General features: G+C 44.0%; 6 protein-coding genes and 1 pseudogene across 14 annotated transcripts; 3 read left to right on the top strand and 4 right to left on the bottom strand.

Annotated features, from left to right (window-relative positions):
* Positions 1 to 7,731: 7,731 nt before the first annotated feature.
* CHRNA6 (cholinergic receptor nicotinic alpha 6 subunit) lies at positions 7,732 to 23,645 on the bottom strand. Its single transcript, XM_069572833.1, has 6 exons — positions 23,567 to 23,645; positions 21,233 to 21,372; positions 15,503 to 15,547; positions 14,242 to 14,351; positions 13,163 to 14,141; positions 7,732 to 10,640 (listed from the first exon to the last, which is right to left on the bottom strand). Exons 1-6 carry the CDS (start codon positions 23,643 to 23,645, stop codon positions 10,509 to 10,511), a joined length of 1,485 nt encoding a protein of 494 aa, XP_069428934.1. The 3' UTR covers positions 7,732 to 10,508.
* A 29,893-nt stretch (positions 23,646 to 53,538) lies between these two features.
* Positions 53,539 to 62,781, bottom strand: THAP1 (THAP domain containing 1). 2 transcript variants are annotated; one of them, XM_069572727.1, is made up of 3 exons: positions 61,793 to 62,781; positions 57,441 to 57,636; positions 53,539 to 56,489 (listed from the first exon to the last, which is right to left on the bottom strand). In XM_069572727.1, the coding sequence occupies exons 1-3, from the start codon at positions 61,861 to 61,863 to the stop codon at positions 56,115 to 56,117; spliced, it is 642 nt and encodes a 213-aa protein (XP_069428828.1). In that variant the 5' UTR covers positions 61,864 to 62,781; the 3' UTR covers positions 53,539 to 56,114. The 2 variants fall into 2 exon arrangements, with proteins under 2 accessions (XP_069428828.1, XP_069428827.1); XM_069572726.1 differs by lacking the exon at positions 61,793 to 62,781 and adding an exon at positions 61,137 to 61,394.
* Positions 62,782 to 66,583: 3,802 nt separating this feature from the next.
* RNF170 (ring finger protein 170) lies at positions 66,584 to 101,369 on the bottom strand. 2 transcript variants are annotated; one of them, XM_069572725.1, is made up of 8 exons: positions 100,865 to 101,037; positions 100,283 to 100,385; positions 94,458 to 94,601; positions 84,252 to 84,327; positions 82,494 to 82,602; positions 77,381 to 77,454; positions 73,265 to 73,375; positions 66,584 to 69,670 (listed from the first exon to the last, which is right to left on the bottom strand). In XM_069572725.1, the coding sequence occupies exons 3-8, from the start codon at positions 94,592 to 94,594 to the stop codon at positions 69,401 to 69,403; spliced, it is 777 nt and encodes a 258-aa protein (XP_069428826.1). In that variant the 5' UTR covers positions 94,595 to 94,601; positions 100,283 to 100,385; positions 100,865 to 101,037; the 3' UTR covers positions 66,584 to 69,400. The 2 variants fall into 2 exon arrangements, with proteins under 2 accessions (XP_069428826.1, XP_069428825.1); XM_069572724.1 differs by lacking the exon at positions 100,283 to 100,385 and having other exon boundaries at positions 100,865 to 101,369.
* On the top strand, positions 100,907 to 185,803 carry HOOK3 (hook microtubule tethering protein 3). 4 transcript variants are annotated; one of them, XM_069572721.1, is made up of 23 exons: positions 100,907 to 101,295; positions 109,678 to 109,763; positions 124,301 to 124,373; positions 127,614 to 127,664; positions 129,189 to 129,321; positions 132,750 to 132,817; positions 140,047 to 140,109; positions 141,680 to 141,763; positions 147,361 to 147,524; positions 150,640 to 150,780; positions 152,205 to 152,406; positions 155,215 to 155,325; positions 156,225 to 156,312; positions 161,152 to 161,221; positions 163,148 to 163,288; positions 168,330 to 168,417; positions 172,573 to 172,607; positions 174,816 to 174,898; positions 175,928 to 176,028; positions 177,203 to 177,307; positions 178,026 to 178,097; positions 181,252 to 181,388; positions 183,903 to 185,803. In XM_069572721.1, exons 1-23 carry the CDS (start codon positions 101,239 to 101,241, stop codon positions 184,054 to 184,056), a joined length of 2,307 nt encoding a protein of 768 aa, XP_069428822.1. In that variant the 5' UTR covers positions 100,907 to 101,238; the 3' UTR covers positions 184,057 to 185,803. The 4 variants fall into 4 exon arrangements, with proteins under 4 accessions (XP_069428822.1, XP_070145607.1, XP_069428823.1 ...); XM_069572722.1 differs by lacking the exons at positions 100,907 to 101,295; positions 109,678 to 109,763 and adding exons at positions 111,775 to 112,631; positions 127,204 to 127,270; XM_070289506.1 differs by lacking the exon at positions 183,903 to 185,803 and having other exon boundaries at positions 101,022 to 101,295; positions 181,252 to 183,418.
* Positions 109,057 to 109,533, bottom strand: LOC138430793 (large ribosomal subunit protein eL24-like; annotated as a pseudogene).
* Positions 185,804 to 214,968: 29,165 nt separating the features above from the next.
* Positions 214,969 to 238,965, top strand: FNTA (farnesyltransferase, CAAX box, subunit alpha). The gene is made up of 9 exons (XM_069572728.1): positions 214,969 to 215,239; positions 217,802 to 217,887; positions 225,007 to 225,121; positions 228,467 to 228,571; positions 232,948 to 233,074; positions 235,103 to 235,251; positions 236,789 to 236,851; positions 237,905 to 238,076; positions 238,337 to 238,965. The coding sequence occupies exons 1-9, from the start codon at positions 215,046 to 215,048 to the stop codon at positions 238,457 to 238,459; spliced, it is 1,134 nt and encodes a 377-aa protein (XP_069428829.1). The 5' UTR covers positions 214,969 to 215,045; the 3' UTR covers positions 238,460 to 238,965.
* Positions 238,966 to 243,266: 4,301 nt separating this feature from the next.
* Positions 243,267 to 258,281, top strand: POMK (protein O-mannose kinase). 4 transcript variants are annotated; one of them, XM_069572729.1, is made up of 4 exons: positions 243,267 to 243,421; positions 247,260 to 247,360; positions 247,938 to 248,435; positions 255,721 to 258,281. In XM_069572729.1, the coding sequence occupies exons 3-4, from the start codon at positions 248,118 to 248,120 to the stop codon at positions 256,489 to 256,491; spliced, it is 1,089 nt and encodes a 362-aa protein (XP_069428830.1). In that variant the 5' UTR covers positions 243,267 to 243,421; positions 247,260 to 247,360; positions 247,938 to 248,117; the 3' UTR covers positions 256,492 to 258,281. The 4 variants fall into 4 exon arrangements, with proteins under 4 accessions (XP_069428830.1, XP_069428831.1, XP_069428833.1 ...); XM_069572730.1 differs by having other exon boundaries at positions 243,359 to 243,421; positions 247,218 to 247,360; XM_069572732.1 differs by having other exon boundaries at positions 243,401 to 244,722.
* Positions 258,282 to 264,315: the final 6,034 nt, after the last annotated feature.

The following is a 264,315-nucleotide window of genomic DNA, read 5'->3' on the forward strand; positions in this document are numbered from 1 at the left end:
TGCAGGGTCTTCGTTGCTCATGTGAGGTCTTTCACTGAGGCGCACGGACCCTCTATTTGTGGTCACTGGAGTAGTTGCTTGCGGCATGCGGAACCTTTGTTCCCTGACCAGGGATCAAACCCGCCTCCCCTGCATTGCAAAGTGGATTCTTAACCACTCGACCAGCAGGGAAGTCCCTTGCTGTGGTTTTGATTTGCGTTTCCCTGATGCTGAGCACCTTTCATCCACCCTCTGGCCATCAGATTGCCGTCTTCAGAAACATCTCTCTTCAGATCCTTGACCCGTTTTTAAACTGGGTTGTTTGGGTTTTTGCCACTGAGATGGTCCTTACATATTTTGGATAGAAACCTCTTCCTGAAGGTGTATTTTGCAAACATTTTCTCCCCTTCTACAGGTCGCCTTTCATACTGATGGTTCCCTCTGCTGTGCAGTCCCACTTATTCATTGTGTTTTTACTGCCTTTGCTTTGGTGTCAAATAAAAAAAAAAAAACCCATCACCAAGACCCTTCCCATTCCGTTTGTCTGGTCCTGCCCTCTGAGAGCACTCATCCCCCCCATCTCACCCTGTCTCTGAGACTCATGGGAGAGGCTCACAGATTTTTCTCTCACAGATGCCAAATCCTGGATTTTAGCTTGAAATAGCTGTTCTCCTTTCCCAGTTCTAAAATCCAAATCCTTCTCTGGATTATTTTGTGCAGGGCATGTTTCCTATAAACTCTTTGTAGCTGGCACTTAAAAAATCCAATTTAATTATTTAACCTTTTCACGCAAATTCTTACCACTGCTATGTTGAACCTGATTTTTGCCATTTTGTTTGTGTTTTCTGTATGATGTTTTCTTATTCTTTTTTTGGCTCCTTTTCAGCCTTGACTGAATTTCTGTTCCTTCTTCTTCTCAAATGATTGAAAGGTATGCACCCTTTCCTAGTAATCTGTTAATAAACATATTTGAACATTTTTTTTACCAGTGTTGAAAATTTTAATACCTGTCCACTATACTCTAAACAAAACCAGGTACTAAATCACTTTCACCTCCCCCCTTTCCTTATCACCTTTTATGTTTCCTCTAAATCAGCCAGAATATAGAAAATTCATTATTCATTTTCTATAGTATGTGTCTCTTTCTTCTGAATAATGTCTTGACAACACATTTTATCCACAACCCCATTGGTGCTGGTTTAGTCACTAAGTCATGTCCAACCAACTCTTGTAACCTCATTGACTGCAGCCTGCCAGGCTCCTCTGTCCATGGGATTCTCTAGGCAAGAATACTGGAGTGGGTTGCCATTTCCTTCTCCAGGAGATCTTCCCCACCCAGGGATCGAACCCAGGTCTCCTGCATTGCAGACAGATTCTTTACCAACTGCGCTACAAGGGAAGCCCAACCCCATTATAAACAATTAATTGTATTATTCATTTATTGGTTCACCATTTTTTTAAATCTTAAATTTTCTCACTTTTCTAATCCGGTTTTCCAGATGCATTTAATTTCAGAGGACTCCATCTCCAAGCCATTTTTATAGGAAGTTTTGAGTGTGTTAGCCTTTCTGAATCTCTCCTTGTCTTGGCACTCGGTGAATAATGTCTTTCTTCAACTCATATAAATATTCCTGTCTTCCTTCCTTTATTATTTCCTATCTTCCATTCTCCTTCCCCTTTCTTTCTGAAATTTCTAATAGGAAGATCTTGGTATTCCTAGATGTCTTATTAACTCTTTTCTCATACTTTTAATTTAAACTCTTCACATTGTCAGCTTGATGCTGCAGCTGACTCGTTTGCTTGACTGTCATGATGTCTTCTTCTATTTAGCTCACCTACCCAGGTAGGGGATTGGTTTGTTGGTAGATAACTCATGTATTTGTTTTCTAAGAACTCTATAATTCTTTTGGATGTCACACCCTCTGGACTGTCTTAAGGATACCAGTTATAGTTACTTTAAAGTCTCCTATTGTTTACATTAACAGTTTTTCTTCAGGGGTTAAGTTTGCTGATTTTTGATGCTTTTTTGTGGTCATTTGACTCAAATATTCGGACTTTTTAAGTTGCTTATTCACCTGATAGTAAAAGCAGTTTCTCATTACAGGAAGTCTGGCCCCAGTCACTTTTCTTTACCATCTTATGTTCTAAGGTGTGAGAACAGCTCGTCCTCTTCACCTGGGACTCCCCTGCCTTCATGGCGGCTGGAAGTGATGGCAGGCACTGCCCTCGTTCTCTGATCCGGTGCACACTCTAGTTTTCCATGTGTCAAAATGACCACACGCGTAAGGACAGGCTACGGAAGCCACTGGGAGAGTGGACGACCACAGCAGCAGCTCCTCCGGCCTCCACTCATCATAGCTCCACTCTTAGGAGCACTGTGGGGGTTTGCTGGAAAAAAATGTAATTTCTTTGGTGGCCACAATTCTCCTGCACGGAACCACAACTTCCATTGCTCTGTTAGGTTTGACCTTAAATCCGGTCTCGTCTGTCCTGTGCCTTTCGGCCATCCCCGCCAATCCAGTCTACGAAAGCACCTCAGCCGTCTTTTCAGTGCTCCTATGCATTCGTTGTTCATTTTACACGTCTTCCGAGATATCAGTGGGAAACGGAGGACAGAAAAGAAGAAGAAAAGGAAAGAAGCACATCGGCCAGCCTTTTATCCTAGAACTCTTGTCTAAATCCAAATCCCTATAGATGGGTCCAATTGTCCATGGCAACTGGACACTGAAAAGTCACCCAAAGTGGTATCACACCATGAGAAGAGTGGGGTCTATTTGAAGGACTGAATGACCTCGACTCTGCTGCCTGGTGGGTGGTGGACGAGAACGTAGACTAGAAAGATGGCTCCGTTGGGAATAGAATCGCGAATTTCCCAGCAAGAAGTAAGGCGTGTCTTGACGTTAATGACCCGTCAGTGTTCAGACCTGGCAGGGGGACCGCGTGCATGCGCTTGGGGCTCTGCAGACTGGCTCTGTCAGCCTTCTGGATCTTTGCTGAAGTCTCCAAACTGCTGTTCCTGCCTCGAGGCACTCACCATCCTGTCCACGCCAACTAGCCCTTCTCCTTCACGTCCAGTCTCTCCTTCCCTGTGCCCTTGATCCCGCCTCCGGAAAATGGGTCCTTTCATTGCCCTCCTGTATTGTACAGTTTCCTTTCCTGCCAAGTGCCCAGATCTGCTCTGTTCTGAGCAGAGAACCATAGTGAACAGAAATGACAGAAGTTTTTCAAATAGCCTGGACTGTGTTTTTAGATTTATTCCACTTGAATCACTTTCAAAAGCAATTTTAAACTTCAAAACAAATCACAATTATGTATTTTGGGTGTTTAAATAATATTCAACGTGATCATGCATTTGTTTTCAATAGGTATAAAATTTTATTCCACAAAATTGTATTTTTATGTGCTTCTTGCACACATCAGGGAACATTGGGGCTCCTGGTATGACCCACACATTTATCACTTTTCTGCACATTTTGCTGGATTTTTAAAGGGAGGCAACATGACAAAGTAGAAACTAGGTCACTAGAAACCTTGGGTTCTTGACCAGCCTTAGGTGAGACACTTGCCCTCTCTGGAGTTTAGTTTCAAGAGTTATGACTCATGACCTTTGAAGACCTCTTCTGCTCCCAAATTCTATACTTTAGAGATTAAATACTGGACCTTTAACAATTTTTAAACCACACAAATTCTCGTTGCAATTTTGTTCCTTTGGGAAAATGTAATCGGCTCTATCACTGCTTTAGGACAGGATTTGCAGGAATACATTGTGATGAATATCAAGAATTCCCAGCCTTAGTCCCTAATGGGATGGTGGACTCAAAGGGCAAGTCACTGTTCTTCATTTTATTGAGAACACTATTTACTGAATTCATTATTTAACTTGATTTAGTTCATTTAGTGTGCTGGGTAAATAGCAGTACTCATCTTGGGAAGATGCATTTAGATTTGAATTCAGTTTTAAATTATGAAAAATGTCACACAGAACACTTTCCACAGCAAGCCTCTTTCTGGCCATACACAAACACGGCAAAGGTCAAGCATTGCTATGTGTGCGTGAAGCTTAAGGCTCATCACAGCTAAACTGGGAGGCGACGATGGCCTCAAATGTGGGGAAGGATAAACATTTATATGGCACGATAATCCTAAGGAAGTCGCTGCAGAAGGTGACTGTAAAGCAGAGAAATTTTACTTCCAAATGTGTAGCAAGACAAAATGAACAAAACCTCCCAGCTAATTCCAGCAAGTGGACGTTTGAAGACCTGTAGAGCTTTCTCTCTCACACGTTCATGTGTGTGAGCATGCAGGGCACACGTGTGGGCACACACAGGTGAGTGCACAGACAGCCCTCAGTTACTCTCATCCTTCAGCTCTCTGCTCACACCCCCTCCTCGTGACGTCATCACAGAACACACAGCCCTCCCTCCCCCAGCTCCTGACTCTGAGAGTCTATGGAGTTTTCAGCCTCTGATATACAGCTTAGAACATAATTGTTCTCTATTGCTTTATTCTGTGAGTTTTATTTCCTCAGCTAAACCATAGCATAGCCTCTGTTCCATCCCCAGTGGCTTCTAATAGAGTTGAGTATGTGATCATGGCTTAATTAATATTTGTTGATTGATTAACTCAAACCACAAAGTTTGGGTTGGTTATTTGTCTAAAATGAGGACAAACTTGTATTCTTGCTCAGCCCCTCCCAATATTTCCAGCTGTGTGTGCACATGTAATTTTCAGCATGCATCTTAAATCGTTTCTTACATTAAAAAAGTTCTAAAATGCTATGATCATACTTAAAAGAATCGTTAATTTCATATTGAAGTTTACCTATCTCAAGAATAGCCTAAATTAAGAACTAGCTTGTCTAAAGTAGGATTCAACCCGTAGAGCTATGCCTTTCAAATCTTTTAATTTCTTTCTTGTCACTCACTTCTTGAAAGGAGTAGATCAGTTTCCCCCAAGAACGTCTCATTTTTAGGATTTGTCTGGTTACTTGCTCCTGGTATCAGTTAGCTTTTCCCTTTGTGTCCTGTATTTCCTGTAAATTGGAAGTTACTACTATAATCTAGCTCAATGTTGTTGGCAGAATACATCACAGATGATGGTGTATAGTTCCTATTTACCATATAAGGGGAGATGGCACCCCACTCCAGTACTCTTGCCTGGAGAATCCCATGGACGGAGGAGCCTGGTAGGCTGCAGTCTATGGGGTCACTAAGAGTCGGGCACAACTGAGCGACTTCACTTTCACTTTTCACTTTCATGCATTGGAGAAGGAAATGGCAACCCACTCCAGTGTTCTTGCCTGGAGAATCCCAGGGACGGGGGTAACCCTAGTGGGCTGCCGTCTACGGAGTCACACAGAGTCGGACATGACTGAAGCGATTTAGCAGCTATCCAGCTGTCTTATCATTCATGTTAAAACTAATGCCTGAATTAACGTGATCTGCCCGCTTTAATCTACTGGTAATTTTAGAAGGATAGCCTGTGGCCATAACACCCAGCAAAGTTACAAAGACCCTTACCTGTGACTTTGGTCCCTTTAAAAATGGTCTCTAACCAGCTACATTAGAACACTATAATTTTCAAAGAGTAATATATTTAGGCTGAGGTAGGTGGGTTTTTCTAGTGTAATCATTTTTTCTTGGAAGCACCTACTATTATGTATCAAAATGAACTTGTTTAACTAATAGCCATGGTGATTACCACTTATATTTAACCTGACATACCTTCCTTCTTTTCAATAAGACTTTCTATTTAATATGTCAATAAAATAGTAGTGAAAATAAAAGTAACATTATTTCTTTGTTTCTTAATGTTAGGTAAACCAAAAGCATCCACTGGTGTGCGTCGTCACACCTCTGGGCAGAGTAACCTGGAATTAGATGTGCCCCTGAAGGCTCGGGCCAGAAGAATTAGGAGTCCCACAGGGAAGTCAGTGGGAAGGGGACGCATTGTGAAAACTGACTTGGGCCACCTCTAAACAGCCCTGTGAGCAAAGGTGTGGTGGTTATGGAGTATGGGAAGTGGGTGGTGTGTGCGGAGTATGGTGGGGGTGGTGAGCGGCGCAGGTCACGTGTGGTGGGGGTGGTGAGTGGTGTGTGTGATGCACATGGTGTGCAGTGGGTGTGGTGGGGGTGGGGGTGTGATGTGGTGACTAGGGTATGTGTGGTGAATGTGGAGTGTGTGTGGGGTGTGTGTGTGTGTAAGGGGTGCAGTAGCAGTTCTAGCAGCACCAAAGGGTTCAGATCATAGTTTCCAAGTCAAAAGCAGGCTGGGCAAGGGGAGATGCCCCTTCCTCATCTCCCTGCCCCCCTGCTGCACCCAACAGGCACCCTGCAGGCCTCCGGACGTCGGACCAGGGGACAGCCTACGCAGACACTCTCTAGGCCGCTGGGTGGTACATCGAGGTCCCCGAGTTCACCTCTTGCTCCCCCCCGGGCCCTTCCCTGCCCTGGACTCTGTCCTTCCTGCCTGACCGCCCCCGACAGCAGGGATCAAGCCCTGGTGTGTTTGGCCAACCGCTGCCCACTCACAGCCCTGAAGGCAGCTTTTGTTTGGCTGACACAGAAACTTAATGTTTGCTTACTTTAGTGCCTACATTTTAAAGTTAGGAGATTTTATATAAAAAGCTGGATTTTTGGTTTATCTTGAAAAACCAGAAGATCAAGCTTCCCAGACCACATTTAGCGTGATGAGAAGGACGTGGGGCCCAGCCGGGGAAAATCAGCCTCTGGTGGCGGCGAGCAGACCCTGCAGGGTGGGCCCCTCGTGGTCGGTCTTCAGCATCTGCTGATGCCCAGGCTTCTCTCCTCTGCCCGCTGTCTCCATTCCTCAGCCGAGGGAAGCGTGAACATACGGGGCGGTTAGGGGAAAAACCCTCAGGGTGCTTCACTTGGACCAGGGACTTGAAAACCCAACAATGTCTGCTATTCCGCTCAGCACTGACTGATCTCATCCTGAAGACGAACATGCTGCCCGCAGGTGATCTGTGTCCCTTGCCCCTGCTACAGAAAGCTTGGACCCCAACAGTCCTGACCTCCCTAAACTAAGAGTATTTGCTGCTTCCTCTTGCTACCTGCTTTGCATTCAAAGCTTTCTTCTTTCTGATTACTGACAGGGCTTCCCTGGCAGCTTAGGGCGTAAAGAGTCTGCCTGCAGTGCCTGAGAGCCATGTTCGATCCCTGGCTTGGGAAAGATCCCCTGGAGAAAGAAATGGCAACCCACTCCAGTACTCTTGCCTGGAGAATCCCATGGATGGAGGAGCCTGTTTGGCTGCAGTCCACGGGGTTGCAAAGAGTCGGGTACAACTGAGTGACTAACACTCGCTGATAGTGGGAAGAGCTTTTCCCTGGCCTTTGGGAGGACTTGGGGATGGGGAAGGGAGGAGACAGGACAAGTCAGTTGATTTCCTGTCTTTTTCGATTCTGTCTCATGAAAGAGACTGAACTATCCAGGGGCAGGGAGACGTTTTAAGCGTCGGGAGGTGTGAGCTCGAGAGCTGAATTTGTTAGCTACGTGATCACAGGCAAGCCACTTTGCCTTTTGAGCTAAAGAGAGTCACACTAAATAATCCATGAGCTCCGTGCCACTAAGGCATTGATTCTTTCTGTCAGATACACAAAGACACCTCCATGCTGTGGTCCTTCTTTTGTTCAAGTGCTTATGTCATATTTTTAAATGTATGTTGCTAGTTTGTTTGCTTGTTACAAGATCCCCCCCAGTGCCCCCCCCCAAGGATCACAGAACACCCCCATCTTCCTGTTATGCAGTTCTTAAAGTCTTATTTTTATATATGACAAGGAGTTAATATATAGTATATATTTTAAAAAGTCCTACAACTCAACAACCACAAAAGGGCAACTAATCCGATCTTAAAAGGGACAAAGGACTTAAATACACATTTCTCCAGACAAGTTAGACAAATGGCCAGTGAGTATATAAAACGATGCTTACCATCACAAATCATCAGGGAAAAGCAAATCAAAAGCACAAGATACTACCTTATACCCATTAGGTGGCTGTTATTAAAGAAAAGCTATTATTAAAAAAATAATAATAACACATGTTGATAAAGGTGTAGAGAAAACAGAGCCCCTGTGCACTGGTGGGGAGCATGTAAAATGGTGCAGCTGGTATGGAAAAGAGCATGGTGGCGCCTCAAAAATAATTCAAAATGTATTGCTTCATGGGTGCAGTTTTGCAAGAGTTTGTAAGAGTTTAGTTTTGCAAGATGAAGTGTTTTGGGGATGGATGGATGGTGCACATCAGTGGGAATGTTAGTTAATTAATTAATGTTAATTAATGTTAGTTAATTCCACTGAACTGTACACTTGAGAATGGTTTAGAAGGTGCCCTTTGTTATGTGTATTCACCACAATTAAAACTTTTAAACAATGACAGGAAATAGTGATTTGGCTTAATCGTTTAAAAAAAGGTATCAAGAAACAAGTAACTCTCTCTGTGAAGACAGGTGAAACAGAGGCGCTCTGCTCACATGACATGATGAGTTAAAAGACTTTCAAACAGAGTAACCTGTGCCTTGGGCTCCAGAGCAGGCCTTAAGCCCCAGGATGAGATGGACACAGAAGAACTGGCACTAGGTAATGAGTCAGGCTGGGACCCGGGACCCTTTGCTGTAGGGCTGGCACCTGGACAAACGTCTCCTCCAGCAACAAAACACAAGGGACTAAAACCAGCTGTGTGCGTGAGCAGTTGGAGCCAATTCTGGACAGGATACACAGACCAGAAACTCAACTGACACTTCTGAAGAGTCGGAAGCAAAAGCAGGGTACTCTGCCCCCACACTCAGCACCGCCAAAGAGGTGGGCAGACCACTGAAGTCACCCCTCCAGGAGCAGCCCTGGACCCCCGCGGCTGCCCTGCTTGCCTCCAGGAGCGAGCAAGGGCGCCTGATGCTGGTTTGCGCTCCCTCCTCCGACACAGAAACCTCAATAAAGTCTCGCCCGAATTTCTCGTCCGGCCTCCCATCAATTTCCATTGATTAAGAGAAGGTCAAGAATCCTGGTGGATATCAGGAATAGAAGCTGTAGTGTATCAACACAACAGAGGTTATGCAGTCACAAAAATTGTACTTCGAGACTGCACACCATCACGGAGAAAGGCTGCTGACATGATGTGGAGAAAATAGCAAAATATAAAACCAAAAGGTAAATCTGAGGTGTCCAATTACATGTGCCTTTAGACAGGGACTCCAATGGAAAAGGCAAAACGAAATTAGTTCCTAAGTCAGGGTAGTTTTTTTTTTCTACTTTAAAATGCGTCTTTAAAATTGTTATGATAAGTGTATACAAAACATAAAATAATAAGTGAGAGTAGAATAAAACAGAATATCCAAGGTTCTCCCTCTCACAGAAAGGAAATACTCCGAAAGATACAAGATCACCATTCCTTCGAGAAGAAACACGTTTGTTTTCAGTCTCAGCTACGCAGAGCAAGTGGAAACGGCTAAGGAGGAGAGAGACCGTTTGGACCCACAGCAAAGGTGGCTCCAGGTCCGCCAGCCAGAGCTCACCATGCTTTGCACTGCTCTGGTCACATTCCCCGCGTGACCCCTGACCCTGGAGACCTCCGTGTTTACGACTTTTCCTAAAAAGCTCTAAGTGTGTGGACAGAGCCTATTTCTGAGTCCACGGCATGCCTCCCATAGTGCTGGTCACCGCTGAAGTCTCTTGCCAGATGAATCGAATTACATACAGGGGAACGGTGGGGGCGGGGGAGGGAAGAACCGGGAGTTGGGATTAGCAAATGGAGTGTATATAGGATGGGTAAACAAGGTCCTACTGTGCATCGCAGGGAGCTATATTCACATCCGACAGTAAACCATAATGGAAAAGAATCTGCAAAAGAACAGATGTATGTGTGTCTGTGTGTGTCTGTGTGTGTCTGTGTGTGTGTGTGTAACCGAGTCACTCTGCTGTGTAGCAGAAACTCACACGACATTAAAAATCAACTATACTTCAATAAGATTTCTTTCAAAGGGTAGACCGACTCCCTGCTGTTCCTTTTTACCAATTACTGTGTCAAATGATGCCGCAGCGTGGGCTCCACGTCCCAGAGACAAGCACGAGAAAGCAAGCACACACAAGGTCACGGGTGCTGCTGGCGTCAGCAAGTCCAAGGTCCAAAGCTGCATGTCTGGCAGGTGTCGTTATACTGAGAAGTATATAAACCGGAGAAGCAGAAGAACACCTCTTAGCGTGGCTCAACATTGATTCCATGTCTCACTGGACTGCTGGACTGTGGGTCAATCATGTCCCTGCAAGCCAAATGTGTACAGACAGAAGCCTGCGGGGGCTGCCAGCTCTGGGCTCCGGTATCAGGTCCCAGACCCTGGGGTCTTAAAGCACCCCTCTGCACCCCCAAGGGAGGGCCATCCAGGCTTGCCATTGGCAGTAAGGCCCTCTTTTTCTATCTAGATGGGGACCTGGTGGGAAGTTTTCTTTCCATTTCCTGGTGATGGGGGAATAAACACAGTGTCTGTACATTTCTGAAGATGAAAGGAAAATCCATCCTTATGAATGCCCTGTGTTCCCCAGGAGCGGCTGGAGAAACAGCCCTGCAGTTCCAAACACACAGACGATTATAAACACCCACAGGAACACCCTGTCCACCACCATGGCAGCATACTTCCAGTCGTCCTCTACCTGAAAGGCAAAACGTCAAGCATCTGTAAAAACTGAAAACCATGGGAGATAAGCTCTATTTCAAATAAAAGCTGCCTCCTTTGCACAGAAGATTCACTCACAATTTTTAAAGCAAGTATCCCTACGATTCTGGTTAACCCGTGTCTCCTCTGTAGTATACACAGAGAACAACCTTTTGCCTGCAGATGGAGAGTGCGTGCGCGCCATCAGTCCTGGGGCAGAAGGCTGCAGTCAGCAGGCTCCTGCAGGGCACACAGGGCTTCTCCTGACTGCAAGTGTGTGTGTGTGTGTATATGTGTGTGTGTGTGTGTGTAGGTCGCTCAGTCAAGTCTGACTCTTTGCGACCCCGTGGACTGTAGCCGCCAGCCTCCTCTGTCTGTGGGATTTTCCAGGCAAGAACACCGGAGTGGGTTGCCATTCCCTTCTCCAGCCTGGCTGCAAGTAGCAGCAATGAAAGAGCTGCTCAGATTGCTCCATTCTTGCATCAACTGAGAAAAAAGCACAGCCTAAAAGTTGAGAATTAATTTATTTTTAATTGGAGGAAAATTGCTTTACAATATTGTGTTGGTTTCTGGCGTCCAGCAACTCGAATCACTCATAATTATATAAACGTAAGGCTCTCCCTCTTGAGCCTCCCTCCCCTCCCCTCGAGACTTATGTTTTATTCGGTGGATTTTCTGAGGACTTCAAGCCTGGGAGGCAGCCTCTGAGATCGCTCTGAGGGACTGCCCTGAAGAGGTAAGGGAGGAGTCAGGATAATAAGGAGATTGGCCTTTTGGCTGAGATCGCAGACGGTAAAGCGTCTGTCTATGATGTGGGAGACTCGGGTTCGTTCCCTGGGTTGGGAAGATTCCTTGGAGAAGGAAAAGGCAATCCACTCCAGTACTATTGCCTGGAAAATCCCATGGACCGAGGAGCCTGGTAGGCTACAGTCCATGGGGTCGCAAAGAGTCGGACACGACTGAGCGACTTCACGTTCACGTTCACGTTTGCAACAAAGACCAGGTAGTCAGAATATCAGACAATGTTGCAGAACATTCTGTTGCATTTGACTGCCATGGTCATCCTTTGCTGTTTCAGCTGCCTGGTTTTTGTTGCAAAACCTCCTATATATCCTGGCTCCTCCCTACCCAATCTCTTGGGATAAACCATAATGGAAAAGAATACTTAAAAAGAATGTATATATATATATATATATATATATATATGTTTAACTGAGTCACTTTGCTGTACAGCAGAAACTGGCACAACATTGTAAATCAGCTATCCTTCAATTGTTTTTTAAGTTTTTAAAAAGATTACTGTTAATTACGGAAAATCAGGCATCTCAAGTTAATGAATTTACTGCTTTTCTATAGGTGGGAAGAGGCAAGAGTCTGGGCCTACGGAAATCATTCCTTGGATGTGCACCTTAACTGTCTAGGGCCAGTATCCCACTTTCTCCATCCTGAGGCCCCTCAGGGTGCACAGCTGGGGTTGACGGCAGTGACTGAAGGCTTGACGGCTGCAGCATCCATTGTTAACTGATAGAGTGGGACATTTTTCACCCACTCTTGTCATGAGCACCGTGGAACCTCCTGACCCTGCGGCAAGTCCAGGAACTGGGTTTGAGGCAGCAGAGGGTGGGGGATAAGCCCTGCAGGATGATGGTCCCCCATCAAGAGCCAGCAGCCCTCTAGACCTTGGCATCACTCTAGTGTGGAGAGTTCCTTACGCTTCTCCTGCCCTTCCTGTTCCCAACCTCTAAGAGCCCTACCGGGTGGTGCTGAAGTCCGAGCAACTGTCCCCTAGGTTTGACGAAGGTGTCCTCACAGAAGGGAGTCCCAGGCTCACCTGCTGCTGATACAAACCCCCCTCCACCTGTGTGACATGCACTCACTGTCCTCCTCCCTGGCACCAATGGGCAGACTTCAGGTCTGCCATGTCCTTTCGTTAGGAGATATGGATGCTGGCAGCTGCCATCAGGTCAGACCCAGACCCCTGGCATGAGAGGCGCCTAGCTAGTCATCATGATGGGATGGAAAGTTGGCATACATTTCTTGAGCTCTCTCTCTCTGGAGGATGGGGAGGCCTGTCCTGCTATAGTTAGGCCCTGGGCAGCAGGAGCCAACTGAGTTGATGCTAAAAATATCCCTGAAGCTCATTCAACCAGCACCTGCATCCCTGTGTGATTGGAGCTGCAGCATTCCGTCCTGTCCCTAGGCTGGCTCTTCCTTCTCCCAGCCTTCCTTAAGCAGGGGCTCTCAGTCTAACTAAACCAAGACTGCCCTGAGTGTTTATTTTAAGCAGATTGCACTTGAGTTGACATTTCTGGAGGTGAAGATTTGCTCTGAGGCTTCCCCTTACTCCATCCCTTCACCAGGGCAGTTCACCCATAACTGCAGCCTCACAGAGCTGGATCTCAGGGCACCCACTCTCTGACTGTCTTGCAAACAGAACTCACACTGGAGCTCTGACTAGGGTTCTGCGCAGGGCCCCTGGGACTGCCGCGGGCGGACAGGCTAGAGGGCTCATGCATTTACCTCCTTCGTTTCATTTTGGTTCTTCATGTTTTCTGCTATGAAGTGAACACTATCGATGGCGTCTTCGACTTCAGGCGAGAGCTCCGAATTTTCAGCCGTCCACTGTAAAGGCTGATGACTTGATCTTCTCTTGCTGGTGGCAGGTCCACCGGATCTGTGACAGTGGCAGCATTCTTTAAGAAGTCTGGGCTCTTTGTGGTGCTCAAACTTGACTTTGGCAGGCCTACTGGAGACTCCTTTGGGGTTTCTATCAGCTCCTGCCTCCTTCGTCTTGTCCAGAGGCCTCTTCATCATCAGGATCTGGGGTAACAGCCGGAGGAAGACCGCCTTCACCCACGTGGGCATGTTGTGAGTGGTCGGGGTGCGATAGTGGATGTTCAGCACAAACACCGTCACCACGATGGACAGGGTGACGAAGATCATGGTGAACAGCAGGTATTCGCCCACCAGGGGGATCACGAGAGACGTGGACGGGATGGTTTCTGTGATCACCAGCAAAAACACAGTCAGAGAAAGCAGCACTGAAATGCAAAGCGTCACCTTTTCACCACAGTCAGAAGGGAGATAGAAGACCAGCACAGTGAGGAATGAAATAAAGAGGCAGGGGATGATCAGATTAATGGTGTAAAACATCGGGAGCCTCCTGATATAGAAGGAGTAGGTAATGTCTGTGTATATCTCTTCACAACAGTTGTACTTGATGTCATGCTTGTAGCCAGAAGCGTCGACAATTTCCCACTCACTGTTCTCCCAAAACTCATTCATGTCCACTTTAGAGCCAATGATTAGAAGGTCAATTTCAGCTTTGTCGTAAGTCCAGGAACCAAATTTCAGGGAACAATTTTGATGGTCAAAAGGGAAAAAAGTGATGTCCATAGGACAGGAACTCTTAAAAATCGCTGGTGGAGTCCAGGTTATCATGCCATCGTATTTAAGAAGAGCTTTTGTCTTGCCTTCGACTTGGAAGTTGCCGACCGCACTGCAAAGTAAATCAGACACCGTTAGTGACTCCCCTGTGCTTCGGGTCCGCCTGCGCCAAAGGCAGCTTTGGAAAAAGACTGGCTGTCAGGTGCGCATACTTGTTGTAGAGAACAATGTCGGGCTTCCAGATCATCTCGGCGGGAACACGGAGAGTCTCAATGCCGTCATATTCCATGGGGTCCCAACGCAGTTTATAATCATTCCAGATCTGAAGGAAATAGGAGTCAGTTTTAAAAATTGTTCACTTTCTTCTAATGTTAATTCTATATTGGCTCAACAGTTTTTTGAAAAGGTTTTTATTTGGAGAGTACATGGTTTAATCAGTCATTCCATCTAACTCTTCCTTTTGCTCTTAATCTTTCACGCAGATTTTGCAATAAACCTATCATCATACTATCTTTTACTATTAGAAGTGGATTGTTACTAGAGCTTGAACATAGTCCTTGGAATGTGGAAATGCACAGTGCAGGAGACCCTGGTTTGATCCCTGAGTTGGGAAGATCCACTGGGAGAAGGGATAGGCTACCCACTCCAGTATTCTTGGGCTTCCCTGGTGGCTCAGCTGGTAAAGAATCCACCTGCAATGTGGGAGACCTGGGTTCGATCCCTGAGTTGGGAAGATCCCCTGGAGAAGGGAAAGGCTACCCACTCCAGTATTCTGGCCTGGAGAATTCCATGGATTGTATAGTCCATGGGGTCGCAAAGAGTCGGACATGACTGAGCAACTTTCACTTTACTTTGGTTTCTACCAAAAGCTGGTGGATTAAACTCAAGAGGAACAAGGTGGTTGAGCTGATTGGGGCAAAAACAGGTTATCCATTGGATATTAGATATGTATCTATTGATTATTGATTAGCTGGTCAAGTTTATAGACTCAGTGTCCAAGTTCCATAGACTATGTTCAATCTCTAGTAGCAATCCGTCTCTAATAATAAAAAGATACTAGGATGATAGGTTTACTACAAAATCTGCACAAAAGATTAAGAGCAAAAGGAAGAATAAGATGGCATGACTGATTAAACCAAATAGTGGAAATCTAAGCCACAGCAGAATCAAAGAGTGGGTAAGCATCTGGCTCTGGAGCTCAAGATACAAACGAAAATCGGAGACCCGAGAGCAGAAACCTTCAAAGGACAGAGTCGGTGAGAACTTTATCCCTAGGTTCTGCCCCTGAAGCTTACAGCCAGGCAGCTGTTGCCAGATTGGGCTTTGGGCTCTGGAGATAGATAATATTTTATACTCTGTCATAAACTGGAGATGGAAAGCGGGCGTGCTAGTGGATTTTATCCCCTGGACATTATTGAACTGGCATGTCAGTGACATAGTTCCCAGAGAAGAGTAAATGACATAGACACATACGTGACGTAGCCACAAGTTGGTTTCCATGATCTGGTTTACTTCATCCTGGGAAGAGGAAACAATGCTTTGTTTAGCCTCAAATGTACCTGCTAAGAGAAGTGAATCTTAGAGCGAAAATCACAACTAAAAGGAGCTGAGCTGAGTTCGTGCTAATGGAGGAAAACAAAGAAGACTGAACAGGCAACTTATAAAAACCAACCAAAAATACAATATTTCCACACTGGTCCCCACCCTGTTGACTTCGAAAGGAAATGTGGCTTTACTACTGTCTTTCAAATCTGATTGAAGCTTCACTTTTTCTGTGAAGGCTTTCTGACCTCTGCAGCCCACGAAGCCTTCTGATCTCCTGAAAGAAAAGAAGGGAGAGAACGGAGAGTGGGAGGAGGGAGGGGACATCCAGCAGATGATGGGGGGCATCACTGTTTTTGTGGTCTTCTTCCCCAGCTCTGCCCCAGCACCCTCTAGGCTCTCAGTCCTGAGTCCAGCCGCTCCTCAAGGTGTCAGCTCAGCTCAGCACAGAGCCTTCCAGCTGGATCCTGCCACTCCCCACTACACATCTCTCACTCTCACCCAAGCCACTGCCGATTGCTTCACTCATTCATTAACAAATATTTATTGAGTACCTACTATGTGCTCTATAAATACTGGGGTTACAGAAATCACCAGGATTGGAAAATACCCCTATGTATGTGTGTCTAATGGAGAAGGGAATGGCAACCCACTCCAGTATTCTTGCCTGGGAATCCCATGGCCAGAGGGACCTGGTGGTCTACAGTCCATGCAAAGAGTTGGACGTGACTAACACATACACGTGTGTATCTAAGCTATTAGCTGAGGAGACAGAAAATCAAAAATAGATATATGATACAATGTAAGATGCTTCCCTGGTGGCTCAGATGGTGAAGAATCCGCCTGCAATGCAGGAGACCCATGTTCGATCCCTGAGTTGGAAAGATCCCCTGCAGAAGGGAATGGCAACCCATCAGTGTTCTTGTCTGGAGGAGCCTGGGGAGCTACAGTCCATGGGGTCACAGACAGTCAGACACGACTGAGCAACACACACACACATAATATAGGGCAGTGATAAGTCTAATGGGAAAAAATAAAGAGGGATTGAGTGGCGTGTGTGTGTGTGTGTGTGTGTGTGCACACGTGCATACACATTCCTTTTAGACTGGGTGGAGCAGGAAGGCTTCTCTGAGGAGATGGTTCAAGTAAGTACCTAAATGACCTGCAGAGGGTCACAGAGCTCTCTGGAAGAAATGCATTCCAGGCTGACATCCCAAATGTAATGTGCTCCTAAGTAGCTACCACCTCCCAGTGGAGTAGATACTGAAGACACATCCAGAACCTTCAGCAGCCTCACAGTGCAACGCTAGGAGGCTGTTGATGGTCACTAGCGCAGCAGTGGGTTCCCAGCACCTACCAACGTTTCTGCCCAGACACATGAGCACCTTCCAGAGAGAATAGCTCACAGCTCAGGGAGCAGCAGCCGTGTTGCACCCCAGCCCACTGGGGTTCGCTGAGCTGCTCTGCGGTTCTCCACGGCCCCCAGAAAACGCTCCCTGGAGACCTCATCAGCTTCCTCCTCCAAAGAGGTTTGTGTCAAGTCACGGTAAGGCCCAGGGTTTTCAAAAGTTTCCTTAATGGCTTTCTATTGGTCAGAGCAGGCAAAGAAATGGACTACGCTTGTCCATGACTTTACAGTTATCCACGTCTAAGGACAGTGCCTTCTGTTCATAGGAGGGTCACCTTGTGACCTGCAGATTCCAGCAGGGGCCTTGTCAATAAATCCATCGGCTATCAGTTGGGAGCAGACTAGCTCTGCAGCCCAGAAAGCTCTCAGAGATAACAGTTATAAACATCTTCCAAAGACTCTTCCTCTCTGTCCACGAATATACTGTTCAGAGAACCAGAGCACACTGTGAGCTAGAACGCTGTGTTCAGAGGATTAAAATCAGCTGGCAATAGCATCCAGTATCCCTTCTCCCCATCTGTACTTCCACAGCCTGGCAGAGCTCCAGGTGGTGTGGACCTGTTTCATGGAGGGTAGACATCCCCAGAGATGTCAGCCAAATTTATGGATGAGGACCTGGTCGGGAAATCTCATTCTCCATCCAGTGTCAGCCCACACCAACGGCCATGGGAACTGCTATCAGACAGTGCAGGCGAAGGAGGCCCGAGACCCCACAGTGCCACCCTCCATTCTTGGAACCATCACCCTGTGTCTCTCTCTTGGGAAAATAAATGAGTTGACACCTTGATTGAATTAAAGGATTGGAATTACAATTTCAAGTGGACTCGATTCTGAAGCAGCAGCAACAGGTTCAGAGGCTGAGATCAGAAAGGCCAGGTGGGCTACGTTTTGAAAGCCTTCCGGTTTGTCATTTCAGGTATGCCAGGCCACCAAAAACACAGGCCAGGGGCTCTGTCCTGGCTCCATGAGAGGGGGCCATAGAAACACTCCTACTCTGAAGATCCTTCAGTCAGTAAACTTTCTGGCCAAGGTCATTCCTTGCAGCAGCAAACACCCTCTGTGTAGAGTTCTCTGGTGCTCCAAGGCCAAGCGTGAGGCTCAAACAGCAGCAGATGGCCTAGAATCTTCTAGAAGGGAGTTGGTAATTGCACGCCTGGGCTTTATTGCATCACAGTCACCCCCAGGTCTCACCACGACTCAGGGGCGACCATGCCTATGGCCCACAGGAACTTCCGGTGCTCTGCATGAGAACAGGTGGCCTCCAAAATGCTAATTAGGACTGTGATAGTAATATTGGACAAAGTAACTCAGAGGAAAAAAATTTCTAAAGACAAAGGGGCATTAAGTAATGACAGAAGACGTAATCCCATAGGAAGACATAATGATCCTAACTGCATGCACTGAAAACAGAATTATATGAAACAGAAACTGACGGAGCTGCAAGAAGAAACAGATAAATCCCCAGTTACAGTTAGAGATTCCCAGCAACCAACAGAAATCAGCAAAAATAGGGAAAATCTGAACAACAGGATCTAATCGATGTATACAGACACACCACTCAAAAACAGCAGAACACACCCTTTTCCAAGCATGAATGGACTGTTAACCAAGATAGATCATATCCTTATCATGAGCCATCAAACAGACCTCAAAAATTTTACAAAGTTGGAATCATAGTGTGCTTCTTACCACAATGAAATCAAACTAGAAATCAATAACAAAAAGACAACAGGAAAGTCTCTAAATCCATAGGAATTAAATTTCTAAATAAGCCATGAGTCAAAGAGAAGGTCTCAAAGGGAAGCTTTTAAAATACATAAAACTGAGTGGGAACAAGACCATAAGACATCAGAATATGAGGGACACAGATAAAAACCGTTCTGAGAATAAAATTGGTAGCTAAATGCTTACATTAGAAATGAGAAAGTGGGAAGTTGGGGCCAGCAGAAGTAATTTATTCAATATGGAATGAATGAACAACAGGTTCTACCGTATAGCACAATATCCTATGATAAACCATAGTGGAAAAGAATTCTTTTTTTAAATGTATATATATTATATATATCTAACTGAATCACTTTGCTGTACAACAGAAATTAATACAACATTGTAACATTAAAGAAATGAGCAGAGGCTTCCCTGGTGGCTCAGTGGTGAAGAATCCACTTGCCAGTGCGGGAGACATGGGTTTGATCCCTGATCAGGGAAGATCCCACAAGCTGTGGAGCAACTAAGCCCATACGCCGCAGCTACCTAGTCTGTGCTCCAGAGCCTGTGAGCCACAGCTGCTGAAGCTGAGTCACTCCAGAGCCCGTGCTCCGCAACAGAGAAACCACCCCCTGAGAAGCCCTCGCACCATAACTAGAGTAGCCCCTGCTAGCTGCAGCTAGAGAAAAGCTCGAGCAGCAATGAAGCCTAAGTGAATAAGTTTATTTAGCACAGCCCGAAATAAATAAGTGCATAAAGTTATTTTTTAAAAAGGGACCAATGGACTCAATGCTAATTTAAAAAAATAAAAATGAGTGGTCCCATCTAGGTGGGAGAAAACATCTGGCTGATCTTCTTAAAATCAGTGTTTACCAGCGTATACACGCTTCTAGCCTGGGCCAGAAGCCAGAAGCCAGAAGCCCTGGGAAGCTGGAGAAACATGGTGGGTGGGCCCGAGACTTCAGATCCTTATCTGAGGCCTTCCCCCTAGGCACGCCTGGAGCCACCACCGTTTCTCCCAAGCAAAGCTGAGCAGAAGGAGGGCTCCTCTGTCTGCGGCTGCCTCCCCACCCCCATCCATGTGCCGTCTGTCTGTACACCACCGTCTCACAGATGCTTCGCATGCCCCTCAGGAGCCTGCCTATTCCTAGAATTTGGTCCACGTCCATAGCCTCAGGCCAGCCTGCCCCTGCCACACCTTGGAGTCCAGAACCCGCCTGGTACTGGGGCACCAGGCCCCACACCTCCTCTGCCAGCACCTAGGTGCCAAGATTGTTCAAAACAAAGAACTCTCATCCTCCCTGTCCTTGAACAGGGTACCAATTAATTTAAATGAAGACCTCCAAACAGCCATCTGCTTCTCAGGACTTGATGGAACCCTGTATAAAAGAAAGTGAACTTTTTCTTTATTCCGTAACACAGGAGACTTAGAGCAATTCATCTGTAGAGTAAAACAGGCATGAGTGTTGGGGTTAAACAGGCTTGACTGAGCTGCAGTGCTGCCATCTGTAATCATGTGTCACTGGGAACGTGGCTGACCTGAGCTGCTCTCTCCCCAGCTATAAGATGCAAAGGACAGCCACAAAGTGTAGACACTGGAACATAATAAGTGCACGATGAAGTCAACTCCTTTTGTATTCCCCCTTCAACTGCCCCCCTTCGCCTCTTGGCTTCATAAACTGGTTCTGAGAACATTCCCAAAGATACACTACCTTAACAGATACAAATATATTACTTTGCCAACAAAGGTCCATCTAGTCAAAGCTATGGTTTTTCCAGTAGTCATGTAGGGATGTGAGAGTTGGACCATAAAGAAAGCTGAGTGCCGAAGAACTGAGATGCTTTTGAACTGTGGTGTTGGGGAAGACTCTTGAGAGTCCCTTAGACTGCAAGAAGATCCAACCAGTCCATCCTAAAAGAAATCAGTCCTGAATATTCATTGGAAGGACTGATGCTAAAGCTGAAACTCCAATACTCTGGCCACCTGTTGCAAAGAACTGACTCATTTGAAAAGACCCTGATGCTGGGAAAGATTAAAAGCGGGAGGAGAAGGGGATGACAGAGGATGGGATAGTTGGATGGCATCACTCAATGAACATGAGTTTGAGTAGACTCTGGGAGTTGGTGATGGACAGGGAGGCCTGGCCTGCTGCTGTCCATGGGGTTACAAGAGTCGGACATGACTGAGTAACTGAACTGAACTAAACAGAAATAATGACAGCATCCTCGGGGGAGTGGATCCCTTGCAATGGGCCAGCTTTGAAGGGCCGTTACTTCGTAGATTCTTGTTGGTTCCTTTTTTTTTTAAGTTTTTGTTTTTGTTTTTTTTTTTTTGCTGAGCCACATGGCTTGTGGGATCTTAGTTTCCCGACCTGAGATAAAACCTGGGCCCTTGGAGTCCAACATGGAGTACTGCCCACTGGATTGCCAGAGAATTCCTTTAAATCCCTTTATTTACCCCTGTGCAGTGAGTGGCAATTGCTCGGACCCCTCAGAGTTGGAGCCCCTTGAGGCCACATGGTACATGGTGACCCCCTCGCACTTACCACATTGGCCAGCTGTGTGATGGCCACTTCGAAATACACGGTGATCGGGTCGGAAACGTTCTCCACGGGCCTGATGAACTGGTTATAATGAGCGAACAGCTTGTGAAAGAGCCTCTCCTCCGATGCGCAGCCTGCAGAGCCTTTGGGCCAAACAGAGGGAGGAGTTAGAGAAGCAGAGAGCATGCCCACGGGGAGGTTCCAGGGCCTTCCCTCCCCAGGAGGCAGGAAGGGCATCAACGTCCCCCGGGACAATGTCACCTGGTCACCTGGCCCTCTTGGCAAGGCTCCTTGCCTTTGTCATGGAGATGTCAAGATTAGGGCCTGCGGCTCAGGACTGGTGAGAGGGTGAACAAAGCGATGCTGGGAAGAGCGCTTCCAAGTGGGTGGTTGGCTCCATCACTGAACAGAACTCACCAGCTCGCTGATCTAGTAACTACAGTCCTGAACTTCCCTGGTGGTCCAGTGTAACGGTAAGACTTCCTGCCAATGCAGGGGACGTGGGTTCCATCCCTGGTCTGGGAAGATCCGGCATGCCTCGAGGTAACTAGGCCTGTGCACCACGACTCCTGAAGCCTGTGAGCCCTAGAGTCTGTGCTCCACACCAGGAGAAGCCACTGAGAAGCCCCACAGTTAGAGCAAGCCCACCCACAGCAGTGAGGACCCAGCACAGCCGAAAATTAATTCATGAATTAAATTTTTTTTTAAAATTCCTGCTCTTTCTTGACAAAGGACTGATCTGACTGGCCTTTGTTTCTACAACCAGAAGGGTGTGTAGCTGGGGCAACTTCATCGAACAAACTCAAATAGCTATCAAGTTTATTAAGGTCTTAAGCCCACCTCCTTTTAAAAATCAACTTTCAACTTCAATTACCTTGGAGATGTGTGAGAGCGCAAAGTTTCTAAGGGAAATTTTGCTGGAAATGTTTTTTAAAGAACCCCCAAAGTTCTTAAGCAATAGCTCTTTCAGTCATTCAGTTTCAGACAATAACGTAATCATATTTCTTTGTATTTTCCCAAGGATGCATTAAATGTAGGTTACTTGCCTTCATTTGACACAATTCATCTCATTAATACCCTTTTCCTATTTTTCCTCATAGAAGTCAAACTTGATACCTGAGATATTAGGCTAAAATTTCCCAAAGGGATTTATGCCCTGAAAGAAAAAAAAATTTAAGGGGTTGCACAACTTACTAGGCAAAAGCAAATGGAATGGTAGCTGTTACACGGCTAAATAAAAACTGTTCTTTGCCAAATGCATTTGGAACCATGGAAACATTGAGATTTCAGCAGGAGAGAACAATTTTTTTTCTTGAATTTTTTATTTTGTGTTGGGGTATAACCAATTAACAGTGCTGTGATAGTTTCAGGTGAGCAGCGAAGGGACTCAGCCATTCATATACACGTACCCATTCTCCCCCAAACAACTCTCCCGTCAGGCTGCCACATAACACTGAGCAGAGCTCCATGTGCTAGACAGCAGATCCTTGTTGGTTACCGATTTTAAATACAGCTGTGTGTACATGTCCATCTCAAACTCCCTAACTCCCCCTTCCTCTAGGCAACCATAAGTTTGTTCCGTCTGTTGAGACAGGAAAGAACAGTTTTAGACATAAACCATCATTGCCTGCCATCTTTATTAATAATGATAAAGATATTTCTCCATAAAACAGGTAATACAAAAATCCTCCTGTTCCCTATTTTCCTCCTTTAAGATTTTACTTTTCTTCTGAGACATTTCAGATGAACCCTCCATGAGTCTTGACAAGCAAATCCCCGCAAAGCCAACCACACGTGGAGGTGTGGCTTTGCAGACATGGACAGAGGAGCAGCAGTCTAAGTCCTAACTTTGAAAATGAATGACCTTCCTCTTGAGACATACCCCGGGACAGGAATATGACATATTTCCCCAAACAAAGGCAATTACCTACAAAACGAAAGGTTCCATAGATTGAGGAATAGTATCAGCTAATAAACCACAGTTCTGAAAAAACATATAAATACAGAAAAAGAAATTGAATACATCCATGGCAAAGATAGACAGGAAATTGTACCACTATTACTGTTGTGTATTTTCATTGGGAAAATAAAATAAAATATGGTTTGCAAAGTTTTCTTGTCCTCCCCTCCCCATTCCCTCCAATCTCATTTTGCATGTTAAGTCAATCAATTAAAAATGAATAGGTTAATTAACAGCTGTTTGAGGAGTAACTCCTGTACAAACACTCTCCATATTTATCCATAGAGTATCCCATCTCTGCTCAGTGGCACACAAATAGAAGCGTATATACACGCAGCTAAAAAGGGAATACGAGAAAAAGCAGAGATAAAACCTACCTTTAAAGCACAGTGCAAATACACACCACCAGACACACAGCGCAAAGCGAAGGACTCCCTGACCCCCGGAGGGCAGCATGATGAAAACACTCTGATTTCTTGTCCCAGTCAAAGGATTATGGAAAACAAAGAACTCTCAGCCAGCAGCTCACACTGGACTTTAAATCACCAGTCCACTGCAGTCCAAGTGTCTTCCATGAAATGAAAACCTTCACAAATATAACACAGTCGTTCCCAATATCAGAGGCTGAAGCCAGCCAAAAGGGCAAACCCAAAGGACTCAGTCTGATAGCAGATGAGTCATCTCATCTCCTGACACTCTCGGCTGCTTCTCGTGCAGGAGCGAAGAGGAGGAGAAGCGGGAGGGGCGGCTGGGCGGACAGCCCCGAGCAGGGATGGAAAACTGTCGTGGTTAGTGCATCTTTGCCAAGCATCGTTTCCCAGTCACGGTCCTGAGGGCAGTGAACACACCTTTCCTGAGCTGCAGCTGTAGGTAAAGTGCCTGCCAGGTCCCAGTGCGTGTATTCTGATTCACTGAGTTCCCTAGCCCATCGGGGCTTAACCTTGTTACCAGAAAACGTTCTAAAATAGGAGTCCCTGTTAGGTGTGGCTCTGGGAGAACAGAATTAATTTGGTTTTGTCTGACTTCTAGCGCTGGGTCTTCTGAGCTCAGAGATCGTCATACAGGGACTAGAGATCAGCCTCCCGAGAACGAGACGAATGAATACTGAACACAGGATGCCAACTGGACTGTTCTACGTTTATTTAGACATCCTTGTCACCAGCTCATTTCCTTATCATTCGCGTCTTTCCTCTGTAAGCTGTGTCAATAAGTCTCTGATGAATTATGCTTTCTGGCCAGATTTTGGTGTTGGTTAAGGGTGAGTTAGCAGCAAGATGAGAAGACAGCCTAAAGAATGGGGAAATTTATTGGCAAATCAAAAAAGAGGTTCCTATCCAAAATATGTAAGGAACTCATAAATCTCAAGGGCAAATGAATAAATCCCAGTTGAGAAATGGTCAAAGGACCTGAATAGACATTTTTCCAAAGAAGACACAGATGGCCAATGGGTATATGAAAACGGGCTCAAGCTCACTAATTGTCAGGAAATGTGAATCTAACCACAAACAGGTATCACCTCCTACCTACCAAGATGATGTTGTAAGAAGACAAGAGATAATAAGTGTTAGTGGAGAAAAGGGGATCCCTGTACAGTGTTTGGAAGGTAAATTGGTGCAGTCACTCTGGAAAACAGTAGAAAGTTTCCTCAAAAATTAAAACTAGGACTACCATACGCTCTAGCAGTCTTACCTCTGGGAATACATCCAAAGGAAATGAAAGCAGTTTCTCAGAGCAATATCTGAACTCCCATGATCGTTGCAGCATTATTATTCACAAGATATGGAGACAACCTGCTGTCCCGCGATGGAGGAATGAATGAAGTTGTGATGCACATACATGTGCGCGTATAACAGAATATTATTCAGCCATGCAAAAGAAGGAAATCCGTTTGCGACAACACGGATGAACCTGGAGACATTAAGCACAGTGAAATAATCCAGAGACAGACAAACACTGCATGATTTCATGTGCACGTGGAATCTGAAAACTTCCAGACTCACAGAAGCAGAGCTCGGAATGGCATGTTGGTAGGAAGTGGGACAGGGGTGATGACATGCTGTTGGTCGAAGGGCAGACCTTTCAGTCATAGATGGGCAAGTGCTGGTGATCTAATTTATAGCACGGTGACTACAGTTACCATATCTTTGAAATTTGCGAAGAAAATAGATCTCAAGTGTTCTTACCACCCCCTCAACACAAATGGATCATGATGATGTGAATGATGCGTTAGGCTAACCGTGGTGCTCATTTCACAATGTAACGTATATCAAATCGTCACTTTGAACACCTGAAGTATACACACTTTCTATTGGTCAATTACACCTCGCTAAAGCTGAGGGGAAAGAAAAGGAGTAAGACAGAAGATGATGCCCCAGGGTCCTCCCATCCAAGCATTCCATGACGTTATCACGGCCACTACACTCGGCAACTGTGCAGACTTGAGACTAACGGTTTCCCTCTCAATTACACTGGCCTTGTATCTCCAGGAAGAACGGTCGTTTATTTAGCACCAGACTTAGACCAGGTGCTGGGCTGGGTGCCTCAGATATGTCTCCTTAAGATGTTAGTCAGTCTCCTTGAAGCACAGGGCCTTTTGTCCTTTGCCGAAATGTCATGAGGAGTTTGCAGAAAGAGTATCTGGACAACACTTGACCGTGATGGATGAAAAGCCATCACACACCCCGAAACGGGGCTACGCCTCTCTAGCTTTTGGGTAGAATCCAAACCAGGCTGGCTATTTTCAAAGTGCCAACAACATTCTCTACTGTTTCTACTTCTCAGGCTCTGATGGATTTGTCCTCCATGCTTTCTAACAGACACACACCGCAGCCTCGCGGGAAAGCTGGTATCTCGTGTCTTCTGTTTTGTCCAACCACCCTTCTATGTAGCCATCCCCTGTCAGCTTAAAGGGCCCCTCTAGAGGAAGGATTCTGATGGGATTCATCCAGAATCGGCCTTTCTTCCTTCCAGGAGCATGCAGGTATCTGTCCCCGGTGCTAAGGTGCAGAGTGGGGATGGGGGGACTTTGTGGCTGGGAGGGGGTCACAGAGGGACCTCACCAGAGGTGAAGGAGGCAGAGGAAAGAACATGGACTTTAGAGTCAGACGGGTTTGGATTCTGGCCCCAGCACTTAGCATCCCCTGAGAACTGCCATTATCAGAAAGATGTGATTAAATTTGGCAACAGAAATCCTTTAATCTCTCTCTATCCAATTTTTCGCGGAATTTTTACTCACTCTCTTACCAGTACAAATAAGTAACACGATTAAGTGAATCTAAAGCCTGAACATATTTTTTAAATATTTTTAAAAATATTTCTTAAAATGTTTAAAATATTTTAAAATAAATCGAATCGCCAGTCTATGTCCGACGCAGGATACAGCATGCTTGGGGCTGGTGCATGGTGATGACCCAGAGAGAAGTTATGGGGAGGGAGGTGGGAGGGGGGTTCATGTTTGGGAACGCATGTACACCCATGGTGGATTCATGTCAATGTATGGCAAAACCAATACAGTATTGTAAAGTAAAATAAAGTAAAAATTAAAATTAAAAAAATATTTTAAAATACATTTTAAATATTTTCAGGAAGAGTATATCTTAAAAGCTTGTAAAGTAAATGCATTCTCCCATTCAAAGAAAATATTTAAACTATCCCCTTATTATCAGAAAAATGCTCGAATTTTGTCATTGAATTATAGACTTCAAACCATTTTTGAAAATTACAGAGAAAGAGGTTAAGACCAAGCATTCAGGGGAAAACAAGCACAGTTTCAAAGAAATTTTTTTTAATTCAAGTAATAAAAGTTTAAAGACAGTGTGTCTTTTTCTGATGTTGCTGTACTGTTTCAGCTTCACATTCTGTGATTAGTTTTTGCTTCGCCTTATTGAACCAGCTGAAAGTTTCACGTTACTGATCATGGTTCATGGAGGTGGAAAGGCTCCCTGGAGGTGAGAGGTTAATTAACATGGGAAGAGCTGGGGTGTTTCTCCTTCCCCCACTTAACCTGCACCCTGTCACCTCCTCCTTCCGCTCGGCCAGTTCCAAAGGGAAAAAGGAAGAAGAGGTGGATCTTAACTTTCTTCAAGACCATATCTGATAAAGACTATGGATTCTGTGCCCCCCACCCATATGCGTCAAACACCACGTGTCATATAATTCCCGGGGGTTCCAGAGCTTTGGAGGGCAGCCCTGGGTAGGGGCAACTGCAACTGGTTCCATCGTCTTCCCAGGATCTGTCCCCAGTCACTCCACATCCTCCGTTTTTCTTTTTTTGGGTTGTTGTTGATTATTTAGTGACATGTTATTTAGCAGGCCAGGCTCTTCTGTCCATGGGATTTTCCAGGCAAGAATACTGGAGTGGGTTGCCATTTCCTTCTCCAGGGGATCTTCCTGACCCAGAGATTGAACCCGGGTCTCCTGCACTGCAGGCAGATCTAAATGTTTTTTAATATTCATTAATTTTTGAATAAAATATTTATTAATATTCTCCTTATAGCATGTGTGCCACCGTATTGAGCACCGTTGTTAATATCATTGAGGGTCTTGGTTGGAGCAAAATAGTTTTAAGGGCTCAAAAACAAATGGCAGTTTATCTGAACAATATACATGACTCCACAAGCCGTGCAACATCTACACATCCTCTTTTTTCAGAATAACATATTCTAAAGAGCTACTGCGTCAGGAAATTAGGACTTCCCTGGTGGTCCAGCTGTTAAGGCATCAAGCTTCCATGCCTGGGGGCAGGGGTTTAATCTGTGGTCGTTGGGATTTTCATCATGGTGCAGAAAAAAAGAGGTTAGCACCTTAAAAAGCTAATGTGTCAGGAAATTGACAGGCTTCAGAGACTAATTGTTGGCTTCCTCTTTGGATTTTATCCGTAGAAGTAAACTTCAATTTGGAGGTTTTCTTCAGGGGGGAAAAAAGTGATACTGGTTAATATGAAACTTTTTTATTAATATACTTTAAGCTTTTCCCTCCCTAGCTGCTAAATTAAAGCTGTTGCCTCATTCTGCTCTACAAATAAAGGAGACTATTTGATACGGTTCTGTAAAATTGGTTTTGTTCTTATTTGAAGTTTCAGGGATTTGGGGCATAGAAATTGCATGAATGAACATTTCATTGACCTTTTTCCCACTGTCAGTTCTCTTTAAACTCAAATGAGAAGACTCTTCAGTTTTCCCTAAAGAAATGTAAAGGAAATAACCTTTTAAACATGTATTATTTATACATCCACTGCAGCAAAACATCTTCAATAATTTAATGATCCCATATGCTTGGCGTTACTTTTTTTTTTAACTGTCATTAAACACTCACATGTTTAATATCCCTAGTCAGTAGCATTTCAAATCCACCCCACTTGACATTTCCCACACAAGAAAAATAAAATAGCAAAAGGGTAATATTCAAATTATGTGGTCATTTTAGACCACAGATAAACTTTTAATAAATAGCCCATAAAAGAGGCTCAAATGAACTGTACATCACCCATATTTTGTCCATGTAAATTTTAAGAAATAGAGAAAGCCTTAGAACTTGGGCTGGGGTCAAGCAGTAAAAGCAGGAAGCTTGTTGCAATGTTCAGACATTGAGTAATAATGATGGCTCTCTCTCAGCACTTCTTATCCAGTCATGAGGCTATAAGCCCTGTATCATCTCTGTTTTGTTTTAATCCACATGGCATTCCGCAGAAGTGAGACCCAGTTTTGTTAAGTGAGGATGTTGGCACTCAGACAGTCCATCATAGCAGCCACATGGCTGAGTTAGGATTGGTCTGTCTAAATCTAGAGGTAATGCTTTCACCTTAAAACTACACTCAAATGCTTTTAGATTCATGAATACTTTATAAACCTGATGTATTTTTAGAGGGCTGTTACTGAAATGGGCCATGGTTAGCACTAACTTCGTTATTATTCCCAGCGCATCCCTCATGTGAGCTGGGAAGGTCAAGACTAATTTGTGCAGGGAGTTGAAATGATGGACACACGACCAGACACGAGTGAAAGCCCACGGGATTGCCCTGCTTAGGGCTCAGGTGAGCTCCCTACTCCAGGAGCATGGGTACAGCCACGTCCATGTTTGGGGGTGCTGTTGCTGGCTGTGCTGTGAACATCACTAAGTACCACGCTCTTCCAGCCAGAGTGATTCCTGCCCAGGACATTGGGAATTTTCTAACTTCCCCAGACTTTTCACTCCACTAAATGGGGAGCAATGATCTCTGGGTCTAACACAGGAGAAAGAAATGTGCTTAAATCATAAATGCCTTCAGAGGAAGAATCAGTTCAAGGTGACCATTGTCTAAGGGCCAGCAGTTATGGTCATAGAATAGATTCCACTACAGAAGACCCAGCTCTATGATTAGAAATAGAAATAACAATACCAATCGGTATTAGTCTCCCAGGGGCTGCTATAACAAATTACCACGAACTAGGTGGCTTAATGTAACCGGAAGTTTTTCTTCCATAATTCCCGAGGCCAGCAGTCCAAAGTCAAGACATGGGCAGGAGCACACTTCCTCTGAAGGCTTGAGGGGAGGATCCATCCTCTCCTCTTCCAGTTTCTGGGGGCTCCAGGTGCTCCTCGGCTTGTGGCACCAGCACGCCACCCTCTGCCTCTATCATTACATGGCCTTTTCCTGTCTGACTGTGCTGTCCCCTTTTGGTCTCTTGTAAAGAAAGTGGTCATACAATTCAGATCCTACTGGGTAATCCAGGCTAAACTCATCTCCAGATCCTTCAGTTTAATCACATCTTGTAAAAACTTTCTCAAAAAAGGTCACATTTCAGATGAATGGAGGAAGAAGATGTGGTCCATGTATACAGTGGAATACTACTCAGTCATAAAAAGGACGAAGCAATGCCATCTGCAGCAACATGGACGTAACTAGAGAGTATCATAATAAATGAGGTAATTCAGACAAAGACAAGTACCATGTAATATTACTTATATGTGGAATCTAAAATACAGTACAAACGAACCTATCTATGAAATGGAAACAGAAAACAGACGTAGAAAAGTCTTGTGGTTACCAAGGGTTACCAAGGGGAAGTGGGTTGGGAGAGGAAAGGAGTTGGAGGTTGGGATTAGCAGATGCAAGCTTCTATGCAGAGTATGGATAAACAACAAGGTCCTACTGTATAGCACATGGAACTATATTCAATATCCTGTGATGAACTGTAATGGAAAAGAATATATAATATAAATAAATTCAGTTATATATATATCTGAGTATATATACTCACTTTGCTGTACAGCAGAAATTAACACATACATTGCAAATCAACTATACTTTAATAAAAATTAATAAATTTTCAAGAAGTTTTCAGATTAATGATTTATAGCTAACAACAACAACAACAAAAACCCCCACCAAAGATAGACAGTCGCATTCACAGGTACAGGGGTCAGGACATGGACACATTGTTTTAGGGGCCACCGTGTACCCCACTACAGCATCTCACAGCGTTGTGATGAGGATCTAATCAGAAATTGCATGTAATAGCAGCTACTGATGTTCTATAGGGGCAACGCACATTCACTTTCTTCTTTTGTAGAGCGACATTTCCGTGTGTTCAACAGACCTGGGGGAGCAGTGGGAAGACCCAGGAAGCAAGAGTGCTTTTTCCCACAGGGATACAGGTTTCTTATTCTTTCAAAGAAGAAAATCTGAAAAGTCACTTAGATGACGGTTCCTGACGTACATGCATGTTAACTGCATGCTAAGTCGTTCATCGGGTCCAACTCTTTGCAGCCCTACAGACTGCAGCCTGCCAAGCTCCTCTGTCATGGTTCTCAAATGTCCGAGTGCCTCAGAATCCAGGTGGGAAGATAGTCTTCAAAGGTCGGACTCTGGCCTCATCCTCAGATATTCTGATCCACAGGCCTGGGGTCGGGCCCAGAAGCTGCATCTTTAAAAAGCTCCCAAGCTGATCCCGATGCAGGTGGTCAACCCCACTCCCCTGAGGAAGTCCTCCAAAGAGCTGCCGGAAGGTTCCCACACAGCCGATCCGCAGAGCACATCTCTGATATTATAGAGTCAGACATTTCTGGGACAGACACATCCCAGCAAATTTGTATGTCACAAAGCAAAAACCTATTCTGAAGTTGCCATACAGGCTGTGTGTTGGAGGTAAAAAAAAGGCTCATTTGACTTCAGCATTGACCAAGTCCTACTACCTTCTGGGCACAGTGACAGACACTGAAATATACCTATAGAAAATGCATATTTATTTTTTCAAGTACCCATGGCACATTTACAAAAACTGACCTCTTATTATGGCTCAGCTGGTAAAGAATCCTCCTGCAATGTGGGAGACCTGGGTTCGATCCCTGGGTTGGGAAGATCCCCTGGAGAAAGGAACAGTTACCCACTCCAGTATTCTGGCCTGGAGAATTCCATGGACTGTATAGTCCAAGGGGTTGCAAAGAGTCGGACACGACTGAGTGACTTTAAATGTAAAATGTAAATGTAAAATGACCTCTTATTAGGAACCAAAAGCATCTCAACAAGTAACAAAGAATATACATCATACAGAAGATTCTCTGTCCACGAAAAAGCGAAATAGAACATCATCGACTCCAAGATAATTCCCTCAATGTCCCTTGCTGGCAGGTGTTAAACATTATCTCAGCCTTTTATGTTTTAGGTTGGGGCAGGTGAAACCAATAAGGAACAGAGCCCTTAGGACTCAAGTGTCACCAGCTGGAGCATAACTGAGATCGTCTTAACCCCAGGTCCCGATGGCACAGTGACACCTGCCTCCAGCCATGCAGAGGGCAGCGTGCCCCTCAAGCCTGTCACCCCGGCTGCTGTCGATGCTCCCTTGGGAGCTCAGCCGTCCTGGGCGTTTCTGCTGCTTTGCTGAGCTTGACTGTCTTCCCCAAAGCCAGAGCAGATCTGAGTCTGAGATCGTGGGAGACAGCTGGAGGGATGGGGCAGGGAGGAGGAGGCCGGGCCAGGGGTGCCCAAAGAGCCTTCCCCTCTGCCCTGGCCCCAGCAGCAGCCTCCATCTGCAAAGCCTGGCACCTTCTATTCCGGAGCCCCACAGCAGAACTCCTGCCTCTTCGTCACCCCAAAAAGGCAGAGGCCCCAGTACCCATCTGTGGCTGGGAAAGCTGGGGCAGAGGGAGGCTGCCAGGAGACACGTGTCCAGAGGCAGCTGTGTGAAGAGACTGGAAGGGATGAGCGGGAGGAGGGGGTATCCACGGCAGACGCTGAAGTCCTCTCGGGGTGGATGGCAGGCCCCTGCCAGCTCACTCACTATGCCAGCTCACAGATGAATTCTTCAGTTCAGTCACGTCTGACTCTCTGCAACCCCATGGACCGCAGCACACCAGGCTTTCCTGTCCATCACCAACTCCTGGGGTTTACCCAAACTCATGTTCTTGGAGTCGGTGATGCCATCCAACCATCTCATCCTCTGTCCTCCCCTTCTCCTGCCTTCAATCTTTCCCTGCATCAGGGTCTTTTCAAATGAGTCAGCTCTTTGCATCAGGTGGCCAGAGTACGGGAGTTTCAGTTTCAGCTTCAGCATCAGTCTTTCCAATGAAAATTCAGGGCTCTGAATATTTAGGATTGCAATGAATATTCAGAACTCTTAAAGGAGATCAAACCTGTGGGAAAGGAAGTGGACTGTGGCCCAAAAGAGGCCATCAATGCAGCATGCTAGAGGCTACCAGGTGGAGTTGAGAGATCTGCTGACATCCACCACTGGCCCCCTTCGCAGGGAGTCCCTGGTGGAGTGACTTTTCCTGTCCAGGTTGCTGTTTCTTCCTTAAGACGAGGTGACACAGTCAATGGACACAAGGCCCTGTCCCGCTCTCAGCTGCATCCAGCAGAGACAAGAGCAGATGCTTGGTGGTAACCTTGGTAGAGCCTAATGAAGTGGCCTACTGTTAGAAGGCATCAGAGCACTACCATATCAGTTCCATTTCTTCCCTTCCCTGGTGGCTCAGACAGTAAAGAATCTGCCAGCAATGAGGTTTGATCCCTGGGTTGGGAAGATCCCCTGGAGAAGGGAATGGCTACCCACTGCAGTATTCTTGCCTGGAGAATCCCAAGGACAGAGGAACCTGGTGGGCTACAGTTTATGGGGTTGCCCTAACGCTTTACACTTTTCCCTAAACGTTACCTGGAAAGGGAATGATACCGGAGACTCATGAAGAATTAGCTATATGAGTCGGTCATGCAACAGAGCTGCCACGGATCACATCTAGAATGAGACCTTCCGAAAGTGTAAGCAAATTAAATGAGCGATATTAACGGTGTATTAGGATTGGGCTTAAGTATTCCCAAACCCCCCACCCCACCATGGCCTTGCAGGGTTAGCAAAGAGAAGAAGCCATCCAAGCAGGTTCTAAACATCATAAGAGCATACTTTCTATCAGTTGGTAACATCCAGATGCCCAGAAAAGCTAAAAGTAAACACACACACACACACATAGTGAAACGAATCAACCACCATGGTGTATCCCTTATCTGGCTCTGCCTTTTTTTTACATCTTAGAGCAGCCACCTTAAATCCTGAATTTTATCATTTAATTCAAATACTCTCTTGAGATGTAGATTAAATCATGGTAAAGTTAATAACATTTCTTGAGAAAATACATAGAATAAGTCTGTTGAGGCAATAATAAAGTTGCATGCAGATTGCGTGACTACTTACCACTTTGTACAGTTTAAAATTTCAGTGTCAAAGGCTGGAGACCTTAACAGAGGTGCTAGAATTTTCTCTGGAAAATTAGCCAAATATCTCTCAAAATGTTTTCAAGTTTGACTAATTTTGATTACATAACACTTAGATGGATAATGTCAACAGGGAAAAATCAGCTCCCTCAAAACTCCCATAAGGAAGAAGTTAGTGTTGATATTTGAAGAAAGAAATATTTTTTTCCATCAGAGGACTACAATATACATGGTATGATTTTAAGTTTCCAAGTATTATGGTTGAATTATATATATCTTTCTCCCTTTGTTTCTGCCAGTTTTTTTCATTTATTTTCATGCTCTTGTTACTAGATTAATATATGTTTTTATGTTAGAGCTCCATGATGGATTGGCCAGTTTCTCTTTCTTAAATTTCCTTATCTCTGGTAAAATTTTGTTTTAAAATCTATTTTGTCTAATGATAACATACCCACTCCAGTTGTATTTTGGTTGTTGTTTGCAGAGCATATCTTTTCTCTCTTTTGCTTTCAACCCATTTGTATCTTTGCATCTAAAATGCATCTCTTATGGACAGCACATGTTGGATCGTGCTCTTTTTCATCCAGGCTGACACTCTGCCTTTTGATTGGATTATTTAATCCATTTAGACCTCATGTTATCATTGGCATTACATCTGTCATTTGCTTTTTTGTTTCTATCATGTCCTTCATTGTCGTATTTTATATTAAGTGAATTTTTCTAATGTCACACTTAATTCCCTTTAATGATTTTTAAGCTATATTTTATTTTCTTAGTGGTTGATTTAGAGCTTATAACATACAATTTAACTTGTCCTAACCTATTCAGATTTTTACTAACATGATTCTAGTGATATAGGAACTTTACTTCCACGTAGGCCCTGACTTGTTGGCTCCACCCTTCTGAAGTAGACTTCCTGTTCCATTAAGCTAGGTGAGGAGCAGACACTCAGAAATCTTTCTGTTTTTACCTCACGTGCACCTCTTCTTTCAGAAGTGTCCAGTGCCTCCAATTCCTGGCCTTTGTGGGGCCCTGCCAATGCCACCGACCAAGGGCTTTCTCCACTGCTGGCTTGGGTTTCATGAATTCAGTTATCACCCATCTGTCTCTCTTCTCATGTCTAAAATGTTGTCCTTTTCTCCCATCATCTTTGCCCTTATGAGCTTATATAATTTTAACCCCTTTTAGTATTTTAATGGAGTTTCAGTTGGATAAGAGGCATATTTTAACCCACCACTAATGATGCTGAAGCTGAAACTCCAGTACTTTGGCTACCTCATGCGAAGAGTTGACTCACTGGAAAAGACTCTGATGCTGGGAGGGATTGGGGGCAGGAGGAGAAGGGGACGACAGAGGATGAGATGGCTGAATGGCATCACTGACTCGATGGACGTGAGTCTGAGTGAACTCCAGGAGTTGGTGATGGACAGGGAGGCCTGGCATGCTGCAATTCATGGGGTCGCAAAGAGTTGGACACAACTGAGCGACTGAATGGGTGAATTTAACTCAGATGACCATTACATCTACTACTGCGGGCAGGAATCCCTCAGAAGAAATGGAGTAGCCATCATGGTCAACAAAAGAGTCTGAAATGCAGTACTTGGATGCAATCTCAAAAATGACAGAATGATCTCTGTTCGTCTCCAAGGCAAACCATTCAATATCACAGTTATCCAAGTCTATGCCCCAACCAGTAATGCTGAAGAAACTGAAGTTGAATGGTTTTATGAAGACCTACAAGATCTTTTACAACTAACACCCAAAAAAGATGTCCTTTTCATTATAGGGGACTGGAATGCAAAAGTAGGAAGTCAAGAAACACCTGGAGTAACAGGCAAATTTGGCCTTGGAATGCAGAATGAAGCAGGGTAAAGAGTTTTGCCAAGAATGCACTGGTCATAGCAAACACCCTCTTCCAACAACACAAGAGAAGACTCTACACATGAACATCAACAGATGGTCAACACTGAAATCAGATTGATTATATTCTTTGCAGCCAAAGATGGAGAAGCTCTATACAGTCAGCAAAAACAAGACCAGGAGCTGACTGTGGCTCAGATCATGAACTCCTTATTACCAAATTCAGACTTAAATTGAAGAAAGTAGGGAAAACTGCTAGACCATTCAGGTATGACCTAAATAAAATCCCTTATGATTACACAGTGGAAGTGAGAAATAGATTTAAGGGTCTAGATCTGATAGATAGAGTGCCTGATGAACTATGGAATGAGGTTTGTGACATTGTACAGGAGACAGGGACCAAGACCATCCCCATGGAAAAGAAATGCAAAAAAGCAAAATGGCTGTCTAGGAAGGCCTTACAAATAGCTGTGAAAAGAAGAGAGGTGAAAAGCAAAGGAGAAAAGGTAAGATATAAGCATCTGAATGCAGAGTTCCAAAGAATAGCAAGAAGAGATAAGAAAGCCTTCTTCAGCGATCAATGCAAAGAAATAGAGGAAAACAACAGAATGAGAAAGAATAGAGATCTCTTCAAGAAAATTAGAGATACCAAGGGAACATTTCATGCAAAGATGGGGTCAATAAAGGACAGAAATGGTCTGGACCTAACAGAAGCAGAAGATAGTAAGAAGAGGTGGCAAGAATACACGGAAGAACTGTACAAAAAAGATCTTCATGACCCAGATAATCATGATGATGTGATCACTCATCTAGAGCCAGACATCTTGGAATGTGAAGTCAAGTGGGCCTTAGGAAGCATTACTACGAACAAAGCTAGTGGAGGTGATGGAATTCCAGTTGAGCTGTTTCAAATCCTGAAAGATGATGCTGTGAAAGTGCTGCACTCAATATGCCAGCAAGTTTGGAAAACTCAGCAGTGGCCACAGGACTGGAAAAGATCAGTTTTCATTCCAATCCCAAAGAAAGGCAATGCCAAAGAATGTTCAAACTACTGCACAATTGCACTCATCTTACATGCTAGTAAAGTAATGCTCAAAATTCTCCAAGCCAGGCTTCAGCAATATGTGAACCATGAACTCCCTGATGTTCAAGCTGGTTTTAGAAAAGGCAGAGGAATCAGAGATCAAATTGCCAACATCCGCTGGATCATGGAAAAAGCAAGAGAGTTCCAGAAAAACATCTATTTCTGCTTCATTGACTATGCCAAAGCCTTTGACTGTGTGGATCACAATAAACTGTGGAAAATTCTGAAAGAGATGGGAATACCAGACCACCTCTCCTGCCTCTTGAGAAATCTGTATGCAGGTCAGGAAGCAACAGTTAGAACTGGACATGGAACAACAGACTGGTTCCAAATAGGAAAAGGAGGACGTCAAGGCTGTATATTGTCACCCAGCTTATTTAACTTCTATGCAGAGTACATCATGAGAAACGCTGGACTGGATGAAACACAAGCTGGAATCAAGATTGCCAGGAGAAATATCAATAACCTCAGATATGCAGATGACACCACCCTTATGGCAGAAAGTGAAGAGGAACTAAAAAGCTTCTTGATGAAAGTGAAAGAGGAGAGCGAAAAAGTTGGCTTACAGCTCAACATTCAGAATACGAAGATCATGGCATCCGGTCCCATCACTTCATGGGAAATAGATGGGGAAACAGTAGAAACAGTGTCAGACTTTATTTTTGGGGGGCTCCAAAATCACTGCAGATGGTGACTGCAGCCATGAGATTAAAAGACGCTTACTCCTTGGAAGAAAAGTTATGACCAACCTAGATAGCATATTCAAAAGCAGAGACATTACTTTGCCAACTAAGGTCCGTCTAGTCAAGGCTATGGTTTTTCCTGTGGTCATGTATGGATGTGAGAGTTGGACTGTGAAGAAGGCTGAGTGCCGAAGAATTGATGCTTTTGAACTGTGGTGTTGGAGAAGACTCATGAGAGTCACTTGGACTGCAAGGAGATCCAACCAGTCCATTCTGAAGAAGATCAGCCCTGGGATTTCTTTGGAAGGAATGATGCTAAAGCTGAAACTCCAGTACTTTGGCCACCTCTTGCGAAGAGTTGACTCATTGGAAAAGACTCTGATGCTGGGAGGGATTGGGGGCAGGTGGAGAAGGGGATGTCAGAGGATGAGATGGCTGGATGGCATCACGGACTTGATGGACGTGAGTCTGAGTGAACTCCGGGAGATGGTGATGGACACGGAGGCCTGGCGTGCTGTGACTCATGGGGTCGCAAAGAGTTGGACACGACTGAGCGACTTAACTTACTGAACTGAGCACTGAAATGAACTGAGAGGCCTTCTCTGGTGGCTCAGACGGTAAAGCGTCTGCCTACAATGTGGGAGACCCGGGTTCAATCCCTGGGTTGAGAAGATCTCCTTGAGAAGGAAATGGTAACCCACTCCAGTATTCTTGCCTGGAAAATGCCATGGACTGAGAAGCCTGGTAGGCTACAGGCCATGGGATCGCAAAGAGTTGGACACGACTGAGCGACTTCATTTTCTTTCACTTTCAGAGGCCTGTCTCCCGTGACTCTTGAGGAGAGATCCCCACCCCCCAGCAGGCTTCCCCCTTCACCTTGGCCATCAGAACCAAGTCACCCACCCAACCCTAAACCCATCACTCAAGAAGGTGGAACTGACTAGTGACTCAGAACCCAATCCAAGATGGGTGTTTGAGATCACAGCATCCACCCTCAAGAACCTTAATTAGGGCTTGGAAACACCAACTTCAAACACTTACCCAAACTAGAAGACACCCTTTTAAACGCTGTGGTCATGTTTCACAGCTCTGCCTTTAGCAGTGAGCATGGGTGTTTGTTTGACCAAGGGAAAGATCTAATGTGTAAATGCAATGTATGGAGATTACATTCATGCATAAACCAGAGAGATGGTAAAGGCAAGAGAATTGTAAAGGTGCTCCACCCAGACAAGACCTGGAATCACAGGAAGAAAGCTTTAGAGCTTGTGGTTACATGGCCTGAATCCTGCTGAGTGGGCCAGTGACCCTTTCCTTCTGTGTAAAGAGGCATTTTAACTGTCAAGGAGCTACAAGACAGGCTTAGGATAGCTCTCAAGCTAAATACTGAATCAAATTACTTCAAAGACTCCAGTCTTACAGTCATATTGATCTAACAATGGCCAAAATGGACTAGACCAAAAAGTTGGGTTATTTGGTTTACTGTGGAATTCATATATATATATATATATATATATATATATATGTATATGTGTGCGTGTGTGTCTATGTGAGATGTATATGGAATAGTCATTTGAAAACCCCCGATTTTACTCTATGGGCTTCCCTGGTGACTCAGCTATAAAGAATCCACCCGCAACGCGGGAGACACAGGAGACACAGGAGACCCAGATTCACTCCCTGGGTTTTCAGGAAGATCCCCTGGAGGAGGGCATGGCAACCACGCCAGCATCCTTGCCTGGAGAATCCCATGGACAGAGGAGTGTGGCGGGCTACAGTCCATAGTGTTGCAAAGAGCTGGGCATGACTGAAGCAACTTAGCACACGTAGTTTTATTCTATAAGACATTAAGTAGACCCTCTAACAAACTTAAGTGACATTTATGTCTGAAATTAAAATTTGTCATACATTAAGCTTTGGACTTAATATAAAATCTTAAGAGAAGGCCAATTTGTTAAACAGAGAACATGGTCGAACTGCCTTTAAAAATAAGCAAGCAAAAAAACATGGAGGGGCATAGTTATTGAATTGCCTGCTATAAAAACCTTGTACTCTGAGAAAGAATATAAGGAAATGAAGAGGCTCCTTTTTTAAAAGAAGTGCTCAATAGGTTACACTTAAATTACACACAAAAAAGTAGTGCAAACACTTAAGTACTTTTTCCCACAAATGTCACTTACCTTGATGCTAAAATGTACTTTTCTGCAACATTCAAGTTTTTATGTACAACAAAATAAGGCATTCCTAAATATGCTGCCTGTCACCAGCAAACTCATGAGTTTAAGGCCTCATCCTGGGGGAACTGACTCACAGTTTCATAGAAGAAAAGAATACAGGAAATCTTTTAAGCTTTTAAGGTTGATGGGTGATCTGAGAAAAGAAGAAACCTATATTACACTCTTTGGGTTTTTTTTTTTTTTAATATGAGTTTCTTTTAAGGCAACAAAACTGGAAGACAGTTGAAAATCCTGATCCAATATTCTTCAGCTGTTCATATCTTGGCTAATAGAGACAGAAAGACAGAGGACAGCCTGTACAGAATCCACCTGCTGCATTCCACAGGGTTCTTGAGGGAAATGTATGGTGGTGGGGAGAAAATGCTTATTATTTTTAAAAGCAAGCAGATATCTACCTTTCTACTGGTTTTTAATTTTTATTTATAGTTAATGTACAATGTTATGTTAGTTTCAGGTATACAGCTAAGTGATCTCATTATACATACACATATAATCCATTCTTTTTAAAGAATGGACCATAAAGAAGGCTGAGCACCAAGGAATTGATGCTTTCAAATTGTGGTGCTGAAGAAAACTCTTGAGAGTCCCTTGGTCTACAAGGACCAGTCAGTCCTAAAGGAAAAACCAGTCAATCCTAAAGGAAATCAGCCCTGAATATTCACTGGAAGGACTGACGCCGAAGCTGAAGCTACAATACTTTGGACACCTGATGTCAAGAGTTGACTTATCGGAAAAGACCCTGATGCTAGGAAAGATTGAAGGCAAAAGGAAAAGGGAGTGACAGAGGATGAGATGGTTGGATGGCATGACTCGATGGGCAGGAATCTGAGCAAACTCCAGGATACAGTGGAGAACAGAGGAGCCTGGTGTGCTGCAGTCTGTGGGGTCGCAAAAGGTCAGACATGACCTAGTGACTGAACAACACCAACGAACCATAGGTTTGTTTGCTCTGTTGTGAGAGTCTACTTCTGTTTTGTGAATAATTTCAGTTGTATCATTTTTTTTTAGATTCCACATATGTGATAGCACGTTATATTTGTCTCTCTCTGACTTACTTCACTTAGTATGATCGTCTCTAGTCCATCCATGTTGCGGCAAGTGGCATTATTTCATTCTTTTCTATGGCTGAGTAAAAACATTTACTGTTTTCAAGCCTGTTGCTCTAGGCAAGGGCTGCCACACAAACACCTTTAGAGCCAAAAGGCAAAGGGCCAGACTGACCTGTTCTGGCCCCGCCAGGCTGCACAGCATCCTCCTTGGCCCTGTCCCTTGGGTCACATGGAATGAAGTTGTCAGCATTTCTGATTGTTCAAAAGAAACACCACGTGCCAGTTCTATATGATCACTCTTGATTTTTAGTTTGGACACGTTAAACATGTAAACTAGTTTCTGGCCCCACAAAGCATACCTGCTGGGCAGAATCAGATGTAGCCCTGGGCTTCTTCACTTCTGCTCTTGGGGGAGGCAGAGTGTCTGCCAAGGGGAGCTTTGCTGAGCCACTCAAGAGATCACCGCTGGATTGCGGCGCTGAGCCAGGCTGCACTGCCTGCCTGTCCTTCGTGACCAAGTAAGACAAAAGCTTGAATTCCGTGCAGTTTGGGAGCCAAGAAACAGAGAGAAGATAAGCTCTTGGAAGTGAGCATGAAAGCAGATTTCAGCACGTGGGGAGAGGAAGGTGCTGAGAAACTGGTGGTGATAAGACAGCTGCAGATTTACTCTGTGTGTAGTGAGTATGCATGTTGTGTGTGGTGTGTATATGCAGTGTACGTGCAGTGTGTGTTTGTGTGTGCGGTATGAGTGTGTGTGTATACAGTGTGTCAGTGTGTATGTGTACTGTGTGTATTTATGTGCAGTGTGTGTGGTGTGTGTGTGTGTGGTGTGTGTGCAGTGTGTGTTGTATGTGTGGTATGAGTGTGTATATAGTGTGTGAATATGTGTATGTATTATGTGTGCAGTGTGTGTGTAGTATGTATGTGTGGTGTGTGGTTGTGTGTGTGTTGCATGTGTGGTGTGTTGTGTTTGCAGTGTGTGTAGGTGTATATATGTAGCATGTGGTGTGTGTATGGGTGGTGTGTATGTGTATGTGTGGTGTTATTGTGTGTATATGGTGTGTGAATATGTGTATGTATTATATGTGCGGTGTGTGTATAGTGTGTGCTTGCATGTGTGATGTGTTTGTAGTGTGTGTATGTGTATATATGTTGCATGTGGTGTGTATGTGTGGTGTGTGTGTATTATATGCACAGTGTGTGTGGTATGTGCGGTGTGTGGTTGCATGTGTGTTGCGGGTGTGGTGTGGTGTCTTTGCAGTGTGTGTATGTGTATATATGTAGCATGTGGTGTGCATGTGTGTGTGTGTGTATGTGTGGTGTGGTGTGTCTGCAGTGTGTGTGTGTATATATAGAATGTGGTATGTGTATGGGTGGTGTGTGTGTGTGTGGTGTGGTGTGTTTGCAGTGTGTGTGTATATGTAGCATGTGGTTTGTGTATGGGTGGTGTGTATGTATGTGTGTGTATGTGTGGTGTGGTGTGTTTGCAGTGTGTGTGTATATGTAGCATGTGGTGTGTGTATGGGTGTGGTGTGTGTATGTGTGGTGTGGTGTGTTTGCAGTGTGTGTGTGTGTATGTAGCATGTGGTGTGTGTATGGGTGTGGTGTGTGTATGTGTGGTGTGGTGTGTTTGCAGTGTGTGTGTGTGTATGTAGCATGTGGTGTGTATATGGGTGGTGTGTATGTATGTGTGTGTGTGTGTATGTGTGGTGTGGTGTGTTTGCAGTGTGTGTGTGTGTATGTAGCATGTGGTGTGTGTATGGGTGGGCTGTGTGTCTGTGTGGTGTCACTGTGTGTGTGTACACGCGGCACGCGCTTGCTGCCACACCCTTGTTAGCATGGACCGAGCGAGCCTGTTTCACCCACGCATTGCAGTAATGACACCAGGAGAGTGAAAGCCAGAGCGGCCTCCTTGAGAAGTTAAATAAGTTTTGAAATAAAGTGTTATTATTAGGAAGTGCCTGCAATGCAGGGGACCTGGGTTCGATCCCAGGGTTGGGAAGATCCCCTGGAGGAGGGCATGGCAACTCACTGCCGTATTCTTGCCTGGAGAATCCCATGGACAGAGGAGCCTGGTGGGCCACAGTCCATAGGGTCGCACAGAGTCGGACACGACTGCGACTGAGCACGCACATACCAGAATGCAAGTGTGTACTAAAAAGGAAAATAAAGGTTTCAGTTAATTCATTTTACTCTGGAGAGCGACATGTTGATCATGGGACCTTTAAAGGAGGCATCTTACGTGTCTTTCAGAGGCTGCAGATACCAGGCTTCCCCTGCCACCTACTGGTTGTTGGTTGCAATTTAAAGAAAAATCTAAGACTAAAGAGAAGCACCACAAACACTAGTGTGCCAGCTTTTGAAGCAAAATACCATCAGTAAACCTTGAAATCTCCTGTCTCCCCCTCCCAGACTGTGTCTCCCTTCTCTTCGGAAGTATTCATTAGCTTGATTTATATGTATGCCATCCTAACGCACTTTACAGTGTACACACACACACACACGTGATGTTGGTGTTTTGCATGTTTTTACAGTGCACAAAAATATCCAGGGTCACACAGAGTTGGACACAAGCGAAGCATCTCAGCATGCATGCACGTCTCCTGTAGGCAGCCTATGACAGTGAAGTGTTAGTCGCTCAGTTATGTCTGACTCTTTGTGACTCCATGGACTATATTGTCCACCATGCCCTCTTCCAGGGGATCTTCTTTCTGACCCAGGGATCGAACCTGGGTCTTATGCACTGCAGGCAGACTACCATTTGAGCCACCAGGGACAGCTTGTACCTGGAGCTTATTTTTCTTATCCACTCTGACAACCTTTGCCTCTTGACTGGGTTGTTTAATCCATTCATTCACATTAAATTCTATTATTGATGTGGCTGGATTTTTTTGTCCAGCGTTTTGCTTTCTGTTTTCTCTATGTCTCAGGCCTGATTTCACTTGTCTCTTTCTGGGGTGCTTGCTGCGCATATGTTGGTCTAATAGTTCTCATCTCACAGGTCTCCTAGGCTCTGTTCACTTTTCCTCAGTCTTTTTTCTTTGTCTTCTTCAGACTTGGTCATTTCAATTGTCCTAGCTTCATGCTTGCTGAATCTTTCTTTAGCCTACTTAAATCTGCCTTTAACTCCTCTAGTTAATTTTTCATTTCTCTTATTGTACTTTTCAGCTACAGAGTTTATGTTTGGTTTCTTTGAAGATTTTCTGCTGCTGCTGCTGCTGACACTTCAGTCATGTCCGACTCTGTGCGACCCCATAGACGGCAGCCCACCAGGCTCCCCCATCCCTGGGATTCTCCAGGCAAGAACACTGGAGTGGGTTGCCATTTCCTTCTCCAGTGCATGAAAGGGAAGAGTGAAAGTGAAGTCGCTCAGTCATATCTGACTCTTAGTGACCCCATGGACTGCAGCCCACCAGGCTCCTCCGCCCATGGGATTCCCCAGGCAAGAGCACTGGAGTGGGGTGCCATTGCCTTCTCCGTGAAGGTTTTCTACCTCCTGACGTTTATATTTCGCTCAGACATAGTCGTCTTACTTTCTCCATACCTTCGTTTCTAGTTCTTGAGCACCTTTAACACAGTTGTAAAGTCTTTGGTAGGTTAGCTTTCTTGTCCTTCTCAGGAAGAGTTATATAGGTTTATTTTTTCCTTTGCTTGGAATGCCTTTTTTTTCTTTTTCTTTTTGGCTTTCCAGGTAGTGCTAGTGGTAAAGAGTCCACCTGCCTGTGCAGGAGACACAAGAGAAGCAGTTTGATCTTTGGGTTGAGAAGATCCCCTGGAGAAGGGCATGGCAACCCACTCCAGTATTCTTGCCTGGAGAATCCCATGGACAGTGGAGCCTGGTGGGCTACAGCCCATGGGCTGCAAAGAGTTGGATACAACTGAGTGACTCAACATCCGTGTTGCTGCAAATGGCATTACTTCATTACACTGACTTTTTTAATGATTTTTTTGTTGTTGTTGAAAACTGGACATTTGAATCTAATGATGTGGTAACTATGAGAATCAGATTCTGCTGACAAAATCTTGGCTCTCCGTGCACCAATGCTGAACAGAAATGCGGAGATAGAGTTATGGAGAAGAAAGAGTGACCTTATTTCTTTGCTAGGGATCACAGTAGGCTAGAGCCCCAAGAACTGGGAGAACTCTCTGAAGAATAGGAGTTTATATAGTCAGTTCAGTTCAGTTCATTTCAGTCACTCAGTCTTGTCTGACTCTTTGTGATCCCATGGACTGCAGCACGCCAGGCTTCCCTGTCCATCACCAACTCCTGGAGTTTACTCAAACTCATGTCCATCGAGTTGGTGATGCCATCTAACCATCTCATCCACTGTTGTCCCCTTCTCCTCCTGCCTTCAATCTTTCCCAGCATCAGGGGCATTTCCAAGGAGTCAGTTCTTCACATCAGGTGGCCAAATCAGGTGGAGTTTCAGCTTCAGCATCAGTCCTTCCAATGAATATTCAGGACTGATTTCCTTTAGGATGGACTGGTTGGATCTCCTTGCAGTCCAAGGGACCCTCAAGAGTCTTCTCCAACACAATTCAAAAGCATCAATTCTTCCGCTCTCAGCTTTCTTTATAGTCCAACTCTCACATCCACACATGACTACTGGAAAAACCATAGCTTTGACTAGACAGACCTTTGTTGGCAAAGTAATGTCTCTGCTTTTGAATATGATGTCTAGGTTGGTCATAGCTTTTCTTCCAAGGAGGAAGCGTCTTTTAATTGCATGGCTGCACTCACCATCTGCAGTGATTTCGGAGCCCCCCCCCCCAAAATGAAGTCTGTCACTGTTTTCACTGTTTCCCCATCTATTTCCCATGAAGTGATGAGACCAGATGCCATGATCTTAGTTTTCTGAATGTAGAGCTTTAAGCCAACTTTTTCACTCTCCTTTTTCATTTTCATCAAGAGGCCCTTTAGTTCTTCTTCACTTTCTGCCAAAAGGGTAATGTCATCTGCATATCTGAGGTTATTGGTATTTCTCCTGGCAATCTTGATTCCAGCTTGTGCTTCATCCTGCCTGGGATTTCCCATGATGTACTCTGTGTGTAAGTTAAATAAGCAGGGTGACAATATACAGCCTTGACGTACTCCTTTCCAGATTTGGAACCAGCCTATTGTTCCATGTCCAGTTCTAACCGTTGTTTTTTGGCCTGCATACAGATTTCTCAGGAGGCAGGTCAGGTGGTCTGGTATTCCCATCTTTTTAAGAATTTTCCAGTTTGTTGTGATCCACACAGTCAAAGGCTTTGGCATAGTCAATAAAGCAGAAGTAGATGTTTTTCTGGAACGCTCTTGCTTTTCTGATGATCCAACGGATGTTGGCAATTTGATCTCTGGTTCCTTTGCCTTTTCTAAATTCAGCTTGAACATCTGGAAGTTCATGCTTCATGTATTGTTGAAGCCTGGCTTGGAGAATTTTGAGCATTACTTTACTAGTGTGTGAGATGAGTGCAACTGTGTGGTAGTTTGAGCATTCTTTGACATTGCCTTTCTTTGGGGTGGGAATGAAAACTGAACTTTTCTGGTCCTGTGGCCACTGCAGAGTTTTCCAGATTTGCTGGCATATTGAGTACAGCACTTTCACAGCATCATCTTTGAAATAGGTCAACTGGAATTCTATCACTTCCACTAGCTTTGTTCGTAGTGATGCTTCCTAAGGCCCACTTGACTTCTCATTCCAGGATGTATGGCTGTAGATGAGTGATCACACCATTGTGGTTATCTGGGTCATGAAGATCTTTTTTGTATATTTCTTCTGTGTATTCTTGCCACCTCTTAATATCTTCTGCTTCTGTTAGGTCCATACCATTTCTGTCCTTTATTGTGCCCATCTTTGCATGAAGTGTTCCCTTGGTATCTCTAATTTCCTTGAAGAGATCTCTAGTCTTTTGTTTTCTATTATTTTCCTCTATTTCTATTCTATTGTTTTCCTCTATTTCTTTGCATTGATCACGGAGGAAGGTCTTCTTATCTCTCCTTGCTATTCTTTGGAACTCTGCATTCAAATAGGCATATCTTTTCTTTTCTCCTTCACTTTTCGCTTCTCCTCTTTTCTCAACTATTTTTAAGGCCTCCTCAGACAACCAGTTTGCCTTTTTTGTATTTCTTTTTCTTGGGGATGGTCTTGACCACTGCCTCCTGTACAATGTCACAAACCTCGGTCAATTGTTCTTCAGGCACTCTATATCAGATCTAATCCCTTGAATCTATTTATCACTTCCACTGTATAATCATAAAGGATTTGATTTAGGTCATACCTGAATGGTCTAGTGGCTTTCCCAACTTTCTTCAGTTTAAGTCTGAATTTTGCAGTAAGGATTTCATGATCTGAGACACAGTTAGCTCCCAGTCTTGTATTTTGCTGACTGTATAGAGCTTTTTCATCTTTGGCTGCAAAGAATATAATCAATCCAGTTTTGGTATTGACCATCTGGTGATGTCTATGTGTAGCATCTTCTCTTGTGTTGTTGGAAGAGGGTGTTTGCTATGACCAGTGCATTCTCTCGGCAAAACTCTCTTAGCCTTTGCCCTGCTTTATTCAGGTCTTCTAATTTTGATGGGTTTCTCTAGAATCCACCTGCAATGCAGGAGACCCCGGTTCTACTCCTGGGATGAGAAGATCCGCTGGAGGAGGGAAAAAGTACTCTGGCCTGGAGAATTCCATGGACCATACAGTCCACGGGGTCGCAAAGAGTTGGACACGACTGAGCGACTTTCACTTCTCTGATCCCTTTAATCCTGCCTCAGGTGGTTTCCTGGCTGTCCGCTCCTTCCATCAGCAACTGTTCAAACCTGCTCTTTGGAGCTCAGAGAAGGTCGTGGAGGCTGAAGTCTTGCCTACAAGAAATCGGGGACAAAAAGAGCTCCATGTCTGGAAGCCCCACAGGGCCCTGCACGGCATCAATTGTACTCTCTCCTCAGGGTTTACGGTTTTTGTGTTTTATTGTTGTAGGCGGTCTTCTAAGGATCTGCCAAGGATTAGCATGACGTGTAAACCTAAGGTCTTTTCAGGTCTTTTCTGAACCTGAACCTTTCCCTGGGTATGCATAGTGACTTTCTGATTTCATTGCATGTGAGGTTGCTTTTGAGTGCCTTAGTCTTTAATGCCTGGCTCCAAGGGGAGAAAAAACGAAGTGGAGGGAAGGTACCAGTCTTTTAAATCCTCTGATGGCACGTCTGCCAGAGCAGCGAGGTGTGTGCACCGACAGCTGCCCACTTCTGTTCCTGCACCTTCGTGATCAGAAGCAGCAATCAGCGGTCAGAACAGACTTCCGACATTTGGAGGAAAGGATCCTTCTTGCCCACCTCTCACAAGCTGTTTGCAAAGTCTCCTGCAGCTCCTCCTCCACCTGCATGGGCTGGAGGAGTGACACGGGTAGTCTCCACTGAACTTGAAGAGCCTAAGCTACTCCATCTTGTAAAACAACTCCATTTTGCAAAGGTACCGGGCAAACAGACTTAGACTTTGGATATTGCCTAAACTTGCCCCACTGTGCGCGAGCCAAACAGCCCTTAGGTTAAATCTCCTGACTTTAAGTTCAAGAATTTGTGATTTACCTTGGAAGTAATGATTTACCTTTGTGATTTACCTTGGAAGTAATGAGTTACCTTTGTGATTTACCTTGAAAGTAATGATCTACCATGGAAGTAAAAAAAAAAAAAATCAGAAATCCACACACAACCCTATAGAAGAGGGTAACCAATCAGTAGTTCTTCAGCCTGAACACCCCCTTTTTACCCTTTTACCTAGATATTCCCTATATACGGAGTGTAGCCCAAAACTTGGGGCTCCTCTCCTTAGCCGCTGCGTCGGTAACGGTGGGAGCCCCAGCTCACGCTTGGTAATAAAAACTCTCTTGCTTTTGCGTTGGGTATCGGCTCCCTGGTGGTCACTGGGAGATTTCGCGACTTGGGCATAACAAACTAAAGTTGAAATTGACCAAAATGAACCACTGTTTACCATCCAAGCCTTCCTCTGGAAGTTACAGGCCTTTATAAGATTCGAGTTCCGATCGCTTATATCAGAGAGTCTGCTAGTACTATAGTTGCTTTGGTTGGGAGACTGATTCTTGGTTCTGCCTACTCTACCATCTTCCCAGAAAGCTTTCTTCATTTTTGAAAGATAGTTTTGTTACATCATGTAGTTACATAATTACATTCTTGGTTAAAAGTTTTTAAAATTAATTTTTAGTGGAATATAATTGCTTTACAATGTTGTGTTAGCTTCTACTGTACAGCAAGGTGATAGGTTTCTTTCTTTCACCTCTGTCTCCTGGCCTTTATTTTTCCTAATGAGAATTTAGCTGTGTTCCTTTGTATATAAATAGTCATTTTTCTCTTGCTGCTTTCTAATTTTTCTATCTTTGGTTTTGATCATTTTTACTATGACGTGTCTGGGGGGTCGATCTCTGTGTTATTCTAATGGTATTTGTTGAGCTTCTTGTGTGTGTGAAAGAAATCATCACTCAGTTGTGTCCGACTCTTTGCAACCCCGTGGACTGTAGGCCACCAGGCTCCTCTTTCCATGAAATTCTCCAATAAGAATACTGGAGTGGGTTGCCATTTCCTTCTCCAGGGGGTATTTCCGATCCAAGGATTGAACACAGGTCTCCTGCATTGCAGGCAGACTCTTTACTATATGTGTCACCACGTAGATTAGTGTTTTTCCTCAAAGTTGGGAAATTTTCAGCCAATATTTCTTTAAATCCTCTTTCTGTTCCTGTCTCTCTAGTGACGTCTCTGGTTTCATTCCTTAGAAGGTGTAGCCTTGGGCAGTCAGGTGGTGTGACAGATTTTAACCGATCTTTCTTTAACAATTTCCCGATCTGTTCAATGATCTGCCTTTCTTGGTGGCATACTCAGAAATCAGCTCCAATTGTTGGTGGACTGCTTTGTTTTTGATGATAGCCTGGGGCATGAATTGCTCTGCGATTGGATCCAGTTAAATTTGGGTCCCTTTGCAGAGCTGCAGAGGCAATGTGAGAGGCTAGTCTTTGAGTTAGGATGCCAGGAGGGCTCTTCCTACCTGGCACTTTGCCTGGCTCTCGCTGGTACAACTTGGCTCACTGCCCTTTTGGTGCTACCAGCCTCCTAGCTGCTAACCACCAGGTCCTCCATTCTTGAGAGCACCCTGAGGCTTGGATTCCCCCCGACACTCCTCCAAATAAAATAGTTTCGTTTGGTGGGCAGAACTTCTGTGCTCACAGCCTGCCATATCAGTGGGGAAAAAAACACCTGAATCGCTGTTCTGGAGCTGGCAAGTGGCCCCATGGCCTGCTTCTCTAGGACTGATATGCCTGCGTTAGCAGTAGAGCTCAGTTTGATTTGCCTCTCCTCGCATGGAAACTTCGCCCTTTGGAACAGCATCAGGGTCCTGGGATTCTTGGTCTGCTACACCTGGGGACCTGGGGTGGAGCCTCCATCCTGTAAATGGGAGCTGGGTGGAGGAGGGGAGTCCTGATCTCTTGGCTGTACTTACCTGGAGTTTATTTAACCTTTGCTACATTAGAGGGTCCTAAGAAATACTGGCAGCCTCCCCTCCTGGGAGACACATACTGTAGTGTAGGCCACAGTTGGGAACAGGTTGGAGAGGAGACATATATGCCACAGTCTTGACTTTCTTATGAGATTCAGTGTTCCTGAAGGTTCATGTGCTGTACGCCCTTAGGACAACAGGCAGACATTAAATGGTTGTTTTTCTCTACTTATGGTAGTTACGGTGGGGAGGTTAGAGCTCCTTTCAGTCATTCCAAAAATCATTTCCTACTTTTCTTTGCAGCCAAAGATGGAGAAGCTCTATACAGTCAACGAAAACAAGACCTGAGGCTGACTGTGGCTCAGATCATGAACTCCTTATTACCAAATTCAGACTTAAATTGAAGAAAGTAGGGAAAACCGCTAGACCATTCAGGTATGACCTAAATAAAATCCCTTATGATTATACAGTGGAAGTGAGAAATAGATTTAAGGGTCTAGATCTGATAGATAGAGTGCCTGATGAACTATGGAATGAGGTTTGTGACATTGTACAGGAGACAGGGACCAAGACCATCCCTATGGAAAAGAAATGCAAAAAAGCAAAATGGCTGTCTGGGGAGGCCTTACAAATAGCTGTGAAAAGAAGAGAGGCGAAAAGCAAAGGAGAAAAGGAAAGATATAAGCATCTGAATGCAGAGTTCCAAAGAATAGCAAGAAGAGATAAGAAAGCCTTCTTTAGCGATCAATGCAAAGAAATAGAGGAAAACAACAGAATGGGAAAGACTAGAGATCTCTTCAAGAAAATTAGAGATACCAAGGGAACATTTCATGCAAAGATGGGCTCGATAAAGGACAGAAATGGCCTGGACCTAACAGAAGCAGAAGATAGTAAGAAGAGGTGGCAAGAATACACGGAAGAACTGTACAAAAAAGATCTTCACGACCCAGATAATCATCATGATGTGATCATTAGTCTAGAGCCAGACATCTTGGAATGTGAAGTCAAGTGGGCCTTAGGAAGCATCCCTATGAACAAAGCTAGTGGAGGTGATGGAATTCCAGTTGAGCTGTTTCAAATCCTGAAAGATGATGCTGTGAAAAGTGCTGCACTCAATATGCCAGCAAGTTTGGAAAACTCAGCAGTGGCCACAGGACTGGAAAAGATCAGTTTTCATTCCAATTCCAAAGAATGCTCAAACTACTGCACAATTACACTCATCTTACATGCTAGTAAAGTCATGCTCAAAATTCTCCAAGCCAGACTTCAGCAATACGTGAACGTGAACTCCTTGATGTTCAAGCTGGATTTAGAAAAGGCAGAGGAACCAGAGATCAAATTGCCAACATCCGCTGGATCATGGAAAAAGCAGGAGCGTTCCAGAAAAACATCTATTTCTGCTTCTTGACTATGCTAAAGCCTTTGACTGTGTGGATCACAATAAACTGTGGAAAATTCTGAAAGAGATGGGAATACCAGAGCACCTAACCTCCCTCTTGAGAAATCTGTATGCAGGTCAGAAAGCAACAGTTAGAACTGGACATGGAACAACAGACTGGTTCCAAATAGGAAAAGGAGTACGTTAAGGCTGCATATTGTCACCCTGCTTATTTAACTTCTATGCAGAGTACATTATGAGAAACGCTGGACTGGAAGAAACACAAGCTGGAATCAAGATTGCCAGGAGAAATATCAATAACCTCAGATATGCAGATGACACCACCCTTATGGCAGAAAGTGAAGAGGAACTAAAAAGCCTCTTGATGAAAGTGAAAGAGGAGAGTGAAAAAGTTGGCTTAAAGCTCAACAGTCAGAAAACGAAGATCATGGCATCCGGTCCCATCACTTCATGGGAAATAGATGGGGAAACAGTGGAAACAGTGTCAGATTTCATTTCTTGGGCTCCAAAATCACTGCAGATGGTGACTGCAGCCATGAGATTAAAAGACACTTACTCCTTGGAAGAAAAGTTATGACCAACCTAGATAATATATTCAAAAGCAGAGACATTACTTTGCCGACTAAGGTCTGTCTAGTAAAGGCTATGGTTTTTCCTGTGGTCATGTATGGATGTGAGAGTTGGACTGTGAAGAAGGCTGAGTGCCGAAGAATTGATGCTTTTGAACTGTGGTGTTGGAGAAGACTCTTGAGAGTCCCTTGGACTGCAAGGAGATCCAACCAGTCCATTCTGAAGGAGATCAGCCCTGAGATTTCTTTGGAAGGACTGATGCTGAAGCTGAAACTCCAGTACTCTGGCCACCTCTTGCGAAGAGTTGACTCATTGGAAAAGACTCTGATGCTGGGAGGGATTGGGGGCAGGAGGAGAAGGGGACGACCCAGGATGGCATCACGGACTCGATGGACATGAGTCTGAGTGAACTCCGGGAGATGGTGATGGACAGGGTGGCCTGGTGTGCTGCAATTCATGGGGTCGCCAAGAGTCGGACACAACTGAGTGACTGAATTGAACTGAACTGAACTTATCGTTAAATACTGTAGCTTCTCTCACCAAAAATAGTTTAAAAAAATCCAAGTTTATTCCTATCCCTTATGACATTAAAAAAATGAAATTATGATCATCTTAAAACTCAAACTGCTATGAATCTGGTGATGAATAATAATTTTGAAGATTCTGAGAGTTTAAACAAATATTTTTCAGGAGAAAACTGAGTAAAACAAAGCCACATCCAAGATAAAAATAATATATTAAGACATGGAATTGAAAGAGAATATTATTACTTCAAGCAAATTATTGTTATTTTAAGGACAAACTTACAATTCTTTTTTTGCTTGTGTGTAAATCACTGCTTTGATATTTTTCTTCCACATCAAGGACTGTATTGATATTTTAATACACAATCATAGAAAAAATAATGTCCAGAAACACTGGTTACCATATCAAGAGCAATACTTCTTCATTCAGTGGTATCAGATTCACATGGTCCCCAGTACCGGAAGAAGAATAACCCAACAGGCAAAACTGCTCTTTCTCCTTTAAAGGCTATTCATTGCTGGCCTTTTAAGAGTGTGGAACACAACTGCAAGTTTTCCTTCTATAGATCAAGGGGACTTTTATATATTAATGGTCACGACTGACTTTATAAAAGCCACAGGTTTGGGGTATGTGTGTGTACCTAATTTTTTAAATAACTAAAGATGATCAGAAAATAGGACTTTGATCTTTAAAAAAACAACAACAACAAAACCCGTGTCAAGTGGAACTTTCATCTGCCTTCACCATTATGGCTATACCTTCTAAGAAAGGGATTACACAAATTATAGTTAAAAGAGACAATCTCATGTATTTAGGTTTCCAAGTAAAAAGGTTTGCTAGTTAAGTTTAGACACCACTGTTTCTTAACTGCAATGACAGAATTATTTTTAGCACATGTAGCAGGCACACAATAAACATTTAAATTATTTTACAAAATTTTAAAACTTCTTTAATTTGGAATTTGATAGTTCAAACTATGCAGCAGTTCAAAGTGAAGTTTATAGTTGCATTATAAACAAGTATTCTTAAAAGTGGCAACAAATGCTACTCTATTCCAGAAACTCATTTCAGAGAATCTAAACAGCACTGCTTACACATCAACGGTATACAGAGAACAGATGTCCAGTTGTCAGGGATATTTCACAAGGGGATTCTGCAGGCTTTGGAGGTGATGCAAGTGTTCAGTCATTTCTAGCTCCCTTCTAAGTCTAAAATTCTACAGTTTTCCTAGTAGTTCTAATCAGGAAAAAGTTATTTCTTCTATTATTGCCAGATTATATCATTCACAGATGGAAACTTCAGGATGTTACTATCTGTGCTTAAAATAAACGTCATCTTTCATACTATGATGAAACTCACAGCGGTCTTCTCCCCACTTGTTCCAGACGGAGACCTTGCCTGCTGTTTCTGACCGTGTGTCACTGTGATTAAATAGGACCTATTTTAGCCTGAATGTTCTCCTTCTCTTGGCAATGTCATAAACACTACAACAGACAAAATGAATTTTTAAAACATTTCAACAAACGTTACATTTCAAATTCAGAAATAAGCACCTGTACTTCAAATTCTGTGTTAAACATAGTAAGTGATCTAAATGCAAACAGTTGGTACACATGCTGTTGCTCAGTTCTCTCCAATTAGGGATGTCTGTCCCATGAAAAAAAGTAGCTTCAGGTTAATTCATAATACTAAGATGCTAACTGATTATGATGGTCACTTATACAATTAATGTTGGATTCCTGGTTCTGATGACATAGGGACACACACACACACAGACACACACACACATACACAGAGATTTCTTTTACGTCCATGACAGTTTAGTTTTCACATATATATTTTGTAAAATATTTACCCACATATCCTCCAGGAATTGCTAGAGAGATGAAATGTAAAAACAAACTACTTAAGAGATTTTGTAGCTTCCAAAAACAGTGATGAGACACATGAATAACTAGAAAAAGTCCTCTGATTCCTTAGAGTTAGTTCCAAGTTTTATCAGATGATAAAATTTCAAGTAGTCATAATTTTCTACTTTTGAAATACTGGTTCATAAAAAAAAAAAAAATCAAATCTCCTTGAATCAAAGCACTGGCAAGATGGCAGTGAACTACACTGAGAATCAGGTCTACAAAAGACACTCCTGGACCGATGACTGCCAATCTTTAATACTGCCTTCAAAGGTCTGTACAGCACTTTGAAATACAAAATAATTATAGTTGGAGCAGTTATTCTAAATCTAAGTAGGTAATTCCTATGGCAGTGCTTGTTTACTCAGAAATGTTTTCATTTCAAACCTATGTAAAATTTCTCACAAAGTTAGAAAGTACAACTCAGTCTGAACAGAAACCGCAGCATTTGAGTCTCAATTTTGAGTAAAATAAGCATTACCTATTAGGATGCCTCTGAATACAAATCACTCATTTAGGTAAACAGGATGTGACTTCTTGCTTGTGGTAAAAGTGAAGAAATTGTCTTTTGTGTGATGTCTTGACAATCAATTCGTCAAGAGCAAGATTCCCACCTGATGCAATGAGTCACACTCTACCCACACGACCCAGCTGGCAGAGACCTGGGTGGGTGCACACACCTCCAGTGGGGACTGGACGCCCGACCTCAGAGCAGTGAGAGAAAAGGTGAGCCCGGGGTCAGCCCCAGTGGCCGCTGCTCAGCTCACTGGTAACGATGTACAGTGTGCTTACTGGAGAGTGTGTCTTCCCCTGGAGACACACTTCTAACTCTATAATGCTGGATGGGGGTGAGAAAGGAAGGGCCCCACTCTTCAAAAAAATTCCTTCTTTAACATAATTTAACCATTATGATTAGGTACGGAATGACACAACTTGCCAAGTTAACTCTGATAAGGGATTAAGGTAAATTAATCTGTTGACTTTACAAATAAGAATGTGTAAATATATATATTCTGAGACATCATGTCCTATGCTTCTGATTTAAAACGTGATGAAGTTCTTTCAATAAACTGCACTAAATTTTTTTAACTTGAAACTTAAATCATCCTTACTGCACTGTTCTCATTCTCCTTACTTTTTATTTTCATATCGTGTCTATAAATACTTGAATTGAAAAACAAAAATCCCCAATCTTGAAACCAACTGACACTGAAGCTCTGAGGTTAGTTTATCACTTTTAAAATATTTTGCTAAAATGTAAAAACCCTGAAATTACAAACAAAAAATTTACAGTTTTACAGTATATATCTAATTTATTCTTTTAAAAAAATATTCTGAATTGCTTTTGTACAAGTTATCAAGTGTAATCTCTTTTCAAATGAAACTCCTCTCTAGGGTAGAAGAGGGTAGGTGGTATTGCCCCATGAAAAACCAATACAAATCTCACGTTTTCACGCGGGGACTTCGACTATCTCGAAGTAGTCATTGGGGAGAATGACGTAGCCCCTCTCGGAGGCGCCGTCCTTCTCCTTCTGGAAGTGCACCACCTCCTTCAGCTTCTCCAGCTGCCTCTCCTGTCTGCGGCACCGCTGCTGCGCAGTCTTGAGCTTCTTCCGGAGCTTCTCCACTTGCTGCTCCAGCTGGTGGATCCTCTTCCGCTGGTGCATGGTGTCCTCCACGGTGTAGTTGTGGTCACAGAAGACAGAGAGGTTATCAGGGGTCTGAAGAGGAGGCATGAGCAACCCGATCGCAGCATCAACCTGGGAAATGGGGGGCGTTAAAGGAGGTGGCGGGGGCTGTTCCTGTGGCTCCAGGAGATCTTCCTTCTGGAACAAAGACGCAGAGCGTGTTTGAGCTTCATTATTAAAAGTAACAGATTAAAAGAACACACTAAATTCTGCACCTGTGCAATATAAGAATGTTAGACTTAGTTCTGCCTCCTTGGCATAGAAACAGTCTAAAATGAAAAGAAGTTTTAATTTTCCTTTTTTACCTGAAGTAGAAATGGGATGCAAAAAAGACAAAATGATTAATCGGATCTAATTAAACACTAGCACTGAAAACTGAGGGGGAAAATACTCTGAAAGGTAACTATCATCATAAAGGAAAATCAAAACTTATCAACATATAAGCAGGAACACCAGGATTCCCAGACAGTAAAGCGTCTGCCTGCAATGCGGGAGACCTGGGTTCGATTCCTGGGTAGGGAAGATCCCCTGGAGAAGGAAATGGCAATCCACTCCAGCACTCTTGCCTGGAAAATCCCATGGACGGAGAAGCCTGACAGGCTACAGTCCATGGGGTCGCGAAGAGTCGGACACTGAGCGACTTCACTTTCACTTTCAAGCAGGAACATGGGGCTTTCCAGGTGGTGCTAGTGGTAAAGAACCTGCTTGCTTACGCAGGAGATCTAAGAGACGTGGGTTCAATCCCTGGGTCAGGAAGATCCCCTGGAGAAGGAAATGGCAACCCACTCCTGGGATGCAGAATCCCATGGATAGAGGATCCTGGTGGGCTACATAAACACACAAGCAGGAATACAGACTGATCTTAAAGTAAGTTAAAAGCTAGGCTGAAGTGTCTTAGTGTGAGAATATTTAACTTTACTAAACACTCTGTATTTTTTGAAGTATTTTGCTGTGAACAGGGGTCATTTACAAGGGATGGGTTCCAGGTAACATTTATATTCTTAACACTACTGTGGCTTTTCCAGATTTTCCATTGAACACATTAACTTTATGGAAAGAGACCCGCCCAGTACTTTACACGCCCCTCACCTTGTCGTGCGGCTCGGTACACAGAAATATCGTGGGGACAGCATCCTCTTTCAGCAGCTTGTTGTTGCACTCCCGCTTAAAGCAGTCCGGGGTAAAGTGGTCCGAGCAGATGCTGCTGTACTTGGTGGGCTTAAAGTTTTTCCTTCTGACAGCTGCCTCCCATTTCTTACAAAGACTGGGTCGAGTAAGAGGAAACCTAAGAAGATGAAATGATTCCGTTTTCTAGCCTTACTCAGAAACAAAAAGGCACACCCAGGCGTTCCTGCTTAGAAAAGAATTAGCTTACAACCACCGGTGTTCACACGCCACAGGCGTTTGCTTAACGCACCTGCTCCCACTAATCCTTTTTCGACAGTTTTTCAGGTGTACCCTTATCACCCTAGATGTTACAGATGTACTTGTCTGGACATAGAGAACAAGCCTGTGGTTGCCAAGGAGGAGGGGAGTGGGGAAGAGCGGGACTGAGAGTTTGGAGTTACATACGAGAAGGGATAAACAACAAGGTCCTACCGTGTAGCACAGTGAACCGTAGTCAAAATCCTGAGATAAACCCAAATGGAAAAGAACATGGGAAAAAAATGCAGAGCTGTGTATAACTGAATCACTTTGGTGTACAGCAGAAACCAACGAAACACTGTAAATCAACTATACCTAAAGTAAACTTTTTAAAAAATGGACTTGTTTTAAAATCCTGTAACTAAAGTGAGCATCACTAGTGTGAAACATAAGTCACCCCTCCTAGCATGGTATTTTTTTTTTAAACCAGGATTTCTTATAAGAATCTTATTGATCACAAAGCAGTTGTAAGAATGTCAGATATAATGATGTATACAATCTAAATACGTCAGGCTCATTAGGATTTACATTATGCAAAAACATATTAAAAGGCAGCCACGTGGACAGATGCACGCAGCTGGCAGAGCAGGTGATAGGAGGGTAGGTTCAAGGGCCCATGTGATGTTTTCCCCTCTTTTGCAGTAAATAACCTTCGCAAACAGACACATCTAAGATACAAGGGTAAACCATATAGCTCCACCATCCATCTATCTCAGTCTTTAATGCTTAACTTTTTATACTAAAGACACTAAAATCTGGGGTAAAATACACATGGTATAGACTTAATTTGTATTATTATTATTATTTTTTTACCAGTGATCCTCTGTGTACTGTAAAACAAAACTGCACGTTTATAACTATGTACCGAGACAAAGAAGCTTTTTGTTTTCTTGAGAATCATCTTGACAAATATGAATCAAACTGTAGCCAAATCATAATGATAAGGAAAAAAAGTATTCATTTTAATTTACCTCTTAATTGACTGAAATACATCCATTAGGCCCAGATAAAGAGAGATACGAAGCTTTTAAACTTATTTTATTTTTCCAGGTAAAAGATTCAGTGAGTTGGGGGGGATTGAAAAAAAGCCAAAAAAGGGTGTTTCGACTCTGTGTCCCAGTTTCTCTACGAAGTGAGATACGCTCGAGCCTGACTCTGCTATGGTCGTGGAGCCCTGATCTACCCTTCTCTTTGCCCAGAACATCTGTTCCCACTACCGTGTAGAAGCTGAGAAAGACTCCTAGAATGTTCCTGCTGGAAGTGCCTCTAGAAGTAGACACAGCAGCAACTGCTGGGAAACTCAACACCCAGGGCCTCCTGACCAAGGATTACAATGCAGCTTATTTCTGAGGTCAAGAGCCTTCCCAAAATTGTTCTTTTAGATAAGGGATAAGATGCAGATTAGCTCTTCTTTTGCTCAAATCAATTATTTAACCGCAGGAGAAACTCCGTATTTCTGAAACGTGTGAATGTCATCCTTAACCAGTGCCAGTGAAGGGTTTTCCTTATGTCTGTATTCCCTCAGCCACATCATTAGAAATGGGGCGGGGGGCGGGGGTGGGGTGGGGGAGCTGAAAGTCTGTGATCACGTCACCATCTCCAGATCTGTTCCTTCACATTGGAACTGCTGGAGTTCCCCCATTAGCTTTCAGAAATTCTAATCAATCAAGAGGCAACATTAGAAGTGTTAAGTGTTCTGTTTCTTAGAAGGGGGAAAAAAAAATCAACATTCTCAAGATCTCTCTATACCCTACACACTCTGATTTTTGTTCTCATACCAAATGTATAAAAATGCACCCACATTCACTGTTAAACATGGAAGGTCCTTATTCCCCCCCAATTTAAGATTTTGCTTTAGTAATTATTTACCTATAAATGTGTGGATGTGTGGATCACAACAAACTGTGGAAAATTTTCAAAGAGATGGGAATACCAGACCACCAGACTTTCCTGCCGCCAGAGAAACCTGTATGCAGGTCAAGAAGCAACAGTTAGAGCTGGACATGGAACAACTGACTGGTTCAAAACTGGAAAAGGAGTTATACTGTCACCCTGCTTATTTGACTTATATACAGAATACATCATGTGAAATGTCAGGCTGGATGAATCACAAGCTGCGATCAAGATTGCCAGGAGAAATATCAACCTCAGATAATGCAGATAATACCACCCTAATGGCAGAATGTGAAGAGAAACTAAAGAGCCTCTTGAGGAAGGTGAAAGAGGAGAGTGAAAAAGCTAATTTAAAACAGCATTCAAAAACTAAGATCATGGCATCTGGTCCCATCACTTCATGGCAAATAGAAGACGCAAAAAAAAAAAAAGGAAATCGTGGCAGATTTTATTTTCTTGGGCTCCAAAATCACTGTGGATGGTGACTGCAGCCATGAAATTAAAAGGTGTGAAAAAATAGATGCTTGCTCCCTGGAAAAAAAGCCATGACAAAACCTAGACAATATATAAAAAGGCAGAGACATCCCTTTGCGGACAAAGGTCCGTCTAGTCAAACCTATGGTTTTTGTAGCAGTCGTGTGGATGTGAGAGTTGGACCATAAAGAAGGATGAGCGCTGAAGAATTGATGCCTTTGAACTGTGGTGTTGGAGAAGACTCTTGAGAGTCCCTTGGACTAGGAGATCAAACCAATCAATAGTAAAGGAAATCAACCCTCAATATTCACTGGAAGGTACTGAAGCTGAAGCTCCAATACTTTGCTCACATGATGTGAAGAGCTGACTGGAAAAGATCCTGATACTGGGAAAGACTGCGGGCAATAGAAGGGGGCGACAGCGGATAAGATGGTTGATTGGCATCACCCACTCAAAGGCCATCAGTTTGAGCAAACTCCGGGAGGCAGGGAAGGACAGGGAAGCCTGGCGCACTACGGTCCACGGGGTCGCAAAGAGTGGGACACTACTTAGCAACTTAACAACCACCTACAAACAATTTGTATACTCTACCACCGATTCTCCGTTAGCTATCACCCATTTACAGTGGGAAATTTTTGCAAGACACTTTAAACCTAACGGAATTTGTAAATGTTGAATTTGGCCGATTGAAAATGGCATCGTGCGGACATCAGATCATCATTATTCCGTTGCGCGGCTCTTTTCAGTGAGGCTTCTTTCTTCTTAGGCTCTGGCCGCAGCAGCGTCCAGGAGAAGCAGCCCCGAGGGCGGGGTCGCGCTAACCCTGACCCTGAGGGCCCCCCTCACCACGCAAGACGCACTGTCACCGCCCGGGCTACACTGCGCATCTTGGCAGTCCCTGAGGCTTTCTCCGGAGCTCAGCCGTCCTTAACGGTGGGGTCCCAGAAGCTAAGTCCAAGACGTGCTCCCTGACACCGCAAAGTGAGTCCTCACCTCACCGATGCCGGACCAGCAGGGTGGGAAAGGCGGGACTTCGCTTCTGCTTCAACTTCCCTTCTAAGAGTTATTACCACCTGCCTTCTCCGCGGCCCGGGTGTGGCACCTTCACAACCAGCGGGGACTCCACACAGCGCCCGCGAGCTTCGAACCCGCCACCCAGAGAAGCGCGCCAGCATGAGCGCGAGGGCGGGCAGCCCCGGGGACGCGCAACTCTAGCTTGAGGCGGCGGCTTGGAGACACGCCCACTGCCCGGCCCCGCCCCTCTCACCGGTCTCGCGCGGAAACGCGCCTGGCTCCGCCCCCGAGCGCGGCCTTCGCACTGGTCTCGTGCAGGACCGCGCCCGGCCCCGCCCCTCTTACAGGTCTCGCGTGGAAACGCGCCTGGCTCCGCCCCCGAGCGCGCCCTTCGTACCGGGTCTTGCGCACGCCCCCGCCCGGCCCCGCCCCTCTCACCGGTCTCGCGCGGAAACGCGCCTGGCTCCGCTCCCCGAGCGCGGCCTTAGCACTGGGTCTCGCGCAGGCCCGCGCCCGGCCCCGCCCCTCTCACAGGTCTTGCGCGGAAAAACGCCTGGCTCCGCCCCCCGAGCGCGGCCGCGCGCCCCCCGCGGTCCCACTAGGGCCCATCCCCGCGAGCTACGCGGGGTCCTTACTTGTGAAAAGAAACGGGTTTATCCTTGTCGTATCGATTCTTGCAGCCGTAGGCGGAACAGGACTGTACCATCCTTCCGGTCCTCAGTTACCTCACTTCTGCCGCCCCAGCGGGCAGTTGAGGCTGTTATCAGTGTCGCCGCGCTCTGCTTTGACACCCTCACTTCTTCTGTAGCTTTGGCCAACAGTCAGACTGATGAGGGCCTCACTCGGGAGTCACTAATGTGCCCGTTTTGTTGTTTGCATTAGCGGAAAGACCACAGCCATCGCCCGTCTCCCATCTCCAAGATGGCGGAGGCAGCTTCAACCTCACCTCTCGCGAGGAGTTCGTCCTACTGTTTCTGATTAGCCCTAAGGTCAGAGGTAACGTTCCCTGGGACGCAGGCCATTGGCTGAGGCCGGCGTTGCGGAAGTGGGCGGGGCCCCCGAGTCTCCGGAAGGAAGAAGGAACTAGGTGGGAGGAGAGGGGCAGGAGCGCAGGACCAGTCCCGCCTTCTTCGATGCTTCCCTGGCTTACGTATCCCGTGCGGCTGAGGTTGGAGAATTAGGTGATTCTGTTGGGTCCGCTGGCCCAACCTGAAGCAGGACAGGTGCAAAGCTGAGGTGGTCGGGTAATTGGGTTCATCTCTTTAAAAGGGGAGCCCCAGTTGGAGTGATTTGTAGAACGTGCTGGGCTCCTCTCCTTCCCGGTACCTGCCTCTTTAGGTATTCGGAACTCTGAGGAGCTCGGGGAAGAGGTCGCAACAGCAAAAGCGGACACCCGCACACACGCCAGGCCCAGTCTTCCTGGGAGGCCGAGACTAAGTCCTTGGCGGCTGTAATAATCCTAACGATCCCCAGGTGCTGTTGGGAAAACCCGTCTGAGGGACGTTTTCCCTCCTCGGCTTGCTCCTTTCGTCGGTGCTGATGGCTAACTGTTGTCATCTCATGGCTCTCTCTCTTTTTTTTTAATCGGTGAGCAAGGCTGGCACATCTTCATAGAGCAGCTGTTCTAGTAAGGGGAAGACAGACAATAAAAAGGTAAATAAAATCACATTGTGCCAAGATGGCCTGAATCTGAATACATTAGAATGCTGTAAGGCTAATGAGGGTAGAGGAGAGGGTCACAGCCTAATGTCTGAGAAGGGAACATTTAACCAAAGAATGGGAAAAAGGGAATGGGTGCCAACTAAGGCGATCAGGCAGTAGAGTTCTGTCTTTTCTGGGAACGGAATGGAGGCTGTGGGTAGAGCCCAGTGAGCCAGGGGAGAAGGGCATGAAGTGAGGGGAAGGCTCCTAAGTTGGTCTGGATGGTAGCGCAGTGGGAAGCCACGGAGTCATTTTAGGCCTCAGGGAGATGTGATAAACATATTTAAAAGGTCATTGTGACTGTGTATCAGAAAGGGGTAACAGAAAGTGAGCAGACCAATTAAGAGGCAAGGAAGAGAATGGTTCCTTTGGTCTAAGGTGGTGGCAGGGTCTGAGTATGTGAGAGGTAGAAACGCCAGGGCCTGCTGCTAGATGGAAAGGAGGAAGAGAAGAATCAAGGTGGAGTAGAAAATGGCAACGCATCCCATTGTTCCTGTCTAGAAAATTCATAGGCAGAGGAGCCTGGCTGATTAGAGTCCATGGGATGGCAGAGTCAGACACAGCTGTGCACGCAGGCAGACAGGAGCTTGAGTTTCTGGCTTGAGCACGTAAGATAGATGGCAGTGCCTTTTACTGAGATGCTGATGGCCTTAAAAAAAAAAAAAAAAATCTGTGTCCCAGCGGAAGAGAGGACTTGGAGGGTTGCTGATGGCCTAAAAAAAAAAAAGCCACGACATGGAAGCAACCTAGATGTCCATCAGCAGATGAATGGATAAGAAAGCTGTGGTACATATACACAATGGAGTATTACTCAGCCGTTAAAAAGAATACATTTGAATCAGTTCTAATGAGGTGGATGAAACTGGAGCCGATTATACAGAGTGAAGTAAGCCAGAAAGCACAACACCAATACAGTATACTAACACATATATATGGAATTTAGAAAGATGGTAACAATAACGCTGTATGCGAGACAGCAAAAGAGACACAGATGTACAGAACAGACTTTTTGACTCTGTGGGAGAGGGAGAGGGTGGGATGATTTGGGAGAATGGCATTGAAACATGTATAATATCTTATAAGAAACGAATCGCCAGTCTAGGTTCAATGCAGGATACAGGATGCTTGGGGCTGGTGCACTGGGATGACCCAGAGAAATGGTATGGGGAGAGAGGTGGGAGGGGGGTTCAGGATTGGGAACATGTGTACATCCGTGGCGGATTCATGTTGATGTATGGCAAAACCAATACACTAAAGTAAAATAAAGTAAAAAAAAAAAAAAGAGCTGTGTCCCAGCAGAGGAGAGGACTTGGTTTTGGAAGCTGGGTCATTGGAGTTGTAGGAGTGAGGAGTATAAGAAGTGAAAGAAAAAGCAGTTCTCAGGGCCTGAAGCAGGCTACTAAAGAAGCGTGAAAGATCCCAGCCAGTCCAACTTGTGCATTTGAGGTCTGTGATCTGGTCATTCCATTTAGTTGAATTTCCCTCCCAAATTCTGTTCTTCCCTCCTCTTCTGTCTTCCAGCTATCCATAATTTGGAAATAAAATAAACACAAAATAATATTTGTTGAATATTATCCTAATGTTTCCTTACTTCAAAATGGTGAATATACGGGTAAAGTGAATTGCATGTAATTTAAAAATACATATTATTGAACTGAACTGAGTGTTGTATTTTTCTTTGTAAAAACAATCCCCCCAAACTAAATTTTCACTGTGTGGTCTGCAAACCAATTTATTTGCTTAATAGAGAAATAATTTTCACTACCTCTAACCCATCATCGGTTTTATTACTTTGTTAATACTTTTCTTAACATGTCCTAAGGCTAGGATTAACTGTTCCTTACTTGTCAAGGGATAACTTCGAGGAAGTCTTTCAAAGACTTCATCATACTTTCAAAGATGATTGTCTGCTTTTTAAAAATGTTAATGGAAGCCACCCAAATGTCCATTAATATAGTTGAATAAGTTGTGGCACAGTCATAAATGGAAAACTATATGGCAAGCACAATAAAGCAGCCCCACCACATGGATAGTTCTTACAAACATAATGTTGAAGAAATCAGGTACATGAAGGGAATTATAGGATGGTGGTGACGCCTCTGTTGACTGAAGTGATGGTTGAACGGTGTGTTCACATCATGATAAGGCATCATCTAACCCTGATGACTTATGTTTGGTGTTTGTTTGACTTCAGTAAAATAGCTTATTAAGCAAACAAGGGCCACACAAGATAGGCAAAACTGCCCCTTTTTTTTTTTTTTAAGGGAAAGCTGTTTGTATGGTCATGTGATCTCTTCATTTGACCCCTTCAATAAATATCAAAGGTGAATACATGCATAGCTTTATATGACCATCTAAGAGAATAAATAGGGATAAACTGAAGGATACTGTTAATTGATGTTCTTCAAAGTCGTAAGAGGCTAATTCGTTTACCAATAGAACATTTTTTTAAGGAACACAGAACATTTACCCCTTAAGCTGAAAAAGGTAAGTTTTGTCTCAGTTTTTATAGAAGGGTACACTGAAGAAAAATAAGCCACTTGTTTTGGTGTTGGAGAAGGCTAAGGCTATTACTGATCTCTAATAGTTTAGGTTTTAGTTTCTATCCAACTGTGCTACTTTTTCTATAAAGTTTTTATATTAAAATACCCCCACATTCATTCCCTCTGGGCCTCATTCTTTTCATCTGTAGGGTGAGGTTGTAGGACTGAACAATTCTTAATTTGGAATCCACGAATGGTCAGCTCTTTGAATCCCCTGAAAATGAACCAAAACTATACCTCTGTGTAGCTGGGGAGCTATTCATAGTTTCTGTCTGATTTTCACAGAGAAAACAAAAATTCATCAGTTTCTAAGGTCCCTTACAGCTCTGACATTATAGGATTCGTGAAACAAGATTTTCATATAGATATAAATTATAGGTTTTCTGTAATACTGATTAGCAGAGTGAATGTTTTGATCTGAATTATTATTAAGTAATTTTTAAATTTTGTTTTGAAATTAATTAAACTCTTAGCTGTAACTAAACATCTTTATTTAGTGTTTAGCCCTCTTCAGTGTCACATACTACATTCCCCTCAAGAGGTGATCGTCTGGAAGGAAAAGGACAGCGTTCAGACAGGCTCAGTGTTGTCTGACAGCGGTGTACTGCCCTGGTACCCCATCTGGATTGGGACAAGACAGGAGCGGCAGTGGATGGGGGCGATGGTGACTGACAGCACCTCCGATGTGCTTGCAGTCAAGAAGGCCATGCTCAGAACAGACACGGACGCCACGACGGTGGTCTGGTTCTGATGCTACAACAAAAGCTCACTGTCTTTACCTCTGCGACAGGATCACCTCCTGTCAGCAGCCCCTAAAGCCCACCTGCCTGCTCTGGGGAGATTCTTAGGTTTTAGGGCCTGAACACCTTGAGTGCCCTTCCTAGGCCTCACTCATTTCACTTATCAACCATACCATTTCAATAAGATAGACACTCATGGGGTGGGAATCAGGGTACAAGTCTTAACTCTCATTCCAATTTCACCCTTAACTGTCTAGAATTAATATAGATTGCCCTGATTACATAATATTCCTCAAAAACATTTCTATGTTTAAAATTATTTTAAATATCAAAGCAAAATTGGTAAAAAAGAAAGTCATCACAACCATTATGTTGAATGCTATTTCAGGAGTTCTGAAATTAAAGCAAACAGTTATCAAACAAACCAGACAGTAACAGCCACTTGTAAATTTTACACATGTTGCTTTTATTCAAAAGAATAACTGCTTGACAAACTCTTAAACCATAAAGTTTGAACCAAACTGTCAATCCTCTGAAACAACTCTGTGAGGTAGGTATCTGCAAACACAGGGACCAACACAGCCATTTCTTGTGTTGCTTGCTTTCAGGTGCTGAGAACGGTGGTCGCTTGAACCACTGGTCTACTGGGCAGTTAGACAACTGTTTCCTCCGTCTCGCTCCCCACAGAGCTGCCCAAGTTATCACCTGCTCGTGGGGTTGGACCATCTGTTTTTGTGAAAGTTACAGTATTATTGTTTATAAAAATCCAAATTGTTGCTTTGATTTATAAGCTCTCTGAATCACAGAAGTACTACTATGATGTTTAAAATACTGATTGACTCTACCTGCTTTATATACTCAGATCCCTTTACATTTACCATCACTGATCAATCAAGGTGACATAATAAACAGCTCTAGAATTCTGAGATGCCAGCATGTTCCCTTTTCAATTGGGTAAGACTTCACACAGTGCTGTATGTTACAAAAGTTGGTACAATATACCTCTACCAGGAAAGCCGTAGAAGGAACTCCAGATATTACAGTAAAAGCGCGGCCAAGTGTGACACTTGAAGCAGAACACGTGCACAGAAAATGAAACCCTTTCACAAACGACACGGCTGTAGCCCCACACCAAACGTGCAGTTGTTAGGAGATGCATTTCGAGACTAGTGAATGGTGGTGTAACAAACTCCTACTCACTGCTTTTCAAGTCAGTGCAGCTGAAATGTTTCCCTGTGAAATGTGCCACCCTGTGAGCAGCAGACTGGCAACCGTAGAGTCAGGATTCGTGCAGCTGTGATGTGGCATCTTTCTAGACCTTTCCTATGCCTCTGTATAGGATGCCTCTGTATAGGAAGATGTTCCAAACATCTTCCAAAGGATCCCAGTTTCTCCCCATGTAGGAATCCTAGTCATCTGATACCAGTGCAGTCACTTATTTGCGCCTGGCTTCAGACCAAAAAAAAAAAACCCTTTTATCTATAGCCGGAGTTTCATCTGTGAAGAGGAAGGTAATGCCCTGCCTCCTTCACATAACTGTCTTGAGGGTAAAATGAAAAGTGTGCAAGAAATTGCTTTAAATACACTGTGCTGTACTTAAGAATTTTGTTTTCCTCTCTGACAAGCAGCAGTTTGGTCTTAGGCCCAAATGACAAGACGCTGTTGTTGACATATCACTATTTAGCATCTCGTCAGTTGATAGCATCTGGCTCACCTGGAAGACTGGGACTGACCTACGTTTCTCCCAGTCTGTCCACAGTGAGGCCCCCTGATGTGTGGGTGGATCAGAAGACCAGCGGGGACTGCAGGGGCAGAGCTGACACTGCCCAAGCCCCAGGGATCAGAGACCACCCTGCAGCCCAGGTCACTCACGAGCAGTGCCAGCCAAGGGACTTAAGATGTCATAATACTTGTGGTTTTGATTCTTCGCAAACAGAAAACTGCAGAGGAGAGGGGAGCTTAGGTACTTATGCCATAGTCATCCAAACACCGAGATAACTTCCATATTCATCGCCTTCTGCTCAAGGCCTGATGAATCTGGGCTATATCCTGCCATCTAGGGACAGTATTACAACAGTTTTCTGACAGAAAATTAACCAAATCTGTCCACCTGTTGCTACAGCCCACTGTTAATTTCTCTTGTCAGATTTAAATCGTGCTCCTAGTCCCTCCTTATAAGCATCCCTAGTGGCTCAAATGGTAAAGAATCACCTGCAATTCAAGAGACCCAGGTTTGATCTTTAGGTTGGGAAGATCCTCTGGAGAAGGGAATGGCTACCCACTCCAGTATTCTTGCCTGAAGAATCCCACAGACAGAGGAGCCTGTTGGGCTACAGTCCATGGGGTCACAAAAAGTTGGACACGACCGAGCAACTAACACGAAGCAGAAGAGAGTCCCCTCCTAAGGTCTTTGGTGCTCACAGTCATGAGAACCATCCTCCCGAGGGAGGCACTGAGCTGCCATGTGTCTGCAGTATCACCCAGGTTCCTGAAAAACGAAATTCCCTTTAGAAGTTATTGAAACTTTTAAATGCTATGCCTATAAAAGGACCAAACTCTTACGGAAATGCCGTAACAGAGTATCAAGTGTGCTGTCTGCAGACAGATGTCTTACAGTTTCTTAATTCTTCTATTGATTAAGTGTTCTGTAAACCAAGATGATGAAAGCAAATTAACAAAGTTCAAGTTTCTTCTTTCACTTTCAGCTGATAACTAAGAATTATATTGGAGTGGAAAAGCAGAAATGCTTCAAATGCACAAAAGTTAGCTAATACTCAAAGAAACACTGACTTTTCCCCAATATTGTACAATATTTTATTGTAACAAAAATATTTAGGTGAGGCTCATAGCAGTGTATTATCATGTAGGTAACTCACTGAGGAGGATGAATCTGATAAACTTTACATCTGACAATATCCCACTAAACATTCAATTAATCTGAGTAATTTGGGGGTGGGGCGGAGAAGATACAAGAAAAAGAAGCATCCCATTTTATGTAATTCCATATTTTTCCACAGAGTTTATAGACAACACAGACTCAAGATACGGTTGTAAATCATTCTAATTCTAACCTTAATATTAGAATCTGTGACATGTAAAAATTCCAGTCATATATTGCTAGGTATTTGCCAAATGATAATCAAATGTTTGTCATAAAGTGGTTTTAAGCTCATTGGATACTATTCAGATGCTGCATACTGCCATGGTCCTTTTGTCTGATGTCATACATCAGCTCAGATGCTTTAGTAAACTCGTTTTTTCATCTGTTTAGTCTCTGTGTTATCACTTCTCGATACATAATAGAGATGTAGATGAGCAACAAAAAGATGACAAAGAAATCATCGAGAAAGCCGAGAATCCCAAACAAGGCTTCGGGTACAAAATCTAGAGGTGATATAAGATAGAAAAACGCTCCCATCAAACAAAGTATTATCCTGATACGGAACATCCAGAAAAGGCCCCCGACTGAAAACATCTCTCTGAATGCATGCCTCAGTAAAGTGGGGAGGTCCATAATTCTTTCCATAATCTGGCAGAAGAAGAACAAATATTACGATTCGGTATGGAAGGTGTCAGACTTCAAGATAATACAATTTTCTTAAAACGTGCAGACAGTTATTAACATAAATGAGGGAGTTTCACGTACTGATGGAACACAGTATGTTCTACTTACTCATTTTATTTAAAACGCAGTTCTCTGATCAGTAGGTTTTTATAAAATAGGTCTTATTACAGATAACTGAAAAGCAACTAAAGTATCAACAAACTTAAAATACAGGATCTAGTATTAGTAATGCAAAATTCAAGTTATCTCTACTTTGAGTTAGTAAAATAAACTAATGAAGAACCTGTGTGTAGCATTAAGCTGAGGCTTGAGCTCAGGTCTCAACTTTAAGGTTGGACAGACCTGGGCTTGAACTCAAACTCAATCCCTTATTAGCCAGGTGACCTTGAGGAAAGCTGTTTAACCTACTCGAGATAAGTCAGCATCTAACTGAATATATGCCACAAGGAATATTAAGACCTAGAAAAGATATTGTTATAAAAGACCTTTATAAACTGTCAGACAATATATATAGAACATATAAGTATATATATATAATATAAATATATAGACACATCAACTTGGATGGCTTTGACCATCTAAGAGTATCAATGAAACTGATTTCCTTCTTAGGATGTTTATTCTGTTGAACTTGAGTTTAAGTGAATTACTAATTGCCACAGTGATTTCTGGAATGCCAGGCCTTACCCTTATCTGGAAATGATTATTTTTCTGAATATATACAGACTAATAATTAGATTATATTTACTCTATAAATATACTGAAAACCACTGAATTATATAATTGAAACAGGTTTACTTTCTGACATGTAAATCACATGCAAATAAAATTGTTTGAAAAAGAAAAGCACCCGTGCCTATCTGTATGACCTTGAGTGAGTCAGCTGACTATCGGACTGCAGACTTGCCGCTCGCTCTGTGCAGCTGCTGGCTGCCTGCGAGACCCGTAAGGACCTGTGTAGTAATGAGCACCCTTCAGTCCCTCCCTTGAGGTCTCATTTCTGAGGGGCTGGGAGATGCAAGAGAAACTGGCCAGGGGAAGGATGTCACTTCCTGTGGTCATTCCGCTGCCCACAGTTCACCTACTGCTAGCTATCTGCATCAATATCATAAATCCAACACTAAGTATGTATTTTATTTATCTAACATGTGCCATCTAAGTTGAGAGGGAAATGGAGATGAAAATTGGAAGAACTGAGCTAGTGATGAGAGAACAGTTTTAAAAACCCCTCTAGATAAAATCTTGTAACTCCTTTTGGAAAACTGGTCACAAAAAACAGGAATGGTGTTTTTTAGAATCACTTCCTAGGTCAATTTTCTGTTCTCTATGGAAGAAACTAATATTTAAAGTAAATCAGCTATACAGCTCTCACAAGGTCTATGGAAAATTACTTCAAATATTCTAATGACCAGCTGGTACATCCTTTGAATACTTCTCTGTCCTTTATCAGAGCTATTTTGTTCAGTTCTCATACCGTTATCATTTACACAAAATCTGTAATGATTAGATAAGAAAATATGAAATGGGCCATCAAGAAATATTTGTACATTAATCACAGTATGACTCCAACTCTGAGGTAAAATACCAAACTAAGAGCTAAATATCTTTATTAAATTGTAATTTCATCACACACCAAGCTTTCTTACTCATTAAAGTATATATCTGACACACAGAAAATAACTGAGCAATGGTATGCTTCACACTTTAAAATATCAATGAAAATCTTTAAATGAAATTTTTTTAACCTCAGTGGTAGTTCCTGAATTTGAAACACTGATTTTCAAAGAATCGTCCTAAGATGCCTATGGAGGATATGTAAGAAAATTGCTAGATAAGAAACAGCAGAAGAGGCTCCCAAATACCCAAGGAGGGTAGTAGTGTCCTGGTAAAGCTTTTCTTGCACCTTAGACATCTAAAAGACTGGCCCATCACCATCCACAACAGGCAAACTATATGTACGCCTTTAAATGTACCTGCCATCACAAATGAGGAACAGTACGTACGCGGGAGCACACATCTACACGGTACGTACATGGGAGCACAAGTCTACACAGGAGTTTAATACAGAGGTGTAGTATCATTTCTATCTTAAGGATAACAGTAAGTTATATGCTAGACAGCATATTAAAAAGCAGAGACATTACTTTGCCAACAAAGGTCTGCCCAGTCAAAGCTATGGTTTTTCCAGTAGTCATGTATGGATGTGAGAGTTGGACCATAAAGAAAGCTGAGTGCCAAAGAATTGATGCTTTTGAACTGTGGTGTTGGAGAAGACTCTTGAGGGTCCCTTGGACTGCAAGGAGATCCAACCAGTCCATCCTAAAGGAAATCAGTCCTGAATATTCATTGGAAGGACTGATGCTGAAGCTCCAATACTTTGGCCACCTGATGCAAAGAGCTGACTCACTGGAAAAGACCCTGAAGCTGGGAAAGACTGAAGGCAGGAGGAGAAGGGGACGACAGAGGATGAGATGGTTGGAAGGCATCACTGACTCGATGGACATGAGTTTGAGTGAACTCCGGGAGTTGGTGATGGACAGGGAGGCTGTGCTGCAGTCCATGGGGTTGCAGAGTCAGACACGACTGAGCAACTGAACTGTACTGACTAAAGTTCTACAGACAGTAAGGCTGACTGTATCCCAGGCACTGAGATTACAGTAGTGACTAAATAAACACGGTCCTCACCCTCGGGAAACTGTCTCCTGAGAGAATGGTAATGAACAAAGTTGGAGGGCGAGGACAGAGACCACCCGGTTGATTAGGGACAGCCCCTCCGAGGAAGGTCTGTTTAGGGACAACCTGAAGGATGAGAAGTAAGCCAGGAGACAAGCAGAGGGACATGCATTCTGGGCAGTGCCCTTCATGTTACGTCTTGTGGCTGAGACGCCAGGAACATCCCACTGGGATGCTTGCTGAGCAGGTGGACGTTGGCGCCTGGAGCATCCTGTATGGGTTTGTACTGTGTTCTGAGTTTCGAAGTACATATTCAGTCACACATGCACTTCTAGAATCCTCTGTTGCATTTGGGGAACACTGGGATGAGTCAGTAAAGTGTGAGTTTTTAATCTATCAGGTGCCTTTTGGGGGAGGAGGGGCAGCTGTAGAATTAACACTATTTCTTTCAAAAACTGAATGCTTTTAAATACCTGACATACGAAACCCTCAAAACTTAGGATTCCTTAAGGAAACAATTCAAACAGGGTAAATAAACAGAGGAAATACAACCGGAGAACTCCCTCCGGAAGTTCTCGGTTGTAAGTTTCCCATGAACAACCCGTTTTAGAATCGCGTAAGAGTCTGATAATTTCACCTTTCCCTCCAATGTTTTCTGTTGCTTTGTTTTGGCTGGTGCCGCTTTCTAACAAGTTTTATAACGCCATTTTTTAAAGATAAGAAAGCTAGTCCTTGGGAGAGCTGTAAACAACAATGATGAAGGTGAAGAATTTACCAAACACATCCAGACTTTTCACAGGTAGAGAGTATTTGCTGGTAAATCTCACTTCACAAAAGACAAGCATCACTGCACTCTAACTCTGCAACCACTGCAACACTACTTACAGATCTGGGCTGCCCTGAGAATCTCCGGTTATAATCACTGATATCCTGATGCAATGAGACAACATCCTGAGACTGGTCATTTTCACCAAATACTGGTAGCAGTAAAGTCACCTGGATATTACAGGAAAAACAAAAAAAAAAAGTTGGCACACCTTTCTGGAGCATTAATTTTTTTCATCTTGCGTTAGTATTTATATTTAGCAAAATGAGGTAAGCTTCTGAATTTAGATTTTGCTCATTTAACAAAGGCCACACAGGAGAGGAAAATAAGTTATTGTTTCCTTACAATAAAATCCAATTCAAAATGTTGTTTGCACTCCTGTAAAATAAAATGAACAATGGTTCAAAGACTTTTCAATCCACACCAGGGAGCAAGTCAGTGGTTCTCTCTTTGGGCTAACAGATATTGGAAGATATGAGAATGATGAGAAAATACTCAGGAGCAAAGTGACATAAAAAATATATATATACTAATTATTTTGAAAGATAAAAATTAGGGATTTCATCTTCAATTAAAATCATGACTCCTTATCCTCACTGGCATCTGAATTCTCTTTGAATGCCATCAACTAAAATAGAGACATGAAGTCACTGCACCCATCTCTACTACAATCAAAAAGGTAATTCTTGACACTCTCGTATAAAGTACTACGTTTAACCCTGTTTCCTCTGTGGAGAGGTAAGGAGGATCACAAACGTCCCGGGGCTACACTTGTGTAATCTGAAGATGGAACCTCAAAAACAAGTACATTTAAAATGTAAGAGCTCCCAGAGAAATGGGAAGCAGTCAGGATAGATCTGGGTTTCAATCATCTTGTTGTGTTTTTGACCCTTCCTCAGCTCAGCTACAGAACCAGGACTTGACTGCTCGGATGCTTCCCAAGCAGCAAAACACAGGAGCCACTGAGAGAGAGCAGCAGGGGACAGGAACAGCAGCCGCAGCCGCTTGTTAATACAGTGAATTCTTCACTGAACATTAACGGAGCACCTGCTCTGGGCCAGGCTTCCCTGGTGGCTCAGACAGTGAAGAATCCGCCTGTTATGCAGGAGACCTGCGTTGGATCCCTGGGTCAGGAAGATCTCCTGGAGAAGGGAATGGCAACCCAGTCCAGTATTCTTGCCTGGGAAATCCCATGGACAGAGGAGACAGGTGGACTACAGCCCACGGGGCTGCAGAGTTGGACTCAACTGAGCAGCTAACACTTACTCTGGGCAAGGCACTGTGCTAAATGCTAGATACAAAAAAGTGAAGATGTGGCCTTGCCCCCGGTGCGCACAGTCCCCTAGACAGAAGGGGAGGCAGCCTTGAACGCAGTGGTCATAAAGCACTGGGGTAGGCATTACAATGGTGCCAGAGGGCAAGGACTTCCTCTGTCTGGGGTGTCTAGAACGCCTGACACGGGGGCTTGCCTGAGGAACGTGGCTGGACCGCTGGTGTATCAAGTGTGCACGCCCAGGGGAGATGTGTGAGCCTGCTGTAGTCACGGGCAGCAGCCTGCGTGCCATCCCCAGTGAAGCAGGTGGTCAGGCAGGTAGATGAAGGGGGCCGCTTCCTCTGCAGTTGGGGAACCTACAAGCTATTGTATTAAAAGAACTGCATCTCCATCTTCTAGCCTCTAGTCAACATAGGTGTGTTCCAAAGGATGCAAATAGACATATGCCTTATGAAAAGCCACGTGGGGTGGCAGGAAGAGGGAACAGGTGCTGGATCTAAGGCTTCAGTGCAGACCTTCGGCCTGGCCTCCATGTTGCTGGCAGAGATGAGAGGTGCGCCGGCAGGGAAGCTTCTGCGTTGACCGCCTTGTGAAATCAGCTGGAGAGGTGGGACCAAAAACTCACTTTTCTCCTAATCACATGACAAAAAAGATGACAGAGGCAGAATCTGGAGATGAAGAGGCAAGAAGAAGAGAAAGCCTTGAACCTCTGTCTCTCTGACCAAAAAAGAAAGAAGTGACGGAGGGGAGTGGATAAGCCAGAACGACGGCTGAGAGGCACACACGTGTGTGTACGTTTCTGTGTGTTTGTGTCTCACAATACATTCTACATGGTTTCATTTATACAACGTCCAAAAATCAGGCAAAATGAAACAGTAATCCAGACGAGCATCCTGAGGCGATGAAACCATAAGCTATTAGCATGGTCCAATTAGGCTGGTCCAGATGAGGACTATTAGGGTCGTTATGACAGCAGTCCTGACAGTCACATGGTGGTCACCTCTAGGAGAGAAAGGTGGCGAGGAGGGCAGAGACTTGGACCAGGCACTGCAGAGGCTTCTGGGGCTGTAGCCAGTTTCCAGTTCTTCATCGAGGTGGTGGTTACTCCCTTCAGTTCAGTTGCTCGGTCGTGTCCGATTCTTTGCGACCCCATGGACTGCAGCACGCCAGGCCTCCCTGTCCATCACCAACTCCCGGAGTTTACCCAACCTCATGTCCATCAAGTCGGTGATGCCATCCAACCATCTCCTGCCTTCAACCCTAACCCTAACCCTTCTCCTGCCTTCAATCTTTCCCAGCATCAGGGTCTTTTTCAATGAGTCAGTTCTTCACATCAGGTGGCCAAAGTACTGGAGTTTCAGTTTCAGCATCAGTCCTTCCAATGAATATTCAGGACTGATTTCCTTTAGGATGGACTGGTTTGATCTTTTTGCAGTCCAAGGGACTCTCAAGAGTCTTCTCCAACACCACAATTCAAAAGCATCAATTCTTCGGTGCTCAGCTTTCTTTATGGTCCAACTCTCATATCTATACATGACTACTGGAAACACCATAGCCTTGACTGGACAGACCTTTGTTGGTTACGCAGGTGTGGCTTTGTGGTAAGCCGGTGAGCTATACTTTATTTGCGTGCTTTTCTGTATGTCCGTTAGAGTTGACGAAGAATTTTTGAAAACCTGCTGCTCCTTCTCTGGTTCTGTTCTGTGCTCTCTCTGGGTTGATGCCTTTCCCGTCTCAGTGGGGCTGCCACAGTGAGCAAATGGAGGCGCTCAAGTCTGGCTTCTCGACTTGGAAGCTCTTTGTCCTGGTCAGGACTTCCATTTGCCCTGGAAGACCTCCCACACATTCAGGACTCATTTTCAGGCGTGTATTTTAAATGAAAAATTAAACATAAAGGAAATTTTGAAAAACCATGTACAATTGATAGAACACCCCACTTTGCTATATTTATTAATTTAAAAACAAAGAACTTCAGTTTCCCAGAGTTTTCAGTATTTTGCGTCTCCGGTGTGTCAAAGGAATGGAGACCATTTGGCGCATCTCATGTGTCCTAACTTTTCTGCCTTAAATATGTGTCTATAAAAGCTCACTGCCGTCCTCCTGATGTAGTTTCTATATCAACTAGGATGGTCTGATCTGTTCTGATAATGCAATGTGGCTGCTGTTGCCAAAAGAGACATTTTTTATTAAAGCACTGTTCATCATTTAAAGCTATTTGGATCCTCAGCATGGAAGGGTAGATTAAAAATAAAGTACAACCAAAGAACAGTTTTTTTCAAAAGAAGTCTATGTCGGGGATATTTGCTTAAGCCTGATTGCTAGTTCAGTTATTCCTTTGCTGGAGTTACAGCAAAGACGTCTTAGGATTTGGGGTGCGGGGTGGGAGACTCAGTTTTTTTTCTCACAACAACTAAAGGGATATCAAAGGGCATTCCCTTCTTTGGGGCATCTTACAGACATTTAAAAAAAAATGGAGAAACATCATAGAAGTTTTGGAGAAATGAAGTCCTGCTAAAAATATAATAATAATTCAAGAGTCAGATACAGAAACTATATAATTGTGTCTGACTCTTTCTGACCCCACGGACTACACAGTCCATAGAATTCGCCAGGCCAGAATACTGGAGTGGTAGTCTTTCCCTTCTTCAGGGGATCTTCCCAACCCAGGGATCAAGCCCAGGTCTCCCACACTGAAGGCAGATTTTTTACCAGCTGAGACACCAGGGAAGCCCAAGAATACTGGAGTGGGTAGCTGATGCTTTCTCTAGCAGATCTTCTCGACCCAGGAATTGAACTGGGGCCTCCTGCATTGCAGGTGGATTCTTTACCAGCTGAGACACCAGGGAGGCCCAATTTACAAAATGGACTTGTATAAATGATGTTTTCCGGACACCAACATTACCGTTTGTCGACAGATTGGACAACTGATGGCCCCAAGCCACGAACCGTATCGCCAGTATGCCACAATGCAGGTACCTAATGGGAAGAAAAGATCGATTCTGATGTTGTTAAGCCCATATATCCCAAGAAAGTTTCATATATTTGAAATATTTTAACATCATCACCTACTTTAGAATGTTTTTTACTTCATCCAACCAACTTTTCAGGCAAATTCAAATCTAATAACAATTCCTAGCCACTGAAATATATTTTAATTTAAATTACAAGCTATGATACAAGCATTTTTACAATCAAAAGCAAGCATGAAGCCAGAAACTATAAAACTCTTAGAGGAAAACATAGGCAGAACACTCCGACATAAATCACAACAAGTCCTCTTTGACCCACCTCCCAGAGTAATGGAAATAAAAACAAAAATAAACCAATTGGACCTAATTAAACATAAAAGCTTTTGCACAGCAAGAGGAAAAGAAAACCTTCAGAATGGGAGAAAACAATCGTAAACCAAGCAACTGATGATTACTGCACAAAACATACAAGCAGCTCATGCAGTTCAGTATCAGAAAAATGAACAACCCGATCCAAACATGGGCAGAATATCTAAACAGACATTTCTCCAAAGAAATATACACAGATGGCCAACACACACATGAAAAGATGCTCAACATTTGCATTACTAAGAGAAATTCAAATCAAAACTCCGGTGAGCTATCGCCTCGTACCAGTCAGAACGGTCATCATCAAAAATACTACAGACATTTAATGCAGGTGAGGATGTGGGAGAAAGGGAATCCTCTTGCACTGTTGGTGGGAAGGTAAACTGATACAGCTTCTATGGGGAACAGTATGAAGACTGCTTAAAAAAACAAACAAACAAAAAACTAGGAATAAAACTACCATATGACCCAGCAATCCACTACTGGGCATACACCCTAGGGAAATCATAATTGAAAATGACACACGTACCCCTCCGTTCAGAGCAGCACTATTTACAACAGCTAGGACATGGAAGCAACTTAGATGTCCATCAACAGAAGAACAGATAGAGCAGCTGTGGTACATATGTATATACACACAATAGAATATGACATTTAAGTCAGTTCTACTGAGGTGGATGAACCTAGAGCCTGTTATACATAGTGAAGTAAGTAAAAAAATATAAAGACAAAGATCGTATATTAATGCATATATATGGAATCTAGAAAAATGGTACCGATGAACCTCCACGCAGGGCAGGAACAGAGATGCAGACGTAGAGAAGAGACCAGTGGGCATGGCGTGGGAAGGATGGGCCAAATTGAGCCAGTAGCACCAACATATACTCAGCCCACGTGCTCAGTAGTGAGCAGAAAACAGCTGGAATCACAGGGGACCCAGCTTGGTGCTCTGTGATGACCTCGTGGGGTGTGGTGAGGGAAGGCCGGGAGGCTCAGAAGGGAGGAAATATACATATTTATATGACTGATTCACATTGCTGAATAGCAGAAACCAATATAATGTTGTAAAGCAATTATCTTCCAATTAAAAAAAACAAAGCAAGCATAAACTGCTTCAGTGCTATAAGGCTTAACAGAAATTACTGCACTTCTTATGCAAAATAAAGAAAGTAACTGAACATGATTGTAAACAGGATAACTGACAAATCGGTGTCAATTTTCCATTCCAAATTTGGTGCATATGTTCTAAAAACACAAGTTCCATATTTTTAAAAGTTTAGAAAACCAAGCTGCTTAAGTAGCAGTAATTAGGTAATATGAGTAAGGAACCAAAGGATACAGAGATTACATGCTTCCTGCCCAAAGAAAGTTGATAATCCAGTTAAGTAATTGAGTCAGTTTTTATACTGGGTGGATTGGACTTCTCTGCTTGCAGGTGTTGACAAGCAGTGAAACAGGTAAACACAGCCTAATGGGAAGATTTGGATTCACAGACTCTAAAAAATGGTGGTCATTAAGCTCCATGTATATGCACTCAAGCTCAGACTAGTAACAAACGCAGAAGGAACATTTTTTAACACTGGCTGATGTTTACGGGGCCAGTTCACGTTCCTCTCTGCAGGCCCCCGTTTCTCGGATTGTCCAGGTTCCACTGTGCATCGAACTAAGGGCTTCCTGGCTCCTGCTACGTCCAGGGCCTTCTGTTTTCTTCCTCTCGCCTCAGCCACCCAGCTTAGGCCTCTGTGTTCCTTGTTCTGATTCTTCCAGATCAAACACATGTCCACAATTCAGAGCGAGCACTGACAATCAGACTGAGGATACCAAGGCAACACATTCAAATCAATCAGAAGGTAGTTAAATCCTGAACTGTGTCATGTTAACTTTTGGTACAAAAGGCGTACAGAATTTGAACCCAACTTTGTGGGATCGCTAAGATTTAGTTTGGCAGAACACAGGAGGGGAGGATGCTCCAGGTTTTACAATAAAAAAAGAATACGTGCCAGAGGCAGAAACAGTGGTACCTGAGGGGCCTGGTGAGCAAGCCACGGCTGGCCCACCTGGATATTAGTGACTGTAGGGGAAACTGGCTCAATTTAAAGAGGAATTTAAATGCCAAACCGCCTGTATCTGGGATTTTCTTCTGTTCTCAGAGTGCTGTGTTAGATAATATTTACTAAATACTCTGAGCAATCTAATGTCATATGGAAACTACGTGAAAGCAAAGGATGACAATCTGTGAGTACTACCACCATCGGTAACGACGCCTCAGATCTATCTAGTACCTTTTCACCCAGAAAGTCCAGTGTGCCTTGACACATGTTGACTGACTTAATCTTATTTCCACAAATCGGAACGCAGGCGTCCTTGTTTGCATGTTACATAACTGCCGCTCGCCTACACTGGAAAACCATGGGCCAACTAATAAACACTCGGTTCACACACATCTGTTGGGATGCGCCTGATGCTTTTTCTTGCTTCCTCAACTTTTCCTCTCTTTAAACGGGAGATCTGGGACATCCCTGTGGTCCAGAGGGTAAGATTTCACCTTCCAATGAAGAGGGTATGGGTTGAAACCCTGGTTGGGGAGGTTTGGCCACATGCCTTGTGGCCAAAAACAACACCAGAACATAGACAACGGGAGCAATATTGTAACAAACTCAATCAAGACTTCCAAAATAGTCCACATTAAAAAAAAAAAAAAAAGTTAAACCAAATAAATAAAAGGGCAATCCACCTCAACTAGAAGATGGGAGAGATGAGTCAATGACCTGAAGTCAGGCCACCATCTCTGCGGATCTTTTTGTAAAATGGGAATGAGACCCCACAAGATCTCTGGAGAATTAAATACAATGACGTGGGTTACAAATGCAAGGAAGGAGATGTGGGGGGGCTGCTGGTATCCTTGGCTCTGTAAAGGCACAGAACTACAGTTCCACACACGGAGCTGAGCTGGAGTGCCCCTCACACACCTCATATCAATATCCTTGAACTGCTATTCTAAGAGACACGCTCCTGTTTACTGTGAAGTTGAATAACTAGGTGCTATTTTTTTTTTTTTAACCTTTGGACCCACAGACAGTAAATAAATCTGTCCAACAAGCAGAGCAGGGTAACAGGAGAAGTCTAACCTATTACCTCAGACCCAGAGGTGAAAAACCAAGAGCACAGCACAGCCATCTTTCGGCTGCCTGGGTTATCTGCTCAGTGAATCGCCAGGGCCCGGCCTGGCAAACAGACTCTAACTAGCCAGCCAGACCTCCCGGATTCCCAGTGCTGGCCTGGGGTCTCGGGTGAGGGGACGGCTGGGGCCACGGCCAGACTCGGCGAGGGGCTCCAGCTGCAAAGACCAGCAACCAGAGCTCCGAGCAGGGAGCAGCTGTTTCCTCTGATGGCCGCTTAATTCCCCCCACCCCTCTGATCCTGCATTACTTTGCTGCTCACCAGCACTTCCAACAGGTAACTAAGGGTACACACTGAACTAGTCTTTTACAATTCGGTAGCTCCTTAAGGCTAAAACCTGAGGAAGAGGCTGAAATTAACAGGTGAGGCAATAACGGGACTGGCAAGCACTGACGGAAGGAGCACGAGGTATAGAAATCCTGCGTCACCTGGACAGGTTCCAAATTCTAGTTCATCCCCGACAGCATCAACAGGAACACGGTGTACCTCAGAATTCTGAATCGCACACAAAAGATACCAAGGGGAGAGAGCAATATGCAGATCAATGCACGCTACAGTTTTAATCAGTCTGGACGCGGAAACTGGGGACAGCCGGGGAGCAATCAGAACCCTATCCTGGTTCAAACAGAAACAGTCCCAATAAAAATCAGGTCTAGTGATGACAGAAACCTTAAGTAGCAAGTCTCGGTATAAACCAGCGATCATGCAGAATTCAGCCCTGGCTTTGACGTTAGACCGGGTTTAAAACCGAGCTCTATCCGCCTGCAGCTGGGATGCCCTCTGCCAAACCTCAGCACAGCTGCACCTCAGTCTCCTTGTCTGTGGGCTTGGAGGAGACGTGGTTATGTTGTGTCCAGCACACAGCAGGCACGGAATAACTGAACTTCCCCCATCTCCCGTGACCACAGCCAGCAAACAGCTACAGGACACCCCGCTGCTCTTGATGAACTCTTTCTGGAAGGTCGGGAAGAACACCCAGGGGTAGACAGCGCCTGCCCGGATACTAAGGGTGACATCAACGTTCCGTCTCGTTCCTCCACATGCTCCAGGGTTCGCGAGCCTCTGGGGGTCACGCAGGAACAGAGGGAAGCACCTCTGCGTTGACTCAGAGTGAAAAAGGGGTAGCAGAGCTGAGGGAAGGTCTCGGGCAAGGTCCCTGAGACAAGACTCTTCCTGACCCTTTGGAAAGAAGAAGTAACAAACGAAGACACCCAAAAGGTGATAAGAAAGGAGGGCTTCAGCGACTCCCTCGTGGTGCTGATACACTTACTATTCAAAGAAACACAGTGCTATTTACTGGGGAGGTGAATAACTATGTTTTTTTTAAGCCCACGGACACTCAATAAAAGTGGCTGAAAAAAAGAGCAGGATCCCAGAAGCAATCCATCCTACTCATAAAAATACAGACGGTGGTGGAGAGAAAATTAGGACTCCCGCTCACACAGGTCTCGGTCTAAACAGTCCCTTTCACCCAGAGGAGCAGAACCGTTTGCTCACCGCAAAAGAGATGTCCACAGTTGGTCTCCACGGGGAGGGAAGCTTGGTGTAAGCAGATCGGACAGTACATGTCAGTGTAGAACTGCTGTCGGGCAGCAGCAGGTGCATCCTGGCGAGAGAAACGCGAGCACGTTGAGACACGACACACACGGGCGTTGCAAAATCAGCTGCTTGCTCAAGCACAGGTGAGGATGCAGTCAGGACTGCGCAATCCTCAAAATCTGCAACAGGTACTCGGTTCAAGCCTTACAGATTTGATAAACTCACGAGCCTCCACTGCTGTTCCCCTTACCCTGCACGGGCTCTGCCTTTCTTCCTGAACACAGTCTAAAGATGAACGCCTGGACGAAGCCTGGAGTTACTCCACTAAAGAGCGCTCAGTTATTGTGAATTACTCTGCAGGCTGAGCTCAAGCCTTCATTCAGTGAAGAATCCGGTAGGCCAAGCAGCTCTCCAAGTGTTTACTTTCTTCTGTTTCTAACATCTGTTTCATTCACACATCCCTGACCGTGTTACATGTTTGGAGATTAAATGACATAGTTATATGTGAAATCACTTTGTAAATTATAAAACGGCATCCCTGCGTGAATTACTGATAACAAGAGCTCCGGAACACAATACTACGGATATGTTTACACTATTTCTGTGTCAATGGAATTAAGATCTATGAAGCAAGAATTCTTGTCCATTTAGTTCATGAATGAATTTCCAATGCCTGGAACAATATCTGGCATATGGTAGATGGTTAATAAATAAGAGGTAAATGGATATATCACAAAAACTCCCTTTGGAATTAAAGTTGGATTGGTGGGTAGGCAATCAATTTTTAATTTTTTTTTTTTTAATTTTATGTTCGCTATCTCAGGTGAAGGTGTGCTGTGCTTCAGTTGTGTCTGACTCTTTGCGACCCTATGGACAGTAGCCCACTAGCCTTCTCTGTCCATGGGATTCTCCAGGCAAGAATACTGGAGCGGGTTGCCGTGCCCTTCTCCAGGGGATCTTCCTGACCCAGGGATCAAACCCGCGTCTCTTAACAACTCCTGCACTGGCAGGTGGGTTCTTTATCACTAAAGCCGCCTGGGAAGCCCCATGAAGGTGTATAATATCCTATTTAACCCAGCCTTCATGAAATATATTTCTGGTTCCTGGTGAGTCCATACACCTAAAAACAAAGACGAGGCAGGCAGAAGAGAGTTCTCCTCTCTGCCTAGCTAGTTTTGTTCATTTTGATCAGAGAAGGAAAAAAAAAAAGGAAAAAACCCACCCGTTACAGTTATTTATTTGAAGGTCGTGCTAAGTCGCTTCAGTCGTGTCCGACTCTGTGCGACCCCATAGACAGCAGCCCACCAGGCTCCCCCGTCCCTGGGATTCTCCAGGCAAGAATACCGGAGTGGGTTGTCATTTCCTTCTCCAATTGAAGGTCTTAGGGGAAGGTATTTCAGAAAGAGTAGTTTTTTCACATTTCATTAAAGTCAATGAGACAGTGATTTTTTTTCCTTATCAGTTAAATAGGAAACTGCTGTCTTTTAAGTCAAGTTAAAATTAGCACATGAAAATATCTTAAATTAGATTAAGGCTAATCATTTGCCTAATCTGAAAATGTACAATCAATAGGATAAGGAAAGGTAACTCCAAGTAGGAGAGAAGCCCATGCTTCTGTGGAAGGAATTTACTGATATTTCATCACTATTTCTTCCGCAAAAGGAGTAAGGCTATGCCCTCCTCACACAAACGCACAGACTTGTATCACGACAGTACCTGTTCTGTTTGAAGCTGTTCCCGAAGCACCCTCACTAGCTCTTGGTTTTCTGGGTGAATATTTTGATGTGCATTTCTGTTGAAGAAAAACATAGTAAAGTTTCAATATAAAATACTGTCTGATGAATCAGTTTTCCTTCTCGATCTAACTTTTGACCTAGACTTCTGGTAACGTGAGAAGTAGAGATGATGGCCAACACCTGTACTCCAGCTGCAGGACTGAACGTTCCAGGCCATTCTGAGTGCACTGATCAGGTTTAACTAGAAATGATGAAACCCACAGGCCTAGTGCCTTGGGGACTGAATGTAATTGCAGACTTACACAGCATATAGAGAACAATTAACATGTTTACTTTTTCTGTAAAATGTCTCGTATTATTATGCAAGACATATCTTTTCCATATCTAATCAGGTCTTTCGCCCAACTTTTCACCCATAAAGACACCGGGACAGAAAAACACCCAAACCAAAATGTATGATGTAGAAAAGCCCAAACCTATCATACCACGAATATCTTAAAACATTAACAAGATGTGGATGGACCTAGAGTGTGTCATACAGAGTGAAGGCAGAAAGAGAAAACCAAATACTGCATGTTAACGTCTATATGTGGCATCTAGAAAAATGGCACAAATGAATCTGTTTCCAAGGTAGGGACAGAGGCGCAGACGCAGCGAACAGACTTGTGGGCACAGCGGGGGAGGGAGAGGGTGGCGTGAATTGAGAGAGTAGCACTGCCCTCTACACGCCACCATGTGCAGACAGACAGCTAGAGGGGACCTGCTGAAGCGCACAGGGAGCTCAGCGCTGCGCTCTGCGACGGCCTAGAGGGCTGGGATGGATGCATATATACGGCTGATTCGTAACACTGTACAGCAGAAACTCACACAGTGTAAGCAATTATACGCCAATTAAAAAAAAAAGAATCAAAGGTAAGATGTTAGTGGCTGATACAAAAGGACAAGACACGAGAGGACTGAAAATCAGAAGCGCTAGTTCAGGCTGCAGGGCGGGAAGCGCAGATTTACATCTGAATCGGTTTATTTTCATTTGGCTGTAGCAGTTTTTTCTAAACCCAAATCTCTTTTAACGGCAATATTTCAAATCCACTCAGCATCGGTGTTAATCTAGAGAAGGACCTTTACTCTCTGCCTGAATCAATATTCCCCAGCACCTAGAACTCCAAATCAGCATTTCAATGGGATAAGAAAAATTACAGATATCCATCCTATGGTTACTTAATTTATAGTAAAACATTTAAATTTTAGAAAAGAAAGCTGAAAAAATATAACCATTATTTCAGAGATGACAAAAAAGCAATTTAAAGTCAAATATCTAATCAGAAGCTTGACATCAATGTAATGAAACTGCTTGAACTCTGTTTAAACATCTTAAATTTTGGTGGATTATTTATTTTTAAATGTTATGTTCTTATGATTGAATGAATGAATCAGTGAAAGAAACTGATCCTACTCTGTGGGAAAAACAACCTATCCAGGAACAGGCTAGGAACTGTCTCATTTACACACCAGTATGGGCCTCCCTGGTGGTTCAGATGATAAAGAATCTGGCTGCAATGCAAGAAACCCAGCCTGGATCCCTAGGTTGGAAATTCTTGCCTGGAGAATCCCATGGACAGAGGACCCTGGTGGGCTACAGTCCATGGGGTTGCAGAGAGTCAAACATGACTGAGCAACTAACATTTTCACTTTTTCAAACACACAGCTAAATGGAAATTCTTGACTCTTTGACAGTGCAGAACCATTCATTTCCTTTCATTGAAAAAAAAGTCATGAGTTTCAGAGTGTGTGTATATATATATATTTATTATATATGCTATGCTAAGTCGCTTCAGTCATGTCCAACTCTGTGCGACCCCATAGACAGCAGCCCAGTAGGCTCCCCTGTCCCTGGGATCTGCCAGGCAAGAATGCTGGAGTGGGTTGCCATTTCCTTCTCCAATGCATGAAAGTGAAAAGTGAAAGGGAAGTCGCTCAGTCGTGTCTGACTCTGAGCGACCCCATGGATTGCAGCCTACCAGGCTCCTCTGTCCATGGGATTTTCCAGGCAAGAGTACTGGAGTGGGGTGCCATTGCCTTCTCCATTATTTTATATTATATATATTTATATGTTATATATATTTATTATATAGATATGTATAATATATAAATACAAATGTGATTATTATATATAAATATTTATATATATACAAAACCCATGTCACTGGAAGGTATTTCTTTTACTTTCTTTCCATAAGAGATATTGAAACTCTTAAATCTGACAGAATATTAGAACGTCAAGGTGCAGTCAAAGAATAAGAAAAAACAGCCCAAGATTCTGATCGTGGTGTGAGTTCAGGTAACTAAATGTGACTGGCAACTTTGGGTACAGAACCAAAAATCCAGAAAATGGGATAATCAAGATAGACTGAGAGCTAGATTAGAAAACCTGGAACATACTGTGGCAGAGAAAACTGCATGTTAGTCATTTGCCACTTCTGCTGCAGCCCATGACACCAAACCTAGACTTCACACCTGGCCCACCTTCCCCAGGTGACGTGAATCAGCCAATCTGGGGTTTCTGGGGCAGCACCAAGGAGCTGGTCTGCAATGGTAAGACCCCTATCACTTCCTTCCCGAAGAAGCAGTAGTCCTGGCCTGAAATAATCCCTACTTTTGCGAATAACTTCCTTGCCCCACCCTCCTTCTGCCTATGAAACCCTTCCATTTCATACAGCTCTTCAGGGCACCTCTCTACTTGCTGGACAAGAGGCTGCCTGATTCATGAATGGCTTAGTAAAGCCAATTAGATCTTCAAATGAACTGGCTGAATTTTTGTTCTTTAATACTATGATCACCTTAGCGATGAGAAAATGATTGCATTTGACACGAAGAAGGTCTAAACTGACATGCCAAAGTGAGTGGCTCTACGATGGAATAGAGGAACACCTGTTGTTTTATCTATCCAACGATTTATGGTCCTTCTAGGTTCTTTGAAAGGAGAAACCAAAAGTGTCAAACTAGTTAAGTTACACACAGCCCCGGAAAGGAGCCAGGAACCTCTCAGGTGAGGAAAGCAATGACACCCAAAGCCTGGGTCAAGAAATGAAACTGGAATCAAAGTTTACTGATATGCAAGCATGGGTTAAGCTGCATACCAGACCCTTGTCACTGGCTTCTGATCCATCAACACATGGCAGCTATTATTAGTGGCTTAAGAAGGAAGAACAAATAGAAAATATTTTTAAAGAAATTAATTAAACTACAAAGCACTGCTGAGAAATATTAAAGAAGACACCCCATGTTCACAGACCGGAAGACAACACTGTTAAGATGTCAATACTAGGAAGTGACCTAGCTACAGATTCAGTGCCACTTCTATCAAAATCCCAACAGCATTCTTGGCAGAAATAGAAAAACGCATCCTAAAATTTACACGGTATCTCCAGGGACTCCAAAAAGCCAAAATAATCTTGAAAGAGAGGAAAAGAAGTTGTAAGACACTTCCTGATTTCAAAACTTGTTGCAGTTATAGTAAAATCAATGGGGTACCGGTAACAAGAACAAACGTATAAACCAAGGGAGCAGGCCACAGAGACCAGAGAGAAACGCTTAGATATATACGGTTCATTGGCTTTTGACAAGGATGCTGAGCCCCTGTAGTGGAGTAAGGACAGCCTTTGCAACAAAAGATGTTGGAAAAACTGGATATCCACATGCAAAAGAATGACTCTGGACCCTTACCTCATATCATATACAAAAATTAACTCAAAATGGATCTAGCCCCTAAACTTACAAGCTAAAACTATAAACATCTTAGAAAAAACAGATGGAAATCTTTGTGACCTTCAACTTAACAATAACTTCTTAACCGTGACACCAAAACACGGGCAACAAAAGAGGAAAAAAAAAAAGATAAATTGGACTTCATCAAAATTTTAAAAAATTTTGTGTATCAAGGAACACTATCAAGAGGATAAAAGCAGGGCTTCCCTGGCGGCTCAGTGGTAAAGAATCCTCCTGCCGATGCAGGAGACATGGGTTCAATCCCTGATCTGGGAAGATCCCACACGCCTCGGAGCAACTAAGTCCACGCACCACAACTACGGAGCCCGCAGTCCAGAGCCAGGGGCAGCAACCACTGACGCCCTGACGTCCGGGCTCCACAAGAAGCCTGGGCACCCAAACTAGAGAGGAGCCCCCGCTCTCCACAATAGAGGAAGCCCATGCGCCCAGCGACAAAGACCCGGCACAGCAAAACAAATAAATACATAATAAATACGGTAAACCAAGGGAAAGAAGAAGTAAAAAAAGAGGCCAAAAGGACAACCATCGAATGAAACAGAATATTAATAAGTCATATATTTGATAAGTGATTGAGACGAAATATAGAAAGAACTCATGACTCAAACACCAAACAGCCAACAACCTAATTCAAATATGCACGAAGGACTGGAATAAACCATTTCTCTAAAGAAGATACACAAATCGCCAATAAGCACATGAAATGATGTCCAACATCATTAGTCATTAGTGAAACGCAAACCAAAACCACAATGAGATACCAATTCACATCCACGAGGAGGACCATCAAAAAAACAAAGTATCGACTGCTGGCCAGGATGCAGGGATGCTGGAGTGGTCGTGCGTGGCTGGGGGGAATGGAAGACGCGGCAGTTGCTGTGAAAAGCAGATTAAATGTTCCTCAAAAAGTTAAACACAGCGTTACTGTGTGATCCAGCAATTCCAGTCGAAAACAGGGACTCAAACACTTTCTTGTAGCCCCTCGTTCACAGAGTGCCATTCATAACAGCCAGAAGGTGGGAACAACCCAAACATCCATCAACAGATGAATAAATATAGTATACACGTGCCATGGAATACTATTCGGCCATAAAAAAGGAATAAAATTCTGGTGGATGATACAACATAGGTGAACCTAGAATGCATTACACTAAGAGAAATAAGCCAGACACAAAAGGACAAAATATGGTCCAATTCCTGTTTATGAGGTATGTAGACTAGCCTAATATCTTGAGACAGAAGGTGGAATAAAGGTTACCAGGGACTGGGAGGGGGGAACAGGGAGCTATTATTTAACTGGTAGAGTTTCTGTTTCAAATGGTGAGAAAGTTCTAGAAATAGACAGTGGTGATGGTTACACAGCACTGTGAATGTTCTTAATGCCAACGAGCACTTAAATGACGACTTTTATGTTACGGGTATTTCACTGCAATGTGAAGAATGAATCATAATGATTAAAAACATCCAAGAAATCACAGAAAACAGATAAAAGGTTTCTTTGTTCGACTCTTATCCTATGCATGCTGCCTCTCCTCCAACTTATTGGTGACTCCAGTTGGAAGGGACAGGATTACAGCTGCAAACTGAATTTGAATCTGAAGAGCCAGACGGCACCTTAAACTGACCTCCCTAACCAAGTCCAATCGTGTGACAGGTTCAATACAGCATCCGTGTACTGGGAGAGCACCTTATGCTATTTGAAAAGCTGTATCTTAAGCTGAAACCTCGGCATTCATGCCCACCTGCTGGCCCTATAGAGCAGGAAGTACATATACTGGTCTCTGCCCTGGTCCCTGGCACAGAGCTCCAGAAACACCTGCAAATCCCTAAGTGAGAAGTACACTGGGAGCACCCTGTATTCCATAATATTTGGTCTCTGCCCTGGTCCCTGGCACAGACCTCCAGAAACACTTGCAAATCCCTAAGTGAGAAGTACACTGGGAGCACCCTGTATTCCATAATATTTGGTCTCTGCCCTGGTCCCTGGCACAGAGCTCCTGAAACCCTTGTAAATTCCTGGGTGACAGGAGTATCTTTTGTTCTCAGCAGGTGACTCTGGGTGGGCACCCGGATGAGGGCTGGTCACCAGAACAACAAGGACAGGATTAGAAGGTTGGAATTTTCAGTGTCCCCCACCCCCTGACTCCTGGCCCCATTCTCCAGAAAGAGGAGCGGGCCCAGAAACAGAGTTAATAACGGATCGCGTCTACATGAAGATGCCTCCACAAAAATCCCTGGAGAGCTTCATGCAGGTGAACACATCCACCCCAGAAGGGGGATGACCCCACACCCCAACCCCACAGGGACAGAGGCTCCTGCACTCAGGACCGCCCCCCAGGCCTTGCCCAGTGCACCTCGTCACCTGTCTGAGTATCTGTATCCTTCATCACACCCCTTAATAAACTGGTAAGCCCACTGCTTCCCCGACTTCTGTGAGCTGCTCTGGCAAGGTAATCGAACCTGAGGCGGGGGTTATGAGAGTCTCCGATTTCTGGTGGAGAACCTGGGGACAGGAATCGGACAGAGGCTGTGGGTAACCTGGGGACCTATTACTGGCTGTTGGCATCTGCAGTGTGGTGGGATGGAGGCCCTAACCTGTGTGACGACCTGACAGTGTCTCCAGGCAGACAGGGTCAGAACTGAGTTAAATTGTGGGACACCCAGATGGTGTCAAGAAGAACTGCTTGGCAGGGGAAAAGCCACATACATTTGGTGACCAGAAGTAAAGAGTTCCGTGTAAGAATGAGGAGACACAGAAGACACAGACCGGAGGAACAGGTCCCTTCACTGCAGAAGCAGGAAATGTCCACAGGTCTTTCCTGGACACCCCAGTGCAGCCCGTGAAGCTACACAGAATAAACCTTTCTCTTCTTCAACAAAACACACCCTTGCCATATGGAAAGCCTGCACATCCTACAGTCTTTCCCCTAAGCGAGATATCCCCAGTTCTTTCAGGCATCTGTATATGGTTTGTATCCGTAGCTTTGGCCATTTCGATAACCTCTCCTCAATCTTTTCCAGTTTAAAATGCTTGACCCAAGCTGAATATAATCTATATGCAAACTTTATCTGATTATTCTGATTAACACACTCTAATGCTGGTAAGCTTTTGACATCTACAATATATGGCTGCCTTACTAATAGAAACTTATTTTGCGTTTCCCATCACTGCAGCCTGTGAGGAAATAACTTTTACTTACAAGTAATAATTATCCCTAGTAGAGAAATTAGAAAAATAAAACTATTTTTCAATAAAATTAATTTATAAAAATCTGTCTTAAAAACAAAATGGGCTACTTGACCTATGGTTTTGTGAGGTGTCTTGCACTTAATTCCCACTCAACAACTTATCCTGCTGCTGCTGCTAAGTCACTTCAGTCGTGTCCAACTCTGTACGACCCCACAGACGGCAGCCCACCAGGCTCCCCCGTCCCTGGCATTCTCCAGGCAAGAACACTGGAGTGGCTGCCATTTCCTTCTCCAGTGCACGAAGATGAAAAGTGACAGTGAAGTCGCTCAGTCCTGACTCTGAGTGACCCCACGGACTGCAGCCCACCAGGCTCCTCCATCCATGGGATTTTCCAGGCAAGAGTACTGGAGCGGGGTGCCGTTGCCTTCTCCTCAACAGTTTACCATGGATACTTTCAAATAACGATAAATTCGTATCTATACCCCACTCTTAATAGGTAAGGAACAAATTTTTTTTGGAATTTACCTAGCCACAACTCATTTTAAAAGCAGCTTTATTGAGATACAATTAATCACCACAGTCAATTTTAGAATACTTTCATCACTTCAAAAAGAAACATTCAGCTGTCACTCCCTACACCTCCACCTTCCACTCTAGTCCCTCTAGAATCTACAATCTACCACGAATCTACTTTCTGTCCCTGCAGATTCTCCTATTGTGGACACACAAACAGACTCCAACACACGGCCTTTTGTGTCTGGCTTATGTCCCTTAGCGCAGTGTTTTCAACTTTCCTCCATAAGGCAGCATGCATACTTCAGTGTGCCGTTTCTTTTCATAGTTGAACGATATTCCTTTGCATGGACCTACCACGTTTTGTTTATCCATTTTCCTGCTGATGGATCCAGTCATCTGTTTCCACCTTTTGGATATTAGGAACAATCCTGCTGTAAACACTCCTGTAGGCATTTTTACATGGAGATATGCTTTCATTTCTCACCGTACATATTCATGGGAGTGAAACTTCTAGGACACACGGCAACACTGTGTTTAGTCATTTGAGGAACCGATGGCTTTCCAAAGTGCCTGCACTACCAGTGTATGAGGGTTCCAATTTCCCCACATCCCCAACAATCATTATTATTTGACTTTTTGAACCCAGCCATCCCAGTGAAGTGGGTGTGAAGCTGTATCTTACTGTGGTTTCGTTTGCATTTCCCTGAATGACTAACGATGTCAGGCATGTGTTTACATACTTGTTGGCCATTTATACATCTTTGGAGGAATGCCTATTCTGGTCCTTTGCCCATTTATTAACTGTGTTATTTGTCTTTTTGTTAGCGAGTTTTGAGTTCTCTACATATTCAGACATAAGAGCCTATGTCTGAAATATTTTAGATCAGACATGTGATCTGAACTTTCTTCCATTCAGTGAACTGACTTTTCATTGTCTTGATGACGGTCTTTGAAGCAAAAAAAAAAGTTGTTACTTTTGATGAATTCCAATTTATCTATTTTCTTTTGTTGATCATGCCTGTGGCATCATATCTAAGAATCTCCATGATTTACTCCTAGAGTTTTATAGTTTTAGCTCTTACATTTAAATCTTTGATTCATCTTGAGTTAATTTGTGTATATGATAGTCAACTTTATTCTTTTGCATGTAGGTAACCTTGCCAACAAAGGTCCGTCTAGTCAAGGCTATGGTTTTTCCTGTGGTCATGTATGGATGTGAGAGTTGGACTGTGAAGAAAGCTGAGCGCCAAAGAATTGATGCTTTTGAACTGTGGTGTTAGAGAAGACTTGAGAGTCCCTTGGACTGCAAGGAGATCCAACCAGTCCATTCTAAAGGAGATCAGTCCTGGGATTTCTTTGGAAGGAATGATACTAAAGCTGAAGCTCCAGTACTTTGGCCACCTCATGCGAAGAGTTGACTCATTGGAAAAGACTCTGATGCTGGGAGGGATATGACAGAGGATGAGATGGCTGGATGGCATCACTGACTTGATGGACGTGAGTCTGAGTGAACTCCGGGAGTTGGTAATGGACAGGGAGGCCTGGCGTGCTGCAATTCATGGGGTGGCAAAGGGTCGTCAGACACGACTGAGCGACTGAACTGAACTGAACCTTGTCCCAACATCATTTGTTGAACTCTTTCCCTACTGAAAGGTGTTGGTGCCACTGTCAAAAACCAGCCTACCACAGAGGTATAGGATGACCCATTTTTGAATCTTGATTCTGTTTTATCAGTGTATCAGCTACCCTTCTCAATGAACGATCTAATAAATGCGCTTCTGTTTTCTTCTTCAACCCACTTGCTAATGGAGATGAGTAGAACAAGCTCAAAGGTCAGAGCCCTACCGAAATTCAGTGTCCTTTTTTGGTTTATATTAAAACATTAGTCAGTACTCCTGGGAATGACCTGTCAATCAGTTATAAACTCAGCAGACAGTAAATCCGCTATCATCTGGGTCATTTTTTCCCCACTATGCCCACAAGTGTGTCGCCAAGTACCGTGAAAGTGTTCTACTGAAACCAACATAATGTCACCCTAACTCAGAAACTAACCATGCGGAAGTAGAAGAGAATGTTCACACCCTGTTCAATAATCCTTTCTTAATTTTTATAAGAAACGAAAAGATCTGTAGTTTTTGGAATTAATCTCTTTTCTATTTTATATTTTTTTGCTCATTTCTGTTTTCAGTGATACATATGAAATTAACCTCTATTTGTCAGTATTTACATTTCTCGTTTATTACCTTGTCTCTGTACTGGCATATAGACATCTGAGATCTTTAAGTATTATTCCTGATTCTACAACAGTAACTTTAATTCTAATTTTAAGTCCCTCTACATTGCCCAAGGTATTTTTTGGCCCCAGGTTTTTTCATTTAAACATGAAAATATATTTGCGCCTATTATTATCAGCTGCAAGTTGATGAATTCAATTATGAAATTTACAAGTTAAAACTGTGACAGTCCAACAGAAAATATTAACATTTCATTCAAAATATGGATGACAAATTTAAATGTTTTTTTTTTGACTGGAAAATGTTGATGGCAGGAAAATAAAATACCTTAATACATATTCACAGTCACTGAAGTCTAGTACTTCCTTTTCACAGTAAGTATTAAACATTACTAGGCACAGTCAGCGAGTCAGTTGCCCTTGGAAATATGCATTATTTCAATTCTTTTGTCCTTTAGTCTCACCTGAAAAGTGCATATACCAGGGTAGCAACCAAAGCGAAACTGACCACAACCGCCGCAAGTACTTGGTCACTTACTCCTTCTATGACTGAATCATCATCCAGTTTCAAACTTTGAACTTCACCTTGATATCTGGCCATTCCAGGTCTAAAAGGAAAAGAAACAAGACGAAGATTACAAACAATACAGTGAAAATGAAATATATCCATTAAAAACAACACAAATGTAGCTGACCTGATATATTTTTAGTGCCCACTTGCAGTAGGTTGCATTAGAGGATAACTCCAGCAATGAGGTTTTTTTTTTTTAAATTATTAAAGAATAGGACTTCCCTGCTGGTCTACTGGTTAAAAATCCGCCTGCCAATGCAGGGGACAGGGGTCTGATCTTTGATCTGGGAAGATCCCACCCGCCTCAGGGCAACTAAGTCCGCTGAGCCACAACTACCGAGCCCGCGAGCCTAGGGCCTGTGCTCTGCAACGCGAGAGTAGCCCCTACTTGCTGCAACCAGAGAAAGCCTGCACACAGCAATGAAGGCCCAGCACAGACAAAAATAAAAAATAAAACTGTTAAGGGATAAAAGACATTCCTCATGCCTAGAGGCTCTTTGCTTACTCCTGCACACCACATGCATTCCCCATAGATCACACCCCATCCTGTCCCTCACGGCACTGAACGTGCATCATGGAATGTGCCACGCACGGACGGGGGAGGAAAGACAGCCTGCTTCCGCAAACACTCCTGCATTACCTGGCACGCTGTCCTGTACACAGCAGGACCTAATAAACAGGAGCGACTTACCTTACTTACGGTGTTAGTAATTTGAAAAGTTGAAAAGACCATAGAACATATGACCTTTTATAGCTATCCTGAGACTGCTTGAATTAACACAAATTCTGGTGCTTGGAAAACTATCGGTCTCACCTGGGACTAAGCTTAGCTTATGGTTCAGAATTCTGTGAACTGCTTGGAAGTCAGAATGACTCTCAGGTTGAATTTCCTTATGAGGAGACAAGGGAACATATGAAAGGGTCCTTCCCAGTTGAGAAAGTTATCACTCAACTGGAGGAAAATAGTACCTGATTTCTGTAAGTATGAGGGAAATTAGCCAGACCACATCAGAGTTCAAATATCACAGGTAATTCCTATTTCTTTCAGATGACAAACACTGAAGTTACTTAAAATCTTATAAGACACCTAAAGGGAAATAAAGGCAATAAATATTCAATGACATATATACAACTATTTATAAATAAAATCCTCTATTTGTATAATGTACTGCCCTGAAAATAGCTTTTATTCAATGTCATCGTTAATCAGGTGAGTTTCTGTTAAAAGGAAACTTTGAGTGTGAAACTCTTAACACTTTAGAAAAGGACCTGAAAAACTAGTAAGAAAATGAATGACCTCTCATGGAAGAAACTTAAGCAAACAAACAGATCAAAGACGGCTTTCATCGGCTTTACACATAGTAATGGCCTGATGCATCAGGAACTTTCTAATGACAGGTTTTGAGTATCCTTAATGAAAGCACACACCACGAATTCAGAGAAGGAGTTTTCCCCTCAGGATTTTATTCAAAAGAACACTCAGATAAACAGCCAACTGAAGAAAACAGCCTCCAACAATCTCGGGAAAATTACGCGGACAATTTAGATTTTTATTATGGTCAGGTTGCCTCTGTTTAAATTGAGATGCTGGGCCGTGTCAGAAGTCCTAAGGGCAGTGAGGATGACTCACATCTGCTCAGAGATAAGCAAATGTTATCCCACGTCAAGATTCCCAGCCTCTAATTACTCAATCAGGTTGCGAGGATTCCCTCATATGCTGTACATGTTGAGAGTTTATTACTTTGTCCTTAAAAAAAGTATACGGGTTGCATTTGTTTCCGTGTTCTTCCAGGTGTAATAAGTGATAATGTGACTAGATTCTACTGTATAAACTATACATATATATTTGTGTGTATATATGTACACACACACACTATATATTCCTTTTTTATTGGAGTATGCTGCTTTATAATGCTGTGTCAGTTTCTGCTGTACAATGATGTGACTCAGCTATAAGTATACATATACCCCCTCCCTCTTTCCCTCTTGAGCCTCCCTCCCCCCACCCCCATCCCCCTCCGCTAGGTCATCACAAAGCCCTGGGATCAGCTATGCTATACAGCAGGTTTGCCACTAGCTGTTTTACACATGGCAGTGTATGTTATGTCAAGCCCAATCTCCCAACTCATCCCACTCTTCCCTATAACTGAATCACTCTGCTGTACCCCTGAAACTAACGAAACACTGCAAATCAACTACAGTTCAATAAAAAATGTATATATATGCACATACTCTACTGAATAAATACATGCCTTCTACCAACGACACTCTTAAGATACTGCTTTCTTCACATTTCCGAGAGCTCAGAGATCCAGGATACTTTGCGTGTTGCAGGATCCTGTAAAGTTATTTGCACCATCTTATAGCAAAAGTGTCCAGTGTTGTTGAAACGAAGAGTCACTTTTTATTTCCACAAATTCTAGTGTTAGTGAAGAAGGTGCCTGGGCTGAGAGATGGTGGGAAGGGCAGAGACAGCTGGGAAGTTTCACAGAGGAACCTGTGGTCCTTTCGGCTGCCTTTCCCTGTCATGTGGAAACCCCAGCCCTCGCACGGACAACTGCTAACAGTGTCTGATTGGCTTGTTGGGGGTTTCAATAGTTAACTTCCGCCAGCAGTCTCTCTTATCATCAAAGTCAAAAAAGGACCTGTAGGAGTTAATGGCTCAGAAATGAGGTATTGATACCACCACTTCAGTTTGGAAAGAGGCCCATCTAAGACTACAGGGGATAAACAATAAAAAGAAATCATCTACTTGAAGAGATGACTTGAAAATGAGTTCCAATGTCAACCTGAACTCCAGTCCTCCAGGTTCTACTGGCCTGAGACAAAACGGTGCTGCTGATTGTGACCAAGGGCGCGGGTTCTCAGCTCAAGCCCAGGCACTGTGGGGGGGCCTGGAGGCCCAGAGTTCGGCTCCGATTCTGCTGTCACTTAAATCTCTCAGGACCGCCCATTCTCTGCAAAAGGAAAAGGCTGGGATTTGAGGATTTCTTAATTTCCTTTTACCACCACACTTCTCTGATTCAGAGTTTTTTGGGATTAAAAAAAAATCAATAAGAGGCAGGAAAGGTAAATAGCAAAGGTTAAAGCACTTAGAAGTGGGCAGCTGGCCTGGGAGAGCCAGATTCATATCTTTCCCAGGATAAAATTCTACAGTCTGAATTCTTTTCCAGGATGTATTACTTTAATAATAAACACAAAGGCCAGTGCCTGCTTCCTCCCTTCAGGGATGAAAATTAGGCTTAAGTGCTCAAAGATTTAAGACGGCTACTATTCCTACCAAGCACCTTAGAGACTGCTGGTTTCCAGGAGGTGGGCACCTTCTGAAGACCTCAGTGACAGGCACTGCAGGGCCTCACACTAAATGCACTGAACGCACCACTTGCTTGAAACCCCAAGGAAAGGGTATGAAATTTATAAAACATAGTATCTCATCTATTTCACAGGAGCCTGTTAAATGAAAATAAGCAATTAGTACCCTGTCTTTAACTATTTGAGATTTACAGAAACAAAACACATCGATCTTGGGAATGGTGTTGATAACTGATAGAAGAGGAACTGATTTCCGCACTGGCCTTCATTACTGCTTAGCTGGCCAAGTCTCATCGAGTAGCTTAATATATTGAAGAAGAACGAGTTTTGCAGTCAGACAACTGCGTACTCGTACAAAATCTGGGTCTCAGCTTCCTCGTAAATAAAATACATAAAATTAACTATGTTGAACTTTTTTGGCAAAAAAAAAAAAAAAAACAACCCTTGTTTTGTGGAGTTGATGAGATAATAAAGGAAAATCATGTGGCATGTTGGCAGGCTCTCAATAAATGGAAGCTATGATACTTTGATTACTATTATTAACCATCTTCAAGGAGTCCAGGAAACCATGATAAAACTTAGCCACGCCTTCCCCACAACTGCATTAAGTAGCATCCAAGCCCTCTTTAATCAGAGCTCTAAGTATGTATTTCTTGGGAGGACTGGATAAACTTGGCACATTGCCACGAAAGACACCACCGTGTTTACGTGAAGCTGATAAAACAGCTGCAGATGAGAACTAACTTCCAAGTAACCAGAGAAAGGAGAGAGCTAAGACAAGTCCCACTCGCTTCCCTTTGGTCTTTTCCAAAGCTTTCAGGAAAAAAACCAGCACAAACAGAGGAAGTGTAGGAAATTCCATAACTTCAAAGGAGAAAACTCAATGTCTTTTTACCCAAATTCATGTAGAAACACGGCTTTTGCAGACAACTACTCACATGCAAGAAGTTTTTAATACGATTTCCTTCATGGAGGGGAACTGCAGCTACCGAATGGAAAGCTCAAGAACACATCACACACAAGCGTATTGTGGGTGAGCCCTCAAACCTGAGACCTGGGAGGCCGAGGTCAAAGGCCTGAGAAAGGGAGCAGGTGGAGCAAAGATGCTCACATGGGACAGGCCTTCCAGAAAGGATCCACATTCCAAGAATCGGCTGCATGGGAGGGCAGACCGACTTACTGACTTCACTTGCCTAACAAGGCAAACGGTCACTTACAAGCGCCAGGGAGCCTACAGAAATAACCTAGCTCAGAATGTAGAAACTCTGGTTCCACAAAGGTCCAGAGGCACCAACAGAGGAAACAAGGGCAGATGAGGTACATTTTATACTTCTAAAGGTTTCTCTGCCTTTAAAATAAAATGCTGTAGGGGAGAATATTTAAAAGGCCGCTGAGAAGACTTCCGGTAAGATTTTCTACATTCACAAAATGAAAAATCTGATAACTGGTACTCTGAAAAGCATCACTAAAACCTCAATGCTGGGACTTTCCCGGTGGTCCACTGATTAAGAATTTGCCTTGCAGTACAGGGGACGCTGGTTCAATCCCTGGTCAGGGAACTAAGACCCTACAGGCCACAGGGCAACTAACACAAACTATTGAGCACAGGTGCCATAACTAGAGATCTTGCTTGCCTCAACAAGATTCCCTGTGCTGCAGCGAAAACCTGATGCAGCCAAATCTACATGTATGGAAAACAAGCAAATAAACAAACTCAATGGTGTCTTGGCAGTTCTGAAAGCTCTATGACAAAACCTAGTCTTAATGGATAAAGGGGGCTCCAAAACCTAGTCTTAATGGGAAAAGGGGGCTCCAGGAACTGCAAACCAAAGAAAGGTGTGTGCTGGGAAGCTAATTTTGCTGCACCACAAATAAAAGTCTGGCATCATACAGTAAAGTTATGCATACCCTATACCTCAAAAATTCTAGGATTCAAAGGCATCTGCTGCTACTGCTGCTAAGTCGCTTCAGTCGTGTCCAACTCTGTGCGACCCTGTAGACGGCAGCCCACTAGGCTCCTCTGTCCCTGGGATTCTCCAGGCAAGAATACTGGAGTGGGTTGCCATTTCCTTCTCCAATGCAGGAAAGTGAAAGTGAAGTCACTCAGTCGTGCGGGACTCTGTGACCCCATGGACTGCAGCCTAAGAGGCTCCTCCGTCCATAGGATTTTCCAGGCAAGAGTACTGGACTCGGTTGCCATTGCCTTCTCCGTCAAAGGCATCTATTCCCCCAAAAAACTTACACGTGGCACCAGTCTACAGAGATAAGAATGTTAGAGTATTGGTCTTAGCCGCAAACTAGAAAAGCAAAATTTGCCCATTGACAGTAGCATGGACAGACAGTTATATTCATACAGTGGAGTACTAGACAGCAGTGAAAACTATCTATGGATCTACACAAACTTACTAGGAATTGAAAGCCACGAAATGACACACACAATTTCGCAGAAGTTCAAAAGCAGGCAGAGTAAAAACGGCGTGGTCTAGGCATGCAGACGCCGGTGGGAAAGCTATAAAGAAATGTAAGAAAGTGAGTATCACAGAAGTCAGTGGACGGAGGAGGGAAGGTGCTCAGAAAGGGAACAGGAGGTGGGGGAGGCAATGCTGTTTTTTCACCTGCTTGTTTATTACTAACTAGTCTTCAGGCACGCACTGTGTGTGCACTTTTCTGCACACGCCTCGCCTAATGATTCATCGGTAACGCTGCAGAGGGTGCATGCTCTGGAACGGGGCGGGGGGGTGGGGGTGAAGGCCAGTCCCCTGGCCACTGGGCAAGGAGGGCCAGGCCGCGGTGCTCCGGGGAGGGGTGGGGGGGACCGGCGGCACCACCCTCCCCGCCCCCCCTCGCCGCCCCCCAAGTCCCCCGCCTCCCCGGGCCGCGAGGTCCGCGCGCCCCGAGCTCGCCACGTCGGCCGTCCGGCGCGGGCGCCCGGGGCCGCCCGCCGTCCCGCCCGGGCCCGGGGCCCCGCCGGCGCTCAGCCGCGCGTACCTCTGCAGCGCCGGGGACGCCTTGCAGCTCCGGGCGACCGAGGCGCAGAGTGTTTCCGGGGCCTCCCGCCGCCCCCGCGGGCACCACTGGCCGCGGCCCCCGCCTCCTCCTCCTCCCGCGGGCCCGGGCGCGGGCGCGGCGCACGCGCGCTGCGCGCTTCCGTGCGCGGGGGCGGCCGGCGGGCTGGGCCGTGCGCGGCGCGGGCCGGCGGGCGGGGCGGGGGCCGGGCGAGGCGGCGGCGGCGCGCCGGTGACGCTGCGGGAGCCGCGGCGGCCTCCAGCGCCGGGCGGAGTCGGCGGCCGCGCGGAGGACGCAGCCCGGGCCGCGCCGCGGGCCTTCAGGCGGGGCGGGGCGGCCGGAGCCGCGGCGGGAAGATGTTCAACGTGGAGACCCTGGAGCGGGCGGAGCTGTGCGAGAGCCTCCTCACTTGGGTAGGTGGGCGACGCGCTCCGGATGGGGGGCCCCGACCTCCGCCAGGCCGCCGTCCCGGGGTCCCCCACCCCCCCACCCCGCGCCCGGCCGGCGCTGCCGTCACATCCGGGGCGCGGGGCCCCCGGTGCTGGGCGGAGGCCGGGGCCCGCCGCGGGGACGGGGGGTGGGGGCGCTCCCGGGACCCCGGCCCGAAGCTCCCGCCTTTGTTGTCACGCTGGCAGGACGGCGCAGCCCCGGGCGGGGCGGGGCGGGGGGAGCCGCGCGGGGAGGCGGGCAGGGGGGCTTCCACGGAGGCCCATTCCGGGCATCCGGGAGGAAGGGAGAGGTGCCGGGGAAGGTGCTTGGGATGGAAATAAATCCGCAAGGCTGGGGGATCCGGGCGTCAGTAGTGGGAGTCGACATTTGCGGAGGGGTGGGGGTGAGCGCCACGCTGTGGCATTCTCAATTTTCAATTATTAAATGTTGATGAAAATCTTACATGTGCCTGTAAAGGTGTTTCGTTCTCACGCCAAAAACCGTGCCTGTAGCAGCCTTTTCTACAGCTGAACATTAACACCCAAGCTTGTGTGTTTCTCTTGAGTGTGGTGTCAGTACCTGGGTTGTGCGTGTGTGTGTGTATCTGCAGAGCCACGGGATGCTTCTTTTGGGGAGATTTTATTTCACTCACTGCTAAAAAACGTTAACTATCACTTTTCGTATCACTTTTACAAGAAGCACTAACATTTATGGAGGTGACTACAGCATATGTATTAATGCTGAAGGTAAGAAACAGATGCCAAACGGATTATATTTAGCGGTGCCTTGGGTGACGAGCTTGGATTGTGGACTTGAGTCTCCTACGTGGGACCTTTGAGCGGAAGGGTTACTGGGGCACTGCCCTAGGCTGGTTGTAACAAATGTAGTGAAAATCGTCTGAGGTTGTCATAATTTGTCTTTCGTCACAGATCAAGTTGTGTTTTCTGAAACAGTATGTACCGCGATAGAGGAGTCTGTTCAGTGACTTTTGCATGAGGCCATTCTTGGAATTTCAGATTGTTTGCAGTAGTGTATAGTTAACACACAGCTTACAGCTAGAGTGAGGTGCAACTTCACGTGGGGAAATGGGTTTCACGGCAGTATTTTAGGGCAAAGACAAAGCTGATAAAGTGTATAATGTAGCCAGAGTTTGACTGGGAGGACAGAGATAAAGGAAAGAATCACCACATTCTTTGATTTTGTGGAAGGACTGGATTTGGCAGAGGTTGTAAACAGAAGGTAGAGGATCTGAAAATGAGCATTTTTGGCCTGTACCTCCCTCAGTGCTAGAAAGAAAAAAGCCAAGAGGGCAAAGATGAAGAAAGGTATTAAATCTGAAGTAGGGCTACATTGTTTAAAGTTTGGAAAGACAAGTCAGGGAGAAAAGGTGTGTTTGAAGGGCATCTGCCAAAAGGCGGTGATCAGTGCAGTGATTTGGGTGAGAAGTGCTGATAAAAGTAACAGAGGAAGAACCACAAAGAGAAGTTTGAAGGGGTACATCATGGCAGCATCTGTTTAAAATCTGGTAAGTTGTTAAGAAAACAGATCATCAAGGTGATCAGCTCCACAGAGTGGTCAAGGGATCCGGCTTTGTAGAAAACAGCCTTTTTGAAATTTCACTGGAAGGCTCATCAAGGAAAGACTCTAAAGGGAAGATAAGAGATTATCAATGACAAAACTGGAGGGCAGAGTCCAAACAAAGATAATCAATTCTAAGACTTGGAAACATTTGTAAACATTGTACGGTTGAATCCTTTCTGAGTAAAGTTGAGTTTTAAACGCTGGGTTTGTTCTTCTAGTTGTTATTACAAATGTGGAAAATGTCTGAAGTAGCTGAAAATGTGCATCTACTCCAGTAGCTCCCCTCCTGTCTGAAGGCCGGATTAATGCCAAAGACAATTCCGAAATGAAAAGTGAGGAAAGAAAATGTATACTGTACATTCCCTGGAAAAGACCGCCCCCCGCATTTGAGATAATCTGCTCTATTTTGCACGAAGTTCTAGCCAACCTGGTTGTGCAATTGCTCCGTGCACAGCAGGTGGAAAGGTAACTGCCCCGCTCAGCAAGACACGGGTGGTTGTTGTCAGTGACACAGAAGCCCCGAGAAGCTGGAAGTTCAGCCTAGGTCATTCAGTCCTTGAGCTTCATATATGGCTACAGCCTCCACATTCAGTCACTGAAGATTGTAATTATGGTCCCGAATATCAAATAAGAGCTTATTTTCACTCCACAGCATTTAGGTTGAGACTAGAGGTATATAGTACATATTAGAAGTTCTTCCACCAGAAATAGTTGAACTAATGCAGAAAACTAAGATCATGGCGTCTGGTCCCATCACTTCATGGGAAATAGATGGGGAAACAGTGGAAACAGTGTCAGACTTTATTTTGGGGGGCTGCAAAATCACTGCAGATGGTGATTGCAGCCATGAAATTAAAAGATGCTTACTCCTTGGAAGGAAAGTTATGGCCAACCTAGATAGCATATTCAAAAGCAGAGACATTACTTTGCCAACAAAGGTCCGTCTAGTCAAGGCTATGGTTTTTCCTGTGGTCATGTGTGGATGTGAGGGTTGGACTGTGAAGAAAGCTGAGTGCCGAAGAATTGATGCTTTTGAACCGTGGTGTTGGAGAAGACTCTTGAGAGTCCCTTGGACTGCAAGGAGATCCAGCCAGTCCATCTTGAAGGAGATCACTCCTGGGTGCTCATTGGAAGGATTGATGCTGAGGCTGAAACTCCAGTACTTTGGCCACCTCATGCGAAGAGTTGACTCATTGGAAAAGACTCTGATGCTGGGAGGGATATGACAGAGGATGAGACGGCTGGATGGCATCACTGACTCGATGGACGTGAGTTTGAGTGAACTTTGGGAGTTGGTGATGGACGGGGAGGCCTGGCGTGCTGGGATTCATGGGGTTGCAAAGAGTCAGACACGACTGAGCGACTGAACTGAACTGAATAGCATCAAGGCACTTGAAATGATAACTGTAGCCACCTGTATAGAAGTCAATTCTGTGGGCCGTCTGATTGCCCCAAATGCTGGCTAAATTCACTATTGTATCAGAGAGGTTAGTCCCAGAACCATACATTCCACATTTTTATTGAAAGAGCAATGTTTGTTAAGAGACAAAGTATCATCCTACCTAGGAAAAATAGTTGAAGCTTAAATTCCAAATCAAAGTGGATGCACCAAGCAAGTTCAGCAGGACGTGCTGGAAAATTTCCACTCTCCCTGTCTCCCCACCCTCTGAGTCAAAATGCACTCTTACCTGTTAGAAAAAGTCTGCCCTACCTGGTACACCTATCAGGCCTCCTTTCTCAACCAGTGCAGGAAACTATTGCTCTTTCCTAGGGTTAAGAGACTGAGAAACTAGAGTCAGGAATGCCCCCAATTAATGGCAGGAAGCTAAGTGGAGCAGGAACCATCCCCACACAGTGACATCCACACACCCTTGTGAATTTTTGTATGCAGTGGCCTGTGAAACAGCGCACTGGTGCTTATAGTTAGGAAGGGTGTGTTTCTACTTACCATTGGTGTCCTCTCCTGGAGAAATAAAGGAGTCAAATGTACAAAAAGACATAGTTTTTAAAAGCTTTAACTGTCTTATTTTCTTTTTTCCTAAGTAGAGGGCCAGTTTAACCTGTTTAGAGTATAGGTTCTGAAATTTGACCACCTGGCTTCAAATCCTGACTTGATTGCATACTAACTGTGGGTAACTTTGGACGAGGAACTTCAGCTGTGTTCAGATTATATTCAGGGTGACACTGAGAAGTGTTTCATATGCATTTAGTATGGATCAACATAATTGCAGGGCTTGTCGAACTACTGGTTGCCTGGTCTGGATTCCAGAGCCTGTAATTCGGGAGGGCTGGGCTAGGATCTGCTGCTCTGCATTTCCAACAGGTTTCCAGGTGGTGCTGTTAGTGATCTGAGCCCCCACGCTGAGAACCACTGCTCCAGAGCAGGGTTTGTTAGCCTTAGCATTGTGGCCGGTCGGGACTGGATCACATTCGTTGTGGGCACTGCCCTGTGCTTCCTGTAAGAGGTTTAATAGTAGCATCCCTGGTGTGTACCTCCTGGATACCAATAGCTCCCACTCAGTTGTTACAACTAGAAGTTTCTCATAGGGAGCAAGATCTCCCCCGGTTGAGAATCACTGCTGTGGAGACAGTCATTCCAGGTGAGCTCGAGCTTTCCCCTTCTCATGATTTTGTGGGGGTGGTGAGTTGGAGCTCCAGTTGGTGTTAATAGAGCTTCTTGGAATTAAAAGAGAGGTTATGACCCTTGAGGCAGAGTTTCATGCCCTAATGTGGTTGACTGCAATTACCTTTAAATTTTAGTCTATTACTATCCTGAAACACCCTGCAGATGTTAACTCAAGAGTTTACGAGAACTGGTAGGTGACAGATTTTTTTTTTTTTTTAATTAAAATACCCATACCACAAAGTTCTTTTGAAGTGCACAATTCAGTGCTCTGTGGTGTGATCACAGATTGTGCAACCATCACTGCTGTCTAATTCCAAGAACATTTTTATCACCTCTGAAGAGAATTCCACAGAGAGAGTCTGTCTGGGACCTGCATTATTTTATCTCAAAGCAGAGATGGACACCTTCACAAGCAGCTAAAAAACCTCAAGAGCCAACTCAGAAAATAATTTTTTGGAAGCCACATTTAAAAAATTAAAATGAAAATAGTTTTAAGTCCCAGGAGAGAAACAGATAAAGTCTTACAAGTAAATTACTTGCATTACTGAATTGCCTGCTTTATTGAGTTTTTTTCTTCTGATTGCCCAGTGGCAGTTTTCTGATCTTTCATCCTTTGCATTTGGTAACGCTTTGGATCAGAGGGCTCCACCTGCCAAACCGGTGCTCTAGCACAGAAGATTATTTGATGAGCTTGTTAAAAATAGACTCCCAGTCCTCTCCAACTTCCCAATTGATTCAGTGTACACCTAGGTCTGGGAACTATTGCTTAAGGCTTTTACAGGTACCTGATGTGCGTTTGTTTTCTCATTCATTCTTAAAGCATCCCTCCAGAAGCTATTTTTCCCAATTCCCAGGTTGAAAAACTGGTATTACAAGAGGTAAAATGGCATATCCAAGGTCACACAGCCAGCAGATTAGGCGCAAACCTGGAGATGGAGTTAGTTGTTTTGTTTTTTGAGGGGAGGGGGACGCCCACGCGGCAGGTGGGATCCTTTTTCCCCAACTAGGGATCAGACCAGTGCCCCCTGCGCCCCCTGCACCCCCTGCACCCCCTGCTTTGGAAGCGTGGAGTCTTAACCGCGGGACTGCCAGTGAAGTCGCTGTAGTTACTGTTTACCTTCCGAGCATGTTCAGTGAGAGGTCTTCTGGGTCAGACTGGGGGTCAGAAGATGAGTGAGGTGTGCACTCACCCGCTGCTCTTTTTTATTGTAAGCCTACAAGAAAGAGATGTATTCAGCAACTGTAGGATGACAGTGCGTATTTAGTTCTTTTTAAACTATTCAATACATTGTCACCACCACATTATCATTGAGAAGGCGATGGGCGCTTGAGGGTGTGGAGTACAATTCAGTGTCATTCCTACAGGTGATGTTTATCGGGTCCATTTATTCATTTACTAACAACATATTGAGCCTCTGCCTCCCATAAGATTAATGTCAGGGGGCCTGACAGGCGCTCTTTCATCACCTCTCCCAAATAGACATCCGAGTGAAAACCACTCACTACAAGATCTTTTAAGTCATTTCCTTAGTTCCCGCTGTGTAACCATCTCCACCCACCAGACTTTGCAGAAAATGTGAAGAAGCTACTGACTGCACTTGTTCATAGCTCTTGGTTTAAAGATTTGATAGATGGCACGGCACAGAGACGTGGACACTGCCCCGCTGTGGGACAGTAGATTGCTGCAGCATTCGTCAGGGGCAGCTTGGCGATATTTATCAGAAACTTTAAAACGTTCATACTCTTTGGTCCAGCAAATTTACTTCTAGGAATATGACCCCGTAAGTAAAACATATTGGAGGCAGATGGTCCCCTGAACATTATTTGCATTGTTTCCATGGTCGTTACCTGGTTTGACCTCAGCTGTGTTAACATGCAGTCAAGGCTATGGTTTTCCCAGTAGTCATGTATGGATGTGAGAGTTGAACCATAAAGAAAGCTGAGCACCGAAGAATTGATGCTTTTGAACTGTGGTGTTGGAGAAGACTCTTGAGAGTCCCTTGGACTGCAAGGAGATCAAACCAGTCTATCCTAAAGGAAATCGGTCCTGAATATTCATTGGCAGGATTGATGCTGAAGCTGAAGCTCCAATACTTTGGCCACCTGATGCGAAGAACTGACTCACTGGGAAAGACCCTGATGCTAAGAAAGATTGAAGGCCAGAGGAGATGGGGACAACAGAGGATGAGATGGTTGGATAGCATCACCGACTCAATGGACGTGAGTGTGAACAAGCTCTGGGAGTTGGTGATGGACAGAGAAGCCTGGCGTGCTGCAGTCCGTGGGGTCGCAAAGAGTTGGACACGACTGAGCGACTGAACTGAATTGAACTGTGTGAACATATAAACCTGTTATGTTAACACAGGCCTCCCTGCCTCCTCCGTGCAGGCCTTTCTTCACGCTGCAGCTGCTGCAATCCTTGTACTATGCAGATGGCTCAGCCTCCCTCTCCTGCTTAGAATCCTTTGCCTGTTTCCCTTGCTCTGAGGATAAAATCCTAACATGGCTTGTGAGGATTTGCAGGATGATGCTTCCTTCTTTAACCGTGTCTTCCACCGTTTACCCTCTTCCCTGTTCTATCCTCTGATGCCCGAACTCTTCCATTTTACTAACCTATAAACTGCAGAGCACAGCGTTTATCTGTTCTCAGAGATTATTTCTTTCCAAGTCCTGGTTGCACTACTGAGTAGAGTCATTGTTGGCTCAGTGTGGTATCTTGCTCAGAAATAACAAATGTGGCTACTGATTCTCAGCTACATCATGTTAGTGGTAATTCATGATATGTTTCAAATCAAAGTGAATTGAGGATATAACTCAGCTGTAGCTGTGATTTCTACATATGTATAAAGCTGATTTGGTTCTTTCTTTTTTCTGGCTGAGCCCCTTGCAGCATGCAGGATCCTGGTTCCCCAATCAGGGATCAAACCCGTGCCCCTAGCCGTGGACGTGCAGAGTCTTAACCCCTGGACCACCAGGAAGTCTCCCACAATACTTTGGTTCTGAGTAAAAGAAATCTCAGCTTGGCCAGATGTAAAGAAGAGATGGATCTCGCATCACAGGAGACTCTGAGGTTTAGTTCGGTTGCTCAGTTTTGGCCTGCAGGACCTCATTCTTCTGTTCCTCTTCTTTGCCATTTACTGCATTGGCCTCATCCTAGCAGTCACAAGATGCCTGCTCATGGCCATTGAAGCCGCCAGCATCCTTATTCACACCAGGGGAGGTTGGCGTTCCTTCCCTGGAAGCCCACGTAAGCCTCTCTCTGCGTCCGTTTGGTCCAGATTGTCTTTGCCTGAGCGCCTGTGAGCCAGTCACTGGCAGAGTGAGTGCAGGTGCCCTGACTTTCTTAGGGAGGATGTTGAATGCGGGGAAGCTGGCCAGCATCCGCCACAGCTCCTTTTACCAAAAGGAAAAACTGGCAGTGCAGCCTGCAGGAAATTCCCCAGAAGGGAAAACATTTCTTACTGTTCTGCTTTTTTTTTTTTAATAGTCAGATCTTTATTTAAAACTCCAATCTGCCAGCTTAGTGTTTTCCACTAGCTCAGGGAGCAGAAGCCTTCATAGGCTTCCCAGCCTTCTGCTGAGAGGCTGCCTTCGTGGGAGCCTTTGCAGCAGCCATCGCTGCCCTTTTAGATGCTTGCTGAGCCTTTTTTGCTTCCTTGGCGGCCCTGCCGGTTTCTTCTCATTGAGCCTTCCGAAGTTCAGGTTCTGATTTCCTCTTGGCCATCACATCAGCAAGAGATGCGCCCGTTTCAGCCCTCTGGAATTTGAGTGCACGGCAGGTTCTTTTCTTTTGAATTTCTTCTGACTGTCCCTTTCTGTGCTTGCTTCTGAAGAGGACAGTCCAGTTGATCTGACGAGGACTCCTCTTGGAGAGGAATGCCAGCTCACATTTCGCATCAAGAAACTGGAAAACCTTCCCATCAGTCCAGGCATAGCACACCACCCCCCCACCCCCATGCCCTGGGTAGATCTTGAACCCGCTGAAATGGCCCAGCTCCACCTTCAGGGCGGCTAATGCCAGAGAGAAGGAAAGATCTGTTCCGCTTTTTAAAAATGTATTCAACTCCAAGATGAGGTAAAGAATCCTGAGAATTCTGCTGTATGGTTAACCGTGAAATCTTTCTTTTCTCTCTCTCTTTTTTTTCCCCCTTTTCTCCAGATCCAGACGTTTAACGTGGACGCGCCATGCCAGACCGTGGAAGATTTAACGAATGGGGTTGTGATGGCCCAGGTTCTTCAAAAGATGTAAGAATAAATTGCTTTATCTTTTTCTGTGTTATGTACATGGATATTTATTAGATTGAAAACATGGCCAAAAAATAAAGTGTTCGCATGACACACGAGTTGCCTGTAGCCTGGGAACTGAGCAGCACGTGGTTTTGGTGGTCCATGCTTATTTCAGCTGCAGGGCAGTTAAGGCTGCAATGTTACAATACTCTAGCAGGTTTGGAATTCTTCGTGTGTTTTCAGCAAGTGTGGCAGACATTTTCATGTAAGCATCCCAATTTTGCCATTCTAGAACGCTCTTAAGAGGCTTCCTCTTTCTGTAGGACTCTGCCCAGATGTCTCATCAGCAAGGCTTATATTTTTATATTTTATAAATATGTTTCCTTTATAGAATAAAGGAAAGGCATGCCCCATGTTCTGTGTCCCTGTTAACCTTCTGGTTGCTTCTAGAGTTAGGTAGCACCGTCTCATATGCCATGTATTTTGCTTGTTTATTTGTTATCTGCTGCTTTCGCAGACACACGTCTGCGGAGACACACACACGCAGACACACATCTGTAGAGACACACACACACACACACATAAGCTCCCCTTGGAGGTGGGAGGTTTCTTTTGTTTGTTGCCGTATCCTGGCACCTAGGACAGTACCTGGTTTTGGAGTAAGCCATCTGAAAATGCCCTTCTTTGTGGATCTAAAATAGTCAAATGTCAGCATCTCTGGTTCCATCTGTATCATGGGTGCTCTGTTTACTGACTAATGGAAGGAGTGAGATACTCGTTTGAGATATATGATGTAAAATAATCCCAGTTCTTTCCTTCTAAGCACTTTGAAAGCATAATAGTTATAAAATTGATATTGTTAGGTTGTCTGGAACTTTTGACCTAGGAGTTTTCAAATAAAGGGTTACCTGTGAATTCACGATGTCATTAAGTGTGGCGTGATCTGGGGGACACGGTTGTCTACTGAAGCCTGAGACAGATTTGCCGGTGACTTGCTGAGGTTTCCTGCAGCTGGGTTGAGCACCAGTGTCATCCCTGAAGGCGTCTTGCTCATGCTCGCCTTGCAGGGAGCTGTGTAGAGCTGCTTGTCTGAGAAGCAACTCAGACGCCCGCCTTTCAGGGAATCTGCCTGCCTTTCACGTTAGGGGTCCGTGCCTAAGAACTATAGCTTGCTATCTTTCTTCTGCACTCACGTGGCACATCCCTCCTGATACACAGGCATGTAGGCTTTTTGGTGGAACTCCAGGAGGCTTGCCTAAAACCTGACCAGCCCTGGTTCTAGCGCTGAGAGGAGTGGGGCTTGTGATTGCCTTGGTCACCTTTAAGTGGTGCCCTAATAATGAGGGTTTCACTCACATTCTTGTTAAGAATTATTTGTGGCCAAGTGGGCATAGTTACGTGAGCTTTCCAAGTTGGTGTCAGTAAAGGAGTTCTTTGTTTAAGTTACTTTGGGTAGGATTCCTCTCAATTGTAGAAACCAGGAGAAAGCCTGTTTGTACGTATTCTTTTACCAAACCAAGATCCTGACATACACGCTGTTCTGCCAAGTGGTGGTTCTAATTTACTGTAGTCTTGTAGATGTGTTTCTCATCAAGATTTCACTTTTTTTTCTCAAACTGAATCCCTTTTTTCACTTTGTTGTGGTATAACACAGAGCAAAAAGCATACCAAAAAAAAGGTGACTTTTTTGTGTGTGTTTGTATGTATTGTATGGGTATGCATGGATGTGTGCACACATCGGTGTGACCACCTCCCAGGTAGAACTGTATAACATTTCAGGCTCCCAGATGGTTCCCCCGCGTGCCCTTCCGTAATCAATAACCTCTTGTCTCCAAGATAGCCATGATTCTGAGTTCCACAGCATCCTTCTTACAAGTGGAATCTTACAGTTGATACTGTTTTGTGCCTGATTATTTCAACATAATGTCTGCGTGACTCATCCATGTTGTTCTGTATTATCTGTTTTAAATAATTGCGTCATACAGCTTCGCAGAAGCTTCCTCCTCTGTCAGTTTGATACTTCCTGAACAGCTACTCTGTGTCCAGCGCTGGTGATACAAGGGCAAAGCACAGACCGCAGGGTAATTGTGTTCAGAGAGTTTATAACCTACAGAGAAACCGATTTTTAAATAACTGTGGAAACAAACTTGCTAATATAACAAGCGCTGCAGAGAAAGTTGTGAAAGTTTCGAAGTTAGCAGGCAGGCAACTCAGCAGAGCTCACATTCAGAAGAGTCCAAGAGGGAGATGTGCATTTGGGTGTCTCTCAATGGAAGCCGTGAGTATGGATTAATTACATCACTCAGGGAAGAATATGGAGTAAGAAGAACACGTGTACATGAACCGTGAAGACCTTCGATGTTCAGCTGTTGGTCAGAACATCTACCAGCAGAGGGACCAGGACGACCCCAGGAATGCCCGTGAAATGTGGGTGCCCAGAGAAAGGGCAGGTCTCTTCATTTGTCTGAGCTGAGCGGTAAAACCTGGATCTGTTGTTTTAGTAGAGATTTTATCAAATATATTCAGAGTATCCTTATTGTTAGTACAACTTATTTTCCTCTCTCCTCTTGTAAGTCATTTTCTGCTCATCGGCTTTTCTGCTTCCAGCATCTTGTTGCTGCCTCCTCTCTCGCTGTTTGCCCACGTAGGTTCACCTCTCCCTGTTTTTTTGTTTTTAATCAGTAGACTTTGTTTTTTGGAGCAGTTTTAGTTTCACAGCAAAACTGAGTGGAAGAAAGTTTCAGTACGAGACAATGAGAAAGTTCTGGAGGTGGATGGTGGTGATGGTCGGACAACGGTGTGAACGTACTTAATGGTCTGGATGATAAATCATACGTATATTTTACTACAATAAGAGAAATTTTTAAAAGCTGAGCCAACAGTCTGGTGAGTTCCCATCTGCTCCGTGCCGTACCCCACACAGACCCTCCCCGGCTGTCAGAGTCCCCACCGCGTGGGACATTTGTTACCATTGCTGAGCCTGCGTGGAAGCAGCGTCATCACCCAGCCCCGAGTTTACGGCAGCGTTCACTCCATGTCATACACTCTTGAGTTTCATTACAGCGCAGAGAATAGCATCTGCCCTGAAAATCCCAGAGCTCTGCCTAGTCACCCCCCACCCCCCAGTCACGGATCTTATTGTCTCCACTGTTTGGCCTTTTCTGGTCACACGGGATGTAGACTGGTTTCTTTCACTTAATAATGCGCATTTAAGATTCCTCCTTGTCTCTTCCTGGCTCATCTGTTCATTTCTTTTGAGGGCTTACCCCTCATTTTCTAAATAGCTTTGTTGAAATCAAAGTGACGTGCTTTGAATCACACATTGGTAGAGTAGAATTTGATGGTTTTTTTTTTTTTTAAACTGATGGAGATGCCCAGGAAACTGTCAAGATAATGAGCATATCAATCACTTCAAAAGATTTTTCTGAGCCCCTCCTTCCAGCACCCCCCTCCACCCTTCCACATCCCCAGGGCAACCACAGATTTGCTTCTTGTCAATTAATTTGCATTTTATAGAGAGTTATGTAAATAGGCTGATAGTATGTTTTGCTTTAAGAGGGAGAGGTGGTGGCTGCTTTTCCTGCAGCGCAATCTGAGATTCATCCGTGTTGCTGCCCGTGTCACTGGAGTGTCACAGGCACGCTGTAGTCCGTCCCTCCACTCCGGGCTGTTACAGGTAGAGTGAGGCTCTGTTAGCATCACAGTCGATCACAGATGCTGGGAGCACTGGTGTCCCCATCTTTGTATGCACATACACTTTGGTTTCTCTTGGGCAAAATTCCATGCAATGGTGAAATGACTGGTTGTATGTTTAATGTTCAAGAAGCTGCCAGTCTGTTTCCGAAGTAAGTGCGCCATTCACATTTCCACAAGCAGTGTGTGAGTCTTCCGGTTGCCCTGCGGCCTCAGCAACACTTGCTGAAGCCGGTATTTTTCATTATAGCCATTCTAGTGGCTGTCTAGGGGTGCATCACTGTAGGGTTTATTTGTATTTCTCTCGATATGATGACTAGTGACGTTGGGCGTCGTGTGTGTGTGTGTGTGTGTGTGTGTGTGTATACACATGTCTGTATCTCCTTTGGTGAACAGTTTGTGGTAGTCTTTTTTAAATTTTTTAAAACTGAATATAATTGATTCACAAAGCTGTGTTAGCTTTTCGGGTACAGTAGGGTGATTCAGTTATACACATACTTAAAATATTCTTTTCTATCAGAGTTTATTACAGTTTATTATATATAGGTCCCTGTGCTACACAGTAGGACTTTATTTTACATATGGTAATTTATATCTGCTAACCCCAAACTCCTCGGAGAAGGCAATGGCACCCCACTCCAGTACTCTTGCCTGGAAAATCCCATGGATGGAGGAGCCTGGAAGGCTGCAGTCCATGGGGTCGCTAAGAGTCAGACGTGACTGAGCGAGTTCACTTTCACTTTTCACTTTCATGCATTGCAGAAGGAAATGGCAACCCACTCCAGTGTTCTTGCCCGGAGAATCCCAGGGCTGGGGGAGCCTGGTGGGCTGCCGTCTATGGGGTCGCACAGAGTGGGACACGACTGAAGCGACTTAGCAGCAGCAGCAGCCCCAAACTCCTAATTTATCTGTCGTCTACCCTCTTTCCCCTTTGGTAAACATAGGTTTGTTTTGCGTCTCTGCGTCCATTTCCGTTTCACGGACAGGTTCATTTGTGCCATGTTTTAGATTCCACCTGTTAGTGATAGCATGCAGTATTTGTCTTTCTCTTTGCCTTCCTTCACTTAGTATGATAATTAGTCTCTGGTTGTATCCATGTTGCTGCACGTGATGGTGTTTCCTCCCTTTTCGTGGCTGAGTAATATCGCATTGTCTATATGCACCCCATCTTCTTGACCCTTTCCTCTGTTGATGGACATGCAGGTTGCTTCCATGTCTTGGTTATTATAAATTGTGCTGCTGTGAACATTGGGCTGCGTGTATCTTTTCCAGTTACAGTTTTTTTTTTCCCCAGATACGTACCCAGGAATGGGATTGCAGGATCATACGGTAGCTGCGTTTTTTTAGTTTTTTAAGGAACCTCCATACTCCTCGCCATAGGGGCCGCTCCAGTTTGCATTCCCACCAGCAGTGTGAAAGGGTTCCCTTTTCTCTGTCCCCTCTCCTGTCTGCCTTTTCTTTTTTTTGATACTTTTATTCATTTATCGGCTGTGCTGGGTCTTTGTGGCTGCGCAGGCTTTTCTCTCGTTGGGGAGCGCAGGAGGTGCTCTTCCTCGCGGTGCGGGAGCTTCTCTCCGCGGTGGCCTCCCTTGTTGCGGTGGCCTCCCTTGTTGCGGGGCATGGGCTCTGGGGCCTGCCGGCTTCAGTCGCTGCGGCCCGTGGGCTCAGGAGTCACGTCTCCCGGGCTCTAGAGCGCAGACTCACTAGTTGTGGTGCACAGGCTTAGTTGCTTCGCGGCATGTGGGGTCTTCCTGGCCCAGGGATCAAACCCGTGTCTCCTGCATTATTGCAAGTGGGTTCTTTACCACTGAACCAGCAGGGAAGCCCCTTTTGCCTATTTTTTTAATTGAATTATCTGTCTTATTGAATTTATAGTTCTTTATTTTAAATACATGTTCTCTCTCAGATATAGGTTTTAAAATATTTTCTCCAAAAAAAAAAAAAAAAAAAATTTTCTCCCAGCCTGAGGCTTCCCTTTTAACTTTTTTAATAGTGTCTTTGCAGAGCAAATGTTTTTGAACTTTTTATTATTAAATAATTATTATTTAATAATAATGTTTTTTTAGTTCACCTGTTTTGTTTTGTTTTTTACACTGTATTAAGAAGCCTTTGCTAGACCCACGGTCACTAAGATTTTCTCCTGTGTTTTCCTCTAGAAGTTTTATAGTTTCAGTGCTTATGTTTAGGTCTGTGATGCAGGTGAGCCCGGCTGGTAAAAACACCGACATGCTGGGATGCGTCATTCTGCGTTCCCCGGCACGAGCCCTTGGTCACCCGGTATCAGTGCTGCCCCAGCCCTGCCGTCTCCTTCTAGGGGGCTGCCTCCCGCTGTCCTGTCTGCAGACCCCCAGCACTGCATCCCCACCTCTCCTGATCACCTTCCAAGGTAGGGGCCACCATACTTCTGAGAAAGTTGAGACACAGGAAAATCTCCCTGGCATCCCCGACTCCATCCCCGCCCACACCGCCGCCACCAGCATGCGTGTGGCCGCCTCGCTGCCCATGGCCGCCTGCGGGCTGGGCTGGGGCCTGCAGTCCCACCGTCTCGCCCACCCCTGTGGGCCCTGTGCTGGCTCCCACCACCTCTCCCCTGCTCTGCGGGGTCACATCCATCAACAGGCTTCTTTGTCTTTAAACAGACTTCGCAGGACCCTGCTCCTGTCCGCTAGCATGCCGGTTGTCCTCCCGGTGGAGCGTCTGTCCCGGACCACCCCCCCGCCCCCACCAACCTCTCTCACATCCACTTACGGCAGAGTGTCCCCACCATCACTTTGGAGCCGCTCTTGTTCGGGACATCAGTTATGTGCGTGCTGCTGATGCCATTCTCTGTCCTCGCCTGGACCAGCAGGAACGCTCCAAGGATCTCTCAGTCCTCGCTGGGACCGATGAGAGCGCTCCAGGGACAGATGCTCATCTGCTTACTGCTTCTTCCTTGTGACACTCACTCGCATTTGGCCTCCAGGGTGCTGTGGCCAGCCGGATTGCTCTCCTGTCTCGCTGGGTGGTCTGCATTTCCTGGGCCCGTCTCCCTCTCCTGTGCTCCCTCCTTGGGGTGCAGAGCCTTAGACTCAGGCCTCACCCCTCTTCCCTTCTCTTTGGTTTGCTTCACCTCTTGGTGATTCGTCTCACAGCCTGGAATATCATCCCTATCCTGATGATGCTCAGGTTTTATCTCCAGCGTGAATCTCTCCTCTGGCAACCGGACTTGGTTTAGGCTCAGCATCTCCGGTCAGATCTGAAAGACATCTCAGAGTCATCACATCTAAAGCTAAGCCCTGCCTTCTACCCAGACCCACTCAGTCAGACGTCCTCTCGTTTCAGTGGTTGGCATTGCTGGCCTTGAGCTGCTCAGACCTTAAAACCTCCCTCTCCGATTTCTCCAAATCCCACATCCAACCCATAGCAGATACTGATGGCTACATTTTTAAACTGTCGCTATATCTAGCCTTTAGATCTGACTTCCAGAGAGCTACAGAGGAAGAGGTGAAACTAAGTCACAAGGAAAGGGCCAGACAAATCCAGAAAGTGGACTGTTCCGTAAGAAAGGGGGGAACGGTTCTAGATCAGAGAGCCCGGACAGACACTGACCGAACACGTCCGATGGCTCTTCTTGGAAGACCTACTGTGGCCAGCAGCGTGGACACCCCCAAGGATGTCGTGCCAGGCGGTAGCCGACCGGCTACCAGGAGGCCAGACTCCACCCTTGACGTCCGGGAGGTGTCTGAGGTGGTCAGACTCGTGGAGTGGTGGCTGCCAGGGATGGGATTTGGGGAAACGCGGAGTTGCTATTCTGCACGTATAGAGTTTCCATTCCACGCGACGCACAAGCCCTAGGTCTGCCGTGCTGCGCTGCACCTGTGGCCAACAGGACTGAACCCCGACCTTGAATGTCTCTTGAGAGGGCAGAGCTCATGTTAAGTGTTCTTACCACAGCTTCAGAAACAAAAAAGCAAGTGCAGTGCATGACTCTTGGGTTTTGTTTGAACAAATACACCTCAAGGATGTAATGGAGGAGATCTGAGTGTAGACTGAATATCAGATGGTATTCTGGGACCGTTTCTTTGTTATGTGAGGTGTAGCATCAGAACCGTGGTGGGTGAGGTGCAGGTAAGTGCCTCACTTATCAGAGGTGTATTGTGGAATTTTTAGGACTAAAAACGGTTTATGATGAAAATTACTCGGTTTACCGCTACTGGATTTATTGGTCTAGCCGCCCTGATCGTGTTAATTTCCAGGCTAGCGTCAGGGTGTCTGCAGTTGCCTGCCTGCAGGCTGACGTGCGTGCAGCAGCCGGAGGGTCTCTTGGTCAGGTGTCCAGCTTCAGGCCGGCCCTGGCGCCCCAGGTCACTCGGGGTGAACACCGCGGGCCCACAGTGACACGTCAGAGCCCACGTGGCCTGCACACTTGGCACCGTCCTGACCTCACTTCCCTGTGTTCTCTCCCGCACCGGCTCCAGGCTCATCCTCACGTGTGTCCCACCCCAGGGCTTTTGCACGGCCGGGCCACTGCCTCCAGTGTTTATCAGCCAGACCTCCCAATGCCGCTCCTCCTCACCAGCCGCCAGGCCCCCCGATAGCCGTCCATCTCCCCATGTACCCCCCTCCGCCCCCTGACCAGCCGTTTAAGTTGCTGCTGGCCTCACCTTCCAGACCCACTTGTCCAGCTATGCAGTAGGAGTTCTGTAAACGTTAGCTGAATGAATGAATCTGGAATTACAAACGTTGACTTTGAAATGAAAAGAAAGCAACTTTTATCTTCTTTTATCGTTTATCTCCAAGAAGAGTTCCCCCCTCTTATGTCATTTTCCATCAAGTTTCCCTGACGCCAACATCCCAAGGAGACTGAGGCCCCACAAGTTGAGACTGAAGTCCTTTGATTCTGACAGTTAGGGCAGACTTAGCCTTAAGGCCCAGTCCCACGGGACCGCCCCCACTGCAGATGCCAGGTGGATGTGGGCAGGGTCCTGGGGCACCATACTCCTGCCCAGCCAACTGCAAATGCTGGAGTTTGTATGAACCCCCTCGTGTTTGATATTTGTGAGAATGACGCAGAACTCAGAGAAGCCCTGTGCTTTACGATAACAGTTTTATTGTAAAAGATCCAACTCAGAAACCAAATGAAAGAGATGCCCAGGGGAGCGTGGGGTTGAGGGCAGGGCAGAGCTCCGTGCCCCCGGCCCACTGCCCTCCCTGCACAGGGCTGTGCTCACCCACCCTGAGGCTCCTGAACCCTGTCGTATAGAGTTTATTTGGGGGTTTCACTACAGAGCCGTAAGTGAAGTCATTAGCCTCAGGGGAGTTTGAACTTATCTCCATCCCTTCCTGGAGGTTGGGCGTGGGGCTGTACGTTCCTCTGGGGCCAGCCATGGTCTTAAAGCTGTCTAGGGGTCCCACAGTGAGTCACCCCCTTAGCATTAGTATGGCTGGAAACAGCTCACGATGAATTGTGAGAGACACTGCATCACTCAGGAAACTCACAGGGTTTTAGGAGTTCAGCCCAGGAATCAGAGCCAGAGACCAAACCTGTTTCTTGCTCTGCCGCAGCCACATGTTGGGTGAAAGAGCCAGATCAGAAGCTGTAAGAGGTGCCGCTCAGTGCCACCAGGTTTTATATTTCAGAGACCAAGAACGAGGGAAAAGGAAGGAGGTGAAATGACGGCCAAGCTGTGGACAGTGGTGGATGGGCTCTTTGGGCCTGTGGGACCGGATCGCCTGCCTTACTTTATTTATTTATTTTTTTTTTAATTTATTTTTTTTTTTCGCCTGCCTTACTTTAGATAGAGCCTGTCCCTTCTGAGCCTGTGTTGCTCATTCGGACACAGCCGGGGCTAAAGCATAGTTCACTTTATTTTTGTTGTCATTAAGGATGTCAAATATAAATATCATAGCTAACTCTTCAATATCCATTTAATGGCAGAAGACCAAAATGATTGTTTTATGTAATGAAAAGATGATGAGAAAATAGACCTAAGAATCAACATATCTGTTTTAAAAAATAGTAAAGTTTGCTGCTAAAAATGCCATATCAAGGATATTTGTGTAATGTAGCTGATTCGCTTTGTTGTACAGTAGAAACTGACACACTGTAAAGGAACTGTACCCCGTTTTTTTTAAATGCCTTACTAAGAAATCAAACTGCAGTGTTTGTTTCAGACCTCGTCTTCATTTGGGGGATTCAGGAAGAATATTATGGTACTTTAATAATTGCAGCGGTAGAAATAAAATTCAATGTTTTGGTTTCTGTGGAGGCAGTTGACTGCAGGAAGGCAGTGTTATTTGTGGAATTACACGAAGGATTAAAATTAATGGGCTTTTCCTTTAGCTTAAGCTGTGATAAAGAAGCTACAGCCAAGTAGATGTGTTACTGGAAAAGTCGAGGAAATGGCTTTGTATGTTTTGTGGTTGGTTTGTGTTTTCTTAGCAGAGTCAGAAGGTAGTAAGAAGCTAAAGATAGTCCCTTACTCACGAGGAACACTCCCAGTAAGATTATCCCTTGTTGGTTACATATCTATGCAGAACTATAATCTGTTACGATTTTGGAGAAGATTGCCTTTATGTTCTTTGATCCTAGCCTGAAAACGTTAATTAGGGTTTTTAAGAAAACACTGGAAATTGTCAACTACATAGAGAAACAGAGTTGTGGCTAGATGGCAGCATGTTGAGTCAAAGTTCATGACTACAAAGTGGAAGTAGTGGGGGACCACTTTAAGTGGAAGCCGGCTGGGGACCACGGTTCCTTTTTTTTTTTTTTTTTAATTGAAGTATAGCTGATTTATGGTGGTGTTAATTACTGCTGTGCAGCCAAGTGATTCATTTTACATACACGTTCTTTTTTAAAAAACACTCTTTTCCATTATGATTTCTCCCAGGATAGTGAATACAGTCCCCTGGGCTGTGCAGGAGGACCTCGCTGTTTATCCATTCTCTGTACAGCGGTTTCCCTCGCCAACCCCGACCTCCCCCACTTCCTCCCGCCCCGCCCAGTCTGCTCTCTGCCTCCGTGGTTCCGTTCTGTTTCACGGATTGTTCATTTGTGTCGTAGTTTAGATCTGTGGACTCCTGTTGTTGTTGTGTTCCACCCAACTGGCAGATTGGAAGCTTATTCAGTAAAAGCGCTGCGACTTTTTCCAAGCGTTGTTCGGTGCACAGGTATCGCTGGGGACTGCCGTGTGTCAGAGGTGCTCGGCGGACAGCGGTGGCCGGGCCTACTCATCTGTTGTCAGAAAAACGGCAGTACCATCACGTTAACCGCGTGAATGGGGGCCGGTCACTCACCTCCTGCGTCTGATGTTCCGCAGTGCCACGCGGGGGCGCTGATGACCTTCCTGCAGAGTCACCGTGAACGCGGACGCTCCCGGTGCTGTTCGGGGTAGTAACAGCCGCCTGGGCTGTCCTTCTCTGCTCAGGCACCGTTTTGGGGTTCTGATGCGGTGGTCCTTTTAGGAAGAAACAAACTGTGTCATAGTGCTTGGCTTGAAAAGTTTTATTCAGATTTTCCCAAGTTCTTCGATTTGTGTTACTCTAAATTGTAAATGAAGTATTTCATAGTCTTGGAGTCCTCAGAGTGTATAGTTTCTTAAGCATTGTAAAGCGATCTTTTTTATAAGTTAAGGGGTTTCCTGTTGAGATGGAAGTCTCTTTTAGCTGTGTGACCCTGAATCACAACTCAACCAGCAAGTCTAGTGTGCCTTTGGCTTTGGGTGAGTATCCCCCACTTAGCACCAGACTCACAAGTTGCCCTGCCCATGAGTCCTTCTTATTTGGAAAGACTGTTACTTGGCTGGCAGTGATAATGATTTTTAGACTATGGTTTTTTCAATGATTTAAGTATTAAAAATACAGAATTTTTTATTTTCTGAATTATTTTCATGATAATTCTTTAATATTTTAGTAGAATTCACTTACATTTTCTTTTTTCTTGCATAATCCCTATTGTTGCTAGAGGTTTTAAGCCCAAAGGCCCCTCTTTTTTTGAGGGGTTGTCTGCTCAGTGTGTGTCCCACTCCATCCTTCTGGTCACATGAAAGTCAGACTGGGGATGGAAACAGACTCTGGCTTCATCGCTTGCAGTTTCCTGGGAATTTAGAATTGGGATTGGCTGGGGGCTGCTCATCAAAACTCACTCCTTGAACTGGCATGGTGAAGACTTGGAGCATGTGTGGAGACACAGAAAGAGCTGGTCTTCAGAGAGAAAATGTATGGATGGGTGGAAGCGAAGGGGAAAGTCAGGCGAGTACCGTCCAGACTCCTAACAGCCTTCCTGTCCTCAGTCTAGTTCTCGAGGAGGCCCCACTGCTTTTCTGTACTGCAGCGTACCTCCGTGTCTTCCGCAGGTTCCTTCTTTTTGCAGTTTTGCTCAAATTAGTTTTGACTAAAGAAGCTACATTAAGCTTGGAAGAAAAATAGTTGAGTGTGAATATCTACATGCAGAAAAATGAAGTTAGAGCCTTTACTTACACTATGCACATGGGTCATAACCTACCGAAAACACACCTACATTTAAAACTGAAGCTGTTGAAAATCATAGATGAAGACATAGGAATAAGTCCTCCTGACCTTGAATTAGGTAAAAGCTTCTTAGATATAATACAAAAAGCAGGCATAGATGAAATTGAACTTTATCAAGACTAAAGGAGTCTGGTAGGCTGCAGTCCATGGGGTCGCTAAGAGTCGGACAGCACTGAGTGACTTCACTTTCACTTTTCACTTTCATGCATTGGAAAAGGAAATGGCAACCCACTCCAGTGTTCTTGCCCAGAGAATCCCAGGGACGGGGGAGCCTGGTGGGCTTCCATCTATGGGGTTGCACAGAGTCGGACATGATTGAAGTGACTTAGCAGCAGCAGCAAGATTAAAAACAATTGTGCCACAAATTGTGCCATCAAGAAGTTGTAAAAAGATAACTCACAGAATGCCAGAAAGTATTTACACATCTTATGTCTGATAAAGGGCTTTTATCCTGAATACTGAAAAAAAAAGCAAAACCAAAAACTAACAACTCAAAAACAAAAACCCAGTTGTTAAATTGGAAAGACTCTGAATAGACTTGTCCAAAGAGGATATACAGACGGCCAATAAACACGTGAAGAGATGCCCCACATTGTTAGTTATTAAGACGATGCAGATCACAGCCACAGTGAAACAGTACTTCACATCCATTCTGACAGACGTAGCTAGAAAGAGGGATAGCACCAAAGAGCAAGACTGGAAGAAGTGGGGATGATGTGTGCTGCTGCTGAGAATGTAAAGTGGTACAGCTGCTTTGGGAAACAGTTGAGTCATCTTTCACGTGTTAAACAGGGTTGATAGGGGACCCAGCAATTCCGTTCCTAGGCACATACCCAAGTGAAGCGTGTATATCAGCTGATGAATAGATTATAGTGCATCCATAAATGGAATATTATTCAGCCTTGAAAAGGAAAGAAGGGATGACGCATGCTGCAACATGGATGAACTTTAAAAAACGTACTAAATGAAGGAAAGCAGACACGAAAAACCACACAGTGCATAACTTCATGAAATGTACAAAACAGCAAGCTCATGAAGGTGAAAAGCAGATTAGTGATTCCTAGCGGCCAGAAAGAGAAACAGGAGTGATGGCTAAATGAATAAAGGATTTCTTTGGGGGATGATGGAGAAGTTCTAAAATTCGATTGTGGTAATGGGAATATACTAAAATCCACTTCAGACAGGTGAATTGTATGGTCTGTGAATTATATCTCAATTAAAAAAATTAAAGAGAATAAAGTGAGTATGTTAACTTTGGTACAAGCTTCAAAAATAATCATAGTAGATTTCTGTAGAGATAACTTATTTGTAACTTTTCTCATAAATACATATGCCTAAATAAGTACATCTTTCTTTTTTAATAATAAAATTTTGAAACTCTAGAGAGCATGTTATTTCATTTAAAGGTAACTTGAGATTCAGTACTGATTGTGCATATCCGTTTGAGTGGTAGCTTAAGCTGAGACTGCTGATTTTGTCCTAACATGTTTTTCCGGTTGCTGTTACATTTTTTGGGCGAATGGAGACAGTTATGTTGTGAATAGATCTTTCAACTCAGCACTTGCTAGAGCAGGGCAGAGGTGTTCAACCTACAATCTAATTTCTTAGAGGATCTGTGTCAAGAACTTCAAGGTAAATATCATGCCAGGCTAAAACTTTTTCTTTCTTTTCTTTCTTTCTAGTATTTATAGAAGTTTTGGAGGTTTTCCTGAGAAAAATAAGCATAAGTATATTCAGGTTATATCCTTGTTTCGGTTTGTTTGTCCACACCGAATCCAAGTGTTATCTTAGATTTAGGGCTTCTGCAAAAAGAAACAGTATCCAGTTTTGTCTGATGCCTACTATTACATAAACAGGTCTCTGTTTATATTATTTAAGCACATTAAAACTTTAGTAATGTTGTTGGTGACCTTCAAAGTAGTAGGGGATGAAAGGCATTGAAATATTAACTGAATAGCTTATTTTAACCTTCTTCCTAATATATTTCATTGACCTTTTTAAAACAATCGTCATTAACTTTGACTGCTTTTAGATATTAGTGTGGTATCTACTAATTCCAGATTAGTGTATAATTTTAAAAATATATTTAACTTTATGTTATCACTTTTCACCTTTTAGCTTGTTTTTGATTAAAAAATGTTTTTAACGAGCTGATAAGGGTTGATTTTAGAGAAACTTACTGTAATTGCATTCAGTCTCGTATTGAGTTATTTTGTAACTTACATGTGTCAAATAAATTTTTACATAGCAATTAAGTGATGATGCGAAATGAATTTCAGTTGTGTTTGTGTGTGTGTTTTGTTTTAGCTTGAAAGCTACATGATCTTAATATGCTAGCTTTTTCTTATTTGCAGAGATCCTGCGTATTTTGATGAAAATTGGTTAAACAGAATCAAAACTGAAGTAGGAGATAACTGGAGGCTAAAGGTATTTTACTTTTATGTCTTTTGTTTGGGTGACTGTGACACTTGTTGACTTTTGATCTGATGTGTCTGAAATAGCGTTTGGTGAATAATCTAGAACTAAAGATGGAGGTGAGCTGAAACAGCTCACCACAGTGCCATCTAGTGAAGCACCGTGACCAGGCTCCAGAGCCGGGCTGCCTGTGTCCACAGCCCAGCCCAGCGCTCACGACCCCGGCCAAGTCTTCAGCCCTCCAGAGCCTGAGTTTCCCGTTTGTAAAATGAGGATTGTGACAGGGTCTACCCCACGGAAATAAATAAGTTAACACATGTAATGTACTTAGGACAGTCATGTTAGTTACTAGTATTGTTATTAAAGATGAGGAAGTAGTCATCAGTATTAACTGTGTCCACAGCACTCAGAGAATGAATTATTTTTATTTCCATCCTAATAACCTTAGTTTTCAGTACTTCTTAAGCATCTTTGACCGAAACTCATAGTGAGAAATGCAGTTCACAGGGAAGCCTCCCACCCGCCTAAGTGTACGTGCATGTAATCTTGGTCTATGCAGTAATGTTTTTATTTTATTTTTAAAAATACAGATCGCAGCCCATCTGTAAATTATTTTTTTTACCTTTCTGTCTTGAAATGATTATAGACTCATAATAGGTTGGGAAAAGAAAAGTACAGAGAATTTCCACGTACCGATCCCCCGGTTTTTGTGAAACCTAAGGACTGACGTGCGTGTACTGCGCAGTGTGTGTGGCCCTGCCTGCCTCTGTCCACGTGCACGTCCCCACATCCGCACACACCACCCGCATCACCCGGGCCCTCGGCTACTGCCGCCTCCCTCTCCATCTCTAATCTTGTTATACAAAGTCATTCTGTGGTCGTAACTGGCAGTGTGGAGAACTCTAGAATCGTTTATTTTTGACACAGCTTGTTGTTTGTTATTTACTCACTAAAAGTCGTGTCCACTAAAAGTCTTTGCAGCCTCATGAACTATAGCCCGACCAGGCTCCTCTGTCCATGGGATTCTCCAGGCAAGAATACTGGAGTGGGTTGCTGTGCCCTTCTCCAGGGGATCTTCCTGACCCAGGGATCGAACCTGCAACTTCTGCGTTGGCAGGAGGGTTCTTTACCCCTGAGCCACGAAGCCCTTGATACAGCTTAGTAGCGACTCAAATGCAGATGAATGAGCTTGTGAAATCCCTGGACTTCATGATGGGCCAAGCTTGGTTTGTTTTTATCTTTCCATAAAGCACATGTTTGAGGAAAATATTTATTCATTGACTAGACATTGGGTGTGACAGAATCTAATTCCTCTTTTTCACTAAACTCAAGTTAATGGATGCTGTTTAATGGCACTGTTTTAATTTCGAAATAGCCTTTGAAGAATAGGCAGTTACAGAGGTGGCTCTTTAGTGTTATGACATAGAAATCAGGCTGCTCATCAGCTCATGTTTGCTACTGAAGGAGCTGCATGCCCCACGCCTGTGTACACGGTTTGTACACAGACACACACACAAACCCACACGGTCGTCAGTGTCGGGAGGGTGGCAGGGCAGTAACCTAGAGAAGGGGGAGTGTTTATCGCGTTCTCCATGTTCAGAACTGAACGGCACCGCTGCGATTTGCATTCCTGTTCTCTGTATCACATCCTGTGGTCTATTTCTTCAGCTGTATTTCTTCAATTTTAAGATGCCATTGATTTTACGATACCGTTGATGAATGAATAATAAGATTTGTAGTTTTTCCAGTGGAGAATAAACTACTGTTTTAAACGAATGCATTGATCTTCAAGACTTTTTCTAAGTTAAAATGTTAAAAGATAAATGAACACCATAGAACCAAAGAAAGTATATATTTCCCATGACTCCCCATTTTCTTAGGGATGCGAACATGTTTTATTTCTGAGTTGTTTTTTTTTTTTAAGGATGATGTTTTCAGTTCATTGTCTTCCCTTAAAACTAAGTATGGCTTCGATGACCCTGAACCCCACTGCTGTGGAATCTTTTCTTTGATGGCGCCCACTGCTCCTGCCCTCTGTCCTAGAATGTCTTCCGCTAGGAGCATCCAGCAGGGGCAGCCAGGTGGATGATCAAAGGAATCCTGCCGTACGTGCATCCTGACACAGATCCAGCCGTACGAGTTGGGTCCAGAAAACAAGGGGGGAAATGCAAGTCTGTAGGAAATAGTGCAGGTGACTGTGCCTGTGATTTCACCCAGGCGGCAAAAGCAAGAGCCTGCACCCGGAGCTGAGTGGCTGTTAGTCCCTCAGCCTGTCTTGTTTCTGAGACGCTCCTGATAGCATTGTTGTCTTGCAATGCTGAGTATTGTACAAACATTTAAAGATAGTTTTTTTTTTCTTTTTTAACTTAATGGCTCCTAAATATTTCCTTGGTCTCAGCTGAATGAACGCAGTCTTTTTCTGACCATGGAGAAGCTTGCTGCTGCTGCTGCTAAGTTGCTTCAGTCGTGTCCCACTCTGTGCGACCCCACAGACGGCAGCCCATTGGGCTCTGCCGTCCCTGGGATTCTCCAGGCAAGAACACTGGAGTGGGTTGCCATTTCCTTCTCCAGTGCATGAAAGTGAAAAGTGAAAGTGAAGTCACTCAGGCCTGTCTGACTCTTAGTGACCCCATGGACTGCAGCCTACCAGGCTACTCCGTCCATGGGAGTTTCCAGGCAAGAGTACTGGAGTGGGGTGCCATTGCCTTCTCCGATGGAGAAGCTTAGAGACATTCTTTCATAGGTGACAACCTGTTTCATAGGTTGCTTTGAGACATTCTCTCATAGGTTGCTTTGCAAGGATAATTTTGACTATAATTTTTGTTTAATTCTCTAACTTTAGAACTTAACCTCTGTGTAAGATGTAACTCTGCTTTTCTGGGGAAAACGGCCCTGAACTCAAGTCTTCAGTAAGGATGCCACATTTTTTTTTTTTAATTTCCCTGCAGAAAATCTACATACTCTGATCCTACTGTTAAGTCTTCTACAATTACCTTCTGATTCTGTCAATGTGGTTGGAACACTGAAAATTAATAATTGGAAGCTTAATTAATTTGCTTTATAAATCCCTTAGATCAAATAAACCAGAGTCCTTTTTTATGATGGTGATTCAAATGTACTGTTGAATTTATTTTTTATGTTTACTTTATGATTAACAAGAATGACTGGTTGATTCAGAAATTTTTTAGCTCAAAGTATGTTTTCATCTGTGGTTGGCTTTTACCCAGTTGATTTTTTTCTCTCTTTAAACAGATAAGCAACTTAAAGAAAATTTTGAAAGGAATCCTGGATTACAATCATGAGGTAAGGGCATTTTTTTCATTTTCCTTGGAAGTATTATTATAGAATAGTTTAATTTTACAGTACTTGAAAATAGTTTCAGGTAAAGGAAAAACTAATTCAGAATTAATAATCAGCTTTATTTTCCAATGTATAGTCTTTATGATGTTGGTTCAGGAAACCAGCTAGATTTTTATACAAATAATGTTTTTCACTGTAATATGGATAGTTTGTGAGGGTTTACTCATCTATGTAAGCATTCCTTTCTTCTATACGTTAACTCTGTCCTCACTTTCCTGACTCGTGAAGGTGCAAAATTACTCACAAGTCCCTTCCCTGCTTCCGTCTTATTCCTTGGCAGACTCCCATCCTAAGATTAGCTCAGTTTATCCACTGAGTCTGTATCAGGATGGTCAGGACATCGATGGAGAAAAGAATCAGGCAGTGGAACTAGTTTTTCTTTAAATTTCGTGATCACAGATAGCAAATGAGCACGGCACAGCCTAGAAACACCTGTTATTTCCTTCCTGTGTTTTTCGACAAACCGACTTGCATTTAAGCCTACATCTGTGCTTAGGTTACCTGTCCTCATCATCTCAGCACGTGACCCCGCCATCCACCCTCCTGTCTGAGTCCAAGCCCTGCAAGCCATCTTACAGTCCTCCTCCTCCTGATGCCCTCAGCAAGGCCTGTTGGTTAACTCTCCAGAATGCCATTTTCTCCGTCTCTGCTGCCAGCGCCCTACACCAGGCCGTCGTCAGCTTTTGCTCGGGTCGCTGGTGTAGCCCAGCTGGCAGCGCTGGCCTCACTCTTGCCCCTCTGCCGTCTGTTCTCCACTCTCAAGCCAGGCTGCTTTTTTTTTTTTTTAATGGAAATTCAGTTCCGTCACTCTCGTCCCCCACATCGTCCCCCTTGGTCTCCCTGTTGTGTTGAAAATGAAACCCTCACTTCTCACCAGGAATCGCCGGGTGCCACGTGACCCCCTCTCCTCCTCTCTCACAGCTCTTTGCTCACCTCCCAACTGCGGCCACAGTGGTCTTGCTTTCGTGCTTTTAGGGTCTTCTTCACCATACCATCATCAGACAGAAACCTACCCAGTTGTCCTCAGATACTTCATTTGGGGCCAGTCTCCCTTCTCTTTCCTGATACGGGCGTCTTGCTATTAGCATTTTGGAGTCATGTGGAGTGAAAGTGACCAGGGGAATCCTGCTGCTGCCGGCGTGAACCTACATTCAGTTTTTGCTCTTTCCGCTGCCCCCCAGGTTTCAGAGCCTCTTGGGCTCCACTTCTCTAGAGAGTGCACAGCCAGTCGTCTGGGGGAGCTGGGGGGCTCAGTAGTGTCCACACCACATAGGAGATTAGAGACTAAGTTGACTCAGGAGGGTTATAACTTACGCGTGGGAGGTAGAACTAGGCACTGGGAGTGAGGTCGACCAGCCAGCTCTGCTCTGAGCCGGGAGTTTCTGGTGTGACGACTGCTCTCTCATCTGATATTTTATTTGGCCGTGTGGATGTCATTGCATCTTTCAAGCGTTTCTCTCTGGCCAGGTTCTAGGGCAGCAGATCAATGACTTTACCCTTCCCGACGTGAACCTGATTGCGGAGCACTCTGACGCCGCAGAGCTGGGAAGGATGCTTCAGCTCATTTTAGGCTGTGCTGTGAACTGCGAACAGAAGCAAGGTAACATATTTGAAGTTAGCGCATGCATGTAAAATAACCGAGGAAAGCAGTTCATATCATACGTGTATACAGATCACATGTTCAAACGAGAACATCTTAAGGCCACTCATGAGGAATGCCCTTTTCTATGATTTTGCCAGTAATCTGTTTTCAAGCTTAAAAAGAGTTTTACAGGTTAGAACAAATTTGATTGCAATGATGTCCTTCCCCTTTCTGCAAGGCTGCCTAATTCTTTGAGTAGATTATTTTTAACTACACCAAGTCTGATGAAATTTACTGTTAATTGGACAAGGTCCAGCCAAATTAATTACTGATTAATAGTAATTAATACCTATGATCAGTTCAGCTATGGGAACTTAAAATTTGATATTTTAGATGGCAAGATATATAATTTACCTAAAATTAGATAATTTAGATTGAAGGATTTATTTCATAGACACTTAACTGAATATATGCATCACGCTCGGGTTTGGGACAGTGTCAGACAGTCGACCTAGTACCTGCCCTCGTAGAACTCTTAAGTTGAGTGGGACGGGCATTTCTAAGTAGGCGCTTTGATTTTAAAAGGCAGATGAAAATTATTTAGCATAGTTCATTAAATTCAGATAAATTCTGTTAGGAGCGTTCTCAGCTCTTGGAAGTGTGTAACCATTAAGAGTGGCTGGTTACAGGGTCCAAATAGGAAAAGATGAAAATGTTACCTGTATCTGTAGTCTGTGGGAAAGAAATCATAGCATTCATTGAGCTGCTCACACAGACCATGTGTTCTGTGGAACACCTAGATTGAGTGCTTCCCTGAAACTTATGTGAGCAATGAACACTCTGAACAGGATTTTAACACCCCACTGTCCAGAGGGCATTCTCTGTCCTCAGGAGTGCAGCTGAGAGCTTGCATCAAATGCCGTGAATCTCTGGGTTGCTGAGTGTCCCTGTCCTGGGCACGCGGGACACAAGCTGTGAGGCTGGCCAGGGGGCTCTGCTGTCTCCCTCCCGCTCCGGGATTTGGTGCTCAGCCTGCTTCCTCGTGGCTGAAGTGAGGGCGTGACACCTGGTTGTCGTGAGGAGTCAGTGAATCCGTGTGTGTGTGTTTGCTCTGTAATCCGTAAAGCGTGGCAGAAACACATGCTTTCTGTTCAGAGGATGTTTTTCAGTTCCTAGAGTGAAGAGCCACTGCTCAGAGCGTTTGCTCAGCGTCCATTTATCTCGGCTACCTGACTTCTCAAACCAGGGCAAATACACAGTGGTGGATTAGAAAAAGCAAAGATTAGTAGTAAAAACACACTAATAATAATACTTAATTGAATGTCTCCCTTCTGCCGGGTAACCCAACAAAGAACACTTTTTGTAGACTGGGAAACCGAGACTCATATAAGTATTATTCACCCCAGGTCTCTTGCTCGTGGGAAGACAGTGAGGACAAAACCCTGTGTCTCATTCACATGAGACCTTGGTACTCTTTGTGCTAAACTGTGCTGTAAGTTCTGGACCTAGGCGCTCGCTTTTCAGGATAAGCTCTCTGATAAAGCCCGCCTCATGTCCCACTGCTCCTGAGTCTGCGCCCAGCAATCGTACATGCTTGGATTTTTAACTTGTAAGATTTAACTTACTTTTTTTGTTGTTTTTTTTTTTCTACTTTTGAAAAAGCGTGCACTAACCTGGTTCTCACGTCATTTTATGTCATCCAGCATTTTACGGTGTTCGCGGGGAAGGGCCTTGACGTGGCAACACCGCTTCTTAACTAACGCTTCCCCTCTCACACCTGACTAACCCCCCGCCCGCCCCCTCTGCACACCCCCCGGGGCTGCCGCCAGTTTCCCCACCGACTGGGCCCCGCCCCCCCCACCGCGCCCCCAGTCTCAGCCTTCCGTTCTGCTCCCAGCCGCGCCCAGCCGCGTGGCTGCGGCCTAACATGCCTTGTTCCCAGCGCTCGTAGACAGTGCCTCGTGACAAACCAAACGAACGAAATCTTGAGCTCAGACTAAAGGGATTTCTTTCTTGACCAGAGAGAGTGACTCAGTTACGACGTCCACGATTCCTGCCTCTGACGGCGCCTGTGGTTTACGCATGTAAGGTGTTGTGTATGTCTGAGTGCGCCGCCACACATCTGCTGGAGTACAAGTATCCTTAGGGCAGTACTTCCTTAAAAACGTGTTTTGTTTAACTAGAAGCTTCGGCATTAACAACTAGAATGTCATGATTTAATAATTCGGTCACATTAAAAAAAAAAAAACAAGTTACCTGTCAAGCAAAGGATTATAGTTTGGCATTAAAGATCCAGGAGTCTCTTGCCAAAAGATCACTATAACAATTGCACAGTCGGACTCCCTTTATCTCATATTAGAATGTTGAGACAGTTTTTTTGGTGTTTTTATGGATATAGAGTGGAGAGAAGCAGATTAAGGCTAAAATTTCCTAATGATTTTAATTTTTGAAACATTTCTTATTAAAATATATTTACCATATTTGTTGAAACCCACCTGGCCTATTGGTTTTTTATGCTTCATCCTCACTTTTTTATCTGTTATTGGATCTGAAAATAAAATTACTTCAGGGCTTTTTTACAAGGCAAGAATTTTTTTTTTTTTTTCCCAACTATGTCACTACTAACAACTCATGGATTCTTCTCTTTTTTGGCAGTGGTGAGGACAAGATTGATGAAATTGGTACTTTCACTTTTTAAAGATGTGGATCGTTAATTTAAAGCCCAGGGTTACACAGTATTTTTAAACTGTGATATCAGTTTCTATCTCAAAACCATCTTAATTCTTTGTTCTAAGCAGCTCTCAGATTCCCTAAGTTTTGTGTTTTTTTTTAATTGTAGAAAATATTAAGGTAAAAATTACCATTATGAGACGGTTAGATAGCATCACCGACTCAACGGACACGCTTCTGAACAAACTCCAGGAAATAGTGAAGGGACAGGGAAGCCTGGCATGCTGCAGTCCATAGGGTCGCAAAGAGTTGGACACGACTTAGCAACTGAACAACAACAAGAAATTATACAATTCAATACAATACAATACTTTGATGTCACGTAAGAATAAAATATAGACATCAAAGTTTTATAACATGTAACACAGAACAATGTGAAAGGTGTTTAAATTTTAGGAACAGAATTCAGAGTCCTTTCCTTCTTGGCCTTAGGCTTTACCGTTTCATTGCTTTACAATCCTGAAATCCTCCATTCCTGGGACTTTGAGCTGCAGCCTCAACTTTATGGGGAAGGGGAGAGTCAGTTTCAGGAAAGAAACGTGCTGATGTTCAGTTTTCACTTTACCTCCAACACATGTACTTAACCACGTACGAGAAATTCTGAGGAAGAATCAAAACACGGGACGCTTCTCACCAGAACTGATGAAGTCTTAGCCTTTACTCCCTTGGTCGTCTGTCCCTCGAACACTGACATTCCAGGTTGTTCTTGCTTTCAGAGTACATCCAAGCCATCATGGTGATGGAGGAGTCTGTCCAGCACGTTGTCATGACAGCCATCCAGGAGGTACGTGGACCTTCGTGCTCACAGTTCGTGAGGAACTAAGGGAGCAAACCTGAGTTTGAGTGTCTGAGTTAGGGATTTTAGAGACATTCTCCTACTTAGCTTCTGAGAATCTTTTCTTTATACTTATGCTCTGGCTTATCTCATTTTTGTTGTAAATGGTAAACATTCCTCTTGCAGGTGTAGATATTTGGTAACTATTCTTAATTTTTTTTCAATACACTGATTAATTAGGAATAGTAGACTGACTGATTCTTAAAACCATTTTAGGTAGTATCTGTCTTAACCTGCAGACTGCCTCACACCTAAGTATGGGTCTCTTGTTTAGAAGAAAATCAGTCTTCAACTCCTGCCAGACTCAAAGCAATTTCTAGATGAATATTTATTTGCAACTGTAGGAGAGGAAAAATACTTCTTTCCTCTACCCTTCCAAGTTGTCTGCTGGGTCCTCTAAAAAACAACAAAAGCATTAACAACAGCGAAGCATACAACCGTATTTAATGTAAGTTTTACACAACACAAGAAGCTTTGTGAAGAAATGAAGGCTGAAGAAGTGTTTCAGGCTGCGTGGATTTGATGAAAGAGTGGAGAGTCTTGCGGGAAAGTGTGACAGGGTGGAAAAAGGGCAGCAACGGGCCCTGGTATTCAGGTTCCTCTCGAATCCCTGTGACCTTGGAGGCTTGGATACATCTCCTCTGACGTTGGGAGGGTACCTCTCCCGAGAGGGGCTTAAGACCTGCTTCTGAGGAAGGTCAGGAAATCTTTCCTGTCCCTATTCTTTCTCAATTCCTTCAGCTTGAAGTAGTCAACAGGTCAGGGTGCATATTTTGGGGCAGCATGTTCTTAACTCCATCAGATGTTAAACATAGAACTGTAGTATTGTAAATGAAATATAGATTAATAACTGGTGGGTCTTAGGAGGGGAGAAGTTTTTAATCATAAAAGCAACGGGAGAGACTTTTAAAGGAACTGTAGAATGTAAGTAACAGGAAAAAATACAGCAGACAAACAGGAGAAATGCCAAATGCAAATTAAGTACCTTCTATTCAGCCCAGCTGACCGACTGTGAATGCAGAGGTTCCCGCTCACCTTTGCATGAGATCATTTGCCGGAATGACTTGTAGAGCTCAGTGATGATGACTCCCTACAGTGGAGGTCTGCGAGGGTCCTTAACTCAGTCCCTGTTGTCCCTCCCTGTGGAATCAAAGGCTGTTACCTCTGGCACATTAATGTGTGACGGTGCGCAGAGTGCTGCTGCCAACCGGGGAAGTTCACCTGCGCTTTCGTGTCCAGAGTTTTGGTGGGGCTTCGTTTTATAAATATGAATGATTAGATCGTTGGTCACGAGGTTGAATGAAATTTCCAGCCCCCTCCCCCCACCCTCCTCCCCAGAAGTCAGACTGATACCCAGGGGCTCCAAGCCCCAACCCTCCCTCTAATACGTGGGGACAGAGGTCAGCCAGAGTGTTCTTTATTACACAGGACCTTACTACAAAGTGAAGCTTTTAACAAAGGATCGGTTTGGCAGTCTAGCACTGATCGGGGTAGGAAAGTAAGATTCAGGGTTGTGGGTGTTCAGATAACACAGCGGCGGTCACAAAGCGAGGCGAGTCTGAATTGCCCTTAAGTGGTCTCGGGTTGGCTCTGTGGGCGTCAGGAGCCCGGCTCTGTGCTGCTCCTTGTCTGCCATCCCTAACGTGATTCCATCCCTGTGGTGTGCCCTGGTGGCGTGTGCACCAGTCCTCACATCGCATCCTGGCCAGCGGGCGGGCCCGAAGGATGGTTCTCCACCGCCTCTTAGAAAACATCTAGGAATTCTCACGCTTGTTATCCAGCTGTTTCTTGCATTGGCACTCGGGGAAGCTGGAGAATGTGTTCTTTATTCCAGGTGGTCACGGACTGAGTCAGAACGTGAGGGTCCTGTTACTAAGCAAAAACAGGAAGAAATAATGGAGGGGGGGCGCTACCTGTCCTGCCTTCCTGTGGTTGATCCTGTAATTCCACTGTTAGGAATTTATCCTGAGGAAGTCCGAAGTACAAAGATAGACAGCAATAATAGTAATAGCAAGCGTGTATCCACACCCGCTCTTTGCTGGTACTCTGTAAACACGTCACATCTGTTAGTACTAACTCACTCAACAGTCACTGCAGCCGGGATTAATGCTGCTAAAGTGTGCGCATAACAGTCGTTAGAATGACAGCTTTTCTGCTACAGATATCTCACCACAATCTAACCCTTTCAAAAGGTCGCATCTCATCCTTTGAAGGATGTACCATCACTGTCCCCGTTCCAGAAGAGAGGAGGCGGGGGCCTCGGCAGCGTGAGCAAGCAGCTCAGGTCCGCACCAGAAGCAGCGGCAGAGCTAGAGCTCGGATAACGCAGAGCCCACACCTTAAGGCTGTGCTGTTTCACCCCAGGTCTGTTTATTCAGCCTTACTTTCTGGGACTGAAACACCGGAAACAGCCTCACTGCCCGGCAACAGGGGAAGGACAAATGAAGTATGATTCGACCATATATTGGCATTTTATGTAAGCATTGAAGCATATTTTTTGAAAAGTAATGACATGGGCCAAGTTTAGAACATATTAGGTTTAAAAAGGTAGTATACAGAGCACACAAGCAGTGTAATCTCATTTTTGTTAAACGGTAAAAATTAAGATGTGTGAGAACAAACTTTCCAAAATGTTAACTGTCTCCACATGATTGGATGTTTTCTATTCTGCATTCTCAAATTTTTCTATAATAAAAGGTATCTTTAATTGGGTTTTTCTTTCTCACTGAAATCTGTAACTGAGTGATTTTCATTCTGTGAATCTTATCCCAAGGAATTATGTAGAAATTCAGGCCATGATTGGGCACAGCTTTATCAGCCTATTTTATATTAACGAAAATGTGAAAATAGTATATTTCCATTGGCAAGAAGGTGACATTATAGCACCTCCACCTGGGGTTTCTTTGGAAGGACTGATGCTAAAGCTGAAACTCCAGTACTTTGGCTACCTCACGCAAAGAGTTGACCCATTGGAAAAGACTCTGATGCTGGGAAGGATTGGGGGCAGGAGGAGAAGGGGACGACAGAGGATGCGATGGCTGGATGGCATCACTGACTCTATGGACGTGAGTCTGAGTGAACTCCGGGAGTTGGTGATGGACAGGGAGGCCTGGCGTGCTGTGATTCATGGGGTCGCAAAGAGTGGGACACAACTGAGCGACTGAACTGAACTGGTAAAAATTTGTCACCAAAAAAAAGGTATCTTCCGACAAAGGGAAGACCTTTAAAACGTCAAGTGAACGAAGCAATGTATGAAAAGGTATGTACAGGTGGATGTTCAGGTGATGTCTGTTCTGTGCATATTCATCTTGTTCACTTAGCAGATACCCATTGGGTGTTTAGAATGCAGAGGGACAGTAGCAGCCTGCCAGTGGATGCAGCCGTGGAAAAGGGAGATGTGGTCTCCTGCCACACAGGGCGCGAGTCTAGAGGAAGAGCTGGCCAGACAAGGAGTTCAGACGTCTCCAGTGTTCAGAGTGAAAATCACCGTCGTGGGGAAAAGTCAGTCGGTATGGGGACAGTGAGGAGGGCTTACTAGAGGACGTGGCATCTCAGCTGAGCCCTGGGGGAGGAGATGAGGTGCAGTCCTCAGGGCTGGGGGGGGGTGGACACAGGAGCTGCAAACCTGGCTAAAGATACAGTACCTTTTGTTATAGAAAAATAGGAGAATGCAGAAGAGAAAGCCTCCAGCCATCCAGAGACTGTTAACATTCTGGAAAGTTTGCTTTCGCTCAGCAGATGTGGGAGGTGGTGGGGGCTGGAGGTGAGGCAGGAGAGCCCTAAAATCAGTAGGATGTTGAACGAGTTGGAATTTTGGAAACCAGTGAATAGACTTTCAAGGAGAAAACACAGTGAAGTCTGTATCTGAGAAACTCTAGGCAATGAGAAGGATGGATTGGAGGAAAACATGGCCAGAAACAGCAGAGCAGGCGTGACCTCAGTTAACTGTCCGCTGAGAAGGATGGGAGCTGACCTGGGTTACAGGGTCGGGTCGAGTGTGGGCTGACTGCGTGCTACCAGAGCTGTGGTCGGCAGGCCTGGTGACTGGTCAGGCCTTGGAGGAGGGCCGGGGGCTGGACAGATGTGTAGAGATGAAGAAGGAGTTTTGTAAGATGACTGTATTGTCTTTATTCAGGTGCTGCTGATGGCGATTTTTTTTTCTATTGTGGTAAAATACACATAACTATAAACTCTGTCATTTTCAAGGTTATTCTGTAGCACGTCTCAATATTCAGCTCCGTTTGTGGCTGAATGGTGGTCCCCGGTGCGGGCGGGCCTCACCGTGTTTGTGCATTGTCAGTGGACACTTGAGCTGTCTCCACCTTTGGGCTGTTGTGAGTAGTGCTGCTATGAATGTGTGTATGGGGTTGGTTTTTTTTTTTTGGACACCTGTTTTTTAATTTTTTCGAATCTATACCGAGAAACTGAATTGCTGGGGCATGTGGTGACCCTGTGTATAACTTTGAGGAAGTGCCAGGGTGCTTCCCACAGGTGCTGGCATCGCTGTCCACTCCCCCCAGCAGTGCCACGGATTCTGGTTCCTCTCCCCCATCGTCGGCCTTTGTAACTGCCCCTCATCCGAGTGGATAAGGACGAGTTTTCTCATCGTGGCCTATTTGTATTTCCCTCCAGGCTAGTGATGTTGAGCTTCTTTTCATGTGTTTCCTGGCCATGTTATAGTATCTTCTTTGGAGAAATGTGGATGGTAGTCAAATACACTTCAGTTCTTTAAATGCTAATAGGAGGAAGCCACAGGAGAGAGCAAGAGAGAGGTTGAGATAACACAAGAGAATGTAAGTGGTCCACGGTCTGAGAAGCTGGGAAGAGACAGGGTTGGGAGTGTTAAGTAGAGGGATCAGCCTGGAGTGGGAGGAACAGCACTTCCGTTTTAACCAGATTGAAGGAGGAAGGGTGGGCATGAATGTTGTCCGTTCTACAGGAAACTGAGGAATTTCTTACCTGAAGACAAAGTCTGGTCATAAAGAGTAGGGAGAGTTGCTGAGGTTTGAGAAGCAGGAACGGTTTGGAATAATCTCTAATGGAATAAAGAGGGCTGCTGATGGGGAAGCAGCTGTACTTTGGGGCAACTTTGAAGGCTTAGCTGACCCTGGAAACTGTACGTCATGTTTTGTGGTTTAAAAAATATCTTGACTATCTCCGTACTTAGCGGTCACGGTTTACAGCCAGAAGAGAAAGGTGGTTGGGTTGGTTTTGGATTGAGATTTTCCCCGGGAGAAGGTACTAAGGTAAGAGAATTGATTATATTAAAACCAAATAATAGACCACGAAGTCTAGGCCAGAAGGAGAAGGTAACTGATTAAACAGATGCTGAACCAGTCCATTCTGAAGGAGATCAGCCCTGGGATTTCTTTGGAGGGAATGATGCTGAAGCTGAAACTCCAGTAATTTGGCCACCTCATGCGAAGAGTTGACTCATTGGAAAAGACTGATGCTGGGAGGGACTGGGGGCAGGAGGAGAAGGGGACGACAGAGGATGAGATGGCTGGATGGCATCACTGACTCGATGGATGCGAGTCTGAGTGAACTCCGGGAGTTGGTGATGGACAGGGAGGCCTGGCGTGCTGTGATTCATGGGGTCGCAAGGAGTCGGACATGACTGAGCAACTGATTTGAACTGAACTGTGTCAGCCGACGTCCGGGGTGAGGCGATTGCCAAAGAGAAGGCGACAAAAGAGTAAACCCTGGGCAGGCTCGTTAGTGACGTTCACCGGAGAGCCTGAGCAGAGCGAGGCGGGAAGTGCCTGTAAGAGTGAAAACCAGAGGGCAGTACGGAGGCGCAGGGCCCGGGAGGGAGGGGCGGGCAGACCCCCTGTCTGTGAGTGCCCTGGAGAAGGCGGTGTTGGGCGTGGGGTGCCAGGCGTGAACTAACATGTAACAGTGGGGACGGGAAGAACGCAGGAAAACGCTTCCAGACACCCCCTCCACCCCTGCCCTGAATCAGATCCCTCACAGCCCTTATCACTGAGCTGCCTTTCTTACGTGAGCTGTGTGTGGCCCATAGCACAGGTGGGTTCTTAAATAGTTCAGAATTACAGAAGTGGTTATTTCCAGATGGTAGAAGAATGGATTTTTTTTATATATATATTTTTTTTCTGAATTTAATCTTCTCTGTGTTGGGTGGTTTCTTTTTTCCCCAATTGGAAGAAAACCCTTTGGATCATCTTTTTATTAATATTCTTACCATGAGAGCATAAAAAAATTGAAGCCAATTTTTTTTATACTTCCTGGGATTTTTTTTTTCCCCCCTAATTATGCTAAGGGACTTTGACTCTTCTCATGACAGGATTAGAGAGCAGTGGTTCTCAACTTCAGGGTGCGTCCTGGACCCTAACCCCAGAGTCTCTGATTCAGTAAATCTGAGCTGGGGACCCAAGAATGTGCATTTCTGGCAAGTTCTTAGGATGCTGCTGGTGTTGGTGTAGGGACCTCACTTGGAGAACCACTGATACAGAGAAGAAGGTGCAGCTGAGCAGAGCAGCTCTGTAAAGAGTGGGATAGAGGCTGAAGTGACAAAATCTCTCAATAAGGTGTTCCCACCTTTCTAATCGTCCCTCTCTTTTGACCTTTTTACAGAATATAAGACAGGAAACAGGAGAAAACGGGGACGTTTTTTGTCTGCCCCCAACATTTGTCACAGTCAGAATTTCACCCTTTCTCCCCAAACCCCCTCGCACTGCCTGGGTGTTCTTTGTGAGCAGCACAAGGGTGGGAGAGGCTGAGAGGTAGATTTGTGTTTGCACGCGTCATCTCTGAGCATGAGCAGTTCATTTGGGCTGACACTGATCTGACCCACATTTATTCTTCAGAAATAGTTCCCTAGCAATGCTATTTTTTGGTACTGAAAAGCCAATGTTTTAAAATATTTAGCCACATTTCAGCTTAAAGATTTGTCTTTTTCTCGTGGTGAGGATAGGTAACACTTGATTCTCATGACTGGCCCCGCCCTGAAGTTGCACACGTATGATTTTAGGTGAAGGCTAACCCCTGCTGCAAAACAAAGCTTCGATGCATAAGGAAATGTTCCTTTTACATTTGTGTTTTTCATTGTAATTTTTACAATTCTCCAGCAGCCAGGCATTCACGTTTGTTGTTGTAAGTGTATTATGTCGAATGTCATTTTTGTCTCCTGGTTGTAATCATTTAAATCTTGATTTCAGCTGATGAGTAAAGAGTCCCCTGTGTCTGCTGGGAATGACGCCTATGTTGACCTTGATCGCCAGGTACCTGGTTTTACATTGTTTCTCTATGTGCAGAGGTTGAAGGGTAAACTTTGGATGTTAATGAAAAGGGTGTTTCAACTCTTGAAATATACTGGTGTAATTCTTTATTTTTTACCTAACATGTAAGAATTACACTTTTTTTTTAAAGCCACTTTCCTGCTGCTGCTGCTGCTGCTAAGTCGCTTCAGTCGTGTCCGACTCTGTGCGACCCCATAGACAGAAGCCCACCAGTAAACATTTGTAATAAAACTTGTAACTTGCAACTAACATAATTTATTAAATAAACTAGCTTCTTCAATTTATTATATTTTGTGTTTTCTAGTCATGGTTTTTCTTTTTCTGTTAGTGATAGCTTTCTGTATGCCACATTTAAGAAAACAGACGCAGTCCTAGAACATGGCATGCATTTAGTCCTACGATTTATTTTGAACACAAAAGATATTTTGCCTTTTATTTCATGTTACTCTTCAATGGAAAAAGTTTCTTTTTCCTTTCATCTTTCTGAAGATGTGAAGTCTGTCAGGAGATATTTAAACGCGCTAAGGAGCTACTATATTTTTTTAAGGAACTCTACAATATATTCTTATGGTTTTTAACAGAAAAGTTGATTTGTAATTTTAATTACTGCTTTTTAATAAAATGTTGTTACGTTGTCATTGCTGTAATCTGCTATTCTGGGACATCTGTTCCATAGCATGAATAGAAATCTTTGTGTTCTTTGTCTTCTCTCATTTCTTCCCCATGGTTTCTAAGTGTTTTGCAGGAAAATCTTCGGATATGCTATAATTTTAGCCCAAATTGTAATTTGTCTTTTCCTGACTCTGTGGCATCTGAGTTTAAACTTGTTACCTTGAATGCACATTTTGTTTTTGTATCCATTACACAGAGATTTGATCACATGAAATGAAAAGCCAATATGATTTTATTTTCATCAATTTTTTTCTTCTAAAAAGTCAGTTAACTTTAATGTTTTCATACACAGCTAACTTAGAGTTAATTGGGACCCAGCTCGGGACTGTTTGGTTTGTGCTGAGAATCAGGATAATAAAAACCTTTCATTTTGAAACTGATAAAATTAACACAGAGGTTTAATATGATTGAACATTTGTGTTGAAATACACTAGCTGTTTATTTTAACAGTTGAACCCTTGTTCTAGCATGTATAGATTTTACCAAAGTAAAATTTCCCAGTTATTACAGAATCAAAACATTACCAAGAACCAGGTAGCCCAGATAAGAAAAGCTGTATAAGAGAACCAAATTCCAAGTTCAGAAAAGACAAAGCTTAGGACTAAAAGATATTCACAGTTAGAAGTGGCTTCTTAACAACAGAAATTTGGTCTAAATCGTTTCCAAAGAACGCGAAGTTTATAAATTTCCAGATTTGTTCACTGAACATTTATCAAGCATCAGGAAAAAAAAAGAAATGTCTTGTTTTGACTCCTGCAAGAGGGTTCTTCATTTCTGCTGTCCCCAGAAAGAGAAGGGAGTTCTGTGCTCTACATGTGTGGTTATTAGCTGTTGCCCTGTCATATTCCAGTGTTGACTGTAGCTCTTTGTTTCTACCCAGCTGAAGAAAACTTCAGAAGAACTAAATGAGGCTTTGTCAGCCAAGGAAGAAATTGCTCAAAGGTGCCATGAGTTGGATCTGCAGGTAAGAGGGCTGTTCCCGGACCACCTGTCTGAAACGCGCTCTGTGAGTCCCACCACACACAGCGGGTCCCGCTTGCAGTTCAGTTTGACTATAACACAACCTAATTAGAGAAGAAAAATCCTGGGAAAAGAGTGCAGACCTAGCAAAGATCAGAGTTTTCCTTCCTTCTCACAACTCTATTAAATTCACAATAAATGAATTAAAATGGGATAAGCCCACAAAAAGAGAAAGAGGAGGGAGACCAGCACTCAGGAGACCGGGGGAGATTTTTAAAAGTCCTGACTTTTGTAGTGTTTGCCAGTCTCCACGGTATACACACTCCCAGTGACCAGTACCAGTTGCTAATGGTGTAACAGTTGGCTCACCTGTCTCTTGAGTATTTAAGAAGCAGCTCGGTTTCAGCCGGCAATAGCACACCACACTCGTTATCCACTTCTGAAGGCCAAAGACAGTTGGGAAAAGTGCTGAATGGCCTAAGAGGAGTAAAGAATGCAGTGACCAGACTTCCTATAAAAGGGGATGGGGACTTCCCTGGTGTTCCAATAGGTAAGAATCTGCCTGCCGGCCCAGGGGATGTGGGTTCAGTCCCTGGCCCCGAAGGTTCCACATGCTGCAGGGCAGCTAAGCCTGTGCCCCGTAGCCTCTGAGTCCACACTGTAGGGCCTAAGGGCTGTAGTTACTGAGCCTGGGCGCCTGCAGCCCCTGCTCTGCAATAAGAGAAGCCACCAAGTAAGACGGCCATGCACCCCAATTGGAGAGGAACACCCACTTGCTGCAACTGGTAAGTCCAAGTGCAACAACAGAGGCCCAGTGCCCCCCAAAATAAAAATAAATAGTTTTAAACCCAGAGAACTGCAGGGAGCCCCCCCACCCCCGCGTGGCAGAAGACTGCAGCGAGGTGCAACGGGGTCTCCTATAGGAGAGCGCCCCCAGCGCCCGTCACCCACTGCAGACACCCTGACCTGAAGCCAGCTTGCTACCAGAGAGTTCTCTTCTAAAGAGTTAAGCAAACAGAAGTATGGGAGGATAGACTCAGTGTTAGTATCGCAGGGTTAGACTCTTTGCATTTTGACCTTTCCAGGTTCTCGAATTTACAGAGAGCAAGGGAGGAAAAATGCATAGTGAAAAAGAGCAGGGTCAAGGTGAGCGGGAAACTAGCCCTAGAGGAAGTGGAGAAATTGGGGTAGTAGAAAAGTTTTCTCTTTGATTATTTAATGCCCCTGTGAAACTGGCAAAGATGCTGCATCTCTAAAGTAAGGGCAAGATGCTGTTCTAAAAAGAAAAAAGTCAGAGATGAAGAAACACGTGAAGTATTAGTCACTCAGTCATGTCTGACACTTTGTGACCCTATGGACTGTAGGCTCTTCCAGGCTCTTCTTTCCATGGAATGCTCCAGGCAGGAATACTGGAGTGGGGTGCCATTTACTGTTCCAGAGGATCTTCCTGACCCAGGGATTAAACCCAGGTTTCCTGCATTACAGGCAGATTCTTTCCCGTTTGAGCCACCAGGGAGGCCCCTCAGACTGAGAGGAACACTTAAGTAAATTAGAATTGTCAAAATAAAAATCCAGTAGAATAGTTAAAAAAGAAGTTGGAGAAATCTTTTGTAGATTAAAAATAGAATAAGAAATAAAATGTATTTGTCTTGGATTTACAACAAAACCATAGGGGAGGAGAGAATGCACGAGGTCCAGATGGCACATGATTGGCTACATATTGATACTTACTAAAGCTGGGTAGTAGGCACTCAGTTCATGGTATTTTCCGCCAGAAGCATTTTACTTTGAAGGCATTAATAGTTGATCATTGCTTTGGATGCAGGTAGAATTGTGATGAGAGCACTCTTGTTGGGTTATATAGTAAATAATACCTAGTCAAATGTAAGTGCCCTTGGAGAAGGAAATGGCAACCCGCTCCAGGATTCTTGCCTGGGAAATCCCATGGACAGAGGAGCCTGGTGGGCTACAGTCCATGGGGTCGCAAAGAGTCGGACACAACTGAGCGACTGAGCGTGCACACAGTGTAAGTGCTGTTAATTGCTTTTCAGATTTTAAAATTTAGCTATGTGTAAATTATTCACGATAATAAGATTGGTTGTTTTTACGAGCAGAATGGAAGTATTATCCTTGGTAGCATAACCGGAGAAGGCAATGGCACCCCACTCCAGTAGTCTTGCCTGGAAAATCCCATGGGCAGAGGAGCCTGATAGGCTGCGGTCCATGGGGTCGCTAAGAGTCAGACAGGACTGAGCGACTTCACTTTCATGCATTGGAGAAGGCAATGGCAACCCACTCCAGTGTTCTTGCCTGGAGAATCCCAGGGACGGGGGAGCCTGGTGGGCTGCCGTCTATGGGGTCACACAGAGTCGGACACGACTGAAGCGACTTAGCAGCAGCAGAGCATAGCATCCAGTTGTGCACTGGGATTGGCCTCTGTCTCAGGAGTGAAGTGGCGGCACAGGCCGGCTCATTGCTCGGTGTGTTGTCTGTGGTGCTTTTGTGCTGCGGAATCGGGGCTGAGGACCCATGGTGAGACCCGTGGCTCTGAAGGGCTGAGCTGTTCACAACCTGTACTCTGGCCTGGAGAATTCCGCGAGCCATACATAGTCCATGGGGTCACAAACAGTCAGACACGACTGAGCGACTTTTACTTTCATGAACTGATTACAATGTTGTATGGCAGAAACCAGTACAACATTGTAAAGCAGTTATCCTCCAGTTAAAATGAGTACACAAATAAAAAGAAATTAGCAGCAAAGAAATGAGTTTTTAAGATTTAAAGCTTTAAATATTTACTTTAAAAAGAATACAAGAGCAGAAATAGACCCACAGTATAGAATTGAGCTGTTGCTCTATTCTGAGAAAACACTCATGCGGTTATGGAAATCTGACAAGATAGAGAGCTGGCATTTCAGATTCATTTGTTTATTCAGCAGACATGGAGCACCCACTCCAGACCTTCCCCTGCTCTGTAGCTGCTGTGGATACAGTGAAGTTGAGGGGAAACACAGAACTGGATAAAATATCCTTGCCCCCAGGTGCTTACGTGCACATGAAGAAGACAGGCCATAAACAGGATAAGAATCAGTCTGTCGTGTACCGATAAGGGTTCTAGAGAGAAGGAGACTCGGGGGAGCAGGGTGGGAGGAATTTGTTCTGATGGGTCCTCAGCAAAGCCTGCCAGCGGAGGCAGTGAGTTTGTAAGAGATCCTAAGAACGTGGAGGAGCTGGCCTCCCAGTCTTCCCCAGAGGAGCATCCAGATCAGCGCACCTGATTGGAGCTGGAGAGAGGAACTGTCCACAGAGGCCAGACAGGCCTTGGGAAAGGCTCAGTAAGGGGGAGGCCATTGCAGGCTTGCGAGCAGAGTCATCCTGTGATCTGAGTTTTATTTTCTTGGGTTTTGATGGCTCCTCGGTGGAGACTAGACTGAGGGTGAGGGCCAACTCATGGAGACTGAATCAGACGCCTTTGGGACAGTCAGGTGAAAACTTAGGTTGGCTTAAATCAGAATTGGGGGTGGTGAGAAGTGGCGGGAATCTGTTTGAAGGCAGAGCTGCTGATGTTTGCTGAAAGAGTGGATGTGAGGATGAGCTGTGACAGGTCCTGACCAAGCAAGTGGAAGGACAGAGTTAGCACTGCTGAGATGGGAGACGGCAGGCGGGCTGGCCGGGGTGCAGGTGAGAGTCCCACCTGCACAGGTTGAAGTCGAACGCCTCGTGGGCGTGATGCCCAGTTTGGGATCCCAAGCTGGAAATAGAAATGTGCGAGCTCTCAGTGAATACATGGTGTTTACAGCCCAGCTACTGAAAGACATCAGTGTATTTAGGAAGGAAAAGCCACGGGTTCCCCAAGGCAGGAGGCCATGGAGAGGACCAGGAGAGGGAGGTGTTCCAGGAGCCGCAGGAAGCAGAGCTCTGCTGGTCCTGGGGGCGGTGGGGCAGGAGCCCTTCTGGAACAGGTTCGAGAGGAAATGGGGGCGGAGATGGAGAACTGAAAGTGGAGGCGGCTTCTGCTTTTCCAGGTTCTTGAGATGTAGTTGACCTGCAGTAAACTGCCCACTTTTGAAGTGTACAATTCTGATGCCTGTTGGCATCACCACAGTCAGGATAACGCTTTCTCTGTCGTCTTCCTCCAGCCCTGGCGCTGCTTTCTGTCTCTGGATTAGCTTGTATCTTCTAGAATCACATATGAAAGGAGTCACGCACACTGTACTCTTTTTCTGCCTGGCTTCTTTTTCTTTTTTTTTGAGGTTCATTCATATTGTTGGTAGCAGTAGTTAATTCCTTTGTTGTCAAGCAGTGTTCTGTTGAATGGCTGTGCTGTTATTCAGCTGTTCACCGGTCGATAAATCTGTTTTTCTGCGTTTGTGTTAGTCACTCATGTCCGACTCTTTGCGACCCCGTGGACTGTAGCTCGCCAGGCTCCTCTGTCCGTGGGATTTTCCAGACAAGAAAACTGGTGAGGGTTGCCATTCCCTTCTCCAGGGGATCTTCCCGACCCAGGGATCGAACCTGGGTCTCTTGCATTACAGGCAGATTCTTTGCCATCTGAGCCGCCAGGGAAGCCGTTACAAACGAAGCTGCTATTAACATTCTGCATCTCTGTGAACATATGTTTTGTTTCTCTGTGGTAAATAAATACCTAAGAGTAAACTGTCTGTGTCATGTGGTAGTTCCGTGATTAATTTTTTAGGAAAATGCAAACGAGGTATTCACAGCGTTCAGAACATTACACATTCTCACCAGGTGTGTTAAATCCCACTTGCGTGCATCTTCGCCAGCATTTGGTACAGCCAGTCTCTCTAATATCCGGCTTCCTAGTGGGAGTGGTGTGTGGCTATAACATTATGGTCTCACTTTGCTTTTCCTTAGTGAGTAATCGTGAGTGTCTTTTTGTGTACTTAGTTGCCATTGGGTGTGTATCTGCCTTCTCACTCAGTCCTGCCCTACTCTCTGCGGCCACATGTGCGTAGCACAGCAGGTCTTCTGTCCATGGAATTTTCCCAGGAGGAAGACTGGAGTGGGTTGCCATTTCCTACTCCAGGGGATCTTCCTGACCCAAGGATCGAACCTGCATCTCTGCGTCTCCTTCATTGGCAGGTGGATTCCTTACCGCTGAGCCACCTGTGAAGCCTTTTACATGTCTTCTTTGGCGAATTATCTTTTCAAATCTGAAATTTTTAAAATGAATTATTGCTTACTTTTACATACTGCTCTGTCTGTGCAATATTGCTAAATAATATAAATGTTTTAAGTGGAGGTTACTTGTACCTCTTTAAAGACAGGCTTTAATTCATACTGGCTTCCCTGGTGGCTCAGATGGTAAAGAATCTGCCTGCAGTGTAGAAGACCTGGGTTTGATCCCTAGGTTGGGAAGATCCCCTGGAGAAGGGAATGGCCACCCACCTCAAGTATTCTTGCCTGGAGAGTTCCATGAACAGAGGATCCTGGTAGGCTACAGTCTGCGGGGTCACAAAGAGTTGGACACAACTGAGCGACTGACACACACACACAATTCATAATGGTAATTTACAAGTGGTTACTGCGGATTCCAGTGTAATTGGAGAAAACAGCCCCTGTCTTTCTACGTTCTAACAGGTCGCAGCACTGCAGGAGGAGAAAAGCAGTCTGTTGGCAGAGAATCAGGTATTAATGGAAAGACTTAATCAGTCAGATTCTATAGAAGATCCTAACAGTCCAGCAGGAAGGAGGCATCTGCAGCTCCAGACTCAGTTAGAGCAGCTCCAGGAAGAAACATTCAGGTAAAGGACCCCTCACTCAGACCTAATCTTTTAAAATCTGGTAATGTCTTTTGCAGTTAAGAATATAGTGTTAGGGCTTCCAGGTAACTGCAGACCAAGGTGGCTCTGTGATTAGCCACTTCCCAAAAGTCTTCCCACACACCGTGAAATAAGCGCACGTCTACGAAAGTTCTCACCCTCAACCTGACTTGCAGACAGAACGCCCCAGTTGAACCGTGACTGTGGATGAAGGGAAGGAGCATTCTTTACCATCCCACCCCTACCCCACCAGGTGCTTAGAGACAGCTAAAGTCAGACTGAGAAAAACGTCAGGAAGAAGTAGCAAAGGGGCCCGAGGGTGATTTGGAACGGTCACTGGAAAGATTAAGTTCATGCAAAACTGGAAATCAAATTTAAAACAAAAGAAAGGAAGTTAGATCACAAACTGCAGGGATAGGGTTTCAAATTAAGTCTATCTTCTTAAAGGGCCAGATGCCAAAAAAAAAAAAAAAATTAACCAGGCGTGGAATTTAGCGATTGTGCCTTCCAGGGCACAGTCTAAGGGCATAAGAGAAAGGCCCGGGGCAAAGTTTATAGAGACAGATGTAGTTAAAGGGCAAGCCGATGTAAAGGAGTCCTCCTTTAACACATCTTCTTGAGGAGGAAAGGGCCAAAAAGGAAGAGGGCCCACGAGCAGTTGGGTGGTAAAAAAGAAAATCTGCTGTCCTGCAAGACAGAACAGAGCGGCAAAGTCTAAGGACCTGGCAGGATGATAGAAATACTATGTTACGAATTTCTAGAAAATGTATCATGACCCATTTCTTACGTAGCCATAGATTTTCAATGTTAAAACTGTGGGTAAAATTAAGTATCATTACTTATCCACTAACTTAATATGGTTACATATCTACCAGTCTTTATTTTTCTCCAGTGATGTGATGTTTTGTTTTGTTTTGTTTGCCTTGACCGGAAAAAAGTGCACTTTATCTTAGTATTCCCAGAAACCTAAGACAAATGTCCATTGCTTATGGTCTGCAACCGCAGTTTAGACTGTGATCTGAGGACCGTTTCAGAGAGTCTTCAGGCTCTGTCTCTTCCAGCTGCATATCTGTGTTAGACTAAATTTCCTTCATGAACCTCAGCCAAAAAACCCTCACATCAGATGCATGTAGAAACAGGAGAACCCAGCTGTCTTCTAGTAAACCAGTGATTTGAATCGCAGAATGTAAAAAACATTGCCATCACCATTTTTAGAAAGTAGTTGTGTTTCATAAACAATATATTGTATTAACATAATGGGTTTATTACTGTTATTTTCAAATGACTAACATCTCATTTATAAGTATTCTTTAAACAATTCTGAAAAGAAGAGTAGCAAACTCAATCCAGTGCTATAGTAAAAATAAGCTTTATCCCAGAAATATTATTAAATCTGTTGTAGTAACTGTTAAATCTATTACAGTAGATAAATGTATTATGCTGCCTCCAATCCATAAGTTAAAGAAGGAAGAATAAAAAATAAGCTTGGTACGTGAAATTATCAGTAAAGTTAAGAACATAAGGTGAAGATGAGTATTAATCTATTAATATTATTTGACTTTTTTCTTGATACTCTAAAATTCCTGGCTTTGCCCCTCACTAGCTGTATAACCTTCGGCATACCTCCATTTCTCTAAGATGGTCTAATAGTTTTGTCTACCCTCTAGAATTTTTGTGAGCATTAAATGATTTAACATATGTAAAGTATTTTAAGAATATTTCCTGGCACATAGAAGCTATATAAGATTTAGCTGTTGTTACTTTTCTAGAACATGAAATAAGAAAAAGAAATGAGATGAGAATACTGGAAAGACAAAAAGTAAATGATCATTATTTATAGATAATGTGTGTCCACCCAGAAGCTAGAAGAGAACCAGCTGAGAAGTCCTCAGAACCAGTAAACATTTAAGAGAGAGAGGGTTATGTGACACCTTTGCTTATGTTGCAAGCCTTGCTAACAGTAACTAGTATCACCAGGAACATTCTGCTTATATAAATGAAGAAGAAGAAAGAATTGTAATGCTTACCCTAATGGAAACAGCCTGGCACCCGTGCAGCAAAATACAGACCCGGTGACACAAAGGATCCATAAACCAGTCCAAGCATATGTAAACGTTCGTAATATGATAAAAGTGGCATTTTCTAATCAATAGGGAAAGGTTATTTGTTAAATGGTTTGGGAAAGATTGGTAGGTATTATGACAGGAAAAGTTAGATTCCTGCAGTGTATCATATACCCAAATGGTTTCCAGAGAAATTGAAAACTTTAATGTTAAAAAATGAAACCTTATAAATAACTAACAGAAAATAATGAATTAGAAGAAAAAAGTTCTAATTGTGCATTAGAAGCAAAAACTATGAAGTGTGAGATTCATTAGTTGAATTGGATAAAAACTAAGAATCTTTATACATTAAATACGTAAACAAAATTAAAATAACCAGTGATAAAGATTTGTGACGTGAGAGAGGATCCTGTAAATCCAAAGGAAAGGTGTATGTATTAAGCAAAACAAATTCATACATGGAATTCCCCAGCAGCCCAGTGGCTAGGACTCTGCACTTTTATTGCAGAGGGGCTAAGTTCAATCCCACAAGCCGTGAGGTTCAGCCAAAAAAGCAACAACGAATTAAAATAAATTAGGAACCATATTATCCATATTTTAGAGGTGAAAAGATCTATGAAAAGAAGTCAGGCTAGAAGATACACTCCATAAATGTTAACAGTAGGTACCCGTCTAGAGAGTAATGCATGATTTTTTTCTTCCTTGTTTTTCTGCATTTTTTAAGCTTTCAAAAGGAGTATGTTTATTTCCTAATTAAAAATAAAACTTAATGGCTGATACATTTTGAAACATACCACTTGGTGTCTGACTTTCTGAGTGGAGGAATGGCAGTTGGTTGTTGTCTTTCTTCAAGTCTTAGAACGGCAGGATCTGTTTCCGGGATAGTTAAAACTTGGAAATGCAGCATGCATACGGTCACAAAAGTGGGAGACAAGTTCAAGAACGTATTGTCATTGTTTTCAACTTACTTTTGCTGTTCTAAGAAGCATTATTAGACAGCAGAGCTTTCTGGGTCTGTTTCGTTTCGATGACAGGCTGGAAGCAGCCAAAGATGACTATCGAATACGCTGCGAAGAGCTAGAGAAGGAGCTCTCTGAACTTCGGCAGCAGAACGATGAGCTGACCGCTCTGGCAGACGACGCTCAGTCTCTGAAGGACGAAATAGATGTTCTTAGGTAACCGACCCCCCATCCCCCTGGGATCTCAGACCCGCCAGGCCCCCAGGGTTCACCTCCACGGAACCATTTCTCATCTGTAGAGTGGGAACAGCACACACGCCCACTCAGGCTGACGTGTGGAACTGGGTGAGTCTGATTCTAGGCCCGCGGGACAGTATCAGGCAGATCAGCGCTGCATATGAATGCTGGTTAAGTAGGAATAATCTCTGACCAGCACTTCCTGCTTGCGTAGCTGTGAGCGTTCTCTCTGCTGCTCCTGGGTTGTCATTCTGCGTCGTCCGGCTGATCGGTTGTCCGCTTGCTCAGATCCTATCTCCCCACGAGGCTCATTTCCTTGCTGGAATCAACTGCTCTCTCACCGGGCCCCTCGCTCCCTGCCTCTTCAGTTCTCCACCGTTCTGCCAGTATAACCTGCCCTCCGTCGGATCATTCCAACCATCTGTATCTTACCCTTTGGCTCTTAAATGCTGAGAACAAATAGAGAAAATCACATAGTGATGTCATTTTTGTCCTCCCACAGACTAATGATCCTCGCCCTCCTCTGGGCTCCCCCCATTGGTCCCCCATTCTGCTGCCCACCCACGAACGGCTCTGTCCCCACTTAGCTTGTCGCTGCTCTGAGTTTTCCTGACTCTTCTCACTTGTCTGTTCCCCCGCCCCCACCCCTCCTGAGCTGCAGTCTCGGTGGATGACGTTGCCCCCTGCACCGAGGGGCGGGGTCATGACCCGTGGACCCGCTGCGTGCTGTCTCCTGCATCCCCACCGTCTTTGGCCTCTGCTGCCTGCATGCAGACTGGTGCCCATCGCCCCGTCCACTGCTGACTCCTGGTGCTCTGGTCGCAGCCCTTCTTGGCTCTGCAGGGACCAGTGCCACACCAGTTATCACCTCTCTTCCCATTTGAATCCCCCCCCACCACCCGCCACCCCCAAGCATCTATTTGTGTTTCAGTCCCTCTCTTCTTACAAATCGTGAGAGAAGTACGACTCTCTGCTTCTCTCCAGAACAGATTTAGATTACACGGGGTCAGAGTTACATTCTCTCCTTCACCCACTAGCGTTCGCTACCCCCCGCCCCCACTGCTGCTCTGAAACAGCTGTTCCTCTGGTCACTAACAACATCCACTTGCCAAATTATTTGGACATCGTTCAGTTTATTTTGCTTTTGTGCTGCATGGAACTCTGTGACTACCTGCTCCTGCTTGCATTCCTCAAATTTTATGTGATGCTCTTCATTACAAATTTTGCTGTCACTTTGGTCACACTTTTGAACCTGCCCAAAAAGCTAAGCTGGACTCAACCTTTGGTCTTGTCGTTTCATTAGAACGTGTTACTTCCTGGCGACCTTCCTGGCTTAGCCCTGTCTGCAGCAGCTCTACAGCTTTGGGTGTGTTTGTGATTCCTGGTTTCCCATCTCATTCTAGACATTCTTCTGATAAAGTTTCTAAACTAGAAGGCCAAGTAGAATCATATAAGAAGAAGCTAGAAGATCTAGGTGATTTGAGGCGGCAAGTTAAGCTCTTAGAAGAAAAGAATACTATGTATATGCAGAACACAGTCAGTCTGGAGGAGGAGCTGCGAAAAGCCAACGCGGCTCGAAGTCAACTCGAGACGTATAAGAGACAGGTAAGAAGAATCTCGTGGTTTCTTAACGTTGTTTGCAGCTGAATTCCCCAGAGTCACACCGGCTCACCAGAGTCCACCGACTTGTTTTCACAGTATTCGGTTTTTCACCTCTGAAACTCGGTTCTTATCCGGAGGTTATCGATGGGTCCCTGCAGCAGATGCTTCTGTTACGTCTTAATGTATTGCACTGCGTCTTGGCCGCTGTGCTCAGACTGCCTCTGGTTGCAGCAGTCAGGGGCTCCTCTTTGTTGAGGTGCACAGGTTTATCCTTGCGGCGGCCTCTCTTGCTGTAGAGCCTGGGCTCTAGGAGCCCAGGCTTCAGTAACTGGCACATGGGCTCAGTGGTTGTGGCACACGGGCTTAGTTGCCCTGCAGCATATGGGATCTTCCCAGACCAAGAACTGAACCCACGTGCCCTGCGTTGGCAGGCAGATTCTTAAATGTTGGAAGGGAAGTCCTATACGCTGATTTTACAATCTTGTCAAATTCCCATATTACTACTTTTGGGGGGGGACCATTTGTAAAGTCTTTATTAAATTTGTTTTGATATTGCTTCTATACTTTGACTTTTTGGCCATAAAGTATGTGGGATCTTAGCCCCCTGACCAGGGATGGAACCTGAATCCCCTGCGCTGGAAGGCAGGGTCTTAATCCCTGGACCACCACGGAAGTCACCCATATTACTTCTAACGATGTCTGTTAGTTTTCTTGTCAGAAGTCATATTTTACACAAATAAAAATCTTTTTTTGTTTCTTTCTTTTTACAGCATACCCTTTTTTTCCTTCTTAATCAGCGCACCTGACTTTTACTATAGTCTTGAACAGAAGCAATAATAATAGACAACCATTTCTTGTTGTTGATTTTTTATGCAGTACTTTAAATGTTTTACCAGTATGTTATAAGCATGGCTTTAGGTTAAGGTAGCCACCTTTTCTTAAGAGTAACAAAATTTCGTTGTCTTCCTAATTTCATGGGTATTTTTCGTAAGCGGATGTTGAATTTAATCAGCTACACCTGTCGAGAGACTCCTGTGCTGCTGCTCCTTTCTGTTGGTCTGATGAATTATAGTAGTAGATCTCTGCCTAAACCATCCTTGCATTCCTGGGACAAGCTTAGTTTACTCATAGCAGGTTTATTTGTCGTTTCACGTTGTTAGATTCACTTGGTTTATTTTACTTGGAATATGTTACCTCTACAATTCGTTTACTCAAAGTTTTCTATCTCGTGCTTTCCTTGTCTTCTGATTTTGGCATCAAAATTATATTCAATTAATATAATAGAGACGTTTTAGTAGAACAACCCAACCCTGTACACCATGTATGGCTGGTGGGGGTATTTGGTGAATACATTTTTCCACATTTCATTATGAAAATTTTCAACATACAACTAAGTTGAAAGAATTACTGAAAGTTAAATATAGTCCAGAGAAGCTATAAATGTGATTAAAGGGTATTAAGTTAAAATAAGAAATGATTTTATCGGAGTTCCAGAGAGAAGAACAGAATTATAGAGGGACATTATTTGAAGGAAGGAATGGCTGAGCGTTTTTCAGAATTCATAAAAGACATCAGATTTAGTATTAACCATGAATTACAAACAGAAGAAATAGAATTCTACACCTATAATTATTATGGTGAAATTGCGCTATAGAATATAGAAATATTACACTCATTTTCTCTCTTTCTGATCTTGTTCAGTCGCTAAGTCGTCTCCAATTCTGCGACCCCATGAACTAGTTTCTGATCTGGAGCTTAATGTTATTTTATTTTTTGTTGTAATACTCTTTCTGCAGCTTCTCTCTTGGTGGGTATTCATACCTGCGTGATCATATTTGGTGGTATTTTTTTCCTTTTGTAATTTAGGTTTCTTTATTTTCTTCAAGTATTTAACTCCAATTTAACGTCCTTGGAGGGCTTATTCTGCTGTTTTGCTTTTGTTCATACTGTTAATGTTCTTCTGCTGACTGTTGTTCTTAGTGGTTTATTTCTTGAACACTTTTGTGATTTGGGGTTTTGCTCTCATCTTTAGCTTTGAGAGTACCGGGGACCTGGTTGAGGCTGTGTTCCTCCAGGCAATATGTGTGTTTCGTATGCCAGATTTACCACCGCGTTACCAGCCAGAGTGACTTAAATTAATTGCTTGGTTTAGGGTTTGCCAGACAAGACATATGGCAAAAATTCTAACACAAATCCATGTATCCACAGGCTATGGTTACACATTTTCAAGTTACACTCACTTTAAGGCAGGCAAGTTTCCTTATTGACTTTGCCAGCTGATGGGTTTTTTTCCCTAACCTACTGACTCACCATCTTTCAAAACCCAAGGTAGTTTAACAACCACCACCTGTCTCCCCATATGTTAAAGTTCTGGATCCCTGGTACTTCCGGTGGCATCTCACAGTGCCCTTAGCTTCCTCACAAACCTCCACTCCAATTTTAGCCTCTGATGACCTCCCACACTTTCTTATAAACTTAGCAATGCTGTCGGACTCTTTTCCCCTTTAGCATTTCTTTTGCTTCATGCTGAAAGGACTTCCAGACTGCCCAGTTACCTGTGTTACAGGAAACAAAAGTCCCGTAGGTTTTTCTAGGTCTGAGCATTTGTTCTTCCAGATGATCTGGTTTTAGAACCACAGTATCTAGGCAGATTTCTGTACCTAGGTTCTCTCCATTGAGTCAGGCTTCTGTAACTTATCTATTTTTTTTTTGAGTATCTATGGGGAAGATAATCCTCATAGATCCGTAGAAGACATTTGATAATTTCTAATGTATCAAATTATAAAAATTAATGATACCTTTCTATACCAGGTAGTAGAACTGCAAAATAGATTATCTGAAGAATCGAAGAAAGCGGATAAATTAGATTTTGAATATAAGCGGCTAAAAGAAAAAGTTGACAGTCTTCAAAAAGAAAAGGATGTGAGTATATATATGGGCATTTTGGTTTTGATCAGTGCTGAAATTAAGAAAGTGATATTTAATTCTTATTTTGGGTATGTTAATTTCTTCTGTTTATAAATTTAAAGTTTAGAGACCCTATTGATTTTTAAAATTATTTATTTTTAATTGGCAGATAATTGCTTTACAGCACTGTTTGGTTTCTGCCATCTATCAGCATGAATCAGCTATAGGTATATGCATGTCCCCTCCCTCTTGAACCTCTCTCCTGCCTCCCACCCTTCTAGGTTGTCACAGAGCATTGGATTTGAGCTCCCTGCACCTGTTGATTTTTAAATTAAAGAAGATTTATATTTGTATTTCAGAAATAGATCTAAAATGAAAGATTGAGAGACTGTTCACTCTTATTTTCTATATATTTAACTTTTATACCACTGTTGCGTCTTTTCCATCATCTTACTTGTGATTTGCTATAAATTTATGTAGCTTTTCTGTTTCCTGTATGTTTAATACAGAGGACACAATTCTTTTTGTTGTTGTTCAGCACATTTTGAAGCTTTTTTAAAAAATATTTTTACTTTGTCATAATTCATGAATTGTGTCTTTGTTGTGTGATTTTTATGTTTCATGAAAAGAATTTTATTTACATAATAAGATGCTCATTGTTAAGAATGGAGTAGATAGTTTTGTTTCTTACAGTTAACTAGATAAAATACTGCCTCGCCCATATAATATATTCAGTATGGTTGAACTGGAAAAAATCTAATCTTTTCCTTCTGTGATTGTTCTGTAAAAGATTAAAAGCTATAACATGTTCATGTTGCACACTGTTTATCATTCTGTCAGATAAGGCAGAGACCGCTAATGAGTAAATCCATGAAGGTTGAAGCTGACTTCCCTTGTTCTTAATGTCCCTCCAGAGGTTGCGATCGGAAAGGGATTCTCTGAAGGAAACCATTGAAGAGCTTCGCTGTGTTCAGGCTCAGGAAGGACAGCTCACAACTCAAGGTAACTAATGTTTCAAAAGCCCAAACAAGACTATTTGTTTCGGTAGTATCAGGAAAAATGTTAAGATTCATTTTAAGGTGATTGCACCAAAAAAACAAGAACTTCAAGTTGGAGAAGAGGCCATGAGATTGATACAAATTTTGAACTGTTACCCAGACTTTATGGAAAATGGACGATAGTTATGAGACCAAATTTATTTACCTACTTTTTAATTTTAATTCAAATGTTTATATATAACATATATATATATGCCACTTAGTTGTGTCCAACTCTTTGCAGCCCTGTGGACTATAGCCTGCCAGGCTCCTCCGTCCATGAAATTTTCCAGGCAAGAATATTGGAGTAGGTTGCCATATTCCCATCGCAGGGATTGAACCCTCATTTCTTGTGTCTCCTGCATTGGCGAGCAGTTTTTTTTACTGCTAGTGCCACCTGGGAATGCATTCAAATGTTTGGGTTTTATTAAATCATTTGTTAAATCATTTGTGTTAATAGTAAACCTGAAAAGTTTCTAGTGACCTCTTTAAAAGTATATCAGACTTTCTAAATCAATGATCTTTCTTTCAGCTGAGAAGTGAGGTGGGTAGCAGTTCACTAACACCCACTACTTGGGAGCTTAACGTCCAAAGTAGAAACCTTTTCCTCCTCACAGGAAAGGAGCTGCACTTTGTTGAGAGTTTGCCTTCCACCTCTTGGGAAGCATGTGAGCCTGGCTGAGGACTCATACACTTCACCATCTGTTCACTCCCACTCACGTTTCCAGCCCCTGGCTTTCCTGTTACCAGAGACTAGACTCTCTCTTTTCCTCTGATTACAGCCTCCTTTTCCCTGCGCCCTCTTTCTGCCAAACCTGCTCGTTAGCTCCATCCTCCTTCAGCCCCCTCTGTGATCTCTAATGACCATACTGATCGCCTGCTTTCCCAGCTCACCCAACCTGCATACCTGCATTTCAGTATCCTCTTGACCTGTTTCTGAACCAGCTTGTCAAACCCTAGCTCAGTTTTTTGTTTTTGTTTTTATAATTTTATTTCTCTGTTTGTTTATTTTCTTGCTGTGGTGGGTCTCTGTTGCTGCATGTGGGCTTTTATCTAGTTGCATGAGCAGGGACTGCTCTTCGTTAGTGTGCTCGAGCTGCTCATTGCTGTGGCTTCTCTTGGTGGAAAGCACGGGCTCTCTGCGTGTGGGCTTCGGTAGTGGGGGTTCACGGGCTTAGCTGCTCCGCAGTATGTGGAATCTTCCTGGACCAGGGCTCGACCCCGTGTGCCGTGCACTGGCAGGTGGATTCTTAACCACTGGACCCACCAGGGAAGTCCTGTGGTTTACTTTATACACAGTAGCTTGCATCTGCCAATCCTGAGCTCCTGATTTATCCCCCCACCCACCCACTTTCCCCTTTGGTAAGCATAAGTTTGTTTTCTATGTCAGTGAGTCTGTCTCCATTTTGTAAATAAGTCATGGTAAATACTCTTAGCAATCTCGGAATAGAAGGAAACTTCTGCAGCCTAGTAAAGGTCATCTGTGAACATCCTACAACTGACCTCATACTTAGTGATGGAAGACAAAGTGCTTTTCCCCTAAGACCAGGAACAAGGCAAGGCTGTTCAGTCTAGCCACCAGTGTTCAACCTGGAGTTTCTCGCCAGTGCAGTCACGGAAGAAAAAGAAGAAAGAAATGAAGGGCATTCAGATTGGAAAGGAGATCTGACAGCTGAGTTCAGCAAGGTCTCAATGTCCAAGATCAGTGTATAAATACATTTCTGTGTACTATTAGTAAATAATCTGAAAATGAAATTGCAGTAGTTATCTTAAGGAATAAACTGCAGACAAGTTTAGCAAAGAAATGCAAGACTTCTGCACTGAAAACTATGAATCATTACTAAGATAAATATATAAATAAGTGTAAAGACATTCCGCATTCAGTTGTGAAGAGAGACTGCAGTTCTCTTCATATTGGTCTAAAGATTCAATACAATCCCAATCAGATTCTCAGCAGACTTTTTTGTAGAAATTGATAAGCTGATTCTACTGATACAATTTATATGAAAAAAGAAAGGGTCCACTATAACCAAAAAAAAAAAAAACTTAAAAAATAGAAAGTTGGAGAGCTTACACATCCTGATTTCAAGAGTTACTTTAGGGACTTCCCTAGTGGTCCAGTGGTTAAGACTTCACCTTCCAACACAGGCCGTGCAGATTGAATCCCTGGTTGGGGAGCTCAGATCCCTCATGCCTCAGGGCCAAAAAATGCAAACATAAAAAACAAAAGCAATATTGTAATAAATTCCATAAAGACTTTAAAAATGGTCCATGTCAAAAAACAGAAAAAAAAGTTACTGTAAAACTGCTCTAATTGAACAAGGTGAAACTCGCATAGAATAGAGACATAGAGATTAGTGTAGTATATGCCACATTAATAGAATGAAGGAAAAAACCACATCATCATCTCAATTGATGCAGAAGAGGCAACTGACAAAGCCCAAAACTCTTTCTTTAAAAAAATAATGTAAACTAGAAAGGAAACTTCCGCAGCATGAGAAAGGTCGTACGAAAAACCCACAGCTAACGGCACACTCAGTGATGAAGAACTAGAAGCTTTTCTTCTAAGATCAGAAATAAGACAGTGATGCCTGCTAGCACCGCTTCTATACTTTTGTTCAACATGCTACAGGAAGTTCTAGCCAGAGCAATTGGACAAAGAAAAAAAAAATCTGAATTGGGAAGGAAGAACCAAAAATATTTCTGTTTGCAGATGACATGCTCTTATATGTTGAAACCCTTTAAAAACTACACACAGGAAAAAAAAACTGTGAGAACTAATAAAATGAATTCAGCAAATTTACGGGATATAAAATCAAACCACAAAAATGAGTTACATTTCTATACACTAGCAGTGAACAATATGGAAAGTAAATTAAGAAAACAATTTGATTTATAATAGGATTAAAAAGAGTAAAATACTTGGGAATAAATCTAACCAGGAAGACACTTGCACCCTGAAAAGTACAAAATACTGCTGAAAAAAATCAAAACCTAAATGGGAAGATATCCATGTTCATTTGAGACTTAATATTGTTAAGATGACATCACCGAAACAGTCTACAGATTTCAGTGCAATTCTTATTAAAATGCTGATAGTACTTTTTGCAGAAATAGAAAAACCCAGCCTAAAGTTTACATAGACTTTCAAGGGATCCTGAAAAGCCAAAACAATCTTGAAGAAGAAAAAATTTAGCTTGAGGACTTCCACTTCCTGATTTTAAAACTTAGTAAAATGTTAGAGTAATCCAAATAGTATGTATAGGTGAAAGGACAGATGTATAGACCAATGGAGTAGAATATAAAAAGCCTGGAAATAAACCGTCCCATGGACAGACAGTTGATTTTCAAGAGGAGCATCAAGACAACTTAGTGCGGGAAAGGAAAGTCTTTCAAGCAGATAGTGCTGGGAAAGCTGGATGTCCACATCCAGAAGAAGGAAGGTGTCCACCCTGATACCATATACGAAAAAGAAGTCAACATGGAACCCTAAATGTAAGGACTACAACTGTAAAACTTAAGAAGAAAACATAGAAGAAAATCATCATGCTGTTGGATTCAGCAGGGATTCCTTGGAATTGATACCAAAAGTATAGGCAGCGAAAGGAGTCACAGGTACACTGGACTTCATCAAAATTAAAATCTTCTCTGTGTCAAACAACACTGTCAGTAGAGTGAAAAGGTGGTGTGCAAGATGGGAGGGAATGTTTGCAGATCCTTTATCTGACAAGTGATTGATGTCCAGAGAGTATAATGGACTTCTGCAACTTAGCAGCAAACAAGCAAAGGACTTAAAGGACACGTTTCTCCAAAGAAGATATCCAGATGGCCAGTATTTAAAGGACTTCTACAACTTAGCAGCAAACAAGCAAAGGACTTAAGGACGCGTTTCTCCAAAGAAGATATCCAGATGGCCAGTATTTGTATATGAAACAGTGCTCAACATCGTTAGTCATTAGAGAAATGCAGGTCAAACCCACAGTGAGGTCCCACTTCATACCCATTAGGATGGCTGTTATCAAAAATGAAAGAAAAGGGAGATAACAAGTGTTGAGGATGTGGAGAGATCAGAGCCCTCTTGCATTGCTGGTGGGAATGTAAGATGGGTCAGCCACTGTGGAAGAGTTTGGTGGTTCTTCATAATAAAAAGTTAAAGTTCCCATATGATCTAAAAATTCTGTTCCTAAGTATATACCCAAAAGAATCAAAGCAAGACTCAACTAGATCCTGGTACGCCAGTGTTCACAGCAGCATCATTCACAGGAGCCAAAAGGCAGGAACAACCCGTGTGTCCGTCAACAGATAAATGAATAAAGAAAATGCGATATGTATGTACAATGGAATATTATTGGGCCATATAAAGAGGTGAAATTCTGATTAATGCTGCAGTGTAGATGAATATTGAAAGCAGCATGTTAGGTGAAGTGAGCCAGGCACCAAAGGACAGATGCTGATATGAGGTATCTAGAATGGCCAGACATTGGAATTAAAGTTACAAGGGGCTAAAGGAGAAAGCACTGGGGAGTAGTTACTGCTTAATGGTTACAGATTTTGTGTATTGAGTGATGGAAGCATTTGGAAATAGACAGTAGTGATGGTTTCCACAAAATGATGCCTTGGTGTCAGCACAGGACTTCGCGTTACTCAACTGTACACTTAAAAATGTTAAAATGATAATGATGATGATGGAAGGCAACTGTGACGTAGTTTTTGTACTTTAATGCTCAAAGTAGGGTTCATATAGGGACTAAAGGAGGTAGTTGTGGTCTATCTTGACCTTAAGTCAATGCTTGTGTGTTTATAGGGTTGATGCCTCTGGGAAGTCAGGAGTCTTCAGACAGTCTTGCAGCAGAGATCATCACACCGGAAATCAGGTAAGGAGATGGTGAAGTCCAGTCACACTTCACAGTACTGTTGTAGAAACCTTACTCCTCTGTGATACAGAGGACCAGTTCCTTACTCTTTATCACTAACGCTTTCAACCTGAACTCGAGGTTCTGTGTCCTTGATTTCAGCACCTTAGAGACCTTCTCAGCTGGCCATACAGAAGCTTGGTTTCTCTCTTGGGAGGACAGGGTCTCACACATACACAGCAGACAAACACATCTCTGCTTGGGTATCCTCAGCAGACATTTAGCCGTGAAACCACTTGGCCCAAAGACAAAGGTTATGCTTAGCCTTCGGCCTGCAAAATTCTTAGTCACTGAGATTTATTACCTAAGTGCAAGGAATGGTCTGGGGAAGACAGAAGCAGAGACAGGAGGAAACATCGCCCTGTCTCTATTGCTCTTCCCTCAGTAGTTCCTTACATTTGTATTTTAAATATTCCGTTTATTTTAGTGTATGCCTGGCTTTATGTATAAGAACGAGTGATTGGAAAGCATCAGCTGTCCAGCAAAAGGTTAATGATTAATCCTAAATATTGCTTTTACCTTATTTGGGCTGATTAATTTGCCCCCTTTTTAAGTTGACACCAGCCCTGAATCTTGATAGCATCCTTGGAGGTATTAGCTAAAATAACAGTTATTAAAAGTTTTATAAACTGTGAAAGTTGCCATAAGCATTCAAACATTTGTTGAATAAAAGAAGACAGTATTTATTATTGAAGGTGTGTAATGCAACACCAATTTTGGAAGCATCTTGGATACCTTTTACTTTTTTGCCATCTGATATGATACTTTATTATTGGACCAATAAAATTTGTTTCACAAATGAATACTTATTTTTATGAATATTTATAAATAAATGCATGCTGCATGCTAAGTCGCTTCAGTCGTGTCCGGTTCTGCAACCCTATGGACTGTGGCCCACCAGTCTGACCATGGGATTCTCTAGGCAAGGATACTGCAGGGGGTTGCCATTTCCTTCTCCAGGGGGTCTTCCCAACCCAGGGGTGAAACCTGCATCTCTTGTGTCTCCTGCATTGGCAGGCAGGCTCTTTACCACTGGCGCCATGTGGGAAGCCCCTGTAAATAAACAGTTATGTCCAAAAAACAAATTTTAAGGAAGTTTGTAGGTAATGAGGTTGGATTTTTAAACTGAGAGGAGAGAACAATGAAAATTCAACAAAATGGCTTTTATTGAGTATTACTCAGTACAAATTAAAATATGCTCTGTGTCTACAAGAGCTACCAAGGTGAAACAGTGCAAGGGGTGAAACTTCTCAATACATTAATAGACCAGTATTGACATAGGTCAGTATTCTTGACACATAGTGAGATTTTCTTTTCCAGTTTGCAAAAATCTATTAAAAGTGATAATTTTCACTAATGTTAAGGGTGTGGAAAAGTTAGAAACCTCATAAACTAAAAATAAAAGAGATACAATTTTTTAATTGAGATATTTGACGTATAACTCTGTAGTATGTTTAGGTATACAACATAATGATTTGACATGTGAATGAAGGATATGTATATATTGTGAAATGATCACCAGAGTAAGTTCAGTTAGTATCCATCGCCACACAGAACTACAAAAAAAATTTTTTTTCTTGCAGTTATATAGCTTTTCTTTTAAGCAGTTTGGCAGAATGTGTAAATGTTTAAATTAGAAAGAAAATAGGATTTTGAAACCTCATTCATTACACATCATGATATTTGGAGATTGTTTATCTTCAGACCATCAATTCTATTATAAAAAGAAAGAGCTTGAGACCTGAGATGTGCTGTCTCAGCCAGTTAGGAGCTAAATTTCTTGCAGGTTCTTTTTTTTTTTTTCATTTCTGTTCTATGTATTAAATCTGTAACGGTGCCTCGCTGGATTTTGATAACCCTGTTAATCAGTTTTTCTTCTGCTCTCAGGGAGAAGCTCATTCGTCTTCAGCATGAGAATAAGATGTTGAAAATCAACCAGGAGGGTTCCGACAATGAGAAGATCGCCTTGCTGCAGAGCCTTCTGGATGACGCCAACCTCCGCAAGAACGAGCTGGAGACGGAGAACAGGTGAGGGCACGGCGGCCACTCCGCTCGCTGTGATCTGATCCCTTCAAACACAGATCCGAGCTATAGGCGCAAGTGGAGCGTTCTCCTCCATTGCATTTCATGAGTCCTTTTTCCCACTTACGGGCAGATTTGCCCAAAAAGGCTGTGTGTCTGTGATAGAAGCCCCATCTCCAGTTCTTCAGGCAAAACGATACCAAAGTCCTGCCATTCCCCCTTCCTAATCACTAATTAAAACTAGAAGCTTAAACAGCCTGGCATTGCAGGAGACATGGGTTCGATCCCTGGTCCAGGAAGCCCCCATGTGCTGAGGATCAGTGAAGCCCGTGTACCACAGCTCCTGAGCCCGTGCTCTAGAGCCCAGGGGACGTGACTCCTGAGCCCGAGCTCTAGAGCCCAGGGAACGTGACCCCTGAGCCCTGCTCTAGAGCCCGGGGGTCAGGACTCCCGAGCCTGAGCTCTAGAGCCTGGGGGACATGACTCCTGAGCCCTGCTCTAGAGCCCGGGGGACGTGACTCCCGAGCCCGTGCTCTAGAGCCCGAGGGATGCGGCTCCTGAGCCCGTGCTCTAGAGCCCGGGGGATATGACTCCCGAGCCCTGCTCTAGAGCCCGAGGGATGCGGCTCCCGAGCCCTGCTCTAGAGCCCGGGGGACGTGACTCCTGAGCCCTGCTCTAGAGCCCGGGGGACAGGACTCCTGAGCCCTGCTCTAGAGCCCGGGGGACGTGACCCCTGAGCCCTGCTCTAGAGCCCGGGGGACACGGCCCCCGAGCCTCTGCTCTAGGGCCCAGGGACACGGCTACTGAAGCCCGAACGCCCCAGAGCAGCAGAGAAGGTTGGCAATGAGAAGCCCGCGCACGACAACTGGAGAGTAGCCCGTGCTTGCCACAGCTAGAGAAATCCCCACGCAGCAACGAAGACCCAGCACAGCTGAAAGCAAAATTAATTCATTAAAGATAAATAAAGTCTTTAAAAAAACTTAGAGGATAAAATAATGTCACCATTCATTGACAGTCTTTGGAGACACTTTTACTTTGTCATCATGATCAGATTAATAAGTATGCCTTGTTTAGACAAGCTCATGTTTCAAAGAATCAGTTGGTGTAAGGAAAATAGTGGGAACCCCCATAATGAATTGATAGAGCTTCCTTTTTTTAATCTGTTAATCCTTGCTACTCTAGTTGGAAATCATCCATCTTATGAATAATTCAATTATTTTGAGAATTTAGAATCTGCAAATCTAATAAGCACATCACTTTCCTGCTTGTAAGTTTTCAGAGTATTGCAGTAGGCAGTCATTCCAACTACTTTTAAAAGCAGTTCTTACTCTGGCAAGGATTACTTTTATATTTTGTTGTGACAGTCTTCTGATTCTTCTCCTTTTTGGAAACGTTTCTTACATCCCAAACATATGGTGTCTTTTCTTTCTCTTAGAGCTGTGATATTCCATCATTTTTTGAGGGATTTGACATTTTTATAAATAGTTTCACAGTTTATATGATATTACAGATTCTTTGCTTATTATGCCTGATAGATTTGGCATTTTCCAGGTATGAGTCAGTCTTGAGAGTCAAAATTGTTATGACAGCTTTATGTACTCCACCTTTCTTCCTGTGACTTTAATTTTTAAACCTGCTGAGGGAGACTCAGCAAACAGTGTGCACAGTAGGGTGATTTATTAGAGCGTAATTGAATATAAACAGAAGGAGACATTTGCACCTCAGCTCTCAGGAGCATGGATAATGAGTACTTTATTTAAAAAGAATACTTAGAAAAAGTGGGAAAAGAGAAGGGAAAGGAATAAGAACAGTGGAAAATAGGTGGCAATCATGCAGAGCCCAGGTGAGAGCACCTGGAATTACCCCTCCATCCTCGGCCTCCTCTGTATCTTAGCGTCTTAGTCAGGAGAGCCTACTCCCGACACTAATTTCTTGTCAGGGAATCAGCACCTGCTACATCTATAACACTCTGCCGTGTCTTTCACAGGCCTTCCTACAGCTTTTGCCCTTTTCTCCTTAAAAACAGAACAACTAGTTGTCATTCGTACTATAGCACTTGTACGTCCAGATGACTGGTTACCTCCCAAGTGCCTGTTATTTACGGCTGTGTTGGTTTATCAGATTGCAACACCAATAACTTACCTGTAGGTCATAGCCATCTGTGGGTTTTATGACCTGCCACAGTAATAATAATAATAGCAGCTAGCATTTATTAAGCCACTGTTTGTTCCAAACACTGTGCTGAGTGTTTTAAACATGTGGTCTTACTTACTAGAGCTTTGCAGATGGAGGAATTTGGACTGAGACCCGGGCCACCTGACTGCAAAGCCTCTAGTCAGCCAGTTTATCTTCTGCCCTATTTGTAAAACATTTTCTTTCACATCTTCCCCCTCACTGGATGCTTTTCCTCTTAGGTGGATTATCATGTGTTGTCTTGCTGAGTTTAATAAGTACTTACATTACCTGGTCTCTCCCTTAACCTCCTAGTAGTTGACAGCCCTGGACTAGAACCGCGCAAGCAGAGTTTCAGTCCCGCTGAGTCTTATAGCTGTGTGACCGTAAATCCAATTTGCTCACACCATACCTCACCTTAGAAGGAGAGCCCAGCCTCCAAAGTCCTTTCCAGTTGGTTTTTCCAGTAAGCTGGCATTTGTTAAAATCCGTGATACCTCCTGACCTTCCTGCTGACCTCTGACTATTAGGAGAAGCACAAAGGATCCGGAGTAGAGCCACATCAGAATCTCTCACCCACGAGGTCGGCATTATAATCCTCACTTCTTTTGCGGTGAACTTTTTCATGTGTATTTACATACATGTTATAGCTTCGTACATGTGTGTGCATGCTTGATCCGTACTTTAACCAGTATTTTAGACTATGTGTTACGACATTTACAGTGGCCTCCACTGGTAGTAATATTTGTTGACTAAATAAATTTCAAAAATCGCTAGGATGGGAAGTTGAAATAGTCTCAGAGTTTGATATATTTTCCATATTGCTTCCTGAGAAGATTAAAGTTACAGTCAGTAATGTACTTATGTCCCTCTGTTCCCTTATTGAATATGAATTTTCAGATAATTCTTTCACTGAGTGTAAAAGCAGATTCCTTTGTGTGAAAAACATCAGTTATAACTATGGGTTTCTTATATCTTTACTGTGATTCTCAGTAAATTATAGCACCTGGAGGTTTATAATAAGAATTTCTTGTTGAGTGTAAAAAGTTTCATGCTGAAATTCTTGGCCGTTTGGATTCTAAATAGTCATTGCCCTGTTTCGTCCTTAATTGGGGGGCATCTGTCTTTTCCTAAAGTGTTTATTACTAGACCCGCCAGCCCTGTAGGAGCATCCTGGACTTGTCCTCCTCCCCTTTTTACCGTGTTCATTGCTGATCACTTCCCCCTCCTCAGTTCTTCTCAGCTTCAGGAGTAGCCCTGGCTCGTTCCTTCTGAGTCCCTGGTTCCTCTCCAGGGTGAGCCGTCCCTTCCGCCCTCTGCTTGGTGATCTGCCAGGGGCCTTTCTGGTCTCTCGTGCACTGGGCTGCACTTTCTGCGGCCACTGTCGTTCATGCTCATGGCTCCAGTCATCGCCAGACGGCCCTCGGGTCTGTAGGGTCCACTGCGCCCTCCTGCTGGGCGCCAGTTGCACGGGTCCAGCCATTGTAACAGGCATTTCCCGTCGCTCCATTTTCAACAAATAGCGAGCAGGTTTCTTTGTGCTGCGGCTCAGCCTGTTCCTCCTGTGTTCCCTTTCGTGGTGAATGGCTCTTGGTCACTGAGAGTAAAATCCTCGCTTGTTTTTTCCTCCTTCTGTTCGTTTGTTTTCTGCACATCTCCTCCTCGGACCCCTTTTGTTTCAGGGGAGCATGGTCATCACCGTGGTGGCCTCCGCCCGGGCTTCCTGCTTTCCTGCTGCTTTCCTGCTGCTCTCCGCCTTCCAAAATGATCTCTTCAACTAGCACAACACCGTCGTCTTTCTGAAATACTGTCGGCTCCTTCAGCATCACCCGAGACCCACTAGTCCCCCGACCCTTGCAGCCTAATGATCTATAGAGAATTTGTGGAGACAGTGCTCCAGAGTCAGCATTTTTAGAGGCTGGCTGGGCTATTCCCTTGCAACCAAATTTTAGGCCCAATTATAGGAAATGGCAGCCCACTCCAATATTCTTGCTTGGGAAATCCCATGGACAGGGGAGCCTGGCGGGCTACAGTCCATGGGATAGCAAAGAGTCGGACACAGCTGAGCGACTGAGCGTAGGATAAATGAAAACACACTTGAATTTCACACAGGGTGGCCCATCCTCTCCTCTGGTTTCCTCTGCAACCTTCCTTCCCCTCACAACGCCGTCATAACGTAGAATTCAGCCATATTATTCCCGAACTCATCGTGCCTGCTCCCTTTCTGTGTGCTGTGGACGTGCTGAAGTCTCGGTCTCGGATCCCCTTTCCACCATTCACCACACAAGCATTTTATTTCTTGTTCTGGTCTCAGCTCAGGTGAGGCCTGACTCCTCCACGCTATTAGGTGTGGTCCTCGCTTCTTTGAGCAGTTCTCACTCCTCCCTGTACTTCTGTCTGCTGTGTCGAAGTATTTATCTCATATATCATTTGTTTACAGCTTGCCTCCCCAGGTGCAGTTTTTTTGTTTTTGTTTTTTGGCTGCACCCGGAGACTTGCCCAACCTTAGTTCCCTGACCAGGGACTGAACCCAGGTCCCTGGGAGTGAAAGTGCTGAATCCTAACCCCTGGACCACCAGGGACATCCCACGAGGGTCTTTTAGCACTACACTGAGCACTCATTTGAATAAATGCATATTGAAGTGAATTTCAAATGAATATATGTGCACAGGTATACCAGCTCAACACAATGTGTCTGTCAAAAACACTGCATTGGATGTCATCGTCAAAATTTCAAGCTACACAAAAAATAATGAGAAAAGTGAATTGCTCCGACTGTAATGTGAGACTTTGTTTTGCTCATTATATGAAAACCTAAGGGAAAAGGTATAAGTTCAGTCAGAACTTGGAAAATTAATGTACGTTTGATTTCTAGGCTGGTGAATCAAAGACTCCTAGAAGTACAGTCACAAGTGGAAGAACTGCAAAAGTCTTTACAAGATCAAGGCTCAAAGGCAGAAGATGTAAGTCTTACTTATACAGTGATGGTCCAATAGTTTCATAATGTTTAGAAAAGCTGTGACTTTCTTTTTTTATGGTCTCTATCAACGTAATTGTGATAATATTGGTTATAGAAAAGAAACTGTTTTCCTTTTACTAACGTTGCTTATAAAAAGACCAGACAGTGCTTTTTGTCTCAGATTCACCCTGCTGGGAATTAGAAGTTCATCTGTAGTTTTTAGCTAAGGAATTGGGCTTCTGTGTTCCACGAATGCTCAACTCAGTTTTCAGAGTATTGATTTTCCTTCTGGTCAAAAAAAAAAAAGTGCTGACACAATCTTAGCATGTTTAAGTAGCACTGTTTGATGTAAATTTGGTTTTACGAAAATAATGCCCTTCCTAGAATCCTACCCTCTCCAGGTTTATGAGTCCCTCTTTCTGTCCCTGCCCTTGGCCATACACACGCTCAGATAGAAGCTCACTGACCTTTTTTCCCTTTGCCCGTCTGTCACACCCCTGCCTGCTTGCCTAGGATACAGCACGAATGTGGAGGCAGAAACAGCTCCTCCTCCACCTCCTCCTGCTCCCCGGCCATCAGGGTCTGATGAAGGAGTGCAGCAGTCATGTTTTGCAAATCTGTACATTTAATGAGCTGTGTACAATAGAGCTACACTTGCAGAGTGCTCAAAACTAACGTGAAGAGGGGATAAAAACTGAATGTTCATGACCAATCTTTGCTTCCGTCAATTGGTGATTTTTTTCCCATTGCCAGCGTAATCTGCTGGCTTTTGAGTATAAACCTGTTTGGTTGTTCTCATTGTTGGAGTCACTCTAGGCGCTCCGCATCAAAACTGTAGACCCATCCAGTTCCATCCAGCCTTAGTAACGCAAGAGAGTGCGAAGGCAAAACAGTACTGCTCAAGGCCTAAGAGTGTGAGATCCGAAAGCTCATCTGCGACCTGATCCCTTGGGTTCCTTAATCACCGTCTGGGTTACGCTGGCCACGTGCCCTCTGAGGTCACAGGTTGCAGCTTATCCTCTAACGTGTTGTCCTTCTTAGCTCCCCACGTGGATTCCCAGTTGCCCAGATTCTCACCAGCATTTAAACTACCTCATTTCCTCATTAAAATGGAACTGGTTTACTTTTTACACATGCCTTTATCCAGAAGGCTAAGTGCCAAGCAGAGCCGCCATTCGGGTGTGAGAATATTAGTAAACCTCGCCAAGAGGGTCTTAGAGGTGAGCCAAAGTGACGTTCCGCACCACTAGGTCCCTTAAACTGAGGTAAATGTAGTCTTGGTTTTGGTCTCGGAAACTTTGAGGAGACTTCCTGTTGATCTGCACAGAGGAGAAGAATGTGTGGGTCATCGGAAGCAAACATGGTAAAACATCAGTATCTGTTCAGCCTCAGAGCAATCACCGCTATACTTGTTTCTCTAATATTAAAACATACAGAAAGAGACAAAAAATAATTTCACATGGCCTGATTAAATACCGCTGTGGGAATGAACTCTAATTAAATATGCTGCGTGTCACTACTTCAAGAGACGATATTTCAGAAATGAGTTGCCAACCCTAAAAGTACTGTTAGCATAAATTAGTTTATTTGACTGTTGAGGTGCTAATGAGATGTTTTGCTGTAAATTCCTGAAATTCCTCTCAGAGCTCTGTACTCTATAAAGACTCAGATAGAAGCTTTCCTCACCCTGAGGATAGGCTGGCTGCTCACGACGTGGAGGAAGATGTGGTCCCCGCCGTGCGGTTCTTCCCCAGCAGATGTTTCATGCATTTGCCTCTGTCTCTCAGCCTACAGTGTTGCCTCAACAAACGTGCAATACACAGAACCACCTGCCGAGTGAGATGGGTCCTCTCTGAAGACCAACACAATTTCCCCCCATTTCTGTTATCAAAAGCACAGGCGTGTGACCTTAAGGCAGAGTAGCATGGTTTGCACATTTTTATTATTATTTTTATGTCATTTATTTTTAGCGTGAAAGCAGAAAAGCATTGGTTCTATCCAGGCATATGGATAATTTGAGCTAGCCACAGTGTGTAAAACTCCAGAGAACAAGACAGGATGAGATCATAGAAGAAAGGAAAATGTACATTTTTTGAACAAAATGCATGTCTTTTACTTCTGTTCATGAATTACTAAGTCGTTCCTCCTGTCGGCTGCTGTGTATGCTTCATACTAATGTGTCCTCTCTGTCTCTTGGCACGGTCTCTGCTCAAGGCTATTGTAAGTATGGCTTCCTATTCATTTCTATATATTGAGCAGTGTTTTGATTTATGTATTATCTGCCATCATAGTTGACGATGTTGGAGTTTTAAGTTACGGGGCTTCTATGCAAAATGAAGATAACCAATATTACCTACAGGCTTATGTCCTTCACAGTTAAGATACTTGAAGGATATCAAAAACCTAACAAGTCAGACTGAAAGGAACTGGGCTCCTTTCTCTCCCCACTGCACTCCCACCCCAGTGTCATAACTAGTTTGTCTTTATAAAGTGTTCTGATGCGAGCTTGCTGCCACAGTCTGGCCCCCTCCTGCCACGCTGTGAGAGTACCAGTCTTCAGCTGGGGGGGGCTTGGGGCTCAGGACGCAGGGGCATGAAGGCCATGCATAGACGCTGGGGTCTGCAGGCCTGGGCCCTGGTGCAGGCTTGGCCTCTGGAAACGCCCGGGCGTCCCCCAAGCCTCACCTTCCTCAGCCCTGAGAGGGGTTGGTGGCACCCACTGTGGTGAGGTTAACACCCACTGTGGTGAGTCAATGCCCGCGACAAGCTTCAGTGCCTTGCCCGGCCTGGTAACCGCTCATTAAATCATCATCTTACTTCCTGCATACTGTCTCAGAATAAACATTGACAATGAATTTTGCTTAGAGCCTAATCAAAACATAAATGCAAAATGAAAACTAAGATGTTTTTTAAAAATGCCTTCATTTCACCCTTGGCACTGGATAAGGGACAGCAGTAATCAAAAGCCTGCAGGATTGTCGTCATTCTCTCCGCCTGGGGGACGCAGTGGTGGAGAACGCTGTGGCCCATTCACCTGGCTGCAGTTGACACACTCAGCAGAGCAGGGCATTTGAATATTCCAGGGCTGGCTCAGAATGGGCTGGAGTAAGCAAGTACAGCAATCATTATTGAGTTGGGGCTGAAACTGGAAGGGCCCGGTGTGAAGGGTGTGTCCCCCCATGTGGCTCTGCGCTAATTGGACAGTCTGTTTTCTAAGTCCGTATTATTTGAATTCGGCCGAATTAATTCTGTAACCATGTATCTCAACATACGCTTCATAAAATTCATTCATAATGTGTACCCCGCTAGTGCTGGGTTTGATCATGAAACCTGGCGGTCCTGTATGGAATGCCATTATTCGTTGCTTATTTTGCGTACGTTCTGATCTCCTGAATCTCAGGAGACTTTTTTTTTTAATACCCAGTCAAAGCTGCATTCCCCAGCATGTTAAATGCTGTGGCTAACTTTTCTTTCATTTTCCCATTCCGTCATATAAATTACTTGCAGCCTGTGCATATCAGAAATCTCTGATTAAGTCACTGTTTGCATAAGTTGATCCCATGACACAGAAAACAATTTAGCAGATAAAAAGTATCTTGTGTGTGTGTTTGTCACTCAGTTGTGTCTGACTTCGTAACCCTGGGCTGTAGCCTACCAGGATCCTCTGTCCGTGGGATTTTCCCAGGCGAGAATACTGGAGTGCATTGCCGTTTACAGGAGATCTTCCCGACCCAGGGATCAAACCTGTGTCTCCTGCTTTGCAGGCAGATTCTGTATGGTCTGAGCCACCAGGGAATCCCAAAAGTCTTAGGGAAAATCTGTTGCTATTCTTAGACTTTACCTGCCTGTTGTGTCCAGGAATATTAGGTCTGTACCTGAAGGACTTTTTTATTCATTTCCCTGGCTATAAATAGAGAATTCAGATATGCAGTTTTGGGGTTTTTTATACTGATTGCTATCACTTATGAGCTGTTGTCTCCCTTATCAGAGAGAAACAAACTTGGGTACATCATGTATTTTCAGACTTTGACCAGAGAACTTACTGAGGGCTTGCTCAGAGTTACTTGCTACCCTGAACAAGTACTCTTCATTAAAAAAAAAAGGTAATGTATTCGTTAAAACGCCAAATAATAAACTATTTTCTATTTTCCATTTTCAGTCAGTCCTTCTGAAGAAGAAGCTTGAAGAGCATCTGTGAGTATAAAAGCTGTTGCGGCCCATTGTCGGGTTGTCCAGAGAAGCAGAAGTGTTTTGTGTTGGTGGTTACAGAGCATCTAGGTGGGGGCCTGGGTGGCCCTCAAGGTAGAGACAATCATGAGACATGTTAATAGAGACTGGTTTTCACAGAAGACAGTTTTTCCACGAACAGGGGAGATGGCTTCGGGATGATTCAAGCACGTGACATTTATTAACGCCCCTGCTGATCTGACGGGAGGCGGGGCTCAGGTGTGGATGCAACCAGCAGGGAGCGGCCGTAAATACAGATGAAGCTTCCTCGCTGGCTGCTCACCTCCTGCTATGCCACCTGGTTCCTAACCGGCCACGGACTGGTGCCAGCCTGTGGCCCCGGGGTTGGGGGTCTCCTGGTCTGAAGGGTCATCTGCACCCAAGGTCCTTGAATCAAACCAGTTGCTGCATTAGGACTGTGTAACTCAGTCGGTAAAGAATCTGCCTGCAGTGCAGGAGACTTGGGTTCAATCCCTGGGTTGGGAAGATCCCCTGGAGAAGGAAATGGCAACTCACTCCAATATCCTTGCCTGGAAAATCTCATGGACAGAAGAGCCTGGTGGGCTGCAGTCCATGGGGTCGCAAAGAGTCGGGCACGACTGAGCGACTAACACTCTCATGTGAGCTTCCAGAGTTTTCTGTCTTCACAGTAGTATTTATGGTCCCAGGTAGGACTGTGTGACCCTCCAGATCAGGAGGCAGAAGTGTTTCCTATAAGAACAGAGAGCAGTTGCTTTAGGTTCTGCAGACCATGCTCTGAGCCACAGCCACTTAGCTGTGGTTCGAAGGCAGCGGTGGATAGTATATAAACCAGTGCTCTGACTGTGTCCCCAAAGCTTTCTACCCTGAAACCGGCCACAGGCTGAATTTGGCCCCCCAGACTGCACTCTGCCAGCTCTGGAGCCTGTGGCCAGCTGAAACTTTCTTTTTATATAAATGTTTTAAAGTATCATTAAGCTTGTCACAGTAGCAGCTTTTCAAACACTTGCTTGCATTGCAAGCATACCCAAACACGACTTTTTAATCTAGAAGATTCCATTTTAAAATACAGCATTTGTTTTCTCATGAAGAAGTGTTTGTCCCTCTTTATCGGAGGTTGACAATGTTAGGCGTGTTTTGTGATTTCTCTCACACCTAGTATCAACTTGAGTCCTTCTCTCTGTCGTACCCTGGCCGAACTCTGTCCTTACAGACGTTGAGTGTGGGTGCCCATGGGTTGCCAGCCTGGTGGAGTGTTCCATTGGTGGGCTGTGGTGAACCAGACACCCTGGGTGCCACAGAGCTCGTGTGCTTGTCCTGCGGGGATTGGAAAGCATTCTCCGGGCTGGCAGTTTGCTGCATGCTGTCCGCTTCCTTCTTCAATGTGGGGAAAGCGAGTGCTCCGAGCCACTGACACTTGGTAGCAAGTCTAGCCCTGGGCAGTTCTTAAACTTCTAGAACAGCACCTGTCGCCTCCCAGCCACTGGGAGGTTACCTGCAGGGAGAATTTTATGCTGAAGTCTGTCCTTTTGTCATTTCCCACCCCTTTGTTGCAGAAAATAGAACACCTGTTGTTTCATAAAACTACTGTCTGACCATGGTTCTGTATTCAGTCATTTACATGGTGAAAGTCTTCATCAAAAACACCCTATTAGTGAAGGGGAGGCCTGTATTTAGTTCCCCATGGCTCCCGTGACAAATTAACACAAGCACAAGCTGCAAGGGGAAAAACAACAGTCTTGACAGTAGTATTTACAGTCCCAGACTCTGCGACCCTCTGGATCAGGAATCAGAAACGTTTTCTATAAGGAACAGAAAGCAATGGCTTTAGGTTTTACAAACCATAGTCTGTGTCACAGCCACTGAGTTCTGATTTGAGAGCAACTGTAGACAGTGTGTAAACCAAGGCTCTGTGTCCTAACGGCTTTCTACACAGAAACGGGCCATGAGCTGAACTCGGCCCCCCGGGCTGAAGGTTTATCTGAAAGGATGGCTGCTATCTCAGACTCTGGGATTTTTGTCTCTATGTTTTAGTTGTTTAGAAAATACAAATATGCTTATGTTGGTTAAGTCTTTGCATCTTTGTTTCATAGCCTTTGTGTGCTATATGCTACTGTACCCTAAGAGTAAAGAACTTACATCTTTCAAGTGGAGAAAGTACAGTAGTAGGTGACAGAGTTACATATTTTGTCACAGAGAGAAGCTGCATGAAGCCAACAACGAGCTGCAGAAGAAGAGGGCCATCATCGAAGATCTTGAGCCAAGATTTAACAACAGCTGTGAGTTTTTCCTGATTATCAGTTTTCAGTTGGTTCGCCATGCATTACCCTCGTGATAATAAGTTTATGTAAAATTTTGGTTCTTTTAGAAATAGGCCCTGTTATATTTTCTAGCAATTAAGGAATGAGCCCTGTGCACAGAAAGAGAGTGTGTGTGTGTGTGTGTGTGTGTGTGTGTGTGTGTGGTCATCTATACATTAGTGCTTGGATTTCTGATTCCATCGCGATTTTCCCTTAACTGTGAATGCTAATGTGTATTTTATGAAATAATTTTCATAGCGCAGTTGCAGTATGTCAGCCAGACTTTTTTTGCTTTTGTCGATATTTGCACATGTAGGTAACTTGACTTTATCAGTTCTTTTGTGTGGAGGTGGGAGCAATACAGACTTTTACTTTTTTCATGTTGTGAAATATAAATAACATAAAAATGACCATTTTGACCATTTTTAAGTATACAGTTAAGTGACATATAAGTACATTTTCAGTGTCATACAGCCACTGTCTATCTCTCAAACTTGTTCATCTGCCTAAACTGAAACTCCCTACTAATTAAACACCCACTCCACGCCTCCTCTCTTCCCAGCCCCTGGTCTCCTCCATTCTGCTTTCAGTCCCTTGCACTTGACTCTTGTATACAACTCGTATAAGTGGAGTCATACAATATTTGTCCTTTTTTTTCTGGCTTATTTCACTTCACATAATGGCTTTCATTTTCACTTGGTATAATGCCTCCATGCTGTAGCATGTATCAGGATTGAAGCTGAATAATATTCAACTATTTGTATACATAGACCACATTTTGTTATCCCTTTAGCCTTCAATGAATGCTTTTTATAATTTGTGTACTTCCATAGTGTAGTTTTTATTTCTAAGAAAAGCTTTCTGTTAAAAGAAAAAAGATTGTGAATTTTTAAAAATAAAATTACATATAAGAATAGACCAAACAGTCTCTCAAAGCTGTTAAACTATTTACTGTTTTGTCAGTTGAAGTATTTTTAAAGTTGTTATGGTCTACTATCTCATCAATAGCCTTAAAAATTGAAGAATTACAAGAAGCTTTACGAAAGAAAGAGGAGGAGATGAAGCAAATGGAAGAACGGTACAAGAAGTACCTGGAGAAAGCCAAAAGCGTAAGTGTGAGTCGGCAGGTCTCACTGCTTTCCCATCGTGGTTCAGTGACGTCTCGTGATACGCACCTGAACCATGACCTCTCAGACCACGAGGAGACCGGACCAAAAGCGCCCAAGCAGGAGGCAGTGACCGAAACGTGCCCCAGCCCCGGGCTACTTCCGATTATCAAGAGGAAAGCACCTTTCCACGTAGGAGAGGAGGGACAGTCCTCACCTCGCCTAATAGTTCACGTTAGCTGCGTGAGCAACCCCCCTGGTGGTCCAGCCGTTAGGACTCCACACTTCCAAGGCCGGGGGGCGTGGGTTCCTTCCCTGGTCAGGGAACTAAGATCCCACATGCTGCACTGTGCGGCCAAAACAAAAAGATGAGTTGCACGCCCTAGGAGGACCAGCCTCTGCCTCCCGAAGAGCCTCAGCTATGGTCAGCCTGAATCTAAACTGGCTTTTGGGCCTAGCTGGCAGTTCCCAGGGAGAATGAGGTTATTGGAACCAGTTAAATAAATTACCTTTAGAAAGTCATCAGATAAATCCAGATTTGGGGATGAAAATCCATGTTATGAAAAGTAGAAATAGCCACTAGAGTGGAGGGGGAGCCTAAGAAGTCTGTGTTAAAGGAAGTGCGGTTTCACTGTTCTGCTCTTTCCAGTGTTCTGTAGACTTGATCATTTCTCTGCAGGCTTGACTGGTTTTGATAGTAAAACTGTTGGGCAAAAAAGACCCTTCCCAGAAGCCCGCAGGTGCCCCTGCTAGACTTGTGTCCCCCGCCCAAGTACAAACCCCAGCCTCTGGCAGAGGAGACGGTCACAGTGACTGGCATGTGGACATCGAGCCCCGTTCCCTTCTCACACACCTGGTCAGAGGCAGAGGCCCCTGAATCAAGTCAGAGGACCAGAAAGGGGAAGACTGCCATCAGTCGTGTCTACTGTACTGTGGTTGATGAATTTTAAGCCAGAATTACTTCTTGTAATGGACTCTTACTCTTAATTTTAAATTTTTCTATAATTAAAAGTTGTAACAACAGAACATCATTTCATACATTCAAACTTTCATGTATCCTCATGAGATAGTTTTGGACTCTCATAATGTTTTGTTTTTTTTTTTAATAACTGCTGCCGTAGATGTTACACACTGTAGATTTGAGACTTAAATTTTTTTCTTTTATTCCTTTTTGCAGGTTATCCGTACTTTAGATCCTAAACAAAATCAAGGAGCAGCACCAGAAATACAAGCTCTTAAAAATCAGCTCCAGGAGCGGGACCGGCAGTTCCATTCATTGGAGGTAGTTTACTATAATATGATAAGACATTTGATTTTTTTATTTTGATTCTAGAAGCCTTGCTGTGTACAGTCTCCACATCTGTAAGGCACAGTTACCAAAGTCTGTGGATGCATAAGTCCCTTGTAGACGGTAGTGAATGTGGTTATTTGCAGACAGTCTCTGCACATCATCCACGTGCTCTAAACCATCTCCAGATTAGTTATGCAAGGTCTTCCCTGGTTGCTCAGGCAGTAACGAATCTGCCTGCAATGTAATACCTAATGCACTGTAAATGCTATGGATTTTTTTGTGTGTTTTTCTATTTTGGAATATATGGCTTTTTGTTTCTTTTGTCATTGTTTAGTCGCTAAGTTGTGTCCAACTCTTTGTGGCCCCTGACCTCATGGATTGTAGCCCCCCAGGCTCCTCTGTCCATGGAATCTCTCAGGCAAGAACACTGGAGTGGGTTGCCATTTCCTTCTCCAGGGGAGCTTCCCGACCGAGGGATGGAACCCGTGTCCCTTGCCTTAGCAAGAGGGTTCTTTACTACTGAGCCACCTGGGAAGCCCTGTGTTTACTGTTTTGGGCCTGGAGTGGGTTGACTCTGTGGCTGTGGACCCTGTGGATATAGAGGGCCAGCTGCACAGCTGTGCCCGTGAATTTAGATGGGCATGAACTAGGTTTTTACTAATGTTGAATGTTTTTCATGTTTATGTGCTTACGTGTGCTTGCTTTTTAGAAAGAATATGAGAAAACAAAGAGTCAAAGAGAGATGGAAGAGAAATACATTGTCAGTGCCTGGTACAACATGGTAAGAAAATAACACGTCAAAGCACTTTGCAAAGTGCAGTGAATGTGTATTATTTGTTATACTCCCTTTAGCGTAGAAGACCTTCTACCGAATGAATCTGAAAAGTAATTGCCGTCCTAACACACTAACAAAACCCTAACACTGATCTTAGGGCCGGACGGCAGATACGAGAACCCCCCATAAACGGGGTTAGAACACTGTGGGCACTGTCCTGAAGGATGGAAAAATTTCTTTCTCTCAGAACCATTTGTCCTTGGGCATAGTGACTTCAGTCATATCTAAACACAGATGGACTAGGTTTTTTTTGTGGGACTGTTTCACTGGCTTTGCAGGACTGGTTCTTATAACAAAGATAGTTTAATTGTCTCACAGGGTTTGGTAAATGTTCAGTGTGGGACCCTGAACAAATGCAGGCTTTGAAATTGAATTTTCCAACACACAAAAAATGTACGTATGGCAGGGGGAAATAAATGCTCACCAGCATTTTGACTTTCAGTAAGATTTTTCCAGATACGAAGAGCTATGGATTTTGACAAATTTCTTCAATATTTTTTTTCCTAGGCCTTTTCGTCTTCTTTTTAATAACTTTATTATTTCCTTTCGGGCTGCGTTGGGTCTTTGTTGCGGTGTGGGCTCTTCTCTAGCTGCAGTGCGGGGGGTGGGGGGCTCTCTGTAGTTGGGGTGTGCAGGCTTATTACTGCCGTGGCTTCTCTTGTTGGGAGCACCGACTCTAGGGCCCGTGGGCTCAGCAGTTGCCATTCCCGGGCTCTAGAGCACAGACTCAGCGGTTGTGGCACACGGGCTGCGTTGCCCCGCAGCATGTGGGGTCTCCCCGGACCAGGGATCGAGCCCATGTCTCCTGCATTGACAGGCGGATTCTTTACCACCGAGCCAACCAGGGCAGCCCTTCTTTTTCTTGTTCTTCTTCCCAACACGACTACTTCTGCCTTTTTAAGATGTGAGTTTAGTTGCCTGAAACAGATTCCTTTCCCCCATATCCATTTGACCCTGTAGTTGGGTTCATAACACAATACCATTTTGCAATTATAGTTGTGAATTATACCATTTCACAGTTACAGTTGGTAGTGTGTCGTAAAGGTTAGTGTCCCAGGTCTGCTAATAGTGTGATTTGAGCTTTTGTCAGAAATTCACACAATTTTATGCCATGTCCACATTTATATTTATTTGCCTTGGTTAAAGCTACATATTTAAGATTTTATCCCAATTTTAAAAAAGAAAAGAGGGAATCTTACTGGGTTTATGGTACTGCTACTGTTAATATAGATTAATTGAAAATAAAATGTAAAAAAAAATAAGAAAAAACTGTATTAAAGGGAGGTCTCTGGGAACTGGTCCTGACTCCACCCGTGCTGTTTCATCTCTGTCATCCGTCAGGGTTAGTTAGCAGCAGCCTTGGAGCTTGGTTCCTCAGTCCTTACTAGTAATTTCATGTAGCTGATTGATTTTTATGACTTCGCATATTATGGAACCAAACTGATTTACTCCATGATATGGTATTAAAGAAGAATCCTATTGATAGTTTTCAACTCCACAGAGAATGAAGGGATATCTCCCAGTAGGATCTCAAAAGTTACGTTCAGATAAGATAGCTGGGAAAGCTTCATAGGGCTTCCCTGGTGGCTTAGTGGTAAAGAATCCACCTGCCAGTGCAGGAGACAAGGATTCAATCCCTGGGCTGGGAAGATCCCCTGGAGAAGGAAATGGCAGCCCACTCTAGTATTCTTGCCTAGAGAATTCCACGGACAGAGGAACCTGGTGGGCTATAGTCCATGGAGTCACAAAGAGTCGATGTAACTAAGTGATTAAAGCAACAACAACAACAAAAACTTCATAAATATATTCAGAAAGTTCTGCATCTCAGACAGCTGAAATGGAAGTGAAGGTGATGAGTAGCTTAGTACCTGGTGAAAGGTATTAAGTATCTCAGAGAATGGTCTTGTGATGGATCCTGAGATCTTAAACATTGTGTCAAGAAGTTGAATAAGTTGTTTCGATTATGAAAGTTTTTTTTTAAGGTATATTTTAAATAAAATAGTTATTAATATATTAGGCAAATCAATAGGTTAAATATTACCAATAGATATTTGTCCATTTTCTTCAGATCCTTAAATGGTTTAGTTTCAAACTGAGTGGAAAGTACATCCTGGATTTTTTCACTGGGAAAATGGAGGATGTTGTGTCCTTGGGCCTACCTAAAATGCTAAGCCCTGACCCCTGTTTCTGTGGAGCTAACCGGTGATGGGAGGTGTATCTCGTCTTCTGTGCTGGTTGCCCAGCTCCTCTGGGCATCTCTCTGCCTCTCCTTCTGGCCGTGGTCCTTCCATCTCCTTGTCGCCAGCGTCCACTTGCTCCCATCGTCTTGTCTGCAGTCACTGGCCAGAGGAGCCGGCCGCCCTCGGCTCCTCCCGTTTCTCTGGCCAGGATTCTCTCCAGCTCATTCGATGAGCACCGAGGCCGTCTTTCCCCATCTGCTCAGAGTGCTCACTGTTGCCTCCTCCCAGTTTAGAGAGGGCCGCAGCCTGCCTCCCTCCTGTTTGGAGGTCCTGGGCCCGGTGGGTGGGCTCCTCTCCAGTCCTCAGGAAAGCCCCCTGCGCTCAGTGGGCCCTCTGTCGGGGGCCGTCAAGAGCTTCCCTTAACTTGACAACGCAAGTCTGCCTGGGAAGAAAAGCAGTGCGGTGGTATGTATTGCACCTGGTGTGACTCTCCGCCTTCACAAAGGACAAGTGCTATGTGGTCTTTGGTTCTCCCTGAACCCTGTGATTTCCGTTCCCCCACCTGAATCAGCCGCTACCAATCGACTGCCCTTTTTCTGCCTTGGAAAATCACTTTATACATCTGATCTGAAAGGGAAGGGTGTATGATTTCATGTGGTGATGTAATTCCAAAGATCCATCTCTTATTATCTACCATCTGGATTATTTGTAAATTCAGAAAATTCAGCCTTCATTTCTCCATAGGAAGATTTGTACCTAACTGTTGGAACTAAAATGTGTCTAAGACCTTAATCTGTAATGAACAGAATTGCAGATTAAATCGTGCCTTTTGACCCCACGTAACAAATTCTGCATGATCATTTTCCCCTGTGAAAGTGTGTTCCCCTGTTTTCTGATGATTTCTTTTCCCTGTGATGTAGGGGATGACTCTGCACAAAAAGGCGGCTGAAGACAGGCTTGCTAGCACAGGGTCGGGGCAGTCATTCCTGGCGAGGCAGAGGCAGGCCACCAGCACGCGGAGGTCTTACCCGGGTCACGTCCAGCCGGCCACCGCAAGGTAGACAAGTCCCGCCGCTGGGATAAAAACACCCACGTTCAACACACTTCTGTTACATGTCACGGCGTTTCAGGAAATTCAGCCAGCTTGTATTTCGTCTCTATTTTATGTTACCATTTAGTCGTGTCTCATTTGAGGACTTTCTCTTCTGTATCTATGATGCTTTAGTTTCTCAGTCCTTTATTTTGTAGTCCTGTTAGTTCCTTTTAATGTGCCAAAAACTTTTTAAATGCCCAATTAAACGTGTTGTATATTAGTGTAGTACTTTTCTTTGTACGAAAATGTCCTTTCCCCAACGTTGTAGGCTTTGTAATGAATTAGATTTTCTGCCAATAATTGATATACAATTTATATTCTTTATTGTGCCTCTGTGTTACCATGCTTTCTAAGAATGTCTTTGTTTAAAGGGAATTAATCTTTTTATGATGTATTAATCTGTGTTTTCAATTGTTTTCCAAATGCACTTCAAATAACTTACATATTTACTATATAAAATGGTTGGCAAGTGCACTTTTTGCAAAGACATAAATAGTCGGCAGAGGTGCTAATCAGCTCTCACCCAAGGCACCTGAGAGAATTATTTAGAGGGAAAAAACGAGTTTTCACATTGTTTTATAGGAAATTAAATTTGTCTGAAGATTTGGAAACTATTTTTAAAACATAAATAGAATTTCATTATTTCCTGCTATATTGTTTGCTGGCAGAAGTGAATGTGTTGGTTAGGCTATTCTGGGAGAAGTTACAGAAGAAAAAAATCAGGCAGTACATTCTTTTTTTTTTTTTTTTTTTCTTGTTTTGGAATACCACAGTAACTGAGGATCAGATTCTAGCAATGGGGATAACACTGAATTTCAACCACCTTCCACGTCTACATGATTTATTTTTTATATACTTACGAGTCACAGGTAGCCTTACCTTCGGGGTAATTTCCTTGCTGACTTGCACCTCATTTGTCTTACTTATTCCTTAATATAGACCCTTCTGTTTCTTACTAATTGCTAATACTTAACATCTTAATATCAGTCATTAAGATCAGTAAGTGACTTCCTGTGTGTGACGTTTATGACAGGTCTCTTTCTTAATTCTGTGGACGAGTCTAAGAATTTGCTCCTGAGCAGATTCTCTCTCGGGTATTTGGTTGCCCCAAAGTGCTTACATTTGTTGACAGATTATAAACTGTTTATTTACATTGATGAATGGCTGTCAAGTAACAGAGATTGTGCAGCACTTTGACTGTACAAGGTGCTATATAAATGCAAAATATCATTCATTTGAACATGAAATGTCTCTGGCTCGCTTTCCATATTGGCTTAAATATTTGGCCCCAAATTATATTAAATATATTCCCCTCCAGCCTTTCTTTTGCACCACAGCCCATTTTTTTAAAAGCAAAAATTTACTGAAATTAGGTTGATCGTTTGTTTGGTTTTGGTTTTAGATAGGTTACCTATTAAGAGGATTGTATTTCTTGTACTTGCTGTTTGGAAGTTCAGGTTTCATTTAGTTTTGTATATTGAATATAAATGAGTAACTTTAAGTCAAGCTAAATGTAGTTAAGAATTTTCAGAAACTATATTTGGATGTCTGATTCTAAATCCTTATTTCCTTTTTCTAAGAAAATGGACCTAAAATTATTTTAGGTGTTTTCATTTGTCCTCGGAAACTGTACCTAAAGAAAGGCATTAGAAAGCGTGCAGGAATGACTCCGTGCGTTGAGCTAATTTTTTACATTAAGTACAGAAGTCTGAGCTCAGTGTGACTGCCTGCACCTGGTAAGAAGAAAAGCGGGAGGACTTGGCAGTGAAGGTCAGAACCATGCGAGTAGGTGCATCTTGGGGCTTCCGGAGGCTGGGCAGACCCAAGCCCATAGACTGTTTTGACAATAAAAGATTAAAATCTAAGATGGTTCAGCCTCGCCCACCCCACCACTTCCCATCCCCTCATTTTACTAATTAGAGAATGGATCCAACTGTTTTAAAATAAGGCATGAACACTAACCTTGGTAAAAAAAAAAAAAAAAAAAACAAAAACTGGTAAATACACCTGCAGAATAAGATAGACTAAAACCAGAGTCCCTGAGCTGTTTCTTACGTGGATTCTATCCCATGAGATAAGGAGTTGTCATTTTAATTCTCTGTTTGCTAGCCCCGCCCTGGCCTCCTACCCACCTGCTTACCCAGATTTGTTTCTCTACGTGGGAAAGAGCCAAGCTCCTGGAAGGAGATGTTCGTCCCATTTTTCTTCAGCATCCCATTATTTTGGTGTTTACATTCATAACCTTCATTCACCTTTACAGTATCCTGAAGTTTTAACATATTGCTTTCATTCCATAGCAGGAATTTTATTTCTGAACATTCTGTGATGTTTTTTGAAAAGCAGGAGTAAACTGCACTGTCCCAGTAAGAATGCTATTTCCTTGGCCCAGCTTTTGGGCAGGGTTTTATGAATTGCTCTTTCCTCAGTGATGATTGTTAATCTCCAGGAGGTCTGTGCCAACGCTCGGTCTCTCTGCAGGTTGCAAGACACTGGGTGCCTTAGATGGATGGGAGCTGGGCTGGGCCGTGCTGGACGGATGCCCATGTGCAGTGGCTCCCTGAAGCCTGCACGCTCTGGGGCAGTGGAGCCGGTCCTGATGCACCACAGAGTCAGCACAGCGTTACTGCATTAAGGGTGGGGCGAGGCGTCACCCCAGGTCTGAATTCTTCTAAATAAAAACACTATTTTATGTTTTCCTTCTAACCAGGGTGAGAAAATACAAAGTTAATAATTAAAGACCACAAAAGCTTAAGTTTTATATTCTGCAGTGTGTATTTAACAAGTTTGTAATGGGGGAGAAAATCCAGCAAATATTACAATTTACCACATCTTTAAAAGAGAATAAAAAATAGAGTTGTACATATCTTACAAGAACTCATACAAACTCCATCATATCTTTTTAGTATTTGTCTGATTACCTAATAACCAAGAAAAAAAGACTCAAAATAAAGGCTCCATTTTTTTTTTTTTTTTTTTTGGCCATACCACGTGGCATGTGGGATCTTAGTTTCCCGACCAGGGATCGAACCCGTGTCCTCTGCGTTAGGAGCAGGAGAGTCTTAACCACTGGCCCACCAGGGTAGTCCCAAGGCTCCTTTTCTAAACACTAATCAGGATTGGATTATTTCTGTTTGATAAAACTGGCTAGTGAGATGATTCTTTATAATAAGGATGATATTGTCAGCTATTGTTTTGTTGAGGTCTTAAGCACTTTGTCCCTATAGTAACAGCTCAACTGCACAAATTTAAGCTAAATGTTTCCACTCAGAAGCATCCGCCCACATTCCATCAGCAGGTGGCAGGAAGGCATACGATTCTGTGCTGTTAAGGACAGACCAGCAGTAACCAGCAGTAAGTGATGTGAAGGGAAGCGGGGTTTAGGTTGAAGGAGAGGGACATTTTTATTTATGAATTCTTTTACTCACACTTCCTCCTCAGTTGCAGTTTTATTTATTCACATCTAATGATAGAAGATATTTTTTGGACTCTTGCTCTCCGACAAGCATTCATCTTTTAAAGAAGTTTGAAAATCTTTATCCCAATATAAGAATTGTCTAGAAGCAAAACTCTAGATTTTTGAACATATCCTAACTTCCTGCATTAAATCTCCAGTGGTCCAGATCTCAGACTCCGGGAGTATTAGAACTTTTCCCCAGTTGGAACACATAAGGTTTATCTGACAAAGCACTCGTAACCCAGATAGTGTAAACCTCATTAGTTTAGAGCCACCTAGATAAGAACTTCTGTGACCCTAAAGGGAGAGGACAGTGCTTGGTGTTTTCCTTTTTTTGCTGAGAGCAAAATAGCAACATGAGTTTTGTTATCTGTTCACTAAGCTGTGGGCGCCTGTTTTGACTTTTTATCCTCAAATTACAAAGTGACTCTGCCTAGAAATGGCTGTGGAACTATGAAGTGCATTTCTCAGCAGTGATGTCTGTGTGGTACCCCACAGGGTAGGAACAAAATTAAGAGGGGATCTCAGAATCTTTGAAAATTATCTTAGCGTGCTTTTTCCATTTTTTTTCCCTTTTTGTAATGATCATCTCTGTTCCTCTAGTTCCAGCTGTCAGAATGGCAGCTCATCTTAGTATATGTACATCCCAGTCTCACTACATTGAGAAAGCAGTTTCAGAGCTTATTCTTTGTAACTATAATGATTCAAATATTTTGTATCATGATGCTTTTTATATGAGGGAGGCTGTTCTCTGTCATCCAGTTTTTTACTTTCTATAAAGCATATTTAAATAGTAATTGGTGTATGATCATTCTATTGAAAACTTTGAAAATGTTTTAGTGACCAATTTAAGCACGGTAATTTTATTGTTCTTCAGTTGTGCAATAAACAATGTTTATTTCTCAGAAGCCTAAAAAACATAAAATAATTTGCTACTGACGCAGCTCCCCCTCCCCATTCCCCTAAATCATGGAAGGGTCAAAATTTTTCTCCCTTTTTTCATAAAGTAAAGGACAGGGCAGGTGTGATGACCGCCATCTCTTTTCAGACACTGATTATGTTCTTGAGAAATATGTACCAATAATTTGTTTTAAAACAGCCTTTTATCAACCCAATTCTCATATATTTATAAATATAAAAGCTTTAAAATTTGTATTTAATGTTATCCTGAAATATACTTGGATTCTTCACACTGAACCTAAAATGATAGAGAAGGGACATTGCTTGAGAAACAAGAGACCCGAACCTAATTATGGCAAGCATATGAGTGGCAGTTGCGGCCTGTCAGTGTTTCCCAAGAATTCTCTTTCAGCAGTTATGCCTCTCTTGTGTACTTCTCTGCCTTCTAACATTTTCCAGTAATATCCTTTGAGATACATTTGAATGCTACATGTAAGACAGCATAGAACTCTGAGGAAGGAATCTAAGGCTGCCAAGGCAGATCCATTCCTAGAGAGTAGATCGATTATTGGAAGAAGAAAAGACCTAATTATAAACAAACATCCAGGCAGATGGAAGTGCTGACACCATTCAGCCTACACTTGGTCTTAATAGTAATACTAAAGTAATAGTTTACATAAAATCTGACTTTATTACATGGTCATTCTGTTAAAAATAAAAAAAGAGTAGACAAAAATAATTTATTTTCTAATCGTCCTTCCTTTCAGTGGGCACTCACTGGGCATAGATTAACTGTACATGTTTGTGAGTGGAGAGGAAAGCATCAGTTTTCATCTTGAAACTGGTAACCCATTACTCAATCTAAGATAGATCTTTTAAGACTGTGAAGATAGGATGGTGTGATGAGATGAGGCATCTCTGGTGGCTGAAACTCACTCCCAGCTCCCTAGCAGTAACCTGGCTCTGCTGCTGTGTGCGGTTTACAAACCATACACTCAGTTTTGTGTCTGCCTTAATTATACATAGTGGCCCCGCAGAAAATCTTGTTTAAAATGAAGGCAAGAGTAGACTTCCTGTGTGTGTGTATTCAAGGAGAGCCTCTGTATACCTGGTAACCAGACTGCCCGGCTCTGAACTAGGTGTTCAGGGTCTGAAGATGAAATCATCAGAGAAGGTGTGTAGGTAGCCTCGGAATGTAAGGACGATGGGGCTATCAAATACCCTAAATTATATCAACTCAGAGCTTAAAAGGATAAGTAAGTTTCAAGCTCAGAGTGAGAAAAAGAAATTCACCAAAGCATGCTGAGGCTTTAATGCATGTGGGAGACTTCTGAGCAGTCATCATTGCTTTAGAGATCTCTGAACTGACAAAGGAAAATAATTAGATTAGCCTTGATACTGTAAAACTTATAAAAGGGACTCGTGTTTATTCTCGGTGTAATTTGTCAGCCTGTGGACAGTGATTACTGTATATACATTCTGTATATGTAGGATATATATATAGTGTGTGTATTTTATATATGTCACTATTAGAGTTGAATGTCTTAATATTATTTGCTACTTCTACTCACTTGTGTATTATTTATACTTTACTGCAAGAGTCACAGCACTTTACTTACTAACATTAGATAAGTATTTTCCTTCTACCTTTCTGTGGCATTTTCCATGTACATCTTTTCCACCGGGATTCTTTTCCTTATTTTGGAAGACTCACTAAGGAAGCCGTATAAGACAGCCCAAATAAATGGGCTGTGCTCTCTTCCTGAAATGTTTAAAGTCTGATTTGAAGTTCTGAGTCTAGAACTCCATCTGAAGCTGGGTTGTGGCTGCGAGTCATTAATTATACTTCATATGTCATGTTAATAAGACTCATGAAGTTAATACTTACAAAGCCAAGGTCTCTCATATACAGACACACTTAAGACTCCTTTGTTTCCTGGAGTTGCAGTAATAAAAAATGAACAGTCTTCTGGTTAATCAGAAGATGCTCTCCCCGTTCATTTACCTGTCTCCAAAAATACAGACTGGCAAACTCTCCTCCACGTTCACAGCTTCTTCATCATTGCTTGTACTCAGACACAGGAGAAAGCAAGCCAGCCTCCAGGAGCTGTGATGTCCAAGAATCTGGAAAACGCTGGGGGTGAGGTGATGGGAAAAAGCAGGTACCAACCTTGGCAGGATGCTACAAAAGTGGTCTTAGTTTTACTATAACATATGCCTTATGAACTTGGCCATTTTCTTAAGTTCAAATATGGCAAAGTTTTCCGCTTTTTCTGTTGAGAGATGTTTTGGGGAGTCAGGACTCTCTTCATTTGTACTTGAATATATTTGTATTCAAATCATAGTCAAAACATACTGAAATATTTGTTGTTACATAAACATTAACACAGTGATTACTGCCAAAGAACAGGAAGATGTGCTCGTTAAGAACATGCTCGTAAGAGTTTTGTCTGATGTTTAGATGAGAGGAGGGCTTTTAGAGTGTGAACAGTTTCCGCAGTGCTTCCTTCCATGTTACCCTCTGTTCTGCTGATGTGCTTGGCGTAGGCAGGTCATCTGGAAGACAGAAGCACAAGTAGAGAAGGCTAGACTCTAACTTGTGAGAGGAGAGCCACTTTTTATCCTCCCAGAGTGAAATTAAACACACGGTCACTCTCACACATGGGGACAGAACGTTGAACGGATAAATCACCTTCTAAATGTCTTGAGCATCCTTTGGCTTCTTGATAATCTAGTTAAGAGCAGATACTAGACCTGCATTGTCCAGTCCACTAGCCAATTCACAGCCACATGTGCTGATTTAAATTCAAGTAAAATTAAGAATCCAGTTTCCCAGTCCCCCAGCCATGTTTCATCAGAAGCCACCCGTGGAAAGCAGTTACCATACCAGGCAGCACAGATCCAGAATGCATCTGTCATTGAAAAAGGCGCTTTTGACGTTTGGTGCCCAAAGAGAGCATAAGGATGAAATAAAGACGTTCGGTTAACTTATGATACACTTATAGATTTTTCTGGCATCATTAAAGAAAGGTGTTTTTTTTTTTAATATAAAAATTAATACCAGCCCTTTTTAAAGACCTTGAAAAATCAAAACCCCATTCTTTGAAATGAGTTTTCAATATATTTTTTTAAACAGATTCTTAGCACTTTACTTTTTAAGTGGTATAATTAAATAACTCCATAAATCATAACTTAGTATCTTCAGGTTCTTCCCTTTTTTAAGTAGTCTCTTAAAATTGATGATAGTTTCTAACACTTACCCAGCAGAAACTGATGAATGCTTATTTATTTACAAGTAAAAGTCGATAGACATCATAGTCCTCTGTTCTGTTACTTTTAAATCTCTGTTCTGTTTCTTTTACATCTATGTAGATCTAAGGAGATTTGCCAACAGTTTTTCATTTCTGCCCCCAAAATCACGTTTGATCATCTGTCACCTGAAAGGCATATCAAGATCTAAATAGTTTCTTTGATTTTCTTCCTAGTTTCTTGCTCTTAACTACTTAGATTATGAATCAAGTCAAGTATGAAGCAGATTTTATTCCAGCGACTTAGTTAATGAAACATTTTTTTAAGGTTTATTAATTGCCTTGGCTTATTACTAAAGCACTTAGCATGACTAAACAGATCTATACAAATGCATCTTTGAATTTTTTTAATGAATAGAAGAGACTAATTGTAACTCTTTTGGAGTCAGCTTGGTATTTAGTGAAACCTGTACTGTCAGGAAGTCAGATACTTTCCTTTGCCTTTTCAGTCTTTTTAATCAAGCTGCAGACTTGATCCAGTAGTGTCAAATTACAAACAACTGTAAAGAAATTCTTATTCAAGTACCGATGAGTAAATGGCATGATTTGAGTTTATTATTTTTTGGTGGCAGAATTTAACTCTATATTCTGCAGAGACTCATATTCTTAGTTAAGGGAAATTTTCAAGATGCTTGAAATAAGAAAGAACATGCTAGTATAAATACAGGAAGTGACTGTACACAAATGCCAATCAATGATTTGGGGCCTTTTATTTTTTTTTAATAGTAGTCTTTTGTTTTTTTATAGTTATTAAAATTCAGATGCACTAATATGCCATTGCTGTCACTAACTTTGCTGTTTACAGATTATATGTAATTCATAATGCTTTGTGCTCAGAAGAATAATTTCCAGGTTTAATCTTGTTTTGCAATTTTGTGGTTTGAAATTTGCCCCACCATTTATAGCACCCAATTTTTGGTTGTGTAACGAATGGTAAAATTCAAACATATCTAATAGTTTAATAATTTGCTTTATTTTGATTAACAAATTCTATCAAAGATTTGGGGATAGAAAGAGGCTTTTTTTTTTTCCTACAGTATTTTTTAAACTTTTCAGATGAGCTGGAAAACACTTTAGTACATTGGAGTTGGCGTTGTATTGGTTACAGTCCCAGCTCTATAGCCTTATACTCATGTCTTAAGTATTACTGATTGTTCTATGAATTGTTAGTTTGACATTTGACATTGTAGTTATCCACCTTGCAGTTTCGCCTTTGCAAAAAGGATATTGCTAGGTATGTTCTTATTTCTGGTTGACTATTGAATTTGTAATTTCACAGTTTCTTTCTGAGTCATTGTAATCCAAAAAGGAAACCCATGTAGGACTAACTTTTTCACCTCACGAGTTTTAGCAACCTCGTACAAAAATGCATCCAAGCAGTGTCACACCTGTTTACCAGTCATTGACTCTGTTAGATTCGTGAGTTTTCTCACTGTTTCTCTGAGGTAAATGGCTTGTTAGAGAGCCTCAGTAAGAAATTTTCACCAAACTCACAAAAACATGAAGTCCAAGAAATCACCAGAAGACAGATTTTTAATTTTTTGAAATCTTATATTGTATTTCCTTTTGATGTCACTTATTCATTTTAATTTTATGACTGCCAACTTGTTATGGTATTAATTATATGTATATGTTTATATGTATGCATATAATATATGTATATGTATATGAAGAATAAAGTTAAGATTTGGTCAAACTATATTTTCCCATTCAAGTACAAAAATGTTTTCAAGGCTGCAAAAAGTGTACAGTTGTTAAACAAGTTGTAAATAAAGACTTGTATAAAAATTCAGCTTAGATTATTTTTTGTTCTCTTAAACCCCAACACAAACATGTTTAAGAATTGTCTTAATAGTATCCATCCACTTGCCATCATGTCCTGTCAATTTAAATATTATGCCACTGACTTACTGTAAATCAGGAATGTTCTTTGAACTTTTTCGCAGTACTTAGGATGGGTTCTCTTTTGATTTAGGCTGGTACATAACGTGTGTAAGTTGACTGTCCAAAGTTCTGAGGGATAAAAGATAAACCTAGCTTCTCCCCTCTTCACAGACAGTCCAAGAGGAACCACAATAGGTACTTTACCTTCTTTCACAATATATTATTCTGGAAGCATCCTGTTTAGGCCATGGGGCTTCCCAGGTGGCTCTGTGGTAAAGAAATCAGCTGCCAAGCAGGAGACGTGGGTTTGCCCTGGCTCAGGAAGATGCCCTGGAGGAGGGCATGACAACCCACTCTAGTATTCTTGGCTGGGAGACCCCAGGGCAGAGGAGCCTGGCAGCGACTACATTCCAGGGAGTCACAAAGAGTCGGACACAACTTAGTGACTAAACAACAGCAACACTAAAATTTAGGCCATAAGTGTCCCTTTTCCTGCCTGTAGACCTTTAGAATTCAGCCCTGTCTGCCACGTCTACCCTCAACATGACTGAACTGTGTGGTATGTTCAGTGTTAAGCAGATTGTAGCAGGGCTTCCCTGGTATCTCAGCTGGTAAAGAATCCACCTACAGTGCAGGAGACCCTGGTTCGATTCCTGGGTCAGGAAGATCCCCTGGAGAAGGGATAGGCTACCCACTCCAGTGTTCCTGAGCTTCCCTGGTGGCTCAGACAGTAAAGAATCTGCCTGCAGTGTGAGAGACCTGGGTTTCATCCCTGGGTTGGGAAGATCCCCTGGAGAAGGTCATGGCAACCCACTCCAGTGTTCTTGCCTGGAGAATCCCCATGGACAGAGGAGCCGGGGGAGCTACAGCCCAAGGGGTCGCAAAGAGTCGGACACGCCTGAGTGACAAAGCACAGCACAGAGTGGAAGCAACTGTGGAGACATTGATCATATTTACAATAATTCCAAAGTGAAGTAACGGCACCCCACTCCAGTACTTTGCCTGGAAAATCCCAGGGATGGGGGAGCCTGGTGGGCTGCAGTCCATGGGGTCGCTAAAAGTCAGACATGACTGAGCGACTTCACCTTTCACTTTTCACTTTTGTGCACTGGAGAAGGAAATGGCAACCCACTCCAGTGTTCTTGCCTGGAGAATCCCAGGGGTGGGGAAGCCTGGTGGCTGCCTTATATGGGGTCGCAGTCGGACACGACTGAAGTGACTTAGCAGCAGCAGCAGCAAAGTGAAGTTGGCACCAGAATTAAACAAACCCTGTTCTGCACCTGGCCAGAATAGTGCCCATTTTATGTGCATTTAAATATGACAAGTGTCAGAAAGCAAAATATAAGTGTTCTTCCTTTACCAGCCTGGATGCAACCATGTTAAATTTAGCCTTTATTGACTGTCTGCCCTAAGGACTGAATACTGAAGCAGAGGTGAAGGGAGTAAGAAGGTAGGTTGAATCACAAAACTAGAAGCAATATATATATATTTTTTTGCCTTCAAACTGGTATGTGATCAAATGGGGCCCAAAACAGGAAACTTCCCACCTAGCATCGTCCAGCCGCCAGACCCCGGCTGGCCGTGGGGATGGTTAGCGGCATCCGGTCATCCTTGCAGCGCAGAGTGCAGCATGACCACGTGGCTTTGGCAATACTGTGCCCTCCCCGGGGCTGGGACAGGCCAGCCTGTCTCCATCGGAGCCCCTCGCTCACTCACAGTTCTGGTGATGGCCACGGTTAGGGATGTCTGCAGACTGTTCTCCCATGTGGCACCCAGACTGGGGTGCACAGAGCACCCGGGAGGGATCAGACCGCTCCTCACACAAACTCCTCACGTAGCCAGGAGGGCCACTCACCCGGTGGAGTCTCGGGAGGAGAGGGACTTGCATGACGCAGCTGCTTCCCGCAAGCAGGAGGCCTGAGAAGCCCGAGAGAGAACTCCGAAGCTTGTCAGGACCTAGCCTCCGAAACTGCAAGCATCAGTTCTCCTTTACGTGTCAGAATTGTCCCGAACGAGACCAGGTCCAAGGGGCTGACCCTCCACTTCGCAGTTACTCTAGCTGCGTTGTTCTGGAGTCAAAGAGCAGGAAGACTGTTGCTACGAAGGTCATACTTCTGAAGTCAGAATATTTTCCCGTTTTCTAATCCCTGAACCAAATGCATCTCCAGGGGTGCAGAACCAGTAGGTGTGTAACTAAACTGTGAACAATACCTGCAAAGCTTGAAGCCACAAAAAAACACTCAGACTTCTCTTGAAGGTATCTAGTTGTATGTGAAAAGTCAAAAGTGTTAGTTGCTCAGTCGTGCCTGACTCTTTGCAACCCCATGGACTGTAGCCCACCTGGCTCCTCCATCCATGGAATTCTCCAGGCCAGAATACTGGAGTGGCTTGCTATTTCCCTCTCCAGGGGATCTTGCTGACCCGGGGACTGAACCCCAGTCTTCTTCATTGCAGGCAGATTGCATGTAACATGAGCTATAAAATGTTTCCACTCCCTACTTTGACAGTTAACTTCTGGGATGATATTTTAAGGAATCTGCCCAAAATATGAATGCCTCTGTGAGGTGAGGAACTGTCCGTGTTCCTTGCTGAAGTCCTTCGTCTGCCCAGTGGCTCCTCCTAAAGGACATGTTTTCAGACACCTCCCCCATGTCCCAGGCTGGCATTGTCAGTGTTTTCCACTCTCCTGAATCCTTCCTGTTAACATACAAGGGTGCTGGTTTTTTTTCCTCATATCTCCAGCCTGTCTTTATTAATGAATTATTGTTCATTTTTAAACTGTGTATTCTTAAGTGTGCGGGTCAATAATTTTTGATCACAACAATCAAAATAATGACCAAGTACTTCCATCACCCCAGAAGGTTCTCTCAGGCCCCCTGGTGACCTCTCCCAGCCCTCTAGCTCCCCTCCATCCCTCTATATCCCTGGATGGGATACCTATGCATTCTGACGCTGTGGCCTGTTCTACATAGTGTACAATTCTATGTAAACGGAATCCTGTGGTGTGTGCTCATTTTTATCTGGCTACTTTTACTCAGCGTAATTAGAGGTTTACCCATATTGTGTGTACCCATAGCTCTTTTTATTGCTGAGTGGTGTCCCATTGGACAGATACGCTATAATTAGTTTACTCATTCACCTGTTCATTTTATTTGAGTGTTTCCAATTTGCGGCTGGCTATTCCAAGTGAAGCTCTGGATGCGTGCTTCACTTCTCTCGGTTAAACCCCTAGAGTGGGACGGCTAGGTCATATGGTAGGTTTAGATACTGTATACATATTACCAATGTTGACTTAGTTTTTTTATATGGTGCAAGTGCAAGGTATGAATTGTAGGAGTTTTTGGTTTATTTGGATAGCCATATAGAATGATTCGGCACCATTTGGTGAAATTATCTTTTCTCCACTGAAATGCATTTTACACTTTTGTTAAACATCTGTTGTCTATATGTGTCTTATTTCTGGATGTCAGCTGTTACATTGATCTGTCTTGACACCGGCAATATCCCATCTTGATTATTGCAGCTTTATAAGAAGTATTGAAGCCACATAATGTAAACCCTCCATCTTTTTCCTATTTCAAAGTTGCTTTAACTGTTTAGGTCCTTTGCATTACTTACCATATGAATTTTATTTATTTTTTTTAATGTTAGTTTTTCCTGATACTCTTTTTTTTTTTCCATTTTGTTTTTTATTGTCTGGCCCCACGATGTGGCAAGTGGGATCTTAGTTACCAACCAGGGATTGGAACCCTGCCTCCCTACAGTGGAAGCACAGAGTCTTAACCACTGGACCACCAGGAAAATCCTACCGTATGAGTTTTAGAATCAGCTCATCAATTTCTACAGAAGAAAGCCTGGTGGGATTTTGATTGGGATAGTATTAAATCTATAGATCAGTTTGGGAGAGTTGGCACCTTAAGGTTTTCATCTATTTAGGTCTTCCTTAATTTTTCTCATCAGTGTTTTATAGTTTTCAGTGTACATTTTTTTTCTTTTTTTCAGATTTATCCTAAGTATATATATCATATTTTTGATGCTTTTGTAAACAATATTATCTTTCCATTTAAATTTCCAGTTCCATGCTGACACATAGAGATAGATTTCAACTATCTCTTGGATGCTTAATTTTCTTTATTTTTTTGCTTTTGATTTCTAGTTCATTGATACCTATTCTGATATTTGTTATTTCCATCCTTAAACTTATTTTGGTCTTAATTTGCTCTTCTTTCTCTAGTTTCTCAAGTAAAAACTGAGGTAATTAGCTTGAAACCTTTCTTTTTTCTAATATAGGCCCTTAATGCTAAAAAATTTCCTTCTCATTACTACCTGAGCCACATTGCAAGGTGGATTCCTAACCACTGGACCACCTGGGAAGCTCCCACCTGTCGTGTGAAGCTTTGAAGCCAGGCACTGACTTCTCTCTAGCTATGGAAATCCTAGATGGTATCTGCTTCCAGAAGACTGTTTTGTTTGCACTTGAGTATCTGTTGTTCAGCACAGCCACCTTCACGAATTACCTTGGCTAGATCTTCTGGCAACTTGCTACACCTTCTGTATCAGCGCTTTTTCGTTTTTATGCTATACAAATAGCTTCTTTCCTTAAACCTGATGATTAAACCCTGCTGCTTCAAACTTTTCCTTTGCAGCCTGCTCACCTCTCTCAGCCTTCACAGAATTGAAGAGAATTGGGGCCTTATTGTGGATTAGCCTTTGGCTTAGGGGAATGTTCTGCCTGCTTTGACGATCTATCCAGACCACTAAACCTTCTCCACGTCAACAGGAAGGCTGTTTCACTGTCTTTTCATTCATGTGTTCACTGGAGGAACACTTGTGATCTCCTCCAAGAAGCTTTCCTCTGCATTCACAACTCGGCTAAATGGTACAAGAGGCCTAGCTTTTAGCCTGTCTTGGCTTTCAGCATACCTTCCTCACAAAGCTTAATCATTTCTAGCTTTTGATTTAAAGTAGATGTATGACTCTTCCTTTGATTTAAACATTTCCTTTTACTTAAACACTTAGAGATCAATGTATGGTACTAGCTGGCCTAATTTCAAAAATTGTTGTGTCTTGGCGAATCGGGAGGCCCAGGAGATGGGGGAACAGTCAATTGATGGAACCAGAACACACACATTTATCAATTAAGGTCACTAATTTATGTGGGCATTTTTCGTGTTACTTCAATGGTGTTTCAAAACCTGATATATATATATATATATCACCAAAGATCGGTGATCATAGATCATCATAACAAATATAATAAGAGTGAAAAAGTTTGAAATATTGTGAGAATTACCAAATTGTGACACAGAGACACAAACTGAGCAAATAGTGTTGGAAAAATGGTGCCAATAGACTTGCTCAATACAGGGTTGCCACACCCCTTCAACTTGTGAAAAACACAGCATCTATGAAGTGCAATAGAGCAAAGTGCAATAAAACGAGGTATCATTATTGCCTCTGTTCTACTTCTAAAAAGCTAGTCCTGAAGTCCAGCTTGGGGAGTGAGTGACAGGAGGTGGGCTCACTAGGAACCATCTGGAGATGGCAGCTTCCAGTGAGCCGTCTGCTCAGCCTGTTTGTTCTGCACGTGGTGTGTCTTGCTCTGGCTAATTTTAAGAGCATCATTGGTTTTAAGCAACTTGACTTTGATTTGCCATTATGTCTTTTTTTTTTTTTCACATTTCTTGAGTTTGGCTTTCATTGAGCCTCATGAATCCCTAAGTATATACTTTTCCTCCAGCTTATAAAAATTGCAACCCTTATTTATGCAAATACTTATCTGTCTCCCTGCTCTTCCCCATTGGGAGCCCCAGTTACACATGTATTAGTGAGCTGAAGTCCTTGCAGTTCATTGGTGCTGTTAATCTCTCTCTTTCATTCTGGGTAGTTTCTACTGCTGTGTCTTCAAATTCACTTTTCTTCTGTAATGTCTAATTTGCCATTAGTGCCGCACAGTATACTTTTCATTTCTAGAAGCTCTAATGTTTTTATTATTCTGTATACTATATATTTTTTTCCATGTCTCTACTTAACATGTTTAATCTCTCCTGTCACTTCTTGACCAATATAGAACACAATTATACCTATATTAATGTCCATGTCTGTTGATTATAATATCTGTGTCAGTTCTGGGTCAATTATGATTCATAGGTTTTTGTTTTCATTATAAGCCAAATTTTCCTGCTTCTTTGCATGCCTACTAAGTTTTAATTGGATACTATACACTGTGAATTTTATTGTGGTGAGTGCTGAATATTTTTTAAATTTCTGTAGCAGTTCTTGAATTTGTTTACGGGTAAAGTTCACAGGAAAAAGTTTGATCCCTTTGGGTCTTGCCCAAACAGAGCAGAGCTTAGTCTAGGATCATTTTGTCCCAACACTGAGGCAAGAACCTTTTTTTAAAAAAACAGGCTTTTTTAATGCAGTTTTATGTTCATAGCAAAACCAAGCAGAAGGTATAGAGGTTTCCCATATACCCTCTGTCCCCACTCATGCACAGCCTCCTGCATTATCAACATCTCCACGAGAGGGTACATTTGTTGCAAATGAGGGACCTACACTCACACAGGGTTATCACTCAAGGTCCACAGTTTACATCAAGGCTCCCAGCTGGTCATGTACATTCTATGGGTCTGGCCAAACGTGTCATGATGGGTATAGGCCGTTGTGGCACCATACAGTGTACTGTCACTGACTTCCAAAACTCCTCTGTGCTCCTGCTGGTTCTCCCTTTCCCCCCGCTAACCTCTAGCAGCCACTGATCTTTTTATAGTCTCTATAGTTTGACTTTTCCAGAATGTCATATAGTTGGAGTTGTACAATGTGTAGCCTTTTCAGACTGGCTCCTTTCCCTTAGTAATATGCATTTAAGTTTCCTCTATTTTCAAGGCTTGATAGCTCGTTTCTTACGGCACTGAATAATATTCCATTGTCTGGGATGAACCACAGTGTTTTTTTAATCCATCTGAAAGACATTTAATTCGTTTAATCCAACTGAAAGACATCTTGGTTGCTTCCAGGCTTTGGTAATTATGAATAAAGAAAGGAAGAAAGTGAAGTCGCTCAGACGTGTCCGATTCTTTGCAACTCCATGGACTATAGCCCATCAGTCTCCTCTGTCCATGGAATTTTCCAGGCAAGAGTACTGGAGTGGGTTGCCATTTCCTTCTCCAAGGAATCTTCCTGACCCAGGGATCAAACCTGGGTCTCCTGCATTGCAGGCAGATGCTTTACCATCTGAGCCATCTGGGAAGCCACATAAACAGTCCTGTGCAAGTTTTTGTATAGAGCTAAGTTTTCAACTCCTGTGGGTAAATCCAGTGCAATTTCTGGATCATATAGTAAAAGTATGTTTAGTTTGTAAGAAACTACCAAGCTCGTCTTCCACAGTGGCTGAGCCATTTTGCATTCCCAGCAGCAGTGAATGAGAGTTCCTGTGGCTCCACATCCTCATCAACGTTTGGTGGTGTTGGTGTTCTGGATTCTGGCCATTCTAGTAGGTGTGTACTGGCGTCTCAGTGCTGTTTCAAGGCAAGATCCTTCTGAGTGCTCCACCCAGTGCCCTTGTGGGTTATGAGATTTTTACTCTAGAAAGGGAAAACGGGCAGTATTTCTGAGCCTGTGTTTGCCTGGGGAATTCTTCTGTCTTATCTTTTGTGGTGTTGGAGAAGATTCTTGAGATTCCTTGGACTGCAAGGAGATCCAACCAGTCCATCCTGAAGGAAATCAGTCCTGAATATTCATTGGAAGGACTGATGCTGAAGCTGAAACTCCAGTACTTTGGCCACCTGGTGAGAAGAACTGACTCTTCGGAAAAGACCCTGATGCTGGGAAAGATTGAAGGCGGGAGGAGAAGGGGATGACAGAGGATGAGATGGCTGGATGGCATCACTGACTTAATGGACATGAGTTTGGGTAAGCTCTGGGAGTTGGTGATGGACAGGGAGGCTGTGCTGCAGTCCACGGGGTCACAAAGAGTCGGACACGACTGCGCAGCTGAACTGAACTGAACTGAACTGAATCTTTTGTGTGACACTTTGTCCAGCTTTGGTTACTTTCCTCTCATGCATACACTGATCACTATATCTGCATACACAGATCCTCTGCAAGGCTTCAGAGCTCTCTTTGTAGTGTTTCTGTTCAGATACTCTGCTCTGCAAAACTGAGCCTCTCGTCTCCAGATGACCACTGTGTCTTGCCTGGTCTCCCCTCACCATGCCATGACCTGGAGGTGTTTCCTGGCCTGGAAGCTGGCCTGGTCTCCCCTCACCATGCCATGACCTGGAGGTGTTTCCTGGCCTGGAAGCTGGCCTGGTCTCCCCTCACCACGCCATGACCTGGAGGTGTTTCCTGCCTGGAAGCTGGGACAGTCACTGGATTTGCCTTGTGTGTCTCCCATCACCCAGGAATCATGGTCATTTTCCTGAGGTCCAGTGATCTGAGGACCGTTTGCCTCACTTTTTTGACCTAATTTTCTAGTTGTTTCATGTTGAAGGGTAAATCCAGTCCCTGATACTCTGTGTTTGCTGTAGCTGAAATTCTCACTGTTAAAAATGTAGGCAGGATAATTGCACTAGAGTTGTATTTTTTATGTTATAATAAAATTATACGATGCTTGGATTTGCTTCAAAATGATCCACTAGACTGTGAAATCAAATGAGGGATATTGATGAAACGGGTTTCCATGAGGGGATGATTTCAGTATTTGTCTGACAGGTAAAAATGGTGGTTCCACTGTATTATTTTTCCTCTGTATTTGTGTATATTTGAAATGTTCAATTATGAAAAATAAAGTACTCATGCATGCTAATTTTAAAATTTACTACAAATCAACAGTAATCAAACCAATGTGATACTTAGAAAAGTTATACGTAGACATCAGGGAATAGAAGTGAGAGTCAAGAAACAACCATTTTATTTATGGTTAATTGCTTTTTGACAAAGGTATCAAGACCCTCCAATGGGGCAAGAGAATTATTTTCAACAAAGTGTGCTAGGACAAGTGGCTACACATGCAGAAGAGTGGAGGTGGACCCCCGTACTGTGCTCAGTCGTCCAGTCATGTCCGACTCTGCAACTTCATGGACTGTAGCCCACCGGGCTCTTCCGCTCATGGAATTCTCCAGGCAAGAATATCGGAGCGGGTTGCCATGCCCTCTTCCAGGGGATCTTCCCAACCCAGGGATTGAACCCTGGGTCTCCCGCATTGCGGGTGGATTCTTTACCGTCTGAGCCACCGGGAAGCTTTTTAGTAAAAGTGGACCCCTAGCTCACACCATATATAAAGATGAAATCAAATTCAATGATACACCTAAATTTAAGAGTTCATTGTGAAACTTAGAAGGAAAACACAGAAGTCAGTCTTGTTGGCAGTGGATCACCCTCGCCTCCATCAAACACTGACCATCAGGACACAATGTTTTCTTAGTTATTCCACTGATACCCTGTCTACAGGGTTCTCGTTTGGTTCTTTTACTGGAGCTGCCCCTTCTCCTCAGCCTCCAGTGTTGAAATGCCCCAGTATTGGCCCTTAGCCCCGTTCTCTTTACTCTCTCCGCTGGGGATCTCATTCAGTTTCATGCCAGTTCTATAACATCTTTGGACTAAAGATTCCCAAATTCGAATCTCCAGCATTGGCCAGAATGCCAGAACTCCTATGCCTACTCAGTCTATAGACTTGGATTTGTAAGAGGTTTCTAAATCCTAACACCTCCGAAACAGCTCCTAACCATCGCCACCCCAGTCACCGTGCGTGTACACGTAAAGAAACAGAATTTCTGCTGTCGCAGCAGAATTTCCACGTCTGCACATGTCAGCTCCATTCTTGTCATTGCTCAGGCCTTGGCATCATTCCTGCCCTGCCCTTTTGGTCATCCCACTCCCATATCCAATAGGTCAACAACTCAACAATTCTCCCTTCAAATTTTAGCCAGATTTTGACCTCTTCTTCCATTTCCACCCTACTCTACCTCACTCTCTCTCCTGGTCAAGGCAGCAGCCTCCTCTCTGGTCTTCCCTGCTTTTACCTCGCGCCACTCTCCCCCTGTTTTTGAAGAGCTGAAAGACAGCCCGTTCTCATCGCTGAAGGCACAGGTTGTGTCACGGCCCTCCACTCCGCAGAATCCTTCAGTGACCTCTCAACCAACTCCAGAGTGAAAGCCAGAATTCCGCCACCCCTGCGTGTTGTGCTCTGCTTAACCCTCTGGCTCCTCGCCTACTACCCCTTCTACTCACTCCACTCCAGCCACACTGGCCTCCCAGGCCGGTCAGCCCATCAGCCTGTCTTTCTTCGGAGTCTGGACTTCTGCCAGGAGTGGTCCTCTGCACACACAATCACACTGAACCACTATTTTATTTCCCCCGGTTCTTTATTCACACGTCACTTATGACCTGAGCGCTTCCCTAGCAACATCCATAAGAACCCACCCCTACACTCTGTACCCCCTTGCCTGAGTTTTTTTCTTTCACATTTATCACTATTCAATAAATATTATGTTTGTCATTTTTTATCTCTCTCTTTAGGATGAAAATACCATAAGAGCAGGAATTTTGTTGAGTTTTTTCCCTTGCAGTTGAGAACAGAAACTGGTCCATTGAAGTCACAAAATGAACATTTACTAGATAATGTGTATTAAAATGAAGATATTCATTGAATGAAATAACAGGAGAAAATTATAAACAATGTTAAATACTCAACCATGGATAAGTTACTAAGTATTATATAAAGTATAATATCTAAAAGGAATATCATTCATTAAAAACTCTGTTCGTGGAAGAAGCCAAGTTATACATTATATTTGGCCAATGTATTTTAACAGTTGTCTGAGTGTTCAGACAGAAGCAAGCTGCCTTAATTAAATTAAAGCTGTGGCTCTTCCCTCACATAATTTCATGCAGCCTTCACAAAAAGGCAAGGTACAGCTTTCTTGCATAACAGAAAATTGTTTTAACACAGTACAGTTTTTACACAATTTTCTACAAAAGTCATCACTTTCAAATCAACCTAGCACAAAACCTTTAGCTAGAGTTGGTTTGACTTATATGAAACTCCAGAAAAACAGGATTCTACATTCCTCGCCTTTGGTATTTTTTTTCCAGCACCATCTTCATCACACTTATATGTGTATAAATTGAATGACAATTGATGCTTGAATGACAGGGTTTTAACTGCATGGGTCCACTTATACACAGATTTGTTTTTTTAATAAATAGAGGCTGCAGTACTATGGGATCTATGGTTGGTTGAATCCACAGATGCAGAAAGAACCAATGCCAAGAGTCAACTGTAAACTTATGTGTAGGTTTTCTATTGCACAGGTGTTGGCACCCCAACCCCTGGGTTTTTCAACTGTCAAATGTAATTTGTTTTCGTTTGGGGCTTCTCACCATTTTACTCCAATTTTGTTTCCTTAAAATATTTTTTATTCTAAAATATAATACAAAAACATAAAAATACATAGGATGAAAATATACTTACTATAGTACAGAGTACAGTTTTACAAGTTGTCCTATGGTGAATACCAATGTACCACATCCCAGAAAAAAGTGAAAGTGTCAGTCGCTCAGTCGTGTCTGTGTCTTTGTGATTCCGTGGACTGTAGCCCACAAGGCTCCTCTGTCCATGGAATTCCCCAGGCAAGAATACTGGAGTGGGCAGCCCATCCCTTCTCTAGGGGATCGTCCCGATCCCAGGGCAATTAAATATTGCAGGTGCCTGAGAATCTCCACATATGTCCCTTCTCAATCTCCTCCTTCCCCAGAGGTAACCAATAGCCTGACTATGGTAATGATTCCCAGTTTGTTTATAGTTTCACTGTTAAGTAAAAACAAGATGGTATGATGTTGCTTGTTCCAAACTTGGAGTAAATAGAACTATACAGTCTGGTTTCCTTTGCTCAGCATTTTGTTTATACAGTCATCCTTATTATCATGTGAGCTCTCGTTAATTTAATTTCTGAATGGTGGTGATGTTTTCGTTACTAAGTCATGTCTAATTCTCTCGACCCCATGGACTGTAGCCCTCCAGGCTCCTCTGTCCAAAGGATTTTCCAGGCGAGAATACTGGAGTGGGTTGCCATTTCCTTCTCCAGGGGATCTTCCCGACCCAAGGATCCAACAGGGGTCTCCTGCACTGCAGGCAGATTCTTTACCACTGAGCTACCAGGGAAGCCCATAGCATTCCATTTATACCATACACTGCACAGCCTTGGTGAGCACTTTGACTGTTTCCAGTCTGTGGCAACTGCAGACAGTGTTCATATATTCTGATTCATAGGAGTTGCATTTCTTTGGGGATGTAAGAGTAGAATTACTGGGTCAGTAGGATAGGCACCTTCAACTGTCCTCAGTTAAGTCACTCAGTCGTGTCCGACTCTTTGCGACCCCATGGACTGTAGCACACCAGGCTTCCCTGTCCATCACCAACTCCCAGAGCTTACTTAAACTCATGTCCATCGAGTTGGTGATGCCATCCAAGCATCGCATCCTCTGTCATCCCCTTCTCCTCCCGCCTTCAATCTTTCCCAGCATCAGGGTCTTTTCCAATGAGTCAGTTCTTCGCATCAGGTGGCCAAAGTACTGGAGTTTCAGCTTCAGCATCAGTCTTTCCAATGAATATTCAGGACTGATTTTCTTTAGGATTGACTGGTTTGATCTCCTTGCTGTCCAAAGGACTCTCAAGAGTCTTCTCCAGCACCACAGTTCAACTTTCCTAGTTAATGCCAAACTTTTCCCAGAGCAGAGCAGTCACTGGGGTGTTATATAAACATGTCTTTAATTTGCATTTTCCTGATTACTAATAAGATTGGTTACTTTGTCGTGTATTTACTTGCCATTTGGGTTTCTCCCTTTGTACAGGATCTGTTCCAATCAATTTTTAGACTTGTATTTTTATTTGTAGGAATCTAAAAGAGGAGAGTGAAAAAGTTGGCTTAAAGCTCAACATTCAGAAAACAAAGATCATGGCATCCCGTCCCATCACTTCATGGGAAATAGATGGGGAAACAGTGGAAACAGTGTCAGACTTTATTTTTGGGGGCTCCAAAATCACTGCAGATGGTGACTGCAGCCATAAAGTTAAAGACGCTTACTCCTTGGAAGAAAAGTTATGTGCAACCTAGATAGCATATTCAAAAGCAGAGACATTACTTTGCCGACTAAGGTCCGTCTAGTCAAGGCTATGGTTTTTCCTGTAGTCATGTATGGATGTGAGAGTTGGACTGTGAAGAAGGCTGAGCGCCGAAGAATTGATACTTTTGAACTGTGGTGTTAGAGAAGACTTGAGAGTCCCTTGGACTGCAAGGAGATCCAACCAGTCCATTCTGAAGGAGATCAACCCTGGGATTTCTTTGGAAGGACTGATGCTAAAGCTGAAACTCCAGTACTTTGGCCACCTGATGCGAAGAGTTGACTCATTGGAAAGGACCCTAATGCTGGCAGGGATTAGGGGCAGGAGGAGAAGCGGATGACTGAGGATGAGATGGCTGGATGGCATCACTGACTCAATGGACGTGAGTCTGAGGGAACTCCGGGAGTTGGTGATGGACAGGGAGGCCTGGCGTGCTGCGATTCATGGGGTCGCAAAGAGTCGGACACGACTGAGCGACTGAACTGAACTGAACTGAATTGCTATTTTGGATTTAAATCCTCTGTAGTTTGTCTTCTCTTCAGGGTGTATTCTGATGAATTCAGGGTGTATTCTGATGAATAGAAAGTTCTTAATTTTAACATAATCAGGTTTATTACTTTTTCTTATTATATTTTATTATAATAATTATAATATTTATGCCTTAAGAAAATTTTTCTGACTCTAAAGACTGAAGATTTCCACCTATATTATCATCTAAGAGCTTTATCATTTGCATCTCACATTTAAGAACAAAGGGTAAGATGTGAGATAGCATACACACATACACAGGGATACAGTTTCTTTTTTTTTTTTTTTCCTGTGTTGATGCCTAGTTGAACAAGTACCATTATTCAGGGTCTTCCCAGGTGGCACTAGTGGTAAAGAACCTGCCTGCCAATGCAGGAGATGTAAGAGTCACAAGTTCGATCCCTGGGTCTGGACGATCCCCTGGAGGAGCACACAGCAACCTACTTCAATGTTCTGGTCTGGAGAATCCTATGAACAGAGGAGCCTGGCAGGCTATGGTCCATAGGGTCACAAAGAATTGGACACAACTGAGAGCGATTTAGCATGCACTCACCATTATTCAGAACACTGTCGGTTTCTCGCTTCTCTGCAGCGAAGGCTTCATCATGTCTCAAGCATCCATGTATATTCATGGGTTTCTTCTGAGTTCTCCACCATGTTCTGTCTCTCGATTTGCCTATTTCTTAATCTCTAAATCTTACTCTCTTCAAGTATTTGAATTAATAAAAATTAGCAAAGTGCTTAGAAGGCAATGGCACCCCACTCCAGTACTCTTGCCTGGAAAATCCCATGGACAGAGGAGCCTGGTGGGCTGCAGTCCATGGAGTCGCTAAGAGTCGGACACGACTGAGCGACTTCACTTTCACTCTTCACTTTCATGCATTGGAGAAGGAAATGGCAACCCACACCAGTGTTCTTGCCTAGAGAATCCCAGGGACGGGGCAGCCTGGTGGGCTGCCGTCTATAGGGTCACACAGAGTCGGACACGACTGAAGCGACGTAGGAGCAGCAGCAACAGCAAAGTGCTTACATATAAAAGTCAATTTTACTTTTGTATCCCAGAAACAGAAAAGAGAGCTCTAAATCTAACAACATACACAGAAGCTATAAAACTTCATGGGAGACGATAAAAAGCTAAATTAGCAAACATATGCCACATTCATGGACTGGAAGATTTAACGTAGTAGAATTGTCTGTTACCCCAAGATTGATCTACAGCTTTATTACACTCCCAATCAAGCTCTCATTGAGATGCTGGGTTTTGGGTTTGCTCTTTGATTTAAGAAGTTGACAGGCTGTCAGATGGAAAGGGAGCCTGGGAAGCATAAGAACTTTCAAAGAGTCTATTGACCCCCTAATGAACTTTTATGCTATTGTTTGCATGCATTCTAAGTTTATATGTTAGTAAATTGCACAATACTTTACCATTAATACCATGACTCTAATGTCATCAATATTCACATAGTGCGTTTTCTTTGCTCTTTTTTCCCTCCTCCATCTCTGATACTTTCATCTGGGGATATTTCCCTTCTGCCTAAAATACACGATTTAGAAAATCCTACATTTAGAGGCTTCTCTGGTGGCTCAGTGGTATAGAGTCCACCCGCCAATGCGAGAGACACGAGTTCAATCCCACATGCTGATTCCACATGCTGCAGAGCAACTAAGCGCCACGGGCCACAACTACTGAGCCTGTGTTCCAGAGCTTGGGAGCCACAGTTGAAGCCCGAGTGCCCTAGAGCCTGTGCTCAGCAATAAAAGAAGCTACTGCAGTGAGAAGCCTGTGCACCCCAACTAGAGAGTGGCCCCCGCGCTCCGCAACTACAGAGAAGCCCGAGCGGCAACACAGACCGAGCACAGCCAATAAATACATTTTAAAAATTATTTACAAAAAAATCCTACTTTTGAGTGTCTACTAGTGGCAAACCACTCAATTTTTGCTTATCTGAAAATTCACTACTTTGCTTTCTTTCTTGAAGGATACTTTTGCTGGCCACAGACTTCTACCTTAGCAGGGGTCCTCTTTCAGCACCTTGAGGACATCCTGCCCTGCCCGGGTCACTATCTCATGTAGTGACTGGGCTCCACTCGGTCACTGCCTTGGGGTAGTTGAAAGCTCAAGCATTTAACACAGTCCCCGGGCACCTAATGACTATCCAACTGATGGGGAAACTTCTAGAAGAGTGCAATCAAACTGAGAGCATCAGGACTTCTGGGGTGGCCCAAGGGCTAAGACTCCAAGTTCCTCATGCAGGGGGCCTAGGTTTGATCCCTGATCAGGGAACTAAATCCCACATGTGGCAACCAAGACTTCCCATGACACAACTAAAGATCCCGCATACTGCAATTAAACCTGGCACAACCGAAAATATGTGAGAGTGTCATTTAGCCATACCAGTGAAAAGCTCATATCAACAATCCCTAAAAGTCAGAAATAAACTGATGATGAACTGGACATATGAAAAAAGTAAATTTTGCAACAAGTAAAATATACCTCAATAAAAAAAAACTGATGGGCCTTCCTTGATGGCACAGTGGATAAAAATCTGCCTGCAAGTGCAGAGGATACAGGTTCAATCCCTGGTTGGGGAAGATTTCTCATGCTGCACAGCAGCTAAGCCCATGGGCCACACCTGCTGAGCCCCCAGCTCTAGCACCCATGAGCCACAACTACTGAAGTCCTTTTGCCTAAAGCTTGCACTCCACAGCAAACAGTAGCCCCTGCTCGCCACAACTAGAGAAGGCCCAAGCGCAGCAACAAAGACCCAATGCAACCAAAAAATTAGTAATAATAATAAAAGAACTGATGAACAATTTGCACGATTTATATCACTTAAGTAGTTTTATTTACACACACGTGTGATTTAGTTTATTTATATAATAAATGGTAATCCATTTTAAGTTGGACCATAAAGAAGGCTGAGCATTGAAGAATTGATGCTTCTGAACTGTCGTGCTGGACAAGACTCTTGACAGTCCCTTGGACTGCAAGGAGATCCAACCAGTTAATCCTAAATATTCATTGAATAACCCTGAATATTCATTGGAAGGACTGATGCTGAAACTCCAATATCTGGCCACCTGATGGGAAGAGCTGACTCTTTGGAAAAGACCCTGATGCTGGGAAAGGTTGAGGGCAGGAGGAGAAGGGGACGACAGAGGATGAGATGGTTGGATGGCATCGCCGACTCAATGGACATGAGTTTGAGCATACTCCAAGAGATGGTGAAGGACAGGGAAGCTTGACATGCTGCAGTCCATGAGGTTGCAAAGAGTTAGACCCTCCTTAGTGACTAAACAAAACAACAAAACTATTTTAAAGTTGTTTATTGATTGGCTGATTTCTACATTTAGCACAGCTGTGTGTGTGTGTAAGTTGTTCAGTCGTGTCCAACTCTTTGTGACCGCATGGACTGCAGCCTGTCAGGTTCTTTGTTCCATGAATTCTCCAGGCAAGAATACCATACTTGTTGCTAAGCAACCCTGCCTAGGCGCTCTCCCTAGTGTTACGGCATCTTAACATCCCCAGGAAACCTGACAACAAAGTAGCAGACTGCACCACGGACTCAGCAGGGCAGTTGTTTTCAACCTGGGCTGCATCTCAGAATCATGAGGGGAGCTTTGAAAATACACCGATGCCATGCCCTCACCCTTGACCAGTGAAATTAGGATTCCTGAGTCTGGGGCTCAGCCACTGGAGTTTGAGTAAAACTGTCCAGGTGGGCCTTCCCTGGTTGTCCAATGGTTAAGACCGTGCTTCCATTGCTGGGGCACAGGTTCAATCCCTGGTCAAGGAACTAATATCCCACATGCCGCGGGACACCTAAGATTGCCTGCCACGATGAAAGGCTTGCATGGTGCCATGGAAATGGAAGCTCTTGGGTACCACAACTAAGACCTGATGCAGCCAAATAATTTTTTTTTTCTTAAAGAAAAAAAAAAGAAATACTGGACGGAGGAAGGCATCCTTTGAAACAGGGTTGGCTGGCCGGGTTTCATGAGTGTTGGCGTCTTACTCTTGACCTTCTCCATGTCCTGTAACAAGTGCATCAGGTCTGGCCCAGGTTCTCATTTGTAAAGTGGGGGACCAGCAACTGCCCTGCTTCTCCCCAGGGTTCTTCTCATCTGAGATGTCTGTGTGTCCCGCAAGCCCCTGTTCTTACGGATATTTGTCCAGATCCCATCTGTCCCTCCTCCTCTTTGGTGATGACTTTCTTCTACCCCATCTTACAGCTTCCCTTCTCTGACTTCCAGCTCTCTGATCATATATTCACCAAGCATCTTTAGGCTGCTTCTCATATAACCTCAGGGACTGGTATGAAGGCAGGGGGTGTTAGTGGATATTGTTAGTGCACAATTCCAAGCATATTGCAAGGATCGAGAAGACAAGGACATGTTGAGACGGTCCACGTGCTGACAGGTATCCAGCTGTCTTGAAGGAGGCTCAGCCAGTCTTCTTACTCAGACTGTATTCCTATTTGGACTGATTTGTGGGCGGAGCTAATAGAGTGTAGTGTACCTACCTTGAAAGAGTGGCAACAGTCATTGATTTTCCCTTCCTATAACTAACAACTTGAAACAGTATGTTCTGTAATTCATTATATTTTGGAGGAATCATTATGTTATTGGGGTTTGGAGAGCTACATATCACCGGATCAAGGACAGAGAGGATATATTGTGACCAAAAAAATATATATTTTTTTTCATTCAATACTAAAGTCTGCCATATAAAAATGACTTTTGTTTTTAAGTCATTAGAAATACATATGTGTGGATGTAGAACCATAGAGAAAGAACACGGTGGATTACTGAAATAAAACAGGACTGGATGGTCAAAGGGTTTTGTCTACTCTGATCAAAAGGAACACTGACCTTGGTGTCATTCTTAACTATTTTTGGGTCTTGCATCCTCCATCCAGCTAATCCATCCAAGCCGTCAGCAAATCCTATCAGATTAACCTTCAAAGAACATCCAGAATCCATCCACTGCTCATCACCTCCACCTCAACTGATCAGTCCATTGCTTTCCAAAACTGTTAATCATGACCCAGGGTAAGAAGTACATTTCACAACATGATCTATTACTCCTCAACATGTAGAAATTAACAAAACTTCACCCCCAAATTACTTTCTTTTTCTAAGTGCACTGTGCACTATTTCCCATTCCATTATGTTTCATTTTTTTAAATGCTGGTCACACACACCAAAAAATGCTGGTCGTGGGATCAGATACCAAGAAGGACCTTGGGATGTAAGGTTAGGGACAAATACCCGAGGGTCAAACGGCAAGGCAGGCACTGGGCAGCCTCAGTTTCGCGGGTGTGGGGGTGTCTGTCAGTGTTCCCCGTCAGGCTGCAATGGCCAGACCTCCCTGGCTCTGCCTCCCTCAGTGGGCTGTCCTCAGGCCACGATGCAGGAGGCTGACCGCTGACTGCACTCCCCAAAGCTGGGCAGCAAGTCCTTACTTGGAGGAGACTGGTGGGTCACCTTGTCCTCATAGGATCCACTCAAATGATTATATTATCCATTGGTGAATTGTGAACCGTAATTTAAACACTCTGACCTTTGGCCCGGACTGCTACAATAGCTTTACATTCATCTGTTTCCATTCTTGCCTTTCTATTGCGTGTATTTCACACACAGTAGCTAAAGGAGTCCTTTAAAAACGTAAATCACATATTCCTCCCTTACTCAAAACCGTCCACTAATTTCCACTTAAAATCCAATCCCACAAATTGTCAATAAGCATGTGAAAAGATGCTCAACATCACTAAACATTAGGGAAACGCAAATCAAAACCGCAAGTGACGATACCAGTTCACACTCATTCAGATGGCTATGAAAACAAAACCAAGAAACAAGCCTGCGGGAGTATGGAAAGAAAGGGAACCCTTGCACACAGACTGTGGAAAGCAGTTCCTCAAAAAAACTAAGAATTACCGGATGTCAAGCAATCCCACCCAGGGTAAACACTCAAAAGTGAAAGCAGGGACTCTTAACAGATATTCCACTGATCACAACAGCAAAAAGGTGGAAACAACCCAAATGTTCATTATTAAATGAACGGATTAAAAAAATGTGGCCCATCCATGCAATGGAATATTATTCAGCCTCAAAAAAAGAAGGAAATTCTGACACACAGTACAACATGGATAAACCTGGAGGCTGTTACACAAATTGAACAGGCCAGGTATGAAAGGACAAATACTACATGATTCCACTTCTGTGGGAGGATGTAGAACAGTCACAGTTACAGAGAAAGAACGTAGAATAGTAGTTACAAGGGCTGGGTGTGGGGGACAGGGAGAACTTGATGGAGACAGTTTCAGTTTGGGAGGAGGATGATCAAGTTTTGGAAGCTGATGGTAGAAATGGTTATACAGCCGTGTGCACGCACTTACCACCACCAAACTACACACTTAAAAATGAGGGCAAAGGTAAGTTTTATGCTATAACTATTTTAAAACAATAAAAATAAAAATCCAAATTCTTACCACAGTCCCCGGCTGCTGCTGCAGTCCTTGTTGTTCAGTCGCTCAGTCATGTCTGACTCTTTGGGACCCCATGGACTGCAGCGTGCCAGGCTTCCCTGTCCTTCACTATTTCCTGGAAATTAATCAAACTCATGTCCATTGAGGTGGACATGAGTGATGCTATCCAACCATCTCGTTCTCTGTCGTCCCCTTCTCCTCCTGCCTTCAATCTTCCCCAGCATCAGGTCTAGGGCAAGACTTAGCACCTCCAGTTCCTTCCCCTCACTCACAGGCCTTCAGCCCTGCTGGCATCCTTTCTGAACCAAGACCAAGAATGCACTCCTGTTCTCTGATTGCTGTGCTTTTCCTTCTCACAGGTCTCTGCTCAAACAGCCCCTGAAAAGCCTCCAGACCATCTACTATGGAGGGTGAAGAGTAATTTTACCTCCACCCTTCTGAGTTCTTGGTTGAGAGCCCAGCAACAAAAGACCAATTAACAAGAGAAAAACATGGTATATATTAATATGTATATCTTGTGTACACCTAGAGAAAATACAGAATACCTATAGATACCCAAAGGAAAACTAACAACTCCCTGAGGTTGCTTGAACATCTGGAAGTTCACAGTTCATGTACTGCTGAAGCCTGGCTTGGAGAATCTTGAGCATTACTTTGCTAGCGTGTGAGATGAGTACAATTGTGTGGTAGTTTGAGCATTCTTTGGCATTGCTTTTCTTTGGAATTGGAATGAAAACGGACCCTTTCCAGTCCTGTGGCCATTGCTGAGTTTTCCAAATTTGCTGGCATATTGAGTGCAGCACTTTCACAGCATCATCCTTCAGGATTTGAAATAGCTCCACTGGAATTCCATCACCTCCACTAGCTTTGTTCGTAGTGGTGCTTCCTGAGGCCCACTTGACTTCACATTCCAGGATGTCTGGCTCTAGGCGAGTGATCACACCATCGTGATTATCTGGGTCATGAAGATCTTTTTTGTACAGTTCTTCTGTGTATTCTTGCCACCTCTTCTTAATATCTTCTGCTTCTGTTAGGTCCATACCATTTCTGTCCTTTATCGAGCCAACCTTTGCATGAAATGTTCCCTTGGTGTCTCTAATTTTCTTGAAGAGATCTCTAGTCTTTCTCATTCTGTTGTTTTCCTCTATTTTTTTGCATTGATCACTGAGGAAGGCTTTCTTATCTCTTCTTGCTATCCTTTGGAACTCTGCATCTTTCCTTTTCTCCTTTGCTTTTTGCTTCTCTTCTTTTCACAACTATTTGTAAGGCCTCTTCAGACAGCCATTTTGCTTTTTGCATTTCTTTTCCATGGGGATGGTCTTGAACCCTGTCTCCTGTACAATGTCATAAACCTCCATTCATAGTTCATCAGGGACTCTGTCTGTCAGATCTAGTCCCTTAAATCTATTTCTCACTTCCTCTGTATAATCATAAGGGATTTGATTTAGGTCATACCTGAATGGTCTAGTGGTTTTCCCTACTTTCTTCAATTTAAGTCTGAATTTGGCAATAAGGAGTTCATGATCTGAGCCACAGTCAGCTCCCAGTCTTGTTTTTGCTGACTGTATAGAGCTTCTCCATCTTTGGCTGCAAAGAATATAATCAATCTGATTTCAGTGTTGACCATCTGGTGATGTCCATGTGTAGAGTCTTCTCTTGTGTTGTTGGAAGAGGGTGTTTGCTATGACTAGGTTTTAGAAAAGGCAGAGGAACCAGAGATCAAATTGCCAACATCCGCTGGATCATCTAAAAAGCAAGAGAGTTTCAGAAAAACATCTATTTTTGCTTTATTGACTATGCCAAAGCCTTTGACCATGTGGATCACAAGAAACTGTGGAAAATTCTGAAAGAGATGGGAATACCAGACTACCTGACCTGCCTCTTGAGAAACCTATATGCAGGTCAGGAAGCAACAGTTAGAACTGGACATGGAACAACAGACTGGTTCCAAATAGGAAAAGGAGTACATCAAGGCTGTATATTGTCACCCTGCTTATTTAATTTATATGCAGAGTACATCATGAGAAACGCTGGGCTGAAAGAAGCACAAGCAGAAATCAAGTTTGCCGGGAGAAATATCAGTGACCTCAGATATGCAGATGACACCACCCTTATGGCAGAAAGTGAAGACGAACTAAAAAGCCTCTTGATGAAAGTGGAGAGTGAAAAAGTTGGCTTAAAGCTCAACATTCAGAAAACGAAGATCATGGCATCTGGTCCCATCACTCCATGGGAAATAGATGGAGAAACAGTGGAAAAAGTGTCACACTTTACTTTGGGGGGCTCCAAAATCACTGCAGATGGTGATTGCAGTCATGAAATTAAAAGACATTTACTCTTTGGAAGGAAAGTTATGAACAACTTAAATAGCATATTAAAAAGCAGAGACATTACTTTACCAACAAAGGTCCATCTAGTCAAGGCTATGGTTTTTCCAGTGGTCATGTATGGATGTGAGAATTGGTCTGTGAAGAAAGTTGAGTGCCGATAAATGGATGCTTTTGAACTGTGGTGTTGGAGAAGACTCTTGAGAGTCCCTTGGACTGCAAGGAGATCCAACCAGTCCATTCTAAAGGAGATCAGTCCTGGGTGTTCATTGGAAGGACTGATGCTGAAGCCGAAGCTCCAGTACTTTGGCCACCTCATGCGAAGAGTTGACTCATTGGAAAAGACCCTGATGCTCGGAGGGATTGGGGGCAGGAGGAGAAGGGGACGACAGAGGTTGAGATGGCTGGATGGCATCACCTACTCGATGCACATTAGTTTGGGTGATCTCCGGGAGTTGGTGATGGACAGGGAGGCCTGGAGTGCTGCCATTCACGGGGTCGCGAAGAGTCGGACAGGAGTGAGCGACTGAACTGAACTGAACTGAGGTGGCTTAGAATTCAGGTTTAGGGAATTCCCTGGAGCTCTAGGCTTAGGACCTAGACTTTCACTGAGAGGATGGGTCAGTCCCTGGCTGGGGGAAATAAGATCCCACAAGCTGGGCAGCATGGCCAAAAAGAAACAAAAACGAATTCAGGCTTAGGGGAGTTGAAGACCTCTTGTGGGGAGAGTAAAAGGTTTTTAGGAACAATGAAAGTGGACGATGGGACCTTAGAAGAATAGGTTGGAGATATGAGAGTTGAACAAAACTTGTCTGGGTGTGGCATCCACTCCTACTCTTGAAACTCCCTGGGAGAGGGCTTAGTTTCATTGAGCTCTTCTTTGGAGGGTCTGTGTTTAGGCAGGTGAGGGAGTTCCGAGAAAGCTTCTCCCGCATTTGCTGTTTAAGTGCCTGCAGCTCAAAACAACCAAAACACCAAAGCACCATCTGTGGAGTGTCTCGTCCTGGACTCTCACAGGCATATTTTAGAGCAGAGACTTTATTTTGATCACGAGCAAGCCCTGCCTACACTTGGTAGTCAGTGTGTGTTAAATGAATGGTTACCTTCCCTATAACGTACACACATCTTCCTTGTATAATCAGAACTTTAATTTCAAAAGACAAAAGCCCTGGTCTACCGGAATTCTTCAGTCTAAACTCTTAGCATCCAAAAGGAAAAAAAAAAAAAAAAAGGTGTACGAGGAATGTAAATGCCAGTGCCGTTGGAAGGCTGACGCGGAGCATCGGCGCCAGCCGCTCATCCAGGCTTCCGAGGCTCCCCCGGCGGCACCAACAGCCACCGAACAGTACGAGCACGTTCGGGGCACCACCCACAGGCATTCAGTCACACCCGCGGACCGGGCGTGGGGGAAACCAACGTCCAAGCGAGCGAGACGCGGCCCGCCGGCGCGCAGCCGCGTATACCGAAGACCGCCGGGCCCGGGCGCGGGGCCCTCTGGCCCGCGTCTCTATGGTAGGCGCGGGACACCGGAAGTGGCCGCTGTGGGGGGGGCGGGGCTGGGGGCGGGGTCTCAGCCACCTCCTCAGCTCTGGGCAGAGCAGTGATGGCGGCCGCCGACGGGGTCGGGGAGGCCGCGCAGGGCGGGGAACCTGGTCAGCCGGAGCCGCCGCCGCCTCCTCAGCCTCATCCTCCTCCGCCGCCTCCCCAGCCGCCGCAGGAAGAAGCGGCGGCGGCGGCGGCGTCCCCTATGGACGACGGGTTCCTGAGCCTGGACTCGCCCACCTATGTCCTGTACAGGTAACGCCCACGGCAGGCCGTCTGGCGCCGCAGACCCCAGTCGCCCGCTCCGGGCTAGCTGGCGGGGCGGCCGCGGCCGGCACTGTGGCGCGGCCTCGGGAGTCCGCGGCGGGGGTGGGGCCCGCGCCAGCCCTGCGCCGGGCGGGCAGAGGTTGTCCGCGGCGCTGGCCTGCCGTGGTCCGGAGCCTGAGGGCTCGTGTGCGGCGGGGCTGCTGGCAGGGAGTGATTTCCTCAAGGTCCCAGGCTGGCTCGATTTGGGGACGGGTCTTCCTTGTGGTTTTGTCCTGCCGACACGCAGAGAGCTCGCCTGAAAATCTTAGGGACCCCGGGACGTTTCCCTTCAGCGTTGTCTTTCAGCGGTTTTAGCGCCGAGTTAGGCTCTGAGGATGAGAAGGGGGTAACAAACCCCGTTACGCGTCCCCTCGCCGCCCGGACCGCGGTGCCAGCGGCGCGCGGTGTAGGCGCTGCCGCAACTTTCTCGCTTTTTCGTCCCCGACTTTTGCCTGGCACTCGGTCCGTCCCCATCCCCATCAGTCGCTTTCTATCGGTCATGCTCATTCCATCCCTCCAAACTCCACTTGAACCTGCAGAGTCGAATGACGAATTTTTAACTTTGCTCGCGTGTCTTATTTTCCCTCCCGTAATTCTAGGTAAAAACCCCATCCGATAGCTGATTTGCCTAGATTTTACGAACCGAGTTTGAAAGGCACCCCTCCAGGTTGCGTCCTCGAAGTTAATGTGTTCGAGCTCTCCGTTTGTGGAGGTGGCCCCCACAGCCCTCAGAGCTCCTCACCGAGCCGTGCTATAGTCGAGTTTCCTCCCTGACCTGTGTCAGATTTCCCTTCCCCCGAAGCTTTCTTGTGAAGTGAAAGTGAAAGTCGCTCAGTCGTGTCCGGCTCTTTGCGACCCCACGGACTATACAGTCCATGGGATTCTCCAGGCCAGAACACTGGAGTGGGTAGCCTTCCCTTCTCCACGGGATCTTCCCAACCCAGGGATCGAACCCACATTGCGGGCGGATTCTTTACCAGCTGAGCCACCAGGGAAGCCCAAGAGTACTGGAGTGGATAGCCTTTCCCTTCTCCAGCGAATCTTACCAACTCAGGGATCGAATCCCGGTCTCCTACATTGCAGGCAGATTCTTTACCAGCTGAACCACCAGGGAAGCCCAAAAATACTGGAGTGGGTAGCCTGTGCCTTCTCCAGGGGATCTTTCCGATGGAGGGATCCAGCCCCCGGTCTTCCGCATTGCGGGGGGATTCTTTACCAGCTGAGGTACCAGGGAAGGCCTCAGTTCAGTTCAGTCACCCAGTCGTGTCCGACTCTTTTCGACCCCATGAATTGCAGCACGCCAGGCCTCCCTGTCCATCACCATCTCCCGGAGTTCACTCAGACTCACGTCCATCCAGTCCGTGATGCCATCCAGCCATCTCATCCTCTGTCGTCCCCTTCTCCTGCCCTCAATCTCTCTAGTTTTCTTATACCACTCCGCACCGAGGTCTCACACCTCAGGAAACGCATGCTTTCCTCTGCGTTTCTCCTTATAAAATGGACACAATTTTAGGATTTGTCTACATACCACAGAATTTTTGCTGTCCATAGCTGATGAGTACACAGAACTGAGAAATGGGCAATAGGGTAAGAATATAAGTAAAAGAGTGGTTAAAGAAAATTTGGTCACACTGAGCAGTTTACACAGAAGTGTCTATAGGCACCCATTGTTGCCACTATAATCTGTTTTAGCTTTGATAATGAGAAGTAGTAGTCACTGAATGTTTGCTATATGCGTTTTTAGGTGCTGTGTTTATAACGTACAGCATATATACTTAAGCATATAGTAATATTATATGGTACATTTAGTGTGTCTAGTGTATAATACATGCTAATTGTGTAGTGTATATAGGCATATTTACTATGTACTGTATGCTTACTATTATGCACGTTTTCAGTGTCTCAGACCTCCAGATAGCCTTCTAAAGTTGGTTGGTAATAGTATCATCTCCATTTTATAAATGACAAAATTGCTGCCCAGAGAGTGTAAGTAACTTTCTCAAGGTCACAGTGGCTAGCTTAGTGGTAGAGCCAGTGTTCCAGATTCCAAGCTCTACTGACCACCTGGGCCACCTCTCTGTGTACAAGCAAATGACAGTGGTTACTTTTATTTTAAATATCAGTTTCTAGTTTTTCAGATTATTCAAATAAAAAAGCATTATTTAAATTTTAAAAAAATGTTGATTGACTCCAAAGAGTCTTATTAGACCAATGAATTGGATTGATTTCTAATTTAAAACTATTGTGTACTTGCTACAGAAACCTACTTTTGCATTTATGTAAAACTTTAGATTTGAAAACTATTGATTTAAATTACTTTAATTGGAAAATTATTCACTTTATTTTAAAGTTTAATATTGTAAAACAAAGTGATAGACTTGTTCATGAAGAATCTCACCGTGATTACATTAGCTTTGTTAAAGTGTAATCATTGACATTTTAAAGTACATCAAATTTCATTTTTTCTTTACATGCTTGAATATAATCACTGAAAAATATCTATATTTTCAGGGACAGAGCAGAATGGGCTGATATAGATCCAGTGCCGCAGAATGATGGCCCCAATCCAGTGGTCCAGATCATTTATAGTGAGAAATGTAAGTTTATTTATTGGGAAAAGGCCTGTAAGTCAAATTAGTAGCAAAATTGAAATTCACAACTATAGATAGATGACAGATTTTTGTCTGATAAAAGTATAAATGACTTAAACTAATCTTGTGGGTGTTTTGTAATTTACTTTCATGATAACAAATTTCATTTTGTCTTAAGAATGGACATAGTGTAAATATAAGTCCTAAATGTTATTTTATAATACATAGTGGTTACTATGTGATTGTGCTTTTCATTTACTATTTAATCTGCACATAAAATTGATATTGTATCCCTATATCATATCTTACATAAAATAAATTACATGTGGATAAATGATTTATTGTTTCATTTAGAATAAACTTTGGTTGTTGAAGCATGAGCATTTTAAACTATATTTTAACTATGAAATGTTTGACTCAGTTTGAATGCATTTCTGATATTAAAGTGAGTGGATTATTTTCTTTGACAAAGTGTTCTTTCATAATGAATGTGAAATGCTTTGTAAATTGAAGATCATGCAGATGTTATTCTTCAAGGAAAGGATAAACAAGAGAGAATGCTTGTTTTGTAGTTTTGTGTGTGTGTGTGTGTATGTGTGTATGTTTCTTTCAGTTAAGGCTCTGTTATCTGAAGTCATTCCTCTTTTACAAAAACCACTTGTTTTTTCTGATTATAAGATAATGTCAAGAAATGTTTGTAAAGAAAGGATAATGGTATGAGACTTTGCCTTACCAAATATGAAAGTGTACTGCTCAACTTAATAATTAACATGTGGAACTGGTGTAGAAATAAATAGATTAATAAATAATTAAAAATTATCAATGTAGGTAAGAACTTAATACTTGATAAAAAGGACATTTCATATCTTTATGAAAGATGGATTAATCAAGTAATGATGTGCATTTGGCTGTAAATAAAGTTATATCCCTGTATCATATCTTACATAAAATAGATTACATGTGGATTTAAGTTCTAAAACAGAACTGTAAACATACTAGGAGCAAATAGTGTAATCTTTCGTTCTTAGGGTAAAGAAAGAATTATTAGGGAAGATGTAAAACCCAGAATTGATTGAGAAAAAGATCAGAAGGTATGAAACTGAAAAGCTTCCAAATTATGAGAGGGATTATACATGAAGAGATAATTAACTGGAAGAAATAGAAATGTCAGTGAAGAGCTATTAACCTCACCAGTGATCAGATAAATGAAAACTGCAACTTTTCCAGATTTGTAAGGCACTTTATGGAAACTTACAAAGCCATACATTTCTCTTTCAGTTAAAAATAATAAAATCTTTTTTTCAGGTTTAAAAATAATAACATTTTAAATTCTTAAATATATCATTATTAGAAAGCACAAAGGAAAAGAGGAAAATGACCCATCAATCAAAACTGATCTATGAGTGTATCAGAATATTTTCCTTTGTGCAACAGAAGACACCATGAGTAAGTTAAAAGGCAGTCCGCAGTGTGAGAGAAGATGTATAAACAGAAGGTTGATACTCAGAACCTTATAAGGAATTTCTAAAGAAAGTTAAAGAAACTGGCAGACTAATCAAAAAACAGACAAAGGGTGTGAAGTGGCACTTCATAGAAGATGTAATTTCATTGACCATTAAATAAGGGGGAAAAATCCATTATCATTAGAAATGAAAAATAATTTAAGCTATTTTGTGATGTCAGATAATTGAGAAGTATGAACAGATCTATAGTGTTCAGTTGGAAATTTTTGTATGTTTAGCCATTTTAGAAAGCACTGTCATGTATATATTTAGTGAAAGTGGGAAATTCTCACATCTTACAGCCTTTAAGTGCTGCTTCTCATGATTCGTTCTGGGTTCACTCTGGCTTATGGCTTCAAAGACATGTCCCTGGACTTCCCCTGGTGGTACAGTGGATAAGAATGTGCCTGCCAGTGCAAGGGACAGGGTTTGATTCCTGGCTCAGGAAGATCTTACATATCTCAGAACAACTAAGCCCATGTGCCGCAACTACTGATCCCACGCTCTAGGGCCTGGCCTGAGCTGTAGCTACGAGCCTGTGTCTAAAGCTCAGCAACAGGAGAAGCCCCTGTGATGAATAGCCCGAACACCACAACCAGAGGGTAGCACCCACTCTGCACAACTAGAGGAAACCTGCGTGCAGTAACTAAGACCCATTGCAACCAAAAAAATTAATAAAAAAAAAAAGACATGTCCTAGGAGGCTAAGAGCACAGACTTCAGAGCCAGACCACCTGGTTCAGATTCTTAACTGTACCGCTTTACTGGCTCTGTAACCTTGGACAAGTCATTTTACCTCTCAGTACCTCTGTTTCCTCCTGTGTAAAGCGAGGATAATAGAAATAACTACTGTGTGTGTGTCTGTGTGTGTGTGTCTGTGTGTCACTCAGTCATGTCTGACTCTTTGCAACCCCATGGACTATAGCCGGCCAGGCTCCTCTGTCCATGGGATTTCCCAGGCAAGAATACTGGAGTGGGTTGCCATTCCTTTCTCCAGGGAATCTTCCCAACCCAGGGATTGAACCTGGGTCTCCTGCATTGCAGGCTGATTGTTTACCATCTGAGCCACCAGGGAAGATAACTACTTTATAAGCCACCAGGGAAGATAAGTGAGTGAATTATGCACATGAAATAAAGAAATATTGCTAATAACTATTATAATTTACAGTAATTTTTGAAAAAAGAAAATATTGGAAACCAACTATATATTTGTGTTTTGAAGAATAGATAAATGTATTGTCATACAATTGTATGCTGTATAACCAGTAAGAGGATCGTGTTTGTGTGTGTGTGTGTGTGTGTGTGTGTGTGTGTGTGTGTGTGTGTGAGTATGTGTGAGAGTTGCTCAGTCGTCTACGACTGTGACCCCATGGACTGTAGTCTGCCAGGATCCTCTGTGCATGGAATTCTCTAGGCAAGAATACTGGAGTGGGTTACCATCCCCTTCTCCATTGGATCTTCCTGACCCAGGGGTCAAACCCAAGTCTTCTACATTGCAGACAGATTCTTTGCCAACGGAGCCATCAGGGAAGCCCAAGAGGATCTTAGATCTGTTATAATAGGGACAGATTGTGGAAACAATATTGAGTGAAAAGGGGGCACATAAGTTTTAGAAACTTTGAGTATGATAGTATATTAAATTTGTAATTTTTAATTAAAAGACTTTTAATATAAAAATTTTAATATCAAAAATTTAATGAATATAAAATTCTATTTATTAACCCAAAATTTATTCATGATTCTGTCGATTTAAAATATATAACCTTAAGACTGAGTATCTTAGTCCCACTTTAAAAAAAATAGCATTGACCTGTAAATTATGCCATGTCCACTGTATGGAAAAGTGAACAAAGAATGACAGAGATGTATATACACAGGCATGAAAGGACATATCACGGAGGGGGAAAATGCCAAAAAGCAGAATGAAAATGTTATACCAACTTCATTAAAAATAAACAAGAACAGAGCTACATTTATCTGCTTGGAAAAATGTCTGGAGAGACATGTAAACTGAACTGGTAGCAGCCATTCCCACTGGGGGTTGTATTCTAAGGACACACATACCTGTGTGTGGTGTGCGTGCTGAGTCACATCTGACTCTTGCCACCCCATGGACTGTAGCCCGCCAGGCTCCTTGCCCATGGGAATTTCCAGGCGAGAATACTGGAGTGGGTTGCCATTTCCTCCCCAGGGGATCTTCCCAACCCAGGGATTAAACCTGTGTCTCCTGTGTTGCAGGTGTATTGTTTACCGCTGAGCCACTGGGGAGGGCACACACATAAACACATTCATGTGTATTGTTTATTTTTTAATGAAAAGTCATTGGATGCTTAAAGTAGTGATTTTTATAAAACAAAATTGTAAAAAAGCTGCATCAGCAGTAGCAGCAGAATGGTTAGGCAGATTAGGATATACTGACATCCATACTGCATGCAGCCGGCTAAAAGTTTGTGAGCTCTTGTCAGTAACTGGAAAATTGTATGCTATAAGAAAAATAGCATAGCATGTCCACATAGATTTTTAATTGTGGCAAAAGAAGTATGGGAATATTTAACGTCTGGGTTATTTTAGCAGTCTGTCTGGGGCCTTAATCTGTTCTTTAATCTGTGCTGTGACATGAGGGCAGTTCAACTGCAGTGCCTCCTACCTAGTTCATTGTGACTAGCGATATGGTCTTGGGTATCAGACTGGATTTGCATGTTTAACCTCTACCTCCAAAGTACTCTGGGCCATGTGAACTTGTGAATCTCTCTAAGTCTCAGTTTCTCTTGTGGAAATGAGAATAAAACAGGATAAAAATTGTCAGTCTAAAGTTCCTTCAGTTGAGAGGATGGCAAAGAGCAGAAAGTCTGATACTGTCTCAGTGAGGATGTGGAAAGTACAGGTGTTTTCATGCCTTCCTGGAGGCACTGTATGTTGATCAGACCTTTCTTGAGAGGTTCGCCTGGCACTGTCTGTTAGCACCAACAATGCATGTACTCTTGATCCACATGTACAGCCCACGGAGGTGCTGAATTTGCACGTGTGCACAGAATACAGTGACAGGACAGTGAAAGAAGGAAAGCAACTTAAACACACATTGACAGGGGTGAATTAGATACAGAGGCCATACAACGCAGTGCTGTGCAGCTGTTTCAAAAATGCAGTAAACTTTGTAGTGGAATGCAGTGGGAAATTATGTCTTCTTCCCATTCTTGTTCCTCCAACTGGTATCATTCATAAATAAGCATATATTGGGCTTCCCTGGTGGTCCAGTAGATAAGAATCCATCTTCTAGTGCAGGTGGGTCTGGGAGGATCCTGCATGCCATGGAGCAGCTAAGCCCTTGCGCTCTGGAACCCAGCTTCCACCGCAAGAGTAGCCACAACAATGAGAAGCCCATGCACCATAACCGCGTGAAGACCCAGCACAGCCATAAAAAATAAATAAGCATATTTTTTTAACAAGCCTGTATTTTAAATGAATAGCTGCTATTATACACCTTCCTTTTTTCACTCAACAGCATCTTAGTAATTATTCCACTTCAGTATATTACAGAGCAGCATTGTTACTAATAGCTGCACAGGGTTTTGTTGTATGGGTGTACCGTGAGGGACTTACCTCATTCTTTACTAATGGGAATTTGTTTCCAAGTTTTCTTGCTTTTTTATTTCTTATGTTATCAAATACTCTCATAAATGTCCTTGGATGCTTTGGGTACATACAGGAGTTTATTTGTAAGAAAACTTAACTGGATTAAGAACTAGGGTCAATGAGTAGTCAGTTTTAATTTTTAATAGAAATTACCAAGTGGTTTTCTGTAGAGATGTGTACTAGTTTATATGACCTTGAATAATGTATTAGTGAATTTTCAGATGTTCTGGATTTAGAAAAGGCAGGGGAACCAGAGATCAAATTGCCAATATCCGTTGGATCATTGAAAAAGGACAAGAGTTCCAGAAAAACATCTGCTTTATTGACTACACCAAAGCCTTTCACTGTGTGAATCACAACAGACTGTGAAAAATTATTAGAGTTGAGAATACCAGCCCACCTGACTTGGATCCTGAGAAATCTGTATGCAGGTCAAGAAGCAACAGTTAGAACCGGACATGGAACAACATCCTGGTTCCAAATCAGGAAAGGAGTATAGGTCAAGGCTGTATATTGTCACTCTGCTTATTTAACGTATATGCAGAGTACATCATGCGAAATGCTGTGTTGGATGAAGCACAAGCTGGAATCAGGATTGCCGGGAAAAATATCAATAACCTGAGATACGCAGATGACACCACCCTTATGGCAGAAAGAGAAGAAGAACTAAGGAGCCTCTTGATAAAAGAGGAGAGTGAAAAAGTTGGCTTAAAGCTCAACATTCAGAAAACGAAGATCATGGCATCTCGTCCCATCACTTCAGGGGAAATAGATGGGGAAACAGTGGAAACAGTGTCAGATGTTTTTTTTGGGGGGGGGGGCTCCAAAATCACTGCAGATGGTTCCTGCAGCCATGAAATTAAAAGACGCTTACTCCTTGGAAGAAAAGCTATGACCAACCTAGACAGCGTATTAAAAAGCAGAGACATTACTCTGCCAACAAAGGTCCATCTAGTCAAAGCTATGGCTTTTCCAGTGGTCATGTATGGATGTGAGAGTTGGACTATAAAGAAAGCTGAGTGCTAAAGAATTGATGCTTTTGAACTGTAGTGTTGGAAAAGACTCTTGAGAGTACCTTGGACTGCAAGGAGATCCAACCAGTCCATCCTAAAGGAAATTAGTCCTGAATATTCATTGGAAGGACTGATGCTGAAAGCTGAAACTCCAATCCTTTGGCCACCTAATGCGAAGAACTGACTCCTTGGAAAAGACCCTGATGCTGGGAAAGATTGAAGGCGGGAGGAGCAGAGGATGACAGAGGATGAGATGGTTGGATGACGTCACCAACTTGATGGACATGAGTTTGAGCAAGTTCCGGGAGTTGGTGATGGACAGGGAAGCCTGGCGTGCTACAGTCCATGGGGTTGCCAAGAGTTGGACACGACTGAGCAGCTGAACTGAATATGTATTAGTGAAAAAAAGACAGCCCAGAGCATGAGAGTGTGATGTGAACTCATTTGTATTAAAAAAAAAAAAGGATAGAATTAGAATCACCTAATATTTGATAGGATATATTTAGAAAGCTATACTAGAATCACTCTGCAGTTGCTTCTCGGGAGAAGGACTGGAAATTGAGTGGAATGGAAGCTTACTGTGAACTTTCTGTACTGTTTGAGTTTTCTGTCATGGTGTGTATTCCTTTTTCAGTTTAAGAAACTGATCAAAATAAAATGTGAAAAAAATAGCCGAGTGAATATTTGAGTATATGCATGCTTAGTTTTTCCTTAATACACAACATCATTGGGGAATCTGGAGTCTGGCATCAACCCCGAATGTGCAGTAAGCTCGGTCACATGCATTGTGGCTGTGACAAATTCCCAGGTTGGTGGTCACCATCGCTGGGCTTGCTTTCTTTCGCTTATTGTTGTAAATCGTATACATGCAATAAGATATCTTCCTCCTAGACATAGAAAACAAACAACATTTTGTACTGTAGTGGTAGTTCTAAGCAAGAAAGACCGTCCTAATGCAGTTGTGTGCTCCATTTTTAGTTCAGGACGTCTATGATTATTTCCGGGCTGTCCTGCAGCGCGACGAGAGAAGTGAGCGGGCTTTTAAATTAACCAGAGATGCTATTGAGTTAAATGCAGCCAACTACACAGTGTGGTAAGACACATCATCACTATTCTCTGTCTAAATGTCTAAGGTTTTCATTTGGATGGCTTTTTTTAACTTTAATTTTTATCAAAATAATAAGTTACATGTGAGTTTAAAGGTCACATTGAATGAAAAATAGCAGTCTCTGCCCCATTCTTCCTCACTCACGGTCCCATTCCCTGAGGTAACAACTCCTCGGTGTTTTTCCTTAAAATCTCCTCTATAAATAACATACTTGGTTGTTTTTAATTTTTTAATTTTAAATATTAGTCTTGCCATGGAAGACACAGAATTCCATCTCCTATTCTGTCTCCATCACAGTTTGTTTTCTCTTTACCAAGGAATAACTTGTCTTCCAAACTCTGTTCCTGTCGAGCGTCTTGTTCCTGTTGAGCACAGTGGGGACCCTTCAGCTCTCTTCTCCACAGATTTGGGCCCGTCACATCAGGCCTGCAGCTCTCCCCTGTGTCTCGTCCCTGTCTTTGAGATCCCACACCTGTCCCTTTCCTGATTTACTCTCATTTTATAGATCAGATCCTCGAATAGAGGAAAACTTATAAAAGGATGTATGGGAAATTGTTACTGAGATTTTTTTTTTATGTTTTAGAGTGTCTTTAGTCCCTTCTCAGCTTTACTAATAGAATTCAAGATTGGAAATCATTTTCCTTCAGGTTTTCAAAACCGTCCTTCTCTTTCCTTCAGCCTCTGTTGAGAAGATTCCTGTTCCTTCATTTTAACCTTTTCTTTAACTTTGGGGGTAGAGTTTTTTTATATTCTTTGGATAACTACTTCTCTCCTCTGTTCTTTCTGAAGTGTCTTTTAGTTGCATGTTGTAGTTCTGAGACTTGTCTTCTTATTTTCAACTCTTTTTTATCTGCTTTTGAGATACTTCCCCAACTTTATCTTCTAACTCTTTGGTCTGCACTCTTTTTTTTTTCCCTAACATGTATTTATTTATTCGGCTGCACTGGGTCTTAGTTGCAGAATGTCGGCTCTAGTTCTCTGACCAGGGATCAAACCCATGCCCCCTGCATTGGGAGCATAGAGTCTTAGCCACTGAACCACCAGGGAAGTCCCTGCACTCATTTTTATTTTACAAGAGCTCTTTTTCTGTTCTCTGGGTAGTCCTTTTTAGTAGCATTTTTTTTTTTAATTTCATGGATGGGATATATTTTCATTTTTCTATTTGTTTGTTTTGGTCTCTTTCCTCCATGTACACATTTCTCTCAAATGACTGGTAGTTCTTGGCTCTCCTTTCACACCTACAGTGGAAGCAGGAAAAACCTGCTTTGGCATCTCTGCGTGTAGCAGAACTGCTCACCGAGAGGGCTTCACTGTGAAGTTAGTGGAGGTGTGGCTGTTCTGTGTGAAATCTTCGTATGTCAGCATTTCTGGGTCTTTTCTTCTGGCTGGTTTGTGGTTTTGAAGAAGAGCTATCAGAGGAGTGTCCGTTTGGCTCCCCAGTTCTGGGGGTCAGTTCTGGCAGGGAAGTCGGGTAGGGTGGGGTTTCTGGCCTGTTATTTGTGTTACTGTTTTAAATTTCCTTGTTTCCAGCCTTTACCTCACCCTGCTTTGCGTTGTGTCTGATATTTCTTTCTGCTTCCGATTTTTCCAGAAAATAAAGCCACTTGTGTGTTGTTGAGGTTTTTTAGGAAAACCCCAGTCCTCCTTCTCCTGCACGTTTTCTTCACTTGCGCATAGCGCACTTCACTTCTGGTCCCCGAGTGTGTGTGGGATTTTCCCCTACCAGGTGCTTCTCTGTGACAGCCCACAGGTGTCCTGTAATTTAACTGTAATGCTATTCGCTTGGAGGTAGTGTTGGATTCCGCAGGTTAAGGGCTCTGCTCCACAAGCTACCCCCACCCGGGGCCAATTGCAAATCCTGTGCTTCTGCCTGGTGGGCTGTAAATCAGAGGCTCCAGCATCCACTCCTGGGGCTGACTGATTTTTGAAAGCCGCTCACAGAAGTCAGGGAAACACTTAGGTTCACCAGTTGATTAAAGGGTCTGATAAAAGGTGGAGACACGCAGCCAGGGGAAGAAGTCCATAGGGTAAGGTCGGGGGGGCGGGGGGCAGGGGTCCTGAGCACAGGAGCTTCTGTGCCCGCGGAGTGGGGGGTGTCACCCTCCCAGTGTGTGGATGCGTTCACCCAGGTGGAAGCTCTCCGAACCCCTCCTGCTGGGATCTGATGGCGGCCTCCTCGTGGGCATGATTGCTTGGGACTCCATTTCCAGTCCTTCTCCCTCCCCTGTCTGGAGTATGGGAGGCGGGCCTGAACGTTCTAAGCTTCTGAATCAAAGCTGGTCTTTCAGGGGACCGGAAGCCCATCCAGAGTTGCCTCAGGAGAACTTGGTGTTTTTATAAGTCACTCAGAACTGTCAGTTTCCCATTTTCCATAGTTTGTTGATCTCTTGCAGTTGCTATGGTATCCCCTCATCCCTGTGGATGCATGCTTTTTCTTTATTGTCATTTTAGTAGGATCCTTATTAGAGGGTGAAGTTTGTCTGGAACTATTAGTGTCATCTTCCTTCACTTTGTGTCTGTAATACGCACTTCTTAGCTTGTAAGAAATTCTTTACTGTATACAGCTCAGAACAAATTAGAATTTATTTAAAATCCCTAAACTTATTTGCTGTTTTCTTAAAAACAGTACACCTGAAATTACCTTATAAACCAAACGGAATATGTATGTGCTCTGTGAAACCTAATTTTTAAAATTATAATAGAAATTCTGTCATTTCTTCTATTTAGCACTTCATTTTAAAAGGTAACTTAGAATAGTTCTTTTGTCCCTTCTTATATACTGAGTTGAAATGTTTTGAGATTTTGAAGTAAAAATAGACCAGAACTAATTGTGTCTTTAGAGAAAAGGTGTTATTTAATGGTTTGACTTTACCTATGAAGAAATTGAAGAGAAACTTGTTTCAGTTATAAGTAGCGTTGTTATGATGGTTTTAAAAGTCAAATACTTGGTAATATTTGTAATGAAATTTGTGTATTATATGAACAATGTATCTAAATGAGCGAGTTATACCATGTGAGGAAAGAAGTTGTTGATGCTTGTGCAGTAGAAACTAGTAACCAGAGTCTTACCTGAAAATAATCACTGATTGGTTGTCTTTTCTTCTGTCTCACACTTGCTGCGTTTCACTATTTTTCTTCAAAATTCTTGATTCTTCCAGTCACCAGTTGTACAAGTTTGGACAACCACAAGCAGTTAAATCCCTGCCTTACTGGTTACATAGAATACTTACCAGAAATGTGTCTGTGTTGTTATCTTCTGGCTTCATCTGATGCTGTGCCTGGCCATGTATGTGGAGTAATGACACTATGGATACTTATTATTTGCTGTAGGCATTTCCGGAGAGTTCTCTTAAAGTCGCTTCAGAAGGATCTACATGAGGAAATGAACTACATCTCAGCAATAATTGAGGAACAGCCCAAAAACTATCAAGTGTGGTAAGATGAACACAAGAAGGAAATGAGTTGCTGTGCTAGTCAGTTGGTGCCTGCCAGTGGGTGACGAACCATGAGGCATTGTTCCTTCGTTTATGATCATAGTTGCTGCACTGGAGCTAATGTCACCTGTCTTACGTGTTGTTAGAACTGAGGTGACTTTTTGTTTAGTGTGTGAAATGGCACTTGACCCACAGTTGACACACAAATGTTTGCCGCCATATGATTTAAGACTTTGACATTAACTGTAATACTGCTAGAATCAGGCAAAAATTTGAGCAGAAAATCTTTTCAGTTTTCTGTTCAGTTTTCTATTCAGTGTGTTATAAAACGAGTCCCTGGTATTTGGTCTTTTGTTCATTTGTTTATTAAAAATTTTTTCATTGATGCTGGAGATACAAAGATGAATGAAAGTCTGAAAAGGAAAGCAGATAGTGAAACCAGTTATTTTGCAGAGCAGTGTGGAAAGTATGATAGTAGGGCTCTTACAGTGTGTGTTCTAAAAATGAAGCTCCTGACTTAGACAAGAGTATGGGTTTTATTAAGGAGGGAGGAGAGAAGTTTGGAGCAGCAGGACAGAGAACAAATAGGAGAGAAAGGCAGAGTCTGGACAGTTCCCAGCGTTGAGTGGGCCCGCATGCAGGGAGCATGCAGGGAGGCGGCTGTGGGGGGGTGGGGGGCACCGGGCTGCCGGGTCCTGGTGCAGGAGGAGCGGCCCGTGGCGCCCGCCAGAGCTGTCCCCACCCCGCACCACTGGCTGCCTGCTTTTCCTCAGGGTCACCACCACTCGGTGTACAGTGACCGACACGCACACACACTGCCCCATCGTTATGCCTGGTGTTGAGGATGATTTCTGAAAGGAAAGACTGCTGAGGCCAAGAGAGGACTCTGGGGAGAAACATGAAAGGGCGTGATGCGCTCAGGGAGCTGCGTGTGGTTCCATGTGGCTGGTGGGCCTTTGGGGAGTCCTGCAGTAGGAGCATAAAGAGCCTCAGGGACATTGACAAGGGTTTGGACTTGACCTTAGCCGCAGTGGAGAGCTTCTGACACATCTTAATGTAGGTTAGGTGTGTGTCTCAGGAGGTTTACTCTGCCAGCAGGTGGAGGATAGCAGAGTAGGCCCAGGGTCCTGGCGGGCTGTTGCCATGTGGGGGTTATGGGAGAGGGTGTGGTAGGGCCAGGGAGGTAGAGGGATACATGTGAGAGAGGCTTTGGAGACAGAAGTTAAACTTCTCAGGGGAGCGGCGGCGAAGAGTGATGTCTGTATTTTGGCTTGACCACTGGGTGAGAATGATGGTGCCAGCCACTTGGGGAATTTTGGGGGAAAAAAGCAGCACATTTCTGGAAAAGAAGGGTAGATTCAGGATTGGACAAGTGGGCTTTGATGTGCTTATAGAAAACCTGGCTGAAGTTGCCCAGGGAGTGGTTGAACCATGCTCCCCTGTGGTTGAAGTCACAGCTTCGGATGAGGATGCTCTGGGAGAATTAGAGGAGGCTGGGGACAGAACACAGGTGAGCATCGGCATTTGAGAGGCAGAGAAGTGCTCCAGGATGACAGAGGAAGGAAGCCAGATGTTAGTGTGCTCACAGAAACCAAGAGAAGGGAGTTTCAGGAAGAAAGGAGTAGATGAGAGTATCTCTTCCTGCTGAGAGGTCCAGGAGAGCAGGAGGTGGAGACAGCCCATGGGTTTGTTCCACAGGCGGTTGTCAGTGAGCAGTCCCCCGCCAGGGTGGGGTGGGCAGCCGGGCGGTGGTGAGGTGTCAGGGAGGGTGGCAGGGGCAGGAAGAGGAAACGAGCATGCAGCACCTACAGGGGACGCAGGAGGCTGTTAGGAAAAGAGACAGAGGAAGCAGCTGGTCAGGCTGTGTCTTTTGGGTTTTATTTTCCCCAAGCGGTAAAGACTTTATGATGTGGGGAAAAGTGTTAATGAAAGGGAAAAGGCGAGAAATCTGGAGAAAAAGGGAACAGAGTCAGGGCTTGCTTGGAGTTGGGAAGGGACCCAGTGCACAGGTTAGCCTTTGGAGAAGGAATGGCTCTCAGCTGCAGACCTGTGGTGGAGGGGACTGCTCTCTGGCCCAGTTGGATAATGATTATCTGCATAATCCAATACTGTCCTTAAGAAGGAGTATGAACCCTAAATAGATACTTATCTTCTCAAACAGTTACAACATAATAGATGTGAGAGGAAGTAGCACTTGGCAAGGCATGGAAGTGATAGCTATTGCGGATTTCCATCTGTAGAATTTTAAACAGCTTTGCCTCTGTCACTTCTTTCTTTCTGAGAAGATGATGGTTATATTCCTGAAAATTTGCATTATAAAAGTTATTTTAGTAGAAAAGTGACTAGACCGTTTTAGTCCCTCTTTTAAAAGTTATTACATCCTTCGTAATAAGGTGTTTTTATATAAAAGCTGTAAAAGTCCAGACGGGAGTTCCCTGGTGGTCTAGTGGTTAGGATTTGGGGCTTTCACTGCCATGGCCTGGATTCAGTCCCTAATCAGAGAACTGAGGTTGTACAACCATACAGCATGGCCCCCCCAAAAAAAAAAAATCCAGAAAATTACCTGAAGAGATTGTATAGACTATGTACTATTTTATCTTAAAAAAAGAAGTGTCCAGACATCACAAGCTTTCTCAGGATTTGACTGCATCTGGCTTTTGCTGAAGAGAAGTAGCTGCTTTCTCTGGACACTGCAGACTCTCATTAACACATTACCATCTATCATTATGAAAAGCAAAATACAGAGCTACCCAGAGCAGTGCTGTTGGAAACCTAGGAGTTCTTAATTGCAGTACATTTTATTTTTTAATTTTCTAAATTCAGTTTTTAAAATTTATATTTACTTATTTTTGACTGCACTGAGTCTTCACTGCTGCACATGGGCTTTCTGTAGTTGTGGCAGGCGAGGGCTGCTCTTCATTGCCCTGTGCAGGCTTATAGCAGTGGCTTCTCTTGTTGCCCAGTACAGACTCTCGAGCAGGAGGGCTCAGTAGTTGCAGTTCCTGGATTCTAGAGCACAGACCCAATAGTTGGCTCACAGGCTTAGCTCCTCCACGGCATGTGGGATCTTCCCAGGCTAGGGATCAGCCCTGTGTCCCCTGCATTGGCAAGCGGATTCTTACCCACTCTAAAACCAGGGAAGTCCCGCGGTGCGTTTTAAATTCCCCACTCCACTAGTTGCTGTCATAACTAGGATAGTACAAGTAATTCAAATCATGTATGCCAATTAATTGCACTTTTTATTAAATTCTCACCATGAAAACTTACACTGTAAGATCAACCCCTGTATTTAATTAATAATCTTTAAATCATGGAACATCTTAGTATTTTGCTCTGATAAATCATCTTGACATGGTGGAGGACCTAATTCTTAAGTTTTTCCTGAATTACAGAATTTATCAGTAACCTGGAAAAATAAATTGTTACTAGTGTTCACCGACTTATAAGTCTTCTTAAATAAATTATGTAGAAAACTTTCCCTCTGGGATCTTCCTTTTGGTAGAATCTTAGCTTCTTAATATTGTCTAAGATGAAGTTTTAAATTTTCCATGCATGTAGAGTAGGTCATCCATTAAGCATTAAATCTTTCTTTAGCCATTTTCTCCATCACCTCTGGTCATTTTAATATAATGAATATTAATGGTTTTTTAAAAATAGCTCCATTGAGATAAAATTCACATATCATACTGTTTACCCATTTAAGGGGTATATATGTCCAGCCATTACATTATGTCCAGTAAATTTTGGAACATTTTCACTGATAGATTTTTGTAAATATCTCAGCTAAAAGAAATTATACAAATAGAACCCAACAGAGAACTCTTAAAGTATTTTCCTAGTACAGAAATTCCTCTTCTGACCAACTTGTCACAGCTGCTTGCCAGAGTAGACGTGGATTCTGTTTTGCCCATGAGCTGGTGAAATAAGCAGTTGCTTGAATGGTCACCCTTCGGCCTTAAGGAAAACCGGCAGCCTGTTGGTACACAGAGGGGCTTCCATACTTGATGAGACAGGATCATGCTCCCTATAGTCAGGCTGTGACATCTGGGCATGTTGAAAAGTCTTTCGCAGGATATTGTGGTTGTTGAGAGATTACTGTTCTTCCAGATTCAGCTGCCTTTAGACCTGTGCGCCCTTGGTACACGGGTTCATTTTACATGGAAATCGCGGTTTCTGTTTCTCAGTTGTTACTCAGCGTTCTGAAATTTTTTCTCTTAGAGTTTCCCCTGTGGTACCTTTTCTCCCCAGTAGAGTCTTGAGAATTAGAGGTGAATTTCAGTTTCTTGCATGTCCCTCCGCATCACCTAGTACAACACATGCAGCTGATACTTTGGTTTGGGGGTAAATTCACATAAAACTTCCTTCTGTTGAATTCAGGCATCATAGGCGAGTGCTGGTGGAATGGCTGAGAGACCCATCACAGGAGCTTGAGTTTATTGCGGATATTCTTACTCAGGATGCAAAGAATTACCATGCCTGGCAACACCGACAGTGGGTTATTCAGGTATCATCTTCTTATTAGAGTGTTATTCACATTTTAATTTTTTTAACAAATAATTTAAATTACTATCAGATTATAAGTATACTTAAACTGAAACACATATAGATCATTACACACAATGATGATTAAGATGATTAAGAACTATCAAGATACTTAATTAAACCTGACATCCTTCATGTTGGTTAACTTTCATGATCTATTGGGATATGTTGATGAGTAACTTCACATTAAAGAATAATAATAGTGACTTTTTAATAGTTTTTGATTGAGTTTACATCACATATTATATTTGCTAGCAAATTGAATAGAAAAAGTAGTTGTAAATTTTTGATCAGTTCAGTTCAGTCGCTCAGTCATGTCCGACTCTGCAGCACGCCAGGCTTCCCTGTGCTTCACCAGCTCCCAGAGCTTGCACAAACTCATCTGCATCGAGTCAGTGATGCCATCTGGCCATCTCATCCTCTGTCATCCCCTTCTCCTGCCTTCAGTCTTTGCCGGCAGTGAAGTTTTAATACAGCTGTGTTATTTTCATTAACAAGGACATTTTATGTATTAAGGTATTGCATACATAAACCTTGTAATCTGATTTTACAGTAACGAGTATTTTATTTCTGCCTACTTGTTAAAATTTTATGCTAAATCCTGAATAGAAGAAAATAGTTACAACTCCCACTCTGGGCATTTTTATTTGTTCCATCAAACAATTGTAGTGTTGTGTCTTGTGAATTTTTTCCAGTGATTGCTGCTTTCTGCACTATTTATTATACCATGAGTATTTCACCAAAAATTTTCAAGTTGTCTTTGTTAGTTCTCTTCTCTCCATAATTTTAGAAATTAAAACAGCTTTGTAACGTAAAAATTTATATCTAAATCCAATTGTGTATATTTATCTACACATATTTTAATATAATATTACCATATATGTGCATTTTTGAATACTTTTTAATATATGTAATAATATCAAATCACATAAAATTAATATACAGTAGTATAGGTAATCATTGTCTTATTACTGAGTTTGGCTTTTTCTTCTACATTTTCAGCTTAAAGAATGCATAAGGACTTCCTTCGTGGTCCAGTGGCTAAGACTCCGCCTCCCAATGCAGGGGCCTAGATTCAGTCCCTGGTTAGGGAAGTAGATCCCACATGCCACAGCCAAAGTTCCTGTGTGCCACAGCTAAGAGCCACACAGCCGAAACAAACCCAAAAGCAGTACATAAGCACTTAGTTAGATATACTTTTTTTTCCCTTTGGATTTAATCTTTAGAATAGTTCTAAAAAGTTGGGTCAAGTAGTTAAAACATCCTTCTAGGTATCTAGATTGTTTTCCACAGGATGGTACTGCATTGCAGCCACTTTGGCTGCTAACTCTTACTCCCTAATTTTTCATTGCTCATGACCCTTCCTATCTTTCTTTGTGGCTGCGCCATGAAGCGTGCAGGATCTTAGTTCCCAGACCTAGGATCAAGCCTGTGCCCCCTGCAGTGGAAGGCAGAGTCTTAACCCCTGGACCAGCAGGAAAGTCCCCCATGCCCCTGTCTTTGATGACTTTTCCTTCCCTTCCGTCTCCTTGACCTGCAGCATCACTCCCCTCCAAATACGTAATGAGTCCGTGTCTTCAGTTCTACCTGCTTAACTTTGTTAAAGTTTTATTTCTGTTTTTTAAAAAAATTTTTGATTATTTATTTATGGCTACACTGGGTCTTTGTTTGCTGCATAGGGCGTTTCTCTAGCAGGGGCTAGTCTTGCTCATGTGCAGGCTCCTTGTTACAGAGCACAGGCTCGGGGGCTTCAGTAGTTGGAGCACACAGGCTCAGCAGTGGCGGCTTGTGGGCTTTAGAGCACAGACTATTAAGTTGCTCCGTGGCACGTGGAATCTTCCCGAACGAGGGATCAAACCCATGTCTCCTGCACTGACAGGTGGATTTCTGTCCACTTCGCTAACAGGAAAGTCCTTATTTATTTCTTTTCATTGTTTATAAATAATAAGACATTCCTAATTGAATGTTTTATTTTTTAATGTTCTTTTAGGAATTTAAACTTTGGGATAATGAGCTGCAGTATGTAGACCAACTTCTCAAAGAGGATGTGAGAAATAACTCTGTCTGGAACCAAAGATATTTCGTAATTTGTAACACTACGGGCTACAATGATCGTGCTATATTGGAGAGAGAAGTCCAGTTAGTAATCTTCACTTGTTCACTCCTTAAAAGAATATTTGTGTGCCTGCATGTCTCACGCATCAGGATACAGCATAGATGAAGACTGCCCCAGTCCTACCCTCTCATGGAACAAATAGGGCAGGATAGTTAGATGAAACCTATAATGATAAATATAAAATTAATACTGTGTATAGGAAACCTTTACTTTTAGTGTCTTAAGTTTCTTGAAATATTGTTGGTACTGTAGATTGAGGAGAAATCATATTTCATAGTGTCTGAGGAGCTTTTTTTAAAACTGTCTCATTAAATGTTAGGTAACAGTCCCTGATGCTCCGTTACTTACTCTGGTGCAGGGTTTGGGGCCCAGTGCGTCTGTATTGTCCTGTGTATTCTGCATTGTGTGGCCACATTCTCTGCCTTGATGCCCTGGATCTCAGTAGTAAACCCCATCCTAAGCCCCATCACCTCCGGTTGAAAAATGCTCTAGCATACAAAATCCTGTCAGAAGATCTCCAAAGTTTTGAATTGACATGAATTTCTATATTTTATCCATAACCATCTTTTCTGTCTTTGTCTGCTTTATCTCATTGTCTGTTTAAAATTTGAAAAAGTTTATTGTTTTTATAGCCTGGTGAGACCATAGTCATATTGTAATGGTGAAATTTGTTTGAGCAGCTCCTAGGAAGAGCTGATTTTATGGTACGTCTGCCTCTCCCTTGCCCTTATTCTACTTGAAACAGGGCAGCTGGCAGCTGGGTCTGGTGATTTAAATTAACACACACACACAGAGTCTACAATCCAGTGTCCTACATTAATTCTCTTCTCCAGATTTCTTTATAATTTTCATAATGATGAATGAGTTTATTACTTTCTGTGAAAAAAAATGCTATTAAAACTGCACCGCAGCAAAACTAAGATTACTAACCTTTAGTCAGTGACTTACTCATTTGAGCAAGTATGTAATGAAGCAGAGTTCTATAACTCCCTTGGAATTTTGTCTGATTGGATTTAAATTAATAATCTTGTTAAGGGGAAGAGAAAAGTAGAGAGTGGCCATTTGGAATGGGAACCACTAGTGATAGTTTACTAGTAATCTTGTTTTGGAATTGACTATATAATCTTCTTGTCTATTTTTTTTATTATAGCTTTGAAGATTATTTAGTTCTCCTTTCTCAGTGAGTAATGATTTTTCTGGTATAAGTAGATGTAAGACAAGATTTTTTCCCCAAGGTTGCTTTAGCGAAAAAAGGAAAGTCTCCTCATTTTGCTGACATTTCCTTCATAGGGAATGCCTAAGTGAAAGGAAATCTCCCACATTAACTTCTTTTCCATTTGTAAATTGAGCCTTCATATTACTAGTAAATAAGCATTGACCACTGCAGCCTCAGGGAGTCTCTAATTTAGACACAATAACCGAGGGAGGTCCCAGGTCCACCAGGAGAGGTCAGTGGAAGCATACAGCCGCGTTGTGAGGCAGCTGTACAGAAGCTGTTCCTCATTATTGTCACTGCTCTTATAAAGTGATACATGTTTATTTGTGACCTTTTCCTTACAGGTACACTCTGGAAATGATCAAACTAGTCCCACATAATGAAAGTGCGTGGAATTATTTGAAAGGGTAAGAGGTTGTTTTTGCTTTTATTTTTTAACCTCCTAATATGAGAGATCATAAAATGTGTTCCATCATCAGAATCCAGAAGGATACTAAAGAATTCTCCAGTTCTCTGTCTCTAAGAAGGTAAGTGGAAGAGTGTTGTGACAGCACCCAGGAACAGTGCCCTCTGCCCTTTTCTTTACCTCTTAAGCACATCCCAGCACAGTTTTTAGAGTAGTCCGTGAGTAAACAGTAGTACCATTTTAACTGTATTGATGAATCCTGTGTCTTTATGTCACAGAATGGAAGACACACACCAGTCTCTGTTCAGCTCAGGATCACAGGAACATGAGATACATCATTTCTAAGCAGATTGCACAGATGCATACCCACTCTTTCTGTTGCATTTCTGGAGATCTCCTGTAACACAGCTCACTCCTTAAGCCAGCATGCTCTCTCTTGCCTGGCCTCTGACTCAGCAGGCCGTTTGTTGAACTGAAAGGTCTCCAAGGGCACTAGGCCCAAAGAGCACAGAGTATGGAGCCCAGTGGCGTCTGCGTCTGTCAGAGGCCGGGCTCGGCGATGGCTGGGGAGCTGAAGGGATGCGCGACCATCTCAGGGAGCAGAGACAGCTCTCCTGTCTTTTTTTCCTCGCTTTTAAATTTTGAGATGGTTTTGTTTTGTTTTTTCCTTTAGTTTTGTGTGTTACAGTTTGAGTTATAAATGATTATCTTTAAACTTCATTATTCTTTTTAGCTAATTTTACTCTGCTCTTAATTATCCATCATAAAGCTCAGATTTCATTTAAAAATTTCATTTTAGAGCCCTGCTAATCTTTTAATGACCTATGAGGAAAGAATCTAAAAATGAATGGATATATGTGTGTGTATAACTGATTCACTTTGCTGTATAGCAGAAATACAACATTGTAAATCAGCTATACTCTAATAAAAATTTCATTTCAACCCCACTCAAAATACTTTTTTTGCTTATATTACAGGGCTCATTTTCTCTTAATCTTTCTACTATTCTTGTTCTTCCTTGTCGAAATTGAGAATAGTTTTATTTATTTTTTAGGATTTTGCAGGATCGTGGTCTTTCCAAATATCCCAATCTGTTAAATCAATTACTTGACTTACAACCAAGTCACAGCTCTCCCTACCTAATTGCCTTTCTCGTGGATATCTATGAAGACATGCTAGAAAACCAATGTGACAACAAGGAGGACGTTCTTAATAAAGCGTTAGAGGTGAGCTGGCAGGACACAGCGCTTTTCTTCTGGAATCTCAGTGCCCCAGTACGCATGCCCTTTTCAAAATACGGTTACTCAGAACTCCGTGTAGGGCTCTTTTGCTGTTCAGGGCTACACCCACGTCACTAGTGCACGTGGTCTATGGTCTGTTTCATTTGATCGTGACCTGAATTAAGCTGTATTAGCCCAGAATCCCTGTTTGCCCTAGGGACTGAATTACACATTCCCTTTAATGAATTTTTGTTTTTCATTTTTAGTTATGTGAAATCTTAGCTAAAGAAAAGGACACTATAAGAAAGGAATATTGGAGATACATTGGAAGATCCCTTCAAAGCAAACACAGCACAGAAAGTGACCCGCCTACAAACGTACAGCAATAACACCATCTCGACGAACTTGATGGGATGCTTTTATTTTTTTAAGAGACTCTAATGAAGGAGTTAAAAACTAGAGCGATCATTCCCTTGGCCTGTGGTGTAAAGCATACGACGCACAGGCACTGCTTCTTAACATGAACTAAGTGTGATGCTCCTTGGGTGCTGCTGCTATTCAGACTAGTTCCAAGTAACTTGATTTTTTTTTAAGCAGGGAATTTGGGGGAGGGAGAGAAAACAGAAAGTCACATAAAGGAACTTTTGTAGTCTTATCAACATTTACTCTAACCCCTTAGCATCAACTCCTCCCTGAGTGGTTTGTGTGTCAGGATTTGCAGCGTTAATGTTTGCAGGTATGTAAAGGATATAAGTAACTTACCTTCCGTTTCAGAAAACAGGGAATGCAGTTGTTAGATCAGAGCTGCTCTGCCACACACAGCATCATGCTCTTGCTGTAACCAACTAATGCCAAAAGAATGGTTTTGTAATAAAATGACAGATGTATCCTAAAACAATGCCATAGTAGTTTGATTTTTTAACTAGCATTTAACTGTATACAAGGGACATTGTCTCAGCTAGAAAAGCAGAGAATACATTGCTATAAACCTGAAGAAACCAGAAGTATGACTGTATTAGAAGAAATGTAATTAAAACGGGGAGTGGTCAGTTCTCAACTACAAGCCACAAAATTCACTCAAGGTGGTTTAAACTCATAGAGTTTGTTGAGGTATATAGATAGCTCACAGAATACATCCAGTCTTTCAGAAATATATCCCAGCACACCCCCTGCAGAGCTGGGCCGTCAGATTGCTGTACCTGTGCTGGGATCTGGAACTGCTGGGTGAGGGAGCCAGCTCCGTGTCCACCCCTGCCACGTTCCACATCAGCTCACCTGCTTCCCTTCCCACGGACGCAGCTCCAGCGTGAAGGCTCCCTTTAGTGCATCTGATTGGAAAGAACCTAAAGGGCATCCAGCACCCGTAACTGCAAAGGAATCTGGGGAAGGCAGTCGCCACAGTTCAGGAGACACGCTAGAAAGGAGCTGAAAGTTGAACAAGCTAGTTCTCTGTAGCTGCACATAATTAAATCTCACCTCACCAATAAAGAATAATTTGATCAGTGTTGAAAGCACCAAACTAAAACTAAAGAAATTATATAGTGTAGAACAGGGAATTCCTTGGTGGTCCAGTGGTTAGGACTTGGTGCTTTCACTCAATGGGGCCTGAGTTCAATCCCTGGTTAGGGAACTAAGATCCTACAAGCTGCAAGGCATGACCAAAAGAACAAAAAGAACAGTCATCTTTAGAATTCAGAAGATAACTATATTTTTTTAAATAATTTTTTTGTTTTCGGCCAAGGGTCAGTTTGTATGGTATTAGTTCCCCAACCAAGGATTACACCTGGCCACAGAAGTGAAAGTACCAAGTCCTAACTACTGGACTGCCAGGGAAATGCCAATAACAGTATTTTAATAATTGCTGGAGGAAATAATACTCTGTGGGTATTATTGTCAGTTTTTGGTTTTAGACTCCGAAAGTCCCTGATTATATATTTGAAATTTTCATAAAGCATCATCCCTATATAGACAGTTTCAAAGGTGTCGTCGTTCTTTAGTCAGTCAGTCGTGTCTGGCTTTTTGCAACCCCATGGACTGTAGCCAGCCAGGCTCCTCTGTCCATGGGATTTCCCAGGCAAGAATGCTGGTCAAAGGTGTCATAAGGAACAAAAGTTGTATAGAAAAGTTCCCAGAAACTACCTCATCAGTGTCCCCAGATGGATTGGATTCAGGGTTGCTGACTCAGCCTCATAAGAGATTTTAATAAAAAGCATAGTGGCAGTTCACGTTGAGAAACGTAACAGGCAGACCAAGCAGTTCCATCAGCCTAGCCACTTGGCATTTCCTGCCTGATGTTTAACTAGATGGCAATTCATTTATCAAAAGGTTGCTTAGTGCATATAGGGTCAAGTGAGGAGACTCCATGGTTAAAATGTACAGTGACTTATTTTGATAATCCTCACGAGGGCCATCTCCTCATGGGCAGCTGGACAGAGAGACCTGGGGGTACATTTTTTTTCACTGGACTAACAACATGTTAGTCCAATGAAACATTGGACTGTTAACATGTTAATAAACATTGGACGATTAACAATTAACATGTCAGCCTCAGGGGCCTTCTAGCTCAGAATTCATTGTTCAGTAATACTTTGACTGTGTTGCCATCTGCACTGCTGGTGCCTTAAGTTCCTTCAAGGCGGTGGCACTGAGTCGTCATCGTATTCTTCACTGCCTGCACTCGTTGAACAATGTACTTGATGCATCAGTAATTACAGACTTTATTCACTATACTCCTGTCTTCGGTATTTTCTGTGACTGAATGGAAGCATGCCTAAGGTATATTTTCTGGTTCTCTTGAAGAAAAACATTTTTTGTGGCCCCAAACAGGGCACTCTTCTTGCTACACCATTTGTACTTGAACAACTATTCGTAAAATTTGTGCTTTCAAGGGAAAATTGTAATCTACCACAGTGAGCCTGACAGCTTCCCAGTACCTACAGACCCTTCTGATGAAATCAAAGTGATATTAATGAATTAATTCATTGTTGAGTCAAGAATGAATAGTTAAACGTGTCAACAATTGGTGGGTCCATATAGCTCGATAGACCCCACATTTTCCAATAACCCATCTATGATATTGCGCATGCGTAAACAATCCATTCATATTACAAGCTGTAACAACACAAAAGGTACATTGATAAGGTTGCAGATTTCCACACTGCAACTAACCTTTGAGAAACTACCACTTGTCAAGTTTTGGTGTAGTATCAAAGATATATACAGCTTCATAAAAGACTATGGAAATACTGCCTTTCCGACTATGTATGTGTGTATGAGTGAATTTTCTTCATGTACTTTAACCCAAAACGTCACATTGCACCAGATTGAATATAGCACCAGATAGGAGAATCTGGGTATCTTCTATTAAGTCCGACAAAAGAGATTCACAAAAATGTAAAGCAACGCCATTTTCCTGGTTGGTTGGTTTTTTGGAAAATGTAAGTTTTATAAAATGTTATTTTTGTCAACGTGTGACGGGTTTATTGCTTTATTAATGAGTGAAAAAGTTTTTTAACTTCAAATATGGTAAACAGCACTAGCTTGGACGCCCATTAAAGGAAATCTGGACCTAGAAAACCGAGTAAGATGCTACTATCTCTGACCTCAGGGACCCCAACTTTTGAGAGAGACCGAGCGTGTGTGCGTGCTCACTTGCTCAGTTGTGGCTGACTCTTTGTGACCCCATGGGCTGTAGTGCACCAGTCTCCTGTGTCTATGGAATTTTTCAGGCAAGAATACTGGAGCGGGTTGCCACTTCCTTCTCCAGAGTATCTTCCCAACTTAGGGATCAAACCTACATCTCCAGCATTGGCAGGTGGATTCATTACCACTGAGCCACCTGGGAAGCCCATATTACACATAGTTACATTGAGAACCCCATCAGATAATTTTGTACTTTTGCATTCAGCCACCAAGCATATTTTGATTCAGTAAGAGTAGTCTATCACATTTACCCAAAGACATACCATTTTTGTTATTTTTCTTTCAGTCCTCATGTTCCAAGTTTCCCTCTGGTATAATTTCTCTTTTGTCTGAAGAAGTTTCTTTCAGCAATTCTTTCAGATTAGTTCCAATGATTGCAAATTCTCTTTAGTTTTCCTTCAGTTGAGAATGTCTTTATTTCATCTTCATTCCTGAAGGATATTTTTTCAGGGTATGGAATTCTGCGTTTACAGATCTTTCAGCACTTAAGAAATGTCATGCCACCTTGTGTCTTTAGAATGGTTGTTCAGGTACATGTCCTTTCTCTGCTTACAAAATCTTTAGTTTGTGTTAGCAATTTCACTTTGCTGTGTCTGGAAATGGAGATCTTTGGGTTCATTCAGTTTGCTCAGCTTCTTGACTCCGTAGATTTGTGTTTTTCACCAAACTTAGGCTATTTTAAGCCATTATTCCTTCAAATAATATCTTCTGTGGGACTCTGATGGCAAGAAGGTTAGAGTGTTCTTGTCCAGCAGGTGGCTTTTGTTCTTTTTTCTATTTTTTTTCTCTCTATTGGTCACCTTAGCTCATTTATATTTCTATATATCTATTCATTTCTATATAGCTGTCCAGGTCCACTGACATTTTTCTGTCATCTGCACTCTGCTATTGAACCTTTCTGGTGAGTTTGATTATTTTTCAGTTCTAGACATGGGCATCGTAAGGGTTGCAGCTTATTAATTATTGTGAAGTGATGGAGAGTTCTCTGAAATCTACTGCAAAAGTTGTAACCCCAGATGTGGGTAAGTGTGGCTCTAACACACGAACTGAGGACACTGGGAGACGCTGAGGTGTGTGCGCATGTGTGTTCCGTGCATTCCTGTGCACGGCTCAGCTGGGTGCATTTTTCTGCATTCACCTAGGGTTTTTCCAGGATGAAGCCACACTTTAACAAATGTGCACGCCCAGCATGGGCATCCCCGGAGGCCTGTAAAGCCCAGAGCGCTGGGCTCCAGCCCTGGGTCTGGGATGCAGGCCAGAATTTGCACCTCTAGAAAGTTCCCTGGAGCCCTGAAGCTTTGGTACCAGGTTAAAGGACCACCCTTTGGAAGCCAGGCTTTTCGCTGGGCGGGTCTAGAGCGTACCGGTCCTTATTGTTCCCGCCCCGCCCCGCCCTCGAATCACCGGCCCGCAGCTTCATCACCACCCTCGCGCACTTGAGAGTACCAGCCGGAACAAGGGCCGGCCCAGTGCGCGGGGGCTGGTTCCGGGTGCGCTCCGACTCCTGCTTTGCGTTCCGGCCTCCGGCGTTTCCGCGTGCGTAGCGGGAGACGGAGCCCGCGGGGCAGCCTGGCGCTGGTCCTAGCGGGCGCGCTTCCGGCCACGCAGGCGCAGGAGCCCTCGTGCCTGGCCCGGGGAGGGGACCGCAGGTAGGGGCGGCGGCCGACGGGGGAGGGCACCGCAGGTAGGGTGGCAGAGGCGCCGCGCCAGCCCGCACCCGGAGCCGCGCGTGCAGCCGGCGAGCGGCTAGGGGCTGCGGGCGAGAACGAGGGCAGCTGGTCCGCGTACTGCCCGGCGCCTGGAGCCGGACTGGAGCCGACGGACACTCCGCCGGGACGGACACCTCCGGCGGAGGTGGTCGGCGCCGCGCTGCCCCTGCCTCCGGGGGCGGCTCTGGGTCCGGTGCAGTCGTCTGCTGGCCCCACTTTTGAAAAACAGGGTTGAGCCGTGTTCTTCGGTGGTCTCGTCTTCTCCACCCTTGATGTCTGCTTTAGAACCTTAAGGCTAAGCAGGCATCCAGCATATTTAAAATAATTAATGTACCTGTGCTTCGTTGGCAACGTGGGGTACAACCAGAGTTGTATTGTGGAGCACGAATTCGTTTCTTCTCTGGTTGTAAAAGATATTCTATAGATGGCAGAAACCAGTTTTGTTCCATTGCTTTTCTTTTTCTTCACGCTTCTCCCTCTCTCTTTCTTTTTTAAAAATTAAGCTGTGAGTGTATAGCAGTAGTTTCCACTTTTCCTGTTACCAGTGTTTTCTTATTATTGTCAGAAATCCAGTGTGTCTTAAGCAGTGCCTAAGCAGTCGCTTTCGGTATCGGTTTGCTCTTTTCTGGGCAAGAACATTCCCTTAGCCGTACAACCTTATCCCTTAACTCTGGGCAGCCTACTCCAGAAATATGTGTTTAAAACAAACAAAAAAATCAGGTGATGGGGTGAGTAAAAGACTTCTTTAATAAGTGGATGGACAGTCTCAGGGTCTCAGCGTGGATCCCCTAATCCTTGCGGTGACCTAGCTGTATTCAATTCAGTCCATTGTCTGAGGCTGTAGGATTTAGAGGAAGAATGTTAATTTGAGGCCAGAAAGCTTGACTTCTCTGTGTACAGTTTTAGTCACCTTGGGTAATTAACTCTGCCTCAGTTTTTCTTATCTGTGAAATGGGAATAATAGCAGTTCTAGCTAGCTCACAGAATCCGTGTCAGACTGACACTGTAAATGGTAGCTGAACTTTGGGGTGCGTGTCTTTCTGAGATGGGATTCAGAAGTGCTTGAGGGGACTTCGGGATCATTGAAAGGCTGTTGAGGCGCACGGCTGTCAAGTGGACAAGAAATACGTTAAAGGGGTAATGATGAGAGTCCAGCGCAGATTCGAAGATGTGAACGTGTCCTGAGGTTGGCAGCCTTGAGTGGCAGGGAAGAAACCGACGTCCCTCCAAAAGAAAACAAAGTAAGCTTCAGACCTTGTAAGATCTGACTCTACCCCTGGCGGTGCAGGGTAGGATTGGTGGGAGGTGAGGGGCTGCTCCACTCCGCGGAGCGGGTGGTGAGTGAGAGCGACAGGGCACCGAGAGCGAACACGGGAGGAGTGACGCAGAAGGGGTAGGCGGCGTCTGAGCCCGTGAGGACCGGGGAGTAAGGGATCCAGCCCCTGCCGCCCGCCAGCCGCCGGGATACCTGGGTACACGCAGCAGGCAGGGGGTCCTCGACTTCACAGTCAAGGAGGAAGGAACCGGCATCCTGCAAGGGGGCCTGCAGGGATGAGGAGAGCCGGGGGCGGCAGTGTCAGGGCAGGGCTGGGTCTGGAGAAGGGGCACTGAGGCTGCTCTTTTTCGGGGTAGGTATCAAGAGTCGAGTTTATCCTGAGGGCAGAGAAAGTGAAAGTATTCGTTGCTCACTCATGTCTGTCCCTTTGCAGCCCCCTGGTCTCTAGGCCGCCAGCCTCCTTTATCCGTGGAATTCTCCAGCAAGGATATTGGAGTGGGTTGCCATTCCCTTCTCCAGGGGATCTTCCCGACCCAGGTCTCCTGCATTGCAGGCAGGTTCTTTACTGTCTGAGCCACCTGGGAAACCCCTGAGGGCAGAGAGGGCTGTCAAATGTTTTTAAAGCCAAGAGTGACAAAATTTGTGCTTCATTGTGTATACCAGAGAGGACGTCTTCCACGCGGGCACGGGAAGTGTGTGCAAAACCTGCTTTGCCAGCAGTTGTATAGTCAGTCCACAAGAGTGAACTAGAGTTTCATGTATGCACTTGGGTAAAACCTCAGAAATGTAAAGCTGGGCTTTTAAAAGAAGCAAGTTTACAAGGATATACTCTTAGCGCTCCCTGAATTCCGCATCCCTGATGCGGGGACACTGTGCCATTTCAGAGGAGGGACTTGAGCCCCCACAGACGTTGATGTTGATGGGAGTCCTGGAACCAGGCCCCTGTGGTTACAAGGACAGGACCGCTTGTGTAAAGCTTGGAAACATTTGTGTGTTCTGGGTTGTTACTTAGGAGCACACATCTATGTGGTGAAAATAAAACCGGGCCGTCACTGGGTGCTGCTGGCAGGACTTGGGCCATGGGTGAGCACCCCACCTGGTCCCAGAGAGGAGGGGGGTCCCTGAGCTCCTCGCGGTGACGGCAGAGATGATAAAAGCCCCGCGTTCTCTTCCGATAAGGGCAAAGTACACTGACCCGTGGAAGAGTCCTCCCTTCTCCCATCCACCTACTAACCCGGCCTGACCCCGCTTAGCTTCGGAGGGGAGATGCGGTCTGGCGTGTCCAGGGTGGTGTGGCTGAGACGAGTCCCTCCCCTCTGACAGTCCCTGCTCAGCAGAAGCGCTGTCACTGCTGACCCCTGCAGCCTGGTCACTGGGAGATTACAGCTGGCACCTCTAAGATCGCGAGCACTGAAAAGAGCGGATTTGAGGGGGGGAGGGTTGAGTTTGGGAAGTATTTTTTTTATCTTTTCGTGTTAAGATTTTATATATATATATATATATATATATACACACACACACATAAAAATACATACAGCATCTTCATTCTCTGTTGACAGACACTGTTCCTTCCATGTCTTGACTCTTGTGAATAATGATGCTATGGACATAGGGGTGCATGTATCTTTTCAAAGTAGTAGGGGTTTTTTGGGGTTTTTTTTGGATATGCACCCAGGAGTGAGATTGCTGGATCATATGATGGTTCTAATTTTAGTGTTTTGAGGCACTTTCACCTGGCTTTCCGTAGCAGCTGCACCAATGAACGTTCCCACCAACAGAGTCAGAGTGCTCCCTTTTCTTCACCTCCTCACCAGCGTTTGTTATCTCTTGTCTCTTTTGCTGATGGCCATTCTGACAGATGTGAGGTGATGACCTCAAATTTACAGTGTGTGAATTACATCTCAGCCTAAGTTTTTAATTGAATTATAGGTGATTTACACTATTTCGTTAGTTTCAAGCATACAACATGGTGACTCAGTATTTTTAAAGCTTATGTTCCACTTAAAAGTTACTACAAAATAATGGCTGTATTCCCTGTGCTCAACTCTGGGTCAGAGACAGAAGTGGCTTCTCCAGGCAGAGCGACTTAGCTGCTCCAGACGAGAGCGGAGGCATCGAGCTCCCAGCCAGGTCCTGGGGCTGCAGACTTTCTGTTTGTCTGTGCTTGCAGAGAACAGTTTGCAGTGAGAAGGCAGGCGTTGTTCAAAGAGGATGGCCTGGCGCTTGGCAGTGCCCACAGTAGGGCACGTACAGGCTGCCTAAGACATGTGGGAGGAGTGGGTTCCAGGAGGGAGTGATGGAGGTCATGGGGGTGGCAGGGGGCGAAGAGGGGCTGGCGGGGAGGCCTGGGCTCCCGGCCCCCCTGCACCAACCCGGAGATCGGGAGCCTGGGAGACCCCCCTAGCTGGGAGGGCCTGGGAAAGGGAGCTGCTTGGACTGTGGCCGTTTGTCTGTGTGCAGAGTCACAAGTCTTATTCAACAGACCTCCTGTTTGGTACTTAGAGGAAGAGTGCTTTGAAACCAGCGCGCGGAGCCAGCTGGAGCCTTGACCGATCCAGGAGTCTGGCCAGAAACCTGAGCAAGAAGGAAGGCCCTCCCGGCAGGTAAGGCTTTGTGTCGCCGTCGCCGTGTCCTCGGCCCCGAGACCCAGGGTCCGTCAGGCACTGTGTCTCATGTGCCCGGTGCTGCGGCTAAGTCCGTGCCCTCTGCTCTGGCCGCTCCCGGTGGGTGGCAACCAGCGTCCACCCCGGGATCCTGGAGGGCCCGATATCCAGGTTCCTCCCAGCCCCCTGTGGCCAGGCAGCAGTCCCTGCCTCGCACTGGCCCGGCACCTGCGCCCGGGCCGCTGAGAGTCACCTGCGCCCCCACCTCACCCCTGTCAGGCCACCTGCCTTCTTATCAGCGCTCATCCTGGATTCCGGCCCGGGCCCCCACCCAGCCTCTCCCACCACCGCCTCCCCTACCACCGCCTCCCCCACCAACCTCCCGGGGCACCCTTTCACACCTTTGCTTCTTAAAAGCATCAGGGGGCTTCTGAGCACCTCCCAAGGAGCACCCCAGCCCCTCAGCATCCCGGACGGCCCCCAGCCCAGCTTCTCTCTCCCTTGCCGTCTCCAGAGCCGCGCTTTGCTTTCCTCTTAGCATTGCTAGCTGCACGGTGCTTGCCTTTCCTCACTGCAGGTGGCTGTAGGGGAGACAGAGACACGGCCGGACAGGCCCAAGACTGCCTTCTGCTCGACCCTGCAGTCAAAAGTCGGGGCTCCGGGAGAAGCCGGCATCGGGCACGCGGCCCGCGGCTGCTCATGGCGGCCCCGGGCCCCTCCGTCCTTCCTGAGTCTGCCTGGGCTGTGACCACGCCTCATGTCTCCGTCTGAGGGGCCGGCGGAGCGCAGTGCCATGGAGACGAGGCCCCCGGAGGGCAGGAAGGGGCCTGCGCCCAGGGAGCTGCCCCCGGCCGTGGGGCTGCTGCTGTCCATGGCGCTCATGAACGTCCTCCTCTACCTCTGCCTCGACCGGCTCGTCACCGCGCCCCGCAGCCCCACGGCGCACCCCGGCCGCTGCCCGCCCGGCCACTTCAGCATGGGGCAGGCGGCCACCTGCTCCCCGTGGCTGTCCTGCGAGCAGCTGAGGACGGAAGTGAGGCCTCTGAAGCGCGTCGGGGAGGGAGCCGTGAAGACGGTGAGTCCCACTCGCCATCGAGGGGGCGGGCGGCCTGGGGGAGGGCCGGCGTCACCCCAGAAACCTCACTGCAGGGACGCCACCCTGGTAAAGGGTGGCCCACCCATTGTAGGGTGTTCCGCGGTCAGCAGGGGTCGTTAGGAAGCTTGTGTCACAGCCTGAGAGTGCTGCCCTAAGGAGAAAAGCAAAATGGAAAGCTGTGCCAGAGGCTGTTCCTATCTGCAAGATTACATACGTAAAAAATATAAAAATGATAGAAATCGTGCAATGCTGAAGGAGGCAAATTTTTTGGTTCTTATTTTTCCAACTGTACAGTGCTGTTTTTTAAAAACTTTTTATTTTACTTTGGAGTATAGACAGTTAACAGCGTTGTGATAGTTTCAGATGAACGCCAAAGGGACTCAGCTGCACATAGGCATGTATCCATTCTCCCCCAACTCCCCTCCCATCCGGGCTGCCGCATAGCACTGAGCAGAGTTCCCTGTGCTGGACAGGAGGTCCTTGTTATCCGTTTTATGTATTTATTATCTATGTCTTTTTTTAAAAATTCATTTTGTTTATTTTGGGGGGCTGCGCTGGGTCTCCATTGCAGGGCCTGGGCTTTCTCTGGTTCCGGTGAGGGGGCCAGCTCTGGTTGGGGTGCATGGCCTTCTTGTAGTGGCTTCTCTTGTTGCAGAGCAGAGGTCTGGGCACGCCGGCTCTAGAGCACAGGCTCAGCAGTGGTGGCGCAGCGGGCTTAGTTGCTCTGAGGCTTGTGGAATCTACCCAGACCAGGGATCGAACCCATGTCCCCTGCTCTGACAGATGGATTCTTTACCACTGATTCACCAGGAGGACCGGGTGGTTTGTTTTGATGCCATTAAGCGGTCATTCGAGCAAGCTGTTTGTAAATTTTGGAGACTAATCCCTCGTGGGTCACATCAGTTGCAAATATTTTCTCCCAGTCTGTGGGTTGTCTTTTCCTTTTGTTTATTGTTTCCTTTGCCATTCAAAAGTTTTTGAGTTTAAGTAGGTCCCATTTGTTTATTTCTGTTTTGTTTCCATTATTCTAGGAGACAGATGGAAAAAGATATTGCTGTGATTTATATCAGCATGCTATTACATTGATTAAGAAACTTTTTTATACTTTAAAAAGAGAAACCAAAGGGGCCAATTCAGTTCTCATTAGAAGCCTCCAGAGCCCCATCTCATGGGCTGTGTTTCAGCAGCGGTTGTGCCCGTGTTAACTGAGGCAGGATGACTCTAGAAGTCAGTTAAGGGTGTGGCTTGTGCATTAAAATGAAGGGCGACCAAAAGGCTGTTACCCTGAGATTTTGTTTCTTTGGCTAAAACTTGCCCTTGGGGCAAGGAAGAGAGCCGTGGGCTTCTCATCCCAGAGGGTCAAGGTGATAGTGGGTATCTGGGGACAAGGGTCCAGCAGGAAACCCAGGGACGAGCTGAGGCTGTGCCTGGCTGTCTGGGGACCAGAGGCAGGATGCAAGGAAGGAGTCAGAGGTGAATCGTTTGTCTATCACCAACTCCCAGAGTTTGCTCAAACTCATGTCCATCAAGTTGGTGATACCATCCAACCATCTCATCCTCTGTTGCCCCCTTCTCCTCCCGCCTTCAGTCTTTCCCAGCATCAGGGTCTTCTCTAATGAGTCAGTTCTTTGCATCAGGTGGCCAAAGTATTGGAGTTTCAGCTTTAGCATCAGTTCTTTTAATGAATATTCAGGACTGATTTCCTTTAGGATGGACTGGTTGGATCTCCTTGCCGTCCACGGGACTCTCAAGAGTCTTCTCCAACACCACAGTTCAAAAGCATCAATTCTTCGGCGCTCCTGTTTCTTGATGGTCCATATCCGTACATGACTGTGGGAAAAACCATAGCTTTGATTAGATAGACCTTTGTCGGCGAAGTAATGTCTTTGCTTTTTAATATGCTGTCTAGTTTTGTCATAGCTTTTCTTCTAAGGAGCAAGTGTCTTTTAATTTCTTGGCTGCAGTCACTATCTGCAGTGATTCTGGAGCCCCAAAAAATAAAGTCAGCCACTGTTTCCTCTGTTTCCCCATCTATTTGCCATGAAGTGATGGGACTGGATGCCATGATCTTAGTTTTCTGAATGTTGAGTTTTAAGCCAACTTTTTCACTCTCCTCTTTTACTTTCATCAAGAGGCTCTTTAGTTCTTCTTCGCTTTCTGCCATAAGGGTGGTGTCATCTGCATGTCTGAGGTTATTGATATTTCTCCCGCAATCCTGATTCCAGCTTGTGCTTCATCCAGCTTCACATTTCGCATGATGTACTCTGCATGTAAGTTAAATAAGCAGGGCAACAGTGTACAGCCTTGATGTGCTGCTTTCCCAGTTTGGAACCAGTCCATTGTTCCATGTCCAGTTCTAACCGTTGCTTCTTGACCTGCATACAGATTTCTCAGGAAGCAGGTAAAGTGGTCTGGTATTCCCTTCTGTTGAAGAATTTTCCACAGTTTGTTGTGATCCACACAGTCAAAGGCTTTGCCATAGTCAATAAAGCAGAAGTAGATATTTATCTGGAACTTTCTTGCTTTATCTGTGATCCCAGTTTCCCCCCCAGTCAGTCTTGCCCATCAGGAAGCTTCCATAAGCCTCTTATCCTTCTCCATCAGAGGGCAGACAGGTTGAAAACTGCAGTCACAGAACACTAATTAAACTGATCACACGGACCACAGCCGCCTCTAACCCAGAGAAGCTATGAGCCATGCCGTGTGGGGCCGCCCAAGACAGACCGTCATGGTAGCGACGTCTGACAAACTGTGGTCCGCTGGAGAAAGGAATGGCAAGCCCCTTGAGTGTTCTTGCCTTGAGGACCCCATGAGCGGTGCGGAAAGGTCCTCTACAGAGGCAGAGCGTCTGGGTTGGTGCCCGTCAGAAGAACCGCTTCGGTTCTTTCTCTTCCTCTGTCGCCCTCTGGCTTTGTGTAACCCCAGAAAGGGCTGGAGGTGATGTTTTCCATGTGGAAGGCTGGCTGGAGCGCAGATGTGTGAAAAAGCAGTGTCCACCCTTCGGCCACCTCCTCATCCAGGACCTCTCTTCTCCTCTGTGCCGATGCCTGGGTGGCCTCATCCGGCCCCGTCCCTACCTTTGTCCCCTGGTGAACTCTGGACTTTTCTATCCCCTGCCTCCCCCACATCTTGGCTGTTGAAAGACTTCTCACACTAGGTGTGTCGCAGACCATCCCCTCAGCCTCCTCCCTCTCGCCATCACCCAGCTACTCACACCACAGCCAGGAGGCCTCCGTTTTCTTTTAAGTTCAACTTTAATTTTATATTGGGGTATTACTGGTTTACAGTACGGTGTTAATTTCAGTTGTACAGCAGAGTGAAATCAGTTACTCATCTGTCCTTCAGATTCTTTTCCCGTATAGCTTCTTACAGAATACTGAGCTCTACAGTAGAGTCTTGTTGGTTATCCCTTTTATATTTAGTGGCACATGTGTGTTAATCCCAGAGTTGATCTCTTCCCCACCCCGGGAGGCAGCCCTGTCATGCCCCTTTGTCCATGTCCATGCTCAGCCCCTCAGCAGGGTGCAGTGTCTCTGCACATGGGAGAGAGCTAGGAGTTGGCCTTTCCGAGGCTTCTGCCTTGTGCCCTCTCGAGCCGGGGCTCTGTGCCTAGTGCCTGCCTATCTCCATATCCTCCAGATGGGGCTCTCTGCCTCCGCCCTGGCCCGCCTCGGCTGCTCTCACTGCAGTTGGAGTGCCGTGTGTGTGGCCACGTGCAGCGGTGTCCCTCCTCTGCTCTGGCTCCTCAGTGGAGGGCATTGTGTCCTTCTCCAGCCCTTTCAGTGACTGAAGGCCTCTCCCAGCTTCCGCTCCCCACCCCCTGACCCCGCTCTGCTCTGCCACTGCAGGCTGTGGACGCATCTCCAGAGGTCATTGCCCCGCTGTCCTCCCTGCCTGGGATGTGGTCCGCAGAAGCCCCTTGGCTCCTTCCTCCATCTCCGTCAGCTTCCTGTTTGAGCATCACCCCAGCGAGAGCTTCCCCTAGTAAAAGTTGTAAATTCTTCCCCTTCCCTGCTTAATTATTCTCCAAAGCGTATTTTACCTTCCAGTGGACTTCACACACTTTGTTTATTTTCTCTTATCGTCTGCCTCCTGCACTAGAATGTACATTTCACATGGCCAGGGATTTACTTCAGATTTTTTAATTGACATAAGTAACTTGTTAAATGAATGAAGACAGATTAGACTTTGTACTACAAGGGACCACGTATACTATTTTCTAAAATTTGTCTTTACATTTATAATAAGGATCACGTGAATAATATATAAAGAGCTCCTAGAAATTAATAAGCACGAAGCAAACAATCCTAGAGGAGATGGTATCAAGGATAGTGAACAGACTTTCCACAGAAGACACACAGAAATGCCAGGGATGAATTCGTAGTCAGGAGAATACAGGTGAAAACAGGGAAAGGTTTTTCATCCAGTGGATTGGTAACAGTAAGGCTGAAGGAAATGGCAACCCCCTCCAGTATTCTTGCCTGGAGAATCCTGTGGACAGAGGAGCCTGGTGGGCTGTTGTCCATAGGGTCGCACAGAGTCGGACACGACTGAAGCGACTTAGCATGCATGCGTGCATTGGCAAAGGAAATGGCAACCCACTCCACTGTTCTTGCCTGGAGAATCCCAGGGACAGAGGAGCTTGGTGGGCTGCCGTCTGTGGGGTCGCAGAGAGTCAGACATGACTGAAGCGGCTTAGCAGCAGCAGCAGCAGCAGTGTGGTTGAGGCTAGAACGTAAGATTCACACACGATTGGTGAAAGCGCGTGTTGGCCCAGACTCTGAAGGGTCCGATGGTACATAGTGTTCATTCAGTGATCCGTCTGCTTCCCTAACTTATGAAAACATCTGCACGTGTGCACAGAGATGTGAATATAAGGCTATTCACTGTAGCACTGCTGTTAACAGGAAATAAGTGGGAAATAATTTAGATATACATCAACTCTTTAAAAATAGATCACATGAGGTCATATTAAATGCCCCATGTAAAATTACAGAGCTGTGTAGAAAAGTGAACCTAAGCCACCCTGACAGCATCTGTCCCAAATTTAATGAATTTTTATACTTCAGTTTTAGAAAAAACCAAAGATCTTCTGTAAAATCTTACCTAACATACACCAGTATAGGTTGTGCACCCATACTATAAAAGAATGACCTGGAGAGAGACATATATATATATACATACATACATATGTATATAATAGTCCCATTTTATATAACTCAGATGCTGTTTTATAAATGGGTGTTACTACGTGTAAAAGCATAGAAAAATGTCTGGAACATTATTAGTCAAACAGTTAACTAGTTTCCTTTGGGCTGGGGATTAAATTCAGAGGAAAGAGTTCTACTCCCTCTGTATTTGAACTTTTATCAAGAAGAGTATTCATGATTATTTTTATAATATTTTTTAAAAAGTTAGATTGCTGAGAAATGATTCTTAACCCCTGACTTGCAAATATGCCATATTGGAGGTTTCAGATATTTGTGAGAGATCCCAAAGACTAATAATATTTGATAATAAACATCAGTAGTATTTAATCTTTTCATTTATCTGAGGCACAAAAGTGAATGAGACGTAAGCGAGGTTCGAGGGGAAGTCATGAGGCCTGTGGCTGAAGCTCTCCCGCATTTCTTGTGGAATAAATGTGTAAAAAAACCATAGCAGCTTCTCTTTAGTGATCCCCATTTTATATGAAAAAAAAGCTAGTGCCAGTGAGGGGAAGGGGAGCCCAAGGGAGTGATGGATCTCAACAGAAACAGATTTTTTATTGGAGTCAGAGATCAAATTCAGTGCTTGTACAGCTCTGTGAAGAGAATAAAATCTGTTCCATATTAAAAATTTAAGAAATGTACTCACAAAACGTACAGTGATTCCAGCAGCGAGAGCAACTTGACTTCTTAGTAGAAATTATCTATAGTGAAATTTCTCAGATTTGGGTTTTGGAGAATGTCTTGAAAGACAACTGTTTGAATAAATGATTAACAGCGACAGTTTTGTGGGTTTTTCTGTTAATGAACCTTCCTTCTCAGGCCCACAGTAAATTTTCATAGTCTTCCAGCCTACCTCCTCCATTTGATGTATTTTTTTAGTTTCTTAAAAAACTGTTTTAAAATATTAGATTAGTATATATTCTTTCTTGTTATACCGAAAGGTATAAAGAGGGGAGGGGGCGGGAAGCATGTAAAGAGAACAGAAGACATCCTTAGATTTCTATGTAGTTTTGTTTTATGCAGTTAGAACAATAATATAAAAACACTGTGTGTCCTTTTCATCTGTACCATTGCTTGTACCTGTGAAAACCCCATCAGATAGCACCTGCATTTGGCTGTACCTGTAACCTTCCCTGAGTGGCCCTGCATAACTGGACCGCTTCCCAGTTGTTGATGGGTGGACAGGTTCCAGTTAGGCTTTTATAAATAATGCTAGATTTTTATTTCTGGAGCTTTTTATATATTTCAGGTTATTGCCTTAGATTTAAGTGCCAAAGTCTCTTGAAAATTATACCCCAAGTTGCTTCCATAACCTTCATTTTAACTGTGAAGACATGGAAGCCAGAGGGGCACAGCCCACGGGGTCCAGCATGGCCCGGGCGGCCGGGCCCTGACCTGGAGCCTGTTTTCTCCTCTCCAACCCCTGCCTTCCCTCTGGGGACTCGAGCAGCGGGCCAGCAGTTCTTACTTCTTTCCCTGTGATAGCAGTGTGAGTGCACAGCCGTGCGGGGCAGCTGCTCGCTGGCTGGCGGTGTCAGGATGGCTGGCCTAGGTGTGCGTCATTTTCAGCTCCTGCTGTTGCAGCCAAAGTCACGGAAAACCATGGCCATGTTAAAGTGTGTTCCCTACGTACAGCCGTTCCTATTTGTGGTTTACTCTGCACCTTTTAAAGCAAGTGGCAGTGCTGGTGTGTGCGATGGGCTGGCTGGACTCACTCCCTACTTGGGGTTCTCCAGCTTTCCACTCTCCCCGTCCTTAGCCTTCTCCCTCCCAGTCTTTGCACGTGCAGCCCCCTCTCCGGGGAATGAACCCCCTTTTCCACATCTGCTTTGCAAGCCCGTCATCCCACAGACCCACTCCCAGACCAGCTGCCCCGCCGCCTGCGGGCCCAGCCTTCACCCAGCATCTGGTCTGGCTCCTAAGTGAGTCTGCAGAACAGCCCACGCTTGGCTCTGTGCGTCCTCTGCACCACAGCCAGCACCTCAAGGCATCTGCTTCGCGGCTTACCAGCCGCCGAGGATTCCGGGTTGACGTTTTCTGTGGCTTTGTTCCAGGTGTTTCTGTCCGAGTGGAAGGAACGCAAGGTGGCCCTGTCGCGGCTCACCAGGCCGGAGGTGAGAGACGACTTCCTGCACGGGCTGCAGATGCTGCAGGCGCTGCAGAGCGAGCACGTGGTCACGCTGGTGGGCTACTGTGAGGATGACGACACCATCCTCACCGAGTACCACCCGTTGGGCTCCCTGGGCAACCTGGAGGCGACGTTGAACCTCGCCAAGTACCGCAGCCTGAATACGTGGCAGCACAGGCTGCAGCTGGCCCTGGGCTACGTGGCCATCCTCGACTTCCTGCACCGCAGCCCCCTGGGCACGCTGGTCATGTGCGATTCCAGCGACCTGCCCAAGACCCTGTCCCAGTACCTGCTGACCGCCAACTTCAGCATTGTGCTCAACGACCTGGACGCCCTGCCCCTGGTGAACCGCAGCTCCGGGGCCCTGGTGAAGTGTGGCCACCGGGAGCTCCGTGGGGACTTCGTGGCCCCAGAGCAGCTGTGGCCCTTCGGAGAGGACGTGCCCTTCCAGGACGACCTCATGCCCGCGTATGACGAGAAGAGTGACGTCTGGAAGATTCCCGACGTCTCCAGTTTCCTTCTGGGGCACGTGGAAGGGAGCGACATGGTCCGATTCCACTTGTTTGACATTCACAAGGCGTGTAAGAGCCAGGTGCCTGCAGAGAGACCCACCGCTCAGGCCGTCCTGGACACTTACCAGAAGGTTCTGAATCTCCTTAGAGATACCGCGACATCTCAGACAAGAGAGATGCTGTGAAAGCCAGTGTGGCTGCTGACGGATGGGAGTCAGGGAACAGCTGGAAGAGTTGCACTGGTTTTGTGCTGATGGAAGGTGTTAGTGGTTCTACCCCAGATCATTCTTCTCCTGACCGCCTGGCGGGAGTTGCTAAGCAGGAGCACATAGCCTTGCCGTGAGCCTGACTGCAAGCAAAGGCGGAGAGAAGCAGTGAGTCTGATGAGTATCTGAAGGAAGTAACAAGCATGGAGCTACACAGAGGCGTCCTAACAGCCTAGCCTGTAGGCTCATGAGAAACGTGCTGGAGAGGCTTCTAAGTGGCAGTGTGGGGAAGATATTCAGGTGAGTATCTGCAGTGTGCTTCACAGTACCGGGGAGACGCCACTGTGTTCCAGGTGACTGCTCAGGGACACACCCGTGTCATCCACATCCCAGCCAGCTAGCACGCATGCTCTCTGAAACCTTGAGTGGATAAGGAACGTTGAAAATATCACGTATGATGGAAATCCCATTTGTGTTACTACTGCCTTGGATGGTGCTTGTGAAATTCCCCTTTACCTTCCAGCTGGATATTTATTCTGTGCTCAACATTAATTATCGTGAACATTTTACGCCAACAGTGTCTGTCACTCACTCATTACTAGAAGGCGTTGAAGACCTTCCACTTGAGTCGCATGATTGAATCCTTCAGAGAGCTTTTCTTGGTCCTTGTCATCCTTGTTTGCAGGGGAGGAAGGATTTGGTGCATATTCATCATTACCACAAGGGGGTTAAAGCTGGCATTGAGGGCAGAAAGGCTGTGCACAGGCCTGGTGGTCCTTGGAATTACAGTGAGCTGGCCCCGGCCCGCAGTCTCGGACTCAGTGTCTGGGTGGGATCTGCATTTCTCACTGCTTCCCTGCAGTCAGTGCTGCCGGTGTGGGAACCACATTTTGAGACCCAGTGTCCTTGCCTATCCAGGCAGTAGACAGGGAGTGTGGTCAGTATTCTTCTTCTTCTGCCTCCCATGGTGATTGGGTCCTATGGTTGGTCAGAGTATATGCTTGCCCAGAGTATATTAACTGCTGTTGTCTGTTATAAACATGCTGCCAGAACCCACTAGGATGGCTGTAATCAAAAGGATGGATAGTAACAAATGTCGGCAAGGATGTAGAGAATTGGAGCCATCATACGTTGCTGGTAGGAATGGCAAATGGCCCAGCTGCTTTGGGAAACATTCTGACTGTCCTCAAAAGGTCAAAAATACAGTTACCATGACCCAGCAGTTCCAGTTCGCAGTATTTACCAATGAGAATTGAAAACACGTCCATAAAAGAACCTGGACACAAATATTCATAGCAGCATTATTCATAATAGTCAAAGGATGAAGATGTCCATTTGCTGGTGAGCAGATAATAGAAAATGTGATCCCTCGGTACAAAGGGGTAACATTCAGCCGTGAAAGGCGTGCAGCGCTTAGTCGTGCTCCAGCATGGATGAAGGTACTAAGTGAAAGAAGCCATCACGAAAGACCACGTGCCGTATGATTCCATTTGTAGGAAGTGTCCAGAATCGACAAACCCACAGAAACGGAAAATAACCCAGTGGTTCCAGAGGGGCTGGCAGGGGCACGGAGTTGAAGAATGGGGGGAAAGGTGGGGCTTGCTAATAGGTACAGGGTTTCTTCCGGGGAGATGGAAGTTTCCAGAAATGGTGACAGTTGCACAGCTCTGAATACACTAAATAACACTGAGCTGTATAAAGGGGGCAAGTTTATGGTTTGTGAATGATATCTCAATAAAGCTGGGGAGAAAACCCCACCTCTGCACAGGCCCGTGCATCTCTCATGACCCTTTTTACTTGATGAAGTAGTTACTGTGTGGAGCTGCTGAGCTGATGTTAACTCTTTTCATGTTGTAATTCTGGATTGAGGGTTTTCCTTGATTTGGGGACTTTGCATTAGAACAAAACTTTCAGTTTCAAATGAATTTCTTTTTAAATATTGATGATAGAGCTAAAATGAACAGCATGGTATTTGGAAAGGACACAGTGCCAGGATCAGAAGACATATTTTCCAGCTCTGCCTCTGACTCACATGTGGTCTCAGACAAACCAATTTCTAAGTGAGAGAGTCGGCGAGGCATTTCCAGCTTCTGCTCTTCCTCTGAGTTCTCCATGATGCTTTATCGTGCCAGTGCCAGGCACCAAGCTGGCCCTGGCCCTTCAGTTTCTATCTTCAGTAACAACAGAACTGCAGAATCATAAGAGGAAAAGAAAGACCCAACTTTCTGCTGTGTTAAACTCACTTCCATTTTAAGAGCACACATAGGCTCAAAGTAAAGGGATGGAAAAAGATATTCCATGCTCATGGAAGCCAAAGGAGAGCAGGGGTAGCTCTACTTCTATTAGACAAAACAGGCTTTAAGTCAGAAAGTGCAATGAGACAGAATTCAGTATATGATGATAAAGCGGTCAACTCATCAAGGGTATAAAAATCATAAGTCTGTATGCACCCCAAAATGCATATAGATCTGATGGGAGAAATAGACAACAATACAATAAGAGTTATTGTAAAAATACCCCACTTTCAACAATGGACAGATTATCCAGACAAAATCAAGAAGGAAGCCTTGGATTTTTAACTATATCTTGGACTAAGTGGACCTAACAGACATACATAGAAAATTCTGCCAAACAGCAGCAGAATACACATTTTCCTTGAGCACACATGAAACTTTCTCCAGGACAGATTATGCTGTTAGGTCACAAAATGAGTGTTAACAATTTTGAGAAGACTGAAATAACATCAAGTATCTCATGTCATTTTCTTACCACAGTGGTTTGAAACTACAATAGAAATGAGTAACAGAAGAGTGAAAACAGAAACCAATGAAAATAAATAGACAATAAAGAAAATTCACAAATGTGTGGAAATTAAATAACACACACCTGAACAAACAATGAGTCACAGAAGAAATCAAAAGGAAAATCCTAAGTCCCTTGAGACAAAAATGAAAACACACTGTACCAGAACTTACTTGTTCAGGCAGGCAGTCATGTCTGACTCCTTGCGACCCCATGAACTGCAGCACGCCAGGCTTCCCTGTCCATCACCAACTCCCAGAGTTTGCTCAAACTCATGTCCATTGAGTCAGTGATGCCATCCAACCATCTCATCCTCTGTTGCCCTCTTCTCCCACCATCAGTCTTTTCCCAGCATCAGGGTCTTTTCCAGTGAGTTAGCTCTTTGCATCAGGTGGCCAAAGTATTTGAGCTTCAGCATCAGTCCTTCCAAAGAATATTCAGGGTTGATTTGCTTTAGGATTGACTGGTTTGATGTCCTTGCTGTCCATGGGACTCTCAAGAGTTCTCCAGCACTGCAGTTCAAAAGCGTCAGTTCTTCGGCACTCAGCCTCCTTTATGGTCCAGCTCTTACATCCATACGTGACTACTGGAAAAACCACAGCTTTGACTATATGGACCTTTTGTCGGCAAGGTGATGTCTCTGCTTTTTAATATGCTGTCTAGTTTTGTCAGCCTTTCTTCCAAGGAACAAGCATCTTTTAATTTCATGGTTGCAGCCACTTTCCACAGTGACTTTGGAGCCCAAGAAGGTAAAGTCTGTCGCTTTTCCATTTTTTCCCCATCTATTTGCTATGAAGTAATGGGAACAGAGATCAGATTGCCAACATCCGCTGGATCATGGAAAAAGCAAGAGAGTTCCAGAAGAACATCTATTTCTGCTTTATTGACCATGCCAAAGCCTTTGACTGTGTGGATCACAATAAACTGTGGAAAATTCTCAGAGAGATGGGAATACCAGACCACCTGACCTGCCTCTTGAGAAACCTATATGCAGGTCAGGAAGCAACAGTTAGAACTGGACATGGAACAACAGACTGGTTCCAATAGGGAAAGGAGTACGTCAAGGCTGTATATTGTCTCCCTGCTTATTTAACTTATATGCAGAGTACATCATGAGAAACGCTGGGCTGGAAGAAGCACAAGCTGGAATCAAGTTTGCTGGGAGAAATACCAGTAACCTCAGATATGCAGAGGACACCACCCTTATGGCAGAAAGTGAAGAGGAACTAAAAAGCCTCTTGATGAAAGTGAAAGAGGAGAGAGAAAAAGTTGGCTTAAAGCTCAACATTCAGAAAATGAAGATCATTTCATCCAGTCTCATCACTTCATGGGAAATAGATGGGGAAACAGTGTCAGACTTCATTTTTTTGGGGCTCCAAAATCACTGCAGATGGTGATTGCAGCCATGAAATGAAGACGATTATTCCTTGGAAGGAAAGTTATGACCAACCTAGATAGCATATTGAAAAGCAGAGACATTACTTTGCCAACAAAGGTCCGTCTAGTCAAGGCTATGGTTTTTCCATTGGTCATGTATGGATGTAATAGTTGGACTGCGAAGAAAGCTGAGCGCCGAAGAATTGATGCTTTTGAACTGTGGTGTTGGAGAAGACTCTTGAGAGTCCCTTGGGCTGCAAGGAGATCCAACCAGTCCATCCTAAAGGAGATCTTCATTGGAAGGACTGATGCTGAGGCTGAAACTCCAATACTTTGGCCACCTCATACGAAGAGTTGACTCATTGGAAATGACCTTGATGCTGGAGGGATTAGGGGCAGGAGGAAAAGGGGATGACAGAGGATGAGATGGCTGGATGGCATCACCGACTTGATGGACATGAGTGAGTGAACTCCGGGAGTTGGTGATGGACAGGGAGGCCTGGCGTGCCGTGATTCATAGGGTCGCAAGGAGTCGGACACAACTGAGCGACTGAACTGAACTGAATGGGATCAGATGCCATGATTTTAGTTTTGAACACTGAGTTTTAAGCCAGCTTTTTCGCTCTCCTCTTTCACCATTATCAAGAGGCTCTTTAGTTTCTCTTCACTTTCTGCCATTAGAGTGGTGTCATCTGCACATCTGAGGTTATCGATATTTCTCCCAGCAATCTTGATTCCAGCTTGTGATTCATCCAGCCTGGCATTTTGCATGATGTACTCTGCATATAAGTTAAACAAGCAGGGTGACAGTATACAGCCTTGATGTACTCCTTTCCCAATTTTGAACCAGTGTGTTGTTCCAGATCCAGTTTTAACTGTTGCTTACTGACCTGCATATAGGTTTCTCAGGAGGCAAGTAAGGTGGGTCTGGTATTCTCAGCTCTTTAAGAATTTTCCACAGTTTATTGTGATCCACACTGTCAAAGGTTATAGCATAGTCAATGAAACAGAGATAGATGTTTTTCTGGAATTCTCTTGCATTTTCTATGGTCCAGCAGATGTTGGCAGTTTGATCTCTGGTTCCTTTGCCTTTTCTAAATCTAGCTTGTACATCTGGACGTTCTCGGTTCATGTACTGTTGAAGCTGAGCTTTAAGGATTTTAAACATTATCTTACTAGCATGTGAAATGAGCACAATTGTGTGGTAGCTTGAATATTCTTTGGCATTGAAATGAAAACTGACCTTTTCTAGTCCTGTGGCCCCTGCTGAGTTTTCCAAATTTGCTGACATATTGAGTGCAGCACTTTAACAGCATCATCTTTTAGGATTTTAAATAGCTCAGCTGGAATTCTGTCACCTCCACTAGCTTTGTTTGTAGTAATGCTTCCTAAGGCCCACTTGACTTCACACTTCCATGGTGTCCAGCTCTAGGAGAGTGATTTTTCATCATGGTTATCTGGGTCATTAAGATTTTTTTTGAAATAGTTCTTCTGCGTATTTTTGCCACCTCTTCTTAATATCCTCTGCTTCTGTTAGGTCTTTATCATTCCAGTCCTTTATCGTGGCCATCCTTGCATGTAATTTTCCCTTGATATCTCCTGTTTTCTTGAAAAGACCTCTAGTCTTCCCCACTCTATTATTTTCCTCTATGCATTGTTCGTTTAAGAAGGCCTTCTTATCTCTCCTCACTATTCTCTGGCACTCTGCATTCAGTTGGATATATCTTTCTCTTTCTCCCTTTTGTCTATTCTTTGCTCAGCTATTTCTAAAGCCTCCTCAGACAACCGCTTTGCTTTCTTGAATTGCTTTTTCTTTGGGATGGTTTTGGTCACTGCCTCTTGCACAGTGTTAAGAACCTCAGTCTAGAGTCCTTCAGATACTCTGTCTACCAGATCCGACCCCTTGAATCTATTCATCACTTCCATTGTATATAAGGGAATTGACTTAGGTCATACCCGTATGGCTTAGTGGTTTTCCCTGCTCCCTTCAATTATGCCTGTGTTTTGCAATAAGCTTGTGATCTGAGTCACAATCAGATCTGCCGTCTTGTCTCAGCTGCAAAAGAACATAATCAGTCTGATTTCAGTGTCTGGTGATGTCCATGTGTAAAGTCATCTCTTAGGTTGTTGGAAAAGGGTGTTGACTATAACCAGTATGTTCTCTTAACTGTTAGCCGTTGCCTTGCTTCATTGTACTCCAAGGCCAAAGTTGCCTGTTACTCCAGGTGTCTCTTGACTCCCTACTTTTGCATTCCAATCCACTATGATGAAAAGGACGTCTTTTTTTTGGTGTTAGTTCTAGAAGGTGTTGCAGGTCTTCATAGAGTGGGTCAACTTACGCTTTTTCAGCATCGGTGGTTAGGACATAGACTGTGATGTTGAATGGTGTGCTTTGGAAATGAACGGAGATCATTCTGTCATTTTTGAGACTGCACCCAAGTACTACTTTTCAGACTTTCTTGTTGACTATGAGGGCTACTCCATTTCTTCTAAGGGATTCTTGCCCACGTTAGTAGATACAAAGGTCATCTGAATTAAATTCTCCCATTCCTGTCCATTTTAGTTTATTGGTTCCTAAGATGTCGATATTCAGTTTTGCCATCTCCTGCTTGACCACATCCAATTTACCTTGATTCATGGACCTGACATTCCAGCTTCCTATGCAATATTGTTTATAGCATCAGACTGAACTTTCACCACCAAACATCCACAGCTAAGCACCATTCCCACTTTGGCCCAGCCACTTCATTCATTCTTGCAATTATTAATAAGTGCGCTCTGTTCTTCCCCAGCAGCATACTGGACACCTTCCAGCCTGGGGGGCTCATCTTCCAGTGTCGTGTACTTTTGCCTTCTCATACTGTCCATAGGCTTTCCCGGGCAAGAATACAGGAGTGGGTTACCATTCCCTTCTCTGGTGGACCACGTTTTGTCAGAACTCTGATCCATCCATTGTGGGGCCCTGGGCAGCAGGGTTTATGGCTTCACTGAGTTATGGAAGCCCCTTTGCCGTGACGAGGCTGCAATGTGTGAAGAGGAAGCTGCAAGATTAGGGGGCTGTTTATTGTGCATAAAGCCCTAACAGAGACGGTTTTTGCCCTCAGGACAAACTCTCTGGTTCATGGAGTTCACCTTCTAATGCCATGGAAGCAGATAAATACATAATGTCAGGTAGAGACAAGTAGGAAGAAGAAAACAAGGCAGATGGAGCAGGATACAGACAAAGAATGTTACAGTTTTAGATAGGGCTGTTGGGAAGGGCCTCCTTGAAGAGGATACCAAGTGAGCTGAGAACAGAATGAAGTCAGGGAAGGACCGTTCCAGGTAGAGGGACCAGCCATGCCCAGCCCTGAGACAGGAATTCCAGCTTCCCTGGGGCACAGAGGATTTTGACGGAGCTGAGAAGAGTCCTGGAAGAGGAAGCAGAGAAGGCACATCCACCCAGTGGGCACTGTGGCCCATCTGGTTGTGTGGGACCGGAGAGGCTGTTGGACGGCAAGTTGGCAATGGTCTTGTTATGCCACTTAAGACACCAGCATCCACTGACTCCCTGGAAATTGAGCCGTGGGGCAGGGCAGGGAGGAAAAAAGACGTCACTCAACTTCCTGACCTTGCAGCATAGAG

The sequence above is a fragment of the Ovis canadensis genome, chromosome 26 (assembly GCF_042477335.2).
Source record: "Ovis canadensis isolate MfBH-ARS-UI-01 breed Bighorn chromosome 26, ARS-UI_OviCan_v2, whole genome shotgun sequence".
In the NCBI taxonomy this organism is placed as follows: domain Eukaryota; kingdom Metazoa; phylum Chordata; class Mammalia; order Artiodactyla; family Bovidae; genus Ovis; species Ovis canadensis.

What these genes read in the sequence shown, in the direction of transcription:
- CHRNA6 (XM_069572833.1), bottom strand. Translation starts at nt 23,645, where the DNA reads ATGCTGCCCTCCGGGGGTCAGGGAGTCCTTCGCTTTGCGCTGTGTGTC. An exon ending in CCAACTTGTGGCTACGTCAC is followed by an intron (nt 14,352 to 15,502) that starts GTATGTGTCTAT and finishes TATTTCCTTCAG; the next exon opens with ATCTGGAATGATTATAAACT. An exon ending in GACATTGTTCTCTACAACAA is followed by an intron (nt 14,142 to 14,241) that starts GTATGCGCACCT and finishes TTTACTTTGCAG; the next exon opens with TGCGGTCGGCAACTTCCAAG.
- THAP1 (XM_069572726.1), bottom strand. Translation starts at nt 61,318, where the DNA reads ATGCTGGCGCGCTTCTCTGGGTGGCGGGTTCGAAGCTCGCGGGCGCTG. An exon ending in GCTGGTCCGGCATCGGTGAG is followed by an intron (nt 57,637 to 61,136) that starts GTGAGGACTCAC and finishes TCATCTTCTTAG; the next exon opens with GTTTCCTCTTACTCGACCCA. An exon ending in GTACCGAGCCGCACGACAAG is followed by an intron (nt 56,490 to 57,440) that starts GTGAGGGGCGTG and finishes TCTTTGTTCCAG; the next exon opens with AAGGAAGATCTCCTGGAGCC.
- RNF170 (XM_069572724.1), bottom strand. Translation starts at nt 94,594, where the DNA reads ATGGCCAGATATCAAGGTGAAGTTCAAAGTTTGAAACTGGATGATGAT. An exon ending in GTCCAATCTGTCGACAAACG is followed by an intron (nt 73,376 to 77,380) that starts GTAATGTTGGTG and finishes TGTAATATCCAG; the next exon opens with GTGACTTTACTGCTACCAGT. An exon ending in TCTCAGGGCAGCCCAGATCT is followed by an intron (nt 69,671 to 73,264) that starts GTAAGTAGTGTT and finishes TTCTTCTGCCAG; the next exon opens with ATTATGGAAAGAATTATGGA.
- HOOK3 (XM_069572721.1), top strand. Translation starts at nt 101,239, where the DNA reads ATGTTCAACGTGGAGACCCTGGAGCGGGCGGAGCTGTGCGAGAGCCTC. An exon ending in AAGGCTCAAAGGCAGAAGAT is followed by an intron (nt 168,418 to 172,572) that starts GTAAGTCTTACT and finishes TTCCATTTTCAG; the next exon opens with TCAGTCCTTCTGAAGAAGAA. An exon ending in TCAGTGCCTGGTACAACATG is followed by an intron (nt 178,098 to 181,251) that starts GTAAGAAAATAA and finishes CCTGTGATGTAG; the next exon opens with GGGATGACTCTGCACAAAAA.
- FNTA (XM_069572728.1), top strand. Translation starts at nt 215,046, where the DNA reads ATGGCGGCCGCCGACGGGGTCGGGGAGGCCGCGCAGGGCGGGGAACCT. An exon ending in GATCATTTATAGTGAGAAAT is followed by an intron (nt 217,888 to 225,006) that starts GTAAGTTTATTT and finishes CTCCATTTTTAG; the next exon opens with TTCAGGACGTCTATGATTAT. An exon ending in ATATTGGAGAGAGAAGTCCA is followed by an intron (nt 235,252 to 236,788) that starts GTTAGTAATCTT and finishes TTTTCCTTACAG; the next exon opens with GTACACTCTGGAAATGATCA.
- POMK (XM_069572729.1), top strand. Translation starts at nt 248,118, where the DNA reads ATGTCTCCGTCTGAGGGGCCGGCGGAGCGCAGTGCCATGGAGACGAGG. An exon ending in GGGAGGGAGCCGTGAAGACG is followed by an intron (nt 248,436 to 255,720) that starts GTGAGTCCCACT and finishes GCTTTGTTCCAG; the next exon opens with GTGTTTCTGTCCGAGTGGAA.